This window comes from Callospermophilus lateralis, chromosome 3 (genome assembly GCF_048772815.1).
Source record: "Callospermophilus lateralis isolate mCalLat2 chromosome 3, mCalLat2.hap1, whole genome shotgun sequence".
In the NCBI taxonomy this organism is placed as follows: domain Eukaryota; kingdom Metazoa; phylum Chordata; class Mammalia; order Rodentia; family Sciuridae; genus Callospermophilus; species Callospermophilus lateralis.
The window spans coordinates 109264323-109552680 of record NC_135307.1 but is presented as its reverse complement, the minus strand read 5'-3'; the positions used below and the strand labels follow the sequence as shown (position 1 = coordinate 109552680).

At 36.8% G+C, this 288358-nt stretch overlaps 4 protein-coding genes across 9 annotated transcripts; 2 read left to right on the top strand and 2 right to left on the bottom strand.

Annotated features, from left to right (window-relative positions):
• Positions 1–54964: 54964 nt before the first annotated feature.
• Dennd4a (DENN domain containing 4A) lies at positions 54965–168696 on the top strand. 3 transcript variants are annotated; one of them, XM_076850967.2, is made up of 32 exons: positions 54965–55102; positions 88482–88813; positions 91417–91666; positions 94224–94293; positions 97750–97919; positions 98869–99110; positions 101768–101834; positions 103860–103918; positions 106043–106187; positions 106438–106613; positions 109710–109810; positions 112614–112832; positions 114958–115103; positions 127851–127984; positions 130299–130434; positions 130773–130979; positions 133084–133212; positions 133467–133608; positions 134365–134493; positions 137703–137819; positions 138471–138602; positions 143270–144363; positions 151490–151679; positions 152633–152727; positions 153888–154063; positions 154145–154291; positions 155621–155819; positions 156054–156308; positions 158406–158523; positions 159111–159273; positions 159435–159499; positions 165030–168696. In XM_076850967.2, exons 2-32 carry the CDS (start codon positions 88503–88505, stop codon positions 165164–165166), a joined length of 5721 nt encoding a protein of 1906 aa, XP_076707082.2. In that variant the 5' UTR covers positions 54965–55102; positions 88482–88502; the 3' UTR covers positions 165167–168696. The 3 variants fall into 3 exon arrangements, with proteins under 3 accessions (XP_076707082.2, XP_076707081.2, XP_076707084.2); XM_076850966.2 differs by having other exon boundaries at positions 134362–134493; XM_076850969.2 differs by lacking the exon at positions 134365–134493.
• Positions 168697–171709: 3013 nt separating this feature from the next.
• Positions 171710–207437, bottom strand: Slc24a1 (solute carrier family 24 member 1). Its single transcript, XM_076850970.2, has 5 exons — positions 205551–207437; positions 174879–175313; positions 174087–174176; positions 173110–173276; positions 171710–171959 (listed from the first exon to the last, which is right to left on the bottom strand). Exons 1-5 carry the CDS (start codon positions 207435–207437, stop codon positions 171710–171712), a joined length of 2829 nt encoding a protein of 942 aa, XP_076707085.2.
• A 9624-nt stretch (positions 207438–217061) lies between these two features.
• On the top strand, positions 217062–253187 carry Ints14 (integrator complex subunit 14). Of its 4 annotated transcripts, none has more exons than XM_076848639.2 (12): positions 217062–217110; positions 220446–220712; positions 222975–223082; positions 226113–226268; positions 227219–227337; positions 227766–227908; positions 229866–229958; positions 232174–232318; positions 233989–234122; positions 246835–246953; positions 250448–250513; positions 252385–253187. In XM_076848639.2, the coding sequence occupies exons 2-12, from the start codon at positions 220491–220493 to the stop codon at positions 252634–252636; spliced, it is 1557 nt and encodes a 518-aa protein (XP_076704754.2). In that variant the 5' UTR covers positions 217062–217110; positions 220446–220490; the 3' UTR covers positions 252637–253187. The 4 variants fall into 4 exon arrangements, with proteins under 4 accessions (XP_076704754.2, XP_076704757.2, XP_076704755.2 ...); XM_076848640.2 differs by lacking the exon at positions 217062–217110 and adding an exon at positions 217300–217397; XM_076848642.2 differs by lacking the exon at positions 220446–220712 and having other exon boundaries at positions 217090–217110.
• Positions 253188–254602: 1415 nt separating this feature from the next.
• On the bottom strand, positions 254603–288079 carry Hacd3 (3-hydroxyacyl-CoA dehydratase 3). Its single transcript, XM_076850965.2, has 11 exons — positions 287871–288079; positions 275861–275903; positions 273785–273858; positions 272454–272618; positions 270766–270817; positions 268176–268286; positions 262651–262778; positions 259606–259718; positions 258135–258241; positions 257454–257585; positions 254603–255175 (listed from the first exon to the last, which is right to left on the bottom strand). The coding sequence occupies exons 1-11, from the start codon at positions 287955–287957 to the stop codon at positions 255099–255101; spliced, it is 1089 nt and encodes a 362-aa protein (XP_076707080.1). The 5' UTR covers positions 287958–288079; the 3' UTR covers positions 254603–255098.
• Positions 288080–288358: the final 279 nt, after the last annotated feature.

The window sequence follows — 288358 nt, the reverse complement described above, 5'->3', positions numbered from 1 at the left end:
TAGTAACTTGGTAGGAGATAGACATCAAGCAATCAGCATAATACACAAGTAAGTTTTGGTTTGTTTTGCTTTGCTTTGCTTTTATGTTTGATTGGAACCAGGGTTTAAAATTTATACATAAATTGATTTTGGAATAGTGGTTCTTTTTGGAGAGTTGTAAGAGAAATTTACTAAGATGTTTAATATATTTGAGGTGGAGGTTTATTTATTTATTTATTTATTTTGTGGGGGTGGGTGTATAACAGGGATTGAATCCAAGGCACTTAACCACTGCATCCTCAGCCCTTTTTAATAATTTATTTAGAGACAGTCTCCCTAAATTGCTTATGTCCTCACTAAGTGGCTGAGGCTGGCTTTGAACTCATGATCTTCCTTGCCTTAGCCTCCCAAGCAGCTGAGATTACAGGCATGCACCACTTCACCCCAGCAGAAAATGACACATTTTATGGGGGAAAAGAAAATAGGACAATTGGGAGGTGGGTAGCAGATTGTAGTTTAAAGTAGAATGGTCAAGGCAGCCCTCACTAGAAGGTACAATCAAAAGTTGTGAGGGAGTGGATCGTGCAAATTGTCTAGGGAGAAATTATCCTGGCAAGTAGAACAACCAGTGCAAAGATTCTAAAGCAACTTACTTAGCAAGTGTATGGTTTCTAAGTGGACCAGGGAAATGGATTGGAGAAAGTGGTATAAGTAAAAGCAGAAGTAGGAAACGAATCAGAGAAAGTAAAACAACTAGATCTCCAAGGGCCTCACAGGCCTTTGTAAGACTTGTACTCTGAGCAGAATGGTGAAACATTAGAAGGCTTTGAGCACAGGAGTGATATGATCTGACCTACATTTTTAAAGGAAAAATCTGACTGCTGTGTTGAAAATAGATTTTAGGCGAATAAGGGAGGAGCAGGGAGACCAGTTGAGAGGTGGTTAAGAACCCAAGCAAGAAATGAATGCAACAACAACTTCAAATTCAGACTGATATTCAGTACCGTATTTCATAGAATCTAAGACATCAATGATTGTAGGATATATCCTGATTTCAGAGATGTTAAAATATGCAGCGTGAATTACATTATGCAGCGTGAATTGCAATATGCAAGGCTGAATCAGTGACTCAAATACCACAAATGTTCGTGGTTGAAGATATGATTTTTCTGAAATAATGAACAACTTTTGGTAAAGTTCCAAATGTAACAAAGTACTATTTTTTCTCAATTTACCCATTAACCCCATATAAGAAATTTAGTTTATATTAAAACCACACTAAATAGTTCATATTTATATAAAAATACAGTTTGAGTCTAGATTCAAATTATTATACACAAATTGTAAAAATCTGCCTTAATGCATATTATAAGTTGTGTAGGGTGTAGGAAAATTCTGAAATGTATTTGTCCCACAATTGAAACCTAATCCCCCTGGCCTACATTCTCTAAGTGCTCAATCATTGTGACAACCAAAACTTCTCCCCAAATTTCAAGAGGTCTGTAGAATGGGATGCCAGCATAGTTCATATTCAGGAACAGACTCATGACCACTACTATGGTCCCCAGGGTTATGGTCCTTTCAGAGGGAAGTCAGGGGCTGCTTGTGAGATGGGGGAGGGGAGATACCCTTTCCTATCTCGAGTGCACTCCAGCCCTCCTACCACCAGAGGGAGCCTGCCTTTAGATAAGGCCCTAACCATTTTTAAATTCTTTATTTTTAAAAAGTCTTTTTCTGTTGTTGAGGATCAAACCTATGGCCTTGAGTATGCTATACAAATGCTCCACCACTAAGCTACACCCCCAGCCCTAAAGCTCAATTATATTTATTTTTATATTATTTAACCAATCTGCTTTTTTTTTTTTCAGAAAATTATTTTAATAGTTATAAAACACTTTTTTACAGAATCAGTATAAAATAGCAATTGATTATTTTATAATTATCAGAATTATTTAGACTTGAGATCTTGGCTAAGTGGGGCTGAAATCAACAAAAGGTCTTGGACTGTTGGCTCAGAAATCATCCTAAGAAGCCCACCCTGTTGATGTCTGTAGTGCTTAGCTCTCATGAGATGACCCGGTTCTTCTTCTTCTTTTTTTTTTATTTTAAAAAAGGATCTCTCTTTATTCATTCTTTGGAGGCTTGAAGTGAATTCGGCAGTGTTCATTAAACACCTTCCAGCTCCTGTCATTTACCACTTCTTCAACATTCAGTTCTGATTGCATCCATTTCAACTTTGTTCTTTTCTAAGTTACTTTAATAACGTTAAATCATCCAAATTCTTTTCTCTCTCTTAATGAAGGTTTTTTACTACTTCTGAGGTCTGGGCTATACAATTTTTTATAACTTTTTCCCTACTAGCATGAGCTGCCATCAAAGACTCATAAAGTTGTTTACAGGTTTGGCTGGCATCGATTTTCCCTGCAAAGGAAGCTGTTGGAACCATAGTGTTTAAGTCAGTTACTATTCTGTCATCAATTGTCCTCATCACCTTGAGTAATTCCTGGAACTCCGAGAACTCCTCACAGTTCACACCGCCACTGGGCTTTTGATAAACCTTTAGATTTTTGCAGTGTTTGAATACTGTAAACAAGTTGCTGCACACAGTGGGGCACACCTGTAATCCCAATGGCTCAGGAGGCTGTGGCAGGAGGATCTGGAGTTCAAAGCCAGCCTCAGCAATTTAGTGAAGCCCTAAATCCCGGTACAAATATATATATATATATATACATACACACACACACACACACACACACACACACACACAATAAACATGCTGTAGCGAATATCTTTTCAAATAATTTCTTTTTTTTTTTAAGATAGAGAGAGAGAGGAGAGAGAGAGAGAATTTTAATATTTTTTATATTTTTTTTTAGTTTTTGGCGGACCCAACATCTTTGTTTGTATGTGGTGCTGAGGATCGAACCCGGGCCACACGCATGCCAGGCAAGCACGCTACCTCTTGAGCCACATTCCCAGCCCAAATATTTATTTCTTTTGAATACATTTTTAGAAGAAATGCTTTCCCATTAGTTGTAGCAATTTTAATTCCTAATAATGGTTTATGAGAGTCCCTGATTCTCTATGTTCTTAAAAATATAGTATTTTTAATTATTTTTATTTTTGTTGTTTCTCACTTTTATTATAATATAATTTTATTATGCTTTAAAGGGAAATTGGGAATTTTTTAAACGTTTACTAGACAATTTTATTTCTTTTTTTGTGAATTGCCTGTTCAAATCCTTTGTCCCTTTGTCAACCAGATATTCATCATTTGTCTAATAAAAGCTCTTTATAGAATTAAGGATATTAAGTTCTTTCCAATCCTATATCTTAAAAATATTTTCCACAATTTATTATTGGTGTTTTAGCTTTTTAATGGAATTTTTCATGTCAAGTTTTATTTTTAGCTATAGTTTTCTTATATGAATATCCAATTATTCCAACATCATTTATTGAACAATCCATCATTTTCTATTGTTTTGAAATATCATTCTTATATCTTAAATTCCCATCCTAAAACTCCATAGTAATGGGTCTACTTTTGAACTTCCTTTTTGTTCCATTGATTTTTTCTACCCATGTATCAGTGCTTCTCGTAATTCTTTTCTATCTTAAATATTTTTTCTAAGCTTATATCACATTTATATTTTCTAAGTGAGCTTTAGAAACAATTTGACAAATTACAAAAATATCTATTGGGGGTTATTTGGATTGCATTGCAATCAGATTAATTTGTAAAGAAATGATTTTTTTTTTTTTAAGTTGTAGATGGACATGATACCTTTATTTATTTATATGTGGTGCTGGGGATCGAACCCACATGTAAGACAAGCATTCTATCACTGAGCCACAATCCCAGTCCCAGGATTTATTTTTTATAACAAGTTTTTCCTTTCGTGAAAATATATATCTGTTGTTCAAGATAAGTTTTATGCTTTTGAATAAAAATGTATCCTTTTTTCTGAAAAGGTCCTACACATTTTAGGTTAGGTTTATTCAGAAGTATTTTATAGCAGTTGCTATCACAGTGAACCAAATATTTTTCTATCTGGTATATATCTTAGTGTGTTTGTTTGTGTGTGTGTGTGTGTGTGTGTATGCGTGTGTGTGTGTGTGTGTGTGTGTGTAAACATATTGCTATTTTCTGAATGTGTGTCTTCTCTAAAATTCATACTGAAACTTGATCCCCAAGTGTGGTATTATTTTTGAAAAGTGATTAAATTATAAGGGCACTCCTCATATAGATAAATGCCATTATAAAGAGGCTTCAGGAAGGGCTTGCCCCTTTTCTTCCCTCCATTTTCTTCCATGTGAGAACACAGCTTTTATCCCCTCCAGGGGATGCATAACAAGGTGCCATCTCAGAAGCAGAGACAGCAGTCTTCACTAGAAGCAAACCTTCCAGTACCTTGATGTTGGATTTCTCAACCTTCAGATCTGTAAAAAAATAATTTTCTATTATTTATAAGTTATCCATCCATAGCATTTTGTTATAGCAGCACAAATAAACTAAGACATACACATATATAGAAGCTCCATGATTTACAATGGGATTATGTTCTAGCAAACCTATCATAGGTTGAAAATAACGTTAAATCAAAAATGTATTTAATACCTCTAACCTACCAAGCATGATAGATTAGCAACATAATACACTGTTGTTAACACGTGGCTGACTGGAAGCTGTGGCTTGCTTGCTACAGCTGTTCAGCATCCCAAAGACAGTGTAATACTACATATTACTAGTTCAGGAAAATCAAAATTCAGAAATCAAAGTACAGTTTCTTCTGAATGAGTATCACTTTTGCACCATCATAAAGTAACAAAAAAATTTATAAGTCAAACCATCATCACTTGGGAACCATCTGTATATTGTATATATCCTATTAGCCACCCACTGGATTCTTTCTTTTTTTTTTTTTCTTGGAATTTCCTCAATGAATAATAAAATGGTCTCCAAATAAAAATCTTTAAAAATTTCTTTTGTAAGCTGTACCTTTTACTTACTTTTCTTGTCCTATTGCAATAGCTAGTCCTTCCAGAAAACATTAACAATGGGACTAGTGGATGACATCTTTGTCTTGTTTTCCTTTTTAAAAAATGTAACAGCTTTATCGAGATATACTTATTTACAACAAAACTTACCCTTTAAAAGTGTACAATTCAGTGTAATAAGAATTGTAATGCATTCCACTGTCATATATAAATAATAAATAAATAAATAAATATTTTTTTAAAGTGTACAATTCAGCATTTTTATTTTTATTTATCTATTTCAGTTTATTATTAATAGTAGTATTTGTAGTAGTAGTAGTACTGGGGATTTAACCTAGAGGTGCTCTACCACTGAGCTACATCCCCAGGCCTTTTTTGTTTTTTATTTTGAAACAAGATCTTGCTAAGGTCACCCAGCCTGGCTTCAAAATTGGGATCCTCCTGACTCACCTTCCTGAGTCACTGGGATTAAAGACATGCACTACAACACCTGGGCACAACTCAGTGTTTTTAGAAAGCTGAGGTGGATCTTAAAGGCACTAGCTGCTAGAAGCTGTCAACAACTATATTACTTGCAGCTATATGGCAAGTGTTTTGTTTTGTTTTGTTTTCATACTAGGGGTTGAACTCAGGGGTGTTTAGCCACTGATCCACATCCCCAGGCCTTTTATATTTTATCTGGAAACAGTACCTCACTAAGTTGCTGAGGCTGACTTTGAACTCAAAATCCTCCTGCCTCAGCCTCCTGAGTTGCTGGGATTACAGACATGCACCACACACCTGGTTGGCAAGCATTTCTTTTAGAGATAGGTCTGAGCATTACACCTCATAGTTACCCTCTTTGTATTGTAATCTTTTATGTATGTGCTATCTCATGAGGTTTAGGATATTTTCTTCCTCTTCTTTAAATAATTCTTTGTGCTAGGTGTGGTGGTGCACACCTGTAATCCCATCAGCTTGGGAGGCTGAGACAGGAGGACCGAGAGTTCAAAGGCAGTCTCAGCAATTTAACAAGGCCCTAAGTAACTCAATGAGACCCTGTCTCTACACAAAATATGAAAAAGAGCTGGGGTGTGGCTCAGTGGTTAAGTGCCCCTGGATTCACTCCCCAGTACCAAAATAATAACAATAATAATAATAATTATTATTATTATTATTATTATTTGTATCTCTAAAAGTGCCTAGCATAACTTCTGCCCAAGATAAAACTTTATTATATATGTATAATAAATTATTAATTACCTGCCTGTTGATTTAGGACCTTTATTTAATGTGGGCAGAAAAGTATAAAACACAGTTCTTACCAATATTGTATAAATGTATTAAAAGACCTAAGCAATCTCATTCTACTTGGGACTTCATTTTGCTCTGAAACTTAACCTTTGACCTACTGCAGTCCTAAAGTCCTAAAGTCACCAGTTGCTGTGTGTGCGGAGGACGGAGCTAGCTCAAAATAAACACCTCTTTGCTGCTTACATCGATCTTGGCCTCTGGTGGTCTTTTGGGGGTCCCAAATTCGAGCATAACCCTATAACCACTAGACGTTAGGATTACTGATTTGTAGTATTTGCTGATTTCCAAGGTATAAATACTCCCACCATGGTCAATTTCAAGCTTCCCACATTACGTTAACCAGGATGTAAAATTCTTGAGAATTTAATAATCATTTAATAATAATCAAACTGATCCAGATCAACTCGGGTACATCATTAGTCTTTACTTTCAAAGAGTATTTTTGAGTGTTATCTTCCCCCTTTGGTTTTTATTTATTGAAAAAGAATAATAAAAGATATTAAATGAAATTTTTAAAGAACTCACCTATAATTCAATTATTGTAACAGCTAACATAACTGAATTTTTCTGTTCCTAGTCTTTGCCTCACACAAATTTAAGTAATAATTATCAACAAGTTTTTTTAAAAAAATATTGTGGTAAATTTCAAACAATACAACATGGACATAATAAAATAATCAACCCCATGTATCATTGCCCGCCCCTCAAAATGTTCACCTGTGGCCCGTCCTGTCCTGTTCACATCACCAGTCACTTTCAGCCCTCACAACACCACCACTTTTTGAAACAAATCCCAGACATCATATCCTTCTATCTGTAAATATTTCAGTAGTAACCATTAAATTTTTCATTCAGCTTTTTTTCACTTGTAGTCTAAGGAAGACAAAGATATAAATAATGCAACTAAAAAATTTTAAGTATTCTGGTGTTGGCAGTGAAGGTTGATTTGGGAAAAGCAGAAGGAGGAGTGTCTAAGAGCTATCACATCTGGAAAGCTTTATTATTAAACCTTTTTATTTTTATTTTCCATCCTTCCTTTTGTGGTGAAGGATGGTAGAACCCAATTAAAATTCCACATGTTATCATGTGCGTCAACATTAACATGGACCCAATCACAGTGTCTCTACACATGAAAAACACTCATCAAAATAAATTCTATTTAATGGCCCTAAATTCCAAGACAGTTATTAGGCATCTTCTCCAATGTCAACAATTTAAAAAGATTTCACTATCAACGCCCTTGGATATATTTATTATTTTTTTAAATTTTCCATCCATTGACCAGATATTTCCAGGAAGACAGATTATTGTCTCTTTCGATCTTCCACTCTTTTATGCTCCAGTGTCATCAATGGTGTCACTCTTCAGCCCTTTAGAGATCAGCATAGAGAAGGCAAAACTGAAAGTCAGCCCCAAACAGAAAATTGGCAAACAGGAAATCCTCATTATTCCCCCATTTATTGTAAATGACATTTGATGCTGAAGTAGAGTAACTCAGCAGTGCAAATTGGGAGGCCAGGATCTGTTCTCATTAGTTTTGTAACCCCTTTAGTCTGTTCATAATTCTGGGCACAGGCACTATCTCTTACCCTAGTTCTACCTTACAAGGTAGATTGTATTATACCAAATGTGCAGATGAGGAAACCAAGATTCAAGAGACTTAAAAAAGCCAAACCCTTAAATGTAGTAGAGTCAGCGTCTGGACCTTAGTGAATCAGCTGGGGTTATTTCAGTGTGAACAAGAGAAATTGGCTAAGCTTAGTTTTAAAAGGGGGCCTTAGTTAGAAGGATATTTAACAGCTCACAGCATGAACGGGAAACTGAAAGAGACATGCCAGAACCAGAAAGAATGAACATCAGCCATGGCCTTTTTGTTTGCATTCTTCTCTCCTTCTGTCATTTTGTTTAAGATTCAAAGTTTGTGGAAAGAAATCCCTATTCGTCTTTAAATTCCAGTGGGGAGGAAGGCTAGAATTTACAATGTATCATCCCATGAGGCAGAAGAAGCAGTTCCTTGAAAGGAATCCGGGGTATAGTTTTGAAGGGTGAAATGGACATTGAGTCACAAAAAAATAAAATTCTGTGATGACATCTTGAATACATTATACACAACCTCCTTCAAGGAAGGGCATTGCCTGGGTGAGGGAGAGGCATCTACAGACAGCCTTCAGCTATCAAGCCCCTTCAGAAAGTGGCTTGAAGGCAGCTGCTTCAGCCACCCTTCCAGGGACAGCCCACACTGTTGAAGTTGGGGCATAAAGATATGGCCATTTCAGCTCAATTTTGGGACAACTCTGTAAAACATTCTAGCTCCAGAGCTCCTGGTGGGATTGGCTGAGGGTGTTGAAGAGCCTGCTTCACAGCTCAGCTTTTCGCTGTACCCACTTCTGCTTGCCACCTCTCCCTTTCACAGGTGTTGCTACTAAACTCATGCTAAACGCAGATGGATCCAAGTCTACTTTCTGGAGAATCCAAACTATGACACTTCCATTCAGTCATCCTGTCTGACTCCAAAGTCTTATACTCTTTCCCCTCAAAAATGTAATTATACTTCATTATAGTGTTTTAAAAAATGTGGTAAAGGATGTATGACATAAAATTTACCATCTTAACCATGTTAAAATGTATAGTTCAGAGCTATTAAGTACATTTGAATTATTGTGCAATTGCATTTATGACTTATTTATGGCTTTCAGTGACACCCTTAGAGTCATAGAGCCACAGAATTAAAACTGTAGACATTATTATATGGCAAAGTTTACGAATTCAACTACCAGAACTCAGCAGACATGAAAAGAGAGAATCAAAAAGATTGATGAGAGGACAGAGTGGAGACAGAGAGAGAGAGAGAGAAAGTATGTCTCTCTCACCCATGGCCAAGTTAGTAAGAAATGTAAACCTGAAACCCAAAGCACTCACAAAACCCAGGTCCCTTTCACTTCTCACACACAGGCATCTTCCTAGGCTGAAGGTGATTCTGAATTTAGCATGTGTATTTTGTCAGAAAATGGCAACAAACATAGACCAACTACTTCATGTTATCAATGAAGAAAAAGTAAACTATTATTTTTCCTCAGTAATTTGAGGGAAAGTTGTGTGAGAGTTAATAAACCATGGTGGTCTCTTGAGGCCTTCCTAAGAGATTTTCAAGAGTAATTTTTATTCTATGCAATTTTCACCTTATATGCTGACTTTGAACTTTATCCAGCTAAGACTCACCCCTCTTTATGTCTATCTGGTATTGCCTGCATTGCCATAAGGACAGGATTAACTCATACCAAAAGCCATAACAGCATTTAAAAAGTGATGAGTGGAAGTGCAACAGAAAGAAGTTCCTATTGGAATATTTATTGGTATCCCTGTCAGTAGGACTCTATAGCTGCCTCGTCCTGTGGAAATATAAATAGCCACGCAAGTAATTTCAAATTTTCTTGTAGCAATATTTGTTTACAAAGTTAAAAAAGAAACAGATTGATTTAATAAATAATTCATTTGATCCTATATCTATAATATTATTTTAACATGTCATCAATATAACTATTATTGACACAGTTCATCTTTTCAGAATAAGTGTGTACTTTGCACTTGCAATGCATCTCTATTCCAAATGACCACATTTCAAGGACTCAGGGGGTACATGTGGCTTGTGACTTCCTTATTGGACAATGCAAGTCTCAAACATATTCTCTGGTAACAGAGAAATCTATCATTTCTCTGGAAAGTTTGATCTAATAAGGTAGCATTTGAGGGACAGATGTGGAAATACATTTAGCTCCATTTCAAAACTTCTGCCAGGAGGTGCGGATATGGCTCAAGTGGTAGCGCACTCGCCTGGCATGAGTGAGGCACTAGGTGTGATCCTAAGCACCACATAAAAATAAAATAAAGATATTTTAAAAAATCTGCCAGAACTGAAAATGACTTTCATGAGTCCTAGAATCAAAAGTGGGTCATCTACCTGTTGGCAGAGAAGGCTAACCCAAACCCAACCCTATAAATGCACCCTTATCAGAGAGAAGCAAATCCTCCTGGGACAGAACATGAATCAATAATTTCCAGTTCTCTAACAAAGCAGAGAATCAGTAGGGTTTCCCCGGGATAATTCACAGTGCATTCCAATCGGGTCCATCCATTACATAGACAAGCAGCCTATTCTTCAAGCCTCATCGCCTTCCATTTCAGCAGAGAAAACAGCAACAGCTCATAGAGAAGGCATAAAAAAAGCACCCAAGAATTAAGCTGTTGATTTAGTTTAAAACGACAAATTATTTTTTACAACATAAAAAAAGGAAGAGTCCAATTTTTACTACTTCGAAAATGAAATTGAAATATGGAACTGAAAACAGCTTTGAGAAAAATGAGACAGATTTTAAATTCCATTCTACTAATTCTGTGCCTATGTAATGCCAAATAAAATGAAGGACTAATTTATTCAGACGTCCTTAAGCAGTCTTCTCACACACACACACACACACACACACACACACACACACATTTTGCATCTGGTGCAGAAATCTTGAAAAAAAAATTAACATAAAAGCTCTTGCTTGCTAAGTACAGTGGCTCACACTGTAATCCCAGTGGCTCAGGAGACTGAGGCAGGAGGACCCTAAGTTCAAAGCCAGCCTCAGCAAAAAGCAAAGTGCTAAGCAACTCAATGATACCCCATCTCTAAATAAAATACAAAGTAGGGCTGGGGATGTGGCTCATGGGTTAAGCACTCCTGTTTAAGTAAGTTTTTAAAAAATGTCTAAGGAATGTGTGTGTGTGTGTGTGTGTGTGTGTGTGTGTAAAATCATTGTGAAAAACACTTAATGAACAAATTACAATGTACATCAATAGCTTAAGAGAAATTCATGAATTGGAAGATAGATATAAAGAAATCATTCAAATGTATCACAAACAGATAAAGAGAATGAAAAGAGGTTTAAAAAATCAGAGAGATGTCCATGGTGGGATATGCCTGAAATCCCAGGTGCTCTGGAGGCTAGGGGAAGTCAAGGCAGGAGGACCACCTGAGCTTAGGAGTGTGAGACCAGCCTGGGTGACACAGAAAGATCCTGTCTCTAAAAATTAAATTTTTAAAAACTAGAGATATAGAGGATAAAATGAGATGACCCCATACACATTCAATAGAGAAATGAAGAATATGGGGGATAGGTGATATTTGAAGAAATAATGAGTAAACTTTTAAATATTTGGTTTTTAAAATTGAAAAGTTTTACCAAACTGAGCAGGAAAGATATCAGTACATTCTCTCCTAGACATATTGGAATGAAGTCATTGAACATCAAAAAGAAAAGTCTTCAAACTACCAGAAAGAAGCCAGGTGTGGTGGTGCATGCCCATAATTCCAGCAACTCAGGAGGCTGAGGCAAGAGAATCACAAGTTCGAGGCCAGCCTCAACAACTTAGCAAGGCCTAAGTAACTTAGCAAGACCCTCTCTCAAAATAAAAAATAAAAGGAGGTTGAGATGTAGCTAAATATCCCTGGGTTTAATTCCCAGAAAACAAGCAAACAAAACACCCCCCCCCAAAAAAAAAAAAAAAAAAAAAAACTACCAGAAAGATTATAAAGCTTAGCTACAAAGGTATGACCATTGTAAAACTTTCAGTTCTCATGAGCAACAGAAAGGTCCAGAAGACTGGACTGTCATCTCCGAAGTGTGAGGGACGATAGCCTAGGGTATCAGGTTCCTCCATACTCTGGCTCAAGACATTTTCAGACAAACAAAGACTGAGTTTACTTTTGCAAGTTTTGCTAAAAACATAAAATATATTAAAGAATATATTCATGAAGAAAATCATTAAACTCTTAAGGAAAAAAATGGGGGCTAAAATCAATTGTGAGCAAAGAAACTAGTAAACATATGAGTAACTTCATAAATAGCTCAAAGAAGGTAAAACCAGCTATTAATGCATTAGGAATTAAAATGAAAAAATAAAAGAGGCAAATATTCTGACAGATGCAGGCAGTTGTAAAATCATCCAATGATGCCAAAAGCTAAAAATACTTAACAAATGAGAAAATGCAATTTCAGTAATTATGAGAATTCCTTTCTACTACCAAGTCAGATTTAGTTCATAATCACATCTTATACACAGTGAATACCAGGCCAAATAAAGAGTATCACTAATAATCTCTATAACAGCATTTGACTTGAAAAGTTTTTTTGGTGATCTTAAGAGCCCCCCAAAGAGGAATGAATTTTTAAGACCATGTTTTCTTATGTAATGTGAAATTCTCTATTTTCTGAAAATAACAGTAAAGAATTTTCTTTATCAAAGTTCAGGAAGACAAGATTTCAAGAACATCTCTAACTTTCCAATTTGAGGTAGAAATAAGATTTTTCTATTGATGATTTTAGTTATGCTTACCTTTGAGGCTACTAATTGATATTTGAGTTTACTTAATTTCAACTTCTGTGATCTGGGTTTGTGTGCAAAATTTGAGGAATTATGTTTGAATTCACACACACACACACACACACACACACACACACACACATTTCTTGGTGCCTTCCTTTCTTTGTATAATTCCGTGACTTTATCTTAAAACAAAGCAACCAATACTGTCTTGAGTTCTCTTTCATTTGCTTGTATTTTCTTTCTCTTTCTTCTCTCAATTTCTCCCTTGTCTTTATTTCTCCTCCATTTCTTTCCGGTAACTTTCAGTATTGAAAAATATTTGAGAGCTGGTGGCAAGGGTACATGCCTGTAATTCCAGTGGTTCAGGAGGCTGAGGCAAGAGGTTGAAAGCCAGCATCAGGAATTTAGCAAGGCCTAATCAACTTAGTGAGACCCTGTCTTAAAATAAAAAATAAAAAGGACTGGAGATGTGGCTCAGTGGTTAAGCATCCCCAGGTTCAATCCTAGTACCGAAAATAAAAATGTGAAAATCATTTGTTTGGGAAGTGAAATGTAAGAAAGAGCACATACTTTCCATCGAATAGACTGGGATTCAAGACCTAGTTCCTCACTCCCAAAAAGTATGGACTTTCAGTTCTATGGAGTGGGGAAGTGAGTATTCCAGAGTTGTTGTCAGGATTACCTGAGGTAAAGTATGTGGAACAGCCAACACAGAGTAAGAATCCAATAAATACTAGTTCATCTCACTCAAATAGAGTTTTCTAGGTTTAGTTCTTTATTTTGAAAGCAAATAAATAAAATGTTTTCTATTTCTTTCAAAAATCGCTTTATATTTAGCTTATTGGAACTTATTTTCTTCCATAGTTAGTGAGTTTTTTAATGGAAAACTATTTCCCATTCATCAGAGTTTCCCTAATTCTATCCCACAGAATATCTGTATCCCTATAAGACATTTATAGAGGTCAAGTGAGTTTGGAAATGCCATGGGTAGTATCTTCTTGCTGATTTAAGGCATACCCTAGCCTATCAAAGGCAACTCTTTGCCGGGTGTGGCTACACAGGCTTTTAATCCCAGCAATTAAGGAGGCCAAGACAGGAGGATTGCAAGTTCAAAGCCTTAGCAACTTACTGAGTCCCTGTCTCAAAAAAAAAAAAAAAAAAAAAAAGAACTGGAGATGTGGCTCAGTGGTTAAGTACCCTTGGGTTCAATCCCCAGTTTAAAAAAAAAAAAAAAGCAACTCTGTCAGCAGTTTCTTTGACTACCTTTGCTTAACTCTGTTTTCCATCATTAGTTGACCATATCCCTTTTTCATACAACAGCTATTAACTTCCTTCACAACATCCAAATATCTTTCTTTGGAAAATGCTAATTTATAAAGATGGATAGGCTGGGTGCTGTGGTGCACACTATAATCCCAGCAACTCAGGCGGCTGAGGCAGGAGGACACAAGTTTCAGGGCAGCCTCAGCAACTGAGCAAGGCCTAAACAACTTAGTGATACCCTGTCTCAAAATAAAAATGGGTTGAGGATGTAGTTCAGTGGTAGAGTGCCCTAGGGTTCAATTCCCAGTACAGAGGGAAAGAGAGAGAGGGAGACAGAGAGGGGGGAAGGAAGTAAAAAGGATAGACTTCTATATACTTTTAAGTGATTTTCCATAAATATAACTTCTTTCATTAGACAAAAAAGAGCTACTTAGCATTCACTTAACAGTGCATTCTTTGGTAAGGGCGTGAAGGATTCTGTTTGGTGTTTTGGATTGTCTCTGGTTTTGTTTTGTTTTGTTTTTAATCTGGTGAGCGGACACTAGCTGAGAGAATGAAATACAAAAACCAACCACACAAGCTCTTTAAATATTCTCACTAAAGTGGGTGATTATAGGCATTTCAGTAGGATCGCTGTTGATACCGCCAATGATGAGAATCAATCAGGGCTTGAGTTCTGTTTCCCCAGCTGAGAAGACTGAACACCTGAGAAATACGGAAGCAAGCATAGAGAGCAAGGTTATTCAAAGGATAGAACAGAGATAGACTTCTCTGCAGAGAAGGAGCCCCAGAGCTGGGTATCCAAAGAGGTGGGGGTGGCCTGTACCTTTTATACATTTTAGATTTTTTTTTTTTGTTCTCATGGCCTTCTGCCCCTTGTCTTGCCTCTCTCTTCTCCCCATCCTGCATTTAGTTCCCAGCAGCCAGGAGATAAGCCAAAAGGTGAGAAGGAAGTCCTTCAGGGGTACTGCTCCAAGTCTGCCCAAACTGGCCACCCAGAAGGTGTTTTATTAACAACCTTTAGGGAGGAACAGTTCCTGTAGGAAGATAATTTTGGTAATGATGGAGGAGGAGGGGGAAAGGCTCTGGAGGTATTAGCATTTCTGGCAGCCTCCATCCTCCCAGACCCAAATCAGCTCCCATCTTTCCCATGCAACCCAATTATTTATTATCTATATTGACTGCCTTTTGTCCACAGGCTTCACTGTGAGGACTCACGTACAAATATAGTCTATATCAGAGCAGCCTAGACTGGTTTAAAAACAATGCCTTTAAGATACTGTTGATTATGGACAGAAGTGAGGGAGGACCATTAGTGATTATCAACAGAAATAATCATGGCCACTCAACTGGGCAGAGGGAGCTACTTGAGCTCAGACTTTTTCCAAAAGAATTTTAAGAATACACAAAGCATTCAGATTAAATGACCCAGGCCTGGAGATATGCTCAAGTTGGAAGAAGGAAAGAAAACTACCACCTACTTTATAGGGTTGTTATGAAGACAGTAATCATACAATAAATGTATTATTAGAGAGAACCAAATACTGCATTAAGAAAGTTGTATCTAAGTATATGATGGAAGGCACAGATGCCCACTTATAAAACTAAAAGCAGGAAAATGCCCTCAAAATTACCAGAAGGGCTAGGCGCAGTGGTATATACATATAATCCTAGCTACTCAGGAGGCTGAGTCAGAAGGATCAAGGTCAAGGCCAGCCACAGCAATTTAGCAAGACCCTGTCTCAAAATGAAACTAAAAAAGAAAAGAAACAAACAAAAAAACTCCCCCAGAACAACAGGGGGCAGGACAGGGGCAGGGAAGGCTGAGGATGTAGCTCAGTGGTGCTTGCCTTCCATGCCCAAGACCCTGGATTCCCAGTACCAAAAAACAAAAAACAGAGAATTGACTGAAAGACAAAAAATAAAGATATGCCAAGGAAGCGTAAAAATGGAAAGCAAAATAAAGTAACAGAATAAAGCCCACACATAAGAATTATGATAATAAATTTGAATGAGATAAACTGTTATTGAAAGAAAACTACTTAAATTGGTATACAAACTGAATCAGAGTACAACAGTCCTATCTAAAACCAGAAATTGATTTTTTAAAAAAATGTTGGTGACAGTAGAACCAACAAGTCGTTATATCCAGTGTTTGTAAGAGTATAAATTGGTCTAACATTTCCAGAAGACAGGTAATTATATCAAAATGGAAAATGAACATACCATTCTATTGAACTAGTTCACTTCCAGAAATTACCCTCAGGGGAAAATTGCACAAAAGCAAAAATCTGAACACAGGATGTTTATCACTGTGTAGTTTATAATATCAGAAAATAGAAACAACCTGAAGGCCCAACAATAGGAGACAGGTTGAGTAAATCACAGTTTATAACTATCCGAAACAGTGTCGACCATTAACAATCACAGTGTTAGTCTATAGCTATTGACTTGGAAATCTGCCTATTGCAGATTCTGTGTAAAAATAGCAATTACAAGCCAGGCAGGGTGGCACATATCTATAATCCCAGCAACTCAAAAGGCTGAGGTAGGAGGATTGCAAGTTCAAAGCCAGCCTCAGCAACTTAGCAAGGCCCTAAGCAACTCAGGGAGTCCCTGTGTCAAAATAAAAAATTTAAAGGGCTGGGGATGTGGCTGAGTAGTTAAGCACCCCAGTGTTCAACCCCTGGTAACAACAACAACAACAACAAAAAAGTAGTTACAAGATAACATATGAATGATGCTAGGGATGTGAAACTGCACACTTACAAGTCTGTGTGTATATACTACATAGAGATATCTAATGGATACTCACCAAAATGGCTGCTGTTCTTGTTCTGAATGGTGGAATTTGGGGGATAAATTTTATTTCCTCCTTATACTTTATCTTGGATAAAAATGTTGGTCATGACACACCCATTTTTGTGTATGTGACTATAGACCATAAGCCCTCAAAACTACTGGATCAGCCTCACAGGTCCCAGAAACCCATATGCCTCATTCCTGTCATTCTCCCCATGATAAGCTTTAGGGAAGAGAATACAAGGGGTGACTATCGGGAAAGCCATGCCCAGACAGCCTTCCTGTCTGAAGAGACCAACAGGGGCTGGTTATGGAGAGCCAGCAACAATGTCCTCTCTGGGGCAGGATTTAAAGCAATTCTTAGGACCAGAGTTGGACTTACTGAACATAGATCCTTCTCTGTGTATGTATGTATGTATGTACGTATGTACTTAAAATTTTTTTCATGATATACATGATGTCTACTATAGAAGAAGTATAGGAATCTCTCCAAATGAGGATAGATTAAATGACTAATTTCTGGCACTTCCTGAAATGGCTCTATGCATTGGGCAGCTGCAGGGGGTGGCTGTCTGGCAGCTGAGTCTTACAGCAGTGTCTCTGTCTGCAGCAGTGAGACAGGCTGAAGGAGGATGAAACTTCTATTGCTCCTATTTATTGCATGCTTTCTTTTCTTATTTTCTTTCTTTTTTTTAAGAGCACCAAAAACAATGAAGCTATTTTTTAAAGGACAGAGTGGTCAACAGTGTCAGCATATGATAAGGATGAAGGCACTGGATGTAGCAACAGGGAAGGAAGGAGTGACCTAGTCAGGAAGAGTATCAGTGTGGTGGTGACAGGAGTGGCTTTAAGAGAGGGAGGAAGTGGAGAGAGTGAATTTGGACAACTATTTCTGGAAGTTTGGATATGTAGAGAAGGCATGAGATAGAGCAATGAATGACTCAAGGGAGGAACCTCCCTTGATATTTAATATTTTGCTTATATTTTTGTTTAAGTTTGAAAAAGAGCCAGTAGCTAAAAAGTGGATGATTCAGCAGAGAAAGGGGATGTTCCTTAACCGGGAATCTCTGGAAAGAAGCAGAAGTAAAAAGCAGAGCTCCCGAGAACAAGTTAGTGTTACACAGAATGAGACACATTGTAGCCAGAGGGAAAGAGGAAAAAGGGCATGTAGAGATCTAATGGAGAGCTGCCTTGCAAGATAATAGGTTGAAATACAAACAGGTGGTCCTGCAAGGATTCTTGCCATTATTTTTGAGGAGAGAGGGCTTCCATCATATACTGTTGAACGGGGTGTACTCATTCTGTTCAAGCCTGAAATGGAAAAGCTATCTGTAGGAAATGCGAATTATCTCAATTTTGGTGATTTGAAGGCATCCACATGTTAAAAATCATCAGATTGTACAGTATAATAGCATAATTTATTGTGCCTCAATTAGACCACAATACAGCTGTGTGGAATTTTTGTCGTCTTAAACTGCTATGCCTCTGTCAATAGGGGGCGCTGTCGTGCACTCGAGATGGGGAAATGATTTTCTGACCTGAATTTTAATTCTATGATTCATCGGTTTTTCCCGAGCTTTTCTCAGACGGCAGAACTCACTTTTACAGTTATTAAAAGAAGGCAAATGAATAATTGCAGGCATTAAAATAGAGACAAAAGGATGTACAAATGTCTAAATAAATGCCAGGAGCTGCTGAAATACTCTGGATACCTGAGTAACAAGCTTAATAGACTGGGCCTCAGAAAGGATAGGATGGCAGGTAGGAAAAGATTGCACTGCTGCCCTCCAGAGAGCTGTTATCACTGGTTTCTGTGACAAATACTGCACACCGAACTGACTGGGAAGGTAAAGGGAACAGAGAAGAGACACGGGTGGATCTGAAGATTTTCCTGCAGTCTGGGACAGAGTGAGACTCGGCCCTGACCCATTGATATAGGTGGCTGTCTCCTCTGTTAACCCCTCCGTTTACCTTTTTGGAAACATTTCTTTTCTATGGGTCTTTGATGTTCCATTTGCAAAATCAAATCAATAGTTTTTGCCTTGCCTGCTTCTCAGAATAACACTGAATGATTCCAATGAAAACCCTGAAAAAGTAAAAGGAGCCGAGTGCATCAACACACACCTGTAATCCCAGTGATTCGGGAGGCCAAGACCAGCTTCAGCAGTTTAGCAAGACCCTGTCTCAAAAAAAAAAAAAAAAAAAAGGGCTGAGGATGTAGCTCAGTGGTAAAGCACCCCTGGATCCAATTCCTAGTGCCATAAACAAATAATTACAACTGTGAATGTGAGATCTTAATGCCAATGCAACAATTGGGCAAAAACAGGTGGTAATCCAGGGTTCCCTGGCTTATAAAAAGAGTCCACATTTCCTGGGCCTTTGATGCTTCCAAATACCTGTGGCCAGTTTTGTTGATTGAGTACACGGCTAAATGACTCCACCCATTCGAGATCCCATTCACCTTACCCAGCATAACCCCACCATGAGATAGACATTGTTAACCCCATTTTACAGTTGTGTCAAAGAGGTATAGAGAGGTTAAGTGCCTTACTTTATGTTATAAACAAATAACATAAGAGAGCTGGGATTTGAACTCAGGACTTCAAAACAAATGTCTTGTCTCCTATGTTTCTTTGCAACCTTTTCTTATCGGTTTGTTTGTTTTTCAGTACCGGGGAGTGAACCCAGGAGTGCTCTGCCACTGAGTTGCATCCTCAGCCCTTTTGTTTTCCATTTGTTGTTTTGAGAAAGGGTTCCCAGGTTAGACGTGAACTTGAGATCCTTCTGTTTCAGAATCCCAAGTCACAGAGATTCCAGGTGTGTGCCATGTGCCAAATTTTTTTTGTTGTTGTTGTTATTGTCGTTGTTCTTTTTAAAATACATTTACATGACAGTAAATGTATTTTGACATATCATACACACATGGAGTATAAATTCCCATTCTTGTGGTTGTACATGATGTGGAGTTACACTGGTTGTGTATTCATATATGAATTTAGGAAAGTTATCTCTGATTCATTCTGCTGTCTTTCCCATTCCCATCTCCCCTCCCTTCCCCCCATTCCTCACTGTCCAATTCAGTGAACCTCCATACTGCCCCAGCAGCCTCCTCCCTCCACCTACTGTGAGTCAGCATCTGCATGTTAGAGAGAGCATTCGTCCTTTGGTTTTGGGGACTGGCTTATTATACTTAGCATGATAGCCTCCAGTTCCATCCATTTACTAGCAAACTCCATAATTTCATTCTTCTTTATGGCTAAGTAATATTCCATTGTGTATATGTACCACTGTGCCCAGTTCTTAATCATCTTTAAAATAATAGTGTTGATAATAGTCACTAGCCACATGTGACTATCTAAATTTGAGTTAATCAAAATTAAATGGAATAAAAATATCCCCACTAGCCACCTTTCAAGTAGCTGTGTGTGGCTGCTATATTAGACAGTGCAAATATAGACTATTACCCAATTGCAGGAAGTTCTAATGGACGGTACTGGTAGCACATTACTGCTTGTATCAAGAAAGTACAGTTAGACAGAAGAAATATTTACTTTTACCTCATTCTGCTCTTCTTTTATCTTTATGGTCTAATTCTGAATATTCTCTTTGATCTTCCACCTAGTGCATTCCTGGGGCTAGCTAGGGCACCAGGCATATAGGGCAGACATAGGGATTTTGATGACAAAGATAGATGCAGGCACTTTGCCTGCATCCAGGAGATAGAAGCTCTGAAGCATTCTGCAGTGACAGCAACAGGGAGGCAAGCAAGCCCCTCTTTCTGCTAATCTGCTGTTTGTTTGCCAGATCTGTCAGAAGGAGTCAGAGGTGGAAAGGAAAAAGGGAGACAGTAAGAAGTGAAATGAGGGTTGAGGGTGATGGGGCCAGAGACACCGACATCTTGGTGACTGCGTTGTCTTCCTGTCATTCTTCTAGGCACAAGTCTATCCTCTAAAACCAGGAGGGAGACTTCATCTGCCATTCCTACAGTGGGAGGAACTTAGCGATTACTTAAAGCACTCACCAAACATGAATTTATATTTTTTGTGGATCAAGTTATGAATTAAAATTTTATCTTCCTAATGATGAAGATCCTAGAACAGGTACTAAGAGTATACTACTACTACTACTTCTTTCTTCCTCCCCCTCTTCTTCTAAGCACAGATAACATTTCTTCTTATCTACTTCTGTCAACACCTACTTCTTTGTCTCCCATGTTGTCCTGGAGATTTAGAAGTCCCAACTTTGATGCTCACAGTTATTGTTTCAATATGGTTTGTTCTCCCCAAAATGCAAACTGAGGTTTGGTCCTCAATACAATGGTGTTGAGAGGTTGTGGGCCTTTCAGAGGTGAGTAGGTTGTTAAGAGGGGTTAATGCCTTTCTCCCAGGAGAGGGTTCTCGCTCTTGTGGGACTGGATTAACTACAGTGACAGCAGGTTGTGATATGTGTCTTTTCCCCTTTATCACCTCCCTTTTTTCATGTGCCCACTCACCACTCTTGCACATGCTCCTGCAAGGTAGATGCCATCTGCCACGTTAGGAGGTACCATGAAGCCCATGCCAGCTGCTGCAGTCCAATCTTGAACTTCTCTGCCTCCAGAACTATGAGCTAAATAAATGTATTTTCTTTATAAATTACCTAGTCTCGGTTATCCTATTATGGCAACAGAAAATGTACTCATGTTAGGGAACAGACAGATGAGGATGGTGGGTAAACAAGTTTAAGAGAACAACTCTATAAAATGGGCCCACTGTGTTACCCCCACATGCTTTCTTTGCCAAAAAACAATTACCTGCAGCCCTGTCTGGCCTAAATGGACAAGATATGTCACTTCCTCAGCAAACTGTTATCTGCGACATACAGGAAATAATGTTGATAAAAGGAACCCAAGTTACTTTGAAGGGAGAGATATTTGTGATCCTCTTCATGGACCAGATTCCGGAAGATAAGAATAATTCTTCCTAACCACAAAACCTGTAAAAATGATTAAGAATCCAATTAGAACCAGTCAGCATGAGCCAAGGTGACATAGAGTTGTCACAGCCACAGGCACCTGAAAGTCTGATGTCACCCTGTTGTCAGTCAAAAGTCAAGAGGTGAGCCAACTTGGTGGCACATGCCTGTAATCCCTGCAGCTCAGGAGGTTGAGGTAGGAGACTCGTGAGTTCAAAGCCAGCCTCAGCAAAAGTGAGGCAATAAGAAACTCAGTGAGACCCTGTCTCTAAGTAAAATACAAAAAAGGGGATGTGGCTCAGTGGTTGAGTGCCCCTGAGTTCAATCCTTGGTATCCCCCCCAAAAAAATGTCAAGAGGTGGACCTGGGTGGGACTCTCTGGAAACTTTCCTGAAGCCCCCAAAAAACAGAAGTGCAGGAGAGGCACATTATCCCTTTCCTCTCTGAGAGGACCCACTCTCTCCCTTGAGAGTGTCCCCTTTCCCTTTTCCTATCCCTTCAATAAACTCATTCTTGTTACTCTGAGCAACATGTCTGAGATCTTTCTGACTTGAAAGGAAGAATCGAGGTTTGAAGAGGGGGAGTTTTTGTGCTGCCTCAGTCTCCCCGAAAGCCCCACTCTGTAACACTAAGACACTCACCCTTCCCCAGAAGTCCTTTAAGCCCATGGAAGAGACATCTGGAGACTCATGAAGCTCTTGGCATTCTTTCTGACATCCAGCCAGCAAACTGCACACCCCATAGAACAGTGTTACCTGCTTTGCTTTTTCTGGCTGTTTGCCAGTTCCTTGTGTAATTTAGGAAATACATTTTCAGAACATTATAAATGACTCCTTAAGTAATCTGGAGGTGCTCTTTTGGAAAGCTCTACTTCACTCACTTATTATTTTAAAAGATTGTTTCTGGATTCCTTGTCTTCAGTTTGAAATTGGTGTAGCTGCTTCAGCACTTCCTTCCCAGGGACAGACCCTGTGGCCTTGTTCCAAACAACACTATATGTCTTCCTCTAAGTATCCAGGTTTGTTTTGGTTTCCTCTAAGGGAGCTGTCACTCTCTGGATTGCTGTGTGCAGAGCCTGCTGGGAGCAGAACAGGAATGTGCCCCTGCGGCACCATTCACAAGGCCAAGGAGCTTGGAAACCACTCGGAGGAGCAGCTGTGTGAAAAATGGCGGGCTGCCCTGGGACTCCTAGCCTCACTCTATGGGGACACAATGACACTGGAAACCGGTGCTTATGGTTTCTCAGGGGCCTGGCACTTTGCTCTGTTGTCCCAGTGACTCACATGATGATTTTCCAGGCCTTCAAACTGGGTCAACAGCTTTGTTTGTCCAGATTGCTCCCCTGGGAGGCCACTCTAAGGAAGGCTGGCTGAATGGGGATGTTTGGCCAGGTGATTCTTTTTACTGGCTCTTAGCCTGAGGAAATATTACCATTATTCAGGCCAGGAGTTAGGAGAATTAAAAGCTGCCCAGCATCTGGGCTAAATCAACATAAGTCAGTGTTACTCCTTAAGTGGCAACCACACTGCTAATGGTGGCTCTCTCCGGTGGAAAACTGAAGAGGTGACTTGGGAAGGCCCTAAACCAAGAGGTCCACTCCTTGCAGATAAGAAAGACAGCACACTTGTGCTACAAGTCTAGTCAAGCTTCTAAGCTTTCACTAACTCTTAATTTTAAGCAGTAGTGTCAGCCCCAAGTCATTATTTCTCAAATCTGAGAAACCACTGACCCTAATAACATCCGCAAAGACTTGCAGACCCCAGTTTTTATAACTTAGAATTAAAAGCTTCTCAGAGCAGCAGTATTCATGATGGCTCAAAAGAGAAAACAAACCAAATGTCCATCATCTGATGAATGGATCAACAATGGGATTCAATGGAACAATGTTCTTCCAGAAGAAAGAATGAAATGCTAATAATGCTAATACATGGATGGACCTTGAAAAAAGTGCTAAATGAAGGAAGCCAGATGCCAAAGGACACATATCCTATGATTCCCTTCACATGAAATGTTTAGAATAGTGTAATCCAAAGAGATCGAAAATAGAATAGTGGTTGTTAAGAGTGAGTGAAAGAGTATGGGGATTTTTTTTTTTTTTTTGGCAGGGGGGATGATGAAAATGTTCTAGAGTTGTATAGTGGTGATGGTTGTACAGCCTTGTGTAAATTTTATGGCATATGAATTCTACCTAAGTGGAGGAAAGTTACATAATATTATATTAGCTGATTTCCAGGTACTAGGATATCTGAGCTACTTTGTATGAAGCAGTGAATTGTGTATAAGATCCACTTATGAGGGCTACAGTTGTGGCTCAGTGGTAGAGCATTTGCCTAGCACATGTGAGGCACTGGGTTTAACCCTCAGCCCACATAAAAATAAATAAATTAAATAAAGGCATTGTGTCCATCTACAACTAAAAAAAAAAAAAGTTTTTTTAAAGATCTACTTATGAGTGGGCTGGTGATGTGACTTGGTGGTAGGGAACATGCTTAGTATCATGCACAAAGCTCTGGATTCAATCTCCAGTGAATAATCTGGATTCAATCTCCAGTGAATAAATAAATAAAATCCACTTTTGTGGTAGCTACCCAGGAGGTCCAGAAAATGTTTATATTAACTGTAGATGATCATAGAAGGAACTCTAACATCACAAAAGATAACTTCTAGTTAACTAAGAACTCATCGGGCAGAACTCCTAGGACTCCATGAACCTTAGTTTGAGAAACACTGGCCCAGATTACCTTCTGGATTTGTTACCCTTTTACATGCTGTGTGGTGTGGTGAGGACTTCTCATAAGGTGCTTTCCAAAGACAAAGCCTGACCAGAGACAACTTAGGATTTATGAGTTCCTTGGCTAAAGGAGTGTGTTTTCCCATCGACACTCCGAGGATTTCATTAAACATGTGATTTATGAGAACTGAAATGAGAAACTGAAAAGTCCACTGTGAGATGGAAATGAAGAATGGTACCAAGTAACTTAACATGGAGGACCTGAAGAAGGCCTCCCTCTGGAGCCTTGACTCCCCTATAGTAGACACTTATGACCTCCCAAAAGGGTCCCTAGCAACAGAATTAAGGTGGCTGCTGCTAAGTCAAACCCCTGGGGGAAGGCTGACGGGCATTTAGATGAGCAAGGGGATTTCCCCCATGGTCTATGGCTCTTATTTAACTAAAAGGCAATGTTCTCCACTCTTTGATCTTTTGTTTCTTCACTCAGAAATAAAAAAATCAGAAGTGATCCTACCTCTTGGGATAGTTGCTCAGATCAGTTCAGTTCATCAGTTTTACCAAGCACTTATTCTTTATGCTCTAAACCCAGGGCTTGTGCTGGGAGGAAACCAGAGCAGCCTCTTCCCTTAGGGAGCCCACAGGCTAGTGAGAGAGACTATACTTAGTGTTAGAGAAGGAAACTTTATGTTGAAAGGTCTTTGAAAATAAAATTAAGTGCTATAGAATATCTGATAATAATGTATCTTAGTTGTCCAATTTGTCTCAACCTTTGGTCTGATACCTGGCTGTGGGTTCTTCCCTAGTAAGACTACTTTTGCAGAATTAAATATTGAGGTAGTTCTTGAATATCATTTACCTGGATATTCTTCTGAACTCACATCTCTCATAAAGGCATTTTCATGTCCTGCCCACTAGGTGTCACATTTTTTTGTAATACAAAAACAAAAACAAGAAAAAAGTGAGGCTATATTCACCTGATTTGACTCAGCCAAAATCCCATTGTGTAAAATGCCAATAGTTGCTTTTCAATTGAGAAAAAGAAGAGCAAAGAGATGTCTCATGATTATTTTTCCTTTTTGTGATTCATGCGCCTGCAAACTGTTTTCTTAAAAAAGCCAGTGCTAGGGAAATGGTGTGGGAATTCTTTTCTGATAGGTATTGTTAAGTTCTTAATGGCAACAGCGCTGGATCCTGCCCCCTGGTTTCCTGGGCTAGAGTTTAGCTGTACTCTGCATAAAAAGCTGACATTCCCAAACCACACTATACTCTGTGAGCCTAGGTACAATTTGTTCTTCCCTATACTCAAATGTCAAAGAAGTTATTTTCAAAATATAGTTCAGGGTCTCCCCTTGCACTGTGAGTTTCAAGTATATAAATGATACAAAACTGCATATCTAAATATTATTGCCAGTGTCATGCATGACTTGTCTTTAGATGGCCTATGGCAGAAGCTTTCGTCTATGAGTGATATCAGAGAAGAGGGCACCAGATAACAGGAAACTGAATGCCCTCAAATATCAATGAAACTTTAAGAGCCCATCTCAGTTGGTTTTTATGCCTACTAATGAGAGTGTAAACAGATATGACCTTTCTGCATTGTAATTTGTCAATATCCAGAAAAAAACTCACACACACACACACACATACACACACACAGGCAATTGAACTCAGGGGCACTTATACCACTGATCTACAGTGCCAGCCCTTTTGATTTTTTTATTTTGAGATAGGGTTGCTAAGACTGACCTTGAATTTACTATCCTCCTGCCTCAACTTCTTGAGTCTCTGGTATTACAGGTATGTGCCACCATGTCTGGCAATCAAGAACATGTATTTTAAAAGTTTTTACTCCTGAACTCTGTGGTGGAGTGCTTGCTAGCATTTGTGGGGCCCTGGGTTTGATCCCCAGCCTGGAAAAAGAAAAAAAGTTTATACTCTTTAACCTGTGTCTGTCAGGATGCCAGAAGGAAAGAGATTTTATCCAGGATGGCTCAAATGAACAGACTTAAATAAAAGAACTATTTACAGATGGGTAGCTGGATAGGCTGAGTTAAGGGAGTATGCAAGGGAAAAATAACAGTGGGAAGCTCTGACCACTCCTGAGGTTACAGAAACAAAGAGAGGAAATGATCCTATGGAATCCAGTGAGAGCTGGAACTGTGGAAGAAGGACCTTCCAGAAAGGAGGATGGGCTGGGGGCTGGGAAGTGCATGTAGCTACTGCCTCACAACAGGAAGAGAGTGACAGAAATACCCAGACCTTGCTCTTCTAGGCCTCTGATCTCTGCTGGTGCCACCACATTGACAGAAGGAAGTTAAAGGGGCAAGGGATTCTGGAGATATATAATCAATAAGGACACCAAGCAGAATGAGAAAAGGTGTTATATTGCCTACATTGTTCTGCAACTTGTACCTATTTTTTTTTTTTTTTTTTCTTGGTACTGGGGATTAACCACTAGCCACATCTCCAGCCTTTTTTATTTTTTATATTTAAAAAAATATTTTAGAGACAGAATCTCTCTCTTTAACCTTGCTAAATTGTTGAGGCTGTGTTTGAACTCACAATCCTTCTGTCTCAGCCTCTTGAGTTGCTGGGATTACATGCATGTGTCACGGTGCCTGGCTTGCCTTTTTTTATGTTGAGGGGGTACGGGGGCTGGAAATAGAAAATAACTGCCAATCCTATAATCCCATTTCTAGGAATACATTCTAGGGACATAATCAAAGGTGGAATAGTGAATTACATGCAAGGATGTTCTTCACAGATTTAAATATACTGGTAAAAAAAATGAAAACAAGTTATATTTCCTATAATAGATAAATTATGAAGTATAAGTCCTTTGAAATATTATGCCATAATAAACATTTTTGAAGACTCTGTGATGATATGCAGAAATGCTTAAAATATGATGTTAATTGAAAAAAAGCAAGGACACAAAACTATATGTACAATATTAACCCAATTTTGTGAACACCTGTATTCAAAGGGAAAACCACCTAAATTGTTAACAGTATTTATTTTTGATGACAGATTTACATCTTTTTCTTTATAACTTTCAATGTTTTTCTCTTTTTCACATTTTTCTGTGACAAAGTGAAAAAAACTAACGCCAAAAAGGAGAGTCCACTTCACTGATATCAACTCTGGTTGATGTAAAATATTAATAAAGGACACACAATTATCTAAGTAAATTAAAACCAGTAACATGGAAGATCAACCTTAGTCTTATCTATCTGATACCTGAACTAAAAGTGAACGTGAAATCAGTCAGTTTCTCCATAATATCAAATATGCAGGCATTTTAGATGATTTTGATTCTTGTGTACATTTTTTACTCTTTTCTTGAATGACAGGTATCCTATAAATTCAGCTGTAATTGGATTCACTCTTATTTTGAAACCCTAGAAAATCCAAGAAATTTCTATAACCCTGAAGTTATTCATACAGAACTAATAACATCCTCTCTTTCAGACTTTATAGTCTAGCATTTAGTATCATTTTTAATATTTTTTTTAGTTGTAGATGGGCACAATACCTTTATTATTTGTTTATTTATTTTTTTTCTTTTATGTGGTACTGAGGCGCGAACCCAGTGCCTCACGCGTGCTAGGCAGGCACTGTGCTACTGAGCCATAACCCCAGCCCCAGTATTATTTATTTGTTTGTTTGTTTTTAATTTTTATTTTTTGTTATAGGTGGACACAATGTCTTTATTTTACTTCATGTGGTGCTGAGGATCGAACCCAGTGCCTCACATGTGCTAGGCGAGCACTTTACCTCTGAGCCACAACCCTAGCCCATTATTTAACTACATATTTTTATTAATTGGTCAAGTAATACAAAATACATTCTTGCTTTAAAGATTCAAACAATACAGAGAAAGCAAAACTCTCCCTGGGCCACTTGCTCAATTTGTTTCCTTCCCCTAGGTAACCAGTCTTCAGTTAAGAAACATGCAAGACATTTCCATGTCATTTACATATGCATATAGAAATATATAGTTTTCCTTTTCTTCTTTAAGTAGTGTTATATTGTCCATATTGTTCTGCAATGTGCTTTTCCCTCATGTTGAAACATCACTGTTTTTCAAGTCATACTTTGTCATGGCTTGCATATTCCAGTTTATCTTGATGGTTATTTTTTTTTCTTTAAATTTTTTTTTTTTTTTAGTTACTTGCTACTTTAGACCACACTGCAGAGAAACACTTGCACATACCTCTTAGTGCATATATGCATGATCTTTTTTTCTCTAAGGGAGCTATTGAAAAATGGAATTTCTGCTGGGTGGAATGGTGCATGCCTATAATCCCAGCAGCTGGGAGGCTGAGGTAGGAGGATCACAAGTTCAAAGCCAGCCTCGTAATTTAGCAAGGCCCTAAGCAACACAGTGAGACCCTGTCTCTAAGTAAAAAATAAAAACTAGCTGGGGATGTGGCTCAGTGGTTAAGTACCTCTGGGTTCAAACCCTGGTACCCAAAAAGAAAGAAAAGAAAAATGGAATTTCTGGTTTTAAAGGCATGTGCACTTAAAATTTTACTTGGTACTGTCCAGTAGCTTTCCAAATTTACATTTCCAATAAAAAGATGAATACACGACAAGCCTCACTTATAATTGGGAAAGTGCAAATTAAAAAGCAATAGGATAGCCGGGTGTGGTGAGCAAGCCTGTAATCTCAGCGGCTCTGGAGGCTGAGACAGGAGAATCACGAGTTCAAAGCCAGCCTCAGCAAAAGCGAGGCGCTAAGCAACCCAGTGAGACCCTGTCTCTAAGTAAAATACAACAAATAGGGCTGGGGATGTGGCTCAGTGCAATAGGACAGCTGGGCAAAGTGGTGCATGCCTATAATCCTAGCAACTCAAGAGGTGGGAGGATCTCAAGTTTGAGGCCAGCCTGGGCAATTTAGCAAGATCCTGTCTCAAAAAAGAAACATAAAAACAAACACAAGGACATTGGTTTTGCCTAGTGATTTCACAAATTTTAAAAGCTTGATAATGTAAAGTATGGAGGGAGCATAGACATATTTGTCCTCAGTAGAGGTTCTTTTTACAACCAGCATCAACACATTAGGGATGGTTCCTTGGAGTTTTATTCAAAGTGATTATGCCAGACTGCTATAATAAACAAAGGACATTTCTTTTATAGGATCATTTATTTTATGGGTACTAACGGCAATGCTGCTTAACATTATTCACTTAGAGCATTTTTATCAGGTATATTGTTTCATAATCACTAATTTCTTAATTCACTATGTAGGTATGAATTTCTTCATTATAATAACCATATTTTGGGGCAATGGTTGTGGCTCAGTAGTAGTGCCCTTGCCTAGTATTCGGGAGGCACTGGGTTTGATTCTCAGCACCACATACAAATAAATAAAATAAAGGGCCATCAACAACTAAGAAATATTTAAAAAATAATAATAAACATATTTTGGTTTACCATTTAGGCAACTTTCTCTTAGGTTACTTCAGATGATCTCTGCTTCAATGGCAGGTGCTATTTCAGATGAAGAAACAGAGGCTCAATGAAATTAAATGTTTTTTTCAAGATTATTCAGTCACTTATAAGTGGAATTGCCTTTTGACTCCTATAGACCATTAGCTTCCCACTTCTGTAATTGCTTTTAAAACAAATGATAGTGGCTGGATGAGGTGATGAATGCTTGTAATCCCAATGACTCAAGAGACTGAGGGTGGAGGATTGAAAGTTTGAGGCCAGCCTCAGCCACTTAGTGAGGCCCTAAGCAATTTAGCCGATCCTTTCTCAAAATAAATAATAAAGGGCTGGGGATGTGGCTCAGAGGTAGAATGCTCGCCTAGCATGCGTGAGGCACTGGGTTTGATCTTCAGCACCACATAAAGTAAAAAAAGGACATTGTGTCCACCTATAACTAAAAAATAAATATAAAAAAACATAAATAAATAAACAAATAAATAAATGGATTGAGGATGCAGCTCAGTGGTGAAGCGCCCCTGGGTTCAATCCCCAGTACCCAAAACAAGAACAGCAACAACAAAAGACAATGAATGTCCTCCCTGGAGTTCAGGTCAATGCAAAAGGAACCACAAGGGGCAGCGTGGTGCAGTCAAGGAAACAACCAATCAGAAACCTGAGAGCTGGCTTTTTTTTTTTTTTTAATTTATTTATTCTAATTCGATATACATGACAGCAGAGTGCACTTCAATTCATATTACACATCTAGTGCACAATTTTTCATGTCTCTGACTGTACTGGCTTTTTATCTCTCAGTTCTCTTCCCAGTCATATGTCATTGAGCCTCATTGAGCTTCACTTGCCTTTTTAGAAAAATGGAGATTATGCTCATTGACAAGTACTGAAAGGAGACATAATGCCACATAGTTCCTCTTATTTGTGAGATTTTATTTGAGCTAAACTAGTGCTCCTCTGCTCATACATTTTACAAAAGACTTTTTTTTTTTGCAATGAATTTATTCTCCATAAATGTGAACCCATAAGGGAAAAACTTACCATACAATGCTTTCTTCTATTTAAATCTAAAACTATTCCCTTATTTTTAAAATTTTTTTCCTTGTTCTTTTCCCTTTCTCTCCCTCCTCTTACCCCAGTACAGGGGATTGAATCCAGGAGTGCTTTACCACTGAGCTACATCCCCAGTCTTTTTTACTTATTTACTTTTTATTTTGAGATAGGGTCTTGTTTAGGTTTCTGAGGACTTTGTTAAGTTTCTGAGTCTGGCTTCAAACTTGCAATCTTCCTGCCTCAGCCTCCCAAGTTGCTGGGTGTCTCTCTTTTTCTTTTACTTTTAATTTAAGCATTATTAGGTAAAGACTTTGCTGAGGGCTGGAAAAGTCCCAAGGGAATAACAGCAAATGGTTCCAGGTAGCTCAGAGTGTTTGGAAAGATGTTTTCTTTTACTATTTGGCATAGCCATCTACATTGTTTGTTTCCTATTATTACAGATTTTTCCATCCCATTTTCAATAATATGAAAGCTATAACCGCAGTTCCTCATAGTTCCATTTTCATAAGCCAAAAATTTTAAGAGCTGGAAGGAGTCTTAGATCACTTGATCCTTTCCCATATCTTTGACCAGATAAAATATTTTTCCATTTAACAGAGGAAACATCCAATGCCCAGAAACCCTTGGAGTTATTCAAGGTTTCAGAGCCAGTAAGTCTCCTCCTTTTCCCACTCTTACTGCATGACCATTGGTGATCCTAGCTCTTCCAAAAAATAGCAATGAAAGTCAAAAAGAGTAAACTATGCAATCACTGGTTGTTTTCTTTTTATCACACATCATGAATTCTTCTAGTCCTAACCATATTTTGATGCATTATTTATGAGAGCCATCTGGTCACAGGTTCCCAGAGAGAACTCTGGAATTTTAAAAAGTGTACTTTATTTTTTGCAGGAAACATACTGTTTAACTCCCATATATTATCTATCTGCTCACCAGTGATGGGGACAATGAGATTTGTTAACTGCATTATTTTTTTTTCAATTGGGGCATAACTTACATACAGTAGAGTGCATAAATCTTCAGTGTGCAACTTAAAATATTTTTACATGAGTAGCACCATGTAACCACCACCCAGATCTAAATATAGACTATTACCCACATCTCCAGAGTTCCTTTGTGAACTTTATGGACCCTGCCAGGGTAACTACCCTTTTGACTTCTATCACCACAAGTTAGCTTTTCTGTTTCTAAAGTTCATAATAAAGGAATCAGTATGTCTTGTTTTGTGTCCGTCTTCCTTCACTCAATATGATTAACTGTATTTTAAAAGTGTAATTCACCGTCTGACTCAAGTCCTCAGGGACTCTCTCAAAATCAGGGACACAATATGCCAGCTGTACCCAGGTATGTGTAGTCTTTCAAAAATGCAGTTGAGAAAATAACTTTCAAAAAAACGATTAGACCAATCTTGCTTTGTTTCTTTCTCTTCTTGCATCATCCATTTCCTTCTCCATCTCTGCTTTAAATGGGCTCTGATCCACTCAAGCATTATTCTCTTTCCTTCTCCTGTTAATGGATAAATAGCTCATAAAATTTTCCTTACTTACTTATATCCAGCATTCCCCATCAATGCTCCACAGTCATTGGTCTAAAAGCTGGAAATGGCCTCAAGCTATCATCTGACAAACCCTCTATCCTCAGCAAGAAAAGCATTATTATGCCCTACTTTCAGATTCAGCAGATATTTACTGAACACATAATCTTTAATGTAGTTGGCTAGGTGTTATGGAGGGATACAAAAATAAAGCAAGTTCTGTGGGCTCTACCTTCATGAACTTCCAGTCTAGCAGAGAAGTAACACAGATAGTGTCATAAAAGATCAGAACATAAGCTTTCAAATATTAAATGATACCAAGTATTAAGTGATTTAAAAAGAAAAAGGATGATATCTGAGATTGGAGCAAAAATAACTTCTAACCAGAGTAGTGTTAAGGGAGCTTGGTGGGGTATATTCGCACTAGGCAGATTACGGGAAATAGGATGCCTTGGCTAGTCAGGTTAGCCATGCAGTGATGGGGGAAGGGTATTTTAAGGACAAGGACACTGAATTGGGAAATCATGCAACATGTACAGGGAGTGGAAGTTCAGTTTGACCCAAGAACAGGGCAAGTGATGAAGAAACCAGAGTCCAGAGCAGTTATGGCCATAGCACTAGAAAGCCCTAGATGGGAACTGAATCCCAGGCATCCTTCTCATTGCATTTTCTTTATAGAAGCATTGAGTCAGTATTTTAGTCACATTATGCTATATTTTAAAATTGATGACCCATTGTATATTGTTCATTAATTAGTTCAACAAACATTTATTAAATATCTACTGTATGCTAAACACAATTGGACCCTATGGTCTCCAAGGATGATTTTTTTTTTTTTTAAAGAGAGAGAGAAAGACAGAGAGAGTGGTTTTTTTTTTTTTTAATACTTATTTTTTAGTTTTCAGCGGACACAACATCTTTGTTTGTATGTGGTGCTGAGGATCAAACCCGGGCCGCACGCATGCCAGGCGAGCGCGCTACCGCTTGAGCCACATCCCCAGCCCTCCAAGGATGATTTGATATGTGTTTTTAAATAATTTTTCTAAGTGGGGAATGGGGCTAATATCACATTGGGCTAAAATAGATTTTCTTTCCCTTTAATTAAGCAAACTTTATTGTATTTCACTTCAGAGCAAATACTGTAACAGAGAGAGTTAAACCACAAAAAAGGGTCTCTACATTCTGGTTTTCTATGTGACATCAATACATTGAGTCTTAGCAATAATGACACATGTAGTTTTTCCACAGCTATTTTTATGAACAAGAGTTAATACAGGAGGATCTGAAACCTTCCATCTTTGAGCAAAAATTTGCAAAGATTCCTAATACTGTAGAGTATTACTGTAGAGTCACTTCCTTTTAGCTTATCAACCACCAAAAGACATTTCCTCTTTGTACATGTTATGTTTTAGTGTAACTATGGAGACAGAACTTTCTATGCAACAGACACACGTGATTCTAGTTTAACATACTCATTTTCTGAGAAACATTTAAAAAATTTGTGGTCACTATTAAACCTTTGAGGTACTTTGGTATTTCAATGTAAATCTAACATACACGTTAATTAACATTCATGAGGGGACAGTTAAATGCAAGAAACTATTGATTCTTTTCAATTTCATCAATCTATTCCTACTTAAAGCTTTAGTGCCAGAAAAGGGGTAATTATTATTTGAACAAATTAGCATGTCAGATATTTTTCTAAGTTGTAAGGTATATCAAGTTAGATTTGAAAGTTCTGTTTTCAGGCATATGACTGGCTAGGAATTCAGACTGCACCTTCCACTGGAAACAACTGAGAAAGCTGGATTTTTGAAAATCCTAAACTCATAGAAGCATTGAAGCATGGTCAGAAAAGAAGGAAGAAAGGAAGGGAGGGAGAGAATTACTGGGCCAAAGAGAGGTGAAGGAGACAGTTACCCTGGCAGGGTCCATAAAGTTCACAAAGGAACTCTGGAGATGTGGAAAACAGTGCACACACATACAAAACCAAGAGGTACCATTTATACTCTGTTCACCTAAAATGATGCTCCTGTAGTTATTCAATGCTAGGAGCCTGAGATCACTTTGCCCTAATGCTATTTGTTCAACCTGGTGAACTTTAGCTTTAGTTTCATGGGGGAGAGGGACCTAGGACAGAAGATAAAGCTTAGGCCTTGGAAATTCTCCTTATAAAGATGAGACCCTTTGGAGGAGGATGAAATCCTACGTAGTCATTCATTGTCAGAGGATTGCAAGCTCCTATAGCACTTAGAATTAAGGACCAAAAAGTGCTGACCATGAAAGACTGGTGATGAAATATAGGCAAACAGGTCCTTAAAGGCTTCAAGCTATTACTACGAGTTGAGTAAGTAGCCCCAGGTACATGGAAGAAGCAAATACAAATCCTCTCTAGAGGAATGAACCTCAATAACCCACAATTATTTTCTCAGGAAAGTGAGCAGCTCATAGTAACAAACACTAAACACCAAATAAAGGTTGTATGTTGGGGATGGGGGACCACTAGAAATAACATCCAATGCAATCAACAGAAAACATCCACAAAGCCTTCAGATATTTGAATTGTCAGATGTAAAAGGTGAAAATTTGTTTTATTTTTAAAATTATCTTTATTTTTTTAAGAAATAAAACAAAGTGGAAAACACTTATTCAAAACAGGAAACAATAGAAAATAGCCCGGAAGATTTTAAAAAATAGAACTTACAGAAATAAACAACACAATAACTGAAGTCAATAACATAATGGACAAGCATGAGATTAGGTTAGACACAAGTGAAGAGAAAATTAGTGAAGCGAAAGATATGACAATAGAAGTTATCCAGCCTATAGTAAAGGGAAACAAAAATAAGCAAAACATGAACAAGTAGTAAGTAGACATGGAGCATAATAAGACCATTAATATTTAATTGGATTTATGGAAAGGAGAGAAGGAAGAAAACATTGCGTAGGCAATATTTGAAGAGATAATAGCCAAGAGTTTTCTAGGACCCATCTGTACAAAAATTCAAGTTTAAAAAGTCCACCAAATTTCAAGCTGTATTTAAAACAACAATAAAAACAACTAAACCAATTTTTTAAAAAACCCTCTTAAATACAACCTAGTGAAACAACAAAATACCAAAAGATAATCTCAGAAACAGACTATTAACTTCTACTCAGGAGAGAGAGAAAAAAGAAAAGAAGGGGGGGGGGGAAAGCTAACTTAGAATTTTTATTCCCAGAAATAAATAGCTATCCAAAAGAAAGTGATAGAATGCATTACCTAAAAAGAAAGTGAACCTAGATGAAAGGCTTAAAAACCCAGAATGAAAATAGGGTGCAATGGTGCATACCCGTATTTCCAGCTACTTAGGAGGTTGAGGTAGAAGTTGAGACCAGCCCTGAGAACATAGCTAGACCCTCATCTCAAAAAAAGAAAGAAAGAAAAGAAAAAGTGAATCATTGAAAAGCAAAGGAAATGATAAATATGGGTAAAGCTAAACAAATCTTTATTGTATAAAATAGCAACATCTTACAGGACTTTTTAAAGAAGATCTAAAATACAAGACAACAGTAACTATTTGGAAGGCAGTAAATGGAATTAAACTAACTAAGGAGTTTGTGTTGCCTGGGAGAAGGATAAAACTAATAAGTATGCAAGCACTGAAATCACCTGAATGGCTTTATTTAAACACAAATCTGACCCAGGTCTAGGGTATAGCCCAAGGATTTACATTTATAACATGACTAGCATGAAAAAAAAAAAAAAGCAAAAATTGAGTATAAATTGCAAAATAGTAGAGAGGGAAAAATTGAAGGGAGAAAAAATTTTCAAAAGACGTATATATACACACAAAAGGAGAAAAAACTGGAAGGAACAAGGGAAAAGCACAAAATAGGATGGTAGGAACAAATTCAAATATATTAATAATTACATTAAATATAAAAGGATTAAACACTCCATTAAAAGACAAAGATTGTTATGAAAAATGAACTATGTAGGCCTAAATAAAACATTTAGAATAAAATATAGGAAAAAAATATAGATAGGCAAAGAGTTATTGGATGCAAAATCAAAAAATGACCGATAAAAGAAAAACAATAATTTGGACTTCATCAAAATGAAATTTTTGTTCTGTGAAAGACATTGTTACTAGAATGAAAAGACAACTTGTAGAGAAGGAAAATATATTTGCTAATCATATATCTGACAAATGTCAGAATATGTAAAGAACGCTCAAAACTGAACAATAAGAAGGCAAACAGCCCAATAAAATACTGAGCAAGAGATGTGAATAAACACTTCACCAAAGAAGAGACATAGGTGAAAAACAGGCCAAAAAAAATTCCTTACCATCCTTACTCATTAGAGAAATGCAAATTAAAACCACTATAAGATTCTATTACACTTATTAGAAAAACTAGAATAAAACAGTGACAATATCAAGTGCTGGTGAAAACAGGGAGCAACTGAATTCTCTCTTACATTCTCATACATTTTTGATAACAATGCATTATCATATAAACACTCTGGAAAGCAGTTTGACAGTTTGTTTTGGTTTGTTTGGCTGTGTGTGCGTGTGCCTGTCTGTCTGTCTGAGGATTGAACACTGGGGCATTCTACCACTGAACTACATCTCCAGTCTTTTATCTTTTTCTTTTCTTTCTTTTTTTTAAATTTTGAGACAGGGTCTCACTAAGTTACCCAGGCTGGCCTAGAACCTTGTAATCCTCCTGCCACAGCTTCCCTGGTTGCATTACTACTAGGGTTACAGGCATGCACCACCATGCTTGACTTGACAAAACTTATTTTTATTGTGTTAAATAATTTTGTAAGAAAAAGACAAAATATTGTCAGTTTAGATAAAGATACAATAGGACCTCTAACAGTCTCTGCTGGCTAAAGGCAAACTTTGCTTAGAAACTGTAAGTTCAGTTCTCATTCTGAGAATCCTTGTAAGATCATGAACAAAATCTTCCTGTTTAAAAATGAACAGTATGTCTGTTTTTAGATTTCTAACATGTAGCACCAAAAAAAAAAAAAAAAAAAAAATCCTCATGCACATGAGACTTAAATACCTTTTAATGTACTAAAGTGTTGATTATCTTACACAATTGTAAAATACATTTGATTTAAAAATGAAAGAGGTAGTTGAATTTTTATATCTGAAATAGCCAGATGAATCCCTAAAATTTTCACTTTTCATACAGCTGTTTACCATCATAAAACTAATTTTAGAAGGAGTAATCTTATAAAATGCAGTGTAATTAAGAAAAGTAGTAGGTTTTTTTTTTGTTGTTGTTGTTGTTTTAGGCTTTTTTTTTTTAGGCCTTTTTTTTTTTCAGAAAATGTACATGGTGCTTGTTTTTCTGAACCAAGCCAGAAACCCAGGAATACTTTGAATCATAAGTCTAAGGATAGGCCAAGCAATTTTTAGTTTAAGAATCATAGTTAGCTTTTACAAAAGCTGAATTCCGGCTCCTTTTTATTAAAGGCTTTAAAATCAAGTTTCAAATAAAGTTTTTTTTTTTTTCACTCTATGAAAAACAAAATATAAATTTCAGTGTTTGATGGATTCTTCTCTCCTGCAAATTGAGTGACTACATTTGCTTTGTAATGGATGTTAAAAATATGCTTGCTTGCTTACTCCTGCTAAAGACTACAATAGATACTCTTCCTTGCTTTCTTTTTGTGATTAAAATTGTCAGCAACATGGAACATATTGTCACATTTTTTTGAGCAAAGGCATTAGAAGAATGCAAGGAATCAAACCCAAAGAGTCTAGCCCAAACCAAATAATTTAGACCACAAAGTTCAAACTAGTTTTTCCCATTTTTCAAAATAACTAGACTGAATACTCACCAAGTCTCTACTTTTCTTTGTGTCATCTAGATGCTGCCACAAATCCAAGACTTTTGTTGTTGTTGTTGTTGTTACATATTTAGGTCAAACTTACATCAACCTTTGGTCTTGTTACATAGGTGAACAATCATTTTATGCTAATTAACAGTTTGATTTAGCTCATGAGCTTCAAGTGCTCCACAGGAACATTAAAGTATGCTGATAACAGCTTATTCAGTGCATGAGTTTCCATTAAACTACTTAAAAAAAAATCTTGATTCATAGAAAAATTAAACTAATGCAAAGATCACCTGAAGTAAGTTATTCCAATCAGTCAAGAACCCCAGAGACTTACATATGAAAAAATTTAAAAGAAAGATGAAAGGGCACTGGAATCCTATTACTCTGGAATCATGTTTATTCTGAGGCTTTATTTTTTTTCAACTAATTATCCTAAAATATTGTCCCAGCACACAATTAAACCTGTTTAATAGATCATGAGACCAATGATTGCCTGAACACACTTGTGTGTGGTTAGGAAAACCACATTAGTGAACTTAGCCACTGGCTTGTGACATTTATTAGAACCCTTGCCACTTACCCACAACTGCTGAAAAAAATTTAAAACAATCCTTCAAGTTTTCACATTAAAAAGTGATCTTATATATGTGGGCATGGAGAAAAATATGGGAAAGTTCCTTTCATTAGGCTGGTTTTAAGTGGATATACTATGTTTACAAAATGTTTTGAGATGTTAGATAAGCAGTTCTAATGACAACATACTACACAGTTATCATGAGCCATGTGCAGGCTAAGGAGAATTTTCCGTGTATCAGCGTGGCCCACATGTTGCTATTTGTCATTTCAATTTGGTATCAGAATCAAAATTGAGAATAAAAACAAACTGAAACCTAGTAAGACGTCTGTGGTCTGAGTAATGAACCCTCTTAAGGGGGAAAAAAATTCATACCAGTGAACAACACATTTTTCAGAAACCAGCTTTGGTTTATTTATTTATTTTTTTTTTACATGAAGGTCTTCTAGAAAATTGATTTTTAAAACAAAACAAAACAAAAAATCTAAATGTTCTAATACTGCACCTGATTAATTCACATGCTGAGGTAGTTTAAGTAGGTAGATATTTACAGTAAAATTTTAGAGTTGATATGCCGCCAATGATTTTGACATTTTTAAGAGAAATGACCAACCCTGTGGTTGAGAGCAAGTAGCCACACACATATTTTCTGCAGCTGCCTTTTAGCAACTACGGCAACACTTGTAGATGTTAGGGTTGTCTTAGTTACAGAGTTAGGACTGAATGTGAACACCAAGTGAGAGCTCCATGATAGAGTGGGTGCATGGTCACTTAGGGAGCAGCATTCTTCAGAAAAGGCCATAGCTTTCTTTATAATAAGAAATTCATAAAGTCTAACAGGTGTGGTTGCATTTATTCCATTTTGATTGCCTAAGTTTTCCAGTGGACAGTATTCTATTTCAAGGCCATTCTATTGCGAAACCTTGCCCACAATTGTAACATAACTGTTTCTGTCGTAAACTCTAGAGGACAGCAAAGAAAAAAGAGATTAGGGGAAAGAGTACTCCATGTAACTTTTATAGGAAGGTCTTCTAGAAAATTGATTTTTAAAACAACCCCCCCTCAAAAAAAATCTAAATGTTCTGAGTTGCTTCCTCGAAGGAGCCCTGTTTTTTACTGAAGAGGAAGATGGTTCCTGAAGGGACTCTAATATTTAGTTTCCCACAAAAGTAGATGAAGTGCAAGTAATCATCTAAATCAATGATTGCCAACTTTATAATCTGAGAATTATGAAGACTAATAAAATAACAACAGTCGATCATCACTTATGGAGGACTATAAGGTACGTAGTCCTGTGCAATTTTTTTTGAGGTTTCAGGGTGTGAGATTCAGATTAAGATGTAAATGGGAGACAGGAAATCTGTGGTATAAACTAATTGTCTTGTGTCAAGGTTGTTACTTGTTCATTAAGGAAAGGGAATGTCTGGAATTTCCTTTGTAAATGTCTACTTATGTGGACATATATAAACACCTTCGTGATTCTGATAATGATGATAACAATCTTTCTATCTAAATGTGGAGGTTGTATAGGTTGTTATATGCTATGTAGTTAAGAACTGGGGCAACTATTCACAAAATGAATGAAAGGCAATATAATGAAAGGTCTGAAAAGTCCTTCGAATGACTCTAGTTTTGATTATAAAATACTCAAAAGTGGGGAATGGTTGATATGTAGTTGGAGTTGAAGGGAGAAGTTTAACAGAAGATGAAATATCAGGGTCCCCCAACCTCCTTGCCAGTGTTCCAAAATTCCAATTAGGACTTGTTAATATCTTAATTGTGTCTCAGTTATGAATAAAACAAGAGTATGTGGGGTGAGGAGGGAGGACAAACAAAAAAGAAAGCAAAACAAAACAAAAATTAAAACAGTCCTTCCAAAACTACTTGTGCCCAGGTCTTCTGCTCAAGTCTTCATCTAAGGCAAAAACTCCCTTTCCTGTTCCTTCTGAAGTTATAGACTTTTTTTAAGACCTTTATTTTATTTGTTTATTTTTATGTGGTGCTGAGGATCGAACCCAGTGCCTCACCCATGCCAGATGAGTGCGCTACCACTGAGCCACAACCCCAGCCTCATAATTTTTTTTTTTTTTACAAAAGTTTCTCAGAGACATCTACGTAGTTCTTGAAAAAAAAATTGCACAGTAACTTCTCATTTCAAGGAATTTAACTAGGCCCCAGTTAAAACTGCTGAGGCATTTTAGTTCCCCCATATAAAAGTTTCCTGGGAATTATAAGTTAATAATATTGGTTTCAGGTGCAGTTTCTTCACAAACGAAACATATATCACTAGTGTCCTTCCTGTTCCAATCCCAGAAAGTGACTTTTTTTTACTCTACAGCTGCTTAACATCTGGAACATCTCAACATCTTGCTTCATAGTCAGTGCATTCACTTAGGCCATACATCTTTTTCAAAGTAGTGACAAGAGGAAAGTCTATTTTGCAAGATATTTTTTAACCCAATCTAGGTAGCAGCATAAGTATGTTCATTCTGGATGATACCCTTGTTTGCCCAAATCAGTTATTTAAATTCTTTGAATTTCTTATTTCTAGCGATTAATCTGAGCATTATCAATTCTTCCCTAAACTTTCATCCTTAACTACTAATAGACTAACCTCCAAATGTGCTTCCACTTCCCTGTTACGTTGGAAACTTTATTTATCATCAGTTACTGTCTGAGGATTGTTGTTCTTTATAAATAGACTATGTACATAGATTTGAAGATTTGTTTTATATCAATTGCTTTTATGTATTGGACTCACTAACAATCTAAAAATCTGCTTTTCCTTAAATATGTACAGTATTTATAAAAAGTTTCTACATCAGATTTGTGGATCATATTAAATTTACATAGGCAACCTGTTAAACTCCACACAAGACTTCAGAAAAATAAAAGCAACCTAAGTAAAATAAAGGGTCAAGTAAACATTCTAACAGAGAACTCACCCTAAGCCATAACTTCTTCTTACTCTAATCTATAGTTTCACTACTGGCCACACTCTTATTCTGCTTACTTTTTTTAGTTTGTTCCTTAGATCTTTTTTTTTTTTTTTTTTTTTTTTTTAACATATGCTTTTGGATAACAACACTAACCTCTACTGACTCGGTCTTCCTAATGCAACTTGGTCAGTTTCACTTGAACTTCAAGTGCCCTGTATGTAGTGCGTGTGGGATGGGGATAGAGTGCCAGCGGAGGGAGGCTAAGGCAGGAGGAACACAATTCCAATCCAGCCAGAGCCATTTGGTGAGACTGTCTCAAAATCAAATAAGTAAGGGCTGGGGATTTAGCTCCATGTTACAGGGCTTACTTAGCATGCAGGATGTCTGGGTTGAATCCCCAGAAAAAAAATTTAGAAAGTAGTGTTCTGAAAACCCAGGAATGCAATGGTAATGACTTTGTATTGCCTTTTCTCATCCTTTATCTTTTTTTTTTTTTTTTTTTTTTTTTTTTGGTACTGGGTATTGAACCTAGAGGCATTTTTACCACTAAGCTACTTCCTTAGACATTGTTAAAATATATATATTTCATTTTTAGTTGCTGATAGACTTTATTTTATTTATTTATTTATTTACATGCGGTGCTGAGAATCAAACCCAGTGCCTCACACATGCTAGGCAAGTGCTCTACCACTGAGCTACAACCGCAGCCCTCCTTAGACCTTTTTATTTTTTACTTTGACAGAGGGTCTCACTAAGTTGCTGAGGATGGTCTCAAACTTGCCATTCTCCTGTCTCAGCTTCCTGAGGTGCTGGGATTCCAGGTATGTGCCTGGAAAAACTCTACAATGATATATCATCTTATATCAATTAGAATGGCTAAAGAAATTTGAACACACACATAGCAATCCAAACAACCAAATCAACTTGACAGTAGCAAGTGGAGCAACTGAAACTGTAACCTTAAATACTGTGAGAATTCAATATGGTATGACCACTTTGACCAACACTTTCTTACAAAGTTAAATAAACACTTATAATAGGACCCAGTAAGCTCTCTTTCTAGGTATTTACCCAAGGAAAACAAAGATGCATTTGGATACCAAAACCTGTATGCAAAGGTCTATAGGGGCTCTATTTATAATGACTTCAAATAGGAAACATCCTAAATGTCCCTCAACTGGAGACTGGGTAAACAAATTGTAGTGCATTCATACAATGGTATTCTACTCAGCAATAAAAGGGATCATACTACTGATTGATGCACCATTAGGCAATTACCAAAAGTTCATACTAACTGGAAAAAAACTCAAGAGGCAACATATTCTATGATCATGTTTGCTTCCTATCTTGGAAAAAAACAATATTATGGAAATAAAAATCCAATTAGTGATTCAAGGGCTAGGATCAAAGAGCATGAGGGAACTTTTTGGGGTGATTGAAATATTCTATATCTTGATCATGATGGGGATTCACAACTGTAAACATCTGCTCAAACTCTCTACTTTAAAAGTGAATTTCATTACATGTAAAGTTTTTATTTATTTATTTTTCTTTGGTATTGGGGATTGAACCAGTGAGCCACCTCCCCACTCCTATTTATATTCTATTTTGAGACAGGGTCTCACTAATTTGCTGAGGCTGCCTGGAACTTGGGATCCTTCTAACAGCCTCCTGAGTGGCTAGGATTACAGGTATGTGCACTCTGCTTGGATACTGTATGTAAATTTTATTCCAGTAAACCTGACGCGAAATTCTTTATCAGAACTGATGGAAAATTGTGAAGACTATTCTTGTTCTTTACTGCTTCTTTTCCTTGTTGTTGTTGTTGTTGGATGCTGGGGATTGAACCCAGGGACTTGGGTACTATATTGCCTTTTTTTTTTTTTTTTAGGTGGACACAATATCTTTATTTTACATTTATGTAGTGCTGAGGATCAAACCCAGTGCTTCATGCATGCTAGGCGAGTACTTTACCACTGAGCCACAATCCCAGCCCCAATATTGCTTCTTAATTACTGTAACTCTTCAAAGAGAATGTCAGTAGAGTTTGATAAACTCCTAGAAGATTCCAGTATTGTTCTCATTACATGGACCTTGTTTTTGGATAAAAATAGTGGAAGAAAAAAAGTACAATAAATCAAACATTCATAATTGGAATGTCTATACTCTATGAACTACTAAATTCTGACCAAATTTTTGTGTAAGAGGAAGTGGCCATGTTGACTGTCATTTTACTGTCAAAAGTAACTTTTGGATAGAAAAAGTTTAAAATGCTTTGCTGTTATTACATAATTATTCTTCAGTAATAACTCATTGAAAAAAATTTAATTTTGAGATACTTTAAGCATGCATAAAAGTTTTAAATAGAAACCCACAAGCTCATATAAATTTAATTTGTCAAGTTTGTTTAGATGCATTTTTTAAAGCCATAGAAAAGAAAGTGGTTTCAGGGTCTCATCTTTTTATTCAGAAATGTACATGATATCTAACAAATCAGACTTGAATAGTGCTTGTTGAATAAATGATGCAATTTGGGGAAAAAAACAGATATGGGGCTGCAGCTCAGTGGCAGAGTGCTTGCCTAGCATGTGTGAGGCATGGGGTTCGATCCTTAGCACCACATAAAAATAAACAAAATAAAGGCATTCTCTCCATCTACAACTACAAAAAATTTAAATATGTTAGGCAGAATAACAATAACTAATGTTCCTTGAGCACTTATTAGAAGCCAGACACTACTTGAACTGATTTACAGAATCTTCAGGAAAATGGCATGAATTAAACATTTTATTTTGCCTACATAGAAATTAGGCAATAAAATGCTCAATTGGAGGTTTATGAACCTAATTTGTAATTTATATTATTGAACAAATACTTACCTTCTACTTGTATATTCTTTTTTAAAATTTTCTATTTGTTCTACTTAGTCGTACATGACAGTAGAATGCATTTCAATTCATCGCACACAAACTGAGTGCAACCTTTCAATTCTTTGGTTGTACATGGTGTAGAGATTCACCATTCATGCAATCATACATGTACCCAGGGTAATGATGTCCATCTCATTCCACCAGGTTAGATGCATTTTAAAAAAGCAGTACAATGCAGTAGTTGAAGCCCAACCTCTTCCCATTTCCTTTCCTACTTCTCTAGAGCTAACTACTATTGTGAAGTTAGTGTACAGCCTTGTAATTTGGGAATTTGTTTTATGTTGGTATAGCAGATCTCACTCATCTTAATTATTATATAGTGTTCTACTGTATAACTTATCATGGGTTCTCTTATGGACAAGCATTTGTTTTTCTATCCAATCATTATTACTATGAGCTACTAACCAGTTAACCTAGTTGTGTTTCCTGTTGAATATGTATAAGAGTTTCTTTTTGTATGTATGTCCCGGAGATTGAACTCAGGAGCATGCGACACTGAGCCACATCCCCAGCCCTATTTCATACTTTATTTAGAAATGAAGTCTCACTGATTTGCTTAGCACCTCACTTTTGCTAAGGCTACCTTTGAACTCGAAATCTTCCTGCCTCAGCCTCTTGAGTCACTGGGTATAAAAGTTTCTTTACATGCAGTTGTTTTCAAGCTTTTATGGCCAGTACTTAAAATGAGAAATGATTTTACATTCAGATCCCATACATGCACACATCATTACAGGCTAGGTTGCTTGGGAAATAGACTTATTGTGTGCAGGAGTTTATTGAAGAGTGTCACATGATCAGCACCTGTAGGAAAGTAAAGGAAGCAGGAATGGGCAGGGAGAGAAGTTGATCTGTAAAGAAGTGGCAATAACTGATGACCTGAGTTGATCCTGCATTGGCTGGGGTGATCCTTCAGATTATTTTGAATTAGGGGAAAGAAATTAGACCCTTATATACCTTCATTGACCAATTACTGACTATATTGCACCTAGGAAGATGTGACCTTGAGCAAGTAGCTCTCTTCCTGAAAATAGTCCTGAAGAGGGACCCAACTAAAAGCTTTTTGGCTGCCAATGCTCCTAGAAATTGAAAGAATGAATGCTTCAGTCCTGGGGATGAAGAATCTAGGTAGCACACTATGACATTTAATATGGAAGGATTTGTGTATGTGTGTGTGTGTACTCATAACAAATTCTTGCTCTGATATTTTCTGTTCTGTTTCATTTTAAAAAAGAATATATAAAGAAAAAAAAATATATATGGTAGTTCTTAAAAAAAAAATTGGGGCTGGAGTTGAGTTGTAGCTCAGTGGTAGAGTGCTTGCCTAGCATGTGTGAGGCAGTGGGTTTGATTCTCAGCACCACATATATATAAATAAGATAAAGATTCATCAACAACTAAAAGACTTGTTTAAAAATAAATAAAATTGTTGCAAACCCTTAATTGATTTCACAATCCACTAATAAGATCATGAATCACAGTTTAGAACAAATTTCTTTAAAGTATATACACAAAAATGAAATTGCTGGATTGTAGGTACATACTTTTTAAATTTTAATAAAATATTGTCACTGCTTTCTAAAAGAGCTGAATTACTTAACATTTCTTTCCACAGCAGAGCATGAGGGTTCTAGTTTTTTTGAAGATTCACAAAGCTTGGTATTGTCAGACTTTTTAATGTTTTCTCATCTGATGGACAGGATAATACTGTAGATAATCTGAATGAAGTCCATCCTTTGATGAAAGTTAAAAATATTTCTAATATTATAGTACACCAAAACTTAACTTCTTGCTAGCTTATCAATCATCAAAATGGAATGTTTTTCCCTGATAATGAGAGTGTTCAATTTTTAGCCTGACAAAATAAAAATCTAGTTTTGCAAAAATGAATCTTTTAGTCTTGGAATCTTTTATATAGCAACTGGTAGAGTATATTGTATGTAACATATAAAGTAAAATACCTGTAGATTGAAGGAATGAACTCTACGCCTAGACACATAACATTTATGGTTTCATTGATTTCTTTAGAAAAATCCTGTTTGGCCCAGTCAGTGTGAGGCCTGACTCTGGTCTAGGCCAAACATATGATTTGGGATATTTTATTTTATCTTTCTGAGCTTCTGTTTCTTTCTGTCAAAAATAAGCATTTTCCTATATATTCAGTTTATTTCATGATAATTTTGGAATACTGAATTCTCAGAATTCAGTAATACAGAAAGAAAAGAACTAGGAACCTGGATTCTAGTCCTAGCTCTTTTCATACTATTAGATGTGTATGATTTTGGAAAAGTCTCAAGTGAATAAAAGGTCATTCTTTTGACAATGAAACAGTCATTGGATGATTTCAAAAGATTATTCCTGTACTGAAATCCTATGTTCTAGATCAGAGGAACAAAAAAATCAACTCATGACAGTTATTCTCATGAAACCATTATGATGTGGGTCAGATGATAAATTTCAAATCCATTTTCTCCTTGCCTGCCCCCCCTCAATTGTTCTATGTCAATCCATTTAGCCTTAGCCTTGTTTAATTGCTCTGTTTATTACTTAAACTCGTCCTTGAGATTTTCCTGTACAATGACCAAGCCCTAGCTATGTAGCAAACAGACCCTTACTAAATGTAAGAATTTGAAATGGGAGAATATGTTTCTAAACCCTTTTTCATAAACCACTATTTCCCCACTTTCTTTTAGCATATAACTAGTTAATAATGACCAGTATCATTATGTACTCTTCTCAACCTGACACCAAGAATTCTGTGGCTGTCCTTTCTAAACTGTCTACAACCTTCCAGACAGCACTGCCCAGGCAGGCAGCAGTTTGACAGCACTACCTTACCATGCCATCTCTAAAAGCCTTTTTTCCATTTTAGTTTGAATACAGTCAAATAAAAGATAGCCCCATCCCAACCTCCTTCTCTTTCCCTTTAAGCATAATTTTCAAGTTATTGCAACATATAAATTCTATAAAATCAATAAGTTGACATTTATCAAATTAAAGATGCTGTTAAAATAATTCAAATATGAAAACTTGCAGGGTTAGGAATGGAGAATTTAGAGGAAAGATATCTACTTTTAACAGATAGCAAAGTGATACTGACAGTGGAGAGCCTTAACTAGCTTGTGGGATTATTTAGTTAAGAAGAAACCCACCTTACAAGAATCTTTGGAGATCTTTTTTGATTTAAATTTAAATCTTTATTATTAAAAGTCAAGTCAGGAGGATCACCAGCTTGAGGTCAGCCTGATTAATTTTACCAGATCCTGTCTCAGAATACAAAAACGGATGGATGTAGTGCATTGGTTAAGAGTACCCCTGGGGTGAGGGGTTCAACCCCCAGTATTTGAAAAAAAAAAAATCCATTATGCTCCAAATTTTGAGTCAAACTAATTGTAAGAGATTTTCCCTTTTGAATTAACTTTGCCCTTCATATAACTAGTTTGATATAACTAAGTGATCCAATTTTTTTGTATGCACATGTATGGGAAAGGGGAATATGGTACTTTTATGGGCAGCAGAGGTTTAGCTGTTTTCTTTCTATTAAGAGCTTTGTGTTGTCAGTCTGAAAGTGTTCTGAATGAGAGATAGTTTCTACCATACTGTGGAGAGGCAAGGGACAGAATGGTATAGGTCCTAATGCCCTGCTTTTCTTAGGTAACATCAAGATTGGATATTTGAGCCAGATATAGTGGCTCAGTTCTGTAATCCCAACAACCTGAGAGGCTAAAGCAGGAGGATTACAAATTTGAGGCCAGCCTCGCCAATTTAGTAAGGCCCTAAGTCACCTAGTGAGACGCTGTCTCAAAAAATTAAACAGGGCTGAGGATGTGGCTCAATGGTTAAGTTCAGTTTCTGGTACCAAAACAAAACAAAACAAAATAACAACAACAATAAAGATTGGACATTGAAGAATAAAAGGGAAGGAAAGGAGGAAGCTAGCAAGTTCACACTGTGAAACAACTGATCTCTTTTAGAAGATCAGCTTGGCAGGGATGGATGGATTAAAGCAGGGGAAGACAGGAGACAGGAAATCCAATTAGACAACTGCTGCAAAATTTCAGGTACAAAATAAAAAGATGTGGGTTTGGAGTAAGTCAATGTGAATGGAAAAGAACAGGTGAGGAAAAATATTACTAATGTTAAGGAGGTAATATCAGTTGGTTTTGATGATTAGGTGTCAAGGAAAGAGGGAAAAAGAGGATTTGATGATTCCCAGGTTTTCACTTTGTGACTAGGGGCATGGTGGGCATCATTCAAGAAAATAAAGAACATAGGTAAAGCCAGTTTTGGGTAAAGATAATAATGAGTTCACCTCTGAACATGCTGAATTTCAGATACACTTGGGACTGATACATCTTGAGGCAGTTAAACATACAATCCTGAAGCATAGGCAAGAAGGAAGAACTTAAAATGTATCTCTACATAACCCCCTATTTGGAAGAGTTATGTAGAAAACAGAAGTGGTTTTTTTTTTTTTTTTTTTTTTTTTCCTTAATTTTACTCTTTTCAGTTGCAGGTGTTTCCCTTTGCTGGCAGGGTTCCTTAAGCCTTGACAATAAAATGGGTGTCCATTGTCTACCCTAGCAAGATGCTTGTCTACGCCAATCAACAAAAAGAAAAGACTTATAGTGTCTGATCTGTTTGGTTTCATGTTTCCAAATATCCAGGCTGTACCTACAGAGCTGAGTAGATGAGAAAATCTGACTCATATTTCCTGCAAGTCAGCACAGATATTCATCCTTCCAAATTATTTGAATCTTTGGCCACTCCCAGAGAGTCAAAGCACTGAACAATTTATGAGCACCTCTTTCATCTGTTACATCTGTTAAAAAGATTTGAAGAAAAAAATTAAAAAAGCTTTTCCTGCCTTGTATCAACCTTACCCCCCAACTCCAACCCCAAACAATGATGTCCTCTCCTTTTATAGAAAGTCTATGTTGTCTCAGGATTGGTTCCAGAGTCATCTGTTTCACCTTCAGTCCTCATGAGAATCAAATCCTCTGGGCTCCCACAGCAATGAGTTTGTCTGGTGTAGAACTTGTCACAGTCTCACTTTTATTAAAGTTAGATGTCAGGAAGCCTTCTGTCTCTCATATGTGCCTGTTTATCAATGTGCTCCTTCTGCACCCAGCACAGTGTTTGGTGCATAAATGCAGACTGAAGTGAATTTGTGAAAAGTTATGAAAATATCATTTTACCACTTGAAGAAAGTCAGGAGGCCCACTTGACTGTGGACGATGACAGTTGGTACATTATTTTAAAATAACTTTCTTTTGCAGATAATTTGACAAGTAAAAATTAGAATTTATAAGGAAATGTTGAAAGAGGTAAAATTACTAACTTGAGGAGAATGTTGAGAAGTGATAATTTTCAAAGTTGTGAAAAAGTGCTGAGTCAAAGATGACTCCTCAGATGGCCACCAAAGGGCAGAGACAACAGTGGCTAGGACTGCAGCAGTCCTCCTGTCCTTGGTCATTCCTCTCAAGTACTAGATTTAGAATTTGTCATTGTTAATATGATGTTTCTTACTATTATTCTTGAAAGTTGTTCAGGCAAATTGTCTTTCAAAAAGAATTTAGCCAGATTTGTCTTTTGACCACACTGCTGATCAATTTCCATTTGTGGATTAAATACATTGCAATATCACTCTAACACCGTTTTACAATGAATACATTTTGGCAACACGTGCTCTACTTGGGACGCATCCAGAGAGTTTCTAAAAGCTCATAAATTTCCGATGGAAGGTTTTTTCACCCCTGAGGAAGCCCTGTAGCGCAGATATCAAGGATACTTTAAAGCTCCATGTTTTCATTTACAGATGTGGAAAACATCTGGCATAGCAATTAAGGTACCTAGACTTAACAGGTGGAGAGAACTGGACTATAAAACGTGAGCTTCCAGTACTATAAATGGTTACTGGTCTCATAGTTTTCCCTCATGCAGCACTGGAACTATAATGTTTTAAAATAATTTCTAAGAAAGAGCCAGAGTTCCAGGTGTAAAAGATGACATCATTTCAGGAAGGGCATGGCATGGGACTCAAATTTATAAGCCACATTTTTCTATTTGGCTTATGTCTACATTGTTAGAATCTCTTGCCCAAGTCACATTTAAGGCTCAAGTTTATTTAGCTGTGACCTTAGTCACAAATGCCTGGGATGTTGAGAGGACTCAGGATATGACAGTTAAAACTAAGAGGTAGGGACTGGGGATGTAGCTCAAGCGGTAACACGCTCACCTGGCATGCGCGGGGTGTTGGGATGGATCCTCAGCACCACATGAAAATAAAATAAAGATGTCCACCGAAAAAAAAATATTAAAAAATTCTCTCTCAAAAAAAAAAAAAACAAAAACAAAAAACTAAGAGGTATTTAAAAATAAAAAAATCTCCCTATTGCTTTTCTACTGCTTTTAAATAATATTCGCTCAGAAGTGATTTTCTTTGATAAAAATACTTCAAACCAACTTTTGAAGAATTTTGAAACTTTTTAGAATCCCATTCTGTAAGCTATTCTTGCAACTATTTGCCTATAGCATTTTAACTAATATTCTGTAATGTAGGTGAATATTTATATATAAATGTGTGTATTTCCAACTGAGTGCTCTTTGTTGCTAGTCAAAAATTTTAATATGCCAAACTAGTCCTCAAAAAAGAATTGACTGGGACTGGGATTGTGGCTCAGTGGTAGAGCACTTGCCTAGCACATGTGAGGCACTGGGTTTGATCCAGCACCACATAAAAATGAATAAATAAAAATAAAGGTATTGTGTCTATTTACAACTAAAAAGTATTTTTTAAAAAGAATTAACCCACAGATCTGGCAATAATTAAAACCAATAAAAGGCTTAATCTGTTTTTAATGGGGAGGGAATAGGAGTTACCAATTTGACATTAAAAAACTTTTTTTTAAAGAGTTTCATTGATGTATAATTGAAATAGAGAACTGCACAAATTTAAAGAATGCAATTTTTTTTTTTTTTTTGGAACCCAGGGGTGCTTCACTAACCACATCCCTAGTCCTTTTTATTTTGAGACAGGGTCTGGCTAAGTTGCTGAGGCTGACCTCAAACTTGCAATTTTCCTTCTTAAAATTGCAACTTAATAAATTTGATATATGTATATACCTGTGAACCCATCACCACAATCAAGGTAGTGAATAATCCATCACCCTCAAAAGTTTTCTTGTGCCCTTTTATATTATAAACCCTCCCTAGCAGTAACTGACTGGCCAATAGCCATTTCTTCCACTGGGGATAAAAACATTGTAGCTGACATTGGCAGCCAGAAGGGTAAGGAGATTAAACTTTTTGTTTAACAGTTAAAAATTTTGATCTTCATTCCCTTATAGAATGCTTGGTTATATAAAAATGACAAACATTTATCTCCTTCTCTTACTTTTTTCCAATCCATCCTTCACTGAAGAGTGATTTTTAAAATTAAATCTACAGAGTCAGAATCTTATTTTAAATGAAAATTAATAGCGTTAATAAGATATGCATTTATAGCAGTAAATAAAAGGAGGGGCAGATTGTTGTCTGAGCCATTTTAGAGCATACATTTAGAGACTATAGAGTACAGTTTATGATTATGGAACACATTTTTCAGTGTAAAATTAATTGGTAATATATTAGTATTCTTTATTAGTATTATGGGTAACCATCTGAGCTAAAAACTTACATTAATCATTATTTCTTGGGTGGTAGTTTCTAAACTTACATGGTTCTTTGAAATCTCCAGCTTAAGTAAAAAAACCTACTGAAACCTATGTACCTATTTTGTGGGTGTGAGGAAAAGACTTGCCAGATACCTTAAAAATTAAAGTTTATAAAGTAAAATAGTAGTTTAGGAGTTGGGGGTATGGGAGAATGAGAAATTATAATTCAGTGGATATAAAGTTTTCGTTTGGGATGATGAAAATCTTCTGGACATGGACAATGGTGAGGATCACAATGTGAATATACTTAATGCCACTGAACAATACATTTAAAAATGGTTAAAATGGTAAATTTAATTTGTATGTATTTTACCACAATAAAATAAAAGAAATTCATGTCTTGTATTTTATTAGAAAATGCAAAACTAAGCACTTTAAAAAAAATTAAGCCAGCTGTTGTGGTGCAGGCCTATAATCCCAGTGACTAGGGAAGCTGTGGCAGCAGGATTGCAAGTTCTAGGCCAGCCTCAGCAATTTAGCAAGGCTGTAAGCAACTTAGTGATACCCTGTCTCAAAGTCAAAAACACAAAAGGCTGGGGATATGACTCACTGGGAAAGCACCCCTTGGTTCAATTTCTACTACCAATAAATAAATAAATAAGGAACTATAGTATTGAAAAATTACGTATTAACATTAGTCCATATTCTTTCTCCAAGTAGCACATTGTGCAAAAAATGACTAAGAATGATTGATTTGGATTTTTATTAGTAATCAATAAAAAAAATCGATTTGTATAGGCAACTATACATTATACCAACAAGGCATACAAAACTTTTAGAAAAAAATTTTGTAATAATTTTCAGTGAAAATACTGTTTATTGTGCAAAGTTATGTGATGCTCACATATATTTTTTAACAACAATGAACTGAAGATTAAAATACATAATTTGGCCAACGTGGTGTTGAAGAAATTCAACCTCAGATTTTTATTTCTTTATTTTCTTAACTTTAAATTCAGTTCTTTGGTCCATATATTGTCTGAAATATAAACACAGATGTCATATTGCAAACATCAGTGTTCCCCACTCCCTTGCTTTGTAATTAAAACCTTTTAATGGCTTTTGCTTGCAATTAGAATAAAACCCAATCTTGTTTCTATTTTCCTAGGCCTTGTAGGACTGAGCCCTCCCTCCCTCTCCAGTCTCAGGCTAGGCTTCTCCATGCCCAAAAGATTTTCCCAGCACCATGAATTCTATTCAGTTCTAACAGCTAAGCTGCTTCCTACTGCAAGTTCTTTACACAGTTCTTTCCTCTATCCTAAACATTTCCCAGGGCCTTTCTCCCATTATTGGTTCTCTTGTGTCTGATGGGCTTTCCCTTCATCACTCTAGTTTTTAAAACCATCCTGTTATTTACTATTCCAGAATTCTTTTCATAACCTTATGGTATGTTTCCCCTCCAAATGTAAAGTATTCATTTATTATTTGATCTTCTCACACTAGACTACAACTCGCTGAAGGCAGATTTTTTTTGATTCCCTCACCATAGTGTCCCCATTGCTTGACTTTCAGTGAATGTTTGTTGATGGTCTACAATGGAGGAAAGGAGGGAGAAAGTAAAACTGTAGAGTTGGTAAAAAGGATGAACGCCTGTTTTGCATAAATTGACTTAAAACAAGAGGGATTTTTAAGGTCCCATTTCTTCCTTCATTTGTCCTTGGAATATTATCTAACATTTATTGAGTACTTTTGGGCATTATGCTAAGCAGTTCACATGTACTACAGAATTTAACGCTCAGAGTAATCCTGTAGGGGTAGTCGACCTTTATTATACTCATTTTTCAGAGGCAACTTGCCAATAGCCATTAATGGTGGAGCCATGGTCAGGTTTAAGTAGGCCATATCCAATTTATCAATGTAATGGACACCCCTTCAGTCAACAAAAGGCGTTTTATCAACGTAGTTTTCGGAGAACCCCCCTAAATTCCCCATTTTACCGGGCCTGCTATCTTGGGTCGGAGACCTACTAGGTGGTTGCTAACCCCTCAGGGGGTTTCCTGCAGAATCGGCGTGCCCTGGGCGGAGAAGCCGCATCTCAGACTGACGCCCCGCGCTCTGGCTAGGCAAGGACTCCTGGGAGTGCCAGGGAGGACGGGCCAGGTCGGTTGGCGCGAGCTGGAGCCTTGCGCCTAGGGGTGGCAAAAGGGGAAGCACTGTATTCCTCACCTACGCCCGCCCGGGGCTCGGGATCTCCCGACCAGAGGGGGAAACCACAGTGCGATTCCCCATTTACACCGCGCGTCACGAGCCAGCACGGCCCAGCCCCACCCACCTTCTCCGCCCCTTTCCAAGAAGGCGCTAGGACCTCCATACCTCCAACCGGGCCCCCTCCTGCGCCCTCGGGCCAAATTCGGCCAGTGATTGGTGTTCGAGGGTCCGATGCCCGCCCCCGCCCTTTCCGTCACTACCAAAATGGCGTCGGTTGCGGCGGCTGCCGCGGCTGGAGCTGAAGAAGGAGGCGGAGGCAGTCGCGACCGCGAGGGGAGGGGGAGTCCCGTCTGACTGAGACGGCAGGCCTGGGCGGGCGGGGGTGCCGCGCAGGGCGGAGCGCTGGGCTGGGGATGAGCTAAGCGGGCTCAGAGCGCCGCGGTATTCAGCCCCTCGTGTCCCGCCGCCGTGCGTGAGGGATCTGGCGCCGCTCTCTAAGCTCGACCCGCTGCTTGCGCTGAGGCCAGCGGGGAGGTGAGTGAGGGGGCAGCTACGCGGGCAGCGGTGGCTTGTAGAGCTGTCACGGCCCCGAAAGGTGACAGCCGGGGGCGCGGGACTCCGGCGGTGGGACTCGGGAGGCGGCACGGATGGCCGCGACCTCCGCCCCGGCTCCTGGAATCCGGGCCGTCCTCCTTGGGCTCCGTGCGCCCGGAGAAGGCGCGGCGGTGCCGAATGTAGCGCGGGCGCCTCTGCGTCGGACGCGTGGGGGGCTCCGGTGTTTTCATTCCAGATTTTCTATTAGGGGCTGGCCTGGGGCTGTTGTTGTTTGGGTGGTGGGGGCGGGGAGGGGGAGGTCCTGGAGCTGGATTTTGACAAGCTAGTTACGTAAGTCGGAGGTGGCTTCCCGGAATCCCACCTGCTCTGCATTTTAAACACGCGCAGAGGGTGAGCCTGGGGAGCCCGGGTCCCGCCTTTTCCTCCTGGTGGTCTGCTCAGCTTTCCCCGGCCCGCGGGCGCCGGTTTCGCGTGAGCCCGGCCAGCGTCCAAGTTGGCCAGGTTTTTCAATCTTTTTTTTTTTTTTTTTTTTTGCGGGGCAGTGGGGGTGGGGTGGGCGATTCGGTTATTATCGTTACCTTTAAAGTTTATTGCTTTATGAGGGGAGGAGAAAAAAAAAAAAAAAGGCTTGTGACCTAAAATTGGGTCGCAGCGACAGCTTTTCGTTACCGTGCTTTTAAACGACAGACGTGCCGGACGATTTTTGTTGTTCCAGTGTTCTTTTAATTCAAACGTATGGTTACGCCAAGGAGCCTTAGAGAAGGGTTTTTGTCTTATAGGACAGTTATGTCTTGTTTGCAACAGCAGGACAGGCATCAGGCAACAGGCATGCATTTATTTGAGGAGAAAACGCGTGTCAGCCAGTTAGAGACTCCTGAGGGCAGAAATTGTATTAGTCTGTGAATATGTTATTCTTTCAAATGTATTATACATTAATGAAAAGAATAACCCTAGTATAAAAGAAGCAATCTCATAAAATTACAAGCTCTTATTTGGTATGTATATAGCCTCATTCTGATTTTGGCCTACCCTCTTCCACCTCTTCCCTCCTTGGGGAAAGGAGACTGAGACACCTGTAAACAGTGTAGCCCAGGTTACAGTAATCTATTGTAGTGCATTTAAGATTATTATAAAAAGTAGTCTCTGGGGGATATAACATTGAATAATAAGAACTCTTGGGTAAGTTAATTCAGTTTATGTTTATAGTAGTTCTGGGATTCTGCTTCTGAAAATTAAAAAGTATACAGAATTCTGAGCTATTTGAACCCTGTTTGAACTTATAATGAAAGGCTGTATTTGGCCTCTTTTATGGGAACTTTGTTTTGGGGAGAAGTAAACATTTTTGGGTAATTTTTAATTCATTTTTACAATTTCCCTTTGAGTCAGAGTTCTCAGTAAGGAGTCCAGAGTAGTATATCAGTATCTGTGATATATGTTACATAATTTTCTTTTTCTGAATGATTAAACACAGATCTACTTCACTGTGGGATTTTATAAGAATGCACTTATTAGAGAAGTTGATTATCTTGACACCAGCCCAATATTGTGAACAAATGCATAAAATTTGCCTTGAGTTTTAAACTGTGTACACAATTTTACATTTTTAAAAATTGGTGAAGCACAGTATAAATTTTCTGTTCATTTAGGAGAGGAAGGAAGCTGATGTGATTTGTTTTGAACTTTTCCACATGAATTACCACTGGCTTAAATAGTTATTGATTCTTAAGTTTCTGGAACTATTGTCCTGTTTCTGACAACCTAAATAATATTTAGTATAATTGGAAGGATATTTTTTAAAAAGGAACATTTATTAGTTTATTAAAAAATAATAAAAATTATGGCAGAGTATTAAGAAAAAACTTATTTCCTGTTGTGTGATTATTGGTTATGTTATCTTTTATTGTTTGCAGAATTTTTCCAAGCATCATGCTTATTTCAGAAACAGAAATGTTCATTATATTATAATCTTGTGCTTTCTTACTTAAAAGCTCATTCTAAGTGGAAAATGTAAGTTGTTCTAGCAGGAAAATTGACTTGCTATTCTTCTCTAATGTCAGAGACTTTGTGGGACTTTTCTCTTTCACATCAGAGGTAGAAGAAGAGAATGGCTAAAGATAAAAGTAGTGAATTTTTTTCCTTTCTTATTTGTCTATTTTTTAGTGCCCTAGATTGATTGTTTATTGTCCAGGAGAACTTATGGTAGGGGTTTTTATGGGAGCCTAGTCACACTTACCATAATTTAACTTTGAATTCTAAAAGGCCAGTGTAGCACTTTACATTTAATAACCTATTAATTTACATAGGGTGTTATTATAATAGCAAAAAAATTGAACAGTCAAATATAGTATGGAAATGGTGAAATTTAAGATAATCTATGTGGTGGATCTGGCTACTAGATAACTTTTTTTTTTTTTTTTTTTTTTTTTAAAGAGAGAGTGAGAGAGGGAGAGAGAGACAATTTTTTTTTAATATTTATTTTTTAGTTATCGGCGGACACAACATCTTTGTCTGTATGTGGTGCTGAGGATCGAACCCGGGCCGCACGTATGCCAAGCGAGCGCGCCACCGCTTGAGCCACATCCCCAGCCCTACTAGATATCATTTTAAAAAACATTTACTGACATGAAAAATACAATGTTGAGAGGAAAATTATAATATAAAGAAATATGATACTGTTAATTATAACATACCTCATGTAAATGTCTAAAAGTCTTGGCAGAAAATACATAAAATATTAACAGTTATTGTCTCTGGGATGACAGGATTAAGGGTAATTTTGCTGTTAATATCTTTTTCTCACTTCTGAACAATTATTACTTTTGGGGTGGGGGGCAGGTACCAGGGATTGAACTAAGGGGCACTCGACTACTGAGCCACATGGCCAGCCCTATTTTGTATTTTATTCTGCTACAGGGTCTCACTGAGTTGCTTAGTGCCTTGCTGTTGCTGAGGCTGGCTTTGAACTCCTGCCTCATCCTACCAAGCAGAGCCGCTGGGATTACAGGCCTGCACCACTGTGCCTGGCCAATTATTACTTTTATAATTACAAAATGACAGTAGAATATTTTTTTAAGGGTTATGAGGGGAAATACTGAAATTCCAAATAACCATTGTTCCAACAAGGAAACTATCTTATGATTTATTGGTAGCAGAATCAACCCAAAATGTGTGTATTTGCAGTACACAATACTAGAAACAGGTGATAATTTAGATAAAGGCATTGCTCTAATTACCAGTACCAACATTGTTTAAGTTTTACATATGTAGATGTTTTGCACTATTTGCACATTGCTTTTCTCCAACCTTTTCTGTTTGCTTCCTACATCAAACTGTTCTTGTTGACAGTGCTACCTATTGATGAACTTCTCTTCCCAGTCTTTCCTCATTACTTCATCAGTTATTAGGCAATGGTTTGGGGATGTTTATGAGATCCCAATATTTTGCTAGTGACTGAGGATACAAAGGTGAATGAAACATGATTTTAGCCTTCAAACTTTGCCTGAGAATGCTTTTTTTCTTTATGAGCCATCAGCACACAATGAATACTCTGCTTTTCCAGTTTCACTGCTAATATTAAGGTAGTATCTTTTCCTGGTGTTCATATCCTCTAATAACTTCCTTAGTGGGAAAATGTTTTGAGTTCCCAGACAACCAATATAAAAATGAATTTTTGAAACATTACTTGACTTTATGTTGGGGAAACTTGTATTCTGAAAGGCTGTATTTATATTTATCTATGGTTGTTCTTGTTATTTTTTTAAATGTGTGAGACTTTCTTGGTTCCTTTTTTTTACTTCCTTCAGTTGAAAATCATAAACAAGAGAAGAAATAAAAGAGACAAAGGATCCAGAAAAAAGAAAGATATCATGGGAGTTTTTCTATTAGTGCTACACTTTATTTTCACTAAAAATAGTGAGTCATCAAAATGAATAAGTATACTAAGTAAAAGATAACAATTTCTGGGTCACTTTGTTAAAGTTTTTCCCTTTTGATCAGTATGAAAATTCATTTTCCATATTTATGTTAAAAGTTTATATGCATATGTAAACTCACAGTTTAACTATTTTTGTTTTTGAGTAAAAGCTGCAGTACTGAGGAGTGAACCCAAGGGTGTTCTACCACTAAGCTACATCCCCAGACCTTTTAATTTTTTAATTTTGTACAGGATTCCTCTTATGTTCCCAAGGTTGGCCTCAATCTTGTGATCCTCCTGCCTGAGCCTTCCAAGTAGCAAGGATTACAGGCATGGGCCACTGTGCCCCGCTTAAATCCCTTAAATTTGTTTTTATTTTTATTGTAATATTGTTTTGTAGATGAGAAATTTTTATTTTTGAAAATCTTTAAAGTAAATTACCAAAATATGTAGTATACACCCATACCCACATATAAAAATGTTAACATTTTCATTTTGGCTTCAGATACATTTTAATATAAAAAGATCTATGTCATAGTCACCACACTGAATTCTAAAATAGCAGTGTAGAACTTTATACTTCAGTGAAGCTAGACTTTCTTCCCAGTTTCATCTCTCTCCTTCCCTCCCAGTTCATAAACTATATGTATGAACAATATATGGCATTGCTTTGGTGCTTTTAAAAAGTATTGGCTTTGGAACCATACTTCCTTGTTTTAAATCTTGACTCTGCTACTTAAAAGTTTCATGATGTTAGATAAGTTATTTAATCTTTACATGCTGCAATGTCTTCATCTATCAAATAGGGGTAACAGAATTGTCAATTTCATAAGTTTGTTGTAAAAATTAAGTAAGTTTATTTGCAAAAGGTGCTCAAAATTGTGCCTGGCACTTTTTTTTAATGTGCTGATAAGTTTAAGTACTGTTAATATGATTGTATCATGGAATGCATATTTGTTGATATAAATTATTGTTGATACTGTAGCTCCAGTTAATTGATTTTCATTGTTATGTAGTGTTCCATTGAATTAATATACTCATTTTATCATTTCCCCTATTAATGAGTATTAAATTGTTTTCATTTTTTTTAACCTATTATAAACTTTGCCTCATTAATGTCACCACATCTCTTGAAGCAATATGCCAGAATATCTCTAGGTCATATACTTGTTTGTCATATTGCTGGGTTCTAGGGTAGAAGTATCTTTCCCTTTATAAGATATTTATAGGATATTGGCAAACAATGTCTCTCCATATCCTTGCCAACAGTTAGTGTTGTCAGACTCTGATTTTTGCCAGTCTGAATGGTATTAAAATGGCATTTCATTTTTGTCTTTTTTTTCATCTTTTAGTATTTTTGGTTATCTCTGCCTTTTTTCTTAATTATAAGATTTTTTCAGCATAGTTATAAATGTTAGGGAAGCTTGTTTTTATTTGTTTTTTGAGGTCTTCAAATCTCTTGGAACAATTACCAGTGCAGACCTAAGTTATTATAATTTTAAACCTTAATATATTGTTGATAGTGAACTTTCTAATGTGCTTTCTCAAAATAGGTATAGTTATAGTCCTTCTAAGACTGAGGAAGTGTTTCGGGAATGTACTGAAAATGTATTTTACCGAAAATTACTTAAAATTTGTTGACTTCAAAATCCAGGTAGAATTTTATTAATATGATCAATATTACTTGTTAGTCCAAAATTCAAGAGGCCTCCTGCTTAGGGGAGAATTTTCTGTTCCTATTGCTTCCTTATTAAGGAATTAAAATGTAAGCTGATGAAATGACTGACAAAACCTTTTATCTGCAATATTATAAACTTTTAATCAATGGCAAGATGATTTTACATAGTACTCATTGTATTTCTGTTTTTGCTCAGCCCACTATATATGACTGAGAGAACTAAGATCAGCCTGGTTTATTTTGGCTTATGATTTCAGAGATTTCAGTCCTTGGTCAACTGACCCTGTTGACTTGGGGCCTGTGCAAAGCAGCACTGTCATGGTGAGGAGTGTGTGGTAGAGCATAGCTGCTCACTTTAGAGTGGCTGGAGAGACAAAGAGGAAGACGAGCCACTGGGATCTCTAGTTCCTTCAAGGGCACTCCCTCAGTGACCAAATTTTTTCCACTACGTCTTGTAATGCCATGGTCAAGACTTCAACACACTGGCCTTTGGGAGATATTTGAGATCTAAACTATAGCAGATACAGCCAGGTATTTTGTGGAATGCCCTTCATTTTGGTTTGTCTGATGCTTTTTCATCGTTAGACTGGAATTTTGGATTTGGGGAAGGACAGCCACAGAGATAAAGTGGCAATTTCACTGCATCATTTCAAAGGTAAATACTAGTAATAAGGGCTGTCATTGATATTGCTGGATCATCTTGCTGAATTTCTTTATAATTATTCTTGCTGAATAATTATAAAAAGGTGACTTTTATTAGGTTGGCTTACTCGACCAGAAGCTGGATAGTTCATGATGGCTTCTGCAGGCTGGAGAGCTGGAAGAACCAGTAGTTGCACAGTCCAAGAGGCTGAAGCCCCAGAACAAGAGGGATCAACGGTGCTATCCTAGTCCGATACCAAAGGCTTCTGGAGAATCACTGGCAGAGTCCACTTTGGAAGAGTGAAGAAACAAGAGTCCCATATCTTCAGATCATCTCAGCAGCAATCAAGAACCATGATGAAGAAGAATCAAGCTTGCATAGGCTGCTGCTTCCTTGTCTTCCAACTTTTATTCCATCTAAGCCATCATCCTATTGGATGGTGCTGCCCACACTTAGGGAGGGTCTCCATTTTCAGTTGGCTATCCTACATGCCAATCATTCCTAGACACACCCTCACCCACACACCCATAAGCCTTTAATCCTTGACATCTCTTAATCCAATCAAGTTGACAATTCAAATTAACCACTACACTGTAGTAGTACAGAATTCTCTACTGTAAAGTTTTCTCATAGTCTACTTTTTAGAAACAAGTCACCAAGTATAGACCAAACCCTGAGAATTAGGCATTACCTTATTGAGGACTCCTTTAATTTGTAAAATTATTTGTAATTCTATTGAGAAATTTTCCTTCTCTCCCTCATTTATTGTGTTGCTCAATTTGTTTCACCCCTTTCAGATTGGCTCCTGTGACCAACAGGACATAACCCATCATTTGCTTGCATTATAAGATGCTCCAGTGCCCGTCTTGTATATTCCCTGCTCCAGCCCTAGCATCAGCCTTCTCCTAAGGATCCCTTGTTCCTTTTATTGGAGGATGATAGGTTCTGGGTACTATACATGCTTATTACTATTGGTAGGCCTTCATAGTGCATGGACTTAGAAAATACATGTATGTATATTAACATATATGCTAACAGAACTATTTTTGTTTGTCTACATTTAAGCAGAATATGAGTTCATGCTAACATCTTTGACTAATTCACTAACACATGGTTTATTCTAGCTTTGTCTCCTTGCTTATCCATATACCCCCCTCCAAAAACTAGAGACCTGATTCTCACCATCTGATATCCATTTACTTCTTTGTTCAATCCCAAATACACATATATAGCAGAATTATTAATCTGTATCTCTGTGAGAATTGATTTTAACACCTAGAGCAGTATTTATTGTTACAGTTACTTTTGTCTTTAGCCTTAGTGTTTCTAGTCAAAACATTGTTTCCCAAAGATACTTAGGTTAGAACCTTTTCTCCTTATCCTCCATATTTTAATTTTATTTTTATAAATTGGTGTAAATTACATAATAATTACACATAAAACTTTAAAATAGTTTCCTCGCTTAACTATAGGTTCATATGATTTTCTTTTTCTGACTTTTGTGGCAAAAGCAGTTCCTTCCATGAGAATGGTATTTCTTTCTTTTTAAAATTTTTTTATAGTTGTAAATGGACCAAATGCCTTTATTTTATTTGTTGATTTTTATGTGATGCTAAGGATCGAACCCAGTGCCTCACATACGCTGGGCAAGTGTTCTGCTACTGAGCTACAGCCCCAGCCCTGAAAGCAGTATTTCTTGAGGAGGTTTAGTCAGAATAGTATTCCTTTATTTGGTTGTTAGTTTACTTCTTTAGATATAGACCAAATTATTGCTTCAGATGTTTTTAGTAGTACATATTGAGATATGCCATTTAGTGGATCAGTAAGACCATTGCAAGTAAACAAATAGAGAATATTATTTGAGAGCTGTATTTTAAAAATATTTTTTAAGTTGTTGATGGGCCTTTATTTTTTAGTTACTTATTTTTATGTGGTGCTGAGAACTGAACTATTGCCTCATGCATGCTAGGCAAGTGCTCTATCACTGAGCTACAACCCTGGATTGAGAGCTGTATTCTTTTAATAGCTTTCTATGCACTAGCTCATTTAACTCTCCTAAGTAGTCTGTGAATTAAGTACTTCATTATTTTGTCTTATGTGTGTGTGTGTATTTTTTCAGTGCTAAGGAGTGAATCCAGGACACACTCCCACTGAGCTACATTTCCAGCTCCCCTTTTATTTTATATCTTTTGAGACAGGGTCTCACTAAGTTACCCAGGCTTGCCTCAAACTTGTGATCTTCCTGCTTCAGCCTCCTCAGTAGTTGGGATTTCAGGCAGGCATCACTGCACCTGACTATTTTGTCCATTTTAAAGATGAGGAAATTAGACACTTTGTGGTTAAACAATTTATATAAGGTCACACAGCTAGTAAGTGACAGCTACAATTTAAATGCAGCCAGTCTGATTGTGGAGCCTTCCCTCTTAATCACTTTGATATATTACCTGTAAATAACAAGAAGAGCTCGAAGAGTGGTAAGTGTTATAGAGGGAAACAGGGTGATTGAGAGAATGAAAAAGAGTCCTCAAGAAAGTTGTTAGGGAAGTCCTCTCTTAGGACATAACACTTGACAGTTAAGGACTCACAAGCTGCTGGGATTATAGGTGTGGGCCACCTCTTTATTCCATTAACCTTGTGTATGTGTGGTACTGGGGATTTAACCCAATGGCACTTTACTACTGAGCTGCATCCCTAGCTCTTTTTATTTTTTATTTTGAGACAGGGTCTTCCTAAGTTGCACAGGCTGGCCTGGAACTTGTGATCCTCCCGCCTTAGCCTCCTGAGTCACTGGGATTGCAGGTGTGTGTCATTACACCTGGCTTCCTTTATGTCTTTTAAGTCTCAGTTAAGGCAATACTTCCTCCAGAAATCCTTCTCAGATCTCTGCTCTTTTCTGGATTATGGGATCTCTTCTGGAATAATCTGTTAGTAACTGTGTCATGTCTCAAGCACATCAGTTACCTGGCCCTGAGAAGGCACTCGGATATATCAAAGTCATTGTACTGTCATGTATAACTAATTAAAACAAATAAAAAAATTTGTTGAGTGAATTATTGTAATATTGGAGAGGCAGTATAAAATAATTGACTTTGGGGGTTGGGGTTGTGGCTCAATGGCAGAGTGATTGCTTCACATGTGAGGCAATGGGTTTGATCCTCAGCACCACATAAAAATAAGTAAACAAAATAACAAAATAAAGATATTGTGTCTACACATAACTAAAAATTTAAAAAATAGATAAATAAATAAAATTGGCTGTGGATTCAGACTGTGTACTGGATTTGCTAATGGATTACCTTTTTTTCCCCCCTCTGTGTACACCTATTTCTTCCCCTATAAAATGGGTATAATGATACCTTCATAATGTGGTGAAGCTTAAATTTGTTAATACAAATAAAGTATTTTTAAATCCATTAATTTACTTGATGGGGGAGGATTTTTTATTGGTTCATTTTAATTATGCATAATAGTAGAATTAGTTATAACATTTGTACATGTGTACAATATAGTAATATAATTTGATCAGTTTTGTTCCACAGTGCTTCCCCCCTTTTTCCCCTCCTTTCTCCCCCTGTTCCCCTTCCTCTATACTACTGGTCTTCTTTCTGTTCTCATGAGACTCCCCTTACCTTTTTCTCTTTTTGGCGGGGTGGATGGGTACTGGGAATTTTAGGTGCTCAACCCCTAAGCCACATCCCCAGCCCTTTTATTTATGTAGACAAACAAATATGGTTCTATGTTAGCATATATGTTAGTATACATACATGTATTTTCCAATTTTGAGACAGGGTAATTGCTTAAGGCCTTGCTAAGTTGCTGCGGCTGGTCTTGAACTTGCAGTACTGCCTTCCGAGTTGTTGGGATTACAGTCGTGTGCTGTTACACCCAGCTCCCTACATTTTTTTTTCTTTCTTTTTTTTTCCCTCTTTTTAGCTTCTGCACATGAGAGAGAACATGACTCTTGACTTTCTGAGTTTGGCTTATTTTGCTTGACCTAATGCTTTCAAGTTCCATGTGTTTTCCTGCAAATGACATAATTTAATTCTTTTGCCTGAGTAAAACTCCATCACGTATATATCCCACATTTTCTTTATCCATTCATACATTGATAGACACCTAGGCTGGTTCAGTGGTTTGGCTGTTGTGAAGTGTGCTTCTGTAGACACTGGCATTCATATATTGCTATAGGATGCTGACTTTAAGTAGATAAAATAGAATAATATCTGGCAGTTAGGAAATGTTTTATTATACCCATAGTTACCCTTAACATACGTTAATTTATATGTCTTTTTCCTCTGTTAATCTTCAAATTAGTGAATGACTGAACAAACAAACTAATCCTGGGTCTTAAAATAAAAGATACATTTCTAACTTTTGAGAATATCGTGGCAAGTTAATCATTTTTCTTTTTTTCTAATAGCTCCAATATTTGGTCTCAACATCTTGTCACAAATTTGAGATTGGCATTAATGATAATTAGCATTTCTTATTTATACTGTATAATTAGTTGCTTATTTAAAATTCAATATAGTTTTTTAGGAGTACTTTTTTTGTTTTTGTTTTTTAATCTTTATTTTATTTATTTTTATGTGGTGCTGAGGATCGAACCCAGGGCCTCACACGTGCTGAGCGAGTGCCCTACTGCTGAGCCACAACCCCAGCCCTAGTAGTGCTTCTTAAGTTATTGGCATGTCCTTTGCTTACTCTTATGCTTCAGTTAGTCTGTACTGTTTGAAACCAGAGTTTCTTTGCTTCTGTTGGCAGGTGGGGTCTGCACAAGCTGCAGACCTCTGCAGCCGAGAAATTTGTTGCAGCTCTTAATGGCAGGCCACGCCTTTCGCTGTTGCAGCAGACCCCAGCAGCTCACCATCAATTTCTTCTTCTTTTGGGTTCTTGTCTCATAAATTCAAAGAATGAAATCCACAGACTGGGATGCGTAAGTGTGAGAGCGGTATTTATTCACGAGTATAAAATCAGAACTCCTGCAGTGTGAGAGAGGAACCTGACAAGGGTTGCCAGTCTCGATTTATATAGCACTCCAGTGGATGCTGTTGGTCTAGATTTATGCTAATCAGGATTTGAAAAAGGTCCCAATGCTATTGGTCTACAATTATACTAATTAGGGTTTGGACAAGTACTAATGTTTTTGGTTAGCTGTGAATTCCATTCTGTTTTCTCCCCACTTCTTGGAAAGCCAGAAGTTGAAGTCAGTGAATCCAGCATGCTTGGTGAGGGGTCTGGAGCTGCAGTGCTGCACGGAGCGTGTTTCTTCAGCAGGCATCCACACTGGGTGCAGGCTAGGCTGCTGTGATGTGACAGGTTGGCTTGCCCTGGGTCACTTGTGCTTGTGCTTCATCCTGCGTACATGATGCTTCATCCTGCCTAGACTGCCACTCTGCCACTTCACTGCTCTACTTTTTGGCAAGGACTAGTGGGCTGGCTGTATGGCTTGGTGACCAAGAAGCCATCTGACTAGCGTTTAACCAGATTTTCCCAGTATGGATTAAGGTGGGAGGGATGTAGCTGTGCTAAGATTATGCTTTTTATTTGTGAGATGAATTGAAGCAAGGAGAAAAATGTTGAACAAGGGGACAGAATGGGGAATTTGTAGAACTTCCTAACTACTTCTGAGCCAGACTTACACATTATCCCTTCTTTCTTTGGTATAAAATAAATTCTTATAAGATTGGGCAATTATAATCAAATGTAATTTCAGTAAGTACTTTCTAGAGGCATATTATAAGTCATTAGAAATTACTGATGCCTCTTCCTTTTTCCATTATTGTAAACAATTAAGACTTGCTTACTTAAAATCTTTTTATGACCGTTACTATTTAATTTTTCATAAAATTATGAAATTAAGATTTTTTTGTGTGAAATAACAGAACTTTCAATGGTTTTATATAGTAACAAAAAACTTATTTCATCCCCAGTCCCTATATGATTATTGTGAAAGCTATAAAAATCTCTCCCATTTTCAAGTGAAAACCAGTTTGGATAGTCTTTTAGCTTCTGCATAGTGAATTTGAAGTTTGAGTCATGTTATTTTATGAATACATGTATATTTAACTTTATATTAATAACATTATTAATATATCTTTTTTTAAATTTAGCAAATATTTACTGACTGCTGTCTGCTAGGGACTGTTCTAAAACATATATTTACAGCTAGAGATATAAAATTGCCTAATCTCAAAGAATTTATAATGTAGTTGAGAAGAGTAGATGTCCAAAGAAATAATTACATATAAAAGATATGTGCAGGATACTCATGAGACATAAGACATACCTCACAGAAATGAAAAACAAAAACAAAACCAGTCCTAAAATTCATTTGGAAGAATAAAAGACCCAGAATAGCCTTAAATTCATTTGGAAGGATAAAAGACCCAGAATAGCGAAACCAATCTAAGTCAAAAAAACAGTACTGGAAATATCACAATAATACAGAGCTATAGTAGTAAAAACTTCATGGTACTGGCATAAAAATAGACACATAGACTTATGGTGCAGAATAGATGGCACAGAGACAAATCCACACATGTATAGTCAACTAATCTTTGACAAAGGTGTCAAAAATATGCATTGGAGAAAGGACAGCCTTTTAACAATACGTGCTGGGAAAACTGGTTATCCCTATATAGAACAATAAAACAAGACCCTTTCCTCTCACCCTGCACAAAAATTAACTCAAAATGGATCAAAGACCTCAGAATCAGACCAGAAACTACAACTCCTAGAAGAAAACGTATGTTCAACACTCTAGGACATAGGCACAAGCAATGATTTTCTCAGTAGGACCCCCTAAAGCTCAGGGAATAATGCCAAGAGTTAATAAATGGGATGTCATGAAATTAAAAAGCTTCTGTACAACAAAGGAAACAATGTGAAGAGAGAACCTACAGAATGAGAGAAAATCTTTAATGGCTACTTTTCTGACAAGGTTAGTATCTAGAATATATAAAGAACTCAAAAACCTGGGACTGGAGTTATAGCTCAGTGGTAGAGCGCTTGCCTGGCATGTGTGAGGCCCTGGGTTTGATCCTTAGCACCACATATAAATAAATAAATAATAAAAGATCCATTGTCAACTAAAAGAAGTAATAGCCCAAAACCAAACAACCCAGTTTATAAATTCACAATTAAATTAAATAGATACTTCTCAAAACAAGAAATAGAAATGGCCAACAAATGTATGAAAAATGTTAAATATCATTAGCAATTAGAGAAATGCAAATTAAAACTATGATATGACCCAGCTATAATATTTCTTGATATTTATCCTAAAGAATTAAAGTTATACTGTAGTGATATGTGGATACCCATATTTATAGCAGCACAATTCACATTAGCCAAACTATGGAACGAGCTTAGGTGTTCCATCAACAGATGAATGGATAAAGAAAATGTGGTATAAATACACCATGGAGTTTTTATTCAGCCATAAAGAAAATTGAAATTATTTCATTTGCAGTAAAACAGATGGAACTGGAGACCATTATGTTAAGCAAAATAAGCCAAATTCAGAAGGTCAAGGGTTGGATGTTTTGTCTCCTATGTGGAAGCTAGAGGGGGAAAAGGAAAAGAAAGATGTATGTGTGGCAGGGTGGGGATCTAATGAAAATCAAAGGGAGATCCATTGAGTAAAGGGATGGGGGTGGAAAGAGGGAAGTGCTGAGAAGTGATATGACCAAATTATGTTGTTATATTGTGTGCATCCATAAGTGTGCAACAACAAATACCATTATTGTGTACAACTATACTCACCAATAAAAAAAGAAAATAGAATGGCAGCCTCTCAAGGGGAAAGAAGTGTGGAAAACTTGCAAGAATAAGTCTTAAGTATTTCATAGGAGCTGGCCATTTGAATAGGAGGGCATGAATTGCAAAGGTACTATAGAGTTGTGTAAAAAGAGGACTTCAGTATGGTTAATGGCAATTTTTGTATCATTCAACTTAATGAAACTGAAATTAAAATATTTTTTCAAATGTGTCCGCATGGCAGTAAATATGAACTTTTTAAAAATAAAAACTGTAGGTTATAAAATATTTAAATTATTTGTTCTGTAACCTTTATGTCACTCTTGAGAATGAGATGTTATTGATCACTTCCTTTCAAACTCCTTTATCAAAATTTTTTGAGTTTTGTTTGATTGGTATGTTAGTTTCCTTTCTGCTCATTTTTCCTGTTTAAGCATAGACCTTCATAGAGTAGATGACAGAAAATGATAGAGCTTGTAAAACTTAAAAAGAGCATAATTTTATAAAAGCAAATAGTGAAAATGATTGAGGTAAATCTCTAACATGACTGATGTCAACACTAAAATTTTATAATTTTAGAGAAAAGAGCATGTATAGGTTATTTTGTAAAATATTATTTTATATAATTTTTCCCCTGTAGAATTGTACCTGCCATTAAGCAAAACCCATGTAAGCAATTGGCAGGATGCTTTGTGCTTCACTGCTTTGTTCACCTGATTAACACCTTTACTTCCCTTTTCAATTCTTTTATCCACTCATTCATGATTCCTACTCCTCCCCACCACAAATAACCAACCAACCAAATAAAAAATCCCCCTAAAAGTCCAGGTTGACTATTCTGAGAAGTGACTGAAGTGAGGAGAGAAGAGAGGTACTTGTGGCCAGTTTTGTGGTGGTGATGGGGTGTGTTTATGTATGTGTGTTTCAGGCATGAGGTTTATGTTCAAATAGCAAACTCAAAATCATCACCATTGTCACCAAGATCACATGTAGGGACTTTCTTGCTGTTTTAGAAATCCATCAGTCTTCCTTTCTTCACTTCAATTGCTTAAATATGTCTCCCCCCTATTTTTATTTGACATATATTCAAATGTGCTTTTTTAAAAAATTTTGTTGATAGACCTTTATTGTATTTATTTGTATGTGGTGCAGAGAATCGAACCCAGTGCCTCACACATACCAGTTAATGAGCCACAGCCACAGCCCCTCGAATGTGCTTTTAATAGTATATAGGGAGGGCTGGGGTTGTGGCTCAGCGGTAGAGCACTCACCTTGCACATGTGAGACCCTGGGTTCGATCTTCAGCACCACATAAAAATAAACAAAATAAAGATACTGTGTCCATGTATAACTAAAAAAAAATTTTAAAATAGTATATAGGGAAAGGGTGATGAACAGAGAAAAAGAAAGATATGCTTTTGTGCTTGTTCTTTTTTTTTGGAACACCCTCCCACCTCTCCTGTATCATCCTATTCATATTGCAGGGTTTAGATTGTTTCTCTTTTTTGATTCCTCAAGCCTGAGCTTTTGTGTTCTTTGCTTTTCTTTGATTATTCCTGTTAGAGCTTAAACATTATCATACTGATTATTTACTTGTCTTTTCTTTAAATATATTTTTAGTTTTAGATGGACACAATATCTTTAGTTTGTTTATTTAGTTTGTTTATGTGGGCTAAGGGTCAAACCTGGTGCCTTACACGTTTTAGGCAAGCACTCTATCACTGAGCCATAACCCCAGCCCTTACTGGTCTTTTCTATTAAACTCCTGTAAGATAAAATCATGTCTCAGTTTGTCTTTGTATTGCCATTGTCTACTACAGAGCCTGGCGTACCATAGGGGTATCATTTCTAGATCCTTGGTTGCAAACAAGAGTCAACTCTGGTTAGCTGAAGCAAAAGAGAAAAGATTTTTTTTTTTTGGAAGGGAATTGGTTATTCAACAGAAATGACTTGAAGATTGGAGAGCCAGATTCAGACAAATAGGAGATGGACAAACCTTAGAACTAGACCATAGCCAAAGTAATAACCATAGGGATAGTCTTTTCCCGTCTAAGAAACCATTGATGCCACTGGATACCATTTGCCTTTTGGGGGGTGCTGTATGTCACTGACCTAAGAATAAATTATTTCTTATTTATAAATAGCAGAAAGTAATTTCCCATTGTCTTGAATGCTCGAAGTCCAAGATCAGAGTTCCTGAGTGGTCAAAGCCTTCTTTTGTTGTGGCAGAATGCCAATTTCTTGTTGTGGATCCTCCCATGGTAGAAAGAGCCCTAAGAATGAATGAATGGGTGGGTGGATGGATTTATTCTAAGCACTCTACCACTGAGCTACATCCCCAGCCCAGAAAGAATTTACAATTCTTTGTGACTTTAAATTTAAATTCTGTGTGAATGCATTTAAGTGACCAGTCTGTGTGCCTCCTCAAGCAAGGAGAGCAGGTATCTGGCCTTTTTAGCTTCATGATGGACTCTAAAATCTAGCTTTTTAAACACATGTGTCGGATTCTATATATAGAGAGGGAGCTAACTCAATTGCTAGACAATAAAATATAAAACTGATATATGCCCATTTCCATAAACACCCATTTAACAATTACCAGGTGAACAAATGAGAGAACCAGTTATGATTTCCTATCTCTAAACTTTCATATCACTAAGCATTGAACTGATTGTGGTACCAGTAATGTAACTCAAAACAGTTTAGTACTAAACCTTAGAAAAATCAAAAGATAAGGGATTGGGGTTGTGGCTCAGTGGTAGAGTGCTTGCTTGCCTAGCATGTGTGAGGTACTGGGTTGGATTCTCAGCACCACATAAAAATAAATAAATAAAATAAAGGCATTGTGTTCATCTATAACTAAAAATATATATTTAAAAAAAACAAAAGATAACAGCATTAGAAAAATTTTTTATTTTTAAAATTTGTACCTCATCATTTAATTATTTAAATCAAATTATTTAAATTAAATTTTAACTTTTTTTAGCCCCCCCGCCCCCCGTTCCCCCCCCCCCCCCCCCCCGTACATAAGCACAAGCTTATTTGCTTATCTGATAATCTAACACTGGATGGAACTAGGATTTGATTGCAGAACATATAACTGCTATACCTCACTACTTTTTACAGTTTATGTAGTTGTATTCAGCAATTAAAAAAAAAAGAACAACAAAACAACATTTTAGACAGCTCAAAGGAATGTTTCTGCTTACTAAAAATGATAGAGGTGTTTATTTCTAAGGCATTGTTTTCATCAAGTATGAGGTCTTACAACCACTTTGGAAAAACTGGTGTTGTCTACCAAAGCTGAATGTTCATATATCCCATATGGTAGCAATTTCATTCTTAGTATTTTTTTAAATGCATGTGCTTGTGTATCAAAGGACGTGTAAGATGCTTTATGTGTGACTTTGGAATCAAGCCAGGTGTCTATTAATAGAGTGGATAAATAAAATTGTATATATTTAAAATGAAAAACTATATACAGAAACCAAAGTGAACAAACTATTTCTAGGAGTTTGAATATGGCAGAATCTCAAAAACATTGTGAAGTGAAAAAAGCTAGACCAAAAAGTGTGTGCTGTATGAGTTTTTCATTTATATACAATTTAGAGATAAAACTAGTATTACAATTCAAGAGTGGTTCTCTTTGGGAAGGTTGGAGGGAGATTCCTGTTACTAGTTAATACTCTGTTTTTTGACCTGGGTGGTGTTTATCATGGATAGTATGGCCATTTTGTGATAATTCCTGGAACTGTACTCCTTTCTATATGTGTTATACTTAAAAGGGGGGCACAGTGGTCTGTACCTATAATCCCAGCAACTCTAGAGTTTTAGGTAGGAGGACTGCAAGTTTGAGGCCAGCCTAGGCAATTTAGTGATATCCTGTCTCAAAATAAAAGGGGCAGGGGGTGTAGCTCAGTGGTAGAGTGTCCCTGGAATCAATTCCCAGAACTGCAAAAAAAAAAAAAAAAGGGAAAAAAAATCTAAAACAAAAACAGAAAGCCCTGTACTTGTATATGGACTATCTGGGGGAGTGAGCATGGCTAAGTGAACGCCTCAAGTTGTATGCAAAGTTTTATCTAAACATCTCTGTGTATTTTAGGGGAGAAAAGTTTCTCTAAAATTAATTAGATCTTTGAAGAGATTCATGACCCCAAAACAACTAAGAGCCCATGTAACCAAGTTCTGTATGTTCATAAAAATTATTAATATAAATATTTATTATGGATAGCTTCTTCTTACAATAAGATAAAATTCTTGCCTCTAAGACTAGACCGTCTGTGGTTTGGATCCTATTCCCCCACACTTTCTCAAGGTTTTTGCTTTAAAATCATCTTCCCAGTCATCTTCTTTCTCACCTTCATTCTAATTTTCTCTCTCTACTGAATGGTTGCCATTGGCATACCTCCCTTAATTTCCATTCATTGTTTTTAAAGCCCTTTGTTGATTCCATATCTTCTACCAGTTACCGTTGCATTTCTTTGCTCCCTTTTATATCAAAACTCCTCCAAAGGATTACTTATAATTCCTCACCTCCAGTTGTCTCTTTAGCTTATTCCAGTTGGAGTTTCCTTTATATTAACACTTAACTAGCTCTTCTCAAGGTCATGCTGATTTGAGTTTTGCTAAAATAGTTAAAAAGTAGTTAGTACCTCTTTGTGGGGAAGTAGGGTGAGTGTGCCTCTGCTATAAAGAATTGATTTGATCATGTTTCTCATTTTAGGCTGTACTTCAGTCCTTGACTTGTTCAGGATCCTCTTTAATTTCATTTTTCTTTATCTACTCATCTTCATTCCCATTCTTTTTGCTTCATTTATTTTAATATGTTCTATATATTATCCTGAATATATCTTTGAAAACAAAAGTGCTATTTTGGGCATATGTTTTTAGTCTATACATTGCTGTGTTGGCACAGATTCCTTTATTTTTTACTATATTCACCCAAGACTAAATTTAAAGAATTTATCTATGTTTCTGTTTTTATCTATTTCTTTTCTTTTTATATACCTTTATTTCACTTACTTTTTTTTTATGTGGTGCTGAGGATCGAACCCAGTGTCTCGCACGTGCAAGGCGAGCGTTCTATTGCTGAGCCACAACCCCAGACCCCTGTAAATATCTATTTCATTGTGGTATTTAATCTTATCTTCCACATTTAAAAATTATTCCTTTTGGTATGACACTTTGTTTTTTTTTTAATTTGCTATTCTAAAAATTTGTTCTTTTTAGTTATACATGACATTAGAATGTATTTTGACATATCATACATACATGGAGTATAACTTCCCATTTTTATGATTGTACATGATGTGAATTAAACTGGTCGTGTGTTCATATATGAACATAGGAAAGTTATGTCCATTCATTCTACTGTCTTTCCCATTCCCATCCTCTCTCCCTTCTCCCTGTTTCCCCTGTCCAATCCAGTGAACCTCCACTTCTCCCTTTCCTCTCCTATTGTGAGTCAGCATCTGCAAATCAGAGAGAACATTGTTTTTTGGGGATTATTTCACTTAGCATGATAGCCTCCAGTGCCATTCACTTGCCAACACATGTCATAATTTCATTTTTTATGGCTGATTAATATTCCATTGTGTATATGTACCACATTTTCCTTATCCATTCATCTGTTGAAGGGCACCTAGGTTGGTTCCATAGTTTATTATTGTGAATGGAGCTGCTATGAACACTGATGTGGCTGCATCACTATGGTATGCTGATTTTAAGTCCTTTGATTATATGCCAAAGAGTGGGATAATTGGGTCAAATGGTGGTTCCATTCTGAGGAATCTCTATACTGCTTTCCAAGTGATCACACCAATTTGCAGTCCCACCAGCAATGTATCAGTGAACCTTTTTGCCCACACCCTCACCAACATTTACTGTTATTTGTATTCTTGATAATTACCATTTTGACTGGAGTGAGATGAAATCTCAGTGTAGTTTTAATTTGCATTTCTCTAATTGCTAGTGTGTCAAACATTTTTTCATATATCGTTGACCATTCATATTTCTTCTTCTGTGAAGTGTCTATTCAGTTCCTTTGCCCATTTGTTGTTTGAGTTACTTATTTATTTTTTGTTCAGTTTTTTTGAGTTCTTTATATATCTTGGAGATTAATGCTTTATCTGAGGTGCAGGTGGCAAAGATTTTCTCCTGTTCTGTAGGCTGTGTCTTCAGATTCTTGATTGTTTTCTTTGCTGACACTTTGGTTTTTTCCATTCACGCATTCAACAAATAAATGGGTTATACAGTAGTAAATATAACAGAAAAATCCCTACCCTCATGGAATTTACAATCTTGTGGAAAGAAAGAATAAACAAATAACTTAATTAAATAAAATATATAGTATGTTAGAAGCTGAAAATGCTAAGTTCAGAAAATTAAAACAAGGCAGGAGAGAATATGGCATAAACATCCCAGGTTCAAATTTACCCTTCCTGGTGAATTTATAGGGTGTAAGTATGTCTGTGGTGGGGAAATAGCTTTGGGCCTGAAGGAGAGTTGCCAAAGAAATAGTTATGTTTTGGCCAGGCATGGTGGCACTCACCTGTAATCCTAGCAGCTCAGGAGACTGAGGCAGGAGGATTGAAGGTTGAAGCCAGCCTCAGCAACTTAGCAAGACCGTGTTTCAAAATAAAGTATTAAAGGGCCTGGAGATGTGGATCAGCGGGGATGTGGTTGAACCCTTGGGTTCAATCCCTGGTACCAAAAAGAAAAAGAAAGAATTCTGTTTTGGCTAATAGATATTTATATAGTATTATTAGGTAGGTATTTTGGATCTCAGTGATAGGACATGGCAGGTGAGAAATTTGAGAACAATCAGCATTTAGTGGAACTAGTACATTGGAGATTGGTTTGATGCTGAAAATAGGTTAAGGGAGTTTAAAGAATAGGAGAAACATTTTGTTAGGGCTAGTCTGGTCATAAGAATATTTAGAGAGCAAGGTGTCATCCAGCCTCACTAAGCTGATCTGCTTGTCTTTGTCACTTCTGGGACACTGTTTTTTCGTGGAATAGTCAACGTGGTATAGTAGCAAGAAATTTGGGATAAGAAATTTCAGGCCCTGCTCTGCTGCTGCTGAATTGTGCTACTTTGGATAAGTCAAATTAGACTTCCTAGGGGCTGGGGATATGGCTCAGGTGGTAGCCACTTGCCTGGCATGCGTGAGGCACTGGGTTCGATCCTCAGCACCACATAAAAATTTTAAAAAATTAAGATGTAAAAAAAAAATTAGCCTTCCTAACTTTAATTTCTTCATCAACAAAATCAGATTGAACCACAAGATTTTTGAGGTCCCTTTCTACTCTGAAATTCTGTGAATCTCTTAATGAAATTAAGTTGTAAATAATCTTTAGACTAATAGTTTGATGAAAACACTTTTTTCTACTACTTTTAATTTTTAAATTTTTTTTTGTATTTTTGAATTTTGTACTTTTGTACATATCTTTATTATTTATTTAGTCAGTTTTAATGTGGGGCTGAAGATCAAACCCAGTGCCTCACATGTGCTAGGCAAGGGCTCTACCACTGAGCCACAACCCCAGCCCTGAATTTTTTAAAATTGAAATTAAAAACTACATATTTGTGGAGTACCATGTGGTATTTCAATAAATTTATACTTTTACACTTATTTATTTGGTACCAGGAATTGAACCCAGAGACACTTAACCACTGAGCCACATCCCAGCCCTTTTTTATATTTTATTTAGAGACAGGGTCCCGCTGAGTTGCCTTGTTATGTTGCTGAGGCTGACTTTGAACTACTATCCTCCTACCTCAGTCTCCCAAGTTGCTATTTATACATTTTATAATGTTTAAATAAGGGTAAGTGTATCTGTCTCCTCCAGTATTTATCATTGTTTTGTGGTGAAACATTTAAAATCCCTTCTCCCTTTTTTTTGAAATGTATAGTGTGTCATCATTATCTATAGTCACTCTACTGTTCAGTAAACACCAGAATTTTTTTCTCAGTCTTTTTTTTATTTGTTCTAATTACTTATACATGACAGTGGAATGCATTTTGTTGCACCATACATAAATGGAGTATAACTTGTCATTTGTCTGATTGTACATGATGTAGAGTTACATAGGTCATGTAATCATATATGCACCTAGGGTAATAATGTTCGATTCCTTCTACTATTATTCCTACTCCCATGCCCCCTCCTCTTCCTTCACTCCCTTCTATCCAGTCCAAAATACTTCTATTCACCCTCCCCCTTATTGTGAATTAACATCTGCACATCAGAGAAAACATTCGGCCTTGGTTCTTTGGGATTGCCTTATTTTGCTTAGTATGATATTCTCCAGCTCCATTCGTTTACTGGCAAATGCCATAATTTCATTTTTCTTTAAGGCTGAGTAATATTCCATTGTGTATATATATATATTCACATTTTCTTTATCCATTCATCTGTTGAAGGGCATCTAGGTTGGTTCCCTAGTTTATCTATTGTCAATTGAGCTGCTATAAACATTGATGTGGCTGCATCATTGTAGTATGCTGATTTTAGGTCCTTTGGGTATAAACCTAAGAGTGGGATGACTAAATAAAATGGTGAGAACACCAGAACTTATTTCTCAAGCCATCTAACTTTAACTTAGTGCCTGTTGGCCAACCTTTTCCCATCCCTCTATCACCCCTGTTCTTCCCAGCCTTTGGTAACCACTATTCTACTCTCAACTGCTATGAGAGCAACTAAAAGATATGTTCTTGAGATGATTTCATCAAAATAGAATTCGCTGGAAAGAGTAAAACCAGTTTTAAGTACTTTTTAGAAAAATTCTAATTCACAGTACCATTAATAATTGTCAGTAGTGCTCACTTCCCTAGGTAACACCAGCATTGTTTAATGTCTTTTTTTTAGTTGTAGATGGTACCTTTATTCTATTTTTTATTTTTATATGGTGCTGAGGATTGAATCCAGTGTTTGACATGTGCTAGGCAAGCATTCTACTCTTGAGTTACAATCCCAGCCCCAAGTTAAATGTCTTTTTTTTTTGGTGTCACATTTGTTGAATTTTATATAGTATCTCAAAGTTAAATTGCTGTAATTATTCTCCAGGCTAATGATTCTTCCAGACATTTGGGTTTCTTTCCACATTAAGTGTTTGCTTATAGTCTTAGATCATATGGTAGATCTTAAGAATTTAAAAATTATATGTTTATTAGCTGGAAGGGGTAACAAAAGTGGGCACAGTGGTACATCCCTATAATTCCAGGCACTGGGAGGCCGAGGCAGGAGGATCACAAGTTCAAGGTCAGCCTCAGCCACTTAGTAAGGCCCTAAGCAACTTAGTGAAACTCTGTATCAAAATGAAAAGGGCTGAAGAAACTCAGTGATAAAGTAGGGCTGGGTCAAATTTATATATTTATAAATTTATATATATATGATGGGCAATAGAATTGCCCATATATATATGATGGGCAATAGAATTCTCAAAGTTGTTTTCAAGTATATAAATTTTCAGTGTCTTTTTCAGTTACCATGGTATTTGTTACAGTTTTTGAGGAAAATGGAAAGGGATTTTAATTCTTAAGGTGTATTTATTTATTTATTTTAATTTTTTTAAATTGTAGTTGGACACAATACCTTTATTTTATTTATTTTTATGTGGTGATGAGGATCAAACCCAGCGACTTGCACGTGCTAGGCAAGCGCTCTACCGCTCAGCCCCAGCCCCAGCCCTTAAAGTTTATTTAAATGGGTGGTGACATAAGATATTGAAGAGACTGAAATATTCAGCATTAAGCAACAGAACTATAAACCTTAAATATCTTTTCAAAAAAGTAGATATACAGTTTTGAGTAGTTTTTAAATGGTTGTGAAGTTTAGAGATGAAAAACCACATTCCATGTTATTTGAGAGAAACAGATTCCACTGTTGGCAACAATTCATTTTAGGTATAGCTAACAAATGTATTTGATAATTCATGAGCAAGTAAGAAGTTTGCAATATGAAGGGTGGTATGCATATGGGAAATTAAGTAAAAGATTATGGTGCAAGGAGGAAATTTAAAACTAGACTTCCCTTTCACTCCAAATTGGTAACACTGTACATTTGTATTTCATGTATAGTACCAAATATGAATAGATTTTCATTGCAAGATTAGTAGTTGACATTTGTTACTAACTTATAGGCAATCTGATTTCACTGTGGGAACGATAAATTTCATAGTTTCTTTATTTTAAAAGAATGTATGAAGCATTAAAAATTTTCCAGAAACCATTTCCCCATCCCTCTCTAATAATTTTCTACCTTTCACCTTCCCATTTCTTTTTCTCCACCTGCCTGGCCCCCTTTTTGAATACTGGATATTGAACTCAGGGTGCTCTGTCACTGAGCTACATCTGTAGACTTTTTTTATTTGAGATGTCTCCCTAAGTTGCCCAGGGAGGGCTGGACCTTGCAATCTTTTTGCGTCAGCATCCATCCCAAGTAGCTGGGATTACAGACATGTGCCACCATGCCCTGTTTTACTCCTTCCCATTTCTGCACTAGATTTTACTTTTTTGCTCTTATAACTTCTCTTCCTCATCCTTTTTATTCCTTTTCTTACCATATCTCTTTATTCAACTTATTTTTCCATCTTACTCCTTTGTCTTTGTTCTTTTTTTTTTTCCCTTACCTGCTAACTGTCCTACTCATTTCAATCAGTTTAACCTTTCCCACTTAGGTATTTACTTTTTGTTCATCAAAACCCACCTGCACTAATTAACATACTAGTCTCCTCAAGGAATTGCTTTCTTCTCTTCCATTCTTAAATATGAATCATGGTGTAGTAGAACTCTAAAGCCATGAAAATTAAATCATAAATTGATTTATTTGGTCTTGGCAAGCTGTTATATTTAATTATAAAATTTCTTCAATTATAAAATGAGTAATTGAAACAAAATCTCCTAGTAACTTCCTGGCTCTAAAATCCTCTTGATTCTATGGTATTTTCACTTTCCTATTTTTTTTTCCTACTGGGCTGACCTCATTCATTTATTATTTACACACCTACCTTGTATTTATAACTGCTATGTGAGTGAGGGAATCAGAAGGCATGGGGCTAGGGTTGTGGTTTAGTGGTGGAGCACTTGCCTAGCACCTGTGAGGCAATGGATTTAAACCTCAGCATCATGTAAAAAAATAAAATAAAGGATAAAGTTATTGTATCCATCTACAACTAAAAATATTTTTCAAAAAAGAGAGATGAGGGTTCTTGCATTATGAATTGTTTATAGTCTATTTAGAGATGAGGTATCTTATGTTAACACTCAGTTTCCAGTCTGTTGTTTTGTCCAGAATAGATCCTTTTCAAGACAATACTAGCTACTTCAGCTCCAACATAATTTCCAGGTGAGAGACAGAGTTGGTCTTGAACAAAGTATAAGACTTATGTTCTTGTATGTCTAGGACTCCTCACTGGAGTTGTTAATATATTCTGCTTGTTTCCAGTCTAGGAAAATTTATCTCAGAACTGAGACTGGTCTTCATTGTGTTTTGGTAGATGATCACTCAGTTTTCCTTATCTTTTATGTACATGTATAAGTCTGTATATTTGTTTGCATAATTATATTCATGTGAACGTTTTAGATGACTGTACATTTGACCAGTAAGTCTTTCCACACAATGTGTGTTTATTCTTTGTGCTTTGTCTTGTTTTTGCACCCATTTTGTAGGGAGGTGTTGCTCTGGGAAACATCATGTTTTCCTTTCATATGCTATATATACTTTCTGATAAAAATATACTATTCCATAAGGATTAGGGGCAGTGGGATGGAGGGTCCAGAGGGAAGTGTGCATGCTTGTGAAAGGGCAACACCATGGATCCTTATAATGGAAATCCATTGTGTCTTGACATTGGTGATGGATCTATGGTACTGTGTACATGTGATATAACTAATAAAACTAAATATAAATACACACAGATGAATATAAGTAAAACTGTGGAAATAAGGATAAGACAGATTAATTGTATTATTGTCAGTATTCTAACTGATATGGTAATACAGCTTTGCAAGATGTTACCTTGGGAAAGATTAAGTAAAAGGCATTGCTATTATTTCTCTCTACTGATATGCATCTACAGTTATCTCAGAATGAAAGTTTTGAATGAGTGTTTTGAATGAAGAATGAAACGGTTATTGGAGGACACCTGTGTTGAAAGACATGGTTTAACGTGTAGTTGCAGGACACACTTTGACATATCATTCTGTGGACCATAACTTAATGTTTACAATCAAAGATGTTCTAGTAATTTTCTATTCTATTTTCTTATGCCTGTATGGAAAATAAAGCAAAAACTGATATATTTTCTATATTAGTAGAAACAACTTTGCAAACACTTTATGTGGTGACGGGTTTTATATTAGTCTCATCTTCTATGATAAATAGAAAATCAAAATTATTTAGAATTGTTAATCATTACCAAAGTTAGCAATTAAAGTTACCATTCTTTCTGTTGCCATTTCCCTGTCATTAATAGTTTATCCAGGTTGGGTAAAGCTGTGGTTTCTTTCTCTTGATATGCTTGTGATTTCTGTACTTGTTTTCCTGTAGAAATTTTGACTCTTATTGAAATTCCTTTATAAAGCTATAACTAGCATTATAAAGCTAACTTACAGTAAATTGGCACAATACAATTGGTCTGGCTATCCTCTTAAGATATCATTAGTTGCACATCTTTATATTTGGTGTTTAAAATTTCTCATAACTACAACTTACTAAGTTATTCAATTTAAAGAAAATATGATAATGGCATATGAAATTCTATAATGCAACATGGCTTATTAACTTGCTCAGAAAACTGGTTATTTCATGAGATTTCTATTATCTCTGTTGTTAAGGATTTGAAACTGATTCCATTTAAAAGGTATAAAGAGAAAGTACTTTTGGGCATCGGCTTCCTTGAAACATGTTTTATATATATGGAAGTTGCTTGAGTTTACATTTGAGGTGTCTTACATGTGTGTGTTTTTCTTTCAGGAATGAGATACCACACATAAATACCCCCCAAATAGGTGTTTTATAAAAAAATCTCATACTCCTTAATACTCTACATATTTACTCTTTTGTACCCTTTGTTATTCTTTTACTTTCTATCTTACTCTTCTTTATCTGATTTTTTTTCAAATATACACTTGTCTGGAAGAATTGGTATTTGGAAATTACTGTTTCTTTTAAAAAACATATATTTTTAGTTGTAGATGGATATAATAACTTTATTTTTATTTATTTTTATGTGGTGCTGAGGATCAAACCCAGTGCCTTACATGTGCTAGGCAAGAGCGCTACCACTGAGCCACAATACCAGCCCTGTTTATTGTTTCTTAATTAAATGAAAACAAAGTATGTAATCATTTTATTTAAAAATGTTTGGGACTTTATTCATAGTTTCACTAAAAAGAAATAATTGGATTGAAATTAATTTAAATTCAATTCTTATTGTCAATACAGTATTTTTAAAACTGAGACCTGCAGGATTCACAAATTAAAATCTGATATTCAGACAGAAACCTTCAGTAGTGTGTGAGCAGTTTTTGTTTTTCATATGAGTAACAAGTGACACAGAATAGTTTATTGAAAGAAGATGCCTTAAGATGTCCTTTGGATTAGTATTAATTCAATAATACTATTTGTTAGAGGCAAAATTCTCAATGTAAAGAATACTGGATTAAGAGACTTAAGTTCTTGCTGGGGCTGTGCCACTAACTATCCAAAATCCTTCTGTAAGCCACCTTCTGTTTTTCAGTTTCTTTGGCTATAAATGAAGGGTTGGACTATAACTAGTAATGAGATACCCTTCCCTTCCAAATGCCAATTATTCCTATTATAAGTTTTTGTTGTTGTTGTTGTTATAAATCAGGGGTTAGTTATGTCACAGAAGAGAGCTGTTAAATTACACATGTATGTTTTGATTTTCTTGTTAATTTTTTCTTGGGGATAGGTATTAAAGTCATTATATCCAAAGTAGATAAATGAGTCCCTCTTGTCCAGGAAATCTCCTTCACATAGTCCATCAATATGTGTCATTAATGCTTACTTTTTAAAAAAATCAAGTTTGCCTTGGGTGGGTTAACCTTTAAAAAAATCAGTGTCCTCTTAAGAATGATATGCAAATCAGATTTCTTTCCTTTAAAAATCTCCATGGGATGCTGATGCTGAAGGACTTGCCAGTTTTCAAGGAGGTAGGGGAAAGAGAAAACAAAGTAGGTGTAACTTCTGTGCATGGGGCTTCTGGGGAGAGACTGATAGGGAAACTTTGGGCGGGGTGAAGCAAGCACTTGGCATCTGGGGGGATGATAGGAGAAAAGATGGATAGAAGTGGAATAAAAGTATACAAAGAGGTGAGGAAAGGTAGAACTACACAAGAAACTTTGAAGGCAGTGGCCCCTCTTAGAATAATGTCACATCTCAATAAGTATTTATTAAAAATTAATTGAATTCAATTAATAGATTACTTATTCAATACATTTTACTTTTTGTTTAGGGCCTTGATAATGGTGGTTATAGTTACAGACTCAAATCTAGCTGATCTGTGTCAGTAACCATAATATTTAACTGAGATTTAAAAAAATGATTCTGAATTGTAGGGAAAAAAGATACTACATCTAATATAATATACTTGAGGAAGTATACATTCACTTAATAAATATTTTTATAAATAATTAAACATAAGTAAATAAGTAAAATAGTAAACATTCACTTAATAAATATTTTAAAACACCTACCTATAGTATTTTGGGTACTATCTGGGAATGGAATAGTGGGATAGTGGTTACAGTGTATATTTGTATTTGATGCAATGCTGTGTAGTTTTTAAGTATAGTTGTGATTATTATAGCAATTTTTTTGAAGCTTTATAACTTTATTTGACAATCAACAATTAGTTCTTATCCACATTGACTATAGCTTTTTGAATGTGGTAACAGGAACATAGGTTACTTAAGTATAGGGGTTACTTGGTGAATCTTCATACTCATTATGTTTTCCTGATGCACGTGAATTACATTATAGACATTCCTTATTTCTTTAACTCAAACAGCTTTGATGAACACAGTGTCAGTGTGCACATCTGGAATCCCATCTCCTTTACTGCAAATTTCCAGATCTGGAAGCCCACTTTGTGGATGTGCTTGTGAATGTTGATGGTGCATTCTTGGGTCTCCGCCTCATTGACTGCAGAACAGTCCTTCATCTTCTTGCCACCCTTATTTGTGGGAGCCATTCTGTTGGGCTCAAGTTGGAAAGGACCAATTATAATAATTTGGAAAATGCTTATAAAATCAAATTCAATATTTATATTCTCTGTAGCTGAATGAAGATTAGAAGAATGTTTTCTGTTCTTAAATATTTGGAAACATGGTAAAATACAAATCTGATTTGTTATTGTGAATGAAATTATTGTTAGTCCTTTTACTTGGGTGCTTTGTACAATTCATAAAGTTGAAACGAAAATCCATTTGAAGTTTTTTGAAAAATATGAACATATATCAGCTAGAAAGAGGAAATAGTATGTAGTCAATGAGGAAAATAGCAAAGCTATATTCAAAAGATAATAGATTAAATTACCTTGCTTGGACGAAAAATTAAGGTTTAGAAACAATGAGAATGGAGAGACTAGTTTTGATAAGATGAGCTGGAATAACTAGGAAATTATGTAAATAGGCAGAAAAAATTTTCCAGTTTATTTAAGCAAACTGAAGGTTATGTGGGGGGAGCATTAAACTGGTTCATTGTGTTATCTGCCTTTTTCATATATAAATGAATTTGTGATTATTTAGCAGGTCCCATCTGGAAGGGTTTTACTTGTTTTGGCATTGCAGTAATAGTTAATAATTTAATAAAACTTTTTATATGCAGAATTTCTTGTTTTTTAATTTTTAAAATGTTTCCTTTGATTTTTTACTCTTGCCTTTTCTTGTCCTTAGAATTAACCTAGGTAGCAAATGCTTAACTATTTTGTACTAATGAAAAAAGAAATAAAAAAAGAATCTCAGGGGCTCAGTGGTAGAGCACTTGCCTTGGATGTGTGAGGCACTGAATTCGATTCTCAGCACCGCATATAAATAAATGAATAAAATAAAGGTCCATCAACAACTAAAAAAAATTAAAAAGAAAAAAAGAATTTCAGAGGTAGAAAGGGAGTAAAACAAACCAGTCTTCATTAGTTACTGAATGAGTAAGAGCTTCTTGTAGTGACTTTCCAGGTTAGTTCTCTTATACCTGTTCTGTTTTCAAAGAAAATAAATGTCATTTAAAGTGAAATACTAGCTAAGTAGGTGTCTGAAATTTAAGACTCCTGTGAACATTTTATCTTACGAGTATCTTTTCTATATCTATCTTATGAATATTTATATCTATCTTATCTATATCTGTCTTATGGATATCTATATCTTATGAATATCTTATTTATAGCATGTCAAACAATTTTGAAACTATCATTGATTAATGATGTGTTATTGTAACTTTAGCTTGAGTTAAGTTATTTCAGGGTTTTATATTACTGTTATTATTTAGAGAACTGTTGGATTAAATGCAACAGTTTTTTTTGATCCCCAATTTCCAAAAATGAATTTAAACTTACCTCCTAATTGGGTAGAAATTTTTGCTCTGATGATAATATTAAAAGTCTAGGTTTCATGTGTGATTGGGACTGCTTTCCCCAAATGCTCTATTTTTTTCTTATATTTACTGGTAAAGAACAAAACCTTGTTCTCTTTTATTCATTATTTACCATATTCAATTGTGAATGAAATAAAATTATTAAAATTTGTAAACCAGGGAGATGTAATGGAAAGCAATTTTTATATCCGTTTCTCAAAAATGTTTGTTTATCAGTATAATAGCTGTTTATTTCCAAAGCTAAGGTAATAATTTTCCAGAAAAGCTTATAAATATCTATGCTTTCATGGTGGTATTATTTCCATTTTCTTTCCCCTTTTCTTGCACAGCAACACATAAAACTATTATATGGCATAGTGATTTTATTCTTTACTTTAAATAACGTGAAGTTAGAATCTAGGAAAAAAGGAACATATTTTAATTTATTTGTTATAATGAAAGTGCTATACCAAAGTAATTTTTAAGACCACTATCTATCAAGGACTTACAATTTAAAATTCACAGACACTTAAAAGCACATAAACTCTGAGACAATGTAATTTGTGATCTAATAATTTCACTTAAATGAATTTATCCTATAAAGTAATGAGTTGTGACAAGAAGTTTATGTTCAGGGTTATTTACTTATAGTATTTAAAAATATTAGCAAAATATATGGAAGTTATAAATGACCAGCAATAAATAAAGTTAGATCAGTAATGTTTAGCCATAAAATAAAATACCATACAGCCATTAAAATTTGTTTTTAAAGGCTAATGAAGTGGATTTAAAAAGTTAGGTAAAAACTAAAAAAAGTAGTTTTGTGGGTTTTTTTTTTTTTTACTACTTTTTAAAAATAAATTGATTGTTAACTGGTTAAAACTGCTGCTTGCTAGAGCATATATTTTATGCAGTCACCTGAGAGTAATGAGTTGGCATTTAACAGTCTCCTCAGGAGAACAGATTATTACATTCATCTTAATGTTGGTCTAAGAGGAGTATCTGAAAAGTTTAGCACTTGTGTGTAAAGGAATTGTTGCATGGGAGCCATCTTAATAAAATATAAGGCATCTTATTTTATTAAGTAACATCTTAATAAAATAAGTGGGAACATTTAATCCTTATTTAGGCTCACTTTCTAAGAAAATAGAGAATTTACAGAGTATCTTTAAACAGTGAATACACATTATAAGAAATGTGGTGGAATTTTGGAAACTCATGATATTAGTAATATAGAAAATAAAATGAGCTTGGGATAGTGATGAAAATGGTTGTAATTATGAACAAGTAAGCATATATTACACAAAAGAATTTCTTTGCCCTAAGCTTTTTATTGTCCATGGGAAAGATTATTTACTTTCTTTTAAATTTTTTTATTTTTTAGTTGGACACAATATCTTTATTTATTTTTATGTGGTGCTGAGGATTGAACCCAGGGCCTCACATGTGCTAGGTGAGCGCTCTGCCGCTGAGCCATAACCCCAGCCCCCAGTTATTTACTTCAAACTAGCATTTTCTAAGGCTTGTTGTAAGGGTTTTTCTTGTTGTTAGGGGTAAAACAGGATTCATTGCTCAAATAGACTACAGAAATTCTGGGTTAAGCCAGGTCAATCAGCTACCTTATCAAATGACTGCTGAGCTTTGTTATTCTCTTACCCCTATTCCCTGCCACATAGTAAATATTCCAAAGAGGTGTAAAGTATATATACCTAATTTATTTGTCCTTGGAATCCTTTCTTTTCATTTGTAGGAACTAATTATAACTTCTGAAACATGGGCTGGGAAATTCTGTTTCAGATAAAATTTTTCCAATAATAGAGGTATATGAATAATGACAGTATTGTTTACTGTATTCTCCTAGTTTAAAAAATAAGGTTAAATGATAATTGACAGTTGGAGAAGATTTTATTATTAAAGTGTTTACAAATATGGTAAATTTTGCTTTGTGTATTTTCCTTTGAATTTATTATGTGCATATATTAACAGTTATAATCTCTTCCCTACATTTATTATTTGAAATTCTTCTGTTTGCTGAGACTCATTCATGGTGGATTTTTCCTTGTGTGTTTTTAGAATAGGGGCTGAAATTATAGAAAACTTGTGTTGAGTAGACCTAGAATGATTTTGCATTTGCTTTGCTGTCCCAGGGATATCAATAGCCTGAGAACACTTTTATTCTTAATTTCTCAGATGGAGCTTCCTGGGGCCCGAAGATGGCCTAAATTCAACCCAGCCCAGGGTCTGATTGAAACAAACTATTATCTTCCTGTGCTAGTGGTTATTTATTTGTTTTTTGTTTTTGTTTGTTTGGTACTAGGGATTGAACCCAGAGGTGATTAACCACTGAGCCACATCCTCAGCCCTTTTTTGTATTTTATTTAGAGACAGGGTCTTACTGAGTTGCTTAGGGCTGCACTAAGTTGCTGAGCCTGGCTGGCCTTGAGTTTGTGATCCTCCTGCCTCAGCCTCCTGAGTTTCTGGGTTTATAGGAATGAATCATCATGCCCAGCTAAAATTAGAAATTAATGCATTATTTTTATAATAAACAAAATGCTGATGATAATCATTCTTACAAAAATGTATGTTCTTTACTTATAAAGGTTAAATATATAATGCTAATATGAATATCAGAGAGATCCTACTGCTCTTTTTTTTTTGTGTGTGTGGTGCTTGGAGCTACTACTCTTTTAATAGTTTTGTTGTTCTTATTTGTACACCAACCACTTATCTTTAATATAGTACCATACCACTCTGATTTTTCTTTTAGATGTACTTTCTGTAATGGAAGATGATTGAAGACAAGGGACCTCGGGTTGCTGACTACTTTGTTGTAGCAGGACTAACTGATGTTTCAAAACCTCTTGAAGAAGAAATTCACTTCAATGATGCCTGTCATAAAGTAGCTAAACCAAAAGAACCTATCACAGATGTTTCAGTTATTATTAAATCTCTTGGGGAAGAAGTACCACGGGATTATGTGTGCATTGATGTTACTCCAACCGGACTGTCAGCGGATCTCAATAATGGGAGTCTTGTGGGTCCCCAGATTTACCTTTGTTATAGAAGAGGAAGAGATAAACCTCCACTTACAGACCTGGGGTAAGTAGTTTTTAAAAATGAATTATAGTTATTGATCCAAATAATATACTTGTAGGTTTTAAAGTTAGTGATTCATTTAGTTCATTAATAGAGATATGGTAGCTGTAAAAAAAAAAAAAAAAAGACATGTTTACATCCAGAATCTTCTATTCTCTGTGTACTACCCTCCACCCCTCTCTCTCTCTCTGCCTGTCTCTAATATTTTTAGTTTATATGGACGTAATACCTTAAGCATATTATAATGATTTTAGATGGATGCTTAACTATGTGTCAAACAAGAATCTTGGGGTAGATTAGAGCCTTACTTAGGGTGCTGTATTGAACTTTTTTTTTTAATATATGTAACAACTTAAATACAATTACATAGCATAAAATTCACCCATTTGAAGTACACCATTCAGTGGGTTTTTAATATATTCACAGAGTTACACAACCACTACCACAATATATTTTAGACATTTCTATCATGCCCAAAAGAAATCCTGTACTTGTAGAAGTTGCTTCCCAGTTCACCTAACCGCTCAGCCCTACACAATCACATTTTACATTCGGTTTTTATGGATTTTTCTATTTGGAATGTTTCATGCAAATGGAATAATACTATATGTAGTCTTTAATGACTGGTTTCTTTCACTTAGCATGATGGTTTCAATGTTCATCCATGTTGTAGTATGTGTCTACACGTTATTCCTTCATATGGCTGGATAGTATTCTATCATATGGCTCATACATTATCTATACATTCATCTGTTGATGGATGTTTGGGATATTTGCACTTTTTGGCTATATGAATAATGCTGCTGAATAATCATGTATAAGTTTTTATGTAGACATATGTTTTCATTTTTGTGAAAAAAAACCTAGGAGTAGAATTGCTAGGGTCTTGTGGTAATCCTGAATTTAACTTTTTGAGGAACTGCCAGAATGTTCCAAAGCATCTCCACCATTATGCATTCCCACAAGTGGTGTATGAGGGTTTCAAATATTTCATATTTGCCTTTAAATTATAGCTGCCCTGATGGGTGTGAGATGATAAATCATTGCAGTCTTGATTTGCATTCATCTGATGGCTAATGATGTTGAGTATCTTATCTTCTCATGTGCTTACTCCGCAGATTTGTGTGTCTTTGGAGAAATATCTGTTCAAATTCTTTGCCCATTTTTTTTGAGAGAGAGAATTTTTTAATATTTATTTTTCAGTTTTCGGCGGACACAACATCTTTAATTTATTTTATGTGGTGCTGAGGATCGAACCCACAGCGCCCCGCGCATGCCAGGCGAGCGCATTACCACTTGAGCCACATCCCCAGCCCCTCTTTGCCCATTTTTTAATTGGGATGTCTTTTTTTGTTGAGCTGTACTAGTTCTTTACATATTTTAGATACAATCCCTTATTAGTTATATGGTTTGTTAATATTTTCTTCTATTCTGTGGCTTATCTTTTCACTTCTTTTATAATATCCTTTGAAGCTAAAATGTTTGATTTTATAGTTAAGTGGTAGTTATAAGGCTCAGAGAAGTTTAAGTATTGACTAAAATAAAACAGGTAATAAGAGCTGGCAGGAACTTGAATTCATTTGTATCTTCTCTGTTATTAGGTTCCTCTTTTTCTTTTGGTTAAAAAAAAAAAAAAGAAGATCAAAAGGAGGAAAACCAAGCACTTAAGCTAACATTAAAGTTAACACAGTTGTGAATGAACATCAAATATAACTCTGAATTTTCAGTAAAATATTGTTGAGAGCCAGGATAAAAAGGGAAATTATAATTATTTAGGAAGGCATAATTTTTTTAGAAAAAATAATGTGACCAATTCTTGGCATTAAATTTGTTTATATAATGGCATTTCCAGGAATTTTGATTGATTTTGAAGATGTTGCCTGTTATAACGATTTTTATATCAAAATCAGAGACATATTTAAAGTAGTAGAGCTTTAAACTTTTTTTTTTTTGACCAATGTAAAGGACTTCGTTCTGAAGTTAGTGAATTCTGTGAGGAAATAACCTAATCTGTAAGTATGAAGTTTTCTTGGTGTTCCCAAGTGCCTTAAGTGTTTGGAAGACTTAAAAAAATAATGGTTGGCCTGTTGTTTATTAAAAGCTTATGATTTTACCACACAGAGTAAAGAAGAAAAAAGCTGTCTTTTACCCTGCCTTTTTTCCTTCTTTTCTGGGTGCTAGGGATTGACTCCAGGGACTTGGGCTTGCCAGGCAAGTGCTCTACCACTACTATCTTCAGCCCTTTCACACAGACTCTTATTAAAGATATATTTGAAGTTATTTTTCTTTTTCTTGGAGAAATTAAACTCTTAGAGAAATTAAAAATATATCACTCTTAAAGATGAGGGATATATTGGAGATAAAAATGTGCAAGAAGGTTCTATACTGTCTGGGCATGTAACCTTTTGTAAAATTTTAACTTTGGCCAAAATGTACATTGGTTTTTTAAAGAAGATGCTTGGTTTTAATAAACAATCTAATTGTCTAATTTAATACATCTAATACAGTGTGCCACACTTCTACATTTTAGAATGAATTTATAATGCCTGAGAATATAACTTTTCAAATTTAAGGGTGCTTTGTGTATTTATTTATTTATTTTTTAGGGTTTTATATGACTGGAAAGAAAGATTGAAACAGGGTTGTGAAATTATTCAAAGTACTCCTTATGGGCATCCTGCAAATATTAGTGGCAGTACCTCATCACAAAGGATTTATGTCACTTATCGAAGAGCCTCTGAAAATGTGACCCAGAATACATTGGCTGTCACAGACATATGTATTATTATACCCAGTAAGGGAGAAAGTCCACCACACACATTCTGTAAAGTCGACAAGAATCTCAATAATAGTATGGTAAGTGATTCTTTTGCTCTGGTAAAGTTAGCCACTGAAGGAAAAAAAGCATAATTCTAAATGAATCTTTTCTTGAAAAAACATAGCATAATCACAGACTTGAAAAATATGTTTTTGAAGATGTTGGCTATTTCATTTTGAGAAAGTATTTTAGTTGTATTTTCAAAAGAAGCTATGCAAAACCCTTTGTAAAAAAAATATTAAAAAACCTAGCCAGCCGTGGTAGCACATGCCTGTAATCCCAGCAGCTCAGGAGGCTGAGGCAGGAGGATCATGAGTTCAAAGCCAGCCTCAACAATTTAGCAAGGCCCTAAGAAACTCAGTGAGACCCTGTCTCTAAAAAAAAAAAAAAAAAAAAAAAAAAAAAATACAAAAAAAGGCTGGGGATGAATTTCAGTGTTTTAAGTGCCCCTAAGTTCAATCCTCAGTACCAACTCTCCCCTCCCCCAAAAGCCATAACTATTCCTTTTTAACTGCAAAAGCAATATGCTGTCTGTAACTACCCACACTCCCAACTTGTGTGCTGGGTTCCATACCATACACAGCTTTGAGGTCTTGGCTTCAGCAACTCTCCCTATTTTTTTTTGAATCATCATATTTTCCCTATCAAAATTTATTTCCTACAGAATCCAAAGTAGTATAGTATACTGCAAGATATCTTTACAAAATTTTTTGGTCCCATATTTTCCTCCTTCTGTTGCTCCTTCCATTGTTCTTAATAATAAAACTTTTCAAAAGAGTTGAGTACATTTTGTCCCATTCCTCACTTTGACTCTGTTTATTTTGTCTCTATCATTCCATCAAGATTTCTTGTTGAGTCCAATTATCAGTTTCCTGTCTCAATTTTTTAGAAAGTTTTGATATAGGTGATCTTTTTTTTTTTTTTTTTTTTCGGGAAACCATGGCAGGAAGACAGGATGTATTCTCTCTCATGTACTAGCTTGTTTTTCTTTTTTTTTTTTTTCTAATATTTATTTTTAGTTAAAGGTGGACACAATATCTTTGTTTTATTTTTATGTGGTGCTGAAGATCAAACCTGGTGCCTCACGCATGAGAGGCAAGCGTTCTCCCTCTGAGCCACAACCCAGCCCTACCTTGTTTTTCTTACTATATCACCCATCATTACTTTTCTGCCTTTGCAGATGCCTTTCTATCTCCCAAACTCCTGTGTATTGGAGTGCCCCTGAGTTCAATCCTCACTCCATTTACCTTCACCATCTAAACTCATTCCCTTGATGATCTGATTATTTAAATACAGGCTATGTGTGGATGCCATCTATGTTTATGTGTCTAACCTGGATTTCTCTCATTTATTATTTCTTTTTAGGTATCTTATTTAATAGAATATCTCAAATTTCACATTATCAATATTGGACTCCTAATGTGTCTTTCCAAATCTGCTGAACTCCATAGTCTTCAAATAGAAATTCTACTTTTCTAGTTATTCAGACTAATAATCCTTAGAATAATCCTAACCTTTCTTAGAATTCTACTACTCATTCTGTTCTTCTGTAAACTCTATTGACTAATTTTAAAACGTATCTTGAACTTTACCACTTCTCACCCACTTCATTGCCACAAGCCTAGTCCAGGTCCTAATAAACAACCCTTTAAAAATGTAAAAATCACTCTTACGTCACTACACTTTATATACATGTATTAAAATATCACATTATACCTTATAAATATGTACAATTATTATATGTTATTTTTAAAAGACCTCACTCTTAGCTCAGGTGTGACCTCACTCTTAGCTTAGCCAGATGTGGTGGTGCATACCTCCAATCCCAGTGACTCAGGAGGCTGAGACAGGTGGATTGCAAAATCAAAGCCAGCCTCAGACACTTAGCTGAAACCCTCTCTCAAAATAAATAAATAAATAAATAAATAAATAAATAAATAAGCAGTGGGGCTATAGCTCAGTGGCAGTGGGCTTGCATAGCATGTGTGAGGTGTTGGGTTTCATCCTCAGCACCACATAAAAAATAAACAAATAAAGGCTGGCTGTCCATCTACAACTACAAAATAAATAAATAAATAAAAAGGGGTGGGGATTGGTTCAATCACTGGTACCAAAAAAAAAAAGGTCCAATTTGGAATGGATTCAGAAAATGATGAGAAATAAGAAAATGAATATAGCAAATTACAACTCTTTGAGTTTTGGCATAAAAGACTTCAGAAAAATTCTTGCAATATCTGGAAGGGGTATGGAGTCAAATGGAAGGTATGCAGATGAATAGATACTTCTTAATTTATCATTTCTGCCAAAGACTTGGACTTAGAATAACTATCTGAATTGTTGTGGCTTAGTTTTGTATCAAAAGGTCAACTTTTCCTCACATTATTGGAAGAACAACAGTTTAATTTTACTTCCAAAAGAAAACTGGGCAATGATGCCAATAAAACACAGAATAACAAACTGAAAATACCTAGCAGAGAAAAATCTGTTACTACATTTTAGATAATATATACTATAGTATCTGGAGATGCCATATTTTGTCTAGTTACTGTCTTTTAAAATTAAATATTATTTCTCTCTTTCTCTCTCTTAACTCAGTGGGGATCTGCAGTGTACTTATGTTATAAGAAATCGGTGGCAAAGACTAACACTATATCTTACAAAGCTGGTAAGTACATTTTTCAGGGCATATTTTATATATATATGCATTGTGCAGTAAGCTAAGGTTAAAAAAAGAAACAAAGCCTGTTTATGATATGTTAGTATCAGTACTGGGACTCTAACCCGTATCTTGTTGATTCTTAGTTTTATCTTATCCATATGTTTTTAGATGCTGTCTGGAAGAGTAATATGAAAAAAATGTTTTTTTTAAGCCTCACATTTAAATAATAAGCAAGTGTCAGTTCTCTGGTAACTCTTCTCTTTAACTTCATACTTTGTAGGAAGTAGGGAAAAGCTAATGTAAAGAGTCAAAAAATATATGGGAAAAAATGTTCAATATTTCTAGCAATTAGGGAAATACAAATTAAAACTACATTGATGGGCTGGGTCTGTATCTCAGTGGCAGAGCGCTTGCCTAGCATGTGTAAGCACTGGGTTTGATCCTTAGCACTACATAAAAATAAACAAATAAAATAAAGGCATTCTGTCCATTTACAACTACAATTTTTTTTTAAAAGTTACATTGAGATTTCATCTCACTCCAGTCAGAATGGCAATTACCAAGAATACAAATAACTGTGTTGGTGAGGATGTGGGGAAAAAGGTATACTCATACATTATTGGTAGGACTGCAAATTAGTGTAACCACTTTGGAAAGCAGTATGGAGATTCCTCAAAAAACTAGAAATGGAACTGTCATATTACCCAGTTATCGTTTGCCTTGGTATATATCCAAAAGATTTAAAATCAGCATAGGGGCTGGGATTGTGGCTCAGTGGTAGAGTGCTCACCTAGCACGGGTGGGACCTGGGTTGGATCCTCAGCACCACATAAAAATAAAGGCATTGTGTTGTGTCCATGTCCACCTAAAAAATAAATATTAAAAAAATAAAATCAGCTTAGTACAGTGATGCAGACACATCAATGTTTATAGCAGCGCAATTCATAATAGCCAAGCTGTGGAACCAAACTAAATAACCTTCAACAGATGAATAGATAAAGAAAATGTGATTGTGTGTGTGTGTGTGTGTGTGTGTGTGTGTGTGTGTGTGTATGTGTATGGAGAGAAAGAGGGAGGGAGAGTATAGCATTTGCTGGTAAATGGATGGAACTGGAGATTATCATTCCAGGTGAAATAAGCCAGTCCCCAAAAGTCAAAGGTTGAATGTTTTCTCTGATACACAGAAGCTAATCTATAATAAGGGGGTGGGGGATGAAAAATAGAATAGAAGAGTGGAGTGGACAAAGAGTATTAAAGGGAAGGGATAGGACTAGAATTGTGGCTCAGTGGTAGAATGCTTGTCTGGGTTCAATTCTCAGCACCACATGTAAATAAATAAATAAATAAATAAATATCCATCAACATCTAAAAAAACACATTTTAAAAAAAGGGGAGGAGGAAGAAGAGATGAGATAAGAACAGCGGAATGAATCTGACCTCATTTTCCTGTGTACATGTATGAATATACTGCAGTGAATCACCATAATGTACAATCCACACAACACTAATGTAAGAAAAAACTATAAGTAAATAGCAAAAATATCAATAGGATAGAGGAAAGGGAACAGTGAGAGGGAAGAGGGGAGGGAAATGGGAAGTACTGGTCACTGAATCAAAACAACTTAATGTTCCATGCTTTTATAATCTTGTCAAAATGAATCCTAATCTTATATATAACTAAAATAAATCAATAAATAGAAAAAAATAAAATGCTAAAATGTAAAAATAAGAAAATAGGGGAAAGCTATATATTTGTCTTTATCTTTTAAAATATTTACAATAAATTTAGTCAAATTCAGTAGTTTATATGTAATTATATTTCACAAAAATGAAAAATATTGTAAACTAATTTTTAGGTTTATGATACACTGTTGAAGTATTTAATTTCCTTTTTTTCTTAGTTGTAGATGGATACAATACCTTTATTTTGTTTTATTTATTTTTATTTTTATGTGGTGCCTCACATGTGTTAGACAAGCGCTCTATGCCTGAGCTACAGTCCCAGCCTGAAATGTTCAATTTCCAGAGACCTCAAAATACCAAACATACAGATCTTATTTATAAGATTGCAGATTCAGCCTTTTAAAATTAGAGTCCTGCACTCTTAATTTTCTATTCTCCCTAGTGGTAGAACTAATTACTCCTATTCCCAGTTTATCATTTTGTTTTGTGGTCACATCTAGTGATGATTTCCTTTTGTCTTTAAGAGCTTCAGAGATGGCAACCTGTTTTCTGTTTCTAGTCCCACAAAATATAAGGCCCTGCTCCTAGAATTTGTTCAATAGAAGATGCATGGGCCATTTTTAAGACTAGTGTACCTAATGCAAAATCATAGGATACTTAAAGCTGAAACCTTTTATAATAGCTGGGATTATTTAGAAGCTGAGTTTGAGTTAACACTATTTTGATGATGTCATAAATAGATAACTGCTATTTTTTTGAGAATTTTTTTGCATTTGTGCTAGAAAGTACATATACTTCTATGAGATGTATATTTTAATGTATAAAAAGTCCCACGAGGGAAAGTTATTGAGAACTGGTGGAGTGAATATATGCAAATAAACATATTGAAAATTTCAAAAAATATGCTTAATGGTTTGTGGCCATAAACTGAATTTTTAGGAGTGTATATGTGTGTTTCTACAGGATTGTCCTTTTTGTTAGCCTTAACCTAACCTGCTGAGTTTCTGTTCTCGTGACTAAAAGACTCAGGGATCACTCCAGTTAAACTGGGCTAATTGGGCTACACGAAATAACCACACAAGAGACACAAATATCGTTTTCTTTGGGGTCCCTGTGACGGCTCCTCTGACCTTAAGGGTCCGCAGGGAGAGAGAAAGAGAGAGCTGAGCAAGATGCGCTGACCCCTTTTATTGAGGAGAAGCTATTCAAATGAGGCAAGAGGTCAGGTTTCAGGCAGCTGAGTTTATCTTCATGATGTCCACTGTCAGCAGGTTGACTGACACCTGGGTAGGCCACACCCAAGAGCACAGTAAGAGAAGGGGACACACACAAGGCACTTCTATGGAAGATTCTATCCTAAACAGGGCAAGGGGTTATATTACAAAGGAACAGGTGAGTATAGCTTCACCCATGGGGCTGTAGCAAGACACACCCATGCACAAGACACTGACCATCAAACCCAAGAAGGGTGGGGAAAGCTCTGCCACATTTCTGCGACTGAGCGCCTCAGCACCCAGCCGGGGGGTGTGACTTAGTCACATGTAAGGTTGGTCTCCCACACTAACCTTTGTAGATAAAGCTTGATAAATATTAAGCATTTAGTCAATTTTAATAGTTTTAATGTTCGAGAATTAAAATCTACATGAATCCTGCTGAAGCATTCAGTTATTTGATGAACATATGTACAATGTGAAATAATAAAACAAATTTATTATCATTCAGATTATGAGCACCTAAATTCAAGAGATGATGACCTAATATTTATCATTATTTTCATAGGTCTAATTTGTAGATACCCTCAAGAAGATTACGAATCATTTTCACTACCAGAATCTGTTCCCCTTTTTTGTTTACCAATGGGTGCAACTATTGAATGTTGGCCATCAAATAGCAAATACCCTCTCCCTGTGTTTTCAACATTTGTGTTAACTGGAGCCTCAGCTGAAAAGGTACTTTGTATTTTAATAAAAGTGTTTGCAGATTTCTTGTACATTTTCAAATCTTAAATTTTATATATTGCAAGGAATAACAGAAAAAGGAATGGGTTAAATAGAATCCATTATACATATACTTCTTCCAATTGGTTAAAACAACTATATCCAGAGAAATAAGAATTAATTTTTACTCTGTCATCTTTCCAAATGCTTTTTTTGTGAATATCAAATAATGATCCTTCATTGGTTCATTTTCTGTGATAAAGAAGCTTTGAAAGTAATGCAAAAGACATTATTGAGTACATAACATGATTTAGAATCATAGCTTTTTCCTTATCCCATGCCAGGGATCAAACTCAGGGCCTTGTGCATATGAAGCAAGCACTCCACCACTGATATACATCCCTTGCCCTAGAATCATAGACTCATAGTTGGAAGGGAGACCTTGAAGTCCAGAGAAATTCAGTGAATTTCTTAAATTTGGAATTTATATTTTCTTATCTAAAATTTTCTATTAAATAATTGCAACCATTTTCTTGCAGAGAATATTGTTATAATAACTTTTACTCTTTTTTAAAATTTTAAAATTTTTAGTTATAGATGACATATATACTTTATTTTATTTATTTTTTTAATGTGGTGCTGAGGATCGAACCCAGTGCTTCACCTGCATGAGGCAAGTGCTCTGCCACGGAGCCACAACCCCAGCCCATAACTTTCACTCTTTATTTTAAAAGTATAATTTAATTAAAACACCTTTTTTCAATAAAAGAATATGTAAGAATACTACTATATAGTTCTCAAGTACACTAAGAAAGCAAGGGTGTTATCTTTTCATCACTGTGTTCCTAGTCCCTGACACTTGGCCTGGCTTATGGCAAACACCTGCTAAATATTTAACAGATGGTGTGATTTGAATAAATGATACAAAATATATGTATTAAATATGTTACTTGTTTTGCAGGTTTATGGTGCTGCTATTCAGTTTTATGAACCATACTCTGAGGAGAATCTCACAGAAAAACAGAGACTTCTTTTGGGTTTAGCACCCCTGGCAGATGGGAAATCAGATAATTCTAAAACAATTCACACTAACAAATGCATCTGTCTTCTTTCTCACTGGCCTTTTTTTGATGCATTCAGGAAGTTTCTGACTTTTCTTTATCGTTATTCAATCTCTGGACCTCATGTCCTTCCCATTGAGAAGTAAGTTAGAAGTTTCTTGGTTCAAAATTTGGCAGACCTTTCTATTATGTGGTATTTTTGTACTAATTATTGAGTAATTTTTATTTCTTGAGAGTTATTTGGGGAAAATGATCATTTTATTTCTCTCAGGTAATATTTAATTGTCATACTTTTAAAGTGTTTTTAAAATAATTTTATTTAACAATGAAGTAAATGTTTTGAGATGAATTGTTTGAAATGAATATTTTGAGCCTCTTTAAAAAGGCTTTTATAGGGACTGAGGATCTAGCTTAGTTGGTAGAGTGCTTGCATTGCATGCAGAAGGCCCTGAGTTTGATCCCCAGCACCAAAACACCAACCAAATAAGAAAAAATGCTTTTATAAAACTTAAAGATCCTAATCTGGAGGAATTTTAGAATTTTTTGTTGAGGTGGTAGTGGTACTAGGAATTGAGCCCATGGCCTCACGCATGTTAGGTAAGCACTATATCACTGAGCTATGTCTCTAGCCAATATTAGAACTTTTAAATCTAAATTTGTTCTTAGATACAATTTAGGTTTATTATGAGCCTTTAAGAATATTCCTTACTCTAGGCATGGTAGTGCATGCTTGTAATCCCAGTAATTTGGGAGGCTGAGGCAGGAGGATTTCAAGTTCAGGGTCAATTTAACAAAACCCTTTCTGAAAAAAATTTTAAAAATACTAAAAAGGACTGGGAATGTAGTTTGGGATAAAGTACCCTCTCTAGTACCAAAACAAAAGTTTTGCGATATTATACAATTGGTCATTTGGAAAATACTATTTCGCTGAGTCAAGCACATCTTCCTAATGTAGACACGTTTATCATCAATATAAAAAAACATGTTTGTTAATATTACCATCTATCTCATCAGAAAAATTTTGATTATCAGGAAGCTGTCAGGTTCATGATGGTAAAATTCTTATTTTTCACTTGCACGTTTGAATTTAATTATTAGCAGCAAGTACGATCAATTATTTTTCTTGTAGCCACAAGCTCACTTTGTTCATTTTTATAGAGAAAATATCTGCTGACTATGCAACACTGGGTAGTTTTTACTTGTCAGTCATCTTTCTGGCTTTCCATGGGTTGGAAATCAACTAAGTCACTCAAACTTGCTATATAAACTTGGCTTTTCCAAACTCAAAACAATCACCGTACTTCTGTTTACAATGGAAGTGCTTTATGCATATGTTCCTTTTTGCCACACAGAGTAATTTTTATTGTGTATGGCAGAGTTGAGATTTAATAAGATTAATTTTACTGCTCAAAGATATTCTTTTTAAACATTTTTTAGTTATAGATGGACACAATACCTTATTTTGTTTATTAATATGTGGTGCTGAGGATTGAACCCAGGACCTCACACATTCTAGGCAAGTGCTCTACCACTGAGCCACAACCCCCAGCCCTTCAAAAATATTCTTAAGTGAAATTCATGGTTCTTTTTTATATTAGTATATAGTATTAAAGAATATAATAATTGCTACTGCAGTTTGGTTGGTGTCACTGCCTTGATTCTCGGGTGCCAGCAGTTTTATCCACAATGCTTTTGTATCATCAGTGCAGTTGTTAATCCAGTGAAAAAGGAAAATGATGTCTTAGTATTATTGTAAAAATAGTTTTGATCTCACAGATTCTCCTTGAATGAATCTTGGAAATCTTTAAGGATTTGTGGATCACAATTTTCATTTCTGTTATTCTTACTACTTCAGTATTTGGAGAAGATTTATGTTCTGTGATGGTTGTTCACTTTTTTTTTTTCCTTTAGGTTGTGAGTACTTTAATGGTAGAGACTGATAGCTTTATGTATTTCTTTACATTTCCTGTCATGTCTGGTGTTTTGTTTGTTTTTTTAGTGCTGGGGATTGAATGCAGGACTTTATGTTTGCTAGGCCAGTGTTCTACCACTGAGCTACATCCCAACCCCTGCTGGTATCTTGTATACATAGTAAAAAGTTAAGACATATCTGTAAAATTAATAAAATTTATTTCAGTTTTCTCTATCCATTTGAAATGATCTCACTTCTGAAAACAACCTAATTTTGAAATAGTATTTAAAGGAAAAATAAAAAACATCTTATTTCTAAAACAAAATTTTTTTATACTGTAATTGCCATTTTTCTCTGATAGTGTTCAAAGCAAAACCAATTGATCTACTTTTTTATCTGTTTTATTCTGGGAAAAAACTTACGAAGTCAGTAATAGTATTTTAAACTTGTTTGATAGAAAATTTAGTGTTCATCATTGAGAAGCATTGGAACTTTCGTTTTTCTGGAGCACCTTAAATGGTTGTATCACTTCCAAAATATGAAAAATTGACTAAAAAATATATTATAAATGTAAGAAATTGGTTCTTTATAATAGTCACATCATTGACACATAGAGGTAAAAGTTAAAATGTCTTTTGAGACATTGATAAATATTGTTGAATATGAACAGCTATTAATGTGAAAAGTTATTGGATTTAGGCAGAAGTAGTTTCAATGAGGAACATAATTTTTGAAGATTGTTCATTTATTTTTATAATATTAGGGATTTTAGATTTGTAGGGACATAGGGATTTGACTCACCTTTGACTTGTAATGACATATTAACGTTTATGGCATATAGTTTTCACTTTGGAATCAATTGGGATTTTTGTTTATTTGTTTTTAAGGCATATTTCTCATTTTATGCATAAAGTTCCTTTTCCATCTCCTCAGAGGCCACGGATTTTAGTTCAGGTAAGATTTCCTTAATATGAGTATCAAGTGAATTTATTAGTGACTCTATCAAAATATAACATAAAAATGATTATATTTATTTATTTTAAAATGTTTTTTACATGACAGTGGAATCATAATGGATTCATATTACACATATAGAGCACAATTTTTCATATCTCTCGTTGTATATAAATTTGTGTCTTCATACATGTACTTTGGATAATGATGTCCATCACATTCCGCAATCATTTCTAACCCTCTGTCCCCTCCCTTCCCCTCACACCCCTCTCCCCTGAGTTGATCTATTTCTCCCATGTTCCCCTGCCTACCCCACTGTGAATCAGTCTCCTTATATCAGAAAACATTTGGCATTTGTTTTTTTTGGATTGGCTAACTTCCCTTTGCATTATCTTCTCCAACTTCATCCATTTACCCGCAAATGCCATGATTTTATTCTCTTTTATTGCTGAGTAATATTCCATTGTGTATATATGCCACATTTTTTTTTATTTATTCATCTACTGAAGGGCATCTAGGTTGGTTCCACAGTTTAGCTATTGTGAATTGTGCTACTGTTGATGTAGCTGTTTTTAAGTCCTTTGGGTATAAAAATAATTTTAAGTGGAGAAAAAGTTGAGATCTAAAGAAAACCAGATACTATTTCATGTTGAAGTTTGAATCCTTCATATTTTATTAACTCACTCCCAGGCATCTAATGTTTTTCCCTTATAGAAAGGATTAAAAAGTTTAAAAAGTAGGTAGAAAGTAGACATTTTGAACACACAAGAAGGGATTTTCCCCTTAAAATTTGTTCTAAGTATTTGAGGGTTTGTGCCTTTGGCAATCATTTTGTAAGTTAGTGTTAGTATTAGAATGGATATATGGAAATGTTATACATTTGCATATACTGTAGGAAGTGTAGGAAGGAATGCCCATATCTTTGGTGTGATGGGGAAGTTTTAAATGATTATGAATTATTTTCCCCATCTCTTTCCCAGGTGAATGTATCTTTTCTCTTTTGTTTATGCCTGTGTGTGTGTGTGTGTGTGTGTGTGTGTGTGTGTGTGTGTGATGCTGGGGATTGAACACAGGGCCTTATACATGCGAGGCAAGCACTCTACCAACTGAGCTGTATCCCCAGCCCTATGCCTCTAAAAAGTTTGCACTCATGATAATGTAAGTTGTCTGCTTATTTAATAATTTATGGTGTGATTTATATAAAGAAAATATTTTCAGGTATTATCACTATGTATGTTTTACTGTGTACCACAGCCCTTAATCTGGTATCATTTAATATTAGAAACCATTTGTCAAATAGATATTCATAAAATTGTAGAAATATGCATAAATTTGAAAATTCAGATAAAATTAGTTGCATTATTATATTGATACAGATAAGCTGTCTAGGAAATTATCATTTTGATGACCCTTAAAATCAGTCTGAATATCTACATGTCATTTCTTGTCTTATTTGTAGGTATTTAGTGACAGAGTATATATAGCACACTCCATTTGAATACACACAGAAGATTTGTTTTATAGTGGAAGCTGGCAAAATTTTTCTGTTAAGGACCTTATACTAAACATTTTAGTCTCTGTAGGCTATTCAATTTCTGTTGAATCTGCTCAGCTCTGCTTTTAGAGCACAAAATTAGCTAGATAATATGTAAAGAATAAGCTCAGCTTTATTCCAGGAAGAATTGTTTACAAACAGCCTATGAAATTGTTCTGTATAGCACTTTGCTGACCCACATTTTTATGGTATTAAGTGAATAATTTAGTCTTGTAATGCAAATTTATTAAAATTACATTAGGGAAAAGTTGAGTCAGAAGAAGAGAGTTAAGGATTCAGAGTAAGAAGTTCTCGGAAGGGGTCAGAGGTCAGGACTACTTTTTTGGATCTTAATGAGTGATATTAATTATTTTTAGACTGGTAACCATGGAAACTTCATGGACAACATCGTTAATTTATATGTTTTTATCAGAAAATATTGTTTTGAAGCTCATCTTCCTATTTTAAGTAAATTATTTTAAATCTTCCAGTTATCACCACATGATAATCTGATTCTCAGTCAGCCTGTTTCTTCTCCTCTTCCACTAAGGCAAGTAAACTTTCATTTCTGTTTATCGTTCTCTAAATCTAGTGTGAGCTCAAGTAATATTCATATGTATTCTCTTTCTAGCTAAAGTTCAAAAAGTTCAAAATATTCATATGTATTCTCTTTCTAGCTAAAGTTCTCATTTAACTGTTTCCTAAGTTCCTTTTACTTAATATTTGAATTACAGTTTTTGATAAAGAAAAACTTTTACAATAGTATTTAGTGCTTTGTGTCTTTATTGTCATCGAACACTTACTGTTGTATTTATGCAGCTTATAAAACGATTTTTAGCTTCAGTTATCCTCTGAAGAACATTCAAGTGCAATTTTAAAATTAACCCAAATAAAAATTGTTATAATTCTTAAATAGTAAATTGGAAAAATGTGTTTCAGCATTTTGAAAGTTCAGAGAAATTATAGTGTTTTCTCTGCAGTATCTTGAAGTTTAATTAGCTGGGTAATTTTATTGTAGGAAATAGTTAGAATATAATTAAGCTATTATGTAGCATATACCTAAGGGAGACTAGCTGCCATCTTTTATGTTAATTTTGTAAGAATTTCAGATTATTTCATCACCAGCACTTAGCCAGAGTGACCATGTGTTTTTTAGAACTTTGAGCTGGAAATAAACTAGAAATATTGATGATTGTAAATCAAAGGACTTCATTTAGGTAACAGCTTTATTGAGATAACAGTCATATACCATACATTTGCCCAATTAAACAATTTAGTGATTATATTGATGAAGTTCTACAGCTATCACTATAATAAATTTTAGAGAACTTTCATCACTCTAAAAAGAAACTGTACACTTCATCAATTAACCTTCTTTACTCCTGCCATCATTACAGACACACACACACACACACACACATATACATATATATACCCCCTATCTAGCCCTGGGCAAGCAGGCATCTACTTTCTTTTACAATAGATTTGCCCATTTTGAACATTTCATAAAAACAGAATTATATGTAGCCTTTTTGTTTATTTCTGGCTTCTTTCACTTTGCATGTTTCCAAGGTTTTGCTTTGTTATAAGAGAATTAATCCAATGAAACCAGTTGTTTCACATTATATAGGCACACTATTGTTTGACTTACTGAGTTATTTGCTGTTTTAAACTAGTATTTTGTTGGAATGTCTAAGTTTATTGTTGTGATTATTAATTTGTTTTATATATGTGTGACTCATCACTTTGTAGCTCTTGATTTCCTTTTGCTGTTATCATTATAATAGTAGGATGATATATTCACAAATCCACATTTTAATATATTTACTTTAAGAGAGGTGGACCTTTAAATCATAGCTTTTCTGATGATTGCAGTGATAAATGTACCATGTTACAAAGACTTCCGCTAAAATATTTACTTTAAATCAAAACATCCCTTTTATTAACTGAGTATATATTAATTGTAGATGGACACAATACTTTTATTTTGTTTGTTTGTTTCTTATATGGTGCCGGGGATCAAACCTAGTGCCTCACACATGCAAGGCAAGTGCTCTACCACTGAGCCATAACCTCGGCCCCTAATTGAATTCTTTATTTGGATACTATCTACTAAGCAGATAGTTTTACCTAAAATGAAGCAGATAACTTTTCATTTTTCATATTCAATAGAATGCAGAAAGAGTGAATGATTTTGAAACCTTAAAACTGCATTGTTCTTACAATAATTAGGGTGGGGAGAATAGAAGTTCAGTGGATTAGACAAAGGAGAATGAAAGAAAGGGAGGGCAGATGGGGATAGGAAAGACAGTAAAATGAATAGGACATAACATTCCTATGTTCATATATGAATATATTATTAGTGAAACTCCACATTTTGTTCAACTACAAGAATGGGATCCTATGTTATACTTCATGTATATATAGTATGTCAAAATATAATCTATTGTCATGTATATCTAAAAAGAATGATTTTTTTTAAAAAGAAAAAAACTGTATTGTTTTCAAAGTGTGTTTGTAAAGCTGGGTTTTCCCTCTGTAAGAGCAGCAATCACATTTAAAGTTAAAAGACATAATACAAATTATACCTTAATCTCAAATTTTCCTCCATTATTTCAGATAATAAGACATTTGGATCATTTTTTTAATTATACATTTTTGTTTGGATTGACAGTGGTGGCAAATTTTCAACACTACTTCAGAATCTAGGTCCTGAAAACGCTGTGTCACTACTGGTGTTTGCAGTAACTGAACATAAGATTCTCATCCATTCCTTACGACCTTCTGTGCTTACTAGTGTAACAGAAGCATTAGTGTCTGTGAGTATCAGTTTCTTATTGACAATCAACTTAGTTGAAACTTAATTTATTAGTATAATTTGAAACTATTTTAATGCTTAACTAAATTTCAGAGAGTAATGAATTTATATATTTACTTATAATTATTTAATTTGTTGTCAAGCATTAGACTTTAGGTAATAACATTTGAAAGATAGTTTTTTATGTGTGCTGATAAATTATGCTTCAGCGTCAAAAAGCTAAATATTCCTCTACCCTTTGTTTATCCAAGATGATTTTCCCTTTCCACTGGCCATGCCCATATGTTCCTCTCTGCCCACTGGCTTTAGCAGATGTCTTGAGTGCACCATGTCCATTCATAGTAGGGATTGATTCAAGATACTTTGATCTGTATGATCCTCCACCAGATGTCAGTTGTGTTGACCTAGATACCAACACCATTTCTCAGTAAGTACATTTTAGTGCTTCTACACCTAGTAATTTACAACTACAAAATATATGTATATAATTGTATATTTTATGATTGCTAAGTAGGATTCTTTTGAGATATATTATTTTCTTTGTATTTGGGGTAATTACCATCTTTGAATTGGCTGCAATAGATTTAGGGTAATAGGAAGGTTTTATTGGAAAGAAAATATACATTTAATCCTCAGGCTTTAAATATTTAAGGAACATTATAGTTTTATTCTTGCTTAGAAATTTAGCAGAAGGGCAATTGAGATTAGAAATTGAAAAAGTCTTATTTTCTTCAAATGAGAATGGGTAAAACCACAAAATGAATTAAAACGGTATTTCTTGATTAATAGTTCAGTTCTATTTCTAATCTTATAAAATACGATCAGAATAATAATACAAAACAATGTAATAGTTTAGAGTTTTTAAAATAATTTTTAGTTTATATGTAATTTCATTACCTCTACACTATAGGAATATAAGGATTTTATAAACTTCCCTCTCTTTTTATTGGAATAATATTTAAGTTGTGACTGTTGGATTGTATTTGTATAGCTTTTTATTGTTTCTTTGTATCCCACATTTAATTGTACTTAAGGTATTCAGGGAAGAGAATATTGATATAACATTGCAACTACAAAATATGCTTAAAATAACTATGAGTTAGTCTTTCAGCTAAGACCAAAAGCTGGTATAGATTTTACACTTAAATGAGTAGATATGAATTAGGTTTTTTCTTATTTATTTATTTATTTATTTTGTTAGCCCATTTCATTTTCTGGGATTGAACTCAGGGCCACGTGTGATTAGTGTGTGCTCTACTACCGAGCTGCACTCCCAGCCCCCTCCGTTTTTTAAATAAGAACTTTTCATCTTAAAGACTTTTGATTTATTTCCAAAATTTCCTTTCCAACCCTCCAGTACTATGGATAGAACCCAGGTGTGCTCTACCACTAAGCTACATTTCCAGTACTTTTTTCCTTTTTTTTTTTTTTTTTTCATTTTGAGACAGGGCCTTACTAAGTTATTAAGGCTGGCGTCAAACTTTTGATCCTTCTACCTCAGCTTCTCTGAGTTGCTGGAATTACAGGCTTGTGCTTTCATACCCAGCATAAGTTGCATATATAGCCTGTTATTCCATTTCATTCTCTGTACTTTATGAGGTAGTTTTTATTCCTCTGACCAGATGAGTAAATCAGAGTTTATATTTTTAAGCATGTAGTTTATTCAGTCAGAACTGTATTTTGAAACTTGGCTGACTTCAAAACTTATATTTCTGCCACTATTTTTTTGGTAACTATATATGTAATAGTAATCTTATAAGTGGAAGTCACTGAATAGAAATATAGAAGGCTATCATACATAAAATTTCAAATATTAGAGAAAATACTCCTCCCCAGTCATGTTTTAGAGTAACAGTATCAAGGGCAGGAGAAGGGAGTTATATGAGTAAATAATAATAATTAGATATAATCAGGTGATATGAAGGTACTTTGCATTTGCTAGTAACTGAATAAAATGGCAAACCAAATATATTCCTTTCTCTTATATTGCTCATATCCAGTCTAGTGAGATAGGCATGTATGCTGCGAATGCTAACATACAGTGGGAGTGCTGTTTTGCAGTTTCATCAAGACAACAATGTTAGGAGTGTTTCCTGCATTGAGTTCTTAGTGTCACAAGATTCCATACTCTGAAGGACATTATTAATGTAATAATAGCTTCACAGTAGGACATCTGCCATTTATCCTTGCTGTATTTTTATCTTTATCCCCATTGTGGAAAGATAGGGTAAATTTCAAAATCATCATTCTCTGTCAGTTTAAACTTTCCCATTCACTCTTTTTGTTTGTTTGTTTGTTTAGTTTCCAAACTATGGGAAGTTTAGGAAACATTTTTAGAAAAGAATACTCAGAAAGTTTCACTACCCATCTTTGCTAAATTTTTATTTGGTGATTATAAATTAAATAATTTATCTTTCTTCTCTTTTTTGTCTATATTTTTCAAGTATTCTAAAATGAGCTACTCAAGAGACCGAGTCAGGAGGATCACAAATTTGAGGCCAAACTCAGCAATTTAGTAAGACAATGTCTCAAAAAATAAAAAGGGCTGGAGATGCAGCTTAGTGGTAGAATGTTGCCAGATTCAATCCCCAGTACTAGGAAGGAAAAAAAAAAAGGGATGGTCTGGGGATTTAGTTCAGTGGAAGGAGCACTTGCTTAGAGCATGCATGAGGAAACCTTTAATTCAATCCCTGGTGGCACTAAATAAATAAATAAAATTTTGAAATAAACACACAGAAAAAAAAAGATTTAGCAAATAAGAAGTAGACTCATCAAAGCTATAGTTAGGTCCAAAACTTTTATGGTGCTCTACACTCTTTTCATTTGATACCCCATATATGGTTTATAGAGAAGAACTGAATTATAATAGATGTAATAAAGGAAATTATAGGAGCCTTTGCTAGAAACAAAGATATCAGTTTCTATCATAAATCCTCTTTTAAATTTGTAAAAGTATTTTTAATATTATACTTTATTTAAGTAATTTAATATTATAGATTATTTCTTTTCTGAAAAATATAATATTTGCTTATAATTTTAGGAAATTGAGAAACTACATATTTAAGTATACCAAAGTATTTTTGATAGGCTGTATGTATCATAAGTTCCTTGAAAGTTTTATACAGTGCTTTTTCTCATATAAGAAAAACATCTTATTGGAAGATTTTTTCAATATTTAAGTATCTTAAGCATTCTGATATGATCATTAAAGACTAATTAATGATCACCAGATTCAGATTTGTGATGGTTAGCACGAATCCAGTTTAAGTATAATATACTTGGCACCTATATAATTACAAACGTTTGAGCTATACTTAATAGAAAATCCAACCTTCATATGAATTAATTTTTATATTCAACATCTCAACTTACCCTATCAGATTTTCCTCATTAACCTAAATATTCTGTATGTGTTTTATATTGTTATTCACTGTGTTTTCTATTCTTTTTTATATATATTCAAGTATATACCATCTCCCAAAGTCGGTGTGACAAATATATTGTTATTGTCATTTAATCTCAGAACTGCTGACAAGAAGAATGTAACTTGGAAGATTCTTCCAAAGAAACCCTGTAAACATCTGATGAATACACTGAATAATTTGCACCAGCAGCTGGCAAAATGTAAGTGAATAACAATTAAAGGATATAATTTAATCTGGAAAAGGGAGTTGCTCTGCCTTATTTACAAAAGGATAATACTTATTTTATCTAAAGGAAAGTGTCTTTACAATATTTAAGGCAAACGAGCACTGATGCAAAATTTGTTAGAAGCTGAATTGGAGATTTGTAAAGTTTAAATTTTATATCTACCAGATTTTCTTAGAAACATCAAAATTCAAAAGGATATTAATGTGACTGTTTTCTTTAATTTTACCATTACTGAAATAACATGAAAAGATGGGTTTTAACTTATATATTTTCTTTATACTATGTATTTTGTTTATACTTAGAATAGAAAGTTAATTTTGAAAATCCAAAATAAATAGTTTGAACTACATTTGAAAATGTTGATGATTTCAGAGGGATGAGTGCTGTCATATGTTTTCATCTTCACGTGGCTCTTAATGCTGTGCTTACTTCAAATAGTTTGAAGACAGAAGTTTGCCAAAAACGTGAATTCATCAAAATGAAAATCAATGAGAATATGAAATACTTCGGGGTAAAAAAGCTTGTGTAAGAATATATTTTGAAGAGCTGGGCACCTTGACACATGCCTATAATCCCAGTGGAGGAAGCAAGAGGGTCACAAATTCAAAGCCAGCATTAGCAACTTAGCAGGCCCAAAAACTTAGTAAGACCCTGTCTCAAAAAAGTCTGGGTTAAGGCGCCTCTGGGTTCAATCCCTGATACCCCTCTCCCCCCCAGATTTATTATTATTTTTTTTTTATATTTATGTTTTAGCTGTTCGGACACAATACCTTTATTTATTTATTTTTATGTGGTGCTGAGGATTGAACCCAGGGCCTGGCACTTGCTAGGCTAGCACTCTACCGCTGAGCCACAATCCTAGCCCCATCCCCCCAAAAATTATATGTATATAATCTTGAGAGTTCAGAATTAGATTATCTGATTAGAAGAGTTAAACTTTCTGTTCTTTATCCAATCTTGGTACTATAACCATAACCCATTCAGAGTCCATAATTTAATACTTACTTTGTGAAATGTAGTCAATAGTGACAGTAATTTTTTTCTCATTTATTTATTATTGAAATAAACCTAGGAAATGGCCCACACTCTTGAAAGATTCAAGGTGCTTATAGTATAGTTGAAAAAAGTATTTACAAAGCAATTTTGATAAGATAATTCCACAGTAGCTGAAAAGTTTTTGGAATATGAAAACAATGACATCAAATACAACAAGATTTTATCTTATGGAACAAAATAAAAAGAGTTGAATAACTAATTGCTCTCTAAAAGTACTTGTACTTCTCTTGAAAAGCTAAGTTGAGTATGGTGACACATGCCTGTGATCCCAGCAGCTCAGAAGGCTGAAGTAGGAGGATCTCAAGTGCAAAGCCAACTTCAGCAACTTGATGAGGCCCTAAGCAGCTCAGCAGGATCCTGTGGCCTGGAGGTTAAGTGCTCCCCCAACCCTGGGTTCAATCCCCAGTACTTAAAAAAAAAAAAAAAAGAATAAGAACTACATAAAATTCTCTAAGAGGATTAATTATTCCTTGTGTTTAAAAAGATGTTTAAATTTTGAAGCCATCACATACAATTTTTTTTCCTGACCCTTTGAGAATAGAGACCCATCACATCTGAATAGAATGTATTACCTACCAACAGGTACATTTTTTTGTCACCTCAACATAAAATCAGGAAATTAATATTGAGTATTACTACCATCCTAATCCTCAGATCACATTCAAGTTTTGCCAGTATTTTCATAATTTTATCTATGGCAGAAGGATCCAGTTCCAAATCAGGTGTTGTATTTAGTTTTAAGTATCTTCTGTTTCCTTTGCTTTAAAACAAATTTTCAGACTGGGCTTGGTAATGCATGCCTGTAATCCAAGTGACTCAGGAGGCTGAGGCAAGAGGTTTCAAGTTTTAAGCCAATCTGGGCAATTTAGTGAGACCCTGCCTCAAAATAAAAAATTAAAAGGACTGGAGATGCAGCTCAGTGATAGTATCCCTGGTTCAATTCTCAGTGCTGTAAAAAATAAAAATGAATAAATAAAAACTAAAATAATAAAACAATTCTTCAGAGCTGGGGTGGAGCTAGTGATTCCATCCCCAGTACCAAAGAAACAAACAAATTAAACAGTTTTTCAGTTTCTTCCTCGTTTTCTTGATACTTTTAAAAATATACTTACCATTGTAGAATGATCTATTATGTGTGTTTGTCTGAGAGTCCTTTTGATAGATGCAGGTCATACATATTTAGCAGAGATGTCATAGAAGTGATGCTGCCTTCCTCTCATTGTGTTTATCAGGTTGTGCACTATTTCAGTTTGTCCCATTATTGATGAAGGTACTCCCTTCAATACTTGATTATGGTGATGTCTACCAGGCTTCTCTACTGTGAAGTTATTACTTTACTACCTGTTGTCATAGCATTCAACCAGATAGGGGAAAGAAAGAGTTGTTTTTTTTTTATATTTTAATTCCTGTATATTTATCCCACAGGCATATATTGAAAACAAAAAGAAAGGTGGGGAGGGCTATTACATTTAACCCTGTGTCCAGTTAATTTGGTTGGTATGATCTGTGTGTGTGTGTGTGTGTGTGTGTGTGTGTGTGTGTAGATAAAATATACTCAACAGAGCCTAAAAAATAAGACAAGCTTTCTTAAGGTTTATATATTATGAAGTTGTATAAATAAATAGTTGAAGTAACGTGAGCCCTTTTGAAAACACAGTATACCATTATGAGCACTGGTTTTGATACTTTGGCAAGAGCACTAAACTGTGTTTGTTCACAGTGCAGCAGAGACCAAGAGAAGATGGACTAATGGACTTAACAATGAATGACTATGATTTTAATTCTGGAAAGAGGTTGCATATGATAGATTTGGAAATCCAAGAGGCATTTTTGTTTTTTATGGCCTCTATTTTAAAAGGTTATAGAGCGTATTTAAGGCCAATAACACAAGCCCCATCTGAGACAGCAACAGATGCAACCTCTCTTTTTGCCCTGCAAGGTGAGTGATTGCATAGTCTTATAGCTTTCACATTATTGAGCCTAGCCTTGAGATAATTCAGTTGCTTTCTGAATTAATAGTCTGTATTTATCAAGATACATACCTGTTTTTGAGGAATATGTGAATATCAGCTCTGGTGATCCAGATCTGAAGGACTAGTTCTTTCGTTGGCATGTTTACTATAACCCAAGGAACTATCTGAAAAGTATAGAATCTCCTAAGTATATAGTACTTCACTCTGTGTGTCATCAGATATTGGTGTTTTCAGGGCAGCCAGGTAGTGTTGGAAAAGCAGAGGCACTACTGGGATGGTTACTCCAGGCTTGTGTGCTCTCATTTGCTTTATTTCGGTTCTCATTACAAACATTACTTTCTGATGTTCCACAAAGTGAAAAAAGGTTGGAAATCCCCAGGGTGCAGTTGGTGTCACAGTACATATTTCCTTCCTTTTGTAGTATGTAATATTTGAAAGAGAAATTCATTTAATATGTAATATATTGAATGCCTCCAAATGCTGGCTATGTATTAGTATGCAAAAGAGACATGACTGTTACTTATCTCACAGAGCTTATAGTCAAGAAGATAAGCAATTAGAAATTAATATGAGTGAAGAACTTTATAATTTTAAATTACAGAGGCCCTTTGAAGTATTGTTTGAGCCCTGATCACAAAGATAAGTAGAAATTTGCCAGGCAAAGGGAAGTTGAGAGTGTTTTAGGAAGAGAGACTAGTTTATGCAAAGTCCTTGAGGCTGGAAGGAACTTTAGTTCATATCTAAGTGTAGTATAATAGCACAATGAGGACATGGAAGATAAAATCAGGAAATAAACATTTACTCTGTTTTCAAAATGTAAGAGAAACATAAATGAATATCAGAAGAATTGTTACTGCTTCTTTGAAAAAGCCACACCTTTTTATTATAAATATAGAGCAATTTATTTTTATTTTTTTTAAATTGGTTTTATTTTTAAATAAAATAATTCTGACAGAGGAATGCATTACAATTCTTATTACACATATAGAGCACAATTTTTCATATTTTTTTAAATAAAGTGTGTTCACACCAATTCATGTCTTTATACATGTCCTTTGGTGTTTTGTTTTGTTTTGCATTACAATTCTTATTACACATATATACCACAATTTTTCATATCTCTGTTTGTATATTAAAGTATGTTGACAACCAATTCGTGTCTTCATACATGTACTTTGGATAATGATGTCCATCATATTCCACCATCCTTGCTAATCCCATGCCCTCTCCCTTTCCCTCCTACCCCTCTGCCCTAACTAGAATTCATTCCTTCCATGTTCCCCCTCCCGACCCCACTATGAGTCATCCTCCTTATATCAGAGAAAACATTTGGCATTTGTTTTTTTAGGATTGGCTAACTTCACTTAGCATTATCTTCTCGATTGCCATTCATTTACCTGCAAATGCCATGATTTTATTCTCTTTTATTGCTGAGTAAAATTCCATTGTGTATACATGCCACATTTTTTTTATCCATTCGTCCACTGAAGGGCATCTAGTTTGGGAAAAAAGCCACACATATAGATAGACAGATAGATACACAGAGAGAGAGAGCACACACGCACAAGCAGCGGGCGCACAAGAGCATACAGGTATATATACCATGCAAAGCATTGGGACCAAAAATAGAAATTTAAAAAATGCTTTCAGATTTACTAGTTTATGGATCATCTTCAAAGTTGGGGGCAATGGAGATAATTTTGGATGGGAATTTGAGATACCTAGGTTTATATTTCTTTTGTATTGGTTTTTCTATCGCTTACTTATTTGTTTTTTGGGTCATTTTTCTTATCAGAGATCTTAGTTTCTCTTTTGGTTAAATAGTGGGGAAGATTGGGGTTATCAATGACATGTTTGATCAGGTTTCTGCCCACTCAAAATTCCTATGAATCTAGGGGCTGGGGTTGTGGCTCAGTGGTAGAGCGCTCGCCTCCCATGTGAGAGACCAAGGGTTCAATCCTCAGCATCACATAAAAATAAATCAACAAAATAAAGATATTGTATCCATGTATAACTAAAAAAATATTTTTAAAAATTCCTATGAATCTATAAATGATGTATATTCTCACATTATATATTTATGTTGAACAGCTTTCTTAAGAAGCCGGGACAGATCACATCAAAAATTCTATAACATGATGACCAAAACACAAATGTTTATTCGCTTCATTGAAGAATGTTCTTTTGTCAGTGATAAAGATGCAAGCCTGGCATTTTTTGATGATTGTGTAGATAAAGTAAGTGTACATGTGCCCTAATTTATTTTGTGTGACTATTATAAATGTCATGAATTATAGTTTCTATTTATAGCTTTTAACAAAATCTAAATTAATTCAGTTTCATAATTGACTATAGATACTATAGAGTGTACCTCTTAAAAGCATTCTCTATGATTTTACTAAATCACGAGTTTCATTTTAACAATCAGGTTTCTTTCCCTATCTGTTCACTTATAGACTGGGTTTTTCTGAACTGTGAACCTCCAACTGGAGCATTCTTAATTTTCACCTCTTTTTGTCTGAGGTGAATGTCAAATGTTTAGTGTAGGTGAGCTACAACTATTTACCTGTCCTTGCTGGAGAGAGGAGAGGAAGATCAGTGGCTCAAGAAAGGGGTATCTAACCCTATATGTGGTGAGGAAGGAGGAGTAGCTTACCGTGGGTATCAGAGCCCAACCTGAAAAATCAGAGGCCAGGCAGAATAGAGAATGTATATGCCAGGCAATGGGCAGACTGCTGCAGGGTGTCAGAACTTCCAACAATTTAAACAAGACGGGAAGAGTGGGGATAACATGGGGTGGGCACAGAAAATGAGACATCACAGTTTGATTTGAATGAGGGAGGTGCCAGCTTGGTGGGGATGGGATTTGGTGTATAGGGGAGTGTCAAAGCCAAATTAGGGTGAAAGAAGTCATCTGCATGGTAGAGGAGGGGCAGTGAAGATTGGAGTATGTTCCACATGAAAGGGATTGATCAAACAAGTAAATATTTTAAAATTTCTCACTGTTGAAGAAGTAATTTACAACTACAGAAGTAGAGAAAACTGGAATGAATCTTGAAGTGCTAGAATGGAATTAGAGGTTTAGTGTGGTATCTTTGGTTTTCAATAATAAATGTAAAAATAATGATAAATATTGATATAAGCATATGTGTCTATATGTATTGGTAAGTATTCTCTAGCTCTGTACATTGAATGGACCTGAATGCAGTCACACCCCAATTGCAATTTATACCTGAGGCATAGAGTTTGCATCAGTTATAAATACCGTTCTCTACCAAAAGTAATCAGGACTCTTTGGGGAAATGTTGGTCTGAAGTTTAAAGCAAGGAGGGTACAAAATGAACCCTACAGTATATTATATTAGAAAATAATGAGTTGTTTCAAGAATGATAGAGACATGATAAAACAAACCCAAACACAGAAGCCAATTTGAAGGGATTTCCACTGACAAATCTGGGACAATTTGAGCACCAGATGTTAGTAGCATATTAGCCTGTTGAATAAAATAGGAAACCATGAGTTTATACAGTTATGGGTTGGTCAGTTAATTGAAAGTCTGATGAGAAGCAGAGTCTTATACAGTTTCAAGGTTGTTTCTCACAGAATACATAAATAATGACAAAGGGAGAAAGAGTAACCATACAGTAGAAAAACTTGGCAGACACCACTTTAATAATCAAGTGATCAACGTGAGCATCATCAGATCAGTAATGAGGTAAATCAACATAATGTGCCCCTGATTTTTGGCAATGAGAATGCATTATCAATTCTATAATATTCCTCCCAAAGATGTATGACCTCTTTAATCTTAAGGAAATATCAGACAAACACAAATTGAGACATTCTACAGATACATATTCTGTAATAGGTTAAGATTAAAGAAATAAAGGAAAAATTGAGAATTTGTTCTAGAGGGAAATGAAGAGACTTTACAGCCCAATACATGTAATACATTGTTCAGAACTGTAACACTTAGGAAAAAAATCAGCAAAACTTGAATATTGTTCAAGGATTAGGTAGTAATAATATGTAATATTTTAGTGTTAATTTCCAGTCATACTTATGTAGGAAGATATCCTTTTTTCATTGAAGTATATATTAAAGTATTCAGGAGTGATAAGTAACTCTCAGATTAAGAAAAAAAATTCATTTGTACTGTACTAAAAACTTTTCTATTAATTTGTGATTATGCATAATGCATATAGTGTTTGTGATTTTATGCTGTTTGTGATGATAGAGAAAATGAAGAAAACAAAGCTTTATTGTATCTCAGCAATTTATTGTAAATTATCTCAACAATTACAAATGTAAGGCTGTTTAAAGAAGCCCATAACTTTTAAATTTAAGTGACTATAAAAGAAAATCAGTGATTTGGGGGGGCACAATAGCTAAAATATTACTTATCTCTCAATATTCAGAAATCAGCACAATGCTGAATTTGACATGAAAATATCCTTTAAATAAACACCATATGTCTTATAAAAATGAGAATTGAGAAGTGATTCTCTACATTGACAATCAAAGTACTTAAATACCAACTACTATGTTAGTAACTTCAGTCATTTACTTTTTTCTATGTTATTTTATTATCTGTTTTTAAAAATGTGAGGAGCTGGGCACAGTGGCACATGCCTATAATCCCAGTGGCTGGGGAGGCTGAGGCAGAAGGAATGAAATTTCAAAGCCAGCCTCAGTGACTTAGCAAGACCCTAAGCAACTTATCAAGACCCTGTCTCTAAATATAAAAAAGGGCTGGGGATGTGGCTCAATGGTTAAGGACTCCTGGGTTCAATCCCCTATACACACACACACACACACACACACACACACACACGTTGTGAGGAGAGATTATTGTAACTGCCTATCTCGTGGTATACAGAGTAGTGTTGTATAAACTAAGAAGTAGAAAATATTACAGCTGTCTTTATTTTGGGGTTTTATCCAAGTTCATAGATTAATTCATTTGGTTTTATCATCATGACTTAGAAATGTTATTTTTAAATGACTGATGAATAGCAGGAACAGGTTCATAAGCATTTACCTTTTCCTACAATTTAGAACACTTGAGCAATAGTTGACATAAAAAATAATGTTTCTGGTACTGATAGAGAGTTAATGAGCTAAAGATGACAGAAATATCAACTCTAGTCCTTAAAATACTTTGGAATAGGAAAAGATAGATATATGCCATTAACTGTTTAGAACTTAATTTATTTTCCTCTAGAAACACTGATATAAATGATTAACCTATAATTCAGATGATACCGGGGTGCAGTGTTGTGAGTTATAAGTATGTATTAATTTTTCTGTGAATGGAATGAAATTCTAAACCACTTTTTAGGACACGTAAAAATCAAATTTGTTGAGTTATAAAATACAAACATTAAATATACCTTAAAGTATATATTTTGATGAGTTAAATATAGTCACATAACCATGACTTCAAAATATAGAACATTTTCGTCACCCCACAAAAGGTTTTGTTTTGAGGGAAGATTTATTTTCTTTTTTGTAATTATCTGTTTACAAATGGACTTTTGGATCCCTGCTTTTTGTAAGTTAAGTTCTACCTGTTTACTTTGAGAAGGAGATCATGTCCTACCTCCTTGACATTTGCCATTACAGCAGTGTATCAATAACATTTTTTAATATTTTAATCAAAATTTTACATTTGCCTTATGGGGTGCTTATAAAATTAAATATTGGCAATAAATGGGAAGGTAAGTCTTTTAAAATAATTTCTCTTAATCCTGGTTTATAGGAATAACTGTGATTTTTTGCATAAAAAGATGTTTCTGGATTAGCCTTATATACTTTAAACATTTTTCTCATATGGTTCTAGGTTTCTACTGGTCATACATATATATTCATGGAACTTCCATTATGAACGATGGTATTTTTATAACAGTTGTTCCCTGTGCCAAGCTAACTGAATCATAAGGAACCAAATTAGTCATCAGAGTTTAGCATGATGTAACCAATAAACTTATTAATCTACATGGGAATACCGGGTTAGTTGTAGAAATCCAATTAAGAGCTTAGAAGAAAGAAATATTATATTATTTTTTTGAACTATTAATGCATCTTGTTCATAAGGTTGTATTTTACCTAAACTCATATTGTAGTGTCACATACTTTTTGAAATATTAATATGGTAAGATGCACAAATAGATACCTAGGGTATCATTTTGCTAGGGTATCATTTCCTAAGTAGCATAGCTTAGTACTGATAATTAATACTTAAGCGGTCTAGGATTTTCTGTAGGTTACTATCATTTATTTGATGGGAGTCAATGCAGGAGATGATTGAAGCAGTTCCTTTAAAAATATAAATTCTGAAAAGTCTCAAAAAATAAAATTATATTAAAAGTATAAACATTGTTTCTAGGCAAACTATTTTCCTAAAATACAATTTACCTGTTCAGAGTCTTAATCCAACAAAAGATCATTTATGTATACTAGATTAACATTGTACTTAAGGATTTTAATGAGTAATCAGAAAATCAAACTGAGAACACACTAAAACATAGTCACTTGCGTTTGCTTTATTATAATTCCAGAGAATTTTATTAGAAAAAGAAAGTTATCACAAGACTTAAAATATAAACTTCAGATGTAGTTAGAACAGAGATTGATTATATTTCTAAGTATTGTTAAGCAGAACTCCCAGAAATATAAGTAACTGTACAATGAATACATTGAGAACTGCCTTTTATATTTTAATACCATAATAAGTATAGCAAGCACAAAATATTGGTGCTTACTTTTAACCTGCAAGTGTTTTTTGATGATCAGTCACAGTTTAAGAATGCTCACGTATGAGGAACTGGTGATATAGCTCAGTGGGGGAGCACTTGCCTAGCATGTGCAAGGCTCTGGGCTCAACCACTAGCACTAGAGGGGATTAAAAAAAGAATCATTTATGTGGAGGTTATCCCTTAGTTGAATGACTGTGAGCTCATTTTTTAAGTGAACAAATCCTCTTACATCTGGCAGTTTAGCAATGGAAAATATTAAATATGCATTAACTGCCTAAGCCCATCTGTGATTAAGATTGAACAGAAATTAGATATTTTACTCTTTTGATCTTAACATATCCAAACAGAAAATATTTGACTGACTTTTAAAATCTGAAGTGAATAATGCTTAATAGAAATAAGAAAAAGAGTATATGAGAATTATTTGAGTTTCATTTATGACTAATTTAAGAACCATGTGTTCTTGTTCTTCACATGATTATATTTTAAATCCTTACAATCTGTTCCTGTAAAATGGTGCTTAATTAAGGGCAGTTTTGTGTAACAAATAGTCTTGTTAGAGTTTTTCTTGGTTTTTCAAGCATCCCTTTGCAATGTTTTCTGAGCATATTAATATCTTATGGAAAAATATAAAGAGAAAATGAAAATTATTTTAATTTTATCCTGAAGTGGGCGTTGTATTTCTTTTTTTTCTCAATAGAGACAGATGTCACTGTGCTTTTCAAAAGACAGAAATGTCCAACTGATAAATATAGGATTTATGGCATGGCTGTTTTTATAATGCTGAACTGGGATTTATTGGTACACAAGTAAAGGAAAATATTCTTTACCAAGTCATTTAATCTATAGTGCAAATTTTTGAATTTTAATAGACTAAAACACTGATAAATAGAAAGTTATCCTGGACCCCAGGCTTTTGCCATGAGACTAAATGGCTAGATAGGGGGAAACAGGCACAGATCTGGAAAGGGAGAAACTTTTAAGTAACTTAATTAATTAATTAAAACACCTGGTGCTCATAGACAAGCAGTCCTTTTATAATATCCCACTATGGAGACGGGCATAGTTTCTAGCATTCTTTCCAGCCTCGTTGGATACTAACCTTTTTATTCTAGTCCATCTCTTCTATTTCATTATCATTGCTAGCATTTATATTACATAACTGTGTTTCATCTACAAAAATATGTTTGTGGGAATAAAGCATCTTATTTCCAATGGACACCACACCCTTCTAGAGACACCTGTGATTTTGAGTTAGCATTGACATGTTTCTAATGTTTTTTAAAAATATTATCTCTGAGTTTCATAATAATGACTAAGGTATACTTCATTTTTATTGAAATTTTGTTCCTAAACACTTTTATTAAATTGCTAAAGAAACAGAAGTGTGGAAATTAAAAAGGAGAAAGAACTCCATAAGTTTAGTATTCCAATGTAAAATCCATTTTGCATTTACTTTGTTTTTTGTTACATAATTGTAAGTGTCCCAATTTTTTTTCTTTTTTTTGAATTTTATTTTATTTTTTTATTGGTTGTTCAAAACATTACAAAGCTCTTGACATATCATATTTCATACATTAGATTCAAGTGGGTTATGAACTCCTATTTTTACCCCAAATACAGATTGCAGAATCACATCGGTTACACATCCACATTTTTACATAATGCCATATTAGTAACTGTTGTATTCTGCTACCTTTCCTATCCTCTACTATCCCCCCTCCCCTCCCCTCCCATCTTCTCTCTCTACCCCATCTACTGTAATTCATTTCTCTCCTTGTTTTTTTTCCCATTCCCCTCACAACCTCTTATATGTAATTTTGTATAACAATGAGGGTCTCCTTCCATTTCCATGCAATTTCCCTTCTCTCTCCCTTTCCCTCCCACCTCATGTCTCTGTTTAATGTTAATCTTTTTCTCCTGCTCTTCCTCCCTGCTCTGTTCTTAGTTGCTCTCATTATATCAAAGAAGACATTTGGCATTTGTTTTTTAGGGATTGGCTAGCTTCACTTAGCATAATCTGCTCTAGTGCCATCCATTTCCCTGCAAATTCCATGAATTTGTCATTTTTTAGTGCTGCGTAATACTCCATTGTGTATAAATGCCGCAATTTTTTTATCCATTCATCTATTGAACGGCATCTGAGTTGTTTCCACAGTCTAGCTATTGTGAATTGTGCTGCTATGAACATCAATGTGGCAGTATCCCTGTAGTACGCTCTTTTAAGGTCTTCAGGGAATAGTCCGAGAAGGGCAATAGCTGGATCAAATGGTGGATCCATTCCAAACTTTCCCAGGAATCTCCATACTGCTTTCCAAATTGGCCGCACCAATTTGCAGTTCCACAAGCAATGTACAAGAGTACCCTTTTCCCCACATCCTCGCCAGCACTTGTTGTTTGACTTCCTAATGGCTGCCAATCTTACTGGAGTGAGATGGTATCTTAGGGTGGTTTTGATTTGCATTTCTCTGACTGCTAGAGATGGTGAGCATTTTTTCATGTACTTGTTGATTGATTGTATGTCCTCCTCTGAGAAGTGTCTGTTCAGGTCTTGGCCCATTTGTTGATTGGGTTATTTGTTATCTTATTGTTTATTTTTGAGTTCTTTGTATACTCTGGATATTAGGGCTCTATCTGAAGGGTGAGGAGTAAAAATTTGTTCCCATGATGTAGGCTCCCTATTTACCTCTCTTATTGTTTCTCTTGCTGAGAAAAAACTTTTTAGTTTAAGTAAGTTCCATTTGTTGATTCTTGTTATTAACTCTTGTGCTATGGGTGTCCTTTTACGGAATTTGGAGCCCGACCTCACAATATGTAGATCAGAGCCAACTTTTTCTTCTATCAGACGCAGAGTCTCTGATTTGATATCAAGGTCCTTGATCCATTTTGAGTTAACTTTTGTGCATGGCGAGAGGAAGGGATTCAGTTTCATTTTGTTGCATATGGATTTCCAGTTTTCCCAGCACCATTTGTTGAAGATGCTATCCTTCCTCCATTGAATGCTTTTAGCCCCTTTATCAAATATAAGATAGTTGTAGTTTTGTGGATTGGTCTCTGTGTCCTCTAATCTGTACCATTGGTCCACCTGACTGTTTTGGTACCAGTACCATGCTGTTTTTGTTACTATTGCTCTGTAATATAGTTTGAAATCTGGTATCACTATACCACCTGATTCACACTTCCTGCTTAGAGTTGCTTTTGCTATTCTGGGTCTTTTATTTTTCCATATGAATTTCATGATTGCTTTATCTATTTCTACAAGAAATGCCGTTGGGATTTTGATTGGCATTGCATTAAACCTGTAGAGAACTTTTGGTAATATCGCCATTTTGATGATGTTAGTTCTGCCTATCCATCTTCTAAGATCTTCTTCTATTTCTCTCTTTAGGGTTCTGTAGTTTTCATTGTATAAATCTTTCACCTCTTCTGTTAGGGTGATTCCCAAGTATTTTATTTTTTTTTTGAGGATATTGTGAATGGGGTGTTTTTCCTCATTTCCGTTTCAGAAGTTTTGTCGCTGATATACAGAAATGCCTTTGATTTATGCATGTTGATTTTATATCCTGCCACTTTGCTGAATTCATTTATTAGCTCTAGTAGTTTCTTTGTAGACCCTTTTGGGTCTTCTAGGTATAGGATCATATCATCCGCAAATAGTGATAATTTAAGTTCTTCTTTTCCTATTTTTATGCCTTTAATTTCTTTCGTCTGTCTAATTGCTCTGGCCAGTGTTTCAAGAACTATATTGAATAGAAGTGGTTATAGAGGGCATCCCTGTCTTGTTCCAGATTTTAGAGGGAATGCCTTCAATTTTTCTCCATTCAGAATGATGCTAGCCTGAGGCTTAGCATACATAGCTTTTACAATGTTGAAATAAGATCCTGTTACCCTAGTTTTTCTAATGTTTTGAACATAAAGGGATGCTGTACTTTGTCTAATGCTTTTTCTGCGTCTGTCGAGATGATCATATGGTTCTTATCTTTAAGTCTATTGATGTGGTGAATAACATTTATTGATTTCCATATATTGAACCATCCTTGCATCCTAGGGATGAATCCTACTTGATCATGGTGCACAATTTTTTTGATGTGTTTTTGTATCCGATTTGCCAGAATCTTTTGTACTTGATGTCTTTTTCTTTTTGGAAGCTTTTAAAATCAAAATACCTTGAGTAGGATTTTTTTATCTTAATTGAATTGGATATGTGTAGGACTTTTTAATCTGCAAATTCATTTTCTTCTATTCTGGGGAATTTTCTTCTCTGTTTAATGTCTTTCCCTTATTGTTCTCTTTTTATGAAATAATTATTATCTGGATATTGGCCCTCCAGACTGATCCTCTTAATTTTCTTTCTTTTTTTCATCTTATTTTTTGTCAGTTTCACTTTTTGAGAGATTTCTTTAGTTTTATCTTCAGTTTTTATATGTCTTATTTCTGCTATCATATTTGTAATTTCCATACAAATTCACTGAATGTTCCTTTTTTATTCATTTTGTTCTTATTTCATGATTATAAGCTTATTCATTTTAGTTATTTTGAAGGTTTCTTCAAAAGCTTATTCATTTTAGTTATTTTGAAGGTTTCCTCTCAAAATAGGCACTGTCTCTGCCTCTTCTGTGTACATTTTTATGTTTGTTTATTTTGTTCTTTTTCACATTATTGTTTTCCTTGTTTCTTGTGATTTATTTGTTTAGCATTCATTTTGAAGAGGGAGGCAAAGGAACTCATTGGAGCTCTTTCTGGGAAGGTGGGCTTGGGCCTTCTTAGGTGTGAATTGAATATCATACCTTTACACACCTATTTCATTGCAGTCCCAGTTTGATCAGTGTAATTCATTTCTTTAGGCTGATTCGTTTCCACAGGATGTATCCTCCAGTGTGAGGTCTGGAGAGCAGAAGCCTAACAACTAGTGTTCTTAGCTGAGTGAGGAGGATAACTCAGTTTTTCTTCATGTGACATGTAGACTTTTACTTACTTCACCTTCCTCATCTCCCCAGTGTCCTCAAGTTAAAGTCTTTCTGGTTCACTCAGAAAATCCCAGCCAAGTCAGGCACAGTGGCACATGCCTGTAATCCTAGCAGCTCAGGAGGCTGAAGCAGGAGTATTGCAAATTCAAAGCCAGCCTTAGCAATGGTGAGGCACTAAAGTAACTCAGTGAGACCCTGTCTCTAAATAAAACACAAAATAGGGCTGAGGATGTGGCTCAGTGGTTGAGTGCCCCTGAATTCAATCCCTGGTACCCCGCCTCCTGCCCCCCAAAAAAGAGAAAATCCCAGCCAATTCTGCCACCATTGGAGAGAGGTAGCATCCTAATTCTGTTTGGTTGGGCTGTGGATCTAGGAGTCCTTCCTTAAATGTAGGCTTTAAATTAATCCACCTGCACTCCCAACTTCAAGGGCATCTAGTTCTATTTATTCCTGATATTTCTGAGGCTCTATAGAGCAAAGCAAATTGCTTTTTGATGTTCCTTCTCCCCCTCCCTGGTGCCAGATATGTGGCCCTCCGTTTTCATTGATTTAGCCTCATTTTGAGGGGATTTTGGGAGTACAGAAGGCAAACTGTGCTTAATTTGTCTTGTTCAAAGTGTATATAATCTTTACTGTTTTAATTTTTTGAAAATATTTTTAGTTGTAGATGGACGCAATACTTTTATTTTATTTATTTATTTTTCTGTAGTGCTAAGGATTGAACCCAGTACCTCACACATGCTAGGTGAGCATTCTACCACTGAGCCACGACTCCAGTCTCATAATGTTTTCATAATAGACATTTTAATGACTGTTTCATTCAATGAATATACCATAATTTATTGATTAACCTGTTTTTGACATGGAAATGACTTCTAGTTAATTGCTATTGCAATCCTACAAAAACGTGTTTCATGCTAATAGATTTTTTACACATTAAGTTATTGCCCACACATCCCCCCCTTTCTTTAAACTGTACTGGAGATTGAACCCAGGGTGTTGTGCATGATAGACAAGCACCCCACTGCTAAGCTACATCCTAACCCTTTTTAAACTTTTTGAGATAAGATCTTGATAAGATTACCCAGGCTGACCTCCAATGTGTGATCCTCTTGCCTCAGCCTCCTAAATAGCAGGAGTTAATAGGCATGTGCCACCAGGCCCAGTTATTTTCTTAAAATTAGAGTACAATGAATATGTTTAGCTTTTACTTTCTAAGAAAGTCTACTAATTTTGAGTACTAACAAGGTATGTGATTATCTAGCTTACTAGATTGATTGTATAATTGTTAGTTTCATCATATAAAAGTCTTTTTGACGAACTATAAAAGAAAGTTCCAGTTGGACATGGCAGCACACACCTGTAATCCCAGAGACGTGGGAGGTTGAGGCAGGAGTACCGCAAGTTCAAGTCCAGCTTCAGAAACTTAATGAGGTCCTAAGCAACTTAGTAAGAGTCTGTCTCAAAAAAATAAAAAATAGGGCTGGGGATGCCTCTGGATTCCATACCCAGTACTATCAAAAAAAAAAAAAAGAGAGAAGAAAAGGTACCTTCTCTTATGATGAATTTTAAGTATCCTTCAACAGAATTAAAATACATGTTGGTTCTAAAAGCAATATATTCTGCCTTGTTTATATTTTTATTCTGAATATTTATTGCTTTTGTATCTTTTTAAAATAATAAACATTAATTTTATTTGGAACTAAGCAGCAATATAAAGAAGAAACTATTTGCTGGTAATTCTATACCCAGAATAGTTAGTATTTTGGTAATTGTGTGTGTATGTTTATGGGAAAAATGCATAAATACATAACATACATAATCACTCAAAAAATTAAGAATCATTGTGTGTGTGTGTGTGTGTGTGTGTGTGTAGTGATTTGGTAGTCTTTTATTTTTCATTTGTGAACATTTTCTTTTGTCATTAATTATAATTCTCAAACTGTCCTGATGTTGTATAGTTCACTCTATGTATAGACAATTTAAAATATTCTTTAAACCTGGACGTTACAGTATATAATGAAGTGAATTTATAATCAACAATTTATGTAAGATTTTGAATATACTTCTTTTTAATAGAAAATTTTTAAAACTTACCTTTTTGGTATACTTTAAGATTTAATCTGTTAATAATTCTTCCAACTTATTCATTCTTGGTATGGGGTTGAATTTTTCTTAACAAATACAGTTCTGTGGATTGTATTTTGTCATATGTTTGACATATTTAAATGAACACTTGTTCTGTCCTTTACTTTATGAGTTCTTGTGGGGCAACTTAGTCTCTATAAAGTTTTTAATTTTTCTGGATATGTTCTTGCAGTATAGTACCTAGGAAAAATAGTACTACTGAAGTGCTTTCAATATTATTTTGCCTGGAGTTTTCAGTATATGTACTTTATACACACTGAAACAACTTGGGAAAATTTGTTAGATTTAGTATAAAGTTTAAAAATTACAGCCCAATATCCTAACACATGTGTGTGCATTTAAAAAAACATTTGTTGAGGACTGGGATTGTAGCTTAGTGGTAGAGCACTTGCCTCGCATGCATGGGACACTGGGTTTGATTCTCAGCACCACAAAAAAAGATAAATGGAGATATTGTGTCCATATACAACCCAAAAAATATTTAAGGAAAAAGTGTTTGTTGAATAATTAATAATGCAAAACAACATTAAAAAAATACATTGGGGGCTGGGGTTGTAGCTCTACTAATTAGTTAGTACTCTACTAATTTTGAGTACTAACAAGGTATGTGATTATCTAGCTTACTAGATAATGGCAGAGTGCTTGCCTAACACGAATGAGGCACTGAGTTCAATCCTCAGCACTGCATAAGAATAATAAAATGAAAGTATTCTGTCCATCTACAACAAAAAATTTTAAAATACATATACATTGGGACATGTGGGTCCTATCCTGTCCTGTTTACCTCATTTCTCTTTTCTTTCCCATAGAGAGGATAATTTTCTTGGTGTTCTTCTAGTACTTCTTTCTGTAAATACAAACAAAATAAATATATGTTCTTATTTTTCCTCTTTTATTACTCAAAAGATAGTATACAGTATAAAATGATTTTCACCTTGGTATTTTCATTTAATTATCTTGGAACTCTATATAGGGATAGAGAACTTTTTCTTTTTAAATAGCTCTTTAGTGTATACTAGTGAAGATATTTTATTTAACCATTACCCTGTAGATGAACATTCATCTAATCAATGTGGGGTTTTTTTAATCAGTATTTTTTAAACTTATTCAGGTTGATATGGACAAAAGTGGTGAAGTGCGACTCATAGAATTGGATGAATCTTTCAAAAGTGAACATACTGTTTTCGTAACACCACCTGAGATCCCACATCTACCCAATGGTGAAGAACCCCCTTTACAGTACAGGTATTCAAGAGGCAGAATGTTTGAGATTGAAAGAGAGAAGCAATCCATCATCTGTGACATAGCTTTCTAAGGACTGTGGTATTTTCAAAAATCCAAACTTTACAGATCCCTAATTTTTAGGTGGTAAGCAAGCTTATCCCACATCCATTATTAAGTTTTCAGGTATAAATGGAAAAAATATGTAACTTTGCATAATAAATACTTGGGTAACACTCTAATTATATCTATATAAGGATCCTCATAAATATTGATTAAATTTATTGACTTCCCCTCACTGAAATGCAGCATTTTTATTATAGAATTTTGATTTTCACTTCTCACTAAAGCTGATTCCATCACTTGCATCCCCTTTTCATTCCATACATACATTGATTAATGTAACTTAGTTTATAAAAAGGTTAAATCTAATTTAGGTTCAATATTTAAGACCTTGATTTGTATAAAATAATTTTAAGCTATTCATTTTTTCATAAACTCATGAAAATTCAGAATTATTAGAATTTATTGTTAATTTAGGAAATTTTGTCTGAGATTGCTAAGTGCTTGGTCTATAGGTTTAAATGTTATATTGTCTGCTTTCAAGTCTAATGAGGAAGAGAGAAAGATCCTCAGCATAGTAAAATGAAGCTATAATAGAGGTAGATTTATTTTTTAGTTTCTAGTACTGTGCATTTACTACCTAAAATTGTATTTTCCTTAAAACTTAAAATTTTTAAAAATTCTCTAATAATACTTTCTTACTTCATTTAGACTCTAAACTTTTAAATTTTACATCTGTAATTCATTGAGTCACAGTTTATTATTTTCATTGGAAAAGGATTTTCCTGATATCCTCATGTATGGATTAAATTCTTCATTGTATAGATGAAAAGTAGTGTGACAGATGTTTGTGAATGTAGATTAATTCATAGACCATTTGATTCTACTCTTACTGTTCATCCGCTAATGATGTTGCTCATATCACTTTTTAAAGTATGTCTTTTATCCTTTTTTTAATGATTTTTTTAGTTGTAGATGGACACAATACCCTTATTTTATTTGTTTATTTTTATGTGGTACGGGGGCTCAAACCGAGTGCCTCACGCATGCTAGGCAAGCACTCCACCACTAAGCCACAACCCCATCTCTTTTAGCTGTTTTTTAAAATATTTCTTATAATTTCTCCTTTCTAAACAAGATATCGCTCTGAGATTTCTTTTGTACTTTACACTGCTTAGTCTGCTTTTAGTATGTTTCACTAGTACAGTTTTGTTTTACTTTCTGTGGTTTGGTTTTAACTTTTTAATTTAAATTTTACTTTCAGATTTGGTCCTCTACTAAAATTAGTTAGCTTAAAAAGTTACCAGTTTTTAATACAGCATATGTAATTTTTTTTCTTGAGACTATCAGTATAATTATGTTATAATCACTGAAAAAACAATTGAAATTGGTCCTCTTAATAAAAGATGACTCATTGTAAAATGATGAGGTATTTCCATAAGACAAACAAAGTGGTCTTATTATCACCCTATATAGATTCAGTGCCTTTTTTTAAAGGGACATGGTTTTCCTGAACTTCTTTGCTGTTTTATTCCAAATTAGCATTCTGTCATTACTAATATTTTCTTATTCTATTAAATTTTCCTATAGGAATATGTAATAGATATTATTTATCATCTTTTGTTACTACATTTCTTCTTAATTAAGACTATATGTCTTTAAAATATTTAAAATAGGCTGATTGTTACTTGGGGGGATTCTTTTCTTTTTTGCATATTTCTTCTAGCTGCTTCCTTTTAAATATCCAAAACACCTTGCTGTAGCACCCTGATGTTCATCCAAAGCAATGACATTGATGATTGCTTTGTTTGAAAAGAGTATTGATTTGGTGGGCCCTTTTCCAACAGCCACATTTTCTAATGTTTGCTGTCTCTTCTTTTAAAAGTTTGAGTTATTTTGTAATTTGATGTCAAGTTCAATTAAATGTATTGCCCACCCCCAGATATAGAGTCTGTATTTAACTATTACACTTCTAAATATTATGTTAAGAAAAGCAGGGGCTGGGGTTGTGGCTCAGCGGTAGAGTGCTCACCTAGCACGTGCGAGGCGCTGGTTCGATCCTCAGCACCACATAAAAATTAATTAATTAATTAATTAAAGGTTTGTGTCCAACTTAAAAAATATTTTTTTAAAAAAAGAAAGAAAGAAAAGCAGCATTAGCATTTGCAATGCTAATAGCAAGATAGTTAAATTCTAAGATAGGAAGTTTTCTTAGCTTGTAACTACTGTGATCATCTATGTATGCTTGAAATTTCGTTTTTCTTTTCCAAAACAGCTATAATGGATTTCCAGTTCTTAGGAACAATTTATTTGAGAGACCTGAAGGATTTCTACAAACACGAAAGAACAAATTGCCTTCAAAATCAAGTAGCCCTAGTAGCCCTTCTCCCATGTTCAGAAGAACAAAACAGGTACTTTTAAATTTTTGCAGTTTTCATGTAATCAAATATTAAACTGACATTCATTCTCCCTTAATATACTTTACCATCCACAAATAACTATTATTAGATTATAATGCTCCTAATGCAGTATGAAGATCCAGTAATCTGACCTAGGAAATTAACCTGAGTATCTTATTCTTGAAATTTATTGCATATTGTATGATAAGATTCAAGAGGAAATTTAAAAATATATTAATTATGGACATATTTTCTATGGAAATATTGTGACCTTTATCTGCTCAACATTCAGTTCAAGAATGATGTCTGAGAATATTAATTTTTATGAGACTTTTTGCATTTTTTCCTAGGAAATTAAATCAGCCCATAAAATTGCCAAGAGGTATTCTTCTATCCCTCAGATGTGGTCTCGGTGTTTACTACGACACTGTTATGGACTGTGGTTTATTTGTCTGCCAGCTTATGTGAAAGTGTGTCATTCCAAAGTCAGGGCTCTGAAAACAGCATATGATGTGCTAAAAAAAATGCATTTGAAGAAGATGGATCCACCTGATGAGGTATCAATTATTCTTTAAAATACATTATTCTAATCCTCAAAAAAAATAAAATACTTGGGAATCAACCTAACAAAAGAGGTGAAAGACTTATATAATGAAAACTACAGAACCCTAAAGAGAGAAATAGAAGAAGATCTTAGAAGATGGAAAAATATACACTGTTCATGGATAGGCAAAACTAACATCATCAAAATGGCGATATTACCAAAAGTTCTCTATAGGTTTAATGCAATGCCAATCAAAATCCCAAAGGCATTGCTTGTAGAAATAGATAAAGCAATCATGAAATTCATATGGAAAAATAAAATACCCAGAATAGCAAAAACAATGCTAAGCAGGAAGGGTGAATCAGGCGGTATAGGGATACCAGACTTCAAACTATACTACAGAGCAATAGTAACAAAAACAGCGTGGTACTGGTACCAAAACAGGCGGGTGGACCAATGGTACAGAATAGAGGACACAGAGACCAATCCACAAAACTACAACTATCTTATATTTGATAAAAGGGCTAAAAGCATGCAATGGAGGAAGGATAGCATCTTCAACAAATGGTGCTGGGAAAACTGGAAATCCATATGCAACAAAATGAAACTGAACCCCCTCCTCTCGCCATGCACAAAAGTTAACTCAAAATGGATCAAGGAGCTTGATATCAAATCAGAGACTCTGCGTCTGATAGAAGAAAAAGTTGGCTACGATCTACATACTGTGGGTTCAGGCTCCAAATTCCTCAATAGGACACCCATAGCACAAGAGTTAATAACTAGAATCAACAAATGGGACTTACTCAAACTAAAAAGTTTTTTCTCAGCAAAAGAAACAATAAGAGAGGTAAATAGGGAGCCTACATCCTGGGAACAAATCTTTACTCCTCACACTTCAGATAGAGCCCTAATATCCAGAGTATACAAAGAACTCAAAAAATTAGACAACAAGATAACAAATAACCCAATCAACAAATGGACCAAGGACCTGAACAGACACTTCTCAGAGGAGGACATACAATCAATCAACAAGTACATGAAAAAATGCTCACCATCTCTAGCAGTCAGAGAAATGCAAATCAAAACCACCCTAAGATACCATCTCACTCCAGTAAGATTGGCAGCCATTAGGAAGTCAAACAACAACAAGTGCTGGCGAGGATGTGGGGAAAAGGGTACACTTGTTCATTGTTGGTGGGACTGCAAATTGGTGCAGCCAATCTGGAAAGCAGTATGGAGATTTCTTGGAAAGTTTGGAATGGAACCACCATTTGACCCAGCTATTCCCCTTCTCGGTCTATTCCCTAAAGACCTAAAAATAGCATGCTACAGGGACACTGCTACATCGATGTTCATAGAAGCACAATTCACAATAGCAAGACTGTGGAACCAACCTAGATGCCCTTCAATAGACGAATGGATAAAAAAAAATGTGGCGTTTATACACAATGGAGTATTACTCTGCATTAAAAAATGACAAAATCATAGAATTTGGAGGGAAATGGATGGCATTAGAGCAGATTATGCTAAGTGAAGCCAGCCAATCCCTAAAAAACAAATGCCAAATGTCTTCTTTGATATAAGGAGAGTAACTAAGAACAAAGTAGGGACGAAGAGCATGAGAAGTAGATTAACATTAAACAGGGATGAGGGGTGGGAGGGAAAGGGAGGGAGAAGGGAAATTGCATGGAAATGGAAGGATACCCTCAGGGTTATACAAAATTACATACAAGAGGAAGCGAGGGGAAAGGGAAAAATAATACAAGGGGGAGATATGAACTGCAGTAGTGGGGGTAGAGAGAGAAGAGGGGAGGGGAGGGGAGGGGAGGGGGGATAGTAAAGGATAGGAAAGGCAGCAGAATACAACAGACACTAGTATGACAATGTATAAATCAATGGAAGTGTAACTGATGGGATTCTGCAATCTGTATACGGGGTAAAAATGGGAGTTCATAACCCACTTGAATCAAAGTATGAAATATGATATATCAAGAACTATGTAAAGTTTTGAACAACCAACATTAAAAAAATAAAATGAAAAAAAAAATAAAATACATTATTCTAGATTTAGGTACATAGTATCTTTGTTTTTATACACTTTTTACCTTGTGTTTCAGGTGTGCTACCGCATTCTTATGCAGCTCTGTGGACAGTATGATCAGCCTGTGCTTGCTGTTCGAGTGCTTTTTGAAATGCAGAAAGCTGGTATTGATCCCAATGCAATTACTTATGGTTACTATAATAAGGTAATCATTTTGATTTAATGGAGGAAATTGTTTTTGTAATCATAAGACCTTAATTTAATTGCAGAAATAATTGATGCAGGGGGTTATTTGGCATTTATTTTAGAATTTCCAAAATAATTGTCTCAATGAAGCAATTTTTGTTATTCTTCATTTTATACAATCTACTTTAATATTCTTTTGCTGGATTCTAAAGCCAATGTATGTTCATTTATAAATATTATCTTACAAATTGTTTTATTTTGTTGAATGAATAGGCTGTTTTGGAAAGTACCTGGCCTTCAAGAAGTCGTAGTGGCTATTTTCTTTGGACAAAAGTAAGAAATGTTATTTTAGGAGTATCACAGTTCAAAAGAGCTTTAAAGAAACATGCCCACTTATCACAAACAACTCTCTCAGGTAATTAAAGGTTCTTAAGGAATGTATGTATTTTACTTTTTCTTAAAAATTAATTGACTAGTTATATTTTATATTTTTAGAAATATTGAATACTTTAAAAATATTGAATATTTTTAGGTTTATATTGCCATTAAACATATTCACATACAAGTTGACTATCCTTTATCCACAGTGCTTAGGACTGGAAGTGTTTGAGATTTGATACTTTTTTTGGATTTTGGAATATTTACACATATATATATATGAGTAAATATTTGAGATAGGATCCATTTCTAAATATGAAATTAATTTATGTTTCTTAACATAAACATACATGTTTATATACCTTATACATATAGCCTGAAGGTAACTTTATACAGTATTTTGTGTGCCTACTTTTTGATTGTGATCTATCATATCAGATCAGTTGTGGAATTTTCCACTTGTGGTGTCCTGTCAATACCCCAAAAGTTTTGGATTTCAGGGTTTTGGATTGGGGAATCAAACCTGTATTAGAGAACTCTTCCCATTTAAAAAACACCACATTTCACTTTTATTTCCCCTTACTTGTTAAATGTATCAACCTTTGAAGGTCTTTGTTTTAGCATTCATTCATAATTCATAGTATGCTTCTTTGTTATAGTTGTATGCTGGTTATGTGGTACTTTTAATGTTGTTATTACATTAGTAAATTTTTAGTTTGAACAGCAAACTCTAATGTGTATTTTTGGTATCTCCTTGAGTAGTAAAATACTATTAAATTGTGTTCTTAAGCAGATGGCAGTGACCTGGATGCTGTTAGTCATGGCAGCATGGATAGTGGTCATGGGACACACACTGTGGAGCAGGCATCTTTTAATACGGGTTTAATCAAAGTATATGCTACTGATGATAGATCTAGTACAGGTTCGTGTGTGCTTATGTATACATTTATTACAGTACATTTTAAAAATTAGAGCTGCTAGCCTATATTTTAAAAATTTTTATTTTTAGTGATGTGTTTAACTGTCACTATTTAATTTTATATTAGGTACTTGATTTTATATTAAATTTAATAATTATAAGCAATTTTATTTATTCTTTATTTGAAGGATTATAAAGTTCTTTATTAAGTATTTACTACATGATAATTCAGTATCCAATTAACTATGGGTAGCCACAGATCTCTTCCTGTCTTTTTTTTTTTTTTTTTTTTTTTTTTTTTTTTTGTAGTTTGGGGATTGAACTACCTGGGGCTTTGCACATCCTAGGCAGTTGCTCCACCACCAAAGTATACCCCCAACTCCTTACTATGTACTTTTCTTGAATAAATTCTTTGTAATTATGAAAATATTGTTAGTTTTTTTTTAAAGAGATGTCAAGCTCTGTTTCTGAGTTAATGATGTTTTACCAATGTCAACTTCCTGGTTTTAACATTGTTATATGGATATATAAGGTATTATTGGGGAAAACTAGGTAAAAGTACCCCTAGTAATTCTCTATACTGTACTAGTTTTATAACTTCTTCTGAGTCTTAAACCATTATATTTTTTCAATTTAAAACACAAAGTTATAATAATTTTAAATATAAAAAACAACATTCTCTCATTGAAGGTAGCATTGAAATATGAAATTTATACACACACATAAACATTTTCTGTTAAAACTGATGTACTTGAAAATGAATTATTTGCATTATTCTGACTTTTTATTATTACACTTCAAAAAATTACATGACTTTTGGGGCTGGAGTTGTGGCTCAATGGTAGAGCCTTTGCCTAGCATGTGTGGGGCACTGGGTTTGATTCTCAGCACTGCATATAAATAAAAAGATAAATAAGATCAATTACACTTCTTTTTTAAAATTATATAACTTTTGGGGGAGGGAAGTACTAGTGATTTTACAAGGGTGCTTTATCACTGAGCTGTACCCCTAGCCATTTTTATTTTTTGTTTTAAGACAGAGCTCATTAAGTTGCCAAACCTGGACTCAAACTTGTGATCTTCCTGCCTCAGCCTCCCAGTTACTAGGTTTACAGGTGCCACAGCACCTGGCTTACATGGGACTCTTTAATATAGTATAAGCACAAGCTCATAATGGACAGTTACTTTAAATATAGAAGCATTACTAATAAAATATGAAGGCTTCTGTCTCTACAGATTGCAACATTATTTTGGTCTGCCTCCTTTTATATCTACTTTTAGTGCTGATAAGCACTTAATCAATTGATAGTAAGCTGATTGTGGTGAAGCATAATATTCATAATAATCTTCTTTGGCTGGTGTTATTTCTTAGTCATACCATATGGAATGTGGAATTTAGTTATTATAGAGACCATCCTTGAGCCTTATCTCATTTAAAAAAAAATGAAGAGATACCTCTTTAATTTTAACTATGGCTTTTGCAAAAAGCTGTCTTAAAACAGTACAGAATTAGGGCTGGGGTTGTGGCTCAATGGTGGAGTACTTGCCTGGCACGTGTGAGGCACTAGGTTTGATCCTCAACACCACATAAAAAAAATAAAAACAAATAAAATAAAGTTATTAAAAAAAATATTACAGAACCAGAGCCGGGCATGGTGGCTCATGCCTGTAATCCCCGTTCCTCGGGAGACTGAGTTAAGAGTATCCAAGTTTGAAGCCAGCCTCAGCAACTTAGTGAGTACCTACACAATTTAGTAAGACCCTGTCTCAAAAATTAAAAATAGGCCGGGCGTGGTGACACATGCCTGTAACCTCAGTGGCTTGGGATGAGGCAGGAGGATCTCAAGTTCAAAGCCAGCATCAGCAGAATCGAGGCACTAAACAACTCAGTGAGACCCTGTCTCTAAATAAAATACAAAATAGGGCTGGGGATGTGGCTCAGTGGTTGAGTGCCCAGTACCCCAATAAATAAATAAAGAAAAAGGGTTGGGGATGTGGTTTAATTGTAAAGCACCCCTGAGTTAAATCCCTGACAGCAAAAACCAACCCCAAAAAAACAAAAGCAACCAACAATAGTACAGTACCTAATAAAAGCATGGTTTTCATCAAGATTGTCTCAAGTATTTTGATTTTTATGTCTTTGAAAGTGAGATCCAAAAACTTGATTAGAAAAACTACAATCTGAACATTATAACAAAAAATAATAATAAAAGTAAATACTTTAGATTTCTTTACAAGTTTATAAACCATTTTATTTTCAGTCTTGCATAATCATGATAGCCTTTTTTTTTTTTTTTTAACAAATCTGGGAACCTAAATTCAAACAAAAGAGCTAAAGGGGTTTCTTAAAATCACACATCTCCTAAGATTCAGAACCTTATTTTTTTGTTTTATTATTTTTTAGTTTTTGATGGACCTTTATTTGTATTTATTTGTATGCAGTGCTGAGAATTGAACTCAGTGCCTCATACAAGCTAGGCAAGTGCGCTACCACTGAGCCACATCCCCAGCCCCAGAACCTTATTTTTTGATGCTAATTTCATGGTAACAGTTTTCTAAAAATGATAGAAAGCCTAGTTAAGAAAACAATGTATTAGAAGTTTTCTTAAGTCAATGTAACTTTTGTTTGTCTTATTAACTTTTAACACTAATTTTGTTTCTTATTCCTATGGATTTGCATTCATATGTAGTTCCATAATTATTCAATTGAATTTTGAGAAAAGTTAATTGCTTGTCAGTAAATTTAAAGAAGCAGTACTTTTGGTAAAATCATTAGACATGCAGCTTCAGAGATGTATGTGTGAATGTTGTTATGAATTTCCTGTAGATTTTCCTCCATATACACAATGAGACCTCCAGCGACAAGTTCCATTTCTTAGTTGCAGCTCAGACTTTCAGTGAGAAAGGTCATGGACTTGTGTAAAAATTATCTGACTTGTCTATGTCTGCTCACATAATAGTATGAATGTACAGTTTCTTTTGACTGCAGAATGGAGCCAGAAGTAAATTATTTTGAGATCATCTCTGTTACATTAATGAGGTTTGGGGAGGGGTAGCTAACAAAATAATGTTTTTTATTTGAATTTGTCTAGACAATTTTCTATAAGTGAATCCAAACACTAATTAATATGTTGCTCCTAATTCCAGTTGCTTTCACTAAAGTCATTTATGATGAAACAACATAATAGCATGTTGTTTAATTTTTTCCCCAGGTGGTCAGTCTGATCTTGGATATAATTCATTGTCTAAGGATGAAGTTACAAGAGGGTATACATCTACTGAGGACATTCAAGAAGAAAAAGATAAAAAAGGGAGTGACTCTAGTTCTTGTAGGTATTGTTTAAGTTGATATTGCATAAAATTGTGAACTTATATTTATAAAAATACAAGTTATTTTAAGTATAAACGCTAGTTTTGCTTTCCATTTTCCCGTGAATTGCTTCTCTTCTCCAGTAAGTCCTCTTTACCATCTGATAGTTTCATACAAATGCTTCCAATGTAAGATGTATAGTCTTAGTGACAAAACATTCTTCAATCAAATACTGTTAGAATGAATGCTATATACCATAAGACAGTCTTACTGTGTAGAAAATTTTCTTGAAACAGAGACCCTTTTCTGAGGTATTATAATAATTTTATTTAAAATTTGCTAATGGACTGTGACTACTGGACTATAACTATATTTGGGTAAATATAGTTTTTTTTTTTTTGCCCACCAAAATGTCTCTTCTACAACTAAAGAAGAAATATAAAATTTGCACATAAACCTCATGCATGACCAGTACTTAGTAATTATATTCACACTTTGAGGTCTCAAATAATGGGATAACTTATTCATGGTTGACAAACATATAGAGAGTTTTCCAATATATTCTCATTTGTTTTCAATAGAAATTGAAGACGAAAAGCTACTTCTCTTTTTGCCTCCTCCAATCTATATAGATTCCATTTCATTAGCGTTTTCATTTTCATCTTTGTAGTATCAGAGAATGAGAGTGCAAAAGGAAGTACTGATTGCCTTCCTAAGCTCAGTTATCAAAGTTCTTCCAGTATAGTCCGCCTCAATGGTTCAAGTGACAACAGTGCTGTTAAAGTATCAGGAGAAAGCACAGGTGAGTTTAAAATATACATTTTTTTGTGCAGAATGAATTGTATCTACGTGGATAGTGAATCTTTATTTGTAAAGAAGTCTTAATTCTCCAGTTTTTTTTAAATATATTTGTGCAGCCTCTCATGGTATAGCTTAGTAGGTAGAGTTTTATATTTTATAACATACTTTATTCAAGCTTTCATTATTACTGAGTATAGGGGCACATATTAAACTTGTAGACTGACTTTTGAATTTGGGCTGTTGGGACTTTTTAGAAGGGGAAATGTGGGAGAAAGAGAGGTAATAAGTTTGAGGTAATCTATAGCTAGCCAATTTTTAAATGAGGCATATGATTCTTTAGTCTACATACTGTTTCTGGGTTTTCAGAGGAAAAAGGGTAGTCCTTCAGATAGTTTAGGTGATAATACCCATTTTTTTCTTTTCAAGGTGTTTTTATATACTATTTTTATTTATTAATAGAGCAATACTTAAATTAGTGGGAGAGGATATTAGCACGAATTTTTTTTAGTTTTGTTGATTTTATTTTTTTTTAAATCCACAACAATTAGCACTAATTTAAAAATGAGAAAATTGAGTTATAATCTGACATTGGCAGTTCACATAAATTATCAGTAGTTAATGGAAAAGTCAGATTAAAATCCAGGATCATACTTGTCCTCTTGAATTTTTCACCAGACTATTTTGCAGTGGTTAAATGAATGTAAGATTGAGAGCTTCTAGTCTGATACATAATTTAAAAATTTTGGTATTAACTCACTTTTCCACCATGTTATAATCTAAGGAATATTGAAGAACTTATACTGGAATATCTTTATGTATGGCCTTATAATGATGTTTATTTTCCCATCTGTTTTTCTAACATAGTTAAAAATGCCTCTCTAACTCAAGGGTGGGTAGACAGTAGCCCAGATTTGGCCAGCATCCTATTTTTGTTCTGTCCCACAAAGCTAGCAGTGGTTTTTTTATGTTTTTTTTAATGCTTAGGAAAAAAATCAAAAGAAAATATTATGTGACACACAAATTATTCAAAATTCAAACTTCAATGTTTTTAAATGAATATTTTGTTGTAACACAGCCATACTCATCATTTATATATTGTCCAGTTGGTTTTGTACTTCAGCAGTACAGGTGTGTAGTTGTGATAGGCACCACTTGGTCTGAAAAAGTAAAATTATTTTTTATTATTAATTCTTCTTTTCAGAAAATGTAGAGTCCTACTATCAAATAAAAATTTAGATGACCTCTAATTATCTTACTTTCCATTTCCTTTTTTTTTAGTTGTAGATGGACACAAAATCTTTATTTTTATTTATTTATTTTTATGTGGTGCTGAGGATCTAACCCAGGGCCTCACGCATGCAAGGCAAGCACTCTACTGCTGAGCTACAACCCCAGGCCCCTTTGCATTTTGTTTTTAAGTAATAAACTTTTAAAAAGTCATTGGTATCGTGGAATTACCCTATAACAATTTAGTCTTTCCTAACCATTTTATAACTATAACCTTAGTAACTGACATTTGATGGTCCTGTTTTGTTGTGCTTTCATGCTTAGTTTTTTCCTTAGGATCTGCTTTTGTGAACTTAATAATGATTGCAAGTCATCCTGACTTTCTACCAGAGTAATAAATAACTAATTGATCACCTGGCATTCAATTCTCTAATGTTTAACAAGTCAATTTTATAAAAGCCTGTAATGGATTTCCTTAGTGTGAATTAGAATTGTTAGTTTATTCTTCATATTTTTGGCTTTAAAACATTCCCATCTGTTAAGTGCTATGGGCTTATCACTACTGCCAAAGACTTATATATGGACTTATAGAAATTCTTATTTTTCAATAACATTTTTCTCTTAAAATATACTAGCATATACTAGAATTCAGAACAAATATATGTATATTTTGTTTATATCATTGGCTATGTGTGTGTATAAATACTGAGTATATATAGCCAAAACAGCTTCTAAATGATACAGGAGTATAATAAACAAGGAGATTGGATATTGAAATAAAATCATCACCTTACGGTTCTCTTACTATTATCTTGAGAATTTGATGCTTTGATAAACGTATATTGAACTGATGAGAGTTCAATCACAGGAAAGTTTAACTTGAAATATTCCTCTATATTCAAATTCTGGTTTTAGTATGCTTTAACACTTTGTTTTTAGTTACTCATACTAAAATATGTCATATTATAATGTATTATAATTTGTCATATTCTGAGTTGATGTAATGGCCACAGTTTTCAGTCAGTAAAAATTTTTTGAGTTCCTGCTATATGCTACCATATGCCAGGTGCTGCTGGGAATATGGTAAGCAACAAAAAATGTAGTCCCTGCCTTCATGGAGGAAGCAGATGGGAGTATTGGAAACACATTAATCAAATAAGTATAAAAATTAAATACTGTAAAGAGGATTGTAAGTTGCTATAAGAGCATATGATAGATGTGTCTTCTGTTTGGGGGGACACTGGTCAAGGAAAGCTTCCTTGAGAATATGAGCTTAGACTTGAAAAAGGAATAGAAAATAAATAAGGATATAGGTTGGAAAGGAGATGTAAGGGAGTGCATCCTGAGCAGAAGAAACCATATGTAAAAGCCTGTGTCACAGTGTGTTCAGAGAAAAGGCTAGCTTAACTAGAGCACTTTCAGCTTTAAATCTCAGAAAATATAATTTACAGTGGCTTCTACAAGTTGAGGCTTATTTTTCTCAAATAATAAATTCAAAGTTATTACCTTATATACATATATGATTACATGACCAGTGTGATTCAACATCACGTACAACCAGAAGAATGCGAACTTATGCTCCATTTATGTATGATGCATTAAAGTGCATTTCACTATCATGTAAAACTAATTAGAACAAATTTTAAAAAAAAATTTAAATGAATATAATAAAATTCTCCTCAATATTAAAAAAAAGAAAAGAAATTCAAAAGCAAACAATTATTCTAGATGTCACCTCAGAGTCTTTGCCATCAGTTTTCTTGACTTAACCAGGATTATAATATGGCCACTCTTTTCAAGGCAATAAGAATGGGAAAGAGGTTACTTCTATCCCTTTGGTCAAGAAAAAATGTTCTTCCAAAACCCTTCAGAAAGGGCCACCTTAACACCACTGGCCAGAATTAGGTTATAGAGCCACCTGGCTCAAGGAAGTTAAATAGTTTGCAGCTACTGTGTTAGAGGCATGTAGAATCCAGCCTGGTCTACTAGAATTTAGCATGAATATAAATTTAGGATTGGGCATACTCTACGGGGCCTTGTATAGTCTGTTATCTGTTCTAATTTGCATGTTCATAATTTTTACAGCTCTTTACAGATGTAAAGAACATATGAAACTGTACAAAACAGAACTCAGGCTAGATTTGGCTCAAGGTGTAATTTCCCAGCCTCTCCTAATCTTTGTCTTTAGGCCATGCCATAGGACTGACTTTACAAAGGACCCTTGTATATCTATTCAAATGCAATTACAAAGTATTATCTATAGGTTACAAGGTTCCTCCAAGTCTTCTATAATATTTAACCTGTCAAGCAGAAGGTTTCCCAAGAAAGAGTTTTTTGGTTTAAGTCCTCAATCTTAAACCATAAATTGATATGGGGAGGGGAACACTTTGCCTCTCTGACATGCTATTTTTCTTGTTATTGGCATATGCTTATTTAAAAATAATAGTTTGTAATATTTTATGGTCTCAGGCTGGGGTTGTGGCTCAGTGGTAGAGCACTCACTTAACATCTAAGGCACTGGGTTTGATCATCAGCTCCACATAAACGAACAAACAAATAAACAAGGTGTGTGTGTATATATATATATATATATATTATGGTCTGTAGTATTACCATTTATCCCTGTTCTGCTACCTGCATGCATCATATAGTAGAAAAAAGGTACATTTTGGTAATTACCTAGTTATAGAGATTTGATTCAATTGTATAAAGCAAAGAATAGTTAACAATACTGTACCTAGATTAATACTTTTATAAGACTCCTACATAATGAGAACAATTTAGGTGATTGGAAACCTAGATTTCTGCATTCAACGTTGTTATCTAAGTAATTTGGTAGAAAGCGGAAGACAGTATTTCTGAATAATGTCATTTGACTGTATGAACTTGTAATCAGTATGTTAAGAAAAGGTAAAATTATTCACATCTATATTCATAAGGATTTGGAGATTTTAAAATAAATTTTTATTTATGAATAAAGTTAACATAGCTACCTTATATTGGTTTGGTGTTTTGGAGTTTGTTTTTCATTTTAATGAGCAGAAGCCTCAGAATCTAAAGATCATTGAGCACAATCACAATTGTATAACCATTGCTATTTAATCAATTCATTAAAATTAATGTAAATATAATTTATAAAACATAAATATTAATGTCTAGAACATACCACTTACATTTAGACAAATCTGAATTTGAATCCCAGTTGTACCATTTAAGGATTGGGTAACTTTGGGCTAAGTAATTAATTTCTCTTTTTTTCTCAACACATAAAAATGTTGGACTGGTTTTAATAGATGATATAAGTAATGTACCTAATATGATGTCTGTCAAATAATAGGCAGATCATCAGTACCTGCTACTATCTAGAATTTAAAATATTTAAGATGACTTGTATTTGCACATTACATTTTCCTGACTAAAAGCACTTTTCTTGTTTTATAGAAAGCACACCTGAGCTGGTATTAATGTCATCTGTTGAGGATACAAATAAAACCGGAAACATTCAAAGTAGATGTTTCAGGAAAAGACATAAAAGTGACAATGAACCTGATTTGGAGCAGCAAACGGCCTGGGGAAATAGAAATCGTAATCTTAGTGGAGGGGTACTGATGGGATTAATGCTGAATAGAATTAATCAAGAAGCAAACACTGGAAATATAGTTGAAAAATTAGGAGCTGATGCAAAAATTCTTTCAAATGTTATCTCAAAAAGTACAAGACCAAATAGTCTTGATATTGGAAAACCATCTTTAAGATCAAAAAGGGACAGTCTAGAAAAGGAATCCAGTGATGATGATACACCTTTTGATGGTTCTAACTGTTTGACAGATAAAGTGGATTCCCCTGTTATTTTTGACTTAGAAGATTTAGACAATGAAACAGATGGATCAAAAGTCGGATACATTACTGCGCAAAATCCCAAGAGGATTCAACGTATGAACAGTAGCTTTTCAGTAAAACCTTCTGAGAAAACTGATGTTGTAACAGGATTTGATCCCCTCTCTCTTTTGGTGGCTGAGACGGAACAGCACAAAGAAGAGGAGGAGGATGAAGATGATAGCAAAAGCATTTCAACACCATCTGCTCGGCGTGATTTAGCTGAAGAAATTGTGATGTATATGAATAACATGAGCAGTCCTTTGACAAGTCGTACACCAAGCATTGATTTACAGCGGGCATGTGATGATAAGTCAACCAGTAAGAAAAGTCCAACACTGGTCAAGGCATGCAGAAGATCTAGCCTGCCTCCTAATTCTCCTAGGCCAGTGAGACTTACCAAATCGAAAAGTTACACAAAAAGTGAGGAGAGACCACGGGATAGACTCTGGTCTTCTCCAGCCTTCTCACCTACTTGCCCATTTAGGGAAGAATCTCAAAATACATTAACTCATTCATCACCTTCATTTAACTTAGATACACTACTAGTACCTAAACTAGATGTTCTAAGACACAGTATGTTCACTGCTGGCAAAGGAGTTGCAGAGAAAGCAAGCAAGTGGTACTCAAGATTCACCATGTATACCACGTCCTCTAAGGTAAGTTTTGTTGGCATTTGCTCCTTTTACTTTCATATACCCACCACTACAAATGAAAGCCTTCTCGTTGTACAAATGTGTTTTAATCATTCTGTTTACACACAGCTTTATAAAAAGGACTCATGGGATGTAAAAGTTTCGTTAGGTGTCAGAATTTGAGCTGAAATAGCTTCAAAAAGAAAGAAGATGAAGGTTATGTTTATAATTCACTTTTGAAAGAAAGTGATATGTAGCTAGAGTAAGAAATTTGTGTTAAATATAAATACTGAGTTTAAATATTTCCCTCAAAATACATCGTTTTTTCAGTCAGTATCCAATATGCCTTCAAAAACTACCAGCCAGACATATAATTTCTCCTTCTTTTTAGGATGATATAACTTATGATAGATCTACATAACCTCCCAAGAGCAAAAATCTAGATGAAGTACAGAAAGTTTCTATTTACAATCATCAGAGAACTTATAAAGCAACTATAGAAAAGAGAGGCAAGATTATAGAGAGAATTGCAGAGAGGAGCTGAAATTCTATAGCCACTTTTTCCCAGAAGGCATTTGCTAATTATAAGCACAGAGAATGAGTTCTAGCCCCAGGCTTTGCTTTATCAAAGAACTGTGGGAAGGGGATGGGGAATGGGTGAGTAAAACAGAAGACTTGAGGGACCTCAAATACCCAGAAGGTTTTTTACCTTTAAGACATTTTCCAAATACTGATATTACATAAGATAGGTAAACAGAAAGCATCTGAAAAACAGAGTTCCCTGCATGGTTCTGGGAACAGAATAACTAGTACTGATGAGCTGCCAAGGGAAGAAGCTTTGGTGACTATATCAGGTCATCAATGCTACAGAGCTGTCCCTCAGGGGCACTGGTAAGCTATGGATAGACTGAGCTGGACCCAAACTGCAACCTAGACTTGACTCCAGCTCAGCTCTGTGATTAGATTAAAATAGTCAGTCTTTAGATGGCAGAGGAAAGAGTGTGCTCTTTCTGAAAGAATTAAACATGTACAGTTTTTATAGTTTTTTATATACAGTGTCTGACATTCAATTAAAGGTAGTTATGCCAAGAGACAGGACTATGGCTAGAAACCAGAAGAAAAATAAATAGAACCTCGGATGATCCAGATACTTGAATGAGAAAGAGTCTGTGAAATAATTATAAGATATTCACCATAGAGGAAAACATATAAAAAACGGCTGCAAAGATGGAAAATTTCACCAGATAATTAAAATCTGTTTTAAAAGGATCAGATGTAAATTGTAGAGCTGAAAAATATATTAAAGATGTGGGAGATATAACAGCAGATAAAACACAGAAAGGCTAGTAAACGAATTGGAAGGAGTGTAATTAGGAAATATCCACACTGGACATACAGAGAAAAAATAGAAAATACAGCAGAATTGGGGGTGGGGGGAGTCATTAAAAATACCTAACATTCGTGTGACTGAGTTAATAAGAAAGAGAATGGGAACAAATACTTTAAAAGCCAGTTGCGCTGGCCAAGACAACAAATGCCTATAATCCCAGTGATTTGGGAGGTTGAGGCAGGAGGATTACAAGTTCTAGGCCAATCTTAGTAACTTAGTGAGATTCTGTCTCAAAAAATAGAGCCAGGCTCAGTGGCACATGCCCATAATCCCAATGACTCAGGAGGCTGAGGCAGGAGGATCGCAAGTTCAAAGCCAGCATTAGCAACTTAGCAAGGCCCTAAGCAACTCAGTGAGAGGCTGTCTCTAAATAAAATTTTAAAAGGGGATAGGGATGTGGCTTAGTGTTTAAGTGCCCCTGGGTTCAATCCCCAGGACCTAAAATAAATAAATGAATAAATAAAAAGTAGAAAGGATTGGGGATGTAGCTCAGTGGCAGAGCATCTGTGGTTCAATCCTCAATGCACTGTCCACCCCCCAACACCTAATTGCCAAGAAATTTCCAAAAATGGAATATACCAATTCACATATTTAAGAATTTCTGCAAATGCCAAGCAGAATAAATACAAAGAAGACCATACATAGTTATATATTGTTAAAATAAAGATGAAATACAAAGGAAAAATCTTAAAAGGTACTAGAGAAAAAAGATAAATTGCCTTCAAAGGAGCAACGCTAGGAAATGAATAGTTGTCTTCAGAACAGAAACTATGATGTTGGAAGACACTGGTAAGATGCCTTTAAGATGCTGAAAGAAAATCACTGCCAACCTGTTTAACTATACTTAGCAAAATATTTTTCAGAAGTTTTATGGTGAGAGTTCTGGTTCCACTGGGGTAACATAAGGCCATCACAACCCATTCCCTCTAATGATTACAACTAAAAACTCCAGACAAAATATGTAAAAAATAAATAACTGGGACTTGGGTTATAGCTCAGTGGTAGAGCGCTTGCCTACCACATGTGAGGCCCTGGGTTCAAGCCTCATAACCACGTAAAAATAAAATAAAGATATTGTTTCTATCTACAACTAAAAAGATATGAAAAATAAAAAATAACTATCTAAGAATTCTAAAAGAAAAATGAGCTGGCAGATTCTGTGGAGGGACCCACACAGAGGTAAGTTTCCCGTTTTCTTTTCTCATGCCTCCTTACACCAAGAGCGATCACAGTGTACCATAGCTATTCTAGCAGCTAAAATTTCAAAAGAAACTCAGATTTTCTGATAGAGGAAGGAAAAGGGGCTCTGTGGAATCAAGAGTTGGACAAGAACATCACGCAAGTCTCATCCTAACTCTTTGAGTTACACATACATGGAACAGGATGCAAACAAGCAAAGACAAGACTTATTACAGAAATTAATTAGGAATTAAATGACTGCCTACAAAAAACACACTCAGAAAGTAATTCAGTTGATTATATGTTAAAACAAAACATCACCAGTACAATAACAGTATCCATACTACACAGCCTAACATTCACATTATCCAATATAAAATAAAAAGTATTTGATATAAAATATTTGAAAGGGCTGGGGCTGTAGCTCAGTGGTAAAGTGCTTGCCTAGCATATGCAAGGCCATGGGTTCAGTCCCTGGCACCACACACATGTACATACAAAATAACTAGAAAAACATGACCAACTCTCAAGGGAAAGACAATCCTAAGATGATCCAGATGTCAGAATTAATCAGAAATTTTAAAGCAGCTATTATAACTAGATTCCATGAAGTATTTTTTATTTTTTTTAGTTATATATTACAGTAGAATCCATTTTGATATACTGATACAAGCATGGAATATATTTTATTCTATTTAGGATCCCAGTCTTGTGGATATACTTAGTATTGAGATTCACTGTGGTATTTTCATACATGTACATAGGAAAGTTCAGGCAGATTGATTTCACTGTATTTCCTATATGTGAAGCATTTTAAAAAAATGAAATAAATGAAAATAAAGGAATTCTCAGCTAGAAACAGAAACTTAAAATCTTTGCGATACAAAGTCTGAAAGAAACTCATTGGATAGATTCGGTAGCAAAATGGAGATGACAGGAAGGAGTCAGTAAACTTAAAGGCTGAGTAACAGAGATTACCTAATTCGCAGAACCAAGAAAGCAAAAAGACTTCTTTAAAAAAAAGGGGGGGGGGACAGAACCTCAGGAACTTGTGGGACAATATCAAAAGGTATAAATAACATGCATGTAATTGGAGTTTGAAAGGATTGAATAAAGTGATTGTGGCAAAAAATATATTTGAAGAAGTAATAATTGAAACCCTCCAAATTTGGAGAAAGACAGATTTACAGATAGAATAGACTCAACAAAATACAGAAAGGATAAATTCAAAGTAAACCATACCTGTACACATCATAAGCAAATTAATAAACACCAAAGTTGTCCATCTGTTAAGAAATATTGAAAGTTGTTAAAGAAAAAGTATACATTACCTATAGAAGAATGAAGATTTGAATAACCATACATTTTTATCATAATCTGTGGGGGAAAGAATTTAATGGGAAATCACATCTTTAACATTCTGAAAGAGAAGTTCTGTGAACCCAGAATTTTATGTTCAGTGAAAATATTCTTTAGGGGTAAAGGTAAAAGACATTTTCAGATAAAGGAAAAGAATTCATGGGCAACAGACATGCTGTGTAAGATGTGCCAAAGGAGATTCTTCAGGCTGAAGAAATGCTAGAAAGAAAACTGGATCTTCAGGAATGAAGGAAGAGCAAAATAAATGTAAATAGTTGCCTCATATAAAAGACTATTTCTTTGGCCTCTGAAATTTCTTAAAAATACTTGTAATTGTCTAACACAAATTATAATATCTCATAAAATATAATATTATCTCAAACTTGGATGTTTAACAGGAGTGAAGAGACTTACTCCACTTATCTTTATTGTAGTTATGTTATCATATGATACAATACTAAAACTCTAGTAGACTGCAAATGATTATGTTTTTGTATTCCCTAGAGCAGTTGTGTAAAAATAAGATATAGCCAAAAAGCTGATAAGAATACTGAAAGAAGACAGGAAAAGAAGAACAGAGAAATAATAGACCAAAATACAATCCCTATCAATAAATCCATATCGATAATTAAGTGATATTTGTCTGACAACCTCAGTTAAGAGGCAGAAATTGACAAAATTTGTATTACAGGACCCTGTTGCCTACCAGAAATAACACTCTTAAGTATAAAGAAACAGTTTTGTTCAAAGTGAATGGAAGACAAAAACTATACATTGCAAATAGTAATTGTAAGAAGCTTTCGTGACTGTTTTAATAGAAGAGAAAATAAACTTTAAGAGTATTACTAGAGACAAAGAACAATATTTTGTAATGATAAGGCACAAGTCACTATGAAGACACAACAGTTATCCATGGATATGTACCAAATCATTGGACCATGAAATAATGACACAAAAATTGACAAAATTCAAGGGAGTTCTAAAATTTTAATAGATTTTAAGACCTCTCTTCAGCTATTGGAACAGCTAACAAAAACTGCTCAAGACAGATCTGAACAATCAGCTACCATAACATAATTGACATTTTCAGAATATATGTTCAATGAGTACAGAATGTATATTCTTTTCAAGTGCACATGGTACAATAATCAAATTAAACTATTTATAACTTAAGTTAGGTTAATAGAGTACCAAAAATCAAATTGTGTACCATATTTAACAATAAAACATTATCATTATTCATTTTAAAAGCAGGATCAAGGCAAGAAAACATGCTAACACCTGTCAGATTTCAGTATTCTGGATCTTCTAACAATGCCAGAAGATGAGAGAAAAGAAAAAGAAATATTGCAAAAGAATTAATAAACTCAGTATTATCAAGAGAGATTATTTGCTACCATTGAAAAAACTTTCAATCAGTAAGATAGCAAGAAACAAATATTTTAAAAATAACTTCCCTGTATTTGACAGCCTGTGAAAAAAAAAATATATATATAAGCTAATTTACCATAACAGAAGCCTAAAATGTCTAGAAGCAAAACCAAACTGAAACATGCAATGCCTACATAAGTAGAGCTATAAGACTTTAGTGAAGTATATAGTGTACCCAGTATTGAAAAGGTGTCAGTTTTTCCGAAATTCCAAGGGTAGTCTGATTAAAATACAAAAAGAAAAAGAAAATAACCCTCCAAAACAACCAAACCAAATACCAGGATAATTGAACAAACCATATTTCACTGGTATAGAATTTATCTAGAAGATCATGAGAATAATTGGGACAGTCTTGAAAAGAAAATGTGGAAGTACTCACCAAAATAGCAAAACAAATGCTTAAACTATAAATAAATGTGTTTTAATTAGTGCAAAAGATGATAAGTGGGCCATGGAATGGAGGAAAGGCCAGAAACAAAAACTATGTGTAGGGGCTGGGGTTGTGGCTCAGCAGTAGAGTGCTTGCCTAGCAAGTGCGAGGCCCTGGGTTCGATCCTCAGCGCCACATTTTAATTAATTAATTAATTAATTAATTAAAGGTATTGTGTAAACGACAACTAAAAAAACTATATGTAAATAGAATGGAATATGAGATAACAAAAGTTATCAAACCAGTTGGGAACGAGAATATTTTTGTTGGAATAATTAGCTGTTCATTTGGGGGAAAGTCAGATTCCTACCTCACATTGAACAAAAATAAATTTAAAAAGCCTTAGATGGATTAGACATTGAAGTACAAAGAAAGATGTTTTTAAAATGTTATTTTTATCATTTTGGTGTGAAGAGACAAACCTTGGAACACATAAAGAATGAAAAGATTTGATCACATAAAAATGTTAATGCCGTATGTGATGAAAATTAATAACACAACTATAGAAAAAGTAAGTTGTATCATCTAGGCAGCGGGATTATAGATGTTTAAAAACATGTTTTCATACAAAAGTCTTTTTAAAAAAATAGTTATAGAGGGCTGGGGTTGTGGCTCAGCGGTAGAGCACTTGCCTCACATGTGTGAGGCTCTGGGTTCAATCCTCAGCACCACACAAAAATAAATAAACAAAGGTATTGTGTCCATCTGCAACTACTTAAAAAAGTGGGGTTTTTTTCAGTTGTGAATGGACACAACACCTTTATTTTGTTTTTTTATTTTTATGTGGTGCTGAGGATCAAACCCAGTGCCTCACGTGTGCTAGGCAAGTGCTGTACCGCTAAGCTACAACCCCAGTCCCACAAAAATCTTTATCTACCATATTTTCTTACATATTAGTGTAGCCAGAAAAAAATTAACTTTTACATTAGTATCCTCAGAAATGAAAACTAATGAGCATGTGTTTTTGAAATCTAGATTATTGTGGAAAAGAATAAAATGTAATTCTAATGGGGTCATAGTCTGGAAGATCAAGAAGGAAAGAAAACAGGACGGAAAATAAAACAATAAATGAAGAGTCAAAGTCCTCTAAGTTGCCTTACTAAATGGGGATATATCTTGCTGGAAGTAAAAAAATTATTTCTTAAAAATTGATCTCTAGCCTGCTTACTCACTTACTCAAAGTAGGACTCTTTGTATAATTGGTTGGGGTTTTTTTGTTTTTGTTTTTGTTTTTTTGGTCCCCAGAAGTTGTTCATTAATCATTTGGGTAGTTAGGTGGTCGTGTTTCTTCTACCTTAGAGAAGACTTTTTTAAAATAATTTTAAATATGAAGGAAATTAAGCTTATAATTATGTCCTTAGGATCAAAGTTCTGATCGTACCAGTCTTTCTTCAGTGGGAGCCCAGGATTCTGAATCTACCTCTTTGACAGATGAAGATATCTGCCATGAGTTGGAAGGAGCTGCTTCCTCCCAAGAGAGCAGTGCCACTTCAGGGACCAAGGGAATTGATCTCAGTCGAGCAAGCCTGGAAAGTTCTGCCTCCCTAGAAGGTTTGTCCAAATAGTCCTGTTTGATTGGCAGTACCTTTACTATTTTTCTTTATGATTTAATTTGTTCATCAACTTTTTAAAAGCCTGAAAGAAATCCAAAGAAAAATGATAAAAGCCAAGGCACTTTTAGAGAAGACTAGTTTCCATTCCCACCCCTCATACAGTTCTCTTCCTACCTTTCATTGTTTTTTTTAAAAAATGTAAGTATAAGTGGTTTTTTTATATATACTTATTACTTTCCTATCTTATTCAAAAGGTAACTATAAATTCTTTCCCACCCATCGCTTGTCTTCACTTAACAGTGTAACCTGAAGATCATTTCATATCATTACATAGTGGTGTTCCTCCTTCATTTTTACAGCTGCATAGTTCATCATATGTGGTTGTATCAGTTTATTTTAACTACTTCCCTATTTATCGACATTAAATTTCCAGTCTTTCTAATGCTATTGTATATGCATATACATATGTACATATATATATATACATACACATATATCATGTCATATTTTTGCAAGTGCATATTGTTAATTGTCATTTATAAGAACTCTCTTCTGAAAAAGTATTTGAGAATCTAGTGTTTAGCATAATTTCCTATCCCCTCTATTTCTTGTGAACTGGTAGTTTATACCATTACATTTTGCACTGAGAAAGATTTTTTACGTAATTGTTGTTTCTGAATTATTTTTAATATTTTGAACAGAAAAAATATCAATTTTATCAGAGAATTTATGGAAATAGAAGATTCTTGCTGGGGTTATGGCTCAGTCGTAGAGTGCTTGCCTGGCATGGGTGAGGCACTGGGTTCAATTCCCATCACTACATATAAATAAGTAAATAAAATAAAGCTCCATCAACAACTAAAAATATATATGAATAATTTTTTAAAAAATTCTTATATCTTTTCTCATCAATTTTAATGGTTTTGTTGTTTGTTTTTTAATAATGAACAGGATCCCTGTCAAAGTTTGCCTTACCTGGGAAATCAGAAATGACATCTTCCCTGAACACGAGTAATGCAAATATCTTCCAGAACTATGCAATGGAGGTATACAATTTTATTCAAGAGTATCTTTTTGTGTTACTTTATAAAATGTACATTTCTCAAGTATTGATGATCCTGGTATAGTAATAAAAGTTTAATATGTAGCATCTGAAATTTTAGAAAACATATCTCACCTGAACAAAGCTGAAATCCAGTTTTTGGATATTCATTATTTCAGATTGTTGAAGTCATATTACTTTATTAGGGCAGTTCCATTCTTTCTTTGAGATTTTTCAGTATACATAAATATTTTCCTTTTGGCATTTTATTCATTCCTTGTTATATGTATTCTCTTTGAACATTTATGTCACATTGTAAACTCTACCAATTTTGCTGGGCAAGCAAACTTTGATGAAAGTGCAGGAAGCTCTTTTGGCACTCGGTTGTCAGCTTCTTCTATCATGGTTTTTCATCTTCTGTGTCAGTTCGATGTGGATCTCTATCTCTGCAGGGTATGCTCCTATGTCCCGTTTTCTTACAATAAAAAGTTATGCTTTTATACTTTAAAACTCTTCCCTAATTTTTCTGTAAAAATTATAGTAATTAAATTATGTTTGTGAGTGTGGCTGCTGTTTCATGCTAGGTTCCATAAAGAAATTTGCATATAGCTGGAAGACAAATGATGAGCATTGATGTTGCCATTTACAAAGTTTCTGTGGCTTCGGGAATTTATGTAATTTATAAATGTAATTTCGACATTTATAGTTATCTACTGTTGAGCTTGTTAAACTGTATAGTGATAGACAAGGCTTGTTTTTTGTTTAATACCTAATTTGATACCCTTATACACTTAGATGTTACAACCAGGTCAAATTACTTTATAGCTTTCTGAGTTCTTTCAATCACTTTACTTACTATAAACCAATACAAATTTGTGGACCAGTACTGGTTCAGTGACCATACTTTTGAGTAGCACTGATCTATAATTACAGATATCTATTTGGGGTATTTGCAGATTAATGCTTTAATTTACTTTTCCATGATAAAATTATAGCTAATTTTATAAAAATGATAATAGAAAAAAATGCTCACTTCAATACAAGTTTCTTTTATAGGCAAAATTTTGGAATGGATTTAGCTGAAATAATTAAAGATGAATATAGTCCATTTCTTGTTTGTAATGTTTGGATACTTACTTTATAAAGTGCTATCTTCTCCCCTAGGTTCTCATCTCAAGTTGTTCTCGATGTAGAACTTGTGATTGTCTCGTCCATGATGAGGAAATCATGGCTGGCTGGACAGCAGATGATTCAAATCTCAATACTACCTGCCCATTCTGTGGCAATCTTTTCTTACCTTTTCTGAATATTGAAATAAGAGATTTAAGACGACCTGGAAGGTAATAATAAGCTTTTTCCACCCCTTTATATTTAAGTATCATGTCTCCAAGGTTATCTCACTTCTTCAATTCACATTCCAGATACTTTTTGAAATCAAGCCCCTCTACAGAAAGTACCCACTTTCCATCTTCCTTTTCAAGTCAGGCAAAGCAGACTTGCATTTCACCATCAGCTTCTGGTCTTGACACATCTGCTATCTCTGTTCAAGGGAATTTTGATCTAAATAGGTAAGTATGATTATGAGGAACTAGGATTTTTTTTTTTATACTGGGGCTTATTATGTTGTTGCACAGGCTGGTTTCAAACTTATGGGCTAAGGTTATCTGCCTGCCTGCCTCAGCCTCCCAAGTAGCTGGGACTAGAGGCATACACTGCCAGGACCAATTAAAACTGTGTTTTAACAACATATATTACACGTTTGGGATATGTGACAGATTAATTAGCTGAGTATTTCAAGGTTTAAATTTCTGGGGAAAATAAATTTATAATCTTAAGTTCTTATTTCTAGAATTAAAATTTCCTAATAGCCTAAATTTTTAAATATTGAGTTTTGCTATGGCTACGCTTTATGAACCTCCAGAGTTTAAGTTATGTGTACATATGATAGTGTTTACTAGTATTTTAAAGATTAAAAAATATGTAGAACCCTTGAAGTTTAGAATGATCATCTTTTTCATATCTCTATCTCTTCATAAATTAAGACAATACTAGCTTATACTTTGGAATACTTAATTTTCTACTTAGGAGAATTAATTATTTGTTAAAAGATTTGGAACTGATATAAGAACTATAAAATCAAAATTTATACTATTATTATATTAAACCTAATATAAGTAACCTACACTCAAATGTAGAAACTGATTCTATTTTGCATAAGTGCCATCTAACCCACAAAAAAACTGAACAGTTAAAGTCTTATTGGTACTTGCATGTGCCAAAAAATAACTGTATGGTATTGACAGGCTAACATAACCTATTTGGTCATAAATATTTAAGACAGTAAAACCAAAAATCTATGCATATATTTTCTTTTATCATAGATCTGTTGTGTCCCTTATCTTTGTCTTTTATCCACTTGTGATTGCTGAAAGAACAAATGTCCATTTCCTCTATTTGGCGTCCCTAATGGCTAGTATGGTTCCTGCTGTATAAAAGTTGTCCACTAAGGGGTTGGGGATGTAGCTCAATGGTACAGCACTTACCTAGCATGTATGAGGCACTGGGTTTAATCCTCAGCAAAATAAATAAATTAAATAAAGGTCCATCAACCACTACAATTTTTAAATATTTTTTTAAAAAGTTGTCCACTAAATGTTTTGAACAAATGAATGAATCTTGGATATTTAATATTCACTTTCTATAAAGGAAAATATGTGTGACTACCACAGTAGTAGTCACATTAAAATATCCCATTTTAAAAGCCCAAATAACGTATTTCTTTTGATCTATTGTGCTATGTTCAGTTCTGATTCTAAAGAAAAGAACATGGTTCTTCTAAATGAAATCAAGTAAATTTAACCACTGATATGATTTTTCTTCTTTTTTCAATACCCAAGCAAATCTAAACTGGAGGAAAATTCCTGTGCCCGAAGTATTCAGATTCCTGCTAATAGATCAAAAACAGCTATATCAAAATGTCCAATATTTCCGATGGCCAGAAGTATTAGTACTTACGGCACCTTGGACAAAGAAGATACTGGAAGACAGAAGCTATTTCCTACGGGCAGCCTGCCAGCTACTTTACAAGGAGCAACAGTATGTATTTTGGGTTTTTTTAAATTTGGAAATGGATCATTTACATATGATTTTGTTCTCCTTGTCCTGAAGAACCTTATTAACTTTAGTTTTATCATTGTCATGGAAGAGTCTTATCCCATGATAGAATTATATTACCTTTCTACTAATCTGGAAATCATTGACAGATTTTTTTTTTACAAATAGTTTATCATTTATTATATTTATCATTTATGGTTTTTATTTATTCAACAGGATTCTTTAGGATTAGAATGGCATCTTCCAAGTCCAGATCCTGTCACTGTTCCATATCTTAGTCCATTAGTGGTATGGAAAGAACTTGAGAGCTTATTGGAAAATGAAGGTGATCATGCAATAACAGTGGCAGACTTTGTGGACCATCATCCTATTGTTTTTTGGAACCTGGTGTGGTATTTTAGACGTCTCGACTTACCCAGTAACTTACCTGGATTGATTCTTTCTTCTGAGCATTGTAATAAGTATTCAAAGGTATGAGAATAAAAATTAAAAGGCACTGCTACTGTCACCTGCATAATGTTTGCATATTGCTTGGTAAAAAGTAAGGTTCATTATTATGTGAAGTATTTTTAATAACCATCTAAATCATTAGAAAAGTAGGATTGTCTTAGTTGCTTGCCTTTACAAATAATTTTTTCTTACAGTCTAGCAGTAAGACAAAGTCATGGTTTTTAGCTTTCTAAACTTTACAGAAAATGTGCTTGAATTTCTGTTATTACTTCAAGGATAGATTGAAAGCAACTCTAATGAAAAGGGTGTGTGAGTTAGCCCCATTCAAATCTCATACCCCCTTCAAAAACAAGCCTATAAAAAAAAAAAAAAAAAAACAAGTCTATTGATTTTTTTAGGAGGATGTCTATAATTCATATTCAAGCATGTGCTACCATTCTCTTTGTTCCTTTACTCTTAATTTTTGCTTAATAGGCAGTGAATTTTTTATATGTTCATTTATTTATTTAACTTTTTTTGTGATGCTGAGGATCAAATCCATGGCCTCACATATGCTAGATGTAGCCCCTGAGCTACATCCTCAGCCTCCATTGACATCTTTTTTTTTTAAGATATAGATTTTTATTTATTTATATATATATATAATATACATTTTATACATATTAAAATATGTTATATTTAGTTATATATTATACATATTTTTATATATATTATATATATATATATATATATATATATATATTAGTTGTTGATGGACCTCTTTACTTTAGTCATTTATTTATATGCCGTGCTGAGAATCGAACCCAGTGCCTCTCACATGCTAGGCAAATGCTTTACTGCTGAGCTACAACCCAAGCCCTGGACACAATATCTTTATTTTATTTATTTATCTTTTTATGAGGTGCTTAGGTTCTAACCCAGGGCCTTCCATGTGCTAGGTGAGCACTCTACCACTGAGCTATAACTCTAGCTCTCCATTGATATCATTTTTTAGACCTTTATTTTTATTTATTTGTTTTTATGTGGTGCTGAGGATTGAACCCAGTGCCTCACACATGCCAGGCAAATGCTCTACCACTGAACCACCATCCCAGCTCTGATACCTTTGATATATTGTTTGTGTTTTTTACCTTTTAGTATGCTGTCACTATCGCTAAAGCTCAAGAACTTTATCTTTTCCCTTTTGTATTTCTTGTATTTCACATCTATTAAGTACAGGTACTCTGATTTTTTCAGTACATCATAAATGGAAGGCAAAAAATGGTAGCTCAGTCATAATTATCTGGGCAAGGGGTGTAGACTATCAAAAATAGAACTCCTGAGGCTGGAGATATAATCTAATGGTAAGTGCTTACTTAGCACATGGGAGGCCCTGGGTTTGATCCCCCCACATTACAAAAGAAGAAGAAGAAAGGAAGAAAGGAATGGAACTCCTGGATCATCTTTCTATGGACTTTGGGACTCGTGAGGAGGGAGAAGATTAGTCCGTCATGGAACCCTTTCTCATTTATCTCAAATACTTTGTAAAAATCTTTACTTTAGAAATCATTAGCTTCAAGCCAAGCATGGTAGCACATGCCTGTAATCCCAGCAACTCAGGAAGCTAGGGCAGGAGGATCACAGGTTCAAGGCCAGCCTCACAATTTAAGGAGGCCCTAAGTGACTCAGTGAGACCCCAATTCAAAAATAAAAAATAAAAAGGGCTGGGGGGCGCTGGGGTTATGGCTCAGCGGTAGAGTGCTCGCCTAGCACGTGCGAGGAGCTGGGTTCAATCCTTAGCACCACATAAAAATAAACAAATAAAATAAAGGTATTGTGCCCAACTATAACTAAAAAAATATTTTTTAAAAAAAGGGCTGGGGATATGACTCAATGGTAAAGTGCTCCTGGGTTCAATCACCAGTACCAAAAAAGAAAAGAAAAGAAATTGTTAGTTTCTCTATACAACATGTCTTCCTTCAGGAGATATCAAATACATACAAATCAATCATTTTCTGTATTTTTTTTTCTCCTGCACACTTAAAACCTAAACAAAAATTTATGATGATTTTATAAAATACTTATAAAAAAATTACCATTTAAGGATCACTAATGAATATTTTTTACTTTACAACACAGATTCCTCGCCACTGTATGTCTGAAGATAGTAAATATGTTTTAATACAAATGTTATGGGACAATATGAAATTACATCAGGATCCAGGGCAGCCTTTGTACATCCTCTGGAATGCCCACAGTAAGTGCTATAATAGAATGCAGACTTCACTCATGAGAGAGTAATCACTACTTAATTTAAATAGCCTGAATTTACATATAACTGACTTATTTCACGGTACAACTTTTTGTCTTACAGGTCAAAATCGTACTCTTTTGTTTGAGAGTGAGTGTTAAGTTTGATTTTTTTAGTGCTACCTTCTATGTAGGTCCAATTTTACATGATTTGGTTTTGTTTTTTGAGTGGTGCTGTGTATGTGCTAGAGGGGTTGGTTATGTTTTGTACCATTTGGCTTTTAGCACATTGCTTGTCCCAGTTATTTTTTATTTGTTTTCATCCTTGGCTGCTAATTTCCTTCAGAGGCTGTATTAAAGGAAACTACTTTGGGTTGTCCATCTGAAACCACAGAAACTTCCAATCTATTTTTGTCATTATTTGTCTTCTTTTTTCCTTTTTTTGCTCTCTTCATTTGTAGATATCTATTCTTTTATCTATTGCCCTTAAATTTATTTTTAGTGCTTTGTAACTTCTTCAACAGCTGTCAGTTACTATTTAATTTCTTCTTTCTACATCGAACATTTCCTTCATCTGCTCTTGTTCTTTTACAGCCCAGAAGTATCCAATGGTTCATTTATTACAAAAAAATGATAATTCATTTAACCAGGATCTATTGAAAAGTATGGTAAAAAGCATTAAAATGAATGATGTCTATGGACCAATGAGTCAGATTTTAGAGACACTCAATAAGTGTCCACATTTTAAAAGACAGAGGTAAGTTATTCCCTTAAACGAACATATTCCTCTAAGCAATCACACCTTATTTGCCTAGTAATTTCTAGACTATATCACATTTATGTCAATATAAATATTTTTGTGGAGAACATATAAACTATATGGATATTAATATTTTCTTCATGCTTTTTATTTCCTAGGAGTTTATACAGAGAAATACTATTTCTTTCACTTGTGGCACTGGGAAGAGAAAACATTGATATAGGTAATTTAGTATAAAAAATAATATATGACATTTACATGATGCAGTACAATTTTCAGTGTTTTCTATTGGTAGTCTTAATTTGTTATAATAATAAAAAAATTGTTTCTTTGATTTTTATCTATTGTAAAAGGTACTTTGATATTCTGGTAATGGTAGTATTAATAAAGATAAATTATAAAAGTAATGTAGCAAGTACTTTCCATGTATTATCTCATGTAATTCTCCCAAAAATCCTATGAGAAATGGGTACGAGTATCATTTTCATATTATTGAAAACACTGAAGGTCTCAGGTGAAGTAGCTTAATCTCACATTTCACAATACATAATAGAGCTATATTTTAACCAAACAGTCTTAATTTTCAATCCAAGGCTTTAAGTAATGTGTCCTATCACTGATAACATGAGACTTATTCAGAAAGAATGTAAAGTAGTTAAATATATATTTTAGGAGATTTTAAACTTTTTTGATTGGTCATATCCTTCTCCCAATTATTGTTTTTTGTTTGTTTTTTCAAGATGGGAGCTTGCTATGTTATCCAAACCCCTGGGCTCTAGCAATCCTCTTGCCTCGACTTTCGGAGTACTGCGACTATTGGTCTGCATCTCTGCACCTGACTAGCTTAACGTCTTAAGTTTCTATTTCCAAATCCTAAGAAAAGAAAGCAAGGAAGAAAAAAGAAGGAAAGAGAAAACATTAGTGGCAGATTAGTACTAGATTTAATTTAAATAGCTGTCAGTCATTGAGAGACTCAAGTAGAGTTTTGGCATTCTGTTTGAAAAGTTATAATGTTGCAAATAGTATGATGAAAAGGATAATTGATCCACATAATTCATCTGATATGAGTGGTTGGATTCTGAGTTGGGTGCCCTACATAAACCCACTCATTATTTAAAAGAATATATAGTGGGTCATGATTCTCTTAGGTGATTGTACACTAGTCTTAACAAAAACAAATTACTTTTTAGCATCAGCACTTCGTTTAACTTTTAAAAAATATTTTTAGCTATAGCTAACACAGTATATTTATTTTTTTATGTAGTTCTGAGAATTGAACCCAGTGCCCCAAACATGCTAGGCAAGTGTTCTGTCATTGAGCCCCAACCCCAGCCCACATCATTTAACTTTTAAAATGCCACAGCCATTGATTAGTGCCATCAGTCATGATGATGATATATATAATAAGCATATGCACCATTACAAGTAACTTAATCAGATGGAGCATGATGAGAAAGCAGGGGCTCTCCTCTGGTGCTGGCCTTCCATCAGTTCACTAAGGATTGGGTAAAAAAGCAGTAGTTAGCAAGTGAAGAGGGCAGCTGAATGCTACTGTCCCTAATTGGGTGTCTCAAGGGTTTATCAGATGCCATCTAGCCAGAAATGACTGTACCACCAGAGATTGTCAGCCATCATGCCAGGAGATTATAGAATTTGACAGCAAAGGTATATATGGGTGAAATGGCAAGTATCTTACAGAATTAAATTATTAGATGAGTGTGTTATTTTAAGTGAACATTTTAAGAACAAAGATTCATTTAGTTAGAAATTAATCTGCTTATGTCAGAAAATAAGAATGGGAAATTAGCTTACACGAAAATGTCCTTAAAAGTTAGCTTTGGGCTGGAGATTTGGCTCAAGCAGTAGTGCGCTCGCCTGGCATGAGTGCAGCCCGGGTTCGATCCTCAGCACCACATACAAAGATGTTGTGTCCGCCGAAAACTAAAAAATAAATATTAAAAAAAAAATTCCCTCTCTCTCTCTCTCTCTTAAAAAAAAATTTAAAAGTTAGCTTTAATTCAACCTATATAGAGATCAATATTTAATATCATTTTAAAAAAAAGTATGACCCAGAGAATTACAATCAGGGAACATTATACTTAGAAGTCACATTAAGTTGCTGATCACTTAACTGAAATAAAGTTGAGAATCTTGTGAGAAATTCTGATAGATATGTAAAAATTATTGAAAATCAAGGAATATTTGAAGCAAATATTGTATGAATGTGCCAAACTGCCCTTTCTGCTAAAAAGAGAAATAGGATGAATAGGTTCAAATCGCAACCAGGGCACTTTGAGCAGAATGATATGAATGTCTGTTTTTTACATTAATAGTTGTGAAACACTGGAGAGTATTAAAAATAAGAAATTTGACAAGTAATTCTAAAGTTCAACTGGAAAACTAATATAGGAATAGACTAGAATAAATATATAGTAAAGGAAATAATAAGGGAATTGAATGGTATAGAAGAAAATGTCTAATTAACACACAAGAAAAAAGTGATGGAAAAATTAAGATGACATGGGAAAAATAGAAAAATTGCACATATAAATTCTTCTTTTTTTTAAGTTGTAGATGGACACAATAACTTTATTTATTTATTTTTTATGTGGTGCTGAGGATTGAACCCAGTGCCTCACACGTGCTAGGCAAGTGCTATACCATTGAGCCACAACCCAAGCCCCATAAATCCTTCTTTATCAGTAATTTTATTAAATGTAAGTTGACCAAACTCTTCAACTAAAGGGCAGATCTTCTAGAAGAATGAATTTTAGACTGGGTGTTACTTGGGAGGCAATAAAAACATAATCAAACAAAAATAGATTAAATTGGACATCATTAAAATTAAAATCATGGGCCGGGGTTATAGCTCAGTGGTTAAGCACTTGCCTCACATGCTCGAGGCATTGAATTCAATCCTCAGTACCAGATAAAAAAATAAATAAGATCCTAGGGTTCTGGCTCAGTGGTGGAGCACTTGCCTCATATAGATAAGGCACTAGTTCAATCCTACAACTACAACTAAAGAAAAGTATTTTTAAAAAATTAAAATCATGTGTGCATTAAAGAACAGTATCAGAAAAGTAAAAATATAACCTACAGAATAAGATAAAATATTTTCATTATGTCTGATAAAGGCTTAGTAATCAGTATAAATAAAGAACTTTTATAACTTGACATTAAAAGCAATCCACTTTAGGGGCTGGAACTGCAGCTCAGTGGTAGAGTGCCTTCCTCACAGGGTAAGGCACCAGGTTGGATCCTCAGCACCACATAAAAAGTAAATAAATAAAAATATTGTGTCCATCTACAACTAGAAAAAAAATTTTTTTTAATTTTAAAAAGCAATATACTTTAAAACTTGACTAAGTATTTTAACAGACATTTTTCCAAAGATGTAGGAATGACTAATAAACACAAGAAAAGATGCTTAACATCTTTAGTCATTAGGAAAATGAAAATCAAAACCACAATTACATACCACTTCACATCTTCTAGGATAGCTGTTGTGAGAAAAACAGAAAATAACAAGTATCAGCAAGGATGTGAAGAAACTGGGACCCTCATTTGTTGCTGTGGGAATATAAAATTATGTAGCTACTGTAGAAACAGTTTTTTTTATTTCTTCAAGATATTCAACATAGAGTTATGACCTGACAGTTCCATCCTAGATGTATATACTCAAGAGAATTGAAAACATATATTCTTTGTAGAAACTTCTACATGAATGTTCATAGCAACATTATTCATAATAGCCCCCAAAGTGGAAAAATCCACATATACATCACCTGATGAATGAATAAACAAAATGTAACATAATAAATGATAGAATATTATCTATAAAAAGATATGAGCCAGGTTATAGTGGTGCACACCTGTAATCCCAGCAGCTCAGGAGCCTGAGACAGGAGGATCGAGAGTTCAAAGCCAGCCTCAGCAAAAGCTAGGTGCTAAGCAACTCAGTGAGACCCTGTCTCTAAATGAAATACAAAATAAGACTGGGGATGTGGCTCGGTGGTCAAGTGCCCCTGAGTTCAATTCCCCAGTACCAAAAAAAAAAAAAAAGAAATGAAACGAAATACTGATACATGCTACAACATGGATTAACCTTGAAAACAGACTTAGTAGAAGAAGTCAGACACAAAAGACCATATACTGTATGTACGATTAGGTTTATAATGAAATGTCCAAAATGGACAAATCTGTGGTGATAGAAAGTAGATTAGTGGTTTCCAGGGCCTAGGAGGAGGGGTGGATGGGAAAAGTTTGCTAACTGCTATGAGTTTTCTTTTGGGTGAGATGAAATGATCTAGAATTAGATAATGGTGATTGTTGTACAATGCTGTGAATATATCCCAAAAAACTGGCCTTTACACTTAAAATTGGTAAATTGTATGGTGTGTGAATTATATCTCAATTTTTAAAAGGTAATCTGATAATAAAAGGAATATTCAGGAAATGTTATTTAAAGAATCATTAGAGGATTTGCCTTTATAGAAGCTCCTGTAATTATAGCAAGGTGATGCTAGCACAGAGAGAGCTAGAAAACTCAATAGGACAGAATAGAGTCTAGAAATAGACAAAAATATCTGTGAGGATATATGATAAAATCACTTAGGAAAGGCAGTCAATTATATAATGTTGGAAGAATCATTCTAGCCACTTGGGAAAGAAGCTGAAACTTGTCAAAACGAGGCAAAGTGTTATTTTAACTCAGCCTTTTAACTATGATACAAAGAATACCAAGAAAAGATCATTTTTACCATTTCTTTATTCTCTACCCAGTACAAGCCCAGGACATGTTCAGGTCTTTCCCTAGCCCTCTGCCAAAGGTGATTTCATTGAATGTTCAGAGAAATCTGGACTGCCAAGCTGGAGAGGCTTACTTGCTCATGCAGTTGGCTCTGAACTCAAACCACCTCTGTGGGCACCATTGTGGTACTGTGTCAGAGGGGGAAGATGTTCTGTTGTCTGTTGTCTCCCTAAATCAAAAATATGGAACCTGAGTAATACTCAGATCATGCATACCTCATTTGGATCTCTCAAGGGCAGATTTTTCCCCAGTGTGTGTTAAAAATTGGTAAGAGCATAATTTCTACACAGAAATGTTTAACAGAACTTCTAAACCCATGTTCTCCCTTTTTCACATGTGAATTGTCCTCTGCACAAGAAGTTCACAGGCCTTAGAATAATGTCCTTAATAATAAAGTCACAATCTATTAGCTCCGTCTATTTCCCGTGAGAAATAAAGGGGCAAAAATCATTACATGATGTCAGAAGATACTTGGATTTTTTTTTCCCAAGGGTATCCCATAATAGGAAGTTTAGGGCACATAAACCAAAATAAATTCCTGTTGGGGCAGAAAATTAAATGTAAAAATTTAAACCATAAAAGTTAAGAAAATATGGATAATTTTTTTCTCTATTCTGGTGGGAGAATACCATTACTTATTCTTCCTGTGTTTATTGAGAATGAAAATCAAGGTACAAAAAAATTGTATATGGTATTTTGTTTTAAATTTTGTGCTTGGTAAAATTAAAATTGGTCTATGGAATCTAGCTCTAAAATACTAAGGACTTTAAGGTCTCCTGGGAGCTCTAGCCTTGAAATTTGTGGTACTTCAGATAGCAGATTGTCCTAGAGGTTCCTTGTTAGCACCTAATTCTGTGGTTCTGTAGTATTATGAAACTTGATTATTGTCTGTTTCAGACGTAAGTTTTTTATAGTTTTGTTTGTTCGTGAATTTTTGCAGATGCATTTGACAAAGAATATAAAATGGCATATGATCGTCTCACACCTAGTCAAGTCAAGAGTACACACAACTGTGATAGACCACCAAGTACGGGAGTGATGGAATGTCGAAAAACCTTTGGAGAACCTTATCTATAAGATATGTGTGTGTGTGTGTGTGTGTGTGTGTGTGTACATTCAGTATATATTGTATAGTTATTGTACAAAGTAATTTCACTTTTAGACTCTAAACATTTTTTCTCCGATTTTTGAGAATGCAATTGTAAATGGTTCAGAAAGTTCAGAGCACTTCTGTACTGAATGTTTTCAGAAGAGGATAGTAACAAATAGGGAGAGAACCACTTTGTTTCCCACTTCTTTTCTCTTTAACTTCCTGTAATAAGTAATTAAGTATTTTTGCAATGACAAAATCTCTTAACAAAATTAGTTGCCATAAAATATGACAACTGTCTTATGATTTCTCTTAGAAGAGACAGAAAAATCATGTATGGAACCTAAACAGAAATGTAAGATTAAAGTATGTTTTGTTTTCATAGACTCTTCAAATGTTTTGACCATGAAGTTGTATTATACATATTTTAAATTGTTTATAGTAAGTTGATATTTTTTTAATTTTTAAATTTAATATAGCAAAGTTAAAATGAATTTAAACTTATGAAGCAAGTGTTTATTTTCCTTGTCTGCTGTTATTTGAAGTATTTAGTACAACTGCAGATCTCTATATGTATATCTATATCTATCTATCTACCTATATATAAATATATATATATTTTATTACTTGGGAAAATTAAATTTTAAAATGTTAATACTAGGTCAGTGTCCTCCTAGGATTGCATGTTAGCACCGTAGGCCTGACTACAGTGAGTGTGTCCTGGCAAGGATGGTGTACACTGGCCAGACTGACTCATTGAGCAGAGATTCACCAGACCATGATTCCAAAATCTCTTCTATTGCTGATATATACATACAGGACACAGAGAAAGTGGCTCACAATGCAAATATCAACTTAAATTTTAATATTCTATGTGAAAACTTATATTGGGAAATATGAAAGACAATTGACTATTCCAAATTTTACCTTATTTTAATATCTAAATATTGGAGATGTAAATTGTACTATAAAATATTTATCTGATATATGAATTACTGAGGTATTCTGTTAATACTATATATAAATATTCAAAGTATTTTTTCAACAGTAGAAAAATAATAACCCTCTAAAAATACAGCCAGGTAGAATTTCCCATATTGAGGAACTTAGCTTTTCAACCAGCTTCAGAATCTGAAGTTTGTGGAATCTAAAATGCAGAAATCAGATAATAATAAATTGACTGTTCAAATACCATGAGTATTAAATTGACTTTTGAAAATATATTTTTAGCCACATTATTTCTAATATCTTTTTCTTTGGGTAATTTCTGGTAAGGAAAAAGCATCTTTTGGCTGTTAGAATTATTTATAGATTTTTCAATATGTGTGTGTACATATTTGCATAGATTGCCATTAATGAAGGAAGTTTCTAGTCAGTTTTAAAGAAATAAAATGGATGGTCCTAAATTGGATGTGTAAAGCCAATAGAGTTCATGACACTCTGAAACATCTTGGAGTCCTGAGACTTAGATCAACCACAGAAAAACTACTTTTTGATCTCATGCCATTAGTGAATAGCACCAAGCTGAAACATTTCACAGCTTTTCTACTCTGACAGTAATGGAGTTTAAAAATGCAAAACATTAGTTCAATTCGTTTGACACTGAACTTGCTTACTTGAAAAATCTGGTGCTATACATATATCTGCCTTCCTTTCATTGTTGTTTTTGTTTGTTTGCTTGTTTGTTTGTTTGTTACTGGGATTGAACTCGGGCACTTTACCGCTGAGCCACATTCCTAGCCCTTTTTTATTTTTTATTTTGAGACAGGGCCTGGCTAAGTTGCTTATGGTCTCATTAAATTGCTGAGCCTGACCTCAAATTTTCGATCCTCTTGCTTCAGCCTCTCAGATTGCTGGGATTATAGTGGGATTACAGATGTGTGCCATAATGCCCAGTTGCCTCTCCTTTGTAAATACCACTCCAGTTTTATTCTTCTTTACTATTTAAATCTAAGCTTCACATTCTTTGTGAGTCTTTTGGTTCTTTAAGTCATTTGAAAGTTGTCAACTGACACAGACTTTTGATAGAGGAGGCTTTGGCATTGGTAGTAAATATCTCTCCAAACAGGATTCTGAGGTTCATTATCTTCTGGGTTTTGTTGTTTTTATTCTCTTCCAAGAACATTTGCACTGTTGTTTACTTAATACCAACAATATGAAGGAATCATAGTTTATAGATTTCAAATATCTTGACAGAAAGGAGTGAGACAGAACCCATTCTTGATAGTTCACTCATTTGGAAAAGTGAATATAATTTTTATCTCCTCCCCCCCCCACTCTGATTTTGTTTCTACTTTTAGATAAATTTGTATCTCCCCTACTTTTAATCCCTAGGGATTATTATTACAGAAATACAGTTTTTAAAACTAAAACCTAAAACATAAACAGAAAATAGCAAACCCTGCTCCAAAGAATATTAAAATAGGGATCATCCTTTAAAATAACTCTGTACAAAGGTTTTTCAGTTTTCTGTTTGACCATACATTTTAGGGAATCATGGCCAATCATGTTGGACAGAGATGCCCTTTTACTATGTTATCTCTTATTTTCTTACACTTAGTTTTGGTTATATGTTTAAATTGTGGAAAATAAACCATGCTTTGTGCTTGTATAATCTGTTTATTACCTCCTCTCATTATGTTTGAATGTCACACAGTTGTATTTTATATTGTATTTTAGATCTTCAAATTTTTCCTTCTCTTGCCGCACAGGGAATTATGCAGCTGTTCATCTTGATTTATCCTTATTCAGACTTTTCTGGAATTTTTTTCTTTAAAGCCCTAAAACTGCCATCTTATTTTGTTATAAGATTTTCTAATCTGTCTCCCCATTTTCATATGTAGAAAATAATCCTGGAAAATGTAGATTAAATGTTTAGGCAATGCATACTTATTTTTACTTTATGCTGATGATTATTATTACACTTTAGTGCAACTAAAAAATGTTGGCTGAGTCCATATAGAAATTTTGTGGAAAGAAAACATTTATTTGGTAGTATCCAGTAAGTACTTCAGCTTTATTTTTATTTTTTTTCCACTAGAACTTAAGAGCTACTATTAGGTACTTTAAATCAGACAAAAGGGGAAAGAGCAGGCTGCCTCTTTGAGAGGGTCTTTGGCCATCATGCCAGAGTTAGTGTATGCTCTGCCTCTTCCTATTTTGTTAAAGCACTAGACTTTATTTCAAAATTTAGCAGCTGCATACCAACTTACTTTAATATCCTTAGTACTTTGTACTACCTTCGTTCTCTGGCTTCAAAGAAAGCACATTTGCTGGCTAAATAATTTTTGTTTACAAAGTAGTAGTATACTAACCAACAAGGAATTTTCATCTCTGATTCCAAAAGTCTGTGTACTTGTGCTTACACTCCTAAATGGTAATAGACTTCTGATAAAGGTATTACTGCCTTTCCACAATTGCTATTACTTTGGATGGCTCCCTCCTTTTGTATTTAAATTTTTTTCTTATCAAATGTGATATTGTAATAAAAACTATTGGAGCAACTGACTTTTCCATATATCAAGTCCTCTAGATTTTGTTTTATCACAGCAATGACCTAAAGACCAGAATGTACCTTCTGTTGTATAGACAATCTTGGCCCAGGATATCCTGCCAGGCCCTGATGGTACCCTGGGGATGATCAGACCTGCTTATGAGCCCTCTCTTTGCATCTTTCATAACAGCCAGTCACAGAACACATTGCAGGCTGAACCTGCAGGGCAACAAAAAAGGAATCAGAGCCAAAGGTATTTATTGGCATTTAAAGTCAATAAAAGTATAGTAACCACCTAAATACATATAATTTTCAAATATTTGGAATAAATTCCTTTTTTATTTACATACAGAATCCTAACCCATTTAATTAGAAAGAATTTCACATTTTTTGAAATCTGGCTCAAACCTGTTGCCAAGACCATCAAGTAAATGCAACCCTAAGGGGAATGAAGAAAGTCATCCATGGCACAGCCATGAGTATCTCAACTGTCTTCCAGTTGAGATACTCATGTGGGAACACTTAAGGCTTTCTAGGCTGAATGAATGACCAAGAATTTGTCCCAGGTAACTATACAGATCATTTGTATATTAAATGAGAGGATTATCTCAATATTTTCCTGACATTTTAAGATGGTACTTTCTTTAAAAGCATGATTTTTATTCAACTGAAGATTTGTAATTGTGTGACAGAAATTTTAATTTCCAAGCATAACAAATTAATCTTTTAGAAGTTACATGAGTTTTCCATCTCCCTGGAATTTTCTTTTTCTCTTACCCGGTGAATTTCTACTCATTTGCCAAGACCCAGATTTCATCTCTTATAACTTAGTTCTGTCATAATGTGAAGTGACCAGAACTTTCTTGATAGGCAAAGGGATTCCAGAAGTCCAGCAAACTAGGGAAAGATAATTATGTAATTGGAGTTCATTTTAATTATTAAATGGCTATGTCAGCACTTTATTGTAAAAGACCATTTCACTGTTCATCTCTCCTCATTAAGTCCGATGAAAAACATCAGATCTAGGCTGTCAGCGAGGAGGTGACTTCCTTGAGGTTAGCTGGACTTGGCTATAGACACCAGGTTGGCACCCAGAATTTTGATATTGGGATGTCCCTTCCTATTCTTGGGCCCTCATATATGGAGACTCCACAGTGTGGCCCCATCAAGAATTAGATTAATTAATTTAAGAATATAGAATTTCGTATTCATTAGTCTTCTCTTGAGCATTCTGCTTATATGATCTTAAGACAAGGATGAGCCCATCCATATTTGTAAAACAAAATACCACTGGGACTCATAATTTTTACTAAATTTTTAATAAAAATTACTTTCAAATCATGGGAGTCCTGAAGTAGTGAAGCAATTAATTAAATAAAGCAGCTCATCTTAAAAAATGTAGTTTTTTGAACACCTTAGCCCTCCCACACCAAAATAACTGATCTTTTTTTCCCACATCACATCTGTCCTGCTATCTTCTTGCTTTAGTGAATCAGTCATTCCTCCTGTTTGTAATTGAAGCCATATTTGTCATCATAAGTTAGTTACCCAAGCTCCTTTTGCTCTGATACCAGTAAGATAAAGTTATTTCTAACATGCCCCTTAACAAAGCTAGTAAAAGCAGTAACCAGTGGCTTAATATACAAGCATATCAAATTCCACATAAGTCGTGTAACCACAAAATTTTTTAAAAAGTACAAGTGTCCTTTACATTAACTACAACATGTTGTTATTGTGGCAAGCATTTCCCCTTTGTAAATTGCCTTAAGATCCACTTGTGAAACACACAAGAAATCAGTCTAGCCTTACAATCCTATCTAGGTTAACACACAAAAAAATAGCATTGCCCCACTGGATCTCTTACTTTATAAACCATATTTGGCTCTACTGACTTTGGGCTCTTTAGAATTACATCCCTTGCTGGGTACGCTGGCACGCACCTATAACCCCAGCAGCTCAGGAGGCTGAGGCAGGCGGATCACAAGTTCAAAGTCGGCCTCAGCAACTTAGCAAGGCCCTAAGCAACTCAGTGAGACCCTGTCTCTAAATAAAATACAAAAAGGAGCTGGGGATGTGGCTCAGTGGGAAAGTGCCCCTGTGTTCAATCCCTGGTACCTGACCCCCACATACACAAAAAAATATTACATCCCTTTTCACTCACTAGTGACCATTGCCACTGTAAAACATGCTGGAGGGGCAGAGCCAGGGCAGCTGAACGTCAACCCCTCAAAGTGACTACTGATAGAGATAATTCAAATTTGGGTTTTCTAACAAGAACATATTTTTAAATAGCCCTTAAAGTAGTTTTCCTTCTCTAATCTCCACTCTTCCCAATTCAAGAGCAAATTTTAAATTTTCATTTCTCAGGCTGCTTCCTGTTGTAATTTCGCTTTTCAGAAATGTAACAATAAAAGCTAATGCTTTCTTTTAAAGCTAGAAAATGCTGGTGTACATTTTACTGGACTATGATGTAGAATGAGAATTGATTTCTATTATTTTTCCCCATAGCCTTAACTCCTTAAACTCAGTAACTGAACATATAATTACTGTAAGCCTGATAAAACTTCGCGTCTGAACAGAAAAAGGGCACATAGCAAACTGTAGTGTGTGCTTGGAGCGGAGCCAAGAGAGTGAGTGTAGACCCCCATCTACATCTTTAGACCCGTGGCTCTTCAGGAATGATCAGGGAACTATGAACAAGGGACCTTGTCTTATTTCTGCTGTGCATGTCTCAACCCCAGTCCCCAGTTCTTTAATTTAGAAGACATTCTGGCTTCAGGGTTCCTTCTGCAGCCTCCACAGGAGATAAGTCTTCCTGAGAAAGAGGTGGGAACTCCACTCCTCCAGAGGTGAGGTTCTTGACCCACAATCCTTATCTTCAAGGATAAGGCTCAGTCCCAAATCACATTCCCATCAGAGACTCCGGACTATTCAGTTCACTCTCCTCCATCATGTTCATTCTTTTATTAATATAACAAGAGGTACAACAACTTCTGACACAATCTTATCTATGTCCATTGTGAATACAGTGACTGACTCAGATAGATACAGGACAGGATATGATTCTATCCTCTAACATCACACTGATTATCAGGAATACAAAGTAAAGAAGGAACATTGTGAAGCCCAGGATCTTGTTCATTCTCCATTTGCATAATGCAATTGAAGAGATCACAAACAGGAGCATGAGAAAAAGCAAAACAATTGCACAAAACAAGCCATTGCTGCTGACTGGCACAGGCTGCAATCCATTGATAAGACAGAAAAGCAGCCAAGGAACGGGCAAGCTGCAAGATTAAAGAAACATTGTGAATATTCTTAATGTTTATAATAATTCCATATACTTAATTAGTATTTTACAGTTTACTAAGCACTTACTTTTTTCACACATAACAAAAAAAGAAACTATGAAATAGAGCGGAAATTATTAGCCCCAATTCAAAGTGAGGAAACTAAGGCTTGGGGAAATTAAAGTGCTTGTCCAAGGATTCACAGCTAATGATTGGGAAAATCTGGATTAGAACACTGCTCTGAGTTAGAACTTTATTTTCTTTCCTGTATGCTTTCTACCTTCTATATGACTAACACAGATCAATTGAATCTCTAAATTTTTTTAAATCTTTTTTAATTTTTTTATTTAGTCGTTGATAGACCTTCATTTTATTCATGTGGTGCTGAGAATCGAACCCAGTGCCTCAAACATGCTAGGCAAGTGCTCTACCACTGAGGCACAACCCCAGCCCCCTGACTCTCTTAAATTTTTATGACTAAAGCCTATGTCAGGATAAAGTTTCTTTAAATTCTCTAGGGGGCTCTCCTACGCCTCTTTGCCACTGTCTGCGATCCCATTCCAATATGCATATACACATTCAATTTATTTCAATGTATGTATCAAACTCAGGGCTTCATGCCTGCTAGGCAAGCACTTCACAATTCAAATTAAAGGGAATCACATCCAGGCCAGGATTGGGGAAATGGAAATAACGCTCTGCTCTGATGAGGTCAGGAGGACAGGGAAGAGGATGGGAACAGGAGGAAGAAGGAATTGCTTGTTTATGCAAAATGCTTTTTAGAGACTGGGCTAGCAGGAATCCAAATGCAAATGAGCTGGAATATCAAGAAGTGAAAAGTTTCCTTCCAATCCCTCTGCAAACTTGGATACCTGTGTTTGACTGTTTGTAATGGAATGGAGTGAGCTTCATTTTTCACTTCATCTGTCAATTCTAGTCAGTTACATTTCCAACAGCAGCTAAAGTTCTGTGAACCCTTTGTTTGGGCTGTGATGATGAAGGAAGGATACTTTGTTGCCTTGTAGAAACAACAACTGTGCACGCCCTTTTATTCGTGTGTAATGAATGAAGCAGAAAACCAGCAAACAGCCGCGCAGGGATTTCCAGTTTTACTTCACATGCCTTGGAAAGGAACATCGCCACTCACCCGACAGTGATATCAAATATGTTACTACCCACAGAGCTGGATACAGCCATGTCTCCCAGGCCTTTCCGAGCAACAATCACACTGGTGATGAGGTCAGGAATTGACGTGCCAGCTGCCAGGATTGTCAAACCCATGATCTCTTCAGAAATCCCTATTGTTTCGCCAACCTGGTAAACCAGCAACAGTAATGAGAAACCATGGCAAGAGCCTGGGAAAACCCACAGAGCCTTCACAGCACCAATCCCAGACTACTCTGTGCAGGGGGAGCCCCTTCCAAGGAGCTCAGTGGACGCCCTCCACCTGAGCAAGGGATGGGTGGCCACAGGGAGAGAGCGAGGCCCCTGCTCATCTCCAAGTTGAACTATCAGCTCTGCCCTTGCCTTCACTCAAACTATAGCACGTCTACCTTGCCCAAAGGGCTGCTTCTCCAAATATCTGTTTACCTCAGCATTTCCAGAAAACACAGACCTCTGCCGTTGCCAGGAACCAAATTAGAGGCCACAGACAGGCGCGTATGGCACAAGTCCTATTGGCAGCCGAGGGAGAGGAGAAAAGCTTGCAGAGGTTTACAGCTCTGGAAGGACGATTCCAAGCCGGACGGAAAAGCCCTGGGTACGCAGACCAGGACTGGGAAGAAGCCAGACAGCCAGCAAAACTGAGCTGGCTGTCAGAGTGTGAGGGATTTCCCCAGGAGGAGAGAGGTGCACCGCGTGACAGAAAAAGTAGGGAAGACGGCTAATACGACACGGTCGCTGGAGTGGAGAGGCTTTCTGTGCTAGGATGAATATCACACAAAACAAAAGCTCGGTGCCCACTACAATCAGATGTCTGTACTTTTAAACCTTTAGAAACAACGTAGAGACTGCATAAATTCACTTGTTCCTTGATATTCCCTGGGTACTGGAAATTAGTCTTGAGAGGAAAAAGTGCCCTTGGGAGCTGCTGGTGCAAGACTGGAGCTCCTGCCCTTCACTTACCTGGTGAGCCCACCACACCATGAGGTAGGAGAACATGGCTATCCAAATGATGGATCCCAGGAAGGTGATAACAAAAAGCTTTTTAGACTCCTGTTTTAAAAGGAAGAGAAAAAAAGGCTAAAAGTCTTTGGCCCTCCTGAGGGAGCCCCAGGGTCGGTGCCAAGATCTGGTGGAAGTGATGGGAGGTTCTGGAGACCAGAGTAGGACTGAGGCGTCTCCAGTGAGTGCCTTGAGGTGGAATGGCAAGAAGGTGAGCGCAGGGGAGTCCAGCCAGGAAGGCACTCAACGGTCACCAAACTCAAGAGATATTTGCTTGCCCTAGATCCAGATCCATCAGGACATCTGGTTTGGCTTTTGCAATCTCACCCTGCCCCATCCTCTCTGGACCCAAAGACAGAAAGTGGAACACGTTAGTCAGTTCCTTCTCTACAAATAGAAACACTGGGTAGGAATATCAGTATCCACCCTGGGTTTTCAGAAAATCCCATGGAAACATGATACAGTGGCATCATTCCTAAATAATAAATCAAGAATCAGGAATTAAGGAGACTAGATCACACTATTTACAGGGACACTGATTATGAGGGACAAAAGGCACATGTGAAGTCTAGGGGCCCCCAATCCCAGTGGTATGTCACCTAGGCATGGTCTCCCTCCAGAGCTGCAGTCATGTCGCACATCCTTGCAGTGGTGGAACCCTGCCAACCGCTCTCTCCCCTTGAGTATGAGCCCTGGGACCTAGAGGCCCCACAGCCCGTGGACAGGCAGCCTGAGGTACAGCTGGGCACTCACCTGCCTTCGGACATCAGGCACCGTCAGCCACAGTGGAAGCACGATGGGCAGGAGGAAGAGGTAAATGGCCTGCTTCTGCCTGGTCTCAGGCCAGTCCAGGGACAGAGGCTCCTCCTTTTCCTCCTCCTCTTCCTCCTCCTCCTCCTCCTCCTCCTCCTCCTCTTCACTATCCCCTCCGTCACTTCCCCCTTCATCATCTGCACCTTTGGCTTCATCTTGATTTTCAGCATTAACTTCTTGGGCTCCAGTTTCACCTTTGTCACCTTTCATGTCACCATCTTCTGCTTGGTTTTCACCTCCACCTTTGGGTTCATCTTCTATTTCTTCTGCTTCAGTTTTGCCATCACCTCCACTTTTCTTAGTTCCTTGTTCACCAGGAGCTTTACCCTCTTCACCTGTCATTTCACCTGTGTTCTCGGCTCCAGCGGCACCTTCCTGCAATCCAAGGCCAACAGATTAATGTGTGGTGAGAGCTCTGTTTGTCCTCCTTCCCCACTCCTCCCCATTTGTGGTTTTTCTTCTCAGGCTACATCTGAACACTTAAGTAGGAGAAAACTAGAGCAACCATTCAGCAAAATTCCCCTCCCAATATTCCTAACCATGGTGGTCTAGCTTTTTTTTTTTAATATTTTTTCTAGTTGTAGATGGACACAATATCTTTTTAAATTTTTTTTTTAATTTGTAGATAGACACACAATATCTTTATTTATTTTTATGTGGCGCTGAGGATCGAACCCAGTGCCTCACATATGCGAGGCAAGTACTCTACCACTGAGCCACAACCCCAGTCCCCAGCTTTTATTTGGTCGTTTCCAGTGATGGAGATTTCACCACCTAAAACAGCTCTGTCATCTTTAACAGTTCTTATTGGTTTGGAGCTCATGTTTGCATCAAAATTCCACACCAGTGCCACCTCTGCATGCAGGTTTACTCTTTGGAGCCATACAGAGCAAGCCTAGTGTCCGTCCAAGAGACAACTCTCTTCTCTGGTTTAAAGATCCCCAGGTCTTTCTATCATCACCCTGCCCCTGGTGCTATAGCCTACAGACTCCTCCACAACTTGATGAACTCATTCCATTTAGCTCTACCCCAGAAGGGGGACATCCAAAACTTAACACAGAACACACGTTCAGTGGAACAAGACTACCACCTCCCTTGTCTTAGATACTGGGCCTCTATAAATGCCACCTCGTATATAGCATGATATCTTTGGTGGTAACAACACATTGTGGAGTCTACTACATCTCCTAAGTTGTTATATTACTTTATATGATACCTATTTACTGCCCCCTTTTTTTTTTTTTTTTTGGTACTGAGATCTAACCCAGGGCTTGACCACTCAGCAACATCCCTAACTATATATATGTTGTAGATGGACACAATACCTTTATTGAATTTATTTATATTTTTTATGTGGTGTTGAGGATAGAACCCAAAGCCTCATATAGCTAGGCATGTGCTGTACCACTGAGTCACAACCCCAGCCCCTCTTTATTTTTTATTTTGAGACAGGGTCTTGCTAAGTTGCTGAGGCTGGCCTCAAACTTGCAATCCTATCTCAGTTTCCCAACTCACTGGGATTACAGATGTGTGCCCCCACACCCCACTTATTATTAACACATTTTTATGTGCTGGGCAACAGAGTAAATGGTTTAATAATAATACCTGGCATTTACTATATTTCATGAGTCAATTCATGACATGGAATTATATTCATCTTACAGGTGGAGAAACTAAAGCTGGGATCTGAATATGCATAGTTCAATGCTTTGACCTCTTAGCCACCAAGCTACTCTGCTTTAAATGCCAGGCTGAATGAGACCTTTGGCTCCCAGACCTGGGGAGCTTATTAAAAACAGTTTTCCCAGCAGCACAGGAGGCTGAGGCAGGAGAACGGCAAGTTCAAAGCCAGCCTCAGCAACTTAATGTAGCCCTAAGTAACTTAGTGAGATCCTAAAATAAAATATTAAAAAGGGCTGGGTTGTTGCTCAGTAGTTAAGCACCCCAGAATTCAGTCCCTGCTACCACAAAAAGAAAGAAAGATAGGCAATTTTCCTGGTTCTTCGCATCCCAACTAAATTAGAATCTCTGGAACTGGATACCAATAATCTGAATCTGACATTTTCCCAGGTGCTAATACATTCGTCTACAGATCAGTGTTTGGACTATCTCCACACTAAAAGCCACTGATTCTGAGGGTTCTCAGATTAGGTTCCCCAAATAACCTATAAGATGCTAGTTTGAGCAAAGGCCTAGACTCTGTGTCTATGTCATCTCTAGCAAATGTCACAATACCGGCAACCCTCAAAGGATGTTCAGTGATTCTCAACTCTGCTGCATTTTTTTTTATCGTTTGTTCAAAACCTTACAAAGCTCTTGACATATCATATTTCATACATTAGCATACATTAGCTTCAAGTGAGTTATGAACTCCCATTTTTACACCAAATACAGATTGCAGAATCACATGGGTTACACATCCACATTTTTACATAATGCCATACTAGTAACTGTTGTATTCTGCTATCTTTCCTATCCTCTACTATCCCCCCTACCCTACCCTCCCATCTTCTCTCTCTACCCTATCTACTGTAATTCATTTCTCACCTTGTTTATTTTCCCATTCCACTCACAACCTCTTATATGTAATTTAGTATAACAATGAGGGTCTCCCTCCGTTTCCATGCAATTCCCCTTTTCTCTCCCTTTCCCTCCCACCTCATGTCTCTGTTTAATGTTAATCTTTTCTTCCTGCTCTTCCTCCCTGCTCTATTCTTAGTTGCTCTCATTATATCAAAGAAGACATTTGGTATTTGTTTTTTAGGGATTGGCTAGCTTCACTAAGCATAATCTGCTCTAGTGCCATCCACTTCCCTGCAAATTCCATGATTTTGTCATTTTTTAGTGCTGCGTAATACTCCATGGTGTATAGATGCCACATTTTTTTAATCCATTCATCCATTGAAGGGCATCTGGGTTGGTTCCACAGTCTAGCTATTGTGAATTTTGCTGCTATGAACATCAATGTGGCAGTATCCCTGTAATACGCTCTTTTAAAGTCTTCAGGGAATAGTCCGAGAAGGGCAATAGCTGGATCAAATGGTGGTTCCATTCCCAGCTTTCCCAGGAATCTCCATACTGCTTTCTGAATTGGCTGAACCAATTTGCAGTCCCACCAGCAATGTACAAAAGTACCCTTTTCCCCACATCCTCACCAGCACTTGTTGTTGTTTGACTTCATAATGGCTGCCAATCTTACTGGAGTGAGATGGTATCTTAGGGTGGTTTTTATTTGCATTTCTCTGACTGCTAGAGATGGTGAGCATTTTTTCATGTACTTGTTGATTGATTGTATGTCCTCCTCTGAGAGGTTTCTGCTCAGGTCCTTGGCCCATTTGTTGATTGGGTTATTTGTTATCTTATTGTCTAATTTTTTGAGTTCTTTGTATATTCTGGATATTAGGGCTCTATCTGAAGTGTGAGGAGTAAATATTTGTTCCCATGATGTAGGCTCCCTATTTACCTCTCTTATTGTTTCTCTTGCTGTGAAAAAACTTTTTAGTTTAAGTAAGTCCCATTTGTTGATTCTTGCTATTAACTCTTGGGCTATGGGTGTCCTATTAAGGAATTTGGAGCCCGACCCCACTATATGTAAATCGGAGCCAACTTTTTCTTCTATCAGATGCAGAGTCTCTGATTTGATATCAAGGTCCTTGATCCATTTTGAGTTAACTTTTGTGCATGGCGAGAGGAGGGGGTTCAGTTTCATTTTGTTGCATATAGATTTCCAGTTTTCCCAACACCATTTGTTGAAGATGCTATCCTTCCTCCATTGCATGCTTTTAGCCCCTTTATCAAATATAAGATAGTTGTAGTTTTGTGGATTGGTCTCTGTGTCCTCTATTCTGTACCATTGGTCCACCCGCCTGTTTTGGTACCAGTACCATGCTGTTTTTGTTACTATTGCTCTGTAATATAGTTTGAAATCTGGTATCGCTATACCGCCTGATTCACACTTCCTGCTTAGAGTTGCTTTTACTATTCTGGGTCTTTTATTTTTCCATATGAATTTCATGATTGCTTTATCTATTTCTACAAGAAATGCCTTTGGGATTTTGATTGGCATTGCATTAAACCTATAGAGAACTTTTGGTAGTATCGCCATTTTGATGATGTTAGTTCTGCCTATCCGTGAACAGGGTATATTTTTCCATCTTCTAAGATCTTCTTCTACTTCTCTCTTTAGGGTTCTGTAGTTTTCATTGTATAAATCTTTCACCTCTTTTGTTAGGTTGATTCCCAAGTATTTTATTTTTTTTGAGGATATTGTGAATGGAGTGTTTTTCCTCATTTCTGTTTCAGAGGTTTTGTCGCTGATATACAGAAATGCCTTTGATTTATGTGTGTTGATTTTGTATCCTGCCACTTTGCTGAATTCATTTATTAGTTCTAGTAGTTTTTTTGTAGACCCTTTTGGGTCTTCTATGTATATAATCATGTCATCCGCAAATAGTGATAATTTAAGTTCTTCTTTTCCAATTTTTATGCCTTTAATTTCTTTCGTCTGTCTAATAGCTCTGGCCAGTGTTTCGAGAACTATATTGAATAGAAGTGGTGATAGAGGGCATCCCTGTCTTGTTCCAGATTTTAGAGGGAATGCCTTCAATTTTTCTCCATTCAGAATGATGCTAGCCTGAGGTTTAGCATAGATAGCTTTTACAATGTCAAGGTAATTTCCTGTTATCCCTAGTTTTTCTAATGTTTTGAACATAAAGGGATGCTGTACTTTATCGAATGCTTTTTCTGCATATATCGAGATGATCATATGGTTCTTATCTTTAAGTCTATTGATGTGGTGAATAACATTTATTGATTTCTGTATATTGAACCATCCTTGCATCCCAGGGATGAATCCTACTTGATCATGGTGCACAATTTTTTTGATGTGCCTTTTTATCCGATTTGCCAGAATTTTATTGAGGATTTTTGCATCTAGGTTCATCAGGGATATTGGTCTGTAGTTTTCTTTCTTTGAGGTGTCTTTGTCTGGTTTCAGAATCAACATGATGTTGGCCTCATAGAATGAATTTGGAAGAGCTCCCTCTTTTTCTATTTCCTGAAATAACTTGAACAGTATTGGTATTAATTCTTCTTTAAAGGTTTTGTAAAACTCCACTGTATACCTATCCGGTCCTGGGCTTTTCTTGGTTGGTAGTCTTTTGATTGCTTCTTCAATTTCATCCATTGATATTGGTCTGTTCAAATTGTGTGTATCCTCCTGACTCAATCTGGGCAAATCATATGTCTTAAGAAATTTATCGATGTCTTCACTATCTTCTATTTTATTGGAATATAGGTTTTCAAAATAATTTCTAATTGTCTTCTGTATTTCTGTAGTATCTGTTGTGATATTGCCTTTTTCATCCCGTATGTTAGTAATTTGAATTCTCTCTCTTCTTCTCTTCGTTAGCATGGCTAAGGGTCTGTCAATCTTATTTATTTTTTCGAAGAACCAACTTTTAGTTTTGTTAATTTTTTCAATAGTTTCTTTTGTTTCAATTTCGTTGATTTCCGCTCTGATTTTAATTATTTCTTGCCTTCTGCTTCATTTGCTGTTGTTTTGTTCTTCCTTTTCTCAGGCTTTGAGATGAAGTGTGAGCTCATTTATTTGTTGGTTTTTCTTTTTTTTGAGGAATGACCTCCAGGCGATGAATTTCCCTCTTAAAACTGCTTTCATTGTGTCCCATAGATTCCGATAAGTTGTGTCTGTATTTTCATTTATCTGTAAGAATTTTTTGATTTCCTCCTTTATGTCTTCTGTAACCCCTTGATCATTCAGTAACATATTGTTCATTTTCCATATGATATAGGATTTTCCCATCCTTCTTTTATCATTGATTTCCAGTTTCATTCCATTATGATCAGATAAAATGCATGGTATTATCTCCACCCCTTTATATTTACTGAGGGTTGCCCTATGGCATAATATATGGTCTATTTTTGAGAAGGATCCATGTGCTGCTGAGAAAAAAGTATATCCACTTGATGATGGTTGATATGGCATTATATTTCCCTCTCAGCTGGATGTTAGGCATTATATTTCCCTATCGTGTGGCAACAGAGAATACTCAGACGTGGATCCTGCCTTCAGTAACCTCACCACTAGTAGGGACTAAGAAAGACCAAAAATGCAAGGAAGGCAGTGATAAGAGCCTCAAGACAGGCACACAGCACCATGGACATTCAGATTTGGGGACACCAAGGAATCTTCATAGCAGAGGAGGTATTTACAAATGGGTCTGGAAGGGTGGGCAAGATGAGGCTATCTGAAGATGGAGAGGGAATGGCATTCTAGAGCAAGGAAGCCATGTGAGCCAAGGTGTGGAGCAGAAAAACATGGAGACAAGAAATTCAGTTTGGTCAGAGCATGGTGGAAGAAGAGTTGTCAAGACAAAGCTGTGTCAGGATGCAAGACCCTGTGGCTGAGGCTGAGGTGTCTGGCCAGGTGCACAGGCAGTAAGGAGCCTGGGAGGTCCCCAGGCTGAGAGTCACCAGGCTGAATGCTGTCCCACCGCATTCCAAGATGTCTGGTGTTCTGAGCCACCTGGTCTCACTGTTCCCTAGTTGCCAATAAACTCACTAACAATTCTTTGTGTTCTCGCAGCGCGTGGCACTCACAGTACATTCTTCTTTTTTTTTTAACTTATTTTGATTTTTTTAGTTGTTGATGTACGTTTGTTTTATTTATTTTTATGTGGTGCTGAGAATTGAACCCAGTGCCTCACACATGCTAGGCAAGCACTCTACCACTGAGCCACAACCCCAGTCCACGGCAGTACATTCTTGTACATATCACCTCACTCATATTGAGATGCTAAGAGTAAATTTACTGGCTACATTAGGTTTTTGTGGTTTTCAAGTGACTTCAGAGAAGAACGATGCTTACTCCAGAAGAATGAAACTCAAATAGAATTTCAGACCTTCAGGAAGGAACTATTTTTGGCCACAAAGTCCTTCCCTGGGCTTCTTAAATCCCTCACCTGTGCAGAGGTTGGGCGCCTACCTGACCACCAGGATTCTCCTCCAGATCTCCCTTAGTGTCTAGAGTTGGGGCTGGTGTGACCGTGACTACAGGGAGCAGAGCTGGTGTCTCCTCTTTAAAGCATAAACATGGGTTAAGTCAGAAGAGTGGACCAGGTTCTGGGGGCAGCTGCAGACACTGATGGGAGTGGCTGCAGGGCTATTGGAGAGCATGGTCTCCGAAGGTTTGTTGGGGAAATTTCTTGTTGGTAGGAAAAGTTAAGATGATGTGCATTGTTCTTGCCCTGTCCCCTGAGATACCTACAGATGAGAGGTATTCACAGACATTTCCTGGCCATCGTGGCCAAGGATGCTGTGAACAGCTCAAGCAGTTGAAGCAGAGAGAGGGAGGGCACTCTCAGCACTCGGGTCTAATCCTCCGGAAAGGATCCTGCTGATTTCAAGACATGTTAAAGCTGTGGAACAGGATTGAGTGGAGGGAAACAGAAATTCTGGAGAGCTAATAGTTTAGGTAAGGCTCTCTCACATCTTGACTGTGTGGCTTTGGGCAAGTCCCTTGACCTCCCTGAGCCTGCATAGCCTTTCCTACAGAATGGGAAGAATGCTGCTCTACCTTCCTCCCAGGGTTTCTGAGTGGACTAGACAGACCTGGTGTGCAGAGGCCACATGGCAGTAGCTGTCCCACTTCCTTCATCTTAGTCACCACACAGATGCTGGACATCTGTGTTACCAGACCCCTAGTGGCCTTTCCTCATCCAGCAGAGCCTTCCCTCTCTCTCTGGGGCTGCTAATTTCACATCAATCACTAATAACCCTATCCTTAGGTAAAAGTAATAGGAAGAAGACATAGGTAAGATTTAGCAAAAAAGGAAAGGGAGTCCATGGGGTTTGGGCTATAGCTCAGTGGCAGAGGGCTTGCCTAGCATGTGGAAGGCTCTACGTTCCATCCTCAGCACCACATAAAAATAAACAAATAGAATAAAGGCGCCCCGTCCATCTACAACTACCAAAAACAAAACAAAATTAGAAAGAAATGGGAGTCCTAGAACCTTCTGGCCTTCCCTTCCTATCTAAGAAGAGCTCACAATGCCACCCTTGGGCAGCAGCTATATATCAGGAGACCAGACCGGAAGAAGGAGGCTGGAGTGAAACCGAATATGGGCAGCCTCAGCTCATCCCTCTGACTGACTGGCTCACAGAGGCCAAGATCTGTGCCTCGGTTCCTGCCCTGGGCTGGCTGCCGACAGGAGGGAGGGAGGTGGCAGGAGAAACCCCACTGGTTCGGCCATCCTCTCACCTTCTGGTTTGCTTTCTGCTTTGGCCTGGGGTTGGGCTCTGGCCTCCTGATTCAAGCTCTCCTCCTTGTCCTGGGAGGGTGGGCTGTGAACAAGAAAGGAAACACATCTCATCTGGGACTGCAAAGTCATCCCTGCCACGCCCCTTCAGTTAGGACAGTCAACTGAGCCACCAGAGCAGAAGTGAGCAGGAAAAGGCAGGCCTGGGGGTCTCCGTGTTGGAATTCTGATCCTACTGGGTCTTAAATTGTAAACTTGTAAACTTGGTCTTAAATGCCCTGCACCATCTCTAACTGGCTGTGACCTTGGGCAAGTCACCCTCTCAGAGCCTACATCCTTTCTGGTACAATGACATACTTGTACTCAGAAACAACCAGTAGGACTTATTTCCCTTATGAGCTCAAGTGATGGCTGCTTCAGTGATAAATTGGGAAAGATTCTGATCCAAACTTGCTGACAAAGTACCAGAATTAATCAGTGACATCTGTGATGGGCAGGGAATAGGGAAATGATGGCAAGTAAATGTGTTTTTGCCGCCCTTGGACTAGATTATCAGTAAGGTCCTCTGCAGCTTTCTTTTTATGAACCTTCTAGAAATCAGGGTGATAGCATTCTGTGTGTGCTGCTCCATGGGGACCACTGGTGGGCATGTTCATGAGCCTTTCCTCTCCAGACAGCCAACAAGCTCTTGGCCATACCCATTTTGACCTCAGACACGTAGAGTCTAAGCAAGGCCTCTTTCTAGATCCCTGTGCACCTTCTTCGCTGGAGGCCACAGAGCAATGGGCACAGAACGGCGCTGCCCTGATTTTCCAGCAAGGAAAATGGGGAGGGCAACTCTTCCCATGTGACTATGTGCCAGGCAACATGCAAAGTATTTTGTTGGGGGGAGTGGGAGTACTGATGTTGTAGGGACAAACGAGTCAAGGCACCCAAGATAGCAGGAAACCGTTTTATTTGGCTGCAGCCAGGTTCAGAGGGTACAGCTTTTGCTGTAATCAATCCCCTGAACCCCAAGTTCAGGGAGTTTCAGAGTTTTATACCCAGCATATAAGGGGAGGGGCTCAGAAGTTCACAGTCTGCAAAAGTTCATATAAAAGGAGCTTTTTCTTTCATTGTTCTAGGCAAGTTAACTCTTCAAGGACAACGCCTGAGAGGGGAGAGCTTCTTCTCCCCTTTCTTTCCTCCCCTGCCAGCTGTTACCATGGAGCCCAATTGGTAACTTATCTTAAAAATGTAGACATCTCTGTGAAGCCCAGCTCAAGGCCAGAGCCTTGTTTGCACATTTCTTCAAGTACTATACTGGATACATTTGTGAAAAACTAGTAAGGGGGTGTCCAGCACCTGGAGGGCTGGTATTTTTGGCCAGTGGCCCAGTAAACAGGGCAACACAAAAATAGGAAGTTTATCTACATAGGACTCTTTTGTGGAGACTCTTTTGCTGACAGTCCTAAAATCCATGGTGAAGAGGGTTTTTCTGTGGAGAAAGAGGGTACCACTTCAGTGGGGGTTGAATCCAGGGACGCTCTTCCACTGTTAACCCCAGTCCTTTTTATTTTTTTTTGTTTTGAGACAGGGTGTTACTAAATTGCTCAGGATCTCATTAAGTTGCTGAGGCTGGCGTCAAATTTGAGATCCTCGGGCTGGGGTTGTGGCTCAGTGGTAGAGTGCTTGCTTAGCACATGTGAGGCACTGGGTTGGATCCTCAGCACCACATAAAAGTAAAATGAAGATATTGTGTCCACCTAAAACTAAAAATAAATAAATAAATATTCAATTAAAAAAAGTTTGTGATCCTCTGACCTCAGCCTCCCACGTCTCTGGGATTACAGCTGTGCACCACCACACAACACACGCAGAGTACTTCATGCATGTAATTTCACTGTGGGAAAGGAAGGAATGACAGAGACCGAGAAGCTGGAGCCCAGGAAGGTGCTCCTCCCAGCTATGTAGCTGGGACAGGGAAAGAGGGGAGGGGAAGGCAAATGAGAAAGCAGTGCGATGCCCTGGGGTCTGCTCTGGCTCTGCCCCTGAGCACTGGGTTGCTTGGGAAAGCAGAGTATCTAGGCCTGAGTCCTCTCTAAAAAGCCACCACCATGACATAATTGGAGTATGATATGAGTGTCCATGAGAAAAAATAAGAATGCTTTAATTGCTGCAAAGTGCTTCACTCATATTGTTATGTTAGCATGGATTCTGGAGCCTAATGACATGGGTGTCAACCCTAGACCTGCCACTCACATGATAGCTGTGGACCTAGGTGGATGATTTCTTAACTTCTCTGTACCTTAGACTCTTCATCTGTAAAAATTTTCCAGAGATATCAACAGATTAGATTAATTTATTCATGAATGTGTTTAAATAGGGCCTGGTACCTAGAAATCACTACGTTAAGTTCTGGCTAGAACAAATTGACAATGATGATGACAAACTGACAACAGTAGTTGAGGGTGCTGTCCCACCCAGGAGACAACACTGCCATGACAAGATCTAGCATCCCAGATTTAAGGTAGAGGGGACCTGGCGATCCTCTAGTCCGTGATGTAGGCACTGCAAGGAAACTGAGGAGTCTGGGAAGCTGGGTGGATCAAAGCCTCTGCCAGCATCCGCGATGGACAGGAAATAGTTAACCAGATCTGGAATTCCCTCCTCTCCACCTGTCTACCAAATTCTCAGAGTTGGTTCAGCTGCAGCTGCCTCTGACTACAAGCTCCATCTGCCTCTGACTACAACTACCACTATGACACCCATGGTCCCCCAAAGTGTCCTGGCACCCAGCAGCTACTGGGAGCTCAGATTCAAGAGGCCAGAAAACCCCAGAGGGCCCTTGACATTAATCAAGCACTGCAGTCTTCTGTTGAGAGGAGGGTAGCTGTTATCTAGAGAGCTCCCTCAGATCCAGTCCAGTCGCTGAGAACATCTACTCCCTGTTGGCTGCAGGGAGTGGTGAGAAAAAACAAGTTTCCCTTTGCCTCACATCCTCGTCACACACCCTCACCTCTCATTTCCCACGCCACTGAGGAAAGCAGGTCAGCAGCAGGGTCCCCCGACTGGGACTCTCTCTCACTCATCCCAGTGAAATCACCAGCAGACGCATGTGACCCTGGAGAGGAAAAGCCCCTTCACCGGGAGGTGAGCTTTCAGACCACAAGAGACAACCCTTCCACTGATCAGCTCTGTGGAGAGAGTTGGAACACCTGGAAAGGCGGAAACATCTGGGTGGCCATCTGGAAACAGCACATGGACACACAAACACGTATCTGGGGAGTGTTAGGAACAAAGGCTCTGCGAGGTCCCAGCCCCTCCTGGACCAAGTCTCAGGGTGCAGAATCAGGGTGAGTCTCTGAGCAGAACTGCACCCCAGGGCACTCCTGCGGTCAGTTGCCTCAAGGGTCCTGGCCTACCACACCCACAGATGATGGAGCAAGTAGGCTGCTCTTCCCAGAGATAACTCTGTCACCGGCTCCCCAAGTACTTGTCTCCTCACATGCCCTCCCCACTCCCAGCCCAGCCGGATCATCTCCTTAGCATCAATCTCCTCTGACCTCGGCCTGGCCTGAACATCCCATAATCCTGTTAGGACAAGTAGGCCAGCTGGCGGCTATTGGTCACAGAGGTAGCCCAGGCAGAGAGCCCTGCAGTCCCTTTTAGGAGAGTCTATCTCCGGGACTTGTCTGGAGTCTGCGCTCTCCAGCAGTGGGCAAGCATGACCCAGGGACACGGCTTCCCTCACTGGGCCGGGCCAGGCACAGCCTAGCGCTCATCATCCAGAGGCTGGCGGGTGTTGCAAGCTCTGCTCTGGGACCCCGAGCTATTGTTTTTCTAGAGCTGACCCTTTCACAGTGCCTGCTGAGGCCCACTGTGAGGAATTTCTGAGGAAGCTTTCATCACTTTTTCTTTGATACGCTGTTCACAATACAGTATACTTGTTTTAACACCTAATACCCAATATTGTGTCTTCAGGACTCTTCAGGCCCTGATGAAAATTTAAGCCCCTTAAATCAGAAATGTCAGTCAGAATGCTCCCCGGGACGCAGTAGGTCCTTCTTTCAGGTCATATTCAGCTCGGGCCTCAGCTTCCTGCTCAGTGGCACTCTGACCCCTTAGCATTCTCCCAACAGCTGATCTTTCTCTGAGGGCCTTCTCCGTGAGCTGTCAGTTCTGGATCAGAGCCCCAGAGAAGGAGGAGCCCAAGGTCAGCGGAAGACTACCTGAGAGACAGCCATTAGAGCCTGAGAAGCACGCTGGGGCAGCTCTCTGGGGAAGGTCGAGACAGAAGGCAGGACTCAGTGAGGTGGATAGTGAGAGTCTTAGCTGCTGCCATCATTTGTCAAGTTCAACATGGACCCCATGGCTCTATAGACACTGCTTACCCTTACCAACCTCGGAAGTGGTCCTGGCAGCTCTGAGGGTATGCTTTGAGATTCCTGATTGGGAAGGGATTAGTAAGCTTCCCAGGACTCCAGAGTCAAATACAGAGCAAAGGGAACACCAATCAGAGCATCTGGATTGTGGGGCCCTTGCTGAGGTGCCCCCCAGAAGCATCCCTGGCTAGTCATCGTGGGCCAAGCTGCCAGGCTGGAAATACTGCGCAGGATGCTGGGGCTAGCCCCAACAAAGGCCAGAGCAAGGCACTTGGCACTCATGGCCTGCCTGCAGGTGAGCCCCTTTAGATTTTACAGGAAGGGGAACTGAGGAGGTAAGTAGTGGGATGTGTGTACCAAGGATCTTAGCTTTCACCTCTCAGGTGGCCCTCTCTTGGTGAGTCCCCTGGGGTGCCTCTTCCTTGTCTCCCAGATTGTCTTTCACCACCTACACTTTTTTCTCTTGACCCTCTTCCCATCCCCAAACCACTGCCTCTCAGATTTGCAGTCCCAGTTTTCCAGTTGCTGGAGGGTAGATGCACAGGTCTTGCTTACCTATCCCCAGGGTGGGTCCAGGCTGTGGATCATGAGCTGGTAGAAGGTGCAGCGGATGATGCTGTTGTGCAGAGAGGCTGAGCTGCTCCCTCCAGTTAGCACAGATGGGAGCTGAGCGAGGGCACAGGCCTCAGTAGAACTCTGCCCAAACCAAGGGAAGAGCCACAGGAAGATCTCCCACCTGCCTTATCCCATAGAGATCAGAGATAAAGCACAGAAGCCTTATCCTGAGCCCCCCGCTGCTTTGTCTCCAAATAGGAGAGGCACGCTGCTTCCCCTCTCAGCCTTCCCTCAACTCTTCCAGAACTGGCTTTTTCTATGTCCTGTCTAATTCCCTAAAGTCTTTTTTTTTTTTTTTTTAATTTGTTCTTTTTTTTTTTTTTTTTTAGAGAGAGTGAGAGATGGAGGGAGAGAGAGAGAGAGGGAGAGAATTTTTTTTAATATTTATTCTTTAGTTCTCTGTGGACACAACATCTTTGTTTGTATGTGGTGCTGAGGATGGAACCTGGGCTGCACGCATGCCAGGCGAGCGCGCTACCGCTTGAGCCACATCCCCAGCCCCTCCCTAAAGTCTTGACAAGTAGCAGACTATATGATTAAGGATGCCACCTTACCAAGGGTTTGCACCTCCCTGAAAGTACACCCTTCTAGAAATACCCTAATCCACACACCACTCAGACCCCCTGCCCATGGGTACAACTCTATAAGCCACAGGGCATGATTGCATTTTATCATCACCCCACCCAGAGATAAGCCAGGGTATGATCCCCTTCTACAGAAAAAGAGTGAAACCTCAAAGAAGCTAGGTCGTATGCCAAGGTCATATAGAGAGGGAATGAAAAGAGCCACACTAGCATGCGGGGGTCTTCTGATTCCTAGTCCAGTTTTATTTTCTGTCTTCTTGCTCAGAAACCATCATGGGCAGGCACATACAAACACATCTTTACTGTACACAGATGTGACACACACTATTCATAGTGACACAAGTAGAAATATCTGATTTACTCCGGAACATCCAAAGACAATGCTTCAATGCTTGCCTAGTTCTCCCACCCCCTCATTCCTCTCTATCTGAACTCTTCTGCCATCTAGTGGCTGCAATGGTGCAGTACTTCATGACAGGTTAGAGATCTTTGGAGGGGTTTCAGGCCCCAGCCTCTCCTTTCAAGTTCCCCATGATTCTGTCCATATACCCCATAGAACAAGGTCAGTAAGATACGGTTTTTCAGAAATTGCATACCTTCCTGCCACCTCCAGCGCTCCTCCTATTTTCCTCTTAGTTCTGGGGCATTCTAAAACTTCCAGGCTTTTATATTAAACAATCCTACCACATTAGGACTGGAAACCAGGACTTGAGTTTAACTGGTCCAAACAGTCATTTTTCATATGGACAACATGAGACCCGAGTTATACAGCAGGCTGGTCGTGAGGCCAGCTGGGACCTACAGGACTTAGCTCCCAAACTAGCACCTCCTGGAAACATACTCTGGAGGTGAGAGCTCTTGACAACATAGCCCCTCCTTCCTGGCTCACCCTGGAGGTCAGAGCACAGCCCGGTTCCCTCACATCAGAACCACAGTGCCCTGGTCTGCGGCTGAATGCTGAGACTCTGCAAAGTCCCAAATGGGTTGCTACCATATGGCGCCCACCTGCAGCTTCTTGTTATTCTACTGCTGCTCCCCTGCAAATAGGAACAGGAATCGGAGAGACCTTACTCTCCCCCCCTCCTTCCCTCTCTCTCCAGGGCCAGTCTAACTGCCTTTCTGCTCCTGGATGTGCCATTGTCTCCAGTCCCCTTGAAGCCTGTATCACGGTCCCCTCTTCCCCCATTTGTAATGCTCTTTCTTTCCCTCCTCTCGTCTCCACTGAAATGCCACCTGCCTCCAGGCAGCTAAACATGATTCTTTTTTATAGATGCCTATTCTTTTCCTTCAAAGCACTTTCCCCAATTTATTTATATGTACAAACAGCAAAAGTGCAATAAATATTTATTAAATGAATGAATAAATGAACTGCCCTCTAAATATACCTAGTCCATTCCAACTTCTCTGGTGTATGCCCTCTTCCCTGCCTAAAATGCCTTCCCCATTCCTCTTCACTGGCTAAATCCTATCCATTTTTCTGAAAATTCGGTGTGCATTCTTGTATAAAGCTTTTCCAAATGGCCCCTTCGTCCCCACCACTCTTTTTTTAATATATTTTTTAGTGGTCAATGGACCTTTATTTTATTTATTGATACATGGTGCTGAGAATCAAACCCAGTGCCTCACACGCTAGGCAAGTGCTCTGCCACTGAGCCACAACCCCAGCCCTCCCACCACTCTTTTTTCAAATCTTTTTTTTTTTTTTTTTAGTTGTAGATGGACCCAATACCTTTATTTTATTTGTTTATTTTTATGTAGTGCTGAAATCAAACCCAGTGACATATGTGCTAGGCAAGCACTTTGTCACTGAGCCACAACCCAGCCCCCAGCCCTACCAGCTCACTATATGTTTCTCTTCAAATGTTGCATAGCAACAGTGAGCACATTTTGTGATATTAAAATCCAACTGTGTGATCAGATAAGAGCTAGTGTCTTGTGGGCAGTGTGGAGCAGCCAGCTAGGAAGTGGGACAGCCCTAGACAGTTCACGCACGACAAAGAAAAGCATTCAGCCCGCAGTAATTTGCTACTTTGCATTCACAACCTTGAAATACTATTTGAACTCATTGTTTAACTTTTCACACATATGCATTGTCTACCCAGCTAGACTCCTCTTTCTTTCTTTCTTTCTTTCTTTCTTTCTTTCTTTCTTTTTTTTTTTTTTTTTTTTTTTTTTGCCATGCAGTGAACTTATAATCATCTCTATTACTTGTGGCATGGTATCTTGTCCACAGTAAGTGCTCAGTAAAGGTGAGCCAGATGAGTAGATACTCCCAAGGGGCCTCCAGTACTGACTTCAAGCAGCAGATCACTAATGGTTGCCCCAGTAATTCTTCACCTTCCATTGCTTCCCTCCCCCACCAACCTTCACTGCTAAATCAGAAGTGTATACACTACACTTCCTACTCTGTTCAGCTCAGAAAAGACAGAAATAGTACCTGATCCAAGGCCACCCACCCACCCATCCAATTCATTCATTCAGTTCTTATTTACGGAGTATCTGCTATTTATATAGTGTCATGCTATTGACTTTAGGGATAAATGAAGTCCAGGACATGGATTTTTTTTATCCAGAAAGGAATTGAGACAAATATAACAGATGCAAAACAAAGCAGAATGTGGTTCATGACACAAAAGTCAGAGATGAACGTTCTGTGCCGAGCAGGCCTGGAAAGTTCTGCAGTAGGTGGAAATCAAGTTTTAAATGACAGGAAAGACTTGAGTGCTTGGACATACATTGCTGAATGAATGAATGAATGAATGAATGAATGAACACACAAACTAATAAGTCAGAGTAGAAAGAATCAGTCTGAATATAAAGCGAGCACTGTGCATTTTGAAAACTTGTACTCCAATAAAATAGAAAATATCAAAGGCATCGACAAATTTCTAGAATCATATAACTTGCCCAAATTTATCAGGATGATATACACAATTTAAACAGATAAATTTCAAGCAATGAGATAGCAGATGCCATCAAAAGTCTACCAACCGAGAAAAGCCCAGGACCAAATGGATATGTAGCCAAGTTCTACAAGACCTTTAAAGAAGAACTAATACCAATATTCTCCAATTTATTTCAAGAAATAGAAAAAGAGGCAGCACTTCCAAACTCATTCTATGAGGCCAATATCACTCTGATTCCAAAACCAGACAAAGACACATCAAAACAACAACAACAACAAAAAAAAAAAACTTTAGATCAATATCTCTAATGAACATAGATGCAAAAATTCTCAATAAAATTCTGGCAAAATTAGGGCTGGAGTTGTGGCTCAGCAGTAGAGCGCTCACCTAGCACATTCAGGGTTCTGGGTTCGATCCTCAGCAACACATAAAAATGAAGAAATGAAATTATATATATAAATCTGGCAAATCAAATACAAAAACATATCAAAAAGATCATGCACCATGATCAAGTGGGATTCATCCCAGGGAAGCAAGGTTGGTTCAACATACAGAAATCAATAAATGTAATTCATCACATCAATAGACTTAAAGATAAGAATCATATGATAATCTCAATAGACTAAGAGAAAGCATTTGACAAAATTCAGCACCACATTATGTTCAAAACACTAGAAACACTAGGGATAACAGGAACATATCTCAACATCATAAAGGCAATCTATGCTAAGCCCCAGACCAACATCATTCTAAATGGAGAAAAATTGAAGGCATCCCCTCAAAAACTGGAATAAGACAGGATGCTCTCTTTCACCACTTCTGTTTAACATAGTTCTTGAAACACTGGCCAAAGCAATTACACGAGAGAAATTAAAGGGATACACATAGGAAAAGAAGAACTCAAACTGGACTGTTTGCTGATGATATAATTCTATACCTGGAAGACCCTAAAAATTCCACCAGAAAATTTCTAGAACTAGTAAATGAATTCAGCAAAGTGGCAGGATATAAAATCAACACCCATAAATCAAAGGCATTTCTGTATATCAATGACAAATCCTCAGAAAGGAAAACTACCCCATTTTCAATAGCCTCAAAAAAAAATTAAATTAAATACTTGGGAATCAACTTAACAAAGGAAATGAAAGATCTATATAATGAAAATTACAGAACCTTAAAGAAAGAAATCAAAGAAGACCTTAGAAGATGGAAAGATCTACCTTGCTCTTGGATAGGCAGAATTAATATTATCAAAATGACCATACTTCCAAAAGCAATATACAGATTTAATGCAGTTCTAATCAAAATCCCAATGGCATTCCTCACAGAAATAGAAAAAGCAATCATGAAATTTGGAAAAATAAGAGACCCAGAATAGCTAAAGCAATCCTTAGCAGGAAGAGTGAAGCAGGTGGTATCACTATACCAGACCTTAAATATACTACAGAGCAAAAGCAACAAAAACAGCATGGTACTGGCACCAAAACAGACTGGTAGACCAATGGTACAGAATAGAGGACACAGAGACTAACCCACAAAACTACAATTAGCATACATAAGACAAAGGTGCCAAGAACATGCATTGGAGAAAAGATAGCCTCTTCAACAAATGGTGCTGAAAAAACTGGAAATCCATATGCAACAAAATGAAATTAAACCTCTGTCTCTCACCATGCACAATACTCAACTCAAAATGGATAAAGGACTTAGGAATACAACCAGAGACCCTGTGTCTAATAGAAGAAAAAGTAGGCCCTAATAGCTATCATGTGGGATTAAGCCCCAACTTCCTTAATAAGACTCCTATAGCACAATAATTAAAATCAAGAATCAATAAATAGGATGGACTCAAACTAAAAAGTTTTTTCTCAGCAAAAGAAACAATCTGTGAGGTGAATAGAGAGCCTACGTCTTCGGAGCAAATCTTTACCCCTCACACATCAGATAGAGCACTAATCTCTAGGGTATATAAAGAACTAAAAAAGCTAAACACACACAAAATAAAAACAAAACAAATAACCCAATCAATAAATGGGCCAAGGAATTGAAGAGACACTTCTCAGAAGATGATGTACAATCAATCAACAAATACATGAAAAAAATGTTCATCATCACTATCAAGTAGAGAAATGCAAATCAAAACCACTCTAAGATTTTATCTCACTCCAGTCAGAATGGCAGCTATTATGAATACAAACAACAATAAGTGTTGGCAAGGATGTGGGGAAAAGTCACACTCATACATTGCTGGTGGGACTGCAAATTGGTGCATCCAATATGGAAAGCAGTATGGAGACTCCTTGGAAAATTGAGAATGGAACCACCATTTGACCCAGCTATCCCTTTTCTCTGTCTACACCCAAAGGACTTACTACAGGGACTACAGTCGTATCAATGTTTATAGCAGTACAATTCACAATAGCTAAACTGTGGAACCAACCTAGATATCCTTCAATAGATGAATGGATAAGGGGGGATAGTAGAGGATAGGAAAGGTAGCAGAATACAACAGTTACTAATATGGCATTATGAAAAATGTGGATGTGTAACTGATGTGATTCTGCAATCTGTAAATAAAAAAAATAGATGAATGGATTAAAAAAATGTGGCATATATACACAATGGAATATTACTCAGCAATAAAAAAGAATAAAATCATGGCATTTGCAGGTAAATGGATGGAGTTAGAGAAGATAATGCTAAGAGAAGTTAGCCAATCCTGAAAAACCAAATACAGAATGTTTTCTTTGATATAAGGAGGCTGGTTCATAGTGGGATAGGGAGTAGGAGCGTGGGAGGAATAGACTATCTCTAGAAAGGTCAGAGGGGTTGGAGTGGAGGGGAGGGTACCTGGGGTTAGAAATGATGGTAGAATGTGATGATCATTATTATCCAAAGTACCGGTATGAAGACACGAATTGGTGTGAATATACTGTGTATACAACCAGAGATATGAAAAATTGTGCTCTATATGTGTAATAAGAATTGTAATGCATTCTGCTATCATATATAAATAAAAAATATATTAAAAAGTAATCTAAAAAAAAAGCAAACACTACGCATTTTAAGAAACCCCCCAAATTACTTCATGACACACCTTTAAAATTACTGGGATATCCTGTTTATCGTGTTGGACTCTCACCCAGTGAATTCTCTTTAGAGGCAAAGAAATGTCGAGGGCCAGGCTTATCCTTTGGGATAGCTGACTCTGTCCACAGAGGGGCCAGAGACTGATCTTTGCCCCATGGTACACACCCTTAGTTACTTCTCTGCCATTCAAATTTATTCAAGTCAAATATTTTTCTGTGGGTTCTTCATTCATGGCTACCCTCAGAATGCACTCTAAATTTCTAAAACTATTTACATTTTCTTAATCAGTAATGCTAACTGTGAAATAAACAGGGCTAGTATTATTACTGTTATTTTGATAGGTGAAAAAATTGACATGAAGAGTTCATGACTCATCCATACTCATAAAAATAGTGACAGAACCTTCCTGATCCCCTAATCTCCATTTAGAGGGGTCTTTTTCCAGCATAAATAGGGAAATGAGGTCAAAACTGTATTTTTTAGTAGCTCTCTTTCAAATTATTGACATTTCAACTGGATGTAACTGAGTGTCTAATTTGGGTGTGGTCAAGGGGTTCATTTAGCAGGGTTTTGGTTTTGGTTTTGGTACTAGGGGTTGAACCCAGAGGCACTATATCTCCAGCCCTTTTTATTTATTATTTTGAGACAGAGAGACTCGATGAGTTTCTAAGGCTGGCCTCAAACTTGCAGTCCTCCTGTGTCAGCCTCCCCAGTTGCTGGATTACAGGCCTGCAACACTGCATCCAGTTTCCATTTAGCAGTTCTGTCAAGGAGCTCCTTTCTGAATATCCCTTATCTGCACACATTGCTACATTTGCCTCTCGTGTCACACTGTCCTCCCTCCTCTTTCTTTAATCTAATCACTCTCACCTCCTCTTTACAAAACTAAAATAGCAAAGGGGAAGAGGAAACCCATAAGTGTGTTATGTCAGCCAAATACCTTAGCACCGGAGATGCCTCTGGCTGGGAATGAGGAATGGGTCTCTTGCTGCTATTTATGGGAACCTGGGGTAGAAAACTGTGGCAGGCACTCAGAGGCTTGTTCTCCTGACCTCCAGTTTCTATCTCCCACTGATGTAGCAATTTCTTTTCTAGAACGTACATTATGCACTTCCTGTACCACATACTTTAGTCTGTGATCTTTTCTTAAACATTCATTTATCAAACATATCCTGAGTCCTCAGTCAGTTCTGCCTGCACCCAGGCCACACTCCAGAAGGAACACTCTTCCCTGTGGCCCTTCACTGAGCTGTCTCCCCTGAGCCCATGTTCTCCTGTACTGCAAACCTGGAACTTCCCAGATTCCTCCCTCTCCCTCCCTCAGAGCCCACACCCGCACCAATTAGCCATCAGACCTAGTTCTTGAAAGTTCTCGGATTTGGCCTGGTCTTTCCCCTCCTCTGCCTACACACATGCAACAGGCTTCTGCCTGCTGATCTGTTCTTCTTCTGGTTCATTCTCCACCCATCAGAGCAAAGCACACCACTGCCCACTCCCTGCATTCCAGAGCCCCCTGTCCTCAGGAGGGCGTCTCATTGCCTGAGCCTCATTCACCCCTTTCACCATGCAGTTAATACAAAAAAATATTCAGGTAATTGACATCCTTTTTTCCATAATAAGCCTTTGAAACCTGGTGTATATTTTATATTTCCAGCACCTCTTAAATTGGACTAGCAGTGTTTCAAGTGTCTAAGCTGCATGTCGCTCGCAGCCACCATTCTGGAAAGCACAGCTATCACCTCTTTGTGCTCTCTCATTCCTCTGGCCTTTGCACAAGCCTACAAGACCCCAACTCAGTCAGTAAGCTGCCTGTCCTTCAAGATTCAGCTAAGCTTCACCTCCTCTAGAAAGCCTTCTCTGACTGTCTTATCTGCTCCTGCAGCATGGATCCCTTGGCACTGACCAACATCATTACACATGACACTAACTGTTGGTTTTACTTCTCTGTCTTCCACACTGAGGAGGACTCACTGTGTAGCTGATGAGGCTTAAACTTCAGGGTCTCTCTCACGCCTACACATACATCTTTCAAGACTTGTACCCAGTTTTGTAGCAATGACTTTATATCCTTTTTCTTGACAAGAATCAGGTTCCATAAAGAACCTGTATCACCTCTGGTTCCACCATTAGGCTGAGCTCCCTGAGACCTGGGAATATGACTGATTTCTATCACCATATCCCAGATCTGACACAGGCCTCACCAAAGGTTTTCAAGATGAGTGAATGTTGGGGTTCTTGAGGGCTTGGTCCTGGGCTATTTCTTTCATCTTTCAGAGAAGGATGGGTCACCCTTATTTGTGTGTGTGTGTTGTTTTCTATTTTATTTTTTATTTATTGGTTTGGTCAGCCTTGATTTCAATTACCATACATTTGTTGGGGATTCACAGATTTTTACTTCCAGCCCAGACCTTGTTCCTGAGCTCCAGAATTATTCATATAACTAACTGCCTCCCGGACAATATTTACTTGGAGGTGAGTGGGTAGATGCCCTAACTCACCATTTCATACTGGGAGCTCCTGAGTTTCTTCCTAAAACTATCCTTTCTCAAGTCATCTGTTTCAACCGCATGAGCTGAAAAGCTCAGCATCATCCTTGACTTCTCCCACTCTCTCACCCTCTACATTCACTTCATCACCAAATCCAGATGACTCCATCTTCAAAACATCTCTTAAAGATATGTGTGTGTGCACGGGGGGTGGGGCGCATGGTAGTAATAGTAGTCATCATCTCCCCACTTACTCAGTTTTGCTTTCCTCAGTTTCAGTTACTTGTGTTCAACTATGGCCTAAAGATATTAAATAGAAAATTCTAGATATAGGCAATTTATAAGTTTTAAAGTGCACACTGTTCTGAATAGTGTTATGAAATCTCACCCTGACTCTATCCTGCCTGGGACATGAATCATGCTTTGTTCAGTGTATCCATACTGTATATAGTTAATCATTTAGTAGCCCTCTTGATTATCAGACTGACTATCTTGGTATATCACAGTGCTTGTGTGCCAGTGTTTTGTTATTTAATAATGGTCCCAAAAGTACAAGAGTATTAATGCTGAATATTCAAAAATTCGCCAATGAGAAATTATCAAGTAAATGCTATACATATAATTTGATATTATTCCCAGATTCAGTCATCCACTGGGGATCTGGCAATGTGTCTCCCACAAATAATTGGAAACTACTTTGTCAATATATACTGCTGGATTCTCATAATAGCTGCTTTTTTTCCCCCCAGTGCTGGAGATTGAACCCAGTGCCTTATACATGCTAGACAAGTGCTTTGTCACTGAGCAACACCAGCCCCGTAACAGCCTTTTAACTGAACTCCCTGCTTCCACTTTCACATACCTACAATTCGATTTCTACCCAGCAATTACAGAGGGACCTTTTAAACAGTACTGTCATTATATCATTCCCCTACTGAGCTTCAAATAAAATTCAAACTCAATATATGATTGCCAGCTCCCATCCTCCTCTCCAGAGGTATCCTGTACCATTCTCCCTGTACTCACTAACCTTCTTCATTCATGCCAAATTCCTTCCAGCTCTGAGCCTTTGCAAATGCTATTTCTTCTTCCAGAAATCCTTGCCCAGTTTTCTTCTCATTCTGAAAATCTCTATTTATACCTCTCCTCACACCCCAAAAAGGCCTCCCCCTATAAAGACAGCTATTGTACAGTCATTTTCCATCACATTCACTGTTTATTTCTGTCATAGTGCTTGTCATACTCTGAAATTATCTTCTTAACTTCTTTTATTTATTTATCATCTATATGCCCACTCCCCCACAATAAAAAAAAATACTTGTTGGTTTTATTTCCAATCAATTCAGGGAGCAGAGCATTGAGAAATCATGCTGTTCTTTGTAGAACACCACAAATATCTAACTTTATATGAAATATCACCATATGCACAAGGAGAAAATATTACTGTGTTGTATGAATGCATGTAAACTCTCAATGATGGACATATAAATATCCATGAAAATAGCAAACTGTTGGACTAGGCATGATCAGATGTTTGAGTTTTGCTGTTCATATTAGTTTTTTGGGCATTCCTTTTGTCATCTATTAGCACTCACTATCAGGTTAACACTGAAAGTATATAATCTTAAAATTAAGAATTCTGCTGGGCAAGATGGCACACACCTGTAATCCCAGGAGCTAAGGAGGCTGAGGCAGGAGGATCACATGTTAAAAGCCAGCCTCACCAGTCAGAATGGCAATTATCAAGGATACAAGTAACAATAAATGTTGGTGAGGATGTGGGGGGAAAGGTACTCTCATTCATTGCTGGTGAGACTGCAAATTGGTGAAACCACTCTGGAAAGCAGTATGGAGATTCCTCAGAAAACTTGGAATGGAACCACCACTTGACCCAGTTATCCCACTCTTCAGCATATAACCAAAGGACTTAAGATCAGCATACTATAGTGACACGGCCACATCAATATCATAGCAGTTCAATTCACAATAGCTAAGCTATGGAACCAACCTAGATGCCCTTCAACAAATGAATGGATAGAAAAAATGTAGAATATTGTGTATATATATATACCACATTTTTTTCTATCCATCCATTCTATCCATTATGTATATATCCAATGGAATATTGTGTGTATATATTACTCAGCCATAAAGAAGAATAAAATTATGGCATTTGCCAGTAAATAGATGGAACTGGATACTATCATGATAAGTGAAATAAGCCAGTCCCAAAAGATCAAAGGCTGAATGTTCTCTTTGATATGCAGATGCTAACACATAATAAGGCAGGGGGAATGGGGCAGAAGTTTTTTGGATTAGACTAATGAGGGGAAGGGAGGGGGAATGGGAATAGGAAACACAGTAGAATGAATCAGACATAACTTTCCTATGTTAACATATGAATATATGACCAGTGTAACTCCACATCACAACTTGTACAACAACAAGAATGGGAAGTTATACTCCATGTATGTATAATATGTCAAAATATACTCTACTGTCATGTAGAACTAAAAAGATATTTTAAAAAAATTTTTTAAGTCTAGAAGTCAAGATTAACATGTTACTAGGGTGATAAAATTATAAATAGTTTTATTTTCTTCCTTACACATTTCCAATTTTTCTGGATTCCAAATTTTCAAATTTTATGCAATAGTTATCTGTAAAATAAAAGATTTAAAAGATGAAGTTAAAAAAAAAAAAAAGTCACCCTCAGCAACTTAGCAAGGTCCTAAGCAACTTAGCAAGACCCTGTCTCAAAATGAAATATAAAAAGGACTGTGGATGTGGCTCAGTGACTAAGCACCCCTGGGTTCAATCCCTGGTACCAAAGAGAGAGAGAGAGAGAGAGAATTCTGCTGTGGGTGTAAAGGCACTAGAGGTGCCTCTAGTCCCAGCTACTTGGGAGGCAGAAGTGGGAGAATCACTTGAGCCCAGGAGTTAAAGACCCACCAACATAGCAAGTCCGCATCTCAAAAAATAAAATAATTCTACTCTTACCATCTTCTCCTGACAATTCCAATTGTCAGGAAACTGACTACTATTCAAGGAATTGAAGGAGGGAACCCCTTAGCCCAGGCTAGATGGGCTCCTTGGTAGCACAGGGGATTCCTGGAGACTAGATGGGCGGGGCTCTCTGAGGCAGTTAGGCCCCTGAAGGCTACTTCCTGTCAGAGCCTCCTTATTTCCACTACAGGAGCTGGCTGAGCTGCTACTGGTAGGAGTGCTTGGGACAGATGTGAACCCCACAAGATGGGAGAATCACCATTACAGAGGCACTGACTTGGTTTGTCTTCTTGGAATATTATTGACTTTTTTTAATATTTATTTTTTAGTTGGACACAATATCTTTTATTTATTTATTTTGATGTGGTGTTGAGGATTGAACCCAGGGCCTCGCATGTGCTAGGTGAGTGCTCTACCACTGAACCACAACCCCAGCCCTTGTTGACCTATTTTAAAATAAATAAATAAATACTGCCAGGAAGATAATAGCCCTCAGGGCATTCAGGAACAAATGGCAGACTTTCCCTAGAGTTCCACATTTTGAGGTATTCTTGGGGGCAGAAGGTGAACATGGGATTTCCAAAAGGACCCAAACAAGGCCCATTTCCTGACTTGAATCCCTTTTTAAAACTTTTTTAAATATTTATTTTTTAGTTATTGGTAGACACAATATGTATTTCATTTTTATGTGGTGCTGAGGTTTGAACCTAGTACCGTTGTGTACTGGGCAAGCACTCTCCATTGAGCCATAATCCCAGCCCCTGGCTTGAACCCCTTTTTTGCTACGGGACTACCTTCCTTCAGATGGCTTGCCCTTCCTAACTAATCTCCTGACTCCACATGTAAAGAAGAACCCATCGTCCTTCAAATACCAGTAAGGCTTTCAGTTAGTCTGGCACCTCACTTTGCTATCTTCTGACTTTCTATGACTCTGCATGTGCACAGTCAAGGCAGATCAGAGATTTATCATTTGGGGCAAGAACAAATACATCAAGAGCTTCAAAACAGGTATAAAGCTTTAAAGAGAGCTATGTTGATAAGTATACTAACACTGACCATTTCCTTATTGTGGTCACAGAAAGCATCCTCCAACCGATATATGTCAATTTAACAGTGATGTCTGAAATATTCTTAGCACTGAATTTTTTTTCAGACATTGTCAAAGGAAAAACTCTAAACTACTACATATCTATGATCAATACTAAAACATTTGTTTATTTCTGGAAATATTCATATGTAGAAAAAAAAGAAAGAAGGAAAAAAGAAAATCTTTATTCTGATTCTGGATACTCAGAGCAGAACAAAAAGTAAGGTAAAAGGTCCTCCAGCTCAGAAACTCAACAGGTATCTACTGGGTGAATATTCAGTGAGAAAATAAATCATTTGGGCTGGGGTTGTGGCTCTGTGGTCGAGCACTTGCCTAGCATGCATAAGGCAATGGGTTAGATCCCCAGAACCAAATAAAAATAAGTAAACAAATAAATAAAGGTATTGTATCCATCTCAACTAAAAAAATATTTTAAGAAAATAAATCATACTCTGCTGATTGTATGTCTCCAAGTTGTCCAGGTGGGAAAATATCTGCAAGTGCCTTGCTCTTACTCTTAGAAAACACTATGTAGCCATTCCCAATTGTTTATGGTCTGTAGCTGCTATGCTGCAGGGATGTAGTTGTTACAAAGACTGTACGGCCTGCAAAGCCTAAGGTATTTATTGTCTAGTCCTTTACAGAAAAAGTTTGCCAACCCATGCATGAGTTCATTCTGCTCAGTGTACAGATGAGCCTGTTTGAAAAGCAAGCACTTTGCACAAGGGTCCCTCCATCACATTTAATTTTCTCTCTGTTTGTCCCTTCTATTGAAAGATTCAATCTTTTTGTTTCTCACATTGCTTTTCACTTAGGTGTTTACTAAATGGTATGTTGAGTTGCATTGACCTGCCCAGGGTGTCAGGGACAGTTAGCGGTGGTGCCTGGCTTAAAATCCAGACACACTGATTCATGATCAGAGGTAAGATTATCAAGTAATTGAGTAACTTTGACTTTGTTATTTATACTCTTTGAGCCTCTGTTTCTTCATTCACAAAATAGGTAGAACAATCTAATCTTGTAGTATTTAATGACAAATTGTTGAGCTACTGAATGTGTAGAATAGGTCCTCTACAAGCATGGACTCCTTCCTCTCACTAATTACAATTCCTGGACTGATAGGTTTCTGAAGAAACCAAACCAAATATTTATGGACCTTTGCAAGAAACCCTTTGGAAGATACAAAGCTCAATTCCCCATTAGGGACAATGACGAACTTGATGTTGTGATCATCTCCTTTATACTTCACCCCAGGCTGACAGCAGAGGAAAGTGGAGGCCAGGTATCTTTTCTGTCTCTGTTTCTCTCCAAAGAGGAGTTGGCTTATGCTGCCCTCCACTCTGTCCCTTGCTTAGACTTCACAAATTGCTAGGATTATGATTCTGCTTACCAATCCCTGCTGCTTGGCTCTCAACCACTCTGCCTTCTCTATTTTTCTCTGACCTCCTCAACATTGGAGCCATGTCTGATTGAAGAAGCGCCGTTTCCTTGGCCCCTGACTTTCTCCAGGTGATGCCTGAAGAAGAGACCCCTTAGTCAGGGTGAGGAATGAACCAGTAAATAAGTGTGAGAGAGTGAACAAGGTATGTTCATTTCCATACTTAAAATTTCACAGTTAAGGTAAAACACTTTACAGGGGTGGGTACTTAAGTTGAAATGAATATTCTCACGGTTTACTAGATCAAACATTGGCTTTTCATAGAGTTGCTTCATGAATTCAAAACAGAATAGCTTGCCCTTAGATTGCCAGTGAAGTCCAGAATAATTTATTTCCCTCTCACCAGTGAAACACAGCCAAAGATACAAGCAAGGGTGGTTCTCTCTCCCTCTCTAGCTACAAGAAACCCCGGGGTGAAACTCTAAATCCACATGTATTTTAAAAACTTTTTTTTTCAGTACTGGGGATCAAACCCTGGTGTGCTCTACCACTAAACTACATCCCCGACCCTTTTAATTTTTAGTTTCAATTTTGAGGTGAGATCTCACTAAATTGCCTGGATCAGGCTCCTCCTGCCTGGACCAGGATCCTCTTGCCTCAGCCTCCTGAAAAGCTGAGGTTACAGGCATGCACCACCATACCCAGCTTAAAAACATTTTTAAATAGCTTGAATTATTTTGAACTAATTTTTCTTTCTTTATTTTTTTTTTTTAACTCAGGGGTGCTTAACCACTGAGCCACATCTCCAATCCTTTTTAAAATATTTTATTTATTTAAAGACAGGGTCTTGGGGCTGGAGTTGTGGCTCAGCAGTGGAGCGCTCACCTAGCACGTGCAAGACCCTGGGTTCGATCCTCAGCTCCACATAAAAATAAATAAATGAAATAAAGGGATTGTGTCCAACTACAACTAAACAATTTTAAAAATCAAATAAATAAATAAATAAAGACAGGGTCTTGCCAAGTTGCTAAACGACTCACTAAATTGCTGAAGCTGGCTTTGAACTTGTGATCCTCCTGCCTAAGCCTCCCCAGTCTCTGGGATTACAGGCATGCACCACTATGCCTGGCATTTTGAACTAATTTTATCGGTAACTCCTGCCTATGGATTTTAATTTTAAATACACAGCGGTTTATTTTCAAGTATACTCTGTAATTCAACTTGCTTTAAAAAAAAAAAAAACAGTGCTGTCAATTAAAAATCACACTGGATCTGTTTCAACAAATAGATATGAACAGAATTAGTATGCTGCTTACTGGTTGACAAAGAGCTGCTGCTAAAGCTCTTGAACTCTCTTTAGTAGGTTATAAATTCTCTTTTGGAGTCATGATTATGTTTCATTTGCTTAGCAAGCTTTGCTTTGATGGTCTAGTTCTGATGAAATAGAAGATTCAGAATTCATAGACTTTGGCTTCCTGGAGCACTCATCTCTTCAAAAATAGTGCTGAGTGGGGTTTTAGGAGGCTGAATTCTGACTCCAGTTCTGACATTTCTTCTTTCTGGACCACCACAAATGAGGCAAAAGGAACTCAGCTGATCAGATCAGACAATGCTTGTGCTGGGTCCTGCCAGAACTTAACCCACTTGAACACAGAAATTATTGTGGAATATTAGAGTTGAACAGAAACTTTTAATGATCAGTTGGACTCTGTCATTTCCCTTAGAGAGGGAACGAGACCTGTCCAAGGTCACATAGTTAACTAGAGGTAAGATCAAATTAGAGCTAAGATCAAATTAGAGCCAGGTGTTCTGGCTCTCTGTTCAGTCTCTCACCAGAACACGTTTTTTCAAAAATTCTAAATTTTAATCTCCCTTGCCTAGGGTACCTCCCAGACTTGTTTCTGAGTTTGGTCTCCATCCTATCTACTCATTGAAACTGTTCTGAATTAAGTAGCTACATCCTTGTATTATTTGCACACAAGGAGCAGAAAGAAGTGGGGTCTCTGTTATCTGGGGTACTCTTACTTTAATATATCAAAGAATAAAAAGCTTTGGGATAAGTTTTCAGAGGTCCCTTCTCCAATTTAATCTAATCATCCAGATTATTGAATCATTCAATGAATTTAGCAGAGAAAAAACCCTCAAAGGGACAAAGAAGTTCTTCAAAAGGAACTTCTGGGCCAGGAAGATCCAGGATTGGTGTTCCTGGTGTCTGGTCTCCATTAGACACAGAGACAACCAGAGTTGGCTTGTCAATGGATGAGTGGGGCTCCATTCTCTTCCAGATTGAACAAAACAAAACAAGAACCCCTTCCCTCTCCAATACTCCCACCCGCCCCCCCACAGTCTAGAATGTTAATTAACAGGATTTAGTGAAAGTGAGGGTGCTACATAAACCCTGAACACCATGCACATGGAAGAGATTAGCATGTTCCCTGCTCATATCTCCTTGAACATTCTCCAAAGCCCAACTCAAATGTCATTTCCAAAGACCTAGTCAGATTCAAATGCCTGTTTACTGTGTGATCTTGAACAAACAATTTAACTTCTTTAGGCCTCAATTTCATCTCCTGCTAACGAGGTTCATAATAATAAGAACTTTATAGAATGATTAGGAATTGAGTCAAGGTCATATTTGCAAAGGCCCCAGCATATTGCCTGACGCATCATAATTACTCTGTAAATGTTGAATAAACAGCAAGGGAACCAGAATCTTCCATGACTTCAGGTCCGACCCAGCTCCTTTCACTCTTCAGTCTCTGGTTTCCCCCTCCCCTTCCCCTCCAAATCAGTTAGAGACGCCCAACCAGACTTCCTTACCTTGCTGCGATTCCCTAGAGTCATGACCTTGGCCACTGGTCTTTTTCTGAGCTGCTCTTTCACAAAGACCTCTATGTGCTTGTTCCACTTCATAGTGAACACGTAGAGGGCATAGGCTAGCAGCAGCAGCAGACTCTCCCACCAGGCGATGAGGCTGTCCAGGAAGAAGAGGATGAGCATTGACAAGTCCAGGATATAAAAGGAGATATCCCGGAACAATGGCCACCAGGTGAGGTGGAGGACCTCCCGGGAGAAGAGAGAGCAGGTGCCAATGACAAAGAGGATGTTGAACACAGCAGAGCCCACAATGGTACCAATACCCACGTTGCTGTGGGATATGAAGACGCCAATGAGGGAGGTGAAGAGCTCAGGGGCAGAGCCTCCAGCAGCCATGAAAGTAGCACCTGCCACATCCTCAGAGATCTGCAGCTTCTCTGTGATGATACTTAGGGCTGGGACAAAAAACTCATCACACACGATGGCCAAGGCCACAAACAGGTACAACATGCCAAAGATATGCAGGATCACCCAGCCCTGCTGCCGTTCCTCCACGCTGAACAGGTCCCGGGGGTACTCTCCCTGGGGATGGTCTGGCCAACTGGGAAGCATTGCTGAGGGACTGGGACCGGGTACCTCTGGGAAGAGGGAGGTTGTCAGGCTTGGAGATGGGCTGGTGGGCGTGGCTGGGGCTGGTTCTACAACCACACAGTGATGGATCTGGATGGTGGGATTTGTCCTGACTTGGTGGGTTACAGAGGTCCTGGGTGCTGTAGAAGGTTTCTTTGCCAGCTCCTGGATGGTGGCTGAGGCTGTCCTGATGGAGGGTGCACTGGTTCTGGGCAAGGGATTCCTAACACTCCGGATAGCAGTAGAGGCTTCGTTTTTTGCTGGGCTGCCACCCATCACAGTGCTTCTTGTCACTTGCCTCTCAGACACAGCTGAAGTGTGCTCCAGGTCTGCTCCCTGAAGAGTTGTCTGGTTGTTCTTTCCCACTAACCTCCAGGGATTGGATGAGCTGTTATTTCCCACTCTTTTGGAGCTAGTCATGGTGTTCTTTTCTGCTATTCTCCTTGGAGATGTCAAGATATTTGTTTCTATCTCGGTCAGGAAAGGTGGGGTGTTTTTAATTATTCTCTTAAGGGTAGCTGAGGAGGTTTCTTCCAGTATCCTCTTGGGAGAGCTGGTCTCCAATATTTCATAAGTTGCCATGGGTTCACTATCTTTCACTTTTGTCCTGGGGGTGATCGCATGGCGTGTTTCCATTGTCATGAATGTGGATGGTGCATTAGTGTCTACAGTTTCCCCAGGAGGGGTTGGGGTGTTCTTCACCTTACCTCTGGCTTGAATTCGGTTGTAGCTCTTCATTTCTCCCCTGGATGATGGGCTATAATGTTTTACTGTTTGTCTGCTTGAAATTGGGGTGTAGTGATTCAGTACTCTACTTGGTGTGGTTGGGGTATTTTCCTTCATTCTTTCTGTATCTGCTGCTGTTGGGCTGTGATGATTCTTTGGTGTTGGTGGAGTGATCTTGGCAATTCTTCTGGGTGTTCTGGGCGTGTTCTCCATTGTCATTCTAAGTGTTGCTTGATTCCTGCCCAAGGTGGCTTGGGGTGCCAGCATCTCAGCCTCCATTTCAGAGCTAGCTTTGGGAGGGTCAGTGCTCACTATCGTCATCGCATCATTGGGGAGGTCACGGCTGGCCAGTTTTATAGGCTGTTGGGAAGAGACTTCTGCCCACAGTGAGGGGAGGCCCCAGGGTCTCCTCAGGTATTGGTAGGTAGAACCGATGATCAACAATCCCAATAGAAACAGGAGGCGACTCCAATGAAGCCGCCTTGGCCAGAGTAACCGCTTCTCCTGCACCCCCATCTTGATCAGTTTCCCCATGATGGCCAGTTATGTCTGTTACAGAAAGCCTCTCATTCTGTCCATGGAGAAACTGCAGCTGCTCCAAGGTTCAGGTTGGCAATCAGGGAATATTTCTCCATGAAGTCTAGCCTTGGGGTATCCACAAACCTGAGGAGGGAAAAGAAGTTATTTGCTCCTAAAAGGAGATCTGGGATCCAAAACTCCCTCAGCTAGAAAAGAGTGATGATGGGAACCCCAGGGACACAGAAGTATTATACAGGGGGCTTTGTGGTTGGGGGCATTTATTTCTATTGGAGTAAACTAGCTATGCCCCTTACTCCAGGAGACAATGCCTGCTTTTAGGAGAAAGAGTCCTCTTGCTGTGTAGGCATGCTGGCAGCTGAGGTCCCTCAGGTGGGTGCATGCTCCTCCCTCAATCTTCCCTGGCTCCTCCCTGTGCTCCTACAAAAAGTCTGCCAGTACTCCTCAGGTTCAAACTCAAGTTGCTGGGAGCTCAGTCACACAGAAGGTGTTCGGGACAACAGATTTCACCTTATAAAAGGCAGGAAGGCAGTGGGGAGACATGATTTTAAACCGTAGACATTAATGGACAGCAGTAGAGGACACTGTCAGGGATATTAACACTTCATGTGTTTTGTTTTGCTTTGCTTTGTTGGACTCTCTTAAAATGATTCCACTGTATGTTCCAGAGAGGACAAAGCTTAAAAGTTAATGTCATGGAGCTTCCCAAGCAAAGTGTTGTAGAGGAAGGAACATGGAAATTGGAGCAAAGGCTGGATTCTCAGCTCTGCTGCTTACTAGCTGTGTCATCCTGAACAGGCGGAACAGTGCCTCATCTTTGAATGGGTATGCTAACCTATATTAACCTCTGGAAGGACATTTGGGGAAGGGAAACTGAAGATCAGAGGAAAACTTAATTTTCACTCTGAACCCTATTAGTTTGAACTTTTTGTCATGCACATAGTATTATATTTTTATATAATATTTTATATAATACAATTATTTTACATTTAAATTTAAATGTAATAATGATGGTATGTGAATGGTATTTATGTCACAAGAATTCTGAAAGACTGATTACACATAAGGTTTGTGAAAAGCATTAGATAGAATCAAATGCTACATAAGGTTAGTTTTAAACAAGAATGCAGGAAGGAAGAACACAAAAGATTTCAAAGAATACTCATTTTATAAAGGGCATTGAGGCCCAGCCAAAGTAAAAGTTATTAAATTTTTAATCAATGTCCATAGTTGCTACAAAACTAACTATAAATGACTGGTTTTCCATGTGGTAATAAGGTATTAGGAGCGAGCTGTCAGTTATATCAGACAGACCCAAAGAATCTGTTTAATATAATTCTCCATATGAGACATGAAGACATTGAAGTCCAGAGAGGAGATGTGATTTGTTTCATATCACACAGCCTGCAGGTAGCCAGGCAGATGAGACTCTTAAATCCCCAATCTTTCTAGTACACCCTGCTAATTAGAGGTACAAATGCAATTGTCTTAAAAAGCAAAAGAAGTAGGAATAAGTGAACTTTCTTCTTTGTCCTTGATTGCTATAAGTTTCATTCCATTATCTCTCTCCAGCCACCCTGTCCCTTTGCTTGAACTCAGTACTTGTAGCGAGCCCACTGTCTCCCAGAGAAACTTCCGAGGGTCCCTCTTGCTGCAGTGTGCCTGTGTAACAGAGCTGAGCTGGCACTCTCACTGATCCCACCTACCTTTAAACCTTGACATCTGGATGTCTTCTTAGTTCTGGAAACTTGTTAGAATCCAGGGTCTCAAAGAATGGCTCTGCAGCAAGACAGCAGGAAACACCCCATTCTCCTGCCCCCAGCTCCTCTATGGAATCCTAATTCAAGGCAGGGTCAGTTGAGTGTGAAGGGCATGTCAGAGGAAGAATATCCAATCATGCTAATACCTGCCTCCTCTAAGAAGCTTATGAGGGCATTTTACAAGTTCTGGGTCCCAGTGCCTCTGACCAAGCCTGAGCAGGTGGCCTTTCCAGCAGGAACACAGGTGGGCTTCTTTCTGGGGTCCGCCCAGAGTAACTGGGGGAACTTCTCAAACTTGAGAATGAGAAGCTATGGGAATGAGAAGACATCCAGGATTTCCAGGCCTCAGCAGTGGAATTATCATTCCACTGATGCAGAAGGTGCTCCGAAGAAACCAAGAGAAAGTGCATGGGGCTTAAGAAATCAGAAGACCTGTTAGCACTAGGCTCCACTTGCTACTGATATAATCAGAATGTAAGCATGGAATAATAATAATAACTTGTCCTATCTGTAGAATGGACATGAGAATCAAAATTAAAGTTGAGGGATAGTGAAGAAAGTACTTTACATATTTTAAAGCATTTCACACATGAAATACATTTAATTAGGCCTGAAGGAAACTCTTAGGGGAGCAGGCTGGAAAGGACATCACCTCAAGGTACCCAAAGATTTGATTCCCTGAGTCTCCTGCACCTCCAGCCCATGACTTGGAGTGGGAATGGTAAAGGCAGCTGTGGCGGGGTGTCTCACGACGCTATAGCAATGGTCACCCTGGAAACCACTGCAATCATGCTGCTGACTTTGCTTAATACTTACCAGCTTTCCCCTCCTCCCTTCTCTGTTTCCTCCAGGGTACACAGATGGCATGCTGCTTTAGGTTACTTTAATGTGAAATAGCAGGCAATACTTCTCAGCTTCACCTCTGCCTCATGCTACCCTGAGTGGCCTGGAATATAAGAAGGTAACCTACTCACTCCCTCTGCTGAAGCCCACGGTAGTGCTTCACCTCTGTGTCCTGGGCTCACTCTGGATGCTGGAACCTGGAGACAGGACCCGGCTCTGCTAGTTACATACCCTTGCCTTTGTGTTACTGTGGGCAGAACTAGATCTAGTTCCTTCCCTTCTCAGATCAACTATCTAACAGTCTCAATCTGCCCCAGAAATACAGGGAAAGGAATACAATTCATGAAGTAGAATTATGATTTTTTTTTAAATTGCCCTATTTTTATGTTACTTATATAACACAGAAAATTCAGGAAAGAAGCAGATTTCCAGAAAAGAGATTCCTTTCTCTTATGCTCATAAATGTTGTCAGTGAATTCTTCCTGTGTCTAACCTAAATCTTACTTGGTGGAGGTGAACCTAATTCCATCTGTTTTATTCTCGTGAGGTGGTAGAACATTTGAAATTCAACAGGCTATAGAAAAGTTTGCCATTCAACCAAGAGTAGAAACATTATATGCACCAGCCATATGAGTTTAGACAAATTACTTAACTTCTCATGGGTATAAGTAGATCTCTCATCCTGTACAATGAGAATGGTAATGACATTACCTGCCTGATAGGATTGTTGTGAGGATTAATTACTATGTAAGATATATTAATGTGGCTGGTACTGTTACTATCGTTATTGTTATTATCTACTTTTAGACATCACAGTCCCCACTTACTGCTAAAGATTATAGAGGAGTGTTAGGGTGGCAGGTCTCCATATCTTCCATTGCTTCAACACTCTACTAAGTATTTATTAGCTTGATAATCTGATCAATGCGTGTTTCTCTCACTAGCAGGTGAGCTCAAAGAAGACAGGACCTTGTGCGGCTTATTTATTCCTGAATCCCCAGAGCCCAGAATAATGACTGGCACTTGATAAGGATATTCAATAAATAAGTATGTTTGTTTTCAGACTGAAAAACTGTATTCCAATAAGGAAGATGCTGAGATGGGGCAACCAGGTGCGCCTGGGTAGAGTGAGGAAGGCCTACTCAAAGACTTATGGCCTCTCAGTGAGCAAATGGCCTAAAAGGGGAAGTTGATCTGATTTTTTCTACAAAATAGGCATATTTTCACTCTCCCCTGTAACTGGATGACAGGGCAGGTGAAGCATAACAGCTCTAATCCTCACAATAGGATCAAGGGCTGAGGAAGGGAGAGCTTATAGGCTTGGCAGAACAGCAAGCCCTCCAAATCTTGAGGCCTTTCCCACCTTCTGCTAGAAGAGAATGAAGAGGGAATGAGACTTTTCAACTGATGAGGAGGGCTTCTGGGTGAGGCTGGTTTATTCTGGGCCTGCTTCAGGAGTTGATATCAACTCTACAGCTGCACAGTGAAAAGTGGAGAAGATCTGGCAGAGATTGCAAATTTAAATGCCTTCAGGGCCTTGGTGGATAAAAGTCTGCTGTACTCAAAGTCGGATGAGAGTACTGGGGCTGTATGGGTGGTCCACCATGAAGGATTCCAATGTCAAACTATTTAAACATAATAAGAGACAAACAAAATGGTCTGCAGGCTGAATTTAACCCACAGGTACCTCCTCTGCAACCTCTAGTAAAGGAACAAGCACAGGAGCAAGTCTCCCAAAGCCTCTCATCCTCAGGTTCCTCATATATAAAACCAGGAAAGCAAGAATCCTCCTAGGACTGCTATCAGAGTGACAGCAAGAGAACCTGTGGAGAAGCACCCTGATCTGCCAGACACTGTACAATGTCATGGCCTCAAACCTTTTCTGTATTTTTATATTATATTGTTTATAGGAATAAAACTGACTGTCTAGTTGTCACTGATAGAAATGAACAAAATAAGCCCCCAAAGGGCCCATATTGCTTCGTCTTTCCGAGTCAGTAACTGGAACCAGAACTGAGGCAGCGAGATGCAAATGGTGACATTTCAGGTTGAGGGTAGTTCAAGGCAGGGTTTTGTACTCATAGTCAGGTACCCATCTGAAAAAGGTTAGACAGGTAGATTAGAGGATTTCAGTGTGGCTGAACAGGAATCCATGCAGTACCAGTATGATTCATAACCTCCTTCCAAGTAAGTGAGAAACAGCTCATTATGTGAAACTTACCATGACAAATCTGATTTTATAAAGGAATGCTGACTAAGTCACAGATAAGTTTTAGTATCTTGTAAGTTGACAAAGACTAAATAACTAAATAACAAAGACTAAATAACACTAGTGCTGATGAAGATAGTTGTTAGGGAGTATAAATTGGGTATGGCAACCTAAGTGACCTTATTAAACTCTAACCACGCCCCTCCTGCACTCCAAACTTTCTAGTGGCTTTCCACCTCTGGTAAAGTAAAACCTCATAATGGCCTACAAGGCCTATTTCAGAACTGCTTGTAATAGAAAAACTGAAATCTGTCTAAATGTCAATAGAAAACTGGTTCGTAAATGATGGCACATCTTTCCAACAGTCAATTATACACAGCAGTTAAAAGAAATGAAGCTGGGGGCTGGGGATGTGGTTCAAGCGCTGCCAGGCATGCGGCCAGGGTTCGATCCTCAGCACCACATACAAACAAAGATGTTGTGTCTGCCAAAAACTAACTAAATAAATAAATATCTTAAAAAATTCTCTCTCTCTCTCTCTCTCTCTCTCTCTCTCTCTTTCTGTCTCTCTTCTCTTTAAAAAAAGAAAGAAAGAAAGAAATGAAGCTGGGCAGGTGTGGTGGTGCATACCTGTAAAAGTTTGAGGCCAGTTTGAGCAATTTAGTGAGACCTGTCTCAAAATAACAAATAAAAAGGATTGGGGATGTGGCCCAGTGGTGGAGCACCCCTAGGTTCAATCCCTAGTACTGCCAAAAAAAGGAAAGAAGCTTATGCCCAATAGTAATAAAAACACAGTACAGAACATAATATATAACATTATTGCACTTATTAAAAAGTATAACATATAATATATTATGTTGTATAGTTAATATACACATATGAACATAGAGATAATTTTGCAAAGATTATGAAGAATGAATGTAATTCTGTCACCAATAGATATAGAATGAACAACAACAACAACAAAAAAAACCCACAAATAAGCAACTCCTTGGTACTTCATTTCTCCAAGCCAGCAGATACTAGAGGCAGAAAAATATATATGGTTACTTCTAGGAAAGGAAATGCTTATTTTTTAATTTACTTGTTTTGAAACTTTAGTTTTTCCCCATAGACACAAATTACTTTTCTAATAAAAAATAGTTTTTAAAAAATTTTTGCTTTATCTGTTTTTTTTTTTAAAGATGCTATTAAGATTTTAAGAAAGTGAATGGTAAGCATGGGCAAGGGAACCAGATCATGAGGGGCCTTTAAAAATTTAGACTTCCTAGTACTTTTAAAAGGAGAGGATATTCTGAAGTTCTGAAGTTCAGTTCTACTTTCTTAGAGAAATCTAGCATCTATCAAATTTTCTCTGCTTTCCCTTTTGGCTCTTTTCCCAATAACCCTTCCTCTTTCCTGTCTACGCTGTTTCCACAAATGCATATCTGGCATCATACGTGCTGGGGAACCAGTGGCAGATAAAGCTCATTCCTGTTTACTCGAGCAAAGGCAAAGTTAATCAGAATTGGAAACATGTAAAAGCTTTTCTTTGTTCAGTGAGTCTTTCCATTATTTTAGAATAGAGAGAAGCTTTGTCATTTTCTCAAATGCTCTGGAAAAGACTAAAAGAAGATTAAGAGCAATTAAAAGAAAAGGGCCACAGTATCTTCATCAAACACATTGCAAGGGAAAAGTGACATGGAGGGGAAAACCTATAGATTAAAAGAGGTTGGAGATACATTAACAGATATCAATGTTTGGATCTTAATTGGATCCTGATTCAAATAACCAGAGTGTAAAATAGTAAAAATAACGATGTTTATGAGACAACTAGATATTTGAAAGCTGACTAAATACTTGATTATATTAGGGGTCTTCTGTTAACTATTTTAAAACTGATAATGATATTATAATTATGCTTTTTAAAAAGTTCTTCTCTTAGAGCCGGGCATGGTGGTGCATGCCTATAAACCCAGCGGCTCAGACACTGAGACAAGAAGATTGTGAGTTCAAAGCCAGCCTCAGCAAAAGCAAGGCGCAACTCAGTGAGACCTTATCTCTAAATAAAATACAAAATAGGGCTGGGAATGTGGCTTAGTGGCCAAATGTACCTGAGTTCAATCCCTGGTACCCCCCCCCCCCGCCAAAAAAAAAAAGTTCTTCTCTTAGAGATACATACTGAAATATTTTAGGACAAAATGTTATGTTATCTGGGATCTGCTTCAAAATAATATGTTGGAGAAAAGTAGACAGATGTATAAATAAAACAAGATTGAAGATTGAACTGAGAGAATCTGGCTAAGAGTACATGAGGATTTATTATACTATTTCCTCATCTTTTATGTGTTTGAAATTTTCTACAATAAAAAAATTTAGACAAGAGAAGGGTCATATTTATGATTTATTTGAACTTCTACTTCAGTGAAAACAGTAGGACAGGGAGGAGGGACTGACAGCGGGGAAAGGCTGGCCTAGAGCCTGGACATATGATTTAGGAGAGGACAGGGTCCAGACTAGAGAGGGTAAGAAGGAAGATGAAAGACAAAGGACAGCACAGGAACTGTGAGAGGGGAGAGAAGAATAGGAGAGGGAAGCGGTCCCACTGCTTCTCCTTTTTCTTTTCTCCACTTACTACTTACCCTTCACCTCTGTAGATGAAAAATCATTTGGGGAACATAGCAACTAAGATTTTCCGACATCAAACCATGAAACTCCAATTCAGTCAGCAGGGCCTCAGAATACACATTTCAACCTGTGCCTTAGGAGAAGCGGCTATCTGGACCACCTTGTGAGCCCCAATACCTAGACCCTGCAAGTGGCTTGGTGTTTCTGACACTAATCTTTATTTTGCCAGACTATGACCAAACCATTCTGTCTTTCAGAGCCCTTGCAAGAGCAGTCCACTACGTCAAGATAGAAAAAAATAAAGGAACTGGAGATTATGCAAAGGAAGCTGTTCATTGATTTCCTTTAATGTATCTGTGGAAACATGCAAACACTGAGGGTCTCTTGAGTAGAGAAAAGAAATTCATTACCTTTTGTGCCAATGTTCTCTGATTTTATATTCTCTGAACAACCTTTGATTTTTAATGGCACTCTAAGAAGAAGGGGGAAAAAAATCAAGACACTTAATGGTTGCCAGGAGTGACATGGTCCTCTTGACAGTTATATCTTTTATCATCAACGTCAATAAATTGATCTTTTGCCTTCCATATTTTCTGAAAGCCTGTTATTCAGAAGAACCAGTTTCACCCCTCAGCAAACTAAATAAACTTAAGCTTTAGGACTGGGTAAGGAAATGAATCAGAACATGGATGTGAGCTGGAACTACGGGAACAACAGCTGAGTTGTCACCACACATCCCTCTGAATTGAAGAAGATTAAAAATTATGATTAAGTAATCAGGCTGCAGCCTTACTTACCTAGAACCCACTGCCTGCTCAAACATAACAAGATCTTGAGAGCATGAGACCAGTCAGGTTGAGGAAAAAAGCTTTGAAGCAAATAGGGCAGTCTGCAGGCCCAGGGCCTTGAGGCTGGTGAAGGTATTCCCAGTCTTCCCAGAGACAAACTGCCTTATCTGCCACTTCTTTTATAACTAGGAGACAGAAGAGAACTATAGGCTATTGGACCCATACTCTCCCACAGAACAAGTTGTGAAAAGTCAAACAGACTTGGTTGTTCAGTTCAAAGCATTTCCTTCCTTGTTCCACGTCCTATTTCACCCCATCCTAGCTAAAAGATAAAGAGGAAAATGTCCTAGGCCTTCTAGAGGACTGTCTGTTTCCACTTGTAACTTAAGTAATACAACATTGTGTTTTGAACCACAACTTTGAACCAGTGGCCTGCTGACATGCATTCAAGACTACCTCTAGCTGGCATTCCCTGGCTCCCTACGTGGTTAATATGTCACCTCTTGCCTCCTGAAGGCACAGGCTACAGTGGGGAATCAGGGAGCCTGAGAATCAGGCAGGGGGACTCAGGCTGTTTTACAGGGAAGCCTGAGTGCAAATCCCTCAGCGAGGCACCTTGATCAGGGTAGAAGAACTTTTGGAGGAGAGGCGGGCAGGGGTTGGGGTTGGCAGATAATGGGAACTAAATCCAGGGGCACTTTAGCATTGAGTTAAATCCCCAATCCTTTTTATTTTTTTCTTTTGAGACAGGTTTTTGTGAAGTTGCGGAGGCTGGCCTCCAACTTGCAATCCTCGCGCCTCGGTCTCCTGAGTCACTGAGATTACTGGGATGCACCACTGCGCCCCGGGGTAAGGGGAACTGACTGAACCGACCCTTTCCTTCCCTTCAAGACTGGAAGGTGGAAGGGAGATAATGTGAATATTTGGGCTGAGAACAAGACGTCAAGACTTGATGTAAATTAGGCTCAGGTGAATTAAGAAAAAATATAGAGTGCTAAGTAGGAGCATTCCTCAGTCAGGAATTATATTTTTAAAAGTTTCTGTCACCTAGTTCAGAGGATGTGCGGGAGGAGTATGAAGAGGCATCTAGTAGGTAACAGGACAGAAATATGAAGGGGTCACAGCAGGCCAGGTGATGACTACGGGTGAGTGAGGAAAGGAGCCAGAGTAAATATGGGCGGGGAGTGCTCGAGAATAGGGTGAGGGAGAGAGGGGGCCAGGCGGACAGACCCAGCCAGCGCTCAGCGAAGGTGGGGGCTTGTAAGGAGAGTGGCGTCGAGAAGGACGCGCCCCCTAGTGTCCCTGCAGAGCTATAACCCTGCCGCGCCAGTTCTTGAGGACCCGCCCAAGCCGCACGCAGTGCCGACGCCAGGTTCCCTTTGGTCGCGCGGCCCTATAGTTCCGGCTGTGGCGCGCGGGCGGAAAGTTTAAGTGGAAGGACCGTGGCTGGCGATGGGCTAGGGGTGAGTTGCGGAGGCTGTGGGCCGCGGGTTCTTTTTCGCTGCTTATTGGGGAGACAGGAGAAGGGCGAGGGGTGAAGAAGAACGCAGGGCCAGCGCCCGGCCTTCTTGCCGCCCCGGGAGGCGGCCCGCACCTTCTCTGAGGCGCTAGTTCCGGGGCCCTGCTCCCGGCCTCCCCTCGCCCTGTATCCCGGTGTGTCCAACTCCGCGTGAACCTCACGATTTCGCCCTCTGACCCCTCCTCCCTTGAGACACGTGCAGACCTCTCATGGTTTTGACTGATTTTAAAGGTAAAACGCATCCTCCGATTGCGGTCCAAATGTCGGAAGTCTGTGTTCCGTGCTGGGCGTTTCGAGATGAAGTTGTACCCGAGAACTCCGAGCGACTTATTAGGGTGGACTGAAAGGAAAGCCCAAGAGTAGTGGGGACTCAGAAATTCAAGTAGAATCACGCTTTGAGAGCCACATTTCTGAGAACCAACTTTTTAAAAAGTGATCAAATGATCACCTTCAGGGGAGAGTCCTAAACATGGAGCAAAGTGGAGTCGGGTGACTAAGATGTATTCTCATGAGTAGGCTTTTGGAGAAAGGACAATCCTTGATGTCGGAAGCGCAGTGTGTAAACAGTACATATGGCAGAGGTTAGGACGAGGTCATATATATATACATATATGACATGGGACCTGTTTCTTGAACAACACAGCCAAGACCCAGAAAGGAAATAAAAAAGACTGCATAGACAAAATAGTACAAGTTGATATATCTAAGCTTATCTGTTTTATCATAGAAGAAACCTACAGACTCTTATAGCCTGTTAACTTTGATATTGGACTCAGTTTTAACAAGTTTGATAAACTGTATTTCCAGCCATAGCAACCAAGATGGAGAAGATTAGAAAAAGGGAGAATCATCACACAGAATTACTGAGATAAGTGGAATGAAAGCTGATGATCTAAAAATTAGAAGCAAAATTTGAAGCCACCAAAACAGAACACAGCAGCCTGGATTCTTTCAGAATAAGGCAGTACTTCCATGTACATTCTATTTAATACTTGTACTATTTATGCAGAGAAGGGTTAGAGTGGAAACAGGATTAGTGAATTAAACTAGACTGTTTGCTTTAGAACTTGTCAAAATCTCCATTTTTCTTGGAGCATCCCTCCAGGACAGTGTTCTGCAGCACACATTTGAGAAAATGCTGATATAAATAGAAACATCAGGGTAGTAGTGTGCTGGGTAGTATTGGTATTCAAAATGGTGATGCCTAACAGGCTGAATTATGTTTACCCACAAATGATGCAGAGAAGAAAGATACACATTTTAATTTTTTTCTATCAAAATGGATAAACATTTTGGACTTCTAAGGGAGTCTGAAAAAGTAATTTTTATCTCTGATTTAACTTATTGGTGTTAATTAGATACACAGACATTACTGTATTTGAAGATATGTCTAACTGTTATATGGTTAATAGACTTCCAATTTGACCTCAGTCCCTAACCTCTATTTATAATAACATTGTTTCCATGAATCAATATGTTCGGAGACATTGCACTAACAAACAGTCGGCCATTGTTAAATGTTTGGAAGTGATTCCCAAAACATAAATTAATGAACATTAAGTTTCTAAACTGTTTATATTGACTTAATCTTCCATAGTTGTGTATGGTATATGCAGTGTGATTTTTATTAAGTTGTAGCAATGAATACATATCCTATGACTGGCTTTTCTTAGCTATTAATTCATTATATAAATATTTCTTATATCTGTGTCATTTATTGATAGCTATTTTTCATTGTGTCAAGAGACTATAGTTTGTTTAACTGTACAGTAGCAACAAGCTGTAGCTCATGAACAGGTCTATGTATCTGTGATCTGTTTTATTTTGAGCACAGAAATATTTTCTTCTTGCTAATTCTTTTTTTTAAATTTTTTTTTAAAGAGAGAGGGAGAAAGAGAGAGAGAATTTTAATATTTATTTTTTAGTTATCAACGGACACAACATCTTTGTTTGTATGTGGTGCTGAGGATCGAACCCGGGCTGCACGCATGCCAGGCGAGCGCGCTACCACTTGAGCCACATCTCCAGCCCGCTAATTCTTTTTTTAATGTATTTTTTAGTTATAGGTGGACACAATATCTTTATTTTTATTTTTATGTGGTGCTGAGGATCAAACCCAGTGCCTCACTCATGCTAGGCAAGTGCTCTACCTCTGAGACACAACCCCAGCCCACTCTTTTCTTTTCTTTCTTTCTTTTTTTTTTTTGTAGTTGTAGATGGACAGCATGCCTTTATTCTATTTGTTTATTTTTATGTGGTGTTGAGGATCAAATCCAGTGACTCATGCTTGCCAGGCAAGCACTCTACCACTGAGACACAACCCCAACCCAGTCTTCTTGCTAATTCTTAATCCATGCATTAAAGAACCCTTTGCTTCCTCCATTTCTACATTTTTACTTTTCTACACAATTACATAATTCCAGCTTTCATGCATATGCTTTAATTTTCTTTTCCTTCACAGTTAAAAAACTGTTGATGCTATTGAGAATCACAGTTTGTTGTTTTTGTCATGTTTAATGATTTCCAGCATTGTCTTGGATTATCACTTTTCTAGTCCTTCCTTTTTAGATTTTACATTTATATTAATCAAATAAGGGCACCAATCTAACAAAGAGAGTAAATGCTTGTGTATTAAGATACTGATGGTGGGGGCTGGGGATGTGGCTCAAGCGGTAGCGCACTCGCCTGGCATGCGTGTGGCCGGGGTTCCATCCTCAGCACCACATACAAACAAAGATGTTGTATCCACCGATAACTTTAAAAAAATAAATAAATAAATATTAAAAAAATTCTCTCTCTCTCCTCTCTCACTCTCTCTTTAAAAAAAAAAAAAAAAAGATACTGATGGTGGTAAAAGAATGGTCAAATGCCAAATAGTACTACCATATGTCACATAGAAATGTTCTCAGTAAATTAAATTTTGGCAAGATGGTATACTAGTGCTTATTATATTAAGTTGTATAAATTTGAAAGTTATGGGAATCAAGGGCTACCTGAATTTAATGCTTTTTTTTTTTTTTTTTTTTTAATCAATAGAAATACTTACGGTGGCTCTCGACTTAAGGCCATTTAGCAGATGATTTTAGGAGTGGTCCTCACAGCTAACTAACCTGCTTGTGTCCCTCTCACTGAATTCTTTGTTGGGTGCCCTCACCTCAGCTTCACTGGGGCAGACCTCCACTTATTTCTGGGAAATTGGATAAAATTGTGGTGAAAATATTTTTCCTTCTTGTGACATGTAAGACCTTTTTATTTTCCATGGCATTTCTCTGTTTGTAGCTCTCTGTCTGCATTCTGACTGGAAATACTGGGATCCTTTCCATCATGCCAACGGTGGTGGTAATGGACGTTTCCCTTTCCATGACCCGACCTGTATCTGTCGAGGGGTCCGAGGAATACCAGCGTAAGCACTTAGCAGCCCACGGTTTAACAATGCTGTTTGAGCACATGGCCACAAATTACAAGCTTGAATTTACAGCGCTCGTGGTTTTTTCATCACTTTGGGAGTTGATGGTCCCCTTTACAAGAGATTATAACACCTTACAGGTACAAAAAGAGATGTTATTTATGTACAGGGCCCACATTTTAGAACATGGAATTATTTAATAAGTGCATGGGTGCTTAATGTGTATAGCTACTAAAGAAAAAAAAAAAAAAAGATTCACGACCAGTAAGGTCTTATGCCTTTCTTTGGTAGAGCTATGAGTTGGTGGTGGGGTTGTTGACTTGTTTTTCTTCTCTTAGTTTTCTAGAATTCTCTTTGGAAAGGCAAGGACTTCAGGATACAATTCTTTGTTCCCTAAAATTCAGTGTCTTTAGGTTCAACATTTTACTTTTTTCTACTCTCCCATAAAACTTGAGGAAATGAAAAATAGCCCTAAAAAGAAAAAAATGAAAAAAAAAAAAACTTTTTCTAGAGTAATTTAAAATAACATTGCTTTCCCAACAAATAGCTTTGGTTTATTGATGCCGACAAATCATTTTAAGCCTTGATCAGAACCTTCTAAAGGTGGTTTTGTGTGATACACTAGAGAATTTACTTTCTGACAACATCTCTCAGTCATTAATATTTCCAACAATGTTTAGCACAGTGCCTTGCCCATAGTGAGTAGTCAATAAGTGCTTGTGGAATTAAACTGAACAATTTAATAATCATTAAGCAATTTAGAAATCCAAGGCCAAGGGCTGGGGATATAGCTCAGTTGGTAAAGTGTTTGCCACATATGCACAAGGCCATGGGCTCAATCCCCAGCACCACAAAAAAAAAAAAAAAGAGAGAGAGAGAAAGAGAGAGAGAGAAATCCAGGATCAATATAATTTGTATTTTTGAAAATATAAGTAATAGGGGCTGGGGATATGGCTCAATCGGTAGCGCGCTCGCCTGGCATGCGTGCAGCCCGGGTTCGATCCTCAGCACCACATACAAACAAAGACGTTGTGTCCGCCGAAAACTAAAAAATAAATATTAAAAAAAAAAATTCTCTCTCTCTCTCTCTCTTTCTCTCTCTCTCTCTCCCTCCCTACCTCTCTCTTTAAAAAATATATATATATATATAAGTAATAAATGTTTGTCAAATACTTTCTTTTATTATCTGACTTTTTAAGAGACAGAAAAGCTTTTTTTAAAAAAAAAAAAAATTCTGAGCCAGGCACTGTGGCATATGACTGGGAATACTGTAATCCCACCGGCTCCGGAGGCTGAGGCAGGAGGATGGCAAGTTCACAGCCAGCCTTAGCAAAAGTGAGGCACTGAGCAACTCAGTGAGACCCTGTTTCTAAATAAAATACAAAATAGGGCTGTGGATGTGGCTCAGTGGTCAAGTGCTCCTGAATTCAATCCTCGTTTTTTTTTGCTTTGTTTTGTTTTGTTTTTTGTTTTTCCTCTTGACGGAGTCTGGTTATATTTTGTAGCCTTACCTTGAACTCATGATCCTCCTGGCTTAGCCTCCCAAGTATCAAGAATTATTGTCATACTCTACCACCACTCCTGATCACTCTAACCTTCTTACAAGTAATTATGCTCAGGATTTCTGATACTGAGTGGTTAGGAAATTTAGAGAGTTGCTAGGAATGAGGAGTAATGGTTAAAACCAGGAGCTCTGTAGTCAGACTACTTGGGTTCATATCTAGGTTCAGCCAACTATGTTCACAATACCTGGGAAAGTTATTTAATCTTTCTGTACCTTAGATTCCTCAATTAATGGTGGGGTTAAGCTGAGTATGGTGGAGCATGCCTGTAATCACAGCTGCTCTATAGGCTGGGGCAAGAGGACTGCAAGTTCAAGGCCAATCTCAGGAACTGAACAAGATCATGTTTCAAGATAAAAAGGTCTGAGGATATAGGTCAGTGGTAGAGTGCATGCTTAGCATGTGCAGTGCCACACACACACTCACAAAATAGGGTTTAAAATGCTGTAATGATTAAATGCATGTAAAATATTACCTACAGTGGTGTTTAGGATATAGTTAATATTCAATAAATTTTGTCATTTTTTGATGTTTTTTAAATTCTTGATTTCAAAGTTTTCCTTCAAGATCTACTTATAAAGAAATAAACTTAGGGAACAGTCAATTCTTACCTAATAAGAGGATGGAATAAAAGGACATATTTAATTATCCTCTATAGTTGAGAAAATCTGTTTTACTGGTTTTGTTGTTGTTGTTGCTTTTTAAGAGCCTATGCTTTGGGGCTCTCAGAAACAGAATGTCCCTTGTGTAACATTCATATGTTGAGCAGTTTATGGTGTTTTCTAATAACAAATTAAAGAAGTAAAGAATAATGAGCAATTTTATTTTTGATTCAATAAGGAAGCACTAAGTAACATGGACGATTATGACAAAACCTGCTTGGAATCCGCATTAGTTGGTGTTTGCAATATCGTTCAGCAGGAATGGGGTGGTGCAATTCCTTGCCAGGTAATGATCAATTCTTTTTCATTGCCCTAAGTTAAAAACATTAACCACTGTGGTGCTTTGATTTTCTTTAGGCTTTAACACAGCATGCATTCTAATTTCCTCAAACTATGTTTTATACAATTGGTATCTTTTAAAAAGAAGGCACTAAATCACTCTAATCATATCACACTAATCTAATCTAAATCACACCAATGTGCTCAGAAAGCAGCAAAATTATGCCTAAAGGAAAGAATCCTCCTAGTAAATTGACTTATTGAAAACTAGTACTGTTTGTATAAAAGACAAAGGGCTCACAGTGGAATTTTAGAACTACACTCCCTGGAAGGGATGATTATAATTTTGAATGATAGAATTGTAAACATTAGTACCATATAGTCTGTCTTCATTATCTTGCTGTAGGATTTTTTTTTCAGCAGACTTTTAACCGTCTCAGCTCTCCAGGTTGTCTAAAAAGTGAGGAGTATGAATGTCATAGTCTGTTGTTCTTAGAGTCCACAGTGGATTCACATTAGCCTCAAATTACAGCAGAGTAATAGTATAAAAAAGAATTGGAAATTTGCTGTAAACAGGAAGAAAGCAAACATTACTGAAAGGAAAATCATTAATAGTCTACAACAGAACTTAGCAAACTTTTTCTGTATTTTAGGCTGCGGCAATTATTCAGTTCTAATGTTATTGCATGGAAGCCATAGGTAATAAGTAAGTGAGTGGGCACAGCTCTTTTTAAATAAAATTTTATTTACAAAGCCAGCTTTGCAAATAAACTATGACTGTGGCTATGGTTTTGCTGGCCCCTGGCGTATGGCTTTTTTATTATAGTGTCAAACACACGATTCCTGAGTAGTGTAAGTGGCATTATTGGTATTTTAAAAAAAAAAAAAATGTAGTCGTAAATGGACAGAATGCCTTTATTTTATTTGTTTATTTTTATGTGGTGGTAAGGATCCAACCCAGTGCCTCACACATGCTAGGTAAGCACTCTGCCACTGAACTACAGCCCCAGCCAAGTATTTTTTTTTTTTTTTTTTAATTAAAAGTAAGATTGTAGTTGTCTGGGAGTGAGAGAAGAGTAAGGATTAATCCCAAAGAAATAGGAGGGAATATAGGAAGTAATAGCACTATTCTTTATCTAAATAGTAAAGATGGTGACATATTTGAATGCAGTTGTCAACACTAAGAACTGTGTAGTAAAGATTTACTAGACGTAAATTATCTCTCAGTAAATCCCAACTCTTTTCAAAAGCTTTTTTTCTTACTCTGAAAGCCAGTCTATTTGATAGAATATAAACTCTTTGGTTCATGAAGACCCTGAACTACAATTAAAAGGTTAAATCAAATCACTTTTGTTAAAGAAGCCTGTTAATACCTTTTGATCAATTCCTTTGATAAGTTAAAAAAGTGGTGGGGGCTGGGGTTGTGGCTTAGTGGTAGAGCACTTACCTAGTATGTGTGAGGCACTGGGTTCCATCCTCAGCACCACATAAAAATAAATAAGTAAATAAAGATCGTGTCTATCTACAACTGAAAAAAAATTTTTTTTAATAGCTAGACCTTGCATACCATGTAGACTTCTGCCTTTTAATATTTTTCTTTCTTTGAAAAAAAGAAGAATCTAATTTTGAGATTTACTGTACCCTGAAGGTGAGGGACTGACCTGAATCCACTTAGACTTGTTAAATGAATGAGATCCAAACACAGTAATAGAGGTGATAGTTATTAGTGATTTTTGTTGTTGTTGTTGTTTTGTAGTTGTAGATGCACAGCATGCCTTTATTGTATTTGTTTATTTTATGTGGTGCTAAGGATTGAATCCAGTGCCTCACATATAGGCGAGCACTCTGCTGCTGAGCTATAGCCCCAGCCCCTAGTGATTATTTTTATAACCATTTACCATCAAATTTGTTTAAATGTGGAACTTTTCACAGCCAAGATTTCAGACATCTGGTCTGTATCCTCATTACCTGAGTGATTTTGACATTACATGAAATATTTCATTATCACACAGTATCTGAAAAAGCTAATGTCAGACTAAATCATTGTGTACCAGTTGTTGGTATCTAGAAAAGGAAATTATCTGTAGTCAGTTGACAGACTTCCCAAAAGATAAAAATCTCTCCAGGGAACCTCCATTAAATATCCTTAGACTTTGGAAGTAAGTACTAAATCTTTGTATTTCACATGATTTAACCGCCTAATACTGCCTCAATGGCCTGTTGTCAAGTTACTGGATTAGACTAAGGAGAACAAAAATAATCCTTCCCTGGGATGCCTGGGAAGCCCACTTTACACAGGATTGCCCTTAAGCAATGAGGTAAAGGAAGAAGATTTTGCATTTACCATCTGTTGTTCGTATAGTTTATTGGCTTTATCATATTACAAGTTAAATGTTTTTTAAAGGTCTTATACATTTCTGGCTAAGTGGCCTGTATAAATACAGTTTTGAAGCAGTTGTCATTTTAGTTGCCTGGGGATAGAATTTATCATCTTTTAAAAATAAAGTGGGCTAGGGGGAGTAGCTTAGTGTTCATAGCACTTACTTAGCATGTATAAGGTCCTAAGTTCAATCCCTAGTACAGCAATCAATCAATCAATCAATAGATTTTAAAAAAGGCAAAGTTCAGACTTTTGGACTGGTATTTCCTAGGGACACATATGAAATGGGTCATGCCATTTTTTTTTTTTTTACTTTGATATTTTAAGTACCAATTCCTTATCTAATAGATGGGGTTCCAGTTGTAATACAATTAAGTAAAATTTGGTATGCATGTTTGTCCTTTTTTTAATTGTTCAGAGGCAAGCACTTTAAAAATTCAATTAAATGAAAAAGTAAAATGTATAGCTTTTAAATACACAGTTCCCTGAGTATTAACAAATGCATATACCTGTGTAACCACTACTATCATTAAGATATAAAACATTCTTATCAATCCTTAGTTTCTTCATGTCCCCTTCCAGAAATGAAAATGTTAAATGAAGCTAATTTAATCATGTAATTTAATGTGCAAATTTCCTGTCTCTTTTTGCAAACAGGTTGTTCTAGTAACTGATGGCTGTCTTGGCATCGGTAGAGGGTCACTGCGACATTCCTTAGCTACTCACAATCAAAGAAGTGAGAGCAACAGGTTTCCACTACCTTTTCCTTTCCCATCTAAGTTATATATCATGTGCATGGCAAATTTGGAAGAGGTAATACATTTTGCTAAGTTCTTTTTAGTTTGATTGGGTAAATTTTAGGGCTCAATTTATTTTTTCATATATTTGATTAGTACTTTATTGCATATACTGTAACATTGTGCTCTGTTGGTTTCATGAGACTGGCACAATATGTATTTGAAAAGACTCAGTCTGGGCCTGTAGCTCAGTGGTGGAGCATTTGCCTAGTATGCCTGAGGCCCTGGCTCTATATCTAGCACCACAAAAAGAAGAGAAAAGAAGAAAGGGAAGGGAGGAGGACAAGAAAAAAATGAAGGAAGGAAAGGGAGAGTGAGAAAAGAAAAAGACCAAATAAGACTATACTCTAGCTCTTAAATGCTCTGAAATTTCAGTGTTTCCCCATCTTGGGAACATACTTCAAGTTGTTATCCATCCTGCTGATGAGTCATGAAAGGTCAAGTTCTCTTTGGTATTAGTTATTTCTCTTACCCAGGCATTATTTTATCCATTCCAGAAATGTTGACAGAGATGTACTTTGCTTTTTTTTTTTTGGTAGAATAACATGCCATTTGGTATATTTTATGTATGTAAATACTTTACTTCCTGTTTTCCTATTTATTTGGGAGATATTTGATCTTTTTTTACCTTATTTTTTCTCCCTGTATAATGTAGATAATGATGGTTCTTGCCAAAAAATTTTAAAACACTTTGAAGGAAAGATGCTATATAAATACAAATTGTGGTCTCCTCTGAGAACCTTCACAAAACTACTTCTGAATGGAATAGCTCTCCTAATGTCATTTTATGTAACATTCTTCTTTGGTCACCTTGAGTCAAATTGTTATGGTTATTTCTTTTCATATGGCTGTTAAGAAAATGATTTATTTTTTACCTGTGTTACTATGATGGTTGTAACTTAGGTGTGCTAATAGTAATCTGGTAATTTGTGCCATTTTAAAGGGGTCATCTCTTTTGCTTTGTAGCTTCAGAGCACCGATTCTTTGGAATGCCTTGAACGTCTCATAGACTTAAACAATGGTGAAGGGCAAATATTTACTATTGATGGCCCCCTGTGCCTGAAAAATGTACAGTCTATGTTTGGGTGAGTATGTGCTTAAAGCTTTTTTGCCTTCTTTGTAATCCAGTATTATAATTTGATATCCAGAAAGAATATATACATTACTCTAATTGTGTGATTGCGTTTTCTCCAAGTTGCCCATTTCTCAGATAAAAAGATTGGTAGCAGTGATTTTTGAAAGCTCACTCTTTTAAATTAAACATGACTAAATCTGTAATGCTTATAGATATTGACTTTTTTACAATGATTCAGCAATTTCGAAGATTAACTTGCTTTGGGGCTTTTCAGAATTGAAATTTCCTCAGCAGCAATATCAAATTGTAATCTTTTCCACAAATGGTCAAATTTAGTTTTGGAATTAATGTAAAGGTAAAATAAATTTTGCATCATGAAACATTACTGCTCTATCTATCTTATTACTCTCCTTGTAACAATTAATCATCATATCCTAGAAAACTGATAGATCTGGCTTATACACCTTTCCATGCTGTTCTCAAGTGTGGCCACCTAACTGCTGATGTACAAGTCTTCCCCAGGCCAGAACCTTTTGTTGTAGATGAAGAAATTGATCCTATCCCCAAAGTCATTAACACAGGTAAGTTTTCCCTATTTCTGACTTGTGGTTTTTTACTTTGTTCTCTAGCTAGGAGGATTGAAAAGAATCATATATTTTGAAACAAGGGTGGTATTGTCGTTAGCATTTTGGATCAGTGAATATATTAATTACCTCGGGGTTGGTGGATTATTGGTCTTTTATGGTGAAGTCATGAGTTAATCTCCAATCCTAGATCATTATAACCACAAATTACTAGAGTTAGAAATCATGCCCAGATTCACTAGGATTGAAATCCTTGAAGTGATTCTTAATAGAGATTCTGAGATTGACTAGCATCATAACTATAGTCATATATGAAGGGCTGTCTTCTAGATGTGACTTGAAGACCTTGGATTTATCTCCAATTGATGGGTGGATTCCTTGAGTGGTGGATACATGTTTAACCTCTTAGGGATAGGTGCTGTCACTTTCAGTCACTGCTGCAGCCTTAGTGCCTAGGGTAACATTGACACTTAACAGATGCTTTAATAAATGATTAAAATTAAGTGTACAATAAATGTTCATTTGGGGCGCATAGAGATTATAAATGAAGGGCTAGAGCATGCTTTTTGCTTTTTGTGCTTTTAACTTTTGACTATCTGGAAGCAAGGTATCCATCTCTTTTTCTTGTGACTACGCTCTACTATATTAAGCTGCACCAAATTATTTTGTTGCTCTCAAACCAGTTAAATTTCACTTCCTTTCCACCCTTTTTTGATGAGTCATTTGAATAGGCCTTTTCTTTCCAATATAAATTTTTAGCCTAAGACATTTGCCATAGCTTATATTTAAACCACTTTAAAATATAGTAGGCTTTTTTCTACTTAAAAAGTATCCAGCTGCTTGTCCTGATTCATTTGTTACTCAATTAAGGGGGTTAATGACAGCAAATCTCCAGAGAAGCACACTTCCTACTTGTATATGAAGTGCATTTTACTCACTACAATTCTGGTTTTTTTTAATTGTTTTGAGAATATTGGTGTGTTTGTGCTTAGAAGAAAAACTGAAAAGCAATTCAGTAAAGTATTGATAGTGGTTTCCTTTTATGATGAATAATGAGTGATTCTATATTTTTATAATTATTAGTGTTTTCCAAGTTTTTGTGTTAATTATCTATATAATCAGAAAAGAAACTTTAAAAAAAAATTTTTTTAAATATTTTTATTGGGGCTGGGATTGTGGCTCAGCGGTAGAGCACTAGCCTAGCTAACTAGCACAGGCGGACGCAGGTTCGATCCTCAGCACCACATAAAAATAAAGGCATTGTGTTGTGTCCATCTACATAAAAATAAATAAATAAATAAACATTTTTTAAAATATTTTTATTAGTTATTAATGGACCTTTGTCTATATGCGGTGCTGAGAACTGAACCCAGTGCCTCACACATACTAGGCAAGTGTTCTACCACTGAGCCACAACCCCAGCCCCTTTAAAGAATTTTTGGTTACAACTTTTATATTTTTATTTTAGGTTTTCACAAAAACTTTTGGTCATTAAACAGTCTCTATAGAGCAAAGAAATCATTGTCATATTGGCTTTGTTGAGAATGTATTTCTTTCTCAGGGAAATGTTTTTAATAGAATGTCTTTAATTTCAAAAAAGGTTGAAGTTGTTGGAGAAGTGTTTGAGTTTTATGCCCCTTGTTGACCTGAATATCTCTGACTTTACACAGGGATTTGACTTTTAGGCTTTTGCCGTGACTGGGAGGACCTAACCTCATAAAAATAAAGTTTACCTAATTTGTTATATAACTTAAATTCATCAAATAAAAGATAATTATCATTATTTCCTGAGCTACTTATAATGCAAATGGTTAGAGTCATCCACAGAAAAGTCCAATAATGTTCCCATATTTGAAATTTCCACCTAAACATTGTGTTTATAAAATCTAATACATAGAAAATAGTATACTTTCCCCTATTATAAATTAGTACTATGTTGATTCCTTCCTTTCAGATTTGGAAATAGTGGGATTTATTGATATAGCTGATATTTCAAGTCCCCCAGTTCTCTCCAGACATCTGGTCTTACCTATAGCACTTAACAAAGGTGAGTTGTTTTTTTTCATACCATTGATATATAAGAAGCATCATAATATCTAAAGTTATTCTTTAATGTTAAATAGTAGATTAGCCCATTTTGCAGAAGCTAAAGGAAAGGTATAGTTGACAAATTGAATTTTAGAAAATAGAATATTAAGTATCAGGAAAGAAATTCTGGTATCTTACATTATGGGAACACTTTAAAATATATATATATATATATATATATATATATATTTTTTTTTTTTTTTTTTTTTTTTTTTTTTTTTTTTTTAATTGTGGACACAGTACCTTTATTTCATTTTTATGTGGTGCCCAGGAGCAAACCCAGTGCCTAATGCATGCTTGGTGAACGCTCTACCATTGAGCCATAACTCCAGCCCATGGGAACACTTTTGACACATATTTGCTGTGTGTTGGTTTGTGAATTTATAGTGGAAGTCCTCTTTTAAAGACAAGAATACTTAGCCAGGTGCAGCAGTGCATGCCCCTGTAATCCCAGCAACTTGGGAGGTTGAGGCAGGAGGAATGCAAGTTCGAGACCAGTCTCAGCAACTTAGAGAGAACCTAAGCAACTTAAGGAAACACTCTCAAAATAAAAAATAAAAAGGGGCTGGAATGTAGCCTAGTGGTGAAGCACCCCTGGGTTCAATTCCCAGTACAAAAAAAAAAAGGAGTACTTAGTTCCTCACCCAGGGCTTTGCCTTTCCTAATAGGCAAAGAAAGCCAAGTCATTATCAGAAAGTTGCTTGATAAATGTGGAAGTCAAATACAGCTTAATAAGAGGAAGAACACATCTGTTCTTTATTTACTCATGCCAAGCACATACTAGATACTCAAATACTATTAAATGAACAAATGAGCCTCTTGTGAGACCTCATTATTACAGAAAATACCCCTTTAGAAACTGAGAAGTCATGTCCCCAAATTCAGCATCTCTGCAATATGCTAGCCTTTAGCTCCTTAAAATCCTTTTTCTCTGTTCTAAGCTAACTATCTAGCTTATATTTATCAGCTCTTTCCAGGAAATATAGAGTCAATCAACTTTCTACCTACTGGATTATGATCATGTTCTATTAATGCCTGGATTATCTCAGTTGGAGGTTGGATATTCCATAACCACTCAACACGTATTTATAGACAGAATCACATATTTATAGACAGATGACTCATTGTGGGCATTATATTTATAATTTACCTTGTGTTTTCAGAGAACAACCAAATTTACCTTATTTCTAAAGCCCTGGGAGAATTCTGCCAAGAAAGAAAATTAGCAAAATGAAGTGTTTAGGGAACAGTAGGAAGGGAAAACACAGGAAGGCAGAACAGAGCCATTGTAAGGGTTGTTGAATAGCAAACTAAACTGGAAAATTCTTCCTGTTGAAGTAGAAAGTCTTTGAACAAGACTGAACGGATAAGTTTTCTTGGAAGAATATTAATTGAAGAAGATTCATCTGTCAACAGAGAACCTAGAGTTGGGAAGTCTAGTTAGGATGCTTGTAGAGTAATCATTTGTGTACCTTTGGAGACTTGCATCCTTGTACTGTTTGAATGCTGTCAGTTTAGAACACTCTTGACATCTCTGTATCAGATTCTGTTTAGACAGATGCCTGAAACTTCCAGTTTCTACTGGAACTCTGGAAAACACATTTTTTTGTGTGTGTATAACGTATTTATGGAGATAAAATCATATTATATACTTCCCTCACTTAAAGTGTATAACTAAGTGATTTTAGTTTATTTATAGACTTGTACAGCCATTTTCATAATCAATTTTAGAACCTTTTCATCACCCCTGAAAAGAAACCCTGTTTCTACCAACGTTGGTAGAAACCAAACTACCAACTCTTAGTCCCCTAGCTCTAGATAATCACTAATATCCTTTCTACTCCTATAGACGTGCTCTTCTGGATTTTTCATATAAATGAAATTAATATAATATTTGAAAAGTAATTTGGGGGGGACACAATGCACAGTATTTTCTTTATTTGTTTATTTTTTTTTTGTGGTGCTGAGGATCAAACCCAGTGCCTCTACCACTGAGTCACAACCTCAGCCCTTAAAAAGTAATTTTTATATAGACATTGGGAAACTGAGATGAGTTTTTTCACCTTTGTATAATATTCCTTTACAACTCCTTTGAGTCTGGAAGTTGCCAAGAGTATGATCGGGGTTTGGAGTTTTTGTAGCTGATCTCAATCTAATCTGTTTGCTTTTTGCAGAAGGCGATGAGGTGGGTACTGGCATCACTGATGACAATGAAGATGAAAATTCAGCCAATCAGATTGCAGGCAAAATACCCAACTTCTGTGTCCTGCTCCATGGCAGCCTAAAAGTGGAAGGAATGGTGGCGATTGTTCAATTAGGGTAGGAGACTTTGTTTACATTTAGTTGAATGAGAGGAGCAATCAGTTCATTAGGTGAAGTGTTTTGCAGACTTTTCTGAAAGAAGTAGAAAGGCCCTGATCACCTTTTTCCTCTCCCTTCTCACCTGTCAATTCCTTTTAAAACTACTCTTTTAAAATTATCCCCTAGAGTAAGTGTGGAGCTGGTTTTGGTGGTCCATGCCTTTGATCCCACGAACTAGGGAGACTAAGACAGGAGGATCACAAGTTTAAGGCCAGTCTCAGCAACTTAGCAAAACTCTGTCTCAAAATAAAAAAGCGTGGGGCATGTGACTCAATGGTAAAAAATGGGGAGTGGGGTAGGGGACCTGGTAGGAAGAGAATAGTGTGGAATGATCCTTTTTGGTATGTTGCTTATATATATTATATTCTTTCTCAGTTTTTTTATTTTTATTTACTTAATTGGTAGAGGGGTGCAGTACTAGTGTTTGAACACATGTCCTTGCACATACTAGGCAAACACTCAACCACTGAGCTATATCCTAGCCCAGTTTTCTTCTTTTTAAATCCTATCTAGGATACCTGGGTTCTGGTTATAGTAATGCTACTAATTTATTATAATATCTTAGTAAGATTCATGGTCTCTACATCTATAAATTAAAGGGACAAAACTAAATGAAAAAAAGATGCTGACATTGAACATTTTGCCATGTGTCAGACATTCCTCTAGGCATTTACATATGTTAACTCATTTAATTCCTCACAACAGATTGTGTAAGTAATATCAACACTAATCCCATTTTATAGATGAAGAATCAGAGAGGTCAGCCATTCAGACTCAAGAGGTCAAGGAACTTGCCCCAGCTAATAAATAAAAGAGCCAGGATTCTTAACTATGCATTCTTACTTCAGAACCTATGCTCACAACAACTCTGCTGTGTTCCTTTCCTGTGAGGAAAGTGTTTCTAGTTTTTACCTTCTCTGCAATCTTGGAATTTGCAAAGCTGTCTGCCTCCCTTTCTCTGATATCTATCTTAGAAAAGAGGAGGTAGCTAATCACCTTCTGACCATCATTTGGGATGATGACTGATATATATTCCAGAGGTTAATATTAATCATAGGAAGCATGTCTTCATTTCTCTTTATGTCAGAAAAGAAGAATGGGATTCTTCTTAATAGTTGTTAATCTGCTGTGTTTCTTGGCATTCAGACTAGTGGTATTGGCTCTGAATGTGAGAATTGCCTAGGTTGCTTTGAAAAGCTGGGGACAGTGTTTAAGTAACAGAAAGAAGACCTCATGCCCTGCGTTACAAGGGCCTCCCTGTATTGGTTCTGCTGTAACTCTGAGAGGCAGCTGAAAGGACCTGTAGGCTGCAGCTATTATTCCTCCTTATCCCCCTATAGCTTACTTTCTACCCTTTGTATATGGGGGTTTTTTTTAAATCTTTTAAACTGCTTTTGATTTCCATATATATAAAGTTTTCCTTAATGATAATAAATGTCTCAGAGAAATGTAAATATCATAACAGCAGTAATCATTTTCAGGTTTCGGATTTGGCTTTGGTAAAAGTAACATGCCTGATTTTACAGCCAAAGCCTGTTTCTCTCAAGAGAAAAACATAAGCTAGATTTATTTAACTTGACAGTCCCAGGCTTTATATTCTTCTGATCTTTCGTCTTCTCTCCATCTAGTCCTGAATGGCATGGAATGCTCTACTCCCAAGCTGACAGCAAGAAGAAATCAAACCTCATGATGTCTCTCTTTGAGCCTGGTCCAGAACCTCTCCCATGGCTAGGGAAAATGGCACAACTGGGTCCTATTTCAGGTATAACCCAGATCAGATTTTACTTTACTGTTTCTTCTCTACCATTCTGAATGTCTCCGACTGTAGTCAGAGAGCTTCCTGAGCTCCCTCATTGGTGTGCTGTGGTCTCTGAGGCTGGATGTATACATGGAGAACCCCAGGAGAGTTTGATGTTTGAATTCAACTTTCATAGCTTAGAGGAAACCAAATTTAAGGTGATTTAAGTAAATAAAAATTCTAACTGCTTCGAGTTAAAAGTCACTCCCCGTTTTTTTCTTAGTGTACAATTTTTGGCCCAAGTAATCTCCAGTCATTCTTTTTCTTGTCATCTTGTCTTTTCCTCCTCTGCCTTGCAGTTTCTGAGATGTTGTTCTTTGTCTTCTTCTCTTGGGTTCTTAATCTCTCTTGAGTATTTCTTCAGTGATATTAGTTTCATCTTCCCTAAATCTGTAAATCTAGTCCCTCCTTATCTCTCCCTGAAATTTGAATTTTTTTTCTTTCCAATTCTTAGTTGAACCTTTCTACCTGGGTATCTGCCTTAGTCTCAAGTTCAGCTTTTTTTTTTTTTTCTTTTTAAAGAAATCATTATTTACCCCTTCTCCTTAAATTGTCCCTTCTTTTGATTTTGCTGATCCTTTTGATGAGGCCTTTGTGCTGTTAGATCCTGAAGTTCCAACTAGAGAGTTATCCTTCACTCATTTGGGCCCATTTCAGTTTCAGGGACACCTCCCATCTATTCTGGATGAAATAATTAGCCAGAGTTGCTTAAAGTCTAGTGGGAAGTGGACTGATAAACAGTCTACACAAGATGAGTATTAGTCTAAAGGAGATGATGATGAAATCTGCTCTTCATAGAGGATTCCAGAAAATCTTCACAGGGGAGAGACATCCTAGCTAAGTTTTGAAGAAAAGGAGAAATTTGTAGAGCTGAAGAAGGAGGAAAGGGCCTCTAGGGAAACTAGAGCACCTATGGAAAGGAAAGGAACTGGAGTACAGATTGGGAGTTGAGGCAGATGATAGATCAGAGGCTGGCAGGAGCTACAGCACAGCAGGCCTCATCAAAATGTGAAATACCAAGATTTTATTTTATAGATACTGGGAAGCCATCAAAGAGGAGTAATGTGATCAGATTCTTCTAGCTACAGTGAAAACAGTGAGGATACTGGTTAGGAGACTTCATATTCAGGTGCTGGTGCCCCTGGAGTTGTGCAAAATAGCCATAATCCAAGTGAGAGATAAGAAATTTGCATTTAGAACCAGCTATGATATATAGACCTATAATCTCAATGACTCAGAAGGCCAAGGTAGGACGATTGAAGTTTTGAGGCCAGCCTGCACAACCTACTGAGACCCTGACTCAATATAAAATTGTGTAAAAGGACTTGGGATGTAGCTTTATGGTAAAGCACTTGTCTAGCATATGCAAGGCCCTAAGTTCAATCCCTGTCCCCCAATTAAAAGGCAGGGGCACCCTGCAGTTAGAAGTCACTATAGTAGTCCTGGAAATGGGAAGATGAAAGCCAGAACAGGGCAGTGGCTAGGAGTAAAAGATAATTAGGAGGTAGCAGCAATAGTGTTTGCATATGAGAATGATCCCAGGTTTCCAGCTTTGGGTTCCAGGGTGGAAGGTAGACTATTAACTGAAATGGAGAATAGGGAGAAAGAGTAGATTTGAGAAGAACATATTATTTGTATGTTGAGTCTGTGCCTTTGAGATATAAATGGAGGTGCTTAGAGACAATTCCTGAGGAATCTGGAGTTCAAGACAGGAGGCAGAGTTGGAAATTGAATTTTTAGTTATAAGCATACCATTGATGTTACAATGGTTCACAAATTTGATATTTTGTGTACAAAAAAAACACTGTTCAGAAATTCCACTTCCTGGGTCCACCCACATGAGATTCTGATTCAGTAGGTTGGTCTGGATTCAGGCCCAGGAAATTGCAGAATGGTTAGTAAATATTAATATTACCCAAATGATTGAATCCAGGTGGTCCTTGACCATGCTTTAAGAAGCTTTGGTCGCAGGAAATATACATAGTTTAAGGGGAAAAGAGAGCAAGAACCAAATTCCTGGAAAGCATCAACTACTAAGATCAGTGGAAAGGGTATGAGAAGGAATAAGCAAATAAAAGAGGGAAAATAGAAGAGTGATATCACAGAAGACAAGAAAAGAAAGCAGCTCCTGGTAGTGTCCTAGAAAGTCTCACACACACCAGATGCCAGCTAAGGTCTGAAGAAAGCCCTTGGTTGGGGGTGTAACTCAGTTGTCGAGGACTTACCTAGCTGCATGGGTAAAGCCTACCCTGGGTTCACTACCCAGCACCACAAAAAAAGAAGGAAAGAAAGCCCTTTGCCCTTGAGACCTAGAGAAGATGTTAACTGAAATAGGGCCAAGAAGCTAAACTAAGAACCTGCAAACTTTCAGTAAAGGAATAGTAAATATTTTCAACTTTGTGGGCCATGTGTCTCTGCCTCAGCCATTTAGCTCTGCCAGTGAAGCACAGAAGTACCAATAGTCCATATGCAAATGAATGGGAGTGACTGTGTTCCAATAAAACTATTTATTGGACTCTGAAATCTGAATTTGACTTAATAGATGTCATGAAACATTATTCTTCAGCCATTTAAATACAAAACTATCTCTTTTCTTTTTTCTTTTTTTAATTAAATTATACTAATTTGTTATACACAACGGCAGAATGCAATACATTTCATATTACACATATACAGCACAATTTTTCAAGTTACTGATTGTACTTAAAGTACTTTCACACCATTTGTGTCTTCATACACAAATGGTGGTTCCATTTCCAGTTTTCCAAGGAATCCCCATACTGCTTAGGGTAATGTTGTCTAACTCCTTCCACCATCATTCCTACCCCCTGCCCCCTCTCTTCCCCTCTCTCCCCTTTGCCCTATCTAAAGTTCCTCCATTTCTCCCATGCCACCCCCTTCACCATTAAGAGTCAGCATCCTCATATCAAAGAAAACATTTGGCCTTTGGTTTTTTGGGATTGGCTTACTTCAAGTTGCATTATACTCTCCCAACTCCATCCATTTACCTGCAAATGCCATGGTTTTATTCTCTTTTAATGCTGAGTAATGTTCCATTGTGTATATATAGCAAAGTTTCCCTATCCATTCATCTACTGAAGGGCATCTAAGTTGGTTCCACATGTCAACTATTGTGAATTACGCTGCTATAAACATTGATGTGGCTGTGTCCCTGTAGTATGCTGTTTTTAAGTCCTTTGGGTATAAATCAAGGAATGGGATAGGTGGGTCAAATGGTGGTTCCATTCCCAGTTTTCCAGGGAATCTCCATACTGCTTTCCATATTGGATGCACTAATTTGCAGTCCCACCAGTAATGTATGAGTGTGCCTTTTCCCCCACATCCTCGTCAACACTTATTATTGTTTGTATTCATAATAGCTGCCATTCTGACTGGGATGAGATGAACTCTTAGTTTTGATTTGCATTTCTCTAATTGCTGGAGATGATGAACATTTTTTTCATATGTTTATTGATTGATTGTATATCCTTCTCTGAGAAAAGGATACAATCTGTTCAGTTCCTTTGCCTATTTATTGATTGGGTTATTTGTTTTTTGGATGTTTAGCTTTTTGAATTCTTTATATACCCTAGAAATTAGTGCTCTATCTGATGTGTGAGGAGTGAAAATTTGCTCCCCAGATGTAGGCTCTCTATTCACCTCACAGATTGTTTCTTTTGCTGAGAAGAAACTTTTTAGTTTGAGTCCATCCCATTTATTGATTCTTTTTTTTTTTAATATTTATTTTTTAGGTGTAGATGGACACAACACAGTGCCTTTATTTTTATGTGGTGCTGAGGATTGCACCCGAGTCCCGCCTGTGCTAGACACGTGCTCTACCGCTGAGCCACAATCCCAGCACCCATTTATTGATTCTTGATTTTAATTCTTGAGCTATAGGAGTCTTATTAAGGAAACTGGGGCCTAATCTGACATGATGGAGATTAGGATCTACTTTTTCTTCTATTAGATGCAGGATCTCTGGTTTTATTCCTGGGTCCTTGATCCAGTTTGAGTTGAATTGTGTGGATGATGAGAGATAGAGGTTTTATTTCATTTTGTTGCATATGAATTTCTAGTTTTCCCAGCACAATTTGTTGAAGAGGCTATCTTTTTTCCAATATGTGTTTTTGGCACCTTTGTCTTATACAAGATAATTGTAATTTTGTGAGTTAGTCTCTGTGTCCTCCATTCTGTACCATTGGTCTACCAGTCTGTTTCGGTGCCAGTACCATGCTGTTTTTGTTACTATTGCTCTGTACTGTAGTTTAAGGTCTGGTATAGTGATACCACCTGCTTCACTCTTCCTGCTCAGGATTGCTTTAGCTATTCTGGGTCTCTAGTTTTTCCAGATGAATTTCACGACTGCTTTTTCTATTTCTATGAGGAATGCCATTGGGATTTTGATTGGAATTGCATTAAATCTGTATATTGCTTTTGGAAGTATGGTCATTTTGATAATATTAATTCTGCCTATCTAAGAGCAAGGTAGATCTTCCCATCTTCTAAGGTCTTCTTTGATTTCTTTCTTTTGGGTTCTGTAGTTTTCATTGTATAGAACTTTCACCTCTTTCATTAAGTTGATTCTAAAGTTTTTCTTTTTTTTTTTTTTTTTTTTTTGAGGCTATTGTAAATAGCATAGTTTTCCTCATTTCCCTTTTACCGTATTTGTCACTGATATACAGGAATGCCTTTGATTTATGGGTGTTGATTTTCTATCTTCTACTTTGCTGAATTCATTTATTAGTTCTAGGAGATTTCTGGTGGAATGTTTTTTTTTGTTTTTTTTTTTTTTTAATTGGTTGTTCAGAACATTACAAAGCTCATGATAAATCATCTTTCATACATTTGACTCAATTGGGTTATGAACTCCCATTTTTACCCCAAATACATATTGCAGAATCACATCGGTTACACACTCATCTTTTTACATAATGGCATATTAGTGACTGTTGTATTCTGCTACCTTTCCTATCCCCTACTATCCCCCCTCCCCTCCCCTCCCATCTTCCCTCTCTACCTCTTGTGCTGTTGTTTAATTCTCTCCCTTGTTTCCCCCCCTTTCCCCTCACAACCTCTTCTATGTATTTTGTGTAACATTGAGGGTCTCCTATCTGGTGGAATGTTTTGAGTCTTCTAGGTATACAGTCATATCATCTGCAAATAGTGATAATTTGAGTTCTTTTCCTATCCGTATAATTTCTTTTGACTGTCTGATTGTTCTGGCTAGAGTTTCAAGAACTATAGTAAATAGAAGTAGTGAAAGAGGGCATCCCTGTCTTGTTCCAGTTTTTAGAGGGAATGCTTTCAATTTTTCTCCATTTAGAATGATGTTGACCTGGGGCTAGCATAGATAGCCTTTACAATGTTGAGGTATATTCCTGGTATCCCTAGTTTTTCTAGCGTTTTGAACATGAAGGGATACTATATTTTATCATTTGCTTTCTCTGCATCTATTGAGATGACCATATGATTTTATCTTTGAGCCTATTAATGTGATGAATTACTTTTATTGATTTCTGTATGTTGAACCAACCTTGCATCCCTGGGATGAACCCTACTTGATCATGGAGCACTGATAACCTTTTTGATATGTTTTTGTATTCAGTTTGCCAGAATTTTATTGAGAATTTTTGCATCTATATTCATTAGAGATGTTGGTCTTAAGTTTTCTTCCTTTGATACGTCTTTGTCTGGTTTTGGAATCAGGGTAATATTGATCTCATAGAATGTGTTTGGAAGTATTCCCTCTTTTTCTATTTCATGAAATAGTTTGAGAAGTATTGTTAGTTCTTCTTTAAAGGTCTTGTAGAACTCAGCTGTGTATTCATCCGTCCTGGATTTTTCTTGGTTGGTAGGTTTCTGATGACATCCTCTATTTCCTTACTTGAAATTGATCTGTTTAAATTGTGTATATCATCCTGATTTCGTTTGGGCATATCATATGCCTCTAGAAATTTGTCAATGTCTTTGATATTTTCTATTTTATTGGAGTATGAATTTTCAAAACAATTTCTAATTATCTTTGTATTTCTGTGGTGTCTGTCGTAATATTTCCTTTTTTCTTTTTTTCAATTGATTTTTATTTTTTTAAAATACACGACAACACTGGAATGCATTATAATCCTTATTACACATATAGAGCACAATTTTTCATATCTCTATATAAAGTATGTTCACGTCAATTTATGCCATTATACGTGTCCTTTTTTTTGCATTACAATTCTTAATACACATATATACCACAGTTTCTCATATCTCTGTATATATGGTATGTTGACACCCAGTTCAAGTCTTCATACATGTTCTTTGTATAATGATGACCATCACATTTCACCATCCTTGCTAATCCCCTTCCCCCTCCCTTTCCCCCCCACCCCTCTTCCCTATCTAGAATTAATCTAATCTTCCCATGTTCTCCCTACCCCACTGTGAGTCACCGCCCTTATATCAGAGAAAACATTCAGCATTTGTTTTTTTGGGATTGGCTGACTTCACTTAACATTATCTTCTCCAAGGCCATCCATTTACCGCAAATACCATGATTTTTTTTTTAATTTTTATTTTTTTAAAGAGAGAGTGAGAGAGGAGAGAGAGAGAGAGAGAGAGAGAGAGAGAGAGAGAGAGAGAGAGAATTTTTTGATATTTATTTTTTAGTTATCGGCAGACACAGCATCTTTGTTTGTACGTGGTGCTGAGAATCGAACCCAGGCCGCACGCATGCCAGGCAAGCGCGCTACCACTTGAGCCACATCCCCAGCCCCAATACCATGATTTTGTTCTTTATTAATGCTGAGTAATATTCCATTGTGTATAAATGCCACATTTTTTTTATCCATTCATCCACTGAAGGACATCTAGGTTGGCTCCACAGATTAGCTATTGTGAATTGTAATATTTCCTTTTTCATCATGGACGTTAATAATTTGAGTTTTCTCTCTTCTTCTCTTCATTATCATGGCTAATGGTTTATCAATTTTTTTTTCCAAAGAACCAGCTTTTTGTTTTGTCAATTTTTTAGGTTGTTTCTTTTATCTCAATTTGATAGATTTCAGCTCTGATTTTAATTATTTCCTGTCTTCTACTGCTTTTGGGGTTAATTTGTTGTTCTTTTTCTAGGGCTTTGAGTCACAGTGTAACATTAGGTCATTTAATCTCCTCCTTGATATCTTTTGCAACCCATTGTTCATTCAGGTGTTGGGGTATCTTTTATTTTTTATTTTATCATTGATTTCTAATTTCATTGCATTGTGGTCTGATAGAATGCATGGTAGTATCTCTACTTTTTTGTATTTACTAAGATTTGCTTTGTGGCATAATATATGGTCTATTTTAGAGAAGGATCCATGTACTGCTGAGAAGAAAGTATATTCTCTCGTTGATGGATAATGTACTCTATGTATGTCATTTAGACTGAGTCTTGCTATATTGTCCAGGCAAGTCTCAAACTCCTGGACTCCAGAAATTCTGTCTCAACCTCCCAAGTTGCGGGGACTAAAGATTTGCACCACAATGCCCAACTAAAAACCATTCTTCTTTTGGTATTGGGGATTGAACCCAGGGACTCTACCACTGAGTTACACCCCCAGTTCTTTTCATTTTTTATTTTGAGATAAGTTGCTGAGGGAGTCACAAAGTTGATGAGGCTGGCCTTGAACTTGTGATCCTCTTGACTCAGCCTCGTGAGTTACAGGGATTGCAGGGTGTGCTACCACACCCAGCTAAAAACCATGCTTAACTCAAAAGACAGGCAACAGTTCAATCCTTGATTTGGGATCCAAGACTGGAGTTTTTAAAGCTGGAGAGTCTGGGGGTGTAGCTTTGTGGTAGAGTGCTTGTCTCACACGCACAAGGTCAATCCTCAGCACCACAAAAAAGTAAAAATAATAATAAATAAGTAAAGTTTTAAGAGGAATAGAAACTCAGAGGAACAAAGAGGACATTCCTGGCTCAAAATAAGTAGGAAATAGGGCCATAATTGGAGAACACAGAATACATGGTAGAGAAAGTTGTTTGTGTGTGTGTATGTGCATGAGGGTCTGTAGACAGGAGTTTCTTATGTCCTTCATCTTGACTCTGTAGCATTCCTACATTCATTCTGTCATTCATTATTGTTCTTGGCTTGTTTTGGCTTAATTATCTGTAGCCTACCGACCAAATTGGCCATTGTCTATTTTTTTAAATAAAGTTTTACTGAAACAGTCACACTCATTCATTAATATTTTCTATGGTTGCCTTCCTGCTACAGTGGCAGAGTATGTCAGAAGCCACATGACTTATAAAGTCTGAAATATTTGTTGCTTGTTCTTTTACAGAAAATATTAACAAACCCCTGACCTAGATTATTGTGATAGTTTCCATCAATGATGTTTATCCATAATTTAAGATAATAGCTTTCAGACTCCTTTCTGATCTAGCAATACTCCTTATATTTATTCTTCATTCACATTGAACTGTCCTATATTCATGTTGTTGTTTTTTTTTTCCTTCTTTGGGTCTTTTCTTCTTTTCAGTGGGGATAATAATAACTAATATTTTGGGCTAGGATTGTGGCTCAGCAGTAGAGCGCTTGCCTAACGCATGCAAGGCCCTGGGTTCAATCCACAGCACCACATAAAAATAAATAAACAAAACAAACCTATTGTGTCCAACTACAACTAAAAAAATAAATATTTAAAATAGTAATAATAACTAACATTTTATTGAACTTCATGCCATGCACTGTGCTAGACACTCACTTAATTCTCACTACAATCTTAAGAAGTTGGGAGTGACATTATGATAACAAATAATAATGAATAAGATCTACCTTAGAGGGCTGTTGAGAGCATTTATCAAGGGACTATATGTAAAATATATATACAATAGACTCATAATGGTGGATATTACTGTTTTTGTGTTTTTCAAAGCAAAACATGCAAAACAGTACTACTAGTCCCTCCTACTCCTAATTCTGTTCCTATAGTAAAATTCAAACTTTTTTTTTTTCTTTTGGAAAACTGCAAATAAAAAGTTTAATTTCAGAAACTGAATCCATCATTTATAAATACACTAAAGCACAGTCCACTCGAATTGAGAGCGAGCGAAGGTACAGTATTCAACAGAAGGACAGCTTCCTGGGGGGCCATGGCAGAGGAGCGTGTCGCCTCACCCACAGCACCCAGTGGTCTGAAGTGACGTAGAACAGGAACCTTTTTCAGATGTTAAAGCAAACACTGACAACTGAATCTGACAACTGATAATTTCACTCTGATGTCCTGGGATTCTGAAATACCCCTGTGATGGCTGAATCTTCCCTATTATAAAAAAAGAAAAATCTAAACGCCTAAGGCTAGCCTCACCACTGTAGCCTGCCAGACACCCCCGTTGGTCACCACTGCCTTCAGGGCCCAGCCGTGGTCCCAGCACCTGGGTCAGTGCACACAGAGCTCCACTGCTCAGGGATGCTCAGTCAGAGGCGCCAGATGCGGTCAACGGGCCCCCTGTTGCACTGTCACGCTCTGCACTGGCTGAATCCTTAGCAGGGACACACACGGGACTCTGATCTCAAGGAGTAGGACAGACAGAACATTTTTTGATACCAGGGATTAAACCTAGAAGTCCCCAACCACTGAGCTACGTCTCAGCCCTTTTAATTTTTTATTTTGAGACAAGGTCTCACAAAGTTGCTTAGAGCCTCACTAAGTTGCTGAGACTGGCTTTGAACTTGCCATCCTCCTGTCTCAGCCTCCTGAGCTGCTGGGATTGCAGGCATTCGCCACCATATCTGGCTCTCTCTTGATGTTTATTTACACTACTAAATAATGTAAGTATATAACTAGTTCTTGATCTTTTATATATATATATATATATATATATATATATATATATATATTTTAGATGTTATTTTTTACTTTTTAAAGACTTGTTGCCTATATGTTGTCCTGAGCCTTCCCTTCACATCTCTCCATGAATCTCCTTGCATGACTCCTACTGAGAAAGGGGTGCATGGGAAATAAATGTTTTTTGAGATCTTCTATTTTGGAAATGACTCCTTTATTCCATCCTTTACACTTCATTGATTGGTTGAATGAGTTTTAAGATGGAAAATGTTTTCTCTCTGTTGTGAAGCATCACTCTGTTGCCTTTTCTAGCTTCCAGTGTTACTAAGAGGCTAGTACCATGCTGACTCCCAGGCCTTTGACCTTGAGCTGTATCTTGTCTGTACTCCTTGAAGATCTTCTTTGTATCTCTGATATTTTGAATTTTTAGAATGATTTTCATAGTTGTTGGTGTCTGCATTCATTTTGCTATGTGAGCACAATGAACCTTTTATGTCTGGCACTTCATGTTCTTCAGTAAAGAGCACACAAATTATCTGTTTGATTTTCCTTTCTTTATATTCTCTGTTCTCTCTTTCAGGAGCATATTATTTGTGGCGGGGGTGGGGGTGTATAATTTTGTCTTTTCCTACCCATTTTTCTCTGCCTTCTGTGAGGTATCTTCATCTTCACCATGCATTTGCTTTTTTATTTCTATCTTATTTCTAAGAGTCTCTTATTCATTTTTCACAAATATAGTATTTCCTGTCTGCTAATGCAGTTACCATATATAGGCTCCAAACAAAATTCAGGATAGGCTACGACTAGATCCTCATATATTTGATACTAATTACTGAATGCTATAGAATAATAGGATCTAAAAAAAACACTTTCTGCCAGAAAAACCTGGGACAGCTTCATGGAGGGAGTAGGCTAAGATCTGGACCTGGAATATAGATAGGTAAGTGGACAAGTAAGGAATAGCAGTGTTGAGTGTGGGAAAAGTGTCAACCTTGGAACCAAGGCCGCTGAGTCACTATCAAACCTGTGTTAGTTCAGCCTCTCTGAACTAACATCTTTAAAGGAACTAATAAACAAAGAGAGAAATGAATTACAGGAGATGGGGTAGAGAGAGAAGATGAAAGGGGAGGGGAGGGGGGATAGTAGAGGATAGGAAAGGTACTAGAATACAACAGTTACTAATATGGCATTATGTAAAAATGTGGATGTGTAACCGATGTGATTCTGCAATCTGTATTTGGGGTAAAAATGGGAGTTCATAACCCACTTGAATCTAATGTATGAAATATGGTATGTCAAGAGCTTTGTAATGTTTTAAACAACCAATAAAAAAAAAAGTGTTCTTCAAAATAAATAAATAAATAAATAAATAAAGGAACTAATAATGTCTACCTTCTAGGACTGCTGCATGAATATAAGCTGTATATGTAAAATATCTGGTATATGGCTGGAATTTAATAAAGATTCTTTATTTTGTATGTTCCTTGCACCAGAAAACTATATTCTCTAGGTACAATTCCTAGAACACTGTTTGCTGTATACTGGGATCTTACTATAGATAATGAATGAATGAGTGAATAAATGAACGAATGTGAATGGGAGCATATTCCGGACAAGAGAAATAACAGAAATAATGGCAGGGAAATTGGAGATAAATATGCCTTGTAGGACAGTACCCATAGGATCTCAACTTTACCAAAAATGGTTTATATATTGATAAGTATTAATGGAAATATGTTGGAGTGTTTGGACAATATTTTTGGAGAAGTAGGAAGGGTTAACAAGCAATTTGAGGCCAGTATTAAGGTGTTCTGATTAGTGACCAAATCAGGGTTAGAGAATATCTGGCTCAGAGAAATGGGTCTTATTCCTGTTTTCAAAATGAATATTTGGGCAAAGGACTTAAGCTCCTGAATTGCTAAGAATGATTCCTACTCTGTCCCAGACTGTAGTAATAATAAGGAACAGTTAAGTTTAAGTGTACTTTGCAGATTTGTGATAGAATGTCCTTGAATTGAGAAGCAGGTGCAAAAGATAAAAATTCTGCTTATCTGCATAGCTGTAAAACCACCATGGCTTTAAATCTTTGAGTGCTCTTCACTAGTAAAAGTGTTTCTTCCCTTGTTCTTTTCCTTAATTTGTCTGTGTATAATTTCCCTTTTTAATTATTTTTGATGCGTAGACCTAGACTATCTAATCCAGTAGCAACTAGCCACATGAGGCTCTTTAAATTTAATTAAAATTAAATAAGCTTTAACTAGGCACTTTGGCGCATGCCTGTAATCCCAGCTACTTCGGAGGCTGAGGCAGGAAGATCATAAGTTTGAGACTAGCCTGGGTAATTTAGCAAGACCCTGTCTCAAGATAAAAAAAAGCGGGGGGGGCGCTGGGGATGTAGCTGAGTAGTAGAATGCCCTTGGGTTCAACCCAAGTACTATGAAAAAAAATAAATAAATAAAATAAAATTCAGTTCCGTATGTTATAGAATGCTTAGTAGCTCGTGGCTACAATTTTAGACGGCACAGGCACAGTTCCTTTCCAATATCACAGGAGAGTGCTGGGCTAGAATGTAGAGCGCTGTAGTGTGCATACACAGGCCGCCTTAATTTATGAAGCAGATAAACATGTTTTTTTAAAGACATTAAGCTTGTTTTTCACTTTCATAGGCCTCCATTGGTTGTTTGGTCTCCTACATCAGTGGCTTCCTTCTAAGAACAGGTTCTCCATCCTGACTGAAATTAATGGAAGTAATAGGATATAGCAGATTGAGTTATTCAAAGAGCTGCTAGCCTAATTGGAAATGTAATTGATTGTGTTTTGCCAGATGTCATTTCAAGAATGTCTTTTTCTTTAAGATGCTAAAGAAAACCCTTATGGTGAGGATGACAATAAGAGCCCATTCCCCCTGCAGCCCAAAAACAAACGCAGTTATGCCCAGAACGTGACTGTTTGGATCAAACCCAGCGGCCTTCAGGTACCGTTACCATTTACTTTGCTTTTCACTGTGGACAGGAGGAGGTGTTTGGGCAGCAGGCAGGCAGACATTTGATTTGATTTTCATTTCCTTTGATACTTTATAATTCATTTACTTCTAATGTTATTATTTCCAAAAAGGATTGAGATGGCCTACAGTAAAACATGGATATAGCAAAATCATTTTTTACAAATTTAGAGCAATAAGAAACCTAGAGGAAGATCAGAACGAATTGTGCCTGGAACCCCAAGGCAAAATGTTAATTGTATTTGAGCAGTTTAGCTTTGAGCTTCCTTCTAACCAGCGTCAAAAAAGAAATGTGGGTTTTATGGTTTTCTTTGTCTGATTAAAAAAAAAGAAGCGTGTCAGTTCTTCCAAAGAGACATATTTTCCTGGCATTGGATATTAATGTAAAATTTTTCACATAGTGAGGCATTGAATAATATAACCAGTGTTGTCTTTAACAATAGCTTTGAAACAAAAAATTAGCATCTTTATGGCTATTACTTTCACTCCTACAATAGAATCCAAGCCAAGACATTACATTGTAGTTCCACAAAAATACTTCCATAGGAAGCTAAGATAAACAGGTTCTTCTTTGAGCATCTCTTTACATTTCTTCCTCTGATGAGTTGAGTCTAAGCCAAGAGAAGAGGCAGTCAGGCCTCCCGACAACAAGCATAGCTCCCCTTGACTGCAGAGTCTCTTTGAGCCTCTTTTCCATGACAGCTGAATCATGTTCTCCCTGGGCTAAGATTCAGGGGCCTCTTCTCTTAATTGGAAAATAAGTCTGCCTCCTCCTTCCATCCCTGACCTTAGCGCTTCCTTGTCAGAGGATCAGAGAAACCATTTTTACCACCAGTTATAGCTGAATTTTATACATACATATATGTGTGTGTGTGTGTGTGTGTGTGTGTGTGTGTGTGTGTGTGTGAATAAATGGACACAATACCTTTATTTTATTTATTTATGTGTAGTACTGAGGACTGAACCCAGTACCTCATAGGTGACCGGCAAGTACTCTACCACTGAGTCACAACCCCAGCTGAATTTTTATAAATTATTTAAATTTTGTTTTGGTACTTGGTTTATTATTATCATTTTTTTGTTGTAGATGGCCACAATATATTTATTTATTATGTGGTGCTGAGGATCAAGCCCAGTGCCTCACACACACAGGGCAGGCGCTCTACCACTGAGCCACAACCCCAACTGGTTTATTTTATTTTATTTTTTTAAATATCTTTTTAGTTGTTGATAGACCTTTATTTATTTGTATGTGGTACTGAGAATCAAACCCAGTGCCTCACAGGTGCCAGGTAAGTGCGCTACTGCTGAGCCCCAGACCCAGCCTGGTTTATTTTTTATTATAGTAAAATATACACAATGTAAAATATTCCACTTCAACCCGAAAGTGTACAGTTTCGTAACATTTAGTGTATTCACAATGTTGTGCAACCCTCACCACTTGTAGTTCCTGAACTTTTTAATCATTCCAAAAGGAAACCCTATAGCAAGTCACTCTACATTGATTCCCAGACCATGCAGCCGCTAATCTGCTTTTTGTCTCTATGGATTTGACTATTCTAGATATTTCTTAGAAATGGAATAATACAGGCTAAGGGTGTAGCTTAGGGGTAGAGCACTTGCCTAGCATGAGTGGGTTTGATTCCTCTGCACTGTATAAATAAAGGAAGGGAGGGAACAATACAATTTGTGATCTTTTGTATTTGGCTTCTTTCACTGGCAGTAATGTTTTCAGGATTCATATATATTGTAGCATGTGTCAGTATTTTTTTTTCTTTCTATGGTTGAAAAGATATTCCATTGCATAACTATGCCACATTTTTTCATCCATTCAGTTGGTGGGTATGGGAGTTGTTTCTACCTTTAGGCTATTAGGAATAATGCTTTTATTTTCAAGTACAAGTTTTTGTTTGAACACCTGTTTTCAGTACTTTAGGTATAAGCTTAGGAATCAGAGTGCTGGGTCATATGGAATTCTAGGTTGAGTGTAGTGAGAAGCTGCCAGACTTTCACAGTAATCACACAATTTACATTCTTAACATCAATGTTATAAGTGTTTCAGTTTTTCCACATGCTCATCGATATTTTTTTATTTTCCATTTTTTCCTTTTCCTTTTTGATAGCCGTCCTATGAAGTGTTATATATCATTGTGTTTTTAATTTTATTTTCCTAATGTAAGATATTGTGTATCTTTTCATGTGCTTATTGGTTATTTATGTATCTTCTTTAAAGAATTATCTGCTCAAGTCGTTTGTCCATTTTTTAATTAAGTTTTTTTTTTTCCTTTTTGGTACTAAAGATTGAACCCAGAGGCACTTTACCAATGAGCTACATCCCCAAACACCTTTTTAAATTTTTAGACAGGGTATCACTAAGTTTTTGAGGCTAGCCTCAAACTTGTGATCCTCCCACCTCAGCCTCCTGAGTTGCTGGGTTTATAGGCATGCACCACCCCATCTGGCTGGCTTATCTTTTTGTTGAGTTTATGTATTCTGAATAATAAATCCTTAGCAACTAAATAGGTTACAAATATTTTCTCCCATTCTGTAGATTGTCTTTCATACTCTTGATAGTGTCCTTTGATGCACTAAAGTAAATTTGTTTTGATTAAATCAAATTTCTCCACTTTTTTGCTTTTGTTACTTAATTGTGCTTTTTGTTGTCATAACTAAGAGATCATTGCCAAATCTAAGGCTATGAAAATTTGCCTATGGGGGCTGGGGTTGTGGCTCAGCGGTAGAGCGATCGCCTCGCACATGTGAGACCCTAGGTTGGATCCTCAGCACCATATAAGAATAAATAAGTGAAATAAAGGTATTGTGTCCAATTATAACCAAAAAATAAATATTTTAAAAAATTTACCTATGTCTCCTTCCAAAATCTTTTATCGTTTTAGCTCTTATATTTAGGTCTCTGATCAATTTTGAGTCAATTTTTTTTTTTTTTTAAAGAGAGAGAGAAAGAGAATTTTAATATTTATTTTTTAGTTTTCGGCGGACACAACATCTTTGTTTGCATGTGGTGCTGAGGATCAAACCCGGGCCAGGCGAGCGCGCTACCACTTGAGCCACATCCCCAGCCCCTTGAGTCAATTTTTTTATATGTGGTATGAGTTAACAGTCCAACTGGATAGCATGTGGCTATCCAGTTGTTCCAATACCAGTTATTGAAGATTCTTCCACCATTAAATGATCCTGGCATCCTATAAAAAAGCAGCTAGTTGTGGGTACATGGTTGTACTGGATATTTTTCTGTGGGACAGATTGATTTCTTTTACAATCAAATCTTTTGAAGGAGAAAGGTGCTTTACTAAAGTTGAACCAAAATACTGACATTAAACAGAAGGAATCTTTGACACTGTAACTGTTATCCTGTTCATTTCTTGAAACATTTAGAGCCATATTTTTGTATTCTTTCCATTTTTACCAGAGAATTCTAACATTGAAATTCTTTTTACCTTTAATAGACAGATGTACAGAAGATTTTAAGAAATGCAAGGAAACTACCTGAAAAAACACAGACATTCTATAAGGTGAGATGACCAGAATTACATTAGAAGAGGATGTGCCTGGGGATGTGCCCAAGAGAAATGGTTCACGTAGCAAGAGTCTGAGGTAGGGGCCTAGGAATGGAGCTCAGTGGTAGAGCACTTGCCTCACATGTGCAAGGGCACTAAGTTTGATTCCTAGTACCACCTCCCCCATCCCACCCCCAAAATAAAAGACTGCTGGGTAGCAGCATGAATATGGGCAACGATTAGAAATGAATTACTTGTGCCTGTTTTCTCATCATTAGTCAGCAGAAGTGATGGGTCTGCTCTTGCCTTACAATCAAAGAATTGGGAGTGTTTAGATGGTCCAGCTCTACACAGGCTCTGTTCAGGAGGGTTTCTCCAGGCCAGTGCTGCTGTGAATGGCTGAGGGAGGCAGCTAAAAGGACCTGCACCCTCACGATCACTCCTGTGTAGTCCAACCTAAGCAGTGTATGTGACTTCCTGGGATGTGAAATTGCCCAGAACATTCTTACCACACTAGAGAAACTGCTTCCAGAAATGACTTTTTAAATCACACACTTATGAATTGCAAAGTGGTTGTTCCTCATCGAGCCTAGCTAGTCTAGAACCAGTGGTTGAGACTAAAGTTACAAGGGAGGGGGTAGAGTCAGGAGCTTACTCCATTTCTCCTGTCCATCCTGTGTTCGACTGAAATTGGATTAAGTGCAGCGTCAGATGTGTCCTACCTTGCTAATCTTAAAATATGGCACACACAGCCACCCTCAGGCTAGCATCTCTTCTGGAGAATGTACCATTTTGTCTGATGTTATGTCATTACCTTTATTCACTGTTGTCTTCAAACCTAATATGTAGCAAGCTGGTGAAATCAAGTAAAATTTGCAGCTTTAATCAGAGTTCAACCAGAGAGCTTCCTAGCCACCTCATTCCCTCCCCACTTGAAGCCCATAATCCCCCCTCAGCTGTTTTCTGTTAAACATGGTACACTTGTTAGTAGAGAGGTGGTCAGAGAGCCTGTTCCTTTTCTGGGTTCATGTAACTAACCCTACAAGAGAGCTAGAAGCCTCTGGCTTCTGTGCCTGCAATGGACAAGGAAGGGGTTATCCTTACTTTGAAAACAAAACCTCTGAGACCCAAAGGGGCTACATGGCTTGCCCAGATCACACTAAGTGGTTGATGGGACACTTCCTTCATATTTCTCTGCTTCCATCTACTACCCACCTTTTTTTTTTAAGGAGGGACAGTCTTTCTGGCTGATTGCTCTAAACATGTTCTCTATCATTCTCTTGAATCCACGGCAGAGGAACCAGAAGGTTAAGAGCTTTCCGAGATTTGAAGCCTTTTTTCATACCCACATAACAGAGGAAAGGTGACCCTCATAATTATTTGTAGATAGATTAGGTATGCAAAGTGGTCGCCTCCATGTTTAACATAACTGCTTACTTAACTATGATGAGGATGACGACCTGTGTTTGTCACCTCAGTCTTCTTATCTAGCTGCTGGTCACCTATAGAGGAACCGTTTGCCAGTTACATCATCACTCTCATTACTGCCTTCTCTGTATAAAAATTTGTCCTAGGGGCTGGGGATGTGGCTCAAGCGGTAGCGGGCTCGCCTGGCATGCGTGCGGCCCGGGTTCAATCCTCAGCACCACATACAAACAAAGATGTTGTATCCGCCAATAACTAAAAAATAAATATTAAAATTCTCTCTCTCTCCTCTCTTACTCTCCTCTCTCACTCTCTCTTTAAAAAAAAAAAAAAAAAATTTGTCCTCACATAAAAATGGTCCCTAAGAGTTGAGGGTCGAGGAAAATTTGTTCTAAGCCAGGTACTCAGAAGGTATGTGACAAGAGCACATTTCAGGAACATTGGTGTTTATTCTTGTTCAGGAGCTGAACCGTTTACGAAAAGCTGCCCTGGCCTTTGGTTTCCTGGACCTGCTCAAAGGGGTGGCTGACATGCTGGAAAGGGAGTGCACGCTGCTGCCCGACACTGCTCACCCTGATGCCGCATTCCAGCTGACCCATGCTGCCCAGCAGCTCCAGCTGGCCAGCACTGGCACCTCGGAGTATGCCGCTTATGATCAAAACATCACACCTTTGCATACAGACTTCTCCGGGAGCAGTACTGAAAGAATGTGAAACTGGCTTTTGGAGCCTTTTTTTTTTTTTTTTCATTTTAACTGAAAATGATTTAGAGCAAAAACTTTTCCAGTATGTTCACCTGGAACAACTACCCATAAACTTTCCTGAGGCTGGCTCAGAACACCACTTACTGGCTTAAATGACTTCGATAGTCTAAGAAGGGTCTGAGGGTGGTTAGCTGGTGCTTCCTGGACCAAGACGGCTGTTGCTCCCTGAGGGGCACATCTCTTGAGAAGCTTGAAGGACTATGAGCATGGAGCTACCCCGCCTTCCTCAGGAAACTTGACTGGCAAGGGTGCAATTCTCTGGCTTCCTGAAGCATCGTCTCCAGGTTTATCTCAACCATTAGGATATTTTCAAGCTTCTGTCTTTGGGATGAGCAACCCAGACTGCCTGGGATTTATTGAGTTCAAACCCAACTCCACTGTGTTCCAGAACTTTCCTTAGAACTTGGTAAAACATGGTGGTAACCCTTAGGTGCTTTTGGTATATCTTGAGATACTAACTTTTAAACAGCAATCACATGTGTAAAATGATTCCTGTCTCTTCAAGCTTTTTTTTTTTTTAATAAAAATAAAATATTTGATTTTCTATAAAATAGTTTTACTGAGAAACTAATGGTCCTTTGCTTTTTCATCTGTCTTATCACTTGAATATAGTTCAGCTTCCTAAGGGGCACAAATTCATAAACGTGACAATTCCTTGTGATCTGTACTGACTTCATTATGTCTGTCTGGCATACTTGGTTGCCTAAGGTCGTGACAAACCACTATTTCAGGGTCAGGCTCCTAACCCACCAGCTAGTTTCATGAACTTAGGCAAGTCCTGCAATTTCTGGAGGTTTCATTTACATCAGTAACACTTTTCCAGCTGTTCTGGAAGAATGCCCTCAGGCTTCAACCAAGCCATTATCTTTGGTTTAGCATGCTGAACTACTGTATGATATTTTGCCTGAACAAAAGACTTGAACAGTTTGAAAACCATTAGACACAAGACTAGGATTTTGATTGTAAATGTTTTTAATAGAAATACACAATCTTTCGTTTTCTCAGACAGCATTAAGGGTTCCTATCACTAAGAATACAGGATTTTGCCACAAGAATGCAGCATAATCTACTGCAAAGCTGATCTGCCCATTTACACAGTTGAAGGAATATCAGAAGTCAATACAAACAAGTGTTGACAGAAGTTACAGACATGCAAAATACCCTTCAGTGCAATGAGTTTTTTAAAAATCAGCCCGCTTATGGTAATCAGATGCTTTAGGTCAACTCAAGTTTCCACCTTGGGCTCAGTGAAATAGCATAACTAATCCAGTCTCCCTTCCCCCAAGAACAACGGGAGTGGCAGAACACGAAGCGCTACCGTGCTTAAATTGTTTTAGACAAACTTCTAACACTTATTTACTTGGTTTATGTGGAATGTGTTAGAGGAAACCGATGTTTTTTTACAATGGCCAACCATTCTAAACTTTTTTCAATTTCCCTTTCCCTTTTGGTGGGTTTCCTACAGGAATCCTTATTAAAGGATCAGCTGGTTATTCCCCAGCTAAAGTTCCGACCCTCTGTTTTCAGTGTCCTACTGCAGACAGGTAAAAAAGGCAATCTTAACAACAGCAGAAAAAAGGTGTTTGTGAGGTTCAAAAATGTATAGCCTCATCCCTCCCTCAGAGAAACACAACTAAATGGACTCAGGCAGTACAGGGGAACAAAGGCTGACTTATGTTTGCAGTTCAAAAGTTGGGTTTGGCCTACTTTAATGTTTCAGTTTGCCAAAGACTATATTGCCAGCAACTGTATCACTGGCCCACATATTTGTGTTCCCTTCTGACCCCTGAAGCCATTGAGTTTAGAACATTTATAATGTCCCTCTTTAGTGTTGAAAACATTTCTGATTTACCTAGAAATAAATAAATAATCATGGGTGTTCCAAGGTCCCTGACTGTTTCTCCCAAATCACTCTGCCCCTTCAGTGCCCACACAGGTAAGCACTATAGTAATAGATGATGCTAGGCCAAAAGATGTCAGATGTAAAATGTGCTCCAGCCCCATCTGACTCAGAAATGTTTTATCAATGACCAAGACTAATGGACTTTCAAAAAAGTCAATGCCACCCACTATGCAAGTAACCCCTTGGGTACCTTATAGGTATAGAGCACTGAAACAATATCTCTGGCATGTAAGAACCTGACGATATGAAGTGGGGGTAGGGCTGAGCCTTTTGTGTCATTACTGAATACACAAGAATGAACCTGTTGTCAGATACCAGGAATCCACGTCATGCAAGTATTACATGAAGATAATATAGTAAATTCAGGAATGTTACTGGGGAAAGAAAGATGGCCTCACTGAGAATTTTTTAACTTTAAAAAGAAAATGTTTACATCAGTACAAGAAGGTAAAACTGTAAGAATCATAGATTAGGCTCAAACTGGCAAGAAACCATCTAAATCTCTCTTTTTAGTGGATCTTTTTCTTTTTTTGTCCATAGCGCCGCCTGCGCTGTTTATAAAGGTGACGAAAATTTATATATAATCCTGAAAAAGAAAAAAGAAATGAGAATGTTCATCTATTATAACCAGAAACTCTTGGGGTGAGCACACTATATATTCTTTTTTTGTTGTTGTTCTTTCATTTCTTTTGTTTTTGGTGGAACTGGGGATTGATCTAAGGGGAGCTTTACCACTGAGCTAAGTTCCCAGTCTTTATTTTTAATTTTGAGACATGGTGTCTCTAAGTTGCTAAGGCTGGCCTTGGACTCTCAAGCCCCCGGCTCAGTCTTCTGAGACTGGGATTACAGACATGTACCACTACACAACTGTCTGTTCTTCATATTCTACAGCACTAAGTTTATTGAGGCTGTTCAGGAAGTACAATTTAGAACCATCAGTAACAATGCACAACTCTTCCCCAGGGGTTTAAAACTTTAATCTCTTCCCACATTTTATTAAGAAAATTTCAAGCAAACAAAATCTTTGTAGAGTGAACAACATCTGCACTTAACTTTTTACTTTATCACGTACATTCCTACTCATCCGACCATCTATCTTCACGTACATTCCCACTCATCTGACCATCTATCTCATTTTTGAGGCATTTCAATGCTAGATGTAGACAACACACTACCCATAAACGGTTCTTAAAGTATAGTTCAATATTTCTTTTCTTTTTTGATACTGGGGATTGAACCCAGGAATGCTACTGGTCCAACACTTTTTATTTTGAGACAGGGTCTCACGAAGTTGCTGAGCCTGGCTTTCAACTTATGATCCTCGTGCCTCAATCTCCCGAGATTATAGGCGTGAGCCACTGCAACCAACCAATATTTATTTTTTATTCCCTTTTGCATACAATGAAATGCACAAACCAGAAGTATAGAAATAACCTGTTTTAAAATTCAAGACAACCTCAAGAACATGTTTTAAGCAATAGTCTGAAGAAATATGAGACAAGCTAGGCGTGGTGGCACACATCTGTAGTCCCAGCTGCTCAAGAGGCTGAGATAGGAGAATCACTTGAGCCCACAAGTTTGAGACCAACTTAAAAAACAGCAAAACCATCTCAAAAAAAATAAATACAATGCCATACAATGAAACTGTGGAAATGCTTTTCTAGGAAGCACAATTCCATGAATTGGGAAATAGAATTAAGAGTCAGAAATTTTAATCCCACTTAATCACTGAGTGGATCCCATAGCTTAGTCTCACCTTAGTTTCCTCATTCATACAAATAGGGTTAAAAATGCTTTATTTTAAAGAAAAAGGTATGGGGGTGGTCCACAAAAATCAAAAGAAGATCAGTATAACATACACATGCTAAGCACGCTCTACCAGTGAGCTAGTTACAACCCCAGGAAGGCTTTTAAATTTCTCATGTTTGTAATAATCTAGATGTACTTTCTTTCCCCTTTAGTTCTTAGTTTTTATGAATTAAGGCAGGAATTTGTAATTTTATATACAGGTAAACTAGTAAGCAAGCAGGTTGTGTGTGGTGGGGGGGGAGGGGGGGAGGGGAGGGTGTTCCTACTGTGAGCTAGAGGCTCTGTAACAGCCCTCTGGTGGCAGGAAGCCTTCGCTGCCTTTTTCCTTCCCTCCTGCCAACTGCGCTACTGCTTCTGAGAGAAGCTGGGGAGGCTGGATGAGGAATGTGCTACTGAAACTAGGAAAGTATAAAGATCTGTTTCCTACGGCATTTTATTATATTTATTTACTTTTAAATTTTTTGATTATGAGATGTGGTCTTGCTAGAAGTTCAAGGCTTCTGGGTTAAAGCAATCCTCTTGCATCATCCTCCTGTGCAATTAGGACCAAGGGGTCACACCACCACCCAGCTCCTACTCTTTTTTTTTTTTTCTTTTTTTTTTTAGTTGTAGGAGCCGGCGTTGTGGCTCAGTGGTAGAGCGCTTGCCTAGCATGTGTGAGGCAGTGGGTTCAATCCCTGGCACCACATAAAAATAAATAAATGAAATAAAGGTATTTGTCAATCTACAACTTAAAAAAAAAAAGGAAATTCAAATACTCAGAGACTTGGGAAGAAATATTTCCTGGTGGGTGTGTTTTTGTTTCTTAGTTTGTTCTGTCTGTGGTGCTAGGGATCAAACCCAGAGCCTTATACACGCAAAGCACCTGCTCTATCACTGGGATACCCACCCGAAGTCCCTTAATGGGTCTGTTTTTGCAAAATAAATCTCTTAACTCTATTGCTACTCTCTCAAAAATAGAATTCAAATAAGGATTCTTTTTAAACTCTGAATCATTTCACTCTACCCTCTAAAAAGTAACAGGAAAAGGTCTGTATTACAGAGCCAATACTTACCTAAAAATAACATTATAAGATAAATCTGAAGAAAAAAGGAAAATCTAACTTTGATTTTCACAGGATATGGCAATGTAAAACTGAATCTTCCTGTTTCATTGAATATTGGAATGGACTGGATCACTGAAACCGCTGAAAACAGAAACAAGAGCTTGTTAGAAGCAAATGACATCCAGTACAGGGCATCTCGTTACAGATCCCTCTAGCCTTAGCCCTCACAGTTTCATTCTGAGTTGTTGGAAATGCTCCCCACTCCCGCTGTTCAGAAAGCACTTGCTGCTCTCCTCCTGGACCCCAGTTTTCCTGAAATAAGCCTCCAAGCCATTAATAGAAAGATGAATGAGAACAGTCATGGCCCTGGGCCTCTATTTCCCAGCATATGAAATGGAGAAAAACCCCTACCTGACACTCACTAGGGGTTGATCAAAATAAAATGAAGTCATTAATAAGAACCTGTTAAAGGAAATTTAAAATATCATATAAATATGAAGCATGCAGCACATGGTTAGCTAGCTTCCAAACCGGAAGACTATGGCAGGAAGTCACAAGAACAAAAATCACTGTAAAGTCCAACATCTCATTTATCAGATTAAGGCTGGCAGAGGTAGGAAGAAAGGACTGATCTCTTAATCACGGAATCCCCTTGGAGCTAAGCTATGAGATCTAGTGTTCCTGAAATACCTTCTGCCAAACATCCCAGAGGGTATATGGGAATCCACACAGTGTAGCGAAGCCATGTGAGCACCTTCCAATCCATGTCAATGCAGGAAAGCATATAGAAGGGGTATCTATTGAAAATAAGGAATGCTAGTGTTAAAAGTCACTTCAGACAATGAATGTAACCCTAGAATATAAGAATCAGTTCTCAATTAACCACATATGGTTTCTTCAGAACAGAATTAGGATCCTGGGCTATTTATCCACAAATTCCCATCAAGCTACTTTCTAAATCTTCAAAGGATAGTGCTGGGAGCCATCAGCCAAGTAGGTATGACAATTTCCTTGCCAGCGTACCCCCATGTTTCTTTAGTGGAAGGACTCGTGGAAATAGGACATTTTGCAGCGACATTGCATGTAAGGTGACCTTGCTCAAGGACCAGGGCGGATCCGTGTTTAGGGTGTTCCCGGTTTAGGATAATCCGAGTTTAGGGCGTTCCCAGTTTAGAATAGGGCATATCCTGCTGCCTGAGTTCCCCTTGAGTTCTCACGGGATTCAGAATATATTTGGGAGACAGAAGCCCAGTGGGGGTGGATTTGGGCAGAAAACGTGGATTTCCCCAGAGCGTGTTTGTAGACGGCCGGTGTGAGATTGGGAATAAAGAATTGCTGTTTGAATCTACAAAGCTGTGAGTGGCTCGTGATTTGTGCCCAGCCAGACTGCGGCAGGATAGGAACCCTTTTTGTTCAGCATATGCACTAGATACTTAGAATCTTTTTGGCTTTATTCCTAGTTCTGATCTATGTTCCCAGTAGGTAAAGATGTCAGACTCTTCATCTCCAGATAAGTAAACTGGTACCAAAATTAAAGCATACAAAAGGCCTTTAATCTAGAACCAGACATATTCTATTTTTTTAAAATATATTTATTTTTTACTTGTAGGTGGATACAATATCTTTTTTTAATATATATTTTTTTTTAGTTGTAGATAGACACAATATCTTTATTTTATTTTTATGTGGTGCTGAGGATCTAACCCAGGGCTTCGCACGTGCTAGGTGAGCGATCTACCACAACCCCAGCCCCAGTATCTTTATTTCATATTTATGTGGCGCTGAGATTTGAATCCAGTGCCTCATGTGTGCTAGACAAGTACTCTACCACTGAGCCACAACCCCATCCCCCAGACATGTTCTATTTTAAAAGAGATATTACAAAAAAAGAATTTGTTTCTTCCCAAACTGTAAAAGTTAAGGATCTATAATCTGTTTTGCCTTTGCACTAAGCATATCAGAGGGTACGAACAGAAGACAACCTATGTGGATGCCACCTGTTCTCTCAATTATTAACTTTGTCAAAACACCACCAGTTAAAATCCCTCTGTATGTATAAGTCTCAACCAAATAAGACTCTGGCTAAGAACAGCTTTCTCAGGAGAGAGCTGCTGCAGAGATGGAGAAAGAAGCACTCAAACATACTGGCATTTCTACTCACCTGAAAATTTCAACTGCGCTCCACATATAAAACACAAAGAACACCACAGCTTTATTTTGCATCTCTTCCATGGTGCCAAAGATGATAAACAAAATGAAATTTCTTCCAAGAAGCTATTAAAAAGACCCAAAGAGAAACGTTTTTATATTAAAAAATATATATACATGTGCCATATAAACGTATTATCTGAAACCTATGAATATAGGTTTATATACTTCATATAGATTTATATACTTCATATAAATATGAAGTAAATGGAGAAGACTGAGCTCAAGTAGTTTAACCCATTTTGTCCCATCATCCTATAGTGGAACACCTGTACAAACTTAAGTACAGTATATAACACATAATACAATTATATAACATGTAATGTAATTATACATTATTCAACATAATTATAGTGTGATATAGTAATTATAATATTAATAATTGACTAATATATATAAGCTCTAAATTATTATTTGCAACATATTTTAATGCACCTGTTAATTTTGTTGAAATATGTATAGAACTTGGGACTTAATGGGTTAATTCTCCTCCAATTTTGGAATAAGTACTCAAACCAGTCTTTCTGGATAGGTACTTTTGTATGTGTGTAAATATATTGTAAATAGTACTTTAAAATACATATGCATAGGGGCTGGGGTCGTGGCTCAGTGGTAGAGCGCTTGCCTAGCATGCAAGAGGCACTGGGTCTGATCCTCAGCACTACATAAATGTAAAATAAAGATATTGTGTCCACCTAAAACTAAAAAATATTTTTAAAAAAAGCACATGTATTCAAATACAATTTGAAGCAAACTGTCTATGAGCGTTTGTGCCCGTGTAACTCAAGTTAAGGAACAGAGTGTTACCATCATGTCACCCCATAAGTAATGACTATCCAGAATTAATCATTCCACTTATTTACTTCATAGTTTACTGCTTGTTACTATAAGTATTTCTATGCAACATAGTATTTCATCCAGTTTTTAAACAATTTGAAATCATGCTAAACATATTATCTGAAACTTGCTTCTTACTCAGTGCTATGGTCTAGAAATCCATCTACTTTAATGCATGTAGCCACAGCCCACTTGTTTTCACCACTATAAGGCACACCACAGGCACCACACTACATGGTATCAACTACTAAATCCTCATAATATCTTGATTTCTTCTTATGGTGAGTTCCCCAACTTGGGTTCGTTCTTAAAAGAATTTTCCTGGCCTATTAGGCATGGTGGAGGCAGGAGGATCACACGTTTGAGGGTCAGCCTGGTCAATTTATCAAGATTCTGTCTCAAATTTTTTAAAATAAAATAAAAGGTAAGGGATGGGGCTGGGGTTGTAGCTCAGTGGCAGAGCGCTTGCCTAGCATGTGTGAGGCACTAGGTTTGAGTCTCAGCACCACATATAAATAAACAAAATAAAGATACATCAACACTAAAAAAAAAAAAAAAAAAAAAGGTATGGGATATAGCTCAGTGGTAGAGAGCTTGTCTAGCAAACACAAGGCCCTGGGGTTCAACCTCTAGTACTTCAAAAATAATACCTATTATTATATTCCTGGCCTTTTGCTTGACCCTCAAACCCCTTTATTTATAGAGAGGGTATCACTGTGTTGCCCAGGCTGGCTCCAAACTCCTGGCCTCCTAAGTAGCTAGGGCTTACAGGCATGCTATTGGTTACCATCTTAACCAGTTTTAAGGTTATTAGGTCAGCGGTATCAAATACATTCACAATGTTTTACAACCATCACCACCATTAATCTCAGTAACTTTTCTAATCTTGCAAATGGAAACACTGGCCCATTAAACAATGACTTTTCATTTCCAGCAACCCCTGGCAATCACCATTGTAACTTTCTGTCTCTTAAGATTCTGACTATTCTAAATGCCTCATGTGAGTAGAATCAAATAGTACTAGCTTATTTTACTTAATATAATTTCCTCAATCCATCCATGTTGTAGTGTATGTCAGAATTTTCTTCATTACTACTGCATAATATACTACATTTTGGGTCATTTCTACTTTTACCTATTGTGAATAATGCTACTATCCTCTTTGTTTTTTCACAAAATTTTAGAATTTTCTTATCACATTCCAAAACTTTTTATATTGTGATTTGAATTACATTTAATCTATAAGTAAATGTGAACTAACATCATTATAATGTTGAGTCTTACATTCAAGAATGTTGTCTATATGCATTTGTGTTCTCTATTCCTTCCTGTATCTCAAATAGTTCACTAATTCTCTCCTCAGTTCCATCTAATATACTATAAAAACTATCATTAAATTTTGAAATTTTGGCATTTGTGGTGGCACACGCCAGTAATCCCAGCAACTCGAGAGGCTGAGGCAGGAGGATCACATATTCAAGGCCAACTTCAGCAAATTAGCAAGGCCCTCAGCAACTTAGTGAGACCCTGTCCCAAAATAAAAATAAAATGGGCTGCCAATGTAGCCCAGTGGTAACATACCCCTGGGTTCAATCCCCAGTACCCCCAAAAATTTAAAATTAAAAAAAAATTAAATTTTGGGGCTGGGGAAATAGTTCAGTGGTAAAGCATTTGCCTAGTATGTGTGAGACCCTGGGTTTGATCCCTGATACCTCCAAAATACTTTTTTAATTTGGTTACTATATTTTTCATTAGTAAAAGTTCTATTTGCCTCCTTTCAGATCTGTTTATATTCTTTAGTTTCTTGTTTCATGTTCAAATAGTCAAGTTCTCATTAAATGATTATTTTCTATTTTGCATCTGACAATTCTAATATCTGAAGTTCTAACAAGCCTATTCCTATAGTCTGTTGTTTTTGCTGGTTCTTGCTCACAATGCCTTATATCTTTGCTTCTATGATCTTTCGGAAGTTAGGGAACATTTTGAATAAAATTTCTAACTTGAAGATTTTTGAAACACCAAGGAGGTATGAATTCATATCATAAATCCATCTAGAGGACTCACAGTCATAAATTCATTAAAAAAGTATCTCCCCCACCTCCAGCAGAACCAACATTTTAAGAATTTTTTTTTTTTTTTTTAATAGACTACAGTTCTATACCTGGATAAGAGAAGGCATCACTGGTGAGCTAGTGACTCCAATTGCTGCGTTGATAGTTTCCACAACTGCCAGCATCTGGCAGAAATACATCATGTCAGCCACGGTGTGGAATGTGTCATAAAAGGACTCTAAGAACACAAATACATATCAGCAGTAAATGAACTGGTAAATTCCAACAGAATTATTTCTCAAACATACATCCACTCAGATTCAAGTTTCTAACCTAACTGTACTGAAAGGGAATATGCAGAATAAATTCCACTGATTACCAGAAAGTTAACATATAAACTCTGTTTGTCTTTCTTATTTTTAAAAGACAAGGGAGGTTGGGGGAGTACAACTATGCCTCATTCAGTTACTACAGACCAAAAATTCTGTGTACTAAGCAAAGTGGTTATTCTTTTCAGATTATCTTATCTAATTTGAAATTCAACTATGTCATATATATTGGATGAAATCTAAATCTTTTAAAATATTGAAAACTGATCATAAATAAATAAATGCAAAGGGGTAAAAGAATAAGAACATATTTCAAAAACCTTAATCATATTTATATCTTCAGATCTATTAATTCTTATTTTGAGAATCTATCCTAACTAAAAAAATTTTAATGATGAAACAACAAGCCTTACTAACAAAGTTGTTCTTTGAAATATTTCTAAGTACATTAATTTAGAAACAGTCTAAACATCCAAGAGTATGGTAAGTTTGAGTAAACTACTGTAATTCAAAATGACAGTTATTGATCATATGAGGTCAGCAAATGTGGTATCAATTCCAATCAAGTGGTCCATAAAATAATATCCTTTCTCTTCATCCCAGCATTCTCGTGACACCCTTTATTTCTACATTCTTCTTTGCAACATTCCTCAATCAGAGCATAACTGACAGTCCCTTGTCCTGCACACTACAGGAAGTTTAAGATCCCTAAATCTACTGAATACAAGAAATGCCTATAAGTCATTTTTTATGGGTATATATATATGATGTTTTATTTATTTTTATTTATATATGACAGCAGAATGCATTACAATTCTTATTACACATATAGAGTGCAATTTTTCATGTCTCTGGTTGTATACAAAGTATATTCACACCAATTTGTGTCTTCATCCCATACTTTGGATAATAATGACCATCACATTCCACCATCATTAATAACCCCATCCCCACTCCCTTCCTTATCTAGAGTTCATCTGTTCCTCCCATGCTCCCCCTCCCTACCTGACTATGAATCAGCCTCTTTATATCAGAGAAAACATTCAGCATTTGGTTTTTGGTATTGGCTAACTTCACTTTGGTATTCACTTAACTTCACTTTCTAACTCTATCCATTTCCCTGCAAATGCCATAATTTTATTCTCTTTTATTGCTGAGTAATATTCTATTGTGTATATATGCCACATTTTTTATCCATTCATCTACTGAAGGGCATCTAGGTTGGTTCCACAGTGTAGTATTGTGAATTGTGCTGCTATAAACATTGATGGGCTATGTCCCTGTAGTATGCTGTTTTTAAGTCCTTTAGGTATAAACCAAGGAGTCGGGTAACTGGGTTAAATGGTGGATCCACTTCCAGTTTTCCAAGAAATCTTCATACTGCTTTCTATGTTGGCTGCCGACAAATCATTTTGACAACCAACAAACATCCCCAAAATGGTTATCCCCAAATGCCCCCAAAGAAGGCAAATCTGCTCCAAATAAAAAATCACTGGTAAAGGGAATTATTATCCACATATTAGTAATTTAAATCCTCAGAGTTAAGAGGTTCTATAGAAAAGTAAAAATTACATCTGAAAAATTATCGCTAATGTACCCACAATTTATAAAATTAGCTTCCATTTAAACATCTGTTCCCATTGAAGAACAAGCCTATTTATCATCTTCAAGCCTTGGTCCATCATTCTTGCCCACTGTCAGCAAAATTCAACAACATGAATAATAACCTCAAAAGAAATGACAAATCTCTTAGGAAGGTGCATGGTATTCCTGAGGTCAGTTATGGCAATGACAGAAAATTGCTCTAACTGCAGATAAAGATAATGATGAATGAGGCAGACTTAAGCCTATTGTCAACAAAGATGGTCCCATAGGAGCCTTACAAGAGAACACTTTAAATAACAGATGATGAATAGAAGAGGCCCTCGCAAAAAATGAAGAAACTCACTGATATTTTTGCAAAAAATTTATTCAATTTACAATCCTACCACAAGTCAATATGAAAGGAAGAAAGGTATATAGTGCTGTTTGACTAGTTCTTTTAAGAAATCAATGCAAAATTATGTTAAATTTTGTGATATATAAGGTAAATATTTTAGTTGTCTAATTTTTAAAATACTTTTCGTTGTCAATAGACATTTATTTTATTTATTTATATGTGGTGCTAAGAATCGAACCCAGTGCCTCACACATGCAAGCACTCTACCACTGAGACACAACCCCAGCCCTCATTTGTGTAATTTTAAATGTGACTTTTCAAGATAAAAATCTTAAGCAAATCTTTTTGTTAATATTTATAATGAAACGTTGGTATCCATTTTAAGAGATTAACTATAAGTAGCATTTTTCCTGGATCAATTATCTTTGAAAACCAGGTTTTCCATACTTCAAAATAGAAACTTGTGACCTAAATTTGGCATATGGTAAATAAAAATTAGATGTTATTGCTGTCTGCCTCTGATTTTTATGGGAAATGTATCCTTGGTTCAATTCAAGAATATAAATCCAGTTTATCTCTAAAATAATAGTTATTAAGAATATTAAGGGTGGAACTGGAGTTGTAGCTCAGCAGTAGAGCACTTACCTCATACGTATGAGGCACTGTGTTCGATTCCCAGCACCACATATAAATGAGCAAATAAAATAAAAGGTCCATCAACAACTAAAAAAAAAAAATATTAAAAAACAAAAAAAAAGAAGGGTGGGGTGTGGCTCAGTGGCAGAGCGCTTGCCTCGTACATATGAGGCACTGGGTTCTATCCTTAGCCCCCACATAAAATGAATAAATAAAGGTATTGTGTCCATCTACAACTAAAAATTTTTTAAAATTTTTAGAAAAGACTAAAAGGAAATATATGAAAACCTTAATAGTAACGAGACAAAATGTTTATTCACCTTCACACCCCATGCCATCATCTCCCAAACTTTCTTAAATCAGCACATTATTTCTATGAGAAAAAAGTTTTCAAAGTACTGAATGGTACTGATATACTAATGAAAAACAGGTGTAAATAGCAGAAGTATAAAATAGTATACTCTTTCTGGAAGAAATTTGACAAACTGCATCAAAATCCTTAAAAATAGGATTTTTAAAAATCCTTAAATCCTTAAAAATTATGCTTTAATCTTGCAATTCCACTTCAGGAATTTTTTCTAAGAAATTTAGTAATAAGTACAATACTTTGGCTATAAGGAAGGGAAAACTACTCATAATGATAAAAGTTAGGAATATCTAAATGTCTTTTTATTAATATTTATTTTTTAGGTGTAGATGGACACAACACATGCCTTTATTTTTATGTGGTGCTGAGGATCGAACCTGGGTCCCACCTGTGCTAGGCGAGCGCTCTACCACTAAGCCACAATCCCAGCCCCCTAAATGTCTTATAATTCATTAAAGTACCCTATGGTAATCCATAATGTATACAGTCTTTTAAGGTAACACTGCAAAAGTATCTTTGCTGAAATGGAAAGCTGTTTATGATATTCTATTTGGTGAAAAACAAAGGCTGCATTACAGTATATATGCTACAGACCCAAGTATTTTTAAATTTATGGATTTGGAAAGATAAACACCAAGGTACCAAGAATCTGTTGTTCTCACAGGTGAGACTCTAGTATAGTATTTTGTGTTAATCTTTTGTGATTTTCCTGTAACTAATACTTTATAATCAAAAAACAAAAATTATTTAATATAAAGTGTTCCTTAATAGACAGCTTGACAAGCCCAGGAGTTTGCTTCTGTTTCCCACTTAGTCTAAGAAATTAACAAATACATGTTTACATGACAAGTTGGGTGGGAGCTGTCATTCACCAAAACCCTTTATTCAAAAGGAGAAAACTGCAGTGAGCAAACTATGACCCTGAGTGCCAGGCCTAGGTTGTTGAGGATTGGTAAGGAAGAATTAAACTAACAGCTCTGTCCATTCCACTAGGTGATAAAGAGGCTCAGAGCCAAAATAGAAATTACCAGTCTAGGCAGCTTACATTAAATACATGACCTAGATAACTTAGCAACTTTTGTTTTGTTTTTTGAGACAGGGTCTCTCTCTGCTGCCCAGGCTGGTCTTGAATGCATGGGCTCAAGTGATCCTGCCCCTTCAACCTTCTGGAGTAGTGGGGACTAGAGGTGTTCACCACCATGCCAGCTACTCAGCAGCTTTTGGACTTGGATGGTTTAACGGCCAGGAGGTTAAGAACTTATGTACTGAATGTCCCTATTTTCATCCCATGGGATTGTGATAAACTCATACATGACAAAAAGACCTTCACTAGCCTTGTATTGTGCTATACAGAATTCCAAAGGCTTGAAAAACAACATGCATTTCTTCTTCTCATAAGGGACTCCAGAGCTCACAATAACTCACCTTCTATGAACCTCAGATGGAAAATTTAGTAGGATTGAAGAGTAAGAATCTATTTAAACAGTATTTATATTTTCCATTATACTTATATCCTTCCCCATACTTACTTTATAAAATAAAAAAAAAATTTTCCAAATTTTAAAATTATCTACATTCAAATTATTTGAAAATGTGTATTCCTTCCAATCTTTTTGCATATGCTGGTTTGTTTTCTCCCTCTTTACATGAGTATGATCAAACTTGAGAACCAACTTATATTTAAAATTTTTATCCTGTAAAAATTTTATTATATGGGCTGGGGATGTGGCTCAAGCGGTAGCTCGCCTGGCATGCGCAGGGCACTGGGTTCGATCCTCAGCACCACATAAAAATAAAATAAAGATGTTGTGTCCACCAAAAACTAAAAAATAAATATTAAAAAACTCTCTTTAAAAAAAATTTTTATTACAAATGCTTTTATATTCTTATTATAAATGCTTATAATATTATAAATGTTATTATAATATTATTATAATGTTATTGTAAATTCTATTATAAATGCTTTATATCTGGTTCAAAACATTCCACTAAGTGAATATTCCAAAGCAATCTCTCACTGATAGACATTTGGTTAGTTTTTAATTTGTCACTAAAATAAATAATGCCATGATATTTAGGTTTTGAAAATCTTTTTCTGTAGTTTTAATTATTTCTTTAGAATATATCTATGGAAGTAAAATTTCTAGGCCTGTTTCACTTGGTAAATGGAAAGAAAATCAATTCAGTTGGCCTTTTTCAAAAGAACATGGGAAACAGGAGCTATGAAAGAAAAAATGAAATGTAGGAAATACTACCAAATATGGGGGGTTACTACTAATTTTAAAAACAGAGACTGTCACCTTTGCTGAGTAGTGGGCCAAACTACTGAGGAAAGAAAAACTAGCGCTGAAATGTCATACTTGCCTTTTCCCAAGATAAAGAAGCGCACAGTCAGATTGACAAAGATCCAGGAGAATCCTAAGAACTGCACAAGATTATACATAAATAAGTATCCTTTCTTCAAGCTTGTAAGAGCTAAAACAAAGCAAAACAGTAAGCTGTTAAACACAGTAGTCACAGCAGGAAGGGCAGGTATGGGGCATATCTGGATGAATGCAGCCCTTTTTCCTACCTGAGTGCCCCTAAGCTCCCAAACCCAATTCCTGGTCCAGGTCTTCCTACTCCCATAAAGAAGCAGATAAGGAAAAATAAGGAACACTGCACTCCAAGGCATGCTTTCAGCAGTCTTTTCTCTCATAACCTTGAGAGATAAGTATTCAGACTCAACAAAGCCAAGAAAAAAACACTTATCCCAAGAATGACTGACCATTTTAGTTCACATTAAAGAAGAGAATCAAAGTTCTCAGCTTCCACTCTAGTTATCTTAATGTAATATATATTTCTTCTTTTATGGAATTTTTTTATGATCATACAGGTCAAACTAGCTCAATGAAGTAGAACTAGTAAATAAAAAATAAACTCTGATATCTGATCATATATTCATTTAACCAATAATTTACTGAACACCTACAATGAGATATTATGAGGGCACTACTATGATACAAAGATAGTAATACTGCCCTCCAAGAGCTTACAATCTAAAAACCAAAATACACGATAGAAAGTGGCAAGTAAGGGCTGGGACTGTAGCCTGGTACAGCACTTGCCTGGCACATGTGAGGCATTGGGTTCAATCCTCAGCACCATATAAAAACAAATAAATAAACGCATTGTGAAAAAAAATTTTAAAAAATAAAGAAAGTGACAAGTAATTCTTGTGAAAATTTCAGGGTAAAAGAAAATGACATTAGACTGGGCAAGGAGGCACTAGGCAAGTCTATGTGGATAAACTGGTATCTGATCTGGGCCTTGATGGATGGGCAAGAGGAGGACATAACCAAAAGGAGGACATTTCAAAATCACAGGCAGAAAAATAAGGAATTAATTTTGTCTGCAGCATAAGGTTCATGAAGGTTCAGCTAATTACAGAGTTAAGAAAGAAATAAGGAGCTTATAGGCAAGGTTGAGCCAGAGGGTATAAAGGAAAGGATAGTTCTCAAGAGAAGAGCTGAGTGTTCAGATTTTATTGCTGGCTACAGATATTCTGTATACACACTTGGTTAATGCTCAAATAATTATAATTTAATAGTATTTAATAAATAATTTAATAGTGTGGTCAATAAAGACAGCATTACCCTAAGGTACCAAAAAAAATTTAAAAAGTTGAGACTTCTGGCACATTTAACTAATTGATTTTTTTTCTTCAAAACTATAATTTATTATACTTCTCCATCATGAAGAACTCCTTTCTTTAAAAAACTTTATGAACTTTAAAACAAAACAAAACAAAACAAAAAACAGTTAAAGCTTTAACATCCTGAAAATTCACATAAGAATTTTTATGGGCTGGGGATATAACTCAGTGGTAAAAGTCTTGCCAAACATGCATGGGGCCCTGGGTTTAACCCTGTCACCACAAAAAAAAAAAAAAAAAAAAAAAAACTGTGTGTATGTGTGTGTGTATGTATGTGTGTATATATATATAGATATATATATATATATAGATATAGATAGATATATATACACACACACACATATATATAAAGTTTATCCCTCTAAAACATCAAAAAATTCAATCTCGAGTTTGCCTTTTTATATTGTTTCTTTTTGTCTCCACTAACTGTCTCCTTTCTTCTGCTTTTCTAAAGAACTAAATTAGTGACTATTCAAATCTTATTTCAATCTCTTTTCCAAAAGAAATTTACTGAGAACCCCAAAATATAAAATGCTGAATTCCCCTGGGTACCACAGAACAAAATTTAAAAACCACTGCTCTAAAACGTTCCCTTTCTTATTTATGGCTGAAAAAGTTAAATGAAGGGCTTTTATTTCATTCTGCTTTTTAAATATTTATTCTGTTATTTGTTTTGCTTATCTATTTATTTCATTCTGCACAGCACTTGGATGTCATCTGGGAGAAAAACACTAGGCTGGAGGAGTATAGCCTTGTACCAATGCACATTTCCACAGGCTTATATAAGATTTTGTTGCCGGGCTGGGGATGTGGCTCAAGTGGTAGCGCACTCGCCTGGCATGCGTGCGGCCCGGGTTCGATTCTCAGCACCACATACAAACAAAGATGTTGTGTCCGCCGATAACTAAAAAATAAATATTAAAATTCTCTCTCTCTCTCTCTCTCCCTCTCTCTTTAAAAAAAAAAAAAAAAAGATTTTGTTGCCATTTGCTATTAGGCCAGTCCAAGAGTCTGAGGTTCTTCCTTGCTGCTATACAAGCCTTGGTATGCTAGGATGATGTCAGGCCCCAAACAGAAAGGACACATTAAAGGTAGGACTTCTAGTGTGGATATGCACAGCTTAAGCACTGGATATAAAGAATTTCTCGTAAAATCACCCATATTATTCACTAGGGTAAAACCATTCATTCTCCTCACATTCATCCACACTCCTGCCTCTATCATTAACTGGTAACTCCCTTAGCATAGAGGGCAACTTACTTTCAGGGGAGCCTTGGCTTTCTAGTCTGAGCTTATTTAGACGTTCTTCTTCCTAGAATTTAGACAGAAATTTTCCAAGTTAGAATTCCCAGATACTTGCAAAAGCCCACATACTGGACAAGTGATCTAACTCCCTCAGTTGCCACCACCTCCTTTGTTCCATGAGGAAAATGTCCTAGCTCATGGTACTAAAAAGCTTGACAACTCCTTCATGGGCAACATTAGAGTCACAGGATGCCCATCAAATGTCTACTGAACTAAACCACCAGCTAGAGTCTGTAAACAAGTCTGGATGGCGCCTGGCGAAATGCCAGAGGGAGTGGTTTGTGAAGTAACGCCAGTGAGCCATTAAGTGTGGAGATTCCTGATTGGTTGACTGCTGTATCTAGTTTATGTTAATTAGATAAGCTGTGTGGAATATATAAATACTGCTCCTGTCCTACAATAAATGGCTCCTACTCCTGCTGTATCAACGTACACAAGTTGTTCCCCCCGGTTATTTTGCTGCAGCCGGACTGCGGCAGGCTTCCAAACTGCCAAGTGGACAATCTTGCAATCTTAGTGTCGGAAAGGATAGCCAGAAAATTATCATAACCACAGAAACAAAACAGAGTATTAAGGCAGGAAGTGGATTGTTATTTTATTTTTTAAGAATTTTAGAATGTTAATATAATTTTTCTAGAAGCTAAGATCATCTTTCCAACATCAGTATTGACTATCATTTATCTTAATATATAGATGGACACAAAGAATATTTATAAGAATGGGTATATACACAGGTTAGCATGCACTCATATGTATTCCCTTGTTCTGTTAGCTGAGAGGGTTTAAAAGCAATGACACCACAGTAATGAGAAGATACCCAGGACCCAGTCTTCAATAAAAACTAGACAGCTCCTTGGAGAAATGGCTATTCTAGGGCTGGAGCAAGGAATATACAAAGTGTGCCTGGGGCAGCTTATATTTCCAGAAAATAAGGAAATGCCAAAAATAACAACAAAAAAACCCAGTCGTACAATAATTGATGGAGCTTTTCCAAAGACTCAAGAATCAAGTAAAACACTCCCAATGGCCAAAACTAAAATAATCTTGAGCAACAAAATAAATAACATAGTATTCAATTAAAACCCAAAGTATAAAATAAATATCCATGAGTTCACACTGATATAAATATGACTGAATAAATAAATAAATGGGCAAGAATCCAAATCTCTCATTCATTAAAAAATTACTCTAAAAGACAATATATAACTCCCTACTCCTTTAGTATGGGCTATGCACAGGGATTTCCTTCCAAAGAGTACAGTAAGGAGAGGGGAGAGGAATGGAGACAGAAATCTGGCAAACGTCACTTCAGCCAGCTCATCCAAGATTAACTGAACAATTATATGGCTTGTTGATTATATGTACACTTGATATAAAAATGGCACTTTATCTCTGCTGTCTCCCTCTGTAAAACCCATCATCTTAGTCTAGTCATAGGAATAACATTAGATAAATACCAACTGAGCTAAAAATCTCCAACATACATAAATTACCTCTCTAAAATCATGTTGCCATGTCTTTAAATGAATGCATAGCCTTGTCCCTATCGTATAAAAATCTTAGAGAAATATAAAGTAGCCCAAATAACTTGGGTTCCTCAGGATTTCTGCCTTCAGTGCCTATATCCCAGGGTCCCTACTAACCTTGGCTCTGAGTTCCATTTCTGCATCAGATTCATCCAGCCAGCGATCAAAGTCAGGGGCCAAAAACAGTGGGCGCTTCTCCTGCTTGGTGAGTCTTTCCCACCACTGACTCACCTTCTTCTGTACCGTAATGTTTACCTGCCTCTGGGTCAGTTTGTAAACCGGCTAGGAGAGAAAGCAAGAATGTAAGAATACCTCTTTCATTCCCTGAAACTGCACCAGGCCAGGCAGAGAAGCTTATTCCCCTCCAAGTCCTGATGCAAAGAGAACATCTAGGTCAAGGGCTATCATAGAGAAGAATTGGTAAGAACAATAAGATGTTTTTTCTGATTTTCCTCAAAAATAAAACAGGAATAAATCAAGACAAGAAAGGCAAATGGTTCCTGATTAGCTTGGAGGGCTAGTATGAATGTCCTGCCAGAGTCATATCATGAAGGAAGTATGTTAAATCACCCCAAGGGCAACCTCAGCTGCCAAATTTTCCTGCCAAGAAAATGACTATTCCTAGCTTAGCAAATCTTTGTTGTAGAAAAGCCAGCATTGATGCCAAAACTGTTCTGGATCAGTTACAACTTTTCCATAGTATCGGTCTAGGGAGTCTTCTCAACTAAACTCAAATTCTTAGAGGTTGTTCTACCTTATTGTTTGTCTACATGCCTTATTTCGGTCTCTAAGGCAAGCCCCATGACAGGTTCTCTGCCCCTTATGCCAATGCTATTAATACTACCTCAAAACAATGAGCCCCTGTATGGAGAAATCAATAAGCTCAAGTCGCCTGAGCTAAGAGTATAAAATGCACAAAGTGATATACACCATCTGATGGATTCTCTCCTTCACTTACATTTCCTGCTTTCTTTCTAAAGACCAAGTGCCTTGGCCATTTCTAATTTCTATTCTTCTCACTGCCCCTGAGCAAAATCACATGAAAGCAACCCTCCCTGTGTGGGCTTCTTCTTCCCCTATGTAACTCTGATCTCAACGGGTGCCATACTCCTCTGTCTCACTAAAATTGGAGAATATCAGAGATGGAAGGGATCCTTGAGATCACTGGGTCCAATCCTTTAACACATGAATAAAACAGAACCCAAAGATGTGAAGAGACTTTTTCAAGCTCACATTCCTAATAAACGGTAATGCCCAGATTTAACTTAGCTTCTCCAACTTTTCTCATTCCTCAGCAGCTGAAACAGAGGCTCTGTTCCAAATAGAAGAACTATATCATTCCCCTTTAGTTTTTTATCTTTTCTCCTCAAGCCCCTGCCCCTCATTTCACTAAACTACTACTATTCATTTCCTAAAAAAGGAAAAGAAGTGAAAAGGGAAAAACATACCTCTGGCTTCACAAGATCTAAGAACTCCAGGTGAAATTCATAGACATTGTCTCCTTTGGCACCATGACCCTGAGCTATGAAGAAAGAAATGTGAGTTACTTTGAACTTGAGCAGAGTAAAGCCACCAAAAGTCAGCTTGGAACAGTTCTTCCCCATATATATGCAAATATTAAGGGGTCTTGTCAAAATGTGCGAGAGCTTTTGAGCTACTTGACAGCCAGATGAGCCAAAATTGGACAAAAGTTTATCTCCAAATGTCCTCTGCTGGTCAGTTTCAGACCATTTACTTAATCTTCCAAAGCAGCCTAGATGATGCCCACTACAAATAATAGGCAAGAAAAAGAATGTAAAAAGCAATGCCAAAGGTGTTAAAGCTAATAACTTTAACTTTCATTTACTCTGGTTCTAAATCCAGAGTAGAGACAAATCAGATAGACGTACCATCTTGACTATAGTTAAGGAAAGTTACAGGGTACATGAAAATGCTGTCTCAAAGTCAGCTCTAAATCTAAAACCTCCCAACCAGTAACAGAGAATAAAGGGAGAAGCTAACTTAACATATCCCAAATGGAACAAAGAAAGAGAAAGACAACCTTCCTCAGCTCTTGGAGGACATGTGGAACTGGGAAGAAAATCTCTGGGGTTGGCCATCCCAGTCCTGTTCTTTGATATGGCTCCTTTCCCAAACCAAGCAGTGCATCATGCCCAGCTCCCAGTGACTGCTAGCCCCAGGCAGCTGCACTGAACATCTCTTCCCCTCTACCTTGTGCTCATTTGGTTCCCTCCCTCCTGGGGTTCTCTTCCCTCATCTGGCCATATGTAATGTGAGCTGCCTAATATTTGGTATGGTTAGCTATTATTCTCTAAGAGTTCTTTAAGGTTGACATAGTCTATAAGCTCTAAGTGGTATAATACTTTATTATCATTTAAACTTTTTTTTTAGCGGGGGGTGGGGGGCAGTACTGGGGACTGAACCCAGGACCTGGTGCATGTTATTCAAGCACTCTACCATGAAGTGTAGATTAGATTCTCCAACTTTTACTCTCTAGCCCTTTTAAATGTATTAAAATCCCAAAAAGTTTGAGCTGTTTCTACCACTTCTCTCATCTTGAAAAGCAGATACAAAAGCCAGGTTGTACTTTCACGGGAGAATATTAAGACAGGAGAGATCCCACGTAAAGCAGTAACTCTTCACTCTCCAATAACATCAGGAACTGAAAGAGGGAAGGGAGCAGGGAGAACCCACCCCACTGGGTAATGTGAATGCAGACCCACCCTCTCAGGCAGAGCAGTAAACCAGCTAAGGTGCTGAGGAGAAAAGAGATGGACCCAGAACCTCAGAATCAGAGATTGTCAGAGATGGAAAAGCCTTAAATATCAGCCAGAGTACAGTGTTTCTCAAAATGATCTTCAAGTGTATTATCAGGGAGCCACAAAGACTCATCAAGAACATTTTTACTTTTTGATTTTTATTGGAATCTTAAAACAAACAAACAAAAGCAGCACGTTCTGGATCATCTCAATGGGGATCTTATACTCAAGTACTGTCCTGCAAGTTCAGAGGCTATTTTTGTCTGTGATCACAGCTGCAATGGAGTCAGATACCACTTACAAAGACCATTCTTGATTCTTCAAATGTTTCTCAGTCTGGGTCCATGAACCACTGAGGGTCCTCTGGACATAATCTTAGGTATCTATGGGTTCTTGAGTTTGAGAAAGACAGATTATAGCCCAACACCTTCATTTTATAGGTCCTAGGAAGTCAATAAGTTGTTCATGGTAGTGGCAGAATTAGAGTTAGAAGACTGATGTTCTGATTTCTGACCCAAGATTCTGATTTGTTTTGTTTTGTTTTCCCACTGTACATATGGCCTATCCAAGGGGGAAGTAGGGTTTTAAACAAATTCTTTGGCTTTTTCTAGTCATATATTTCAAAGCAATCTAATTTACTCCGAGCATCAAAGGGGTGAACATCAACACAAATTTAATAAAATAGATTTTTTAAAAATAAAGGAAAAACACTACCATGTCTCCTTTTCCATGTAGCAGGCTGGGCACTCTTACATGAATACTGACCTTTGAAATGCAGCACATTTTCAGTGATGCTGATGGCAGGGTTCTGTGAATATAGACCAAAGATACAAGAAGGCATTTTAATGAAAAAAATCCAATTAAATCAGGAGCTTCTTCCCACCATTTTCTCCCTAGGGAACTTAACCTGTTACCCTATTCCCTAACAGAGAATAAATATAGTGGTTTATTCACAACTCTATAAAAGGTATCTCTATATCTGTCTGTACCTGAGACAATAGGCTTCTCCAAGGAGGAATGTAAATTGCTCAAACTGGGCAGAACAATCAAGTACTGAATCAGTCCATTCTGATAATGACAAATGATGCAAGACACCATGAGAGATATTACAGAGGAATGCACAAATCTCTAAGACTCAGCGGCTGAGCTATAGAACACAGAATCCATGGGAAAAGATGAGTCATTTCCTGTGAGAAAATACCAAACAGTTATCAAGAAATATACACTCAAGGCCAAAAGAGTAGTAAAAGGCAGTAAATGTTATGAAAGTTAAAAAGAAAGTAAGCACAATGGAAACAGAATGGTTGGGAAAAGTATCTCCAAGGTGACACCTATACTCTAACATGAAGAACGAATTCATCTCAACAGCTAGAAGGAATGTTTGATGATAACAGGTGGTTCATTGGAACACGCTGTGCCCATAGTCTAACTTAGCCTCAGACTCCAAAATCTGCAACACTAGAAGAGTTCAAAATTCTCCAAATTGTTCATTTATTTCCAGAAGCTGCTACATACCTTCAGCAGCATAATTTAAAGGGAAATTACTTAATACTTTTTTTAATGAAAGAGAAGCAACTTATCTCTTATCTCTAATTCAAGATCACTTGATTTTCTCCTAGGTAAGGTTCAGCTCTTTAAGCTCCTTCACTCATCAAAGGAAACCACCAGGACAGAAAGAAGCCTGGAGAGGGACTATACTAATGGGCAGTGGGAGCTGACTTGTGTATAGCCAAGTCAGAAAAAGCAGGGGAATGAAGGCTCAGTGGGGAACACTTGAGCACAGCCACACCAGAGTGACTGCATTTGCTTTTACCAGGAGCAGAGGGGCCCTACTGGTTGAGATCAATTTAAAAGAAATTCATGGCTTGAGGGGTTTTGGATCTTCTAAATTTTGTGAATTTGGGCTGCATAACTTTTAAGAGCCACGTAACCCCTGTAACTTCTCAGGGACCTTTTCCTCTATTTTGCTCAGTGCTAAAGCAGTGGGGGACACGGAGATAGTATAGGTTTACTTCTATCTAGTTAATCCTAAGCTTGAGGTCTTCTGAAGTACCCTTTATGGGGAAGATTTCCTATTATATGTTACATCTTATGATAAGTCTTTAGCTTTGCTCTTATTTACAAACCACTGCACCACTATGTTGAACTGACAAAACCAAAGTTCAAGTTCACTTAGAGCAAATATTCTCAAGCCAAAAGTAGTTGCAATGTTTATCTTACCTAAGTTCCCAATTTCATTTTTACCTTGTTTACTTTGCAATTATTTTTTTATTTTTTTTAAGTTTTAGTTGGACATAATATCTTTATTTTATTTATTTATTTTATGTGATGCTGAGGATCAAACCTAATGCCTTGCACTTGCTAGGTGAGTGCTCTACCACTGAGCCACAACCCCAGCCCTACTTTTCAATGTTCTTATTCAACACTTTTCAGTTGTTTGTAACAGAAAGACTAATTTGTATAGCCTAGCCCATCTTTTACTAGAAAAGAAATGCTTTTTCTTATGAAAAAAAGAAGTGGATAGGGAACAGGTGAAAGATGGCTTTGATGTGAGCTAGACCTGGGTTCATATCTTAGTTATGTCTTTTTTATTTTATCTTATTTTATTTATTATTCTGGTACCCAGGATTAAACTCAAGGGCACTCAACCACTTTGCCACATCCCCAGCACTGTTTTATATTTTATTTAGAGACAGGGTCTCACTGAGTTGCTTGGCACCTTGCCATTAATGAAGCTGGATTTGAACTTGCAATCCTCCTGACTCAGCCTCCTGAGCCACTGGGATTCCAGACGTGCGCCACCACACCCAGCTAGTTATGTCATTTTTTGTTTACTTCTATCATTTATTTTCAAACCTGTAGCAACTGGCCCTCCGCACCATACCCCCCCCCCAATACAATAGGCGTTAAACCCAGTGACACTCTACCACTGAGCTCATCCCCACCCCTTTTTATTTTGAGAGTCTTGCTTAATTGCTTAGGGTTTGCTAAGGCTGGTCTGGAATTTGTAATTCTTCTGCCTTACTCTTTCTGAGTTTTTGGGACTACAGGCGTGTGCCACCATGCCTGACTGGACACTATCTTCCAAAGCCCAGGTCAAATGTTAATCCCTCTTTCCTCCTCCGCACCTCCAACATCAAACAACAGTTTCCTAACAACTTTGCTTTTGCACTTATTACAATAGTTATTACACTATTCTTTATTTTTTACTGGCTTATCTACTCCTCTAAACTTGAGTTCCTTGACGAATGAAACTCTTACTGATCTCTATATCTCTTAATACTTCAATAACTGTTTAGAGACTGAATTAAATCAATTCACCCATTTTCATAATCTTTGGCATGATACAAAGAGTTCAGTGAACTACCTGCTACCTAACCCTTTAGACTGAGGGTTTCAATTCTCATTCTAATTATTAGTATTTATCTTTGCTTGGGTGTGATTAGTTTGTGCACAGAAGAGTTAATATAGCAGGTCTAAAACTGCAATCTTTCAAAGTTCCTGCTTCTAAGATCAGCCTCTGGCTGGCATCTGGAAATGTGGCTTCCTACATTGCCTGATGAATAAAGTGGTTTCCTATGCCTAGACTTTGCCTACAAACTATGTGATTCTGGTGAAAATCAGCTTTCCTTCTATAGGAACATGAAATTTTAGTACCTGATAGGCAGAGGTTACTTAGGTAACCAGTCCTCCAAAAAACATGTACTGAATATCTAAAGAGCTTCTCTGTGCAGAAACATTACACATAAATTACTGTATTTTTCCTAGCTGGAAAAAAAAGGATGGATTTTCATTTTCAATCTCCTCTGCCAAAATCTGTTACCATTCTTGGTCTTTTTTGATGTTCAAATTGTCACAAATTTGGCCAGTGGAAATCCCTTCAAACAGGTGCCGGGTCATTCTGACATGACCTTGTTCCCTTTAAGGATGTTGGACTTTTCTTGTCACAGACTTGGAATTATTGGTCACTTCTTCAAAGAGCCTGAGTTCCTTTAGCAGGGGAATAATAATTTAGGAGCCACTGTCTGGATGTACTGAGATGTACTCAATGTTCATCTTTTAGTGGTCTAGCCAGGAATTTTAAAATCATGATGTCACACTGAAATTTCCAATTCAAATTTACTACTACAGAGCTTCTCCTTACAATTTTTCATATTTGCATTTATTATAGTAAAAATCTTTGTGCCTAAAAACATTAACATATCTACTTATTTGTTTTAGGCTAAAAAAGTTTCAGAATTAGAATATCAACATTTTACTAACCATAATTATAACAATTATTTGCAGGTTCTTTCTTTCTTTGTTCTTTCTTTCATCTTTAGCCCATAGTCTACTAAAGAAATAGTACTGTGTTCAAATTTACTTACATTAATTTGTAGGAATATGTTAATAAATAGATATACAGTCAGGTTCTTTTGATTGTATTTAATTTCAAGATTTTCTTTTTATCAAATTTTATCTGAATATGTAAAATATTCATTGTTCAAAAACCAAACTTCATTTAACAAGTCTCCTCAGAAGTCCTATCCCAGGGCTGGGGTTGTGGCTCAGTGGTAGAGTGCTCGCCTAGCATGCATAAGGCACTGGGTTCAATCCTTAGCACCACATAAAAATAAAAAATAAAGATATTGTGCCCACCTAAAATTAAAAGATAAAATTTTAAGAAAAAGAAGTCCTATCCCAAACCCATTATTCTCTACTACACTTCTACTTCCCACCTTTCATTAATTTCTAGTCTATCTGGTTCCCTATATCTATGTGTATTTTGCAATAATAAGCAAATATATTCATCTGTTTTTAAATCCCTGTTTTTTACACAAAAGGTAGCATACAATATACATTCTTCTCATCTTGCTTCTTTCCACCTAAATCAATCCTTACCAGTTCACAGACATCTTACTCATTCTTTTAATATCTGAATAATACTCAATTGAATGTAGATCCAGTATATATCCTCTTCTAATCCCTGCCTCTTTTCAGGGGGGGGATACTGGAGATTGAACCCAGGGTGGCTTTATCACTGAGCTATATCCCCAGTCCTTTCAGTTTTTATTTTGAGAGAGAGCCTCGCAAAGTTGCTAAGACTGGACTCCAACTTGAGATCCTCCTGCCTCCACTCCCCAAATTGCTGGGACTACAGGTTCTTGCCACCACACCCAGTCTACCACTTTTTTGGTGTGTGAGGGGGGTGGGGGTGAACCCAAGGCCTTGTGCATACAAGGCAAGCATTCTACCAACTGAGCTATATCAGCAGTTCAAACACCCCTTTTTTGATTCAAATTCATCCTATACTAAAAAACACAGCTCAAGGCCTGCAATCTTTAAAAAGAATGCCTTCTTTGGCCATGGTGACCTTTCTCTTCTAAATCAGAATGCCACCTATGTTACCGATTTCTCTGCTCTTCTCTTTTCCCCAAGAAAAATATCTTTAAAGGTTATCAACATTTATCTCTTCTTCCTTACCACAAATTTACTTGTAATATTTTATTTTATTTATATACTGTGGTGCTGAGGATTGAACCAGGGCCCTGATCATGCTAGAAAACATATAAGTTTACTTTTAAATACATTCTGACCTAGTCTCCATGCCCACCACCCACCACTCCACTGAAACTGTTATCGGCAAGATCACCAATAACATATGCATTGCTAAATCCCCTTGACACATATCTAACCTCATCTTATTCAACCTATCAAAAGCAGCTGGAGGGATGGGACTGTGGCTCAGTGGTACAGTGCTTGCCTAGCATGTGTGAGTCACTGGGTTTGATCCTCAGCACCACATGAAAATAAACAAATAAAATAAAGGCATTCTGTCCATCTACAACTAAAAAAAATTGGAAAAAAAAAAAAAAAAAAAAAGCAGCTGGACACAGCTGACCACCCCATTGAAATGCTCTTCTCTCCTGGCTTCTAGAACATCACAGGACACTATCTTGGATTTTTTGCCACATAGGCTTTTTCTTCACTGTTTTTTTGCTAATTCTTTCTCCTCTGCTCAACTTCTAAATGTGTAAGATCTCCAGCACCCAACCCTGGTTCTTTTCCTCTCTCTCTCCTACATGAAATTTATTAAGGCCTAATAGATTATATATTTCTCTCCAATATATCTTCAAATCTGTCCATGGCCCTCTCCATCTCTACAGTCCTCTTCACTGTCACTATAAGACAAAGCCACCCTACCTTTTACCCATACTACTACAGCAATCTCTCTAAATGGTCTTCCAGATTTCAATTCTGTCTCCTTATAATCCACAGAGCATCCCAAATAATCTTTTCTAAAACACAAATCCTAAGAATTCATGCTTCTACTTAAAACTCTTTAATAGTTTCCCATTGCTTTTACAATGAATCGCAAGCTCCTTACCATGGCAACAACACTCTACATGACCTACATCTTGCAAATCCCTCCAACCTCATCTCCCACTAACATATTGCTCACTTACGACGCTACAAACATACTAATATCCTTTCTGTTCCTGGAACTCACCAAGCTCTGGCCTGCTTTTAAGTCTGTACTCTTGTTGGAAAGTTCTACCCCCAACTTTCTTTTTTTCTTTGTGATGCAGGGGATTGAACCCTGGGCTTGTGCATGCTAAGCATGCTCTCTTTCACTGAACTACATACCCAGTCCCATCCCCCACCTTTCTGCCTAACTCATTCAAGCTTCACTTACCTGAAACATCACCTCCTCAATGAAACCTTCCCTGACCACTCTATTTAAAATAGTCTCTACCAGGTAATTATTTATTAACTTATCTATTGTCTATCTCCCTCAACCTGAAGATAGTATCTTTAGATGCTGGTCACTACTGAATATCTAGTACTAAGCCCTGCATCTGAATCATTGTGAATGCTAAATAGTTACCAAATTAGTTCACTACTGTGAGTTTTTCTGTACTGTGGTTATAAACAATTTTGATTTACTGAATTTTTATTATAAAATTTTTAAGCAATCAAACACTGAAAAATATAACAAACATCACCATACCTATTATCCATCAATATTTTGTTTTGACTCAGTTTTTTAAAAATTGAGTTATGAATACAGTTACACAATTACTGCTGTTTTAGTCAGTTTTTTTCAATGCTATGATGAAAGAACCTAACCAGAACAACTGTAGAGGAAGAAAGTTTATTTGGGGGCTCATGATTTCAGAGGCCTCAATCCATAGACAGAGACTTCATTCCTCAGGGCTCAAGGTGAGGCAGAACAACATGGCAGAAGAGTGTGGCAGAGGGAAGCAACTTACATGAAGATGAGAAAGCAGAGAAAGACTCCACCCTCCAAATACAAAATATATACCCATAGCCATGCCCCCGATGAACCACTTCCTCCAGCCACACCCCACGGACCTCCAGTTATCACTCAGTTAATCCCATCAGGGATTAATTCACTAATCAGGTTTAAGGCTATAACCTAATCAATTCTCCTCCAAACCTTGTACTATCTCACAAGTGAGCTTTTGGGGACACCACATCTAAATCGTAACAACTGCCCTCCCTCCCTCTAATACATCCCATCCTTGCAAATTATCATTATTTTGGAACTGGAGTTTATCATCCCCACTCTATTTCTTTATTCACTTAATAACATGTTGAATATTCATAAAGATATCTGGTACTTAGGCATTATATAACAGCATTATATGTTTACATAAATAGTTTCATACCGCTTATATTAGTCTTCAACTTGCTTTTTGAGCTATTTAAAAGCTTTAACTGTATAGATAGGTGGATCTATTTCATTCATTTTAGCTGTTGTATAGTGTGCCACTGTGCAAACGTACCACAATTTATCCCTTCTCCTATTGATAAAAATTGAAGCTGTTTTCAATTCTGTGTTGCAACCAACATTCTATCTACTTGTGCATACGTGTAAGAGCTTCTCTAAGGAGCAAACTTCCAAGTCATAAGGATATGCACATCTTCAATTTGACTAGAGAGAGCCAAACTATTCTCCAAATCAATTATTTCAATAAATACTCCCATCATACCAACCGTATAAAAAGGTTTCAACACTAAATATCCTCACAGTTAGCAATGTCAGACTTTTTCATTTTTCCAAATCTAATGTAAGAAATAATAGTATCCATGGGTTCAATCCCCAGCACCACAAAACAAGAAAGAAAGAAAGAAAGAACAAACACAGTATCCTATGATTTTTATTACCTGTCTGATTATAACTGAGATTAAGCATCTTTTTTCAGGTTTATTGACTCTTCATGTACCCTTTTACTCTGAACTGTTTATATAATCTGCCCTTTCTTTCTAAATAAATACATCATTTTCTTACTCATCTGTAGGTGTTCTTTAAATAGTCAAGGTGCTATTCATTTGTCAGTTATATATGCTGCAAATATCTTCTTCAAGTTGGTCTTATTTGTCAATCTTTATCTTTAGGGTTTAAAGACACTTTTCCCTGATCCAATATCACAAAAATAGTCTCCTATATTTTAGTGGTCTTTCTTCATGCATTCAAGTCACCTGAAACTGATTTTTGTGTATAGCTTAAGGCAGGATCTTATTTTATCTTTTTGCCATTTGGATGACCAATTCTCCCAGTCCAATTTCCCAAAGGGCTTTTCTTTTAATGTGCAAGGCCATTTTGGTTGTACAATTTCTCATGTATAGATAGGTCTACTAATAGACTATTCTGTTCCATTGTTCTTAGTGTCTGGCCCTCTCATCTAAGGCTTAGTATCACAATTACTAATCCCTCACACTTGAATAGCACACTAGAATTTACAAAACACTTTCAAATCCATTATCCAATTCAACTTCAAAAGAGTCCTGTGAATTGGGTGTTAACACTCACTTTTATTTGAATGAAGAGACTGAGGCTCACAAAGGTTAAGTGCATTATCTATGGTCACCAGATAGCAAGTGAAGAGCAAGGTCCCAATCTCATGCCTGCAGTTACCACTTTTTCCACCAGACTCCCTGTTAGATGTAGGCAAGAATAGTTTCTGTCAAATGGCTCCCAGAGCTATGCACTTTGTCCACATACAACTAAAACAAACAAAGGCCTTGATAAATGAGCAAATATTTCAACAGCTTTGGTTGTGGAAACAAACCTGTCCATTATGCTTCCCTTGAATATAAACTCTACTCTGAAAGAAATGCTGCCCCTGCTACCTCTTTACTAACTACTCATTTCAAGCACAGACAATGACAATATTTAAGTGGTTACTGTCCACACTCATGCACATCATCAGTGGTTTCTCATCAGTCATTAACCCTGCAGCTCCATGGACAGAAGAAGATGTGACAACTAGACAGTTGTGTGTCTCAGCAGAAAAGGCACAGAGCTGATACCCCAAAGTAGTATTCAGTACTTTAGAACTAGAGTTATGTGACACACTACAGATAGCAGGAGGCATTAGAGAACTATCTAAGAACCCAACACCTACCTTAATGACAGACAAGAATAGGTTCCTCTGCCGCGCAACCAGAGCACGAGCTTCATAAAAGAAGGTTCGAAGCATAGAATTTTACTAGTGAGTTTTTAAATTAAAGAGACATACTCTCATTACCTTTAATTCCCAGCTCCAGAGACGGCTTCTCCTAGCTCCTGCCTCCAGCCACCTAATGCGGTGGTGAAGTTTACAGAAGAGGCTAGTGAGAGAGGGAAAGCATGCCAGAGAGCGAGCTTTTATTGGGGAACAAAAAATTCAAGGGAAAATCCCATTCAATGAAGGTTGAGGGGGGCAGCATTCCAAGGTCAGGGTCAGTGACTAGTCTTCGGGTCAGTGGCCAGGCACACCTCCACACGGACAAGCCCTCATACCTGGGACAGGGTGGGGAAGGCTCTCATACAGTTGCATCTAAGCGCCTTTCACCCAGCCAGGGAGGTAATAACTCAAATCACCTCCCATAGGTACCATAAATAGTTTTTATTGAACAAATAAATGAAGTGCTTCATCATGAGCCAGAACCACTGGTTTCAACAGCCCCTGCATGGAGCAATCAATTAATAAATTTTATAAAAAGGGCAGTCCTTGACATTCGGAAGCAGGCCTCTCCAGCTAGACCAAATCATTCTCTTATCAGACACAAACTATCTCACAGAATACCAATCTCAGAAAAGATCACTCTGAAAACTTGATGAGACAAAGACCATTTCTTAAACTTTTCATAAGCACAGACGAACACGTGGTCACTATGCCACCCACAAAATATCAAATATCCTCTCTCTCTCTTGGCTGAATGGAGTCCTACTTCTCTACAATATAATGTTTTATTCTTGGGCTAGATTTTCCTTCTTACAGATAAGATTTATTCAGATGCCCAGCCACAGAAATGCCCCTATTTTATGACAGCATTTAATCTATATTGAACCCCCACTTCCTTAAACCAGCCCCAAACCACAGAAGCCCAAATTCTACAATCAGTTCTAATATCCTCTTAATGAGACACACCATTCCTCATGGTGTGTGCTCTCCCTTGCTGCCTGGAGTAATAATAAACCCAACTTGTTTAAACACAGGTGCATTCCTAGTATTCTTTGACTGTAGGGCATTGACACAGTATGTCAGAATTACAAGTATCTGAAAATCTATACCCTTTCTCTTTCTGGAAAGTTCTCCCAGTATCAGCTGGATAAGAATACATCTCATTTCTGAATCTAACTAAATGAAAGAGGTTTAAAAAAAAAAAAAATTTAACAGTAAGAACCTGGTTCAACATCCAACTCCAATTCTACCAACAAACCCATGAACAAACCTTTCTGCTTTTATATGATAACATGCTTCCTTCTAGATAGAGTGCCTTGAAAAAGTCAAAGTCTATCCGACTTATCTTTGTAAATCTGTAATATCTTATACATGGTAGAGGATTTCTTTTATGAATGGGATTAACATGTTGTTTTTAAACTAATGGTAGTTGAAATGAATGCTTCAGAATCACAGATGTGAAAGTCCATAAAAAAATAAATAAAAACAACTGGGGGAAAAAAAAGACTTTTTTCCCAAAAAAAAAAAATTAAAAAAAAAAAGATTTAATTCTCCAAAAAAAAAAAAAAAAGAATACACTTTTCTCCAACTTCATGTTTTTTCCCTGTTATATATTTCAAACATGTAACTCTAAACTTCTAAATATATCAACTATGATTAACACCTGTTCATGTTACTTAACTAAGAGGTTTAGATCTTTCAAGAAAATTATAAGTATGGTGCATTTTTTCATTTGTCTCACTAATTTCCATTTCTTTCTGTCATCACTCCTTCCCTTTAAAAATATCTTTTTTCTTGTGGATTCAAAAACATGCCATAATATGCATTTAGAGAGAACAGGGCCTGAGTTTATTTAATTTGGTTTACATACTGCTTAATGAATACTTAGAGGGACTATCATAACACACGTTCTGTACTTTTTTAATTGATTGTTGGAAGAACTCTCTAGTTGAGAACTTTGATCCTCATCTACAAAAGATTTTATTTTTTCTACTTCAGTAAACACCTTAAAGCAGAGTAGAGGAAGACAGCACATAATGTTTATTCACCCTCAGATGGAAAAATATAATTCAGTATGGTTGAACATATTAAATGACACACCATGCAATGCCATAGCCTACTTAAAGGCATTCTGACAAGCATTATCTTCATCTTTCAAGAGGAAAACAGGTTTATGTTCCACAATCAAGGATTAAATTCAACAAATTCACTTCAACACTCAGAAAGCACCTACACTTTGCAAGACAACATGCCAGGCGAACTGACAGATCAAAAAAAAAGCCTGATTCAGAGGAAGAGAGCTCAATGGAGGGAATGGGGTTACAAAGTACCATCAATAAGACGGGGTTGTGGCTCAGTGGTACAGCGCTTACTTAATACTTGTGAGGCACTGGGTTGGATTCACAGCACCACATAAAAATAAATAAATAAAGGTATTTGTCTATCTACAACTAAAAAAAAAAATTTAAGAGAGTGCCATAGATGTCAAAGAGATTGGGATTAATGATGACTGTAGAAAGAACATTCCAGATCGAAAACTCCAGTTCCTTAAAGAACTGAACCCTGGATGGTTTGTTTAGAGATGAAGGGGTTCACAAGCCCTGGACTCTTCACTAACAGGGGGCTTTGGCTTGCTCACATTAAGGAGTCAAAGAGATCAAACGTAAATGCTTAATGTAACTTAAAATAATCTTTATGTTCTCTACGCAACTTAGCAAACCTAAATTCACAGGCTTCAAAAAAGAGCGAGGGGATCACTTTCTCGAGGTCTTGCAAATTTTAAAATTATGATTTCCATCACTGAATGGTAAAGGAGGGGTGTACGCCTCCCAGGAGGTGGGAAATCTTGAGAACGTCTGAAGGGCCTGACTGGACTTCTCAGGCCAGCGCTGGACATCCAGTCACGGCCCAGAAAGCCACTGTCACAACGCACCTCAGACCCAACGAGCTCATCATACGTCTTTAAGGGCCTCAGCCAACTTAGAACCCCGACGGCCAGGCCTCCAGCTTGGGCTCCACCAGGCCGTTGAGCGCGAACAAAGGAGCCCAGGGTAGCCTCCGAGTCCCGTGCAGGGCTCACAGAGCACCCAAAGGCATCTGCAACCCTCGGGGGCGGGGGGGGGGGGGAGGTCGTGCGCTGGAGCCCGGATCTGAGGGTGAGCCTAGAAAAAGGCCCACACGCCGTGAACGCACCGCTACGCGGATGTCGCTGGCGCACTGCAGGTTCTCCCGCGCGCACACGGACAAAGGGGGCGGCGGCCCCGGCGGGTACCCAGAGCCGCGATCCCGCGCGCTTCCCGCCGCCGGACCCGGCCTTTTACCTGCACGTCACTCAGCTCCACGCGCAGATACAGCTCGCGATGTCGCTGAGCCCAGTAGACGTGAGGCGTCAGCACCTGATTCTCCATGGCCACAGAGCCCAGGGAGCGGGGAGGCTCGGCTCGCTATGCCTCGCTGCTTCAGGTAGTGAGCGGATGGAGCTGGCCGAACGCAGGCCGCAAACACCCGCGCTCCAGAGCGCCGGCAGCCTGGCAGCCTCCAGACGCCCCAAGCTCTCGGGCTGCGCCTGCGCAGTTACTGGCGGGAAGGGTGGGGGTGGGACGGGGGCGGGAAGGGGGCGGGGCGAGCCGGGCGAGGGGGCGGTGGGAAAGGCAGACCCTGGCACACAGTCCAAGCCGCTTGTTCCGGATGCCCTGAAGCTGGTATCTGCAGCTGCTCTGCGTTTCCGCTGTTCTACAGGGCGCTTAAGCCTAAAAAGGAAAAAAAAAAGCTAAAGAATGAAAAGGCCCATAGACTTATAGAGGATCAG

What these genes read in the sequence shown, in the direction of transcription:
- Dennd4a (XM_076850966.2), top strand. Translation starts at nt 88,503, where the DNA reads ATGATTGAAGACAAGGGACCTCGGGTTGCTGACTACTTTGTTGTAGCA. An exon ending in CTTATGGTTACTATAATAAG is followed by an intron (nt 133,213 to 133,466) that starts GTAATCATTTTG and finishes TTGAATGAATAG; the next exon opens with GCTGTTTTGGAAAGTACCTG. An exon ending in TGTATACCACGTCCTCTAAG is followed by an intron (nt 144,364 to 151,489) that starts GTAAGTTTTGTT and finishes TTATGTCCTTAG; the next exon opens with GATCAAAGTTCTGATCGTAC.
- Ints14 (XM_076848639.2), top strand. Translation starts at nt 220,491, where the DNA reads ATGCCAACGGTGGTGGTAATGGACGTTTCCCTTTCCATGACCCGACCT. An exon ending in GCATGGCAAATTTGGAAGAG is followed by an intron (nt 226,269 to 227,218) that starts GTAATACATTTT and finishes TTTGCTTTGTAG; the next exon opens with CTTCAGAGCACCGATTCTTT. An exon ending in AATGTACAGTCTATGTTTGG is followed by an intron (nt 227,338 to 227,765) that starts GTGAGTATGTGC and finishes ATCATATCCTAG; the next exon opens with AAAACTGATAGATCTGGCTT.
- Slc24a1 (XM_076850970.2), bottom strand. Translation starts at nt 207,437, where the DNA reads ATGGGGAAACTGATCAAGATGGGGGTGCAGGAGAAGCGGTTACTCTGG. An exon ending in CTCTAGGGAATCGCAGCAAG is followed by an intron (nt 175,314 to 205,550) that starts GTAAGGAAGTCT and finishes CTTGGATTGCAG; the next exon opens with GAAGGTGCCGCTGGAGCCGA. An exon ending in TGGTGTGGTGGGCTCACCAG is followed by an intron (nt 173,277 to 174,086) that starts GTAAGTGAAGGG and finishes CTGGTTTACCAG; the next exon opens with GTTGGCGAAACAATAGGGAT.
- Hacd3 (XM_076850965.2), bottom strand. Translation starts at nt 287,957, where the DNA reads ATGGAGAATCAGGTGCTGACGCCTCACGTCTACTGGGCTCAGCGACAT. An exon ending in TAGATCTTGTGAAGCCAGAG is followed by an intron (nt 272,619 to 273,784) that starts GTATGTTTTTCC and finishes TTTCTCTCCTAG; the next exon opens with CCGGTTTACAAACTGACCCA. An exon ending in TCTGGGATGTTTGGCAGAAG is followed by an intron (nt 257,586 to 258,134) that starts GTATTTCAGGAA and finishes TTCTGTTTTCAG; the next exon opens with CGGTTTCAGTGATCCAGTCC.